The 288,358-nt window shown below is 45.8% G+C and overlaps 5 protein-coding genes across 6 annotated transcripts; 4 read left to right on the plus strand and 1 right to left on the minus strand.

Annotated features, from left to right (window-relative positions):
* Positions 1-26,012: 26,012 nt before the first annotated feature.
* Positions 26,013-134,305, plus strand: LOC119160923 (uncharacterized). 2 transcript variants are annotated; one of them, XM_037413202.2, is made up of 8 exons: positions 26,013-26,217; positions 41,321-41,417; positions 42,781-42,958; positions 56,127-56,183; positions 61,271-61,514; positions 68,567-68,879; positions 102,796-103,102; positions 133,536-134,305. In XM_037413202.2, the coding sequence occupies exons 1-8, from the start codon at positions 26,152-26,154 to the stop codon at positions 133,927-133,929; spliced, it is 1,656 nt and encodes a 551-aa protein (XP_037269099.2). In that variant the 5' UTR covers positions 26,013-26,151; the 3' UTR covers positions 133,930-134,305. The 2 variants fall into 2 exon arrangements, with proteins under 2 accessions (XP_037269099.2, XP_075736542.1); XM_075880427.1 differs by having other exon boundaries at positions 41,321-41,375.
* Positions 134,306-154,226: 19,921 nt separating this feature from the next.
* LOC142776556 (uncharacterized) lies at positions 154,227-158,592 on the minus strand. Its single transcript, XM_075880428.1, has one exon. It carries the CDS (start codon positions 158,394-158,396, stop codon positions 157,191-157,193), a length of 1,206 nt encoding a protein of 401 aa, XP_075736543.1. The 5' UTR covers positions 158,397-158,592; the 3' UTR covers positions 154,227-157,190.
* Positions 158,593-181,427: 22,835 nt separating this feature from the next.
* On the plus strand, positions 181,428-182,929 carry LOC119161707 (uncharacterized). Its single transcript, XM_037414236.2, has one exon. The coding sequence runs from the start codon at positions 181,547-181,549 to the stop codon at positions 182,741-182,743; it is 1,197 nt and encodes a 398-aa protein (XP_037270133.2). The 5' UTR covers positions 181,428-181,546; the 3' UTR covers positions 182,744-182,929.
* A 21,930-nt stretch (positions 182,930-204,859) lies between these two features.
* On the plus strand, positions 204,860-210,552 carry LOC142776557 (uncharacterized). Its single transcript, XM_075880429.1, has 2 exons — positions 204,860-205,032; positions 206,481-210,552. Exon 2 carries the CDS (start codon positions 207,356-207,358, stop codon positions 209,102-209,104), a length of 1,749 nt encoding a protein of 582 aa, XP_075736544.1. The 5' UTR covers positions 204,860-205,032; positions 206,481-207,355; the 3' UTR covers positions 209,105-210,552.
* A 15,867-nt stretch (positions 210,553-226,419) lies between these two features.
* On the plus strand, positions 226,420-243,563 carry mRpL15 (mitochondrial ribosomal protein L15). Its single transcript, XM_037413201.2, has 2 exons — positions 226,420-226,928; positions 242,763-243,563. The coding sequence occupies exons 1-2, from the start codon at positions 226,491-226,493 to the stop codon at positions 243,198-243,200; spliced, it is 876 nt and encodes a 291-aa protein (XP_037269098.1). The 5' UTR covers positions 226,420-226,490; the 3' UTR covers positions 243,201-243,563.
* Positions 243,564-288,358: the final 44,795 nt, after the last annotated feature.

Raw genomic sequence — 288,358 nt, forward strand, 5'->3', positions numbered from 1 at the left:
GTGCTTGAGAGAACCCTATGTTGTACGGTCCTAGTCTCAGAACACTGCCGTATAGTACAGTCTGACACTTCGGTACTTCAATTGAATGACACAGAGCTAATTAAACTTGAGTTGCCATGCGTAATTTTAGCATTGGGTGATATATTTATACAGGCACACCCATGTTCTTATCAGAGGTGTGCACTTGACAGAAGCCTGCCTGGTTGGAATAAGAATGAGGCAATTAAAAACTCCAACCAAAAATTGGATTTAGAAAACCAACGTTTGGAAGCCAGACCAAGCGCTGAATCAAGCGCTGTAATACAATTTTGGTTGGAATTTTCTAATTGCCTCACTCTTGTTCTTAGATTTGGATTCGTTTAAAAGAAGCCAGATTGTCAAAATTCTTCCAGACGCCGTGCCTCACATATGACGTATCATTTCAAGGAGAACGTCACTTTTTTTCACATTATTTTGAGAGCTTTATTGGCGTTCTGCTAGACAGACGGATTGAATGGACACACATTCGCTTGAAGAAAAAACTTGGTTCCATCGATTGATCGAGCCTTTTCATCCCTTTGATGCACATAATCATTATAAGAAAGCTGGGGGCTGAACTATTACCTTTTTATACTGTTATAGGAGTAAGAACAAGCGCGCTTAAGCGCTGTACGTAGCTTTCCTGAATAAACTTATAGACTGCCCTACATTTATTCGAAGAAGAAATTATTAAGACAAAAAGGTGGAACGAGTAATCACTGTATTTTCGGGTTCATCACCCAAAATATCAAATTTCTTCCTTTTTTTCTGGGGGGGGGGGGGTAGAGAGGGTTGGTATTCATGACCAGCGTGCCTGAAGAATGAATTCAGTTATGCTCAGCAGCGCATAGTAGACGGGACACAAGCTCAACACCTAAAATAATAGTACAGGCTGCGGCGGCTGCATTTCCGAAGGTGGCAGAAATGTTGTAGGCCCGTGTGCTCAGATTTGGGTACACGTTAAAGAACCCCAGGTGGTCGCAATTTCCGGAGCCCTGCACTACGGTGTCTCTCATAATCATATGGTGGTTTTTGGACGTTAAGCCCTACATATCTATCTATATATAAAATAAAAGTACAAGAAACGTGACACTGCAGCGCGATAGTGCAGACAGTCGCCAAGTGCGAACAACCCTTTCAATGGCAGACTGCGTTTCTATCACAAGTAAAAGTAACCTTCGGTGAGCTTCGTACATCCGTTTAGCAATTACCAGAATATTTATTACGCCTGGGCAGCAGTCAACGCATTTTATTCGCCGACAATCAGCGCACAGCACCCAGAAAACGCACCCTTGCGTGCATTCCCATACGCGCCGCCGGCCGCCTATCCAGCCTAGCACGGTGATGGTGCCGGCCCATATAGCCCGATCTCGGGGCGAATAGTCGGCTTTCAAATTTTGTGAAGACAGTGTCGCATCAGCGTGCACAGTGATTTTGCAACATGCAGCTGCTGCGAGCAGCGTATCAGCGTCAATTCCATGAATACCCAGTACTGTACAGGTACAATAAACGAAGAAACGTGTTTGATAAATGGGTCCTGGCATATCGATAGCAGCAGTAGCGCATGCGTGATTCAGCCGTGTAGTATCTTATTCGAAGAAAAAAGGAAATGCGTGATCAGTCATCTCTCGCGTAGACACCCTCTTGTGCGGGACTGTTACGTACCGTTGCATGCATGGACACACATGCGTAGGTAAGCTTGTGCGTCTCCTGTCTTCACCGCAGGAGTGCGTTATTGCAACTGATAGTCGGCGTTCGTGTTGCCTTGATTGGTCCTCCGGTGCTTGCTTATCTCCTTTTACCACGACACTGTTTGGCCCCCCTCCCCTGGCATTGCTCGCTTTGCGTTATTTTTTACAACACACTGGTCATGAGAAAATGGGCGTGAAATCATCACAGAAATAAAGTAGACTTATTCTAGATCAACTGGTCTCAAGCCATGGCACTGCGACGCCTTCGCTGGATTGCCACCGCAACCGACGCATTCCCTTCTGAACAGAGCGCATTTCACCCAAGGCGCTGTACGTTCGACTCACTGGCTAACGTGATCACCGCCCTCGAGGAGGCCAAGTACCGCGGCGATTACGGCATCCTTGTGCTGCTCGACGTGAGAAGTGCGTTTGACTGTTTGCCCCACGCATCTATTTTGGACACACTTCGTGACCACGGTGTGTGCGGGCGGATGTTAGACTACCTCGAGAGCTTTTTGGGCGACCGCACTCTTCGCGTTCGTGTTGGCTCTACAATCAGTGGTGTCCACCCCGTCAGCACGGACGTACCCTCGGGCTGCATATTGAGCCCCTTCCTGTTTCATCTGGCTCTTGCCAAGCTGTCCGACTACACCCACGCAACACGGCGTGTGAACTGCATCTAGCGATTTACGCCGACGACATTGCGCTGTTCGCCTGCGGCCCCGGTTGCCACCGGGCAACCGTTCTCGAGTCCCTCCAGGTGGTCATCGACATGGTTAATGCATTCCTTGGCGATATTGGACTGGTACTCACCGCCTCCAAGACGGAGGCACTGCTCGTCCAACCGTGAGCGTCGACACGCCGCTCCATGCCCCGTCTGTCTCCCCGGGACCTCCACATCAAGTGGAGAACGAAGATGCGCTACCTGGTTGTGACCATAGACAACCGTATCAGCTGGCGACCGGCCGTCAACAATCTCCGGACGAACAACCGCAAGGTACTCGGTGCCGCACGCAGTCTCCTCGCGCGAGGTCACGGCTGTACCCCTGCCCTTGCCCTGGGAGTCTACAACGCAGTCGCATCAGCACGCGTGATCTACATGGCAGCAATGGCTTCGTTAAGTGCTTGCCAGCTAGCTGCCTTGGACGCGGACTATCTCAACGCCGTGCGGGAGTACTACAAACTTACCCACACCTCCCAGGGGGGCCCCACGCTCGCCGAAGCGGGTGAAACTCCCATCTCCCTGCGTGTTACAGAGCAGACACTCAATAATGTACTGTGGCTGACAACCACAACGCAGGGCAGATACTTGTGAACAGGCATACGCTCTATCTTTGTCATTCATGGTGCAATGGGTGAGTGAGCTCTTGATGATTGCGGTATTACCCGCCCTATGGCCACATCTCTCTGGTGATTACCAAGATTATTGGCGGCATCAAAGCGAAGGCGCGCACCCCGCTAGCAGCGATGCAGCAGGAGTGCTCCGCCCTCCTTGACGAACAGCTGAACGGCCGGCTGCTTGTTTACGTCGACGGGTCAGCGCTTCGCGACAGCTTCGCGGCCACCGCCTGCATTGTGCTATCAGTCTGTACGGTTCACAAGTGCCGCCTCTCCTCCCTCGCCTCCTCCACTGTGGCGGAACTCGCCGCTACAAATGTGGCAGCCGATTTCTTGGCGAGCGGGCACCCACCAGCGCAGCAGCCATCATCTGTGACTCCCGGGCGTCCTTGGCCGCGATCTCGATTGAGGAAGATGGCAGCCTCCTTTCACAGAGAGTTCCCCGGAAGCTACACGCCGTGCAGCAAACGGGCTGCGACCTTTAACTAAACTGCTTGTCTTCACACATCGGAATAGCCGGCAACGAGGCGGCTGACTGTGCCACGAGGGATGCGCACGACCCCGGCACCAGCATCACCAACTTTCGTGTGCTCCGCGGATGCCGGCCGTCTCCTCACCGCCCGCTACGTGCGCGAGCGTCATCCCGACCGTCGCGTAGCAGCTGGAAAGCCGCCGCGGCAGCTCCCTCGCAAAGGATTACCAAGACGAAACTGCGGTTTCCTTCTCCGTCTCCTCACAGGAGACAACTACACTGCCGAGCAAAAACATCGGCACTACGTGCGTGGCAGTCCTTACTGCATGAACTGCGGCGACCTGGAGACTCTGGAACCCTTCTTGCTTCATTGCCCGACTAGTGACGCGAGCAGACAAGTGACGCTGGCAACCTACGCAGCTCTCGGCCTGCCTCAGACAACAACTGAGCACCTCCTGTTCCCGATCAGTGGCCACGGGCTTATCAAGCGTGCCCTTTCAGGGCTGCTGGACTTTGTTGACGGAAGCGGACTGCGTGAAGGGATTGAGAGAATTCACACCACGTGATTTTGGTAGACGATATGTGCGTCACCCTTCCTTTTTGGTATCTTCGCTCACTCTCTCCTTCCCATTTCCGCTCTCCGTTTAAGTGCATTACCCCCCTCCATTCCCCTTCCCTTGTGAACCACTGCTGATGTGTCGCACTTAGCGGCAGACAGTTGCAGGGTTCACTTTTCTTTTCCAATTTTAGGAACCAATCCCCCCTCACCATTTTCTTTGGAAGTGCGTGATGTCCATGAATCTTACAGTTATACCTGATCAAGGTTTTGTAAGATATATTCTTAAGTCTGTCTATAACCATAAGTGAAGTGTACGAAGGAAGGTAACTGAGACCTCCAGCGGGGTGTGACGAAAAGGTGCTTCTGGTAGTCACCTCGCCGAGTGGAAATAAACCCCCACGGAAGTTGCAGCCGGTTACATTGTAAGAATAAAGCTAGGCTTCCTCCATATCCGAAGTTGTCTTACGCAGAGAATTTTCATTATCCATACAATTGCATTCGCTCATTTTTATGGTATAGTGCCCAATATCATACCTGGTATATTATTTTTCACGTGTTTGGATATTCGACCAGCAGTCAGTCGTCACGGTGTTTTGAAGAAAATATAGACATGCAGCGAGCTAATTCCTTGCGGCCAAGTTGACTGCCTTTGTCAGAACACGTTTTATTACTAATTTGGTGGGATCATTACATGCAGCAAGACCACAGAGCAAGGACAGTTAGAGAAAACACAGACAGAGTGATTAGTTTGTGTCTTCTCTCCCTCTGTCTGTCGTGCTGTAGGCTTCAGTGTTATGTCGCTGTGAATGGTTAAAATGAACTATAGCTGTTAATCGAGTTCTGCTGAGAGAGTTACCTATTGTCCAGAGCGAAACAAAACAATGGCAATTTGGTTTGTGTCATAGAGAGATATTCTGCTTTTGGTTACTATAACAAAATTTTAAACCGAAGTTTATTTTCATTAACAACAGCTCCAGTAGAAATAAAAGGTGAATGGACAAAATTCGTGTATTCAGCTTGACTAGGTTTGTAACCTTAATAGTAATATTCAACTGATATTATAATATGCATAAATAATATACACATATACAACCACGGGTGATAGCTTGTTTATTGTGATTAAAATTGATATGTTAAAATTGAAATATTCGACCAACGCAATGTGTACAAGATATGCCATGCAGAGTAGCTATGCTCTAAACTAATCTTCGCTGGTTGGTTTCATTTTACCCAATTTCTTGCTCATGACTGTACGTTGGCAAATGAAACAACTTCTTCAAATGCACATATTTTGTGTAAGGTTACATTTATTTTTTATGCAGTAAAAAACTATTGAAATGTTTAATGGCTCAGAAGAAAAGGAACTAGAAACAAATTCAGCCTAATCTTTACCAAACGTACTCATCAGTGATAAACGGATTCTCATTTAAATGATACATACATACATACATACATACATACATACATACATACATACATACATACATACATACATACATACATACATACATACATACATACATACATACATACATACATACATACATACATACATACATACATACAAACAAACAAACAAACATACATACGTACATGCATACATATATACAAACAAACATACATAGATACATACACGGAGGTGTACATATTAGGATGAATGGCTAAAAAACAACAATTCTAATACACTCATTTGAATATACAGAAAGTAACTTACGAGAGAAATCCACCAGCCCAGTTATGTCCAAAATCGGTTTTTTTCGAACCATCTCGGAAAAGCTTGATGCATAGTTTCTGCTGCTGCCCAGTGACAAGCAGTGTTTATAAGAAACACAGGAATAAAACCCTGAACAATGTCATGGTAAAGAAAATGGCTGTGCATCAATATTTCGTACATGTCTGGAATATTACTCTGTTTATTTACACAGCTTCGCTCATTCGCAACACACTAACAAATCATGTTAGGACACTTGGGCTGAAAGTCGGCAAAACGCAAATAAATTCTAGACAATACATGAATAATACAATTCTAAGCTACTAAGCTCATTCTTGAAAACATTGTTTATATTGACAGCTATAGACCCTATTTCGTTTCCCAAAAACACTCCTCAAAAAAACTTCAAAGTTTGCACATCTACACAGTTCCCTTACAGCTGTCTGTCAGCCTGATTGAAAAAAAATCAGTTCACCGGTGGGCAAAGACTGTACACTAATTATGTTAGGTGATGCTCCAGTGCACTGCATGTATGTCTTGCTGCTGGCCTCAACTACAATGCTGCTCAGCACATATGTGTATAATCACAACTAGTTCTGTGCCACTGCAAAGTAATTATGCGTCGTTTGCATGAAACATGGACCACAATAAAAGAGCATAAGCATATTTACCTTCACACAGTTCAAAAAGAGTAAATACATTTCCATAGAGTTCTCAAATCTCATCTAAGAATAGTAATAAATATTATAAACACATTGCTAGTTCCACTAACAAACTGTTTTAAGATACCAGCTTCAATATCAAAGTATACCTGTACCCTTGTAGGGTAAACAATTGTACAGGCACCTGGAAAAAAATAAGTAAATGCATGCTATAGCTACATATAAATCAAAATAAATACTTTTATTTCAAGTCTGAGTAACGCTGCATAGATGATAAGTCACTTGCATTGTACACAATTAAATTATGAACAAACCTATCCGAGCAAAGTATACTATAAAAAAGTTACACTTACACAGTAGAAACAGAGAAGTAGACTGGTGGAGGACGGACAGGCAGTGGGATAACAATACACAAGCACTAAAATCTACTGTCAGATATACTAGGAGTAGTAATGATCCTCTTCCTTCCAAATAAAATAATCCGCATAAAATCACTTTCAAGAGCTTATACACACATGTCATCATTCGTACTATACAAATGAGTGTATACTGAAAGATTATATCAACTAAGTACAAGAATACCGCATCCATGGCTTTACTTCTTGTACTACAAAAAATGCAAACACAGGTACCATTGCTGACCGTGGATGCTACGATTTGTGGTAGTTAAATGCAGATACACGCAGTCATTTTGATTAAATGTATTTTAAAAACTTCCGCTCAAAATCATTTGCCCACTAATACAGCAGCCTTTAAATTTTGGTCATAGTTTGGTATCTTTCATGCAAAATTTAACTAATTTGGAATGCAAGCAAAGGAAATGCTGAATAATTTACTGCTAAGAAGTTAAACTGCAGCTGCACAGATGGTTGCTAAGTATACAATTCAAAGTGCTCCTGACATTATAATACGCTCTTTCTGCTGTCGTAAACTTTGAGCAGGAGAACAGTAACTGGCAGTCCCCTGCTACTTCGTTTTCTGTGCTCTGTTCTTGATACACTCTACATGACCGTGGAGACCGGACCCTTGTTACTGCTAGAACATAGAAAAATACAGATCATTGTTATAAACGTGATACTTGCAAAAGTGTACTGTTGTTAAATATGTGCTCTTATTTACAGATGTCGTAGTTTCAGAAGCCGATGACAAACCTTAACACACACACAAACAGTGAAAACCGAAAATATATTTTAATACGATACAAGAACAAAACTACAATGTTATAGATGAAGGCATGAAACTTCTGCCAGGCATAATAAGCCAATAAAGTTTCTTCTATTTCAACTTTACGCTAGTTGCATGAAGTAGACCCCAAATAAGTTCACTAAGAAACACAATTTAGACTGCATTACATCACAACAGCTAATGTTCATAACATTAGGGCTGCCTAAAATAGCCACCTCACCATGCCACGTATAGGAGCAAATGGACAGTCTAGAAGACACAAAGCACTTGTGAATTATGAGTGTGCTTGTTGCTGACATCTATTATTCCAAATTAAGAAAACCTTTCAAAAGTGCGCTTCATCAGGAGAAAATATCATAAACAACAAACACAATGGGCTCCTACAGGTGCCACCAAAACACACACCTTTATTGTTGATATCAGTGTCATGCCAGATGGATATGCCGTGTCCTGTACAGAATACCGAAGGAGCGCTTGGCTTGCATATGTGCTGGCTGCATCGCGCTGCTGCTGAAGTAGGCTAGCCACAGACAGAGAGATGAGGAGCCATGGCTTTGAAACACACTGAACGTCACTTTTAGAGGTCAACAATGCATACTTAGGACAGGTACAATTTGTAGAAAAATATATATCACTATGCAATCGTGGTGAACACATTCGGCTGAAACACAACATGCCAGAGCACTGAGAGAGAAAAAGCAGCATCAAGTAAAAGATGCAGTTACTAGCCCTATGTCGTCTGAGGCTAGTTCAATAGGTCTTTCTCCTCGAAATTTGTGAACAGCCAGGCGATTTTCACCCACTTGCTATTTCCTTCCAGATCACTTGATCCACAAAGTGAGTCTCAAGCTTGACAGCTCAATAAGGAATCGAAAAATTTGTGCTTGTTCAAAAGCACCAGCTCTTGAGCCTCCGATGATTGGAGTTTCATTCATGAGCTGCAGGCATTCAACTTTAAACATTCTCAATTATCCCGCAATTTAATTCTATTAATGTTCAATAAGCATTATGTGTGAGAATATTACAGGTATCCACAGCAAGCAACCATGCTTGGGATTTCAATTTGTGCACAGTAGGTGGTCTTTGCCTAATCGTATCTATTGAAGAAAAACTAATCTTGCAGCCAGCCGTTAGGCAGTTTTGTGCCCTCGAAGCTCCCAAACAGATCGCAGTTTTTCCAGATGAGGCTGCCATGCATGCTTCCAGGCCACATCCAGGTCCGCTGAATGATAACAGTCCCAGCAGTAACAGACTTGCACAGTTAGGGAGCACGTGTCCTTCCTATTTTTGTACAGGTGCTCCAAGTCATGATGAGGCTTGATGGACCAGTGTGTGCAACCGATGTATCACAGGACCTTAACAAACTAATCTCTGCTATCTGTGAAGAGCCAAAAACGAGATATTTAAAAACAATCATTAAAAGCACTCCCGTCTAATACTTATTTGACGAAGCTATCACTTCGTCAAAGTGACCAAATCTGCTGTAATCACTTTGAAACAAACTGAAGCCTCATGTGAAATTTGCGTCACAGACATCGGTCACAGATATCGGTCACAGATATCGGTCACAGGTGAAAGTCACAGATATCGGTCATAATATTACAACTGAATCCTTAGTGGAAGACTTCTGGATGTTGTCTTCAGTCAAAGTATTCTCTAAAACGACAAGCGCAACCCAACTCTTTATGAAGTCACAGATATCGGTTATAATACTGGAACTGAACCCTTCATGGAAGGCAGCCAAAATGTTCTCCAATGCAATAAAACACACCCGACACATCATGATGCAACAGATATTAGTGACCAGATTGGAACCGAGCACAGCGTGGAACACTTTCGGATGGTATATTTATTTATTTTCAAATACGGCTGCTCACTGTGAGGCTACTGCAAAAGTGGCGTACATATATACAAAATGAAAGGATTTAAACAGTAATATCACATTAAGTGTGCCAAGGTAAAAATATATCACTACCCTTGAGTGCACCCCAATAATAAATGAGAGAAATAGGACATTATTATAATACAAGTGCCTCCAAAAAGTCAGACACACTGGTATTAGGAATCAAACCAAGTAGATCAATCCAGTGTTTGATAACTTTATTTGAACGTGTTAGAGAGCTCTACAAATGACTTCTAAGCTGGGTGGTCATTGCGGATCAGTGCTGTGTTGAAGACTTCAGCACTTTGCTGGTAGTTTAATTATCCTTTAACATCTACAAAATGCATCTGACACTTCTTGATGAGACAGACATTGGTTTTGAGATTACAGCCAAGCACTGTGGCTTTCACATGTCATCAGTTGTCAAAATATTCTATAATGCAATAAAGCATGCCAAAAATTTTTAATGAGACAGATACCGATCAAAGGATTGCACCAGAGCACCGTACAGAAGTTTTGGCAAGTTTTCCAACAGAACTAAGCTGAATATGCTTATGTGCATGCGTATATATAATCCAAGTTAATGCATATACTAAAAAACTGAACAGAAATGAAGGACTCTTTTTAAACACATACAAATATTCAATGTTCAGAACCATCGAATATCTTCAGCTCATTACAGTCTGGAGGAACAGATAAATACATGCACAGCTCTGAAAGATCTCATAAGTCACATGAGGTACTTTTTGCATTTCTTCTATACAAAGTGCAGTACCATACTAGTGCACCTTCATTCATTCTGTGCATACATGTGGTGATCTTCTCTTCCAACAATCGTGTCATCGTGCCGCTGATTTCAAATCGGGTGCTTCTCACAAGGTTTTCAGTTATCTGTCCAGCTGTAAACAGAACGCGCGTTATGTTATAGTAAACTGTAAAACGACGGAGAAGCGCCATTGTATGCCTATAGCTATGAGTATCAGAATGAACTATAAATTAAGAATGTGTGTGTTAGAATGCCTCCAAACAACGTATGTGCTACTGAGCGTGGCAGAGAAGCAGAAGAAGCGAGAAGTGAAATAGCAGGCAATGCCAGCAGCACTTAATCATGCAGCTTTCTTTTTTGATCACCACAGCAACGCACGCTCTAGTTTCTGTCTTGTACGTGAATGGAAATGAGACCGCTGACAGCTCAATGTGTCAGCGTCGCTGGTACCCGACACGAAGTCACATCTCATTGCTACCAACCGGCGCACGCTTGTTATTAGCTTGGTAACCCACGAAAACAATTAGCAACGAAGCCAACGAATGTTTCCGCGTCATACAATTCGCGAATACACTTATATAAATAGGTACGTTTTCACATCACGGAAATGTGTAGGCTAGTGCGAGGTTCGCTTTCAGCGATGATGAATACCGATGTTGAAAACAAACACAGTGCAGATGAAAACTCCTCCGTATGAACTACGCGATATTTCGGGCGTCGTATATGGTGTCTATGTTGCGACGGAAACTACCGTAGAGTTTTTTCAGCTGATGCGCCTCGCATGTGCTGGTTCATACGAACTAGATGGTAGAGGCCTGCGCTGGATGCAGATGACACCGATCTGAATTGCCTTCGCGGTAGGCGAGGGCTCACGCTCAAACCTTCGAACCTCCGAAGTCTGTTTACACTCATTTTTAGCACAGAAAGTCACATATCAAGGCACAAGAACACCGACATGCTACTTTCGCTCGGCCGACGATCGCACTCGGGACCGGCGCTAGCATAACCGGCCGGCATTCGATGGATTTGTCGGTGTCGCTCGAACTCGGCACGAAACTACGTCATGCTGGTAGCACTCGCAGTCGTTCGTCGTTTCGTTGTCGTTATAGATTACGAAGTGGTCATTCAGGAACGTTTGGAGTAGTTTTCATGCTTGCTTTCAGCACTCGGCTGTGCCTTCGAAGCGGCGGCCATTAGGCACAGCATTCGGAGTGATCGCGGCCTCTGGTTGGTTGGCGCCGCTGTACGCGTGGTGACGTAGCGTACGCGAGGCGAAATATCAAGCCCGGCTTGATATTTCCCTCGCGCCTGCTCGCGTATGCCCCTCCGACGTCGACGCCGAAAGGCGCATTTGATGCTTTTGACGCGTAGACGCGAGCGTACGCGTGCCAGTGGTTGGCACTTTAGCCTAACATATTTGTGTTGTGAACTTTCTTTTTATGGCGGCTTTAGAAGAACAACAATTCTCCGAAATTTCTGTTGAAGGAATGCAGACGCACGCAGCCCTGCTGTGTATTTGGAATTGAATTGCTGGTCCCGCATCGCATGAAAGAGGGAAAAAATAGTGCGAGGAGGACGCCAGCGCCAGGATTGCTCATGCGCTATTGGTTCCTCTCTGTAGATGACGTGACCAGCTGTAGGTGACGTGCAGGTGATGTCACCTACAGGCGGTGGAATGTGCGGAGTTTTCCCGGCTGTTTCATCGTATGGAGGCACCCACAGCCTTTCACCACACTCTTTCTCTACCTGTCCCTTCTGCCTTTCTGCATCCCTCTTTCCCTCTCCCTGTAAAAGCTGAGCTATGGTGGCTAGCCACCATAGCTGAGCTGAAGCGTGCTACCCGCGAAAGTTGCAGAAGAGTGACTGTTTTTTTGTTTTGTTTTATTTATTCAACCACTACGTCATACCTGTCACTTTTGGCGTGGTCAACGCTCATGTGCGAATTAAAGTTCGAAATTACCATGTAACGTTTGGTCACGTGCATCGCGCTTCTATCACACACTGTACGAGTTCCAACTGCCCTTGCAGAAATGCGATTCCGACTGTTATGGCAGACGCCCCGTCGCTCACGTCCGAATTAGACTCCAGCACATCAAACATGAATCATGTTTCGGTTAACGACGCGCTTCAGAATGACATGGCCGCCACGCGCACATTTACGTGTGAAATAGGCGCCAGTTCGGCCGGTCCATTTGACGTGAAGTGCCTCTTCGTCGACCTCTGCACGAACGGATGGGCACGAGTGGCTCGCCAGCTGCAGCAAGGCAACTATTACGACAATCCACGTCGTAATGGTCGCCTTGCTGCTGTCCGTGCTGAAGGCGTCGTGGAGGCACTTAACGTTGACAATCGGAATCTCTGTGCTCGTTGAAACCATCACCGTGCTATCGCCATCTTATCGAAACCCACTCGCTCGCGCCCTTGCCGCACGGTAGCGATCCATCCAAGGCACCGAAGGGGCGAGGGTGCTTCCACAAGATGGAACAGCCGTGAACACTTATCTGTGTTTCCGTGACTCCGCGACGACGGCAGCAACTGTCGGCGTGTCATTTAGAGGTCGGCTGAGCGAAAATTCGCCCCATGTCTTTGCTTCAAACGACCACAAAGCCAGCAGTCTGTGGGGATTAACAACTCCCTCTCCGAAGCTTCCACAGCGGTTGAATAGGCAGCTCTAGCCCCCAACAGAAATCTTTTCTTCGCTACCCTATTGTGAATCCCCAACACTGTCGCTCGTTACCATGGATTATGGCGGGGGCTGCGCCGCTCAGCCAGAGAGGGATGAAGGCAAAGCGGAGAGCTTGGCTGAAAATGAGGTGCAGGTTTGCAAGTTTAGTCGGTGTCGCTGCGTCACCAGCGCGCGCGCCACCAGCACGCCACCTCCAAAGGCGAACCAAAAGCGCGCGAGCAATCCTAATGCTGGCGCTGGCATCCTCCTCGCACTCTTTCTTTTCTCTTTTTCGTGCGATGCGGGACCAGCAATTCCAAATACGCAGCCCTGCTAGCCAGTGTTAGGATCGGCACTTGAGCCAAGCAGAACGGAGTGTTCGTGCATGGTTCTGCGAAGAAGTTTCCGAAAGGACGCGGGCCTGCTGACAGCCGTCAGAATATGGGTATTGTCCTCCCCGCCGGGAAGCGAGGCGCATGCAGTCGTGATTCCGCAAAGTGTACAACGAGATGACCGAAATGGTTTCGGTAAAAATAGCATTCTCAAAGAGATGGCGGTGAAAGCGTGGATTGCTGTCAGCCCCGCAAAATGAACGTGACGAGTACGTGTCCTTTAATGCTCTTGGTGGTGCAGCGGTAGTACGAGCATGGGACGCAGCACCCAGTGGCATTTTCACCCCAAGGAGGAGAAAACTTGGTGCCAGAGGGGCAGTGTGGTGGCCACGCCCCGGTAAAATATCCAGACCAGGGCGGGCGGGTGTTGGTGGCACTGTGGAAAGTGATGCCAATGATGTGTGTCCGATGGTTGGACAGTGAAGTCGAAAGCCATTCCCCCATCTAAAGGTGAGAAAAGAGACGCTTGATAACAAGCCGCAGTGGGCTCCTGCGAGAGCGTTTGACGAGATTGTCATGATTTAGGACGACACTTTTGTCTAGATGTCCGTCCTGTGGTGATAAATGCACGCTTATAAATAATAGAAAATAAATCTCTGTACAGTTTTCCTCATCAGTCTCTTCATGCTCGGCCTCTTCCTCCCGAGTCCCGCTGCTGGTAATAGCGAAGCCCTAACATCTCAGCAAGGATAAGCAGCAGTGAGATCCTGTGAAACTCCGCGTTTCAACATCACAAAGATTTGGTCGGTGGAACTCTCTTGCTAACCAGCTCCTGCGCTGAGGGAGAGAATGGTGGGCGCAGGGCTCGCGGTGACCTCACACTGTTTGCAAACAGGGAGAGGTCTATTCTTGCACCGATAGAGAAGTTAGAGCACCCAGAGACAAACTGATTAGGAGTTTAACCAGCTTTTCCACTGCGTTGCCGCATATGCGCCTTTCGTGTTTGATTAAAGAGACCTTTTCCCTACTTTAGCGCTGGCAGGAGTGACGGGGAGACCTGAGGTGCCAGAAGTGAAACTGAAGTGTGTGCAACGAGATTGCCGCTTCGCTGCTAGTAGAAGGCTTTGAGAGATTTCCATCCGACATAAAAGTAGAGATAATCTGATGCACCAATACAGGTAAAAGCAGAGACAGCTCTATCACAGGCTAAAAAAATGGAAATATTTTTGTAGTAGCACGCAAAGTATTGATGTCTCAGTGGTTCTTGAACGAATCACATTGCTGATAAAGGGCTTTATATAAATGTCATGATATGTTCTAGGGCCTGCAAGCGCCACCTGGTGCGTTTCATTTGACCCAAGCTCGAACCGGATTAGCTTGGGCCGTGTAGCAGTGGCCATAAAGTTGATCGCGATCAAGAAAACCGATCCGGATGGCACTGATCGTGATTAAATGGGCCCGTGTGACATCGGTACTAGTCAGACGTAGTTGAGGTGGATAATGTATTTATTTATTTATTTATTTAATTATTAACCCATATTGTCATTCGGCGTTACAGAGGGCAGTGGGTTAAAGGAAAAAATCAATATGAGTGATAATAATGAAGTTAAAATTATCCGCAAATAGTACCAATCTTGCCAATCATACAATACTAGCTGAGTGTTAAATAGAGCGTACAAGCAAGAAATGAATAAAAATGAAGATAAAATGCAATGCGCTTCGTTCGATTATGAAGCAGTGATAAATGAGTATTGAAAATTCAGCGTGAGAACATTATTTGCTCGTATATTCAAAGCGGCATGATGAGACTGACAGTTGTTGCTGGAGGCAAATATGCTGTAGGCTTGTGTGCTCTGATTTGGGTGGAAGTTAAATAACCCTAGGTGGTCGAAATTTCCAGGAACCTCCACTACGGCATCTCTCAGAATCATATGATGGTTTTGGAACGTTAAACCTCACATATATCTAATCAAGGAATCAATTATTCAATCAATCAATCAATCAATCAATGAGATTGAGAGTTGCAGTTATACTAGTACGCCATATAAGTAGACAGGTGATGCTAGTTCGTACAAGTACGTGTTACTATAGAATGTTGGCCGATGCTCTACGAAAGTTGTCGTTGCTTTCAACAGTGCAAATGTCAGCCGGAACTTCGTTGCACTCATGCGACGCACGAGGTATGAATAGTTCTGAAAAACATGCGTTAAACGCACACCCTATTACCTTGCACACCCTATTACCTTGGTAAGATAAGTATTATGGTCATGACATGAATTCCGAATGTGGAGTACGATAGCGATACAGTTTTCAGAAGGGCGATAAACGAAACATTTTACGGTTTGTAGCTAGTATCTGAAGGCCCAGACATGATTTCATTAGAGGCACTCGCCATTCAATTGTTATTACATAAAAATAAAACAAGAGTTATTTTGCATGAGTCCAACGGAAAGGATTAGGTTGTCCTCCACATATAGCTCATTATTAGGGGTTGCAGCGCAAGCCCCAAAGTGCTGAGAGAAAAGCATTACCGAAGGCGAGAAACGAAAGGCAAAGCAGGACAACACGAGCATTCGTGATGGCACTTTTTGCCTTCCCTTACTCGCCCTCTGTTCCTCGCATTTTGTTAGGCTTTTCTTTCCGCACTTTTGTGCCTGCACTGCAAACCCTCGTACCAAACAATTAAATCAAGTAACCCAAAGAGTCGCTATTCTTCAATGCATATAGCTGAGGCATACTGCAGTTTTGCCCTTAGCAAGGTTTGATAAAGTAGTAGCCTTACTTAAACGAAGATGGAGTAGTAGAAAATTTACAATGAGAGTAATTCACCAAATGGTTTGACTTCATTGGTTACGTACTCAATATGTTTGTTTCACGTTATTTTATATGTTACATGTACGCCTATCTATTTACAATAGCTACTTGTTTCCAACCAAATGCTATTCAGATGGTACACAGGCAGGTGCCTATTCGATCATAATAGTTTCATAAATAAACATAAAGTTAAGCTCCATTGGCTACGCTTCACACCAGTTGCATACGTTATTTAGATGGGCGTAAGTGCTGTTAATCAAAACTAGTAGCTAGATCTTTTTTGAGAGGACAACTCTATGAAAATTACGAAACCGTTGACAGCAGGCGTATTATAAAAAAGTGATTAATTAATTTATTACTACAGATAAAGAATAAATGAAGTCACAGGACTGAGACTTGTGGCATTCCGGACTGAAAGATAAAAAGTGGTGAGTTATGATCACTAGGTGTTACGAACTATGAATGATTAACAAGAAAGCACTCAATTCACTTTAGATGGTTACAATCAAGGTTAAGTATGCTTGGTTTCTGAAGTTGAGCTTTATTACTTATTCAATCGAACTCGTTTGAAAAGTTTAAATAGTGCCACCAGCAAGCGAAGACTGGTCAGGAATATGGTGTAGTTTATGAGTGAAAAGCAACGAAGGCGTCAAAGAAGAGGTTTTCTGAAATTCGTGTTGTAGAAGTTAAAAGATGAGTGAGATACAATAAATCACAGGGTTAGAAAAGAAGTGTAATACCGGTGCTAGTATTATACGAAGCAATATTGTCTAACCAAGTATAACATTTGGACAAAATTTGTGGTGTGAATACGGGTGCGTGTGAACTTTAGGTGGAGTTTTGAGGTGTGTGTGAGTACTACACAAGGAGAACTATGATGAGGCCACATCATAGAGTGATATAAAACGCCAAGAGGGGACACTTTCATAGGCTCCTGCAGCTGATTTGGGTTCGCAGCGCATCACATGAGTGTGGTGAAACATTGGAGCCTCAAAGAAGGCAGACCGCAAGAAAGACTTTCTCGAGGGCGATTTTGTCGTGACTAGGATTATTATACAGCAACCGAGTCCACTTCTACGTGCTTGCTTATCTCCGAGGCCATGTTTTATTTTAGCGCGTCGTTCGCATGCATTTATGAGCTTCGTTTAAGATGCACTGCTAGAGTAGCAAGCACACGATGCCAATGTGTGTCTATGCACACAATTTAATTAAAACATGATATTCATTGAAGGAGTGAAAACTTTTATTTTCAAGTGATATACTTGGTAAGCACATGCCCACTTTGTTAATTTTTGAAAAACGCACGCACAAACAGGGGTCCATTGCACTGCGAGACGTGAAAATACAGCTGCCATACCATGATTATAAATTACACAAAAAATAAAGATTTAGGCAACAATATAACAATAACTGGTGCTGGATAAAACTGCAATTAACGCACACAACTACGCATACAGTGCACAACGCGAGAAGGCAGTAGTTGCCTCAGCACTTGACTCCGTCATGAACTGAAAAAAGAAAAGAAAAATGTTGGCTACGTTTTCCTACCCACATTCGCTCTGATTTTCTCCTGCACACCCGACATCGCTCTTTTGCAAAAAACAGTCACAACCAGTTGCTGCAGCAAAAACGAAGGAATTTTAGGTGCCATGCAAGCCGTTAAAGCGGCAGAAGTGTTTACTCAAAGGTTACGTCCTACCTTTAGCTAGCAAACATTTTTCTAGATTCACCACTTGGCTCTTATTGAGCTCGTTCGCACTTTACGCAATTAGCTAACGGCACAGACAGCGATACTGAGGACAGCTGCACTTTTCACAAAATCTCACTCATGCAGTGAATACTAATACATGTGGCGGCTCAACGTAAACCTAACAACGTGAGTGGTGACTCAATTTCTCGAGCTAAGAAAGAATTTTCTCACAAACATGCCTCGAAGCATTCCTGACAGTTCCCTTCGTGTGAAGCAATCCACGAAAACAGTTTGTGAAGTGAAGAGCACAAATAAAAGCACCGAAAAGCGAAATGCCAGAAACGTTAGCTTAAGCTTCAATGACAAATGCATTACGCAGTCAACATAGTGTTGATGGCGGTCGTACCTAATAGCCGAAATGAGCGAAGGCCGCGACGCACGCCAAGCACGTTATCGCACATTTTTTATGGCATATCTCTGCTGCTGCTCTTACTTCTTTATTGCCGCAAATACTCATGATCACAAAGCATGACAACGTTGCCGTCGCATTGACGTTATGTGCACTTCTCTCGCGTACGGTTCATGCCTGATCCCAGCCCGACGTTTTTGTACCGTACAATCGCAGACGATAAATACGGATTCAGGCCACTATCACGCACGCAAAAACACGTTGACGTATAATGCAATAGAAAAGGTACTGGAGTAAATAACTAATGCGCGTGTTTTCTTGAAGCAGTGAGTGATGTGTTGCCACCTTACGGCTGGGGCGAAGCTCTAGCTTAGCCGCTTTTGACCCGAGTGAGCACTCTTGTCATTTTTATGTTACTCTATGGTCCCATAAAGGCGAGCCAGTGGCATGTCGCACGTGCAGCGATAAGGCAAAAAAGAGAAGAAGGAAGGCATGTATGGAACGCGCAGAGCATCTTATGAACAATTCCACAAATGGAACAATTGAACAATTCCACAACAATTCTCTCATGCCAAGCCCAGTCCCCCCATAGGGCTGAGGATTTTGAAGAGGTCACACCCGCAGAACTCGCAAACGTAGTGAGAACACTACCCCATTCAGCTTCTGGTCCGGATGGCATGACGACGTCGGTGATAAAATCATTACATAAAATATACCCACGTGGCCTACTCAAAATCATTGATCCCTCACTTAGAAGCTCTTGTATTTCACCCGATTAGAGAACGACTAAAGTGATTCCATTATTTAAAAAGCAAGGCGCTGGGTTTACCTTAGATAATATCAGGCCCATTGCACTTGCATCGAACCTAGTAAAACTCGTTGAAAAAATTTTATATAGACGTATAGATCGATGAATGTCAGAAAAATTGACACTGAGCCCATGTCAAATCGGATTCAGACATGGTTGCTTCATTTGGTGTGCGCACGTGCATCTCGAAAGCAGAATTCAACTTGCTCGATATCAGAAACAATACTCCGCTTTGGTATATCACAAAAGCCTATGATAGCGTGGAGCATGTGATACTGATAGATTCGCTTCAGAACTTAGGGCTGTCTCAATACTTTGTGGCCTTCATCCATGCTTTCTTAGGTGATAGAGAATTTCGCTGCTCGCAATCTGGTGTCAACTCTTCAATATATAGGCAAACGAGAGGTATACCACAAAAGTCAGTACTATCGCCCTTATTATTTAATGCACTACTATGTACCATTCCCATACAGCAAGTTGTACAGGTCTATGTGTATGCCGATGATATCACACTTTTTGCTGCATCGGCGGATATTCACACATTGTATCTGATTTTGCAGACATACATGAATAGCCTGGAAACGTGGCTGGAGGATATCAACCTATGCATCAATACAAACAAAAGTACAATCATAGTTTTCGCACAAAATGCCCCAGCGCGAATTTCACTAATGTACCGACAAGACGCCCTACCTCAGGTCGAGTCAGTTAGGTACTTGGCGGTACCTACACCGAAACACTTAACCGGAGTCCCCACACAGAAAACATGGCTGCTGAAGGAGCACGTGCCGTAAAGATTCTGTGCAGGCTCAGTAATTATCGTGCCGGTTTGCGCAGAGACGTGCTCGTCATGATCTATTGCATGTACATTCGACCGATATTAGAATTCGGCTGTGTTTTGTTTTCCGGCGCTCCGGCCTACGAAGTTCAACTACTGGTTCTGTTAGAACGCGAATCTTTACGCTTATGCTTAGGGCTACCTAAATATGTTGCGAACAATATCCTATACGAAGAACCCCACCTGCCTTCTCTAAACAAAAGATTTTATATTCTAACAGTACGTACAATCCTTAAAATCTATGCATCACCTCAGCGGAGGTCACAGTATGTGCTCATTAACCAGCAGACCTAATTTTTCAACCACAATTGGCCTAAGTTACGGTGCCCTCAAGTTATATTTACACATAAACTTTTGGAGCCCTAAAGACTTAAGCTTTGAGAAATACTTGTACTCAACACTGTAGATGCAATTAGGATGGAATTTGACTGTATATATTCCAACAATGCAAAAAATTTACCATACCAGTATATAAATGGCATTTTGAAATATCATTTGGCCAATCTATAGAAACATCCATTGTGATAGCGACTGGCGCTTCTGTTTATGAAGAGAAGGCTGGTGTAGGAATCGTATCATCCTCTCTAGATTGGGCTTTCTCAATTCAATTACCCCACTTTACCCCTATTTACCAAACAGAGCTACTGGCAATAGTCCTAGCATTGCGTGAAGTGCTGCAAGATCTATCAGCAGTGATTGTTCTAACAGACTGTCTCTTGGTCTGCACTGCCTGAAGCTCACAAACTTTTTCGCGGACCTTAGAAACTTTATACTCGCTCATTCCAAGACATTTACGACTCGTTCGAATAGCTTTAATACCAGGCCATCGAGGTTTAGCTCTGAATGAGCATGCAGATGCACTATCTGTATCTTCCCTTGATTGTCCTGTTTTACCTATTTTGCCTGCTTTGAAATGTGTCACAGCAACACACTTTGAAAACCGCACAACTGCCAATAACTTCGAAAAATCTCCTTTGTTTGTTTCACACTACCCACAGCTAAAGTTCCCTTGGCAGAGCAAGTGGTGGTCATCAAGAAAGGAAGAAATAGTAATTACCAGGCTGAGTTGTCGAGTCCCTTCATTGAACTTTCACCTTCACAGGTAGGGTCTGGCACAGTCGCCTTTGTGCCTTTATTGTAATGAGAGGGAATCTATGGAGCGCTTTTTTTGTCATGCCGAAAATTCAAAGTCAAAGGAAACACCTACTAGAAGAACCCCTACGAAAGTTGGGCTTGAACTTAACACTTCCGGTGATTCTTTAATTTGGCGCAGTCACATTTGGATTCAGCCACAGGAGTGTTTTTACCGCTGTTATAAACTTTTTACGAGAATCTAAAAGAATGGAATGCTAAAAATAACTAACTTCAGTTGTTTTGTGTATATTTTTTCTTTTTTGTGTGTTTGCTATGTTTTTTTCAAGGTTTTTTTTGTTTGTTTAGAAATCTAACACCTTTATATTATTACCTATACTACCTAATCAATCCAGTCCTCTCTTTCAAAAAGTGAATTATTTTAAAAACATCGCACCGTCCTATTCATGGGCTATCCCCCAAGGTGGGTTGCGCCTCGGCGTTGAGGAATAAACCAACCAACCAACCAATTCCACAAAGTGGGCATGTGCCATGATTTCCAGGCTACAAACAAACGAACGCGCAGAGAGCCGAGCAACACGTAGCCGAGGGACACGCCGAACCAGGTTGCTGTTCTCGGAGGTTTCGTGGCTGTGTTTGCAGAGGGCCTGGTGCTCGCCTGGTGGTCCTGACTGTGCCTTCAGCTGGGACACGGCGTACCAGGGCGCTGTCCAAGAAGCTCCTTTTGTCTGTTTCTCGGTGATCGAGGTACGGGAGGATAGCTACCTGTTTTGGTCTATGGGGACCGGGCACGGCTCCTGCTATGTTGGCACACAGAAAAAAGACGACCGGTTCCTGATCGTTACCGCCACCTGGGGCGGCTTAAGGCCGTGATCGGACATGAGGTCGTCCCGAGGTCTTGTCTCCTGCCGTGACCGCACAAGAAACATGTGTAGGCTGGTTGCCTGAACTTGCTTCGAGAAGGGTCGTCGTGGAACGTGAAGTGCTTCCTCCTCGAAACGCTTGGTCGACAAACCCTGAGCTATTTTTATTCCACGTAGACTGGACGCCCCACGTTTGAGAACTTTCAGTTTAAGTGTGTTTTTTCTGTGCTTGTTTTTCTGATAGTCCATCGATTTGCTTGTTGCAATAAATGTAGCTTGAAACCTACGCTTTTGTTTGGTTAGCCGCGCACAGGCAAACGTGATGAACTACTTCTGTAGATTTAGTATGGTTTTGTTTGCATAAATATGAAAAATAGTAACTATTCCTGTTTTTCATCAATTGGAAGTATAGATGTGTTAAAATATTGCTTTAAGATGTTAGTTAATACTGTAGAGCTATAAAATAGGGCGTTTTAAGACATTTGAGACCAGTTTTAACATATACAGGCGAAGAATGCATCTTCAATAAATGCATTATTCAAATACGCCTGTAACCTCGACAATTCTTGGATGTAGATATAAATATTCATAGCTATTCAGTACAGGCAGGCTGATATCGGTGGTTCGCGAGAAGTTTTTACAAATACATTGTTCAAGAAAGCTGCACAAATTGTTTTCTTCAACATGGCTACCGGAAGACAAATTAGGGTTGTACCACCATCAGGAAGGGGATAAATGACGTGCGATAATTTAATGATACTGGTTATAAGCATAGATGGTAACGTGGTATAAAAAACGCTTCTTCAGCGTAGTTGAGAGCGGCTACATAGGCGTCAGATTCGAGCGTGTATAGTTTCACAAGATAAACTGTGGGTTTTAATTTACCCAACGTTACGGACATTTTTTACAGCCGTTTTAATGTATTATTTTACCATGGCCCGCAAGGATTACAAGTCATGGGACGGATTGGAATGTGTCTGTAAGGTGAACGCTCGAAGTCAGCTGTGAACATGTTGCAGTTTAGCTAAGAAGTACACTGAATATTGACCTTGAAATCTTCACCAAAAAATCACACAATTTGTCATTTTTGCTTCAAGATTAGCTTTTTTTGTAATCCCTGATAAATTTCTTGCTTTCAACGGATTTTCAAAAAGGTATATTTGGGAAAAAGTTATTATCAAATGATCACTAATAACTGTTGAATGTTGAGGGCTCGACAAATATTTAGGATCGTGTGTTAGGATCAAATTGAGAGTATTAGAAGTATTAGGTGCAATTCCTGTCATTCGTTTTTACATTGAAAGGAATTGCTTGAAACATTTATGTGAACGCCTCACTTTTGGCTGGTGTATCCTCCAGTTGCCATCACCAGACCACTGATTTACGTTTGAGCGCGCTAGTGTTGAGAGATAAAGAGAAATGACACTTTTGGCTCCTCCAACAAGACCACTTCTGTTTCATGGTGCGGACAAATATTGGCAGCAGAACCATAGGGCAACAGCATAATGATAACGTAATTATATGATAACTGAGCAGCGTTTAATGAGAAATTTTTGAAATCAGCTTTTAATGGGAAGTATATGGGATGTTATCTGTAGTAACGCTCGCGTCGCATGATACGGGACGTCCCCTGGTAAAATAAAGCTGTTCCACACTCACCACCATGGCTGTGATCGGAGCTAACACTAGCAAACTTAACTGCACAGATTTACCCAAATAAGAAGGGACTGCGGGATGACCACCGCCGTTGCTGAATTGGTAGAGCATCGTACACGTAATTCGAATATTCAAGGTTGAGTTCCCGCCAACGACAAATTTTCTTCTCGCCCACTTTACCTTCTTTGTACTACAAAAACCTTCCCTTATACTTTCCTTGGCCTGATTCTCTCCTAGTTCTCATTTATACTGTATGTGTCCAGAACAGAAAAACAAGCCTTCAAGCTGACCATCATTTCTTTTCTTAATTAGCATTCGATTGATTTGATATGTGGAGCTTAACGTCTCGAAACCATCAAATCAAGTAGCTTTCAAGTAACTTATGTAATTACATCCAGAAAGAGAAAAATTAGGACAATGCGAGAAGGAGTGCACCTATATATTAGTTATGAAAATAAATACCCCAGAACAAAAATATTGGCCCCGTATCTGCATGTTAATCTAAAAATGTCAGAAGACGATAGTCTTGCGTGTGGAGAGAGTGAACAAAACATCTGTTTGATGTTCTGGGCAAGAAAAATGGTGAATGATATTCTGGAGGTGCTGTGTTAGGGTGCCTCGAGTGTGCAGCAGAGGCGAATGAGCGCATCAAGTCACGTCACACCTGAGACATGAGCGCCATCTGGCAGTTTTCTTGGAAAGCAAAGTGCTGGCTAGAGACGGGTGTGCGCGCCCGTCTCAGAGGTGATAAAGTGTAGAACGCAAGGCGACTAGTAGGTGCCACCACCGTTTCGCCTTAGCAAAGCGTTGGAAACACTCACCTTTTCGCGCAAGCGTGTCATTATCAGCGCGGCGTGATAAGCGCTACGGTCCTTAGAATTACTTATGTATGCCTTTACTACTAAAACACGCACATGCATAATATATACGTGTTCTTATGGTGCCCAAGACATGCGCAATATTTGTTTTTATTGACAATTGCATAAGTATGAACACTAAGGCTTCAGCAACATTGGTGGGCGCTACGGATGGGGTCGTCTGTTTCATGTACCTGGTGCCGTTTTTGATAAACAAACAGACAAATGTACAGACAGACAGATAGACGCACAGACCAAAATTTTTGCGTTGAAGGTCCCCCCCCCCCAAAAAAAAAGACTATCGTCTTTAAAACACCAAACGTTAAGCGGCTTACTCACACGTGGTTAGTCCGCCTCGATGAAACAGTGGTTATAGTACCCGGCTACTGACTGGAGGGTAACGCGTGCAATCTCGGCCACGGCAGTCGCATTTTTATGGAGGCAGAATGGTTGAGGCCCATGTGCAGTGCGATGTCAGTGCTTGGTAACGAGCACCAGATTGTCAAAATTTCTGAAGTGCTTCTGCGCTTCAGTACTCCTCATATACGTATCTTGGTTATGAAACAGAAGACCCTAGATATTGTTATTTATATCTCTCAGCAGCGAAAAAAAAGAGAAGGCACAAAAATTTAGCTGCGTGAGCACAGGCATGAAACAATATCAATCTGGCACGCGTGAAGGGGATCAAAAAAGATACGTCGGTGGCGTTTAGATTAATGCCGCAAAAGCGCGTACCATCACAAATGAAAAAATAGGCCTGCTTGCGCATGATAGTGACATATGGCTGAACACGTACCGACTAGATCAGTCCTTTGTTTTTCATTAAAAGAATGAGGAATGTTACGGCCAAGAGGGAAGCTACGCAACACACCTGCTAATCTTATGCAACCTAACAGGATTTCAGCTTGTGTCCTGCTTTTCTCAGATTTTTCGTGAACAATGGAGAAGGAAGCACGTAAAATGACTTGCCTACACGTCACTTGTGCGACCTAAATTAGAATACGCATCCGTTATCTGGGATCCGGATGAAGCGTATCTCATTAATGCAATAAAATCAGTTCCGAACCGTGCAGCTTGCTTTATTTATTCTTCGTATTCATATGGCATTAGCGTTACGTCACTGAAATCGGTATCCAATCTTTCATCACCCGCTGTGCGTTGGTCCATTTATTCACTGTGTCTTTACCATAATTTCACAGTTGTTATCTGCATGAACCGTGTTACATTAAAGCCGCAGCTTGCATGTCACTCGGGACAAGCCATCCACAGCAGGCTTCACTAATGTGTGCTCGAACATTAATATTTTCAGCATCATTCTTTCTCAGCACGGTGAAAGACTGAAATAACCTCGCTCCTGCCATTGTCGTCATGACATGTCGAATTTATTTATTTATTTACTTATTTGCACAACACGTATCTGACCATCTTCTACCGAAAAGGCTCAGAGTAAATTTTTGTTTTGAATAAAGTTTACGCATGTTAATTTATATGCGTGTTTTGTTACATTACGAAGAAAGGTACTGAATTGTAACCCATGTAATACTTCATGTGTTCTGTGAACATGTTAATCACACTCCTTATATCATACCCGCGCGGGTCTCTTTAGGAAAAACGAACCAAATGAGTGACTGATTGCATTATCTGAGAGTATCACGAACACGGCGTGCGTGCCACATGATTTGACACCGTCACAGCTCTCGAGACACGTGACTTTTCCGAAACGCACGTCAGAGCACGGCACAGCTTTCAGTGCCACGATTTCCAGGGCGTATCCAGCGTTTCTTTGAGCGAGAAAAGCATCTGTTGCAAGCGGTCCCAATCCATTTTGTGAACCTGTGCCATTATGGAGGCCCTGTGTCGTCAAGCCGTGGACGAAACCGCAGATTCCACATCCCCCCGTACACCAAAGGCAAGTGTGAACACTATTTTTAGCGCTTGCAGGCTCCTCTAACAGGTTAATTGACGCCGACTCAAGCTGTGTATTTAGTTGTTAGGCGCGCGAGTTCCACTCGCGACACCCTTTGTAACCAGAGTTAACATAAACATTTTTTTGTGTTCCCTGCTCTTTACCACATAAGCATACTTGAATATTGCATGCATGAACTTTGAAGACATTACATACTCGCAGTAAGACCATTTACGAAAATTAGAACCATGACTTTCTAGCCAGAGTACTCAAATATTCACGTATTTTCTCATTTGGTTTTGTTGATACTTATCGAAGTTTTTATGTGCTTGGCCTACTCAATGCTCCCAACCACTGGTATTCATCAAGAGGTTAAAAATGATGGGATGTCCAATCTGATGGAGCTTTTCATTCCACTCAGATGATATTTAACTTGTACATCTAGCAAAGCCGTTAAAATGGGGACGTATTAAACAAGATGCTCCTGCGAAAAAATTCGTAGATCCCACGTACTGTGGGAATCAATGATATGCGAAGCACGAATGAGGAAGGTTGAATTGTCACATTAAAATGACCACAACGTTACGAGACGGACGTAAATTATGCTGTGACTTCCATGACATAAATTTTATGTTTGCGTCTGGAATTTGTGCTCAGTAGTTCATTCGTGTCACGTAGTAGAAAATTTGGTATATGTGAAACGGCTGCGAGCGCATCATGAGTTCACACGCATATCATATATTCTCATGTTTGCACCAGTCATATATCTTCGTCATCCCCTCACATCACGTATCCACTAAATTTCGCATCTGCGAAGCTTGCAAAATGGCCGCGAGCACCCTGAGTATAGCATGCAGTAAGGTTTAACATGACAGTTATGTCATGATTACCATGTTTTGGCGTGCCATATAACTTCGTCATCCGTTTCCGTCATTTAATACCAAGTTTGATGTATGTGAAGCTAGTGAAACGGCCACTAGCGCATCATGAGGCGCGGCTTGTATTCATGTTTATGCATGACACGCAGCTCGTGATTATCATGTTTGCACCAGTCATGTACCTTCGTTATTCATTCACGTTCGATAATACCAAATTTAGTATATTTTAAGCTAGCGAAGTGACTGCGAGCGCACTATGAGCGTGGCGTGTAGTCATGACTTACATGACATGCATGTCATTGTTTCCATGTTTGGGTTTGTCACTTATGTTCTCAATGCAGTCATGCCATACCATACCCGTTTTGCAATATGTCATGTGAGCGAAACTACCACAAGAGCAGCAAGGCCATGAAATGTAAATCATGACATTCATGACACGTCATGATTTTCAAGTTATTGCTAATCACTTATGCTCGACCTACCGTTATAGTATATCATACTGATTTCGGTATAGATTCCATTATCTAAACAGCCAGGAAAGCTGAAAGTGGTATTCGGCTATATAGATAGACAGACAGTCAGTTGGACGGACAGATGGACGGTCGGTCAGAGGTCAAACTCGCCGAGGTTGGCTAAGAAATGCTTAGAATTTAATAAGAATCTGCATCACTGTCTGCGTCTCGGCGTTCTTCTGACATCGCTTTAAGTGTAGTCCAGCTGATAAAAAACTTCCAGACATTACGAAACATTCATCGAGCTTCCCATTGCTTGCAATGACTCAGCTGGTACTTACACATACATGTAGAAGTACAAAGTTTTTTGCCTCTGGCGAATAACGTTGTACGTCTAAAACATCGCGTGCTTTTGCACGATGGGTATTTACTGACCTTGCCCCGCCGCGGTGGTCTAGTGGCTAAGGTACTCGGCTGCTGACCCGCAGGGCGCGGGTTCGAATCCCGGCTGTGGCGGCTGCATTTCCGATGGAGACGGAAATGTTGTAGGCCCGTGTGCTCAGATTTGGGTGCAAGTTAAAGAACCCCAGGTGGTCTAAATTTCCGGAGCCCTCCACTACGGCGTCTCTCATAATCATATAGTGGTTTTGGGACGTTAAACCCCACATATCTATCAATTACTTACTGACCTTGTATAAGCATGTATCAACAATTATTAGTGCAAGTCTAGTAGTGAGGTCACACCCACTTTTCGGCAGCACGGTGCCCGTTACGGTAATATTTTCGCTATGGAGCATGACTGTTGACCCGCTAATTTATCCAGCGAATCTCGGCAGCGTCGGCTTCATTTTCAATGCAGACGAAAGGGTTTGAGGTGCGTGTATATAGATTTAGTTGCTCGTTAAGAACTCCGAGTGGTTGAAATTTTGGAGCCCTGAATCACAGCGTCCCTCATTACCATACCATGCGCTTGGTGTGTAACGTTTAAACGATCATCAGTGGCCGGCCTTGTTCTGCAAAGTTCCGGCTCCTGCAGGCTCTGACAAGCTGTACCCTCACTCATGCGAGGCCTAATAGACACACATACCTACAATCTAAGCACGTTAACGTTTACTGAATGTGCACATTCGCACAAATTTGTGCATCTATAAATCAAAAGCTTTCGAGTAAACTTTGTCAAATAAATTTTACTAAAAAGGCAGACATTCACTTTTGAAGCAGAAGCTATGCATACAACTTTTATTTCTGTTCGCAATATCGAGCGTCTAAAGTGAAATTCCAGAGTATATGGTGTATTGTTTACAAAAAAAAAACGGCTTGCAAGAAGTTTTATACGGTCACCACACTGGGCCTCTTCTTTCCTTCGCTATTTATTCTTCGACGCAGTTCAGGAGATTACGCCCATCGCATGCTTATCCGCCAGGTGCGGCACATCAATGGAAGCATGTTTTTTTGCTCTTTCACAGTACTTTGTGCGCGTGCCTTTGTTTTTTGTCGCCCTTCATGCGGTTTTAATGAACCGTCTATAAACGTACGCTCATAAATGCGAACCCATGCGGAATACGTGAGATACAAGGTGATTCTTGAAACTGAAGCATATTAACAGCTCAACTATCTTCATACTGCTTATACTATTGGAGCAGTGTGGGGGCTGAGGCCAAACGCGTCACCTTCACACATTAGAAAAAGGACACCGAAAAAAAAATCATTCGCATATTCGACGCCACTTGTAGTTAGCATGTATTACAGTAATTATGCCTCAATTACGATTACTAATAAAATGCGATCGACACGTCTGTATCAATCTAGGTGTGACATCTTATAACAGTGTCATGATATTAGTGTCGGATTAGCCACCCTTGGTCCAACTTTTAAGAAGCTAAAGCATTGCTTCGGCGTAAATATAACACCTGAATTTCTTCATATGAGCACTTTCATTGACTATGTGATTCGTGCCCTTAGAACTGTGTTTTAGGGGAGAATACACACTAGTTGTCAATTTCTTACAGGGTAATCTTTTTTTTTTCATACTGTAATGTGGGTTCAGCATCGGAATCTCGGATAGTGCAAAACGTGAAGTTGACAAAGCAGGGAAGCTGCAAAAGACGTTCAAGAACTATGTGGTGAAATACCCATGTTCCTCGCGGCGAAGAGTAGACAAAATAGATGAAAAAAGCACTCGCCGTACGCCGCATTATCACATCTTCACGTATACTTCTGCCAAATCGAAACAAATGTCTGACATCATCAGGTAATAAATCAATCTGCTGCGTGTGTGCATATTATATAAGATTATTATTATTATTAATTATTCACGCAGTAATTGTAAATATTCTATGCGAGCGCGTAAATAGAGTAACACCCACAACACATATCAAAAGCCGGAATGCTGTGTTTTTTTAGGGGCGAAGCTCCTTAGTGCGTGGGCTGTGCGTCCCCTGTAGCCTGTATGTAGCCACCTCTAGTTCTTGCAGTGTTCACTAGATGGCGGTACCGTCCCCTGTATGTAGCCACCTCTAGTTTAGTTCTTGCAGTGTTCACTAGATGGCGGTACCGTCTCCTGTATGTAGCCACCTCTCGTTTAGTTCTTGTAGTGTTTACTAGATGGTGGTACTTGTAGCTGATGATGAAAAGATGCAAGATGTTATAAACTAGAAAGCGGTACTTGTAGTTGATGAAAGACGCGAGATCTTATAAAATAGGAATGATGTCACATATGGCGCGTGTCATTGGTTGAAGGCAATCGTTCGATTTAGTGCGGCGACGTACGCTAGAGGGAGCGATGTAATAAAATCGAGTGGGCAAAATGCACAGAGGATTCATGGTTTACCAGGTTTACCTCCGGAGCTTCGCCCACTCATCATCATTCACTTCGTGGATATGGCGGAATTTTTTTTTAAAAATGAAGAAACACGTGGTTTTGCCCCGCCGCGGTGGTCTAGTGGCTAAGGTACTCGGCTGCTGACCCGCTGGTCGTGGGCTCGAATCCCGGCTTCGGCGGCTGCATTTGCGATGGAGGCGGAAATGGTGTAGGCCCGTGTGCTCAGATTTGGGCCCACGTTAAAGAACCCCAGGTGGTTGAAATTTCCGGAGCCCTCCACTACGGCGTCTCTCATAATCATACGGTGGTTTTGGGACGTTAAACCTCACATATCAATCAAACACGTGGTTGACTTGGCTGACACACATGGGACAACTCATCAATGAAAGTAACTGCCACTCACCTTGCTGGTCTTTTAGATTATCGGTTTAGGAGCAGACCACATTCAAACAATTTTATCCTGGAGGTCGAAGGTCTGAAAATGTCATGCATGCATGCTGTAAGCCGGCTACCTAGGTGATTGTTATGCGTTTTTTTTTTGTGGAAAGAGGGTAATGTATACATCTCTTGTCACGGGCACAGCAACAGTCATGCTCGAAGAAGAGCTGCCCCAGAATTATTTCAAAGCTCAAGCATTTGCATTTAGGAAAGGGCTAATCAGACGACATCCCCGTGAATGTTTTCATCGCTCCTTTTACACAATTTTACGCTGCATAATAAAACCTCGAAAGAAGTGCGAAAGGTTAAGCGTCCGCAGAAACAAGCTCTAAAGGACGAGCCATACATCAGTTGCTCGGAGACACTTGACCGGGCCGATCATGCACGTAGCGACTGGTCTACAACGTATTGCAAAAAGAATACCGAAAAAAAAGGTGCACACACCCGCGTTCGGTGACACCTGGGTTGGCGAAGAATGGGTATACAGCGGTTATGCTGAGTGGAGCCCCTGCAAATAACAGGTGATCAGAATCGTGCTTCTCCTTAGATATATTTATGTGTGTGACATACCACAGCTGCTGGCACTTTGCGCAAGAGCAGGACGACGAAACCCACAGGGTAGCCACTCAGAGGGTGCTTCTCAGTCATTTAATTTTATCGCTCAGGTTGTGTGTGGAATATCTGCTGCATTTATCGATTGATTGATAGATGTGTAAGGTTTAATGTCCCAAAATACCCATATGATTATGAAAGGCCGTAGTGGAGAGCTCCGAAATTTTCGACCATCTGGGGTTCTTTAACTTGCACCCAAATCTGAGTACATGAGCCCACAGCATTTTTGCCTCTACCAAAAAATGTAGCCGCTGCCACCGGGATTGAATCCCACGGCTTGCGGATGAGCAGCCGAGTACCTTAGCCACAAGGCCGCAGTGGAGGGGCGTCTACTGCATTTCTGTAATGCTACTAACTCACTCAAAGCACTAACATATATATACGTGCCGCATATATGACAAGATATAAGCTAGTCCTCGGGCTTTTTCCTTCGCTGAAACTAAAGTGGGATTTATTTCGTTGAAGTGATATGCTTTTTAATGGCTCAATAGGCAGCTATGACACAGTCACGAAAAGGAAGACCTTTGCTAAAATACAACATGTAATAGGGTTTTAAAAATATCAGGATTTTATTGCATGGGTGCAAAACACAAAGTTGACAGTGATAACAGCTTTTGCACTATAATGGCATCGTTTTTTTTTCCTGAGCAAGCGCTGTATAACATGGCTTTTGACAGCGTACAGAACTATGTGCCTAAATGAAAGGTTGCGTTAAAGAAAATTTGAAAAGGGGGACCAGATCAAGCATCGTAAAAAATTGGTGTGCTTAAGAAAATATCTTCAAGAAAGTCAACGATTCTAAAGTAATCCATATTCTTTGCTTAATTTTGTGGGATGCTTTACTGCATTTACTGAGATTTCAATGCCTTTACCGGTAGAGCACACTGATCAACTCACTCTTTCTCTCTCTCGCACACACGCTCATTCAAACACACTCACCAACTCACTTGAAGAAAGGCGAAAGAAAATCAAGTAAACCAACATATAAAATCTAACGAAAATTGATTCGTTAGTTTTTGTTGACTTTTTCTTTTTAATTATATTAAGTTTGGTATGGCGGCTCACTTTTTTGTTTCTGTTATGTTTGTATATATATCGACCGCCATGTCTTCGTGCTGTTTCTTTTATTTCGACTATGAAGGCCTTGCTATGAAACCTGCTGTTGACTGCATTATGTAGACTAATAATGTTTATCAGAGTTCATCTTTATGGCGGCTGGCCGAGTCACTTTATAGGACGTGTGCCCTCTCTTCGTTGTTTTTATGCCTATGTGCGTTTCGTTTGTTAGTTTGTATTTCAATAAAACGAAACAAATGGCAGAATATACACGGGGTGAATGATGGAGAGTAGGGTGAAGCATTCGTCCGTTCATTCGTTCTTGCTTCCGTCCGTTCATGCGTCCGTCTGTGTGACCGTCCGTGCGTCCATCCACCCGTCCGTGCGTGCGTCTGTCCGTGCGTCCGTCAATGCATTTGCCCCTGCGTCGGTCCGTGCGTCCATCCGTCCGTACAGCCATCCGTGCGTCCGTCCATGCATCTGTCTGTGTGTCCGTTCGTCCATCTATTCAACGCTCCAAGTACCATAATCTCGCATCTTTTCATCATATATTCCGCATATAGAAGCACCACCATCCAGTAGACATTCCAAGGACTAAACGAGAGGTGGCACACACACACTTCCTTGCGGCTTGCGCTTCGTGTCTACTTCCCACATTTAACCACCTCGAGTTTATGGTATATACTAATTCACTGCATTCATGGTACTGCGGCCCAACGCTCGCTAAACCTTTCTAAAACCAAGGAGGTGACGCCCAGGGAATATGACGTAGCAACTCTTTCATGTCCGATAATGCTCAATGTACATACCAGTGGCTGATAATGGGGAATGAGAGACAGGAGAGCTCGGCTTTTAGTTAACGCGCACGTTGCGAATTTTTTATTGTTCAACAACGCACAGGAGGATTCCCCCGCCGGCACCACCTTGCAGGTGAAAGCGTAAGACATGTTACGTACTACGATGAGGAACGAACGGGTGCCGCTTTAAGGAGCTTCGTCCCTAAAAACATCTCAACACACGTGCACACACGCGGGCTCACTTGCTCGCACACACAACCACTAGTCCGCACACAACCACTCATCCTTTCTTTCTCTCTCACTCATACATACGCACTCACTCATCTTCTCTGTCTCTCTCTCTCTCACACATGCATGCTCACTCACTCACCCACTTACATAAAAAACATCCAAAAACACCCCACAACACGCACAAACACGCACTCACTCGTTTCTACGCACACACGCCCGCAAACACACTAATTCATTCTCTCTCATACACAAACACGCACTCGCCCCGCCACGGTGGTCTAGTGGCTAAAGTACTCGGCTGCTGATCTGCAGGTCACGGGATCGAATCCCGGCTGTAGCGGCTGCATTTCCGATGGAGGCGGAAATGTTGTAGGCCCGTGTACTCAGATTTGGGTGCACGTTAAAGAACCCCAGGTGGTCTAAATTTCCGGAGCCCTCCACTACGGCGTCTCTCATGATCATATGCTGGGTTTGGGACGTTAAACCACACAAATCAATCATCAACAAACACACACTCTCACACACTATACAACATACACACACTACCGCAAACACACTCATTCACTCATCTCTTCTCTTTCTCTCTCACACAAACACATGCTCACTCAAACACTCACTCACTGACATTAACACTTGCACAGAGACTCCAACACATGTGCACACACGCGCAAACACACTCACTCACTCCCTCTCCTACACACACCCACACACGCATGGTCGCACACCTTATATACCCACACACTCACATCGAGCTTTCAGACAGCAAGAAAGACTAAACTTTCTTCCTTTATCGCTTCTCACATGAACGGGTATGATGAAGAATGATCCAAGTCGGATGCTTGATAACATACGCCCAAGAATTCACCTAGTAAGTTCTAACGCGGAGTTAATACTGCCGATAACAATGGATACATCAAAACATGATATTAGTTATTTTTCTTTCACAACTCGTATATCATATCTGCGTGAGCATGAGCATTAATTGCTGTAAGCATAAGATATGAACAGTTATACACAAGCATTAACGTTTTGCTGAAAGAATATTGCTTACTAGTAGACCATATTTCCTACTGTCATCGACCAGCGTAACAACGGACGCAACACGCTCATCAGACAGGCGCAGAGTCAGCAATGCAGCTAGTTGCAACAGCGGCGCAGCACGCTGAACATGTATCCAGTTGCATTGCCTCGCTTTTGACTTGCGGGAGATTACGCTCGATTACGAGTGTCTTTGCTCACTGTATAACCATTTAAAAGTCGCTCACGAACAAAAAACTATTATAGCACATGTCTTTAGAGTGGGCAGGGTGAAACTTGGTACAAGAAACCGATAACTGCTAAGCGAGTATGGCGTAACTCTGTGGCCTGATGTTTTTGTACGCGAAGACCTGTTAATCTTCACTTGAAAAAAAAAAGGAAACTGGACAGGACAAAAAATTTTGAATAATTTCTATTCAGAGTCTTGAAACAATGTTTTTTTGCTCCACGCAATGGTTCTTCGATGAAGTGGTTAGTTTATTTTCACTCATTGCCAATAATTATCGGATTGAATAGGCTTCAGCGCAATTTAGACAAAGACAAATGGAAACACACAGAACACAGACGAGTGCTGACTTACAACTAAGTGTAATTGCACTTAAAAAAGCCTTTTTACACGCCAAAACCTGCCTGTATTACCTATACACAGAAGAGCATGATAAAAAACGATATAAACGAACCTATAGATTCTATAAACAGAAAGAAAATGCAAATGCTTACAGTGGGATCAAATATCAAAGATAATGCACACCTAGATTACACTAGGCAAAATGAACATCGAAATCAAGACGGCACATGATTTATACTATAAAAACGGTAGCTTCAAAATAAAAGCTGAGTAAGAGCAGAGCGTGAAACGTTTAACTTGGGCTGGTGATTATTGAAGTGAGTGTCTAAAAGAAGATAAAAACACGGGAAGCACATGGGGATGAAACAATACATAACAACCTAGAGAACTGAAGTCGGCGTTACTTACTAAAACAACTTTCTTGTGCTCTCGATTTACCCACGCTATGCATAAACAAAAGCATGCAGAAGCAATAAAGAAGACACACAAAAACGGAATAAAGTAAATTAAAACAGTCCGCATCTAAAAAGTCAACCTCAGCGCCCGTTAGGATGACAGAAGGGATGCTTACACACTGATCACCAGCTTTTTTAGCGAAAAACGCTTCAACAATTTCGCGTTCAGTCCTATCTTTCGCTCGTTTTAAAAATTTGGTGGCGTTGAAATTTGGTGTGCAGCCACTACGCTTACAGTGCTCGGCTAAGTGGCCACCAGCTTTATTTCGTACTTCAGGTTATGGCCTTATGCACGTTCATCAAAACATCTGCCTGTCTGCCCTATTCAACAGCACTCATAGCTTAGGGGAATGTCACACACCTCATTCGACACACGCTCAGTGAACATGCTTTTGTGCCGAGTCGAGCATTGGGATAACGCGTGCCGATTAGCCATGCTTCACAATTTCGACAACTTACACGGGGCTGAGAAGACAACCTGAACATCGTGCTTCGAAGCTGCCTTCTCAATAGTGTGCGAAATTTTGTGCATGTAGGGAATCACTTGCACGTTTCTATTTTGCTTCTCTCGTTCATTTTTAATTTCAAACTACTTATAATTTTGAAGCAACGACTCGGAAACCTCAGAGACCAGAAACGATGGCTACCCCGCACTGCTCAAACGTCTAACCTTATCTTTGAAAGCTTCATTGACGCAATGTTCATAGGACTTTTTAGGGCGGATTGGAGACACTTCATTAGTATTCCTCCTTTTACGAGTTTTGAATAAGCGCTTTCAAAGTGAAATTAGCCTTTCTTTGACCTCTGACTGAACTTCCAGCAGATTGCCCTTGAACTGAGCTGCAGGCTCAAGTACAGAAATTGTAGCCTGTTCTATTCTGGCAGCTCCCAAGTGAAATTAAGACCCGCGCCATATTTGATGAAAAAATCAACTATGTTCTTCGCAGCGCGTTCGATCCCTTCGCTGCATACTTCTTTTAAAATTATGAAGAACATCTACAATTTAGAGCCTTTGACTACGTGTGAGTCCAGACTATGGGATTGAATGCACTTTCCTACGATTGACAGGAAAGTGTCGCAAAGAGCTGGAGTAACTGACCAACCAGTGTTAATACCTCCTTTCTGAATAAAAAAAATTCTCTTCCAACTTCATAGCCGTTGACTTCAGGTAAAATTTCAGCAAGCCTAAGAATTTATGATTGCGTATTCTTGCTGCACTCTGGGAGTCACTCACACAAGGCTGCTTTCTTTTCTTACAAGGCGCTTAGTATTTCGCGATGCGAAACAGAATATTACAACTCTTCAATGTCAATGGAAAATCTAGTGTACTGACCACAAGGCAAACTTTCTAAACGCTTCACAACGTCCGTTGACCTCCTAACTAAAAAAGGATCTCCGCTCACCAACTCATGAAGATGCTTCTGTAGGTATCCTGCGATGAGGCGTTGCTACATACCTCTTTCGGAGACGATGGCTCAAAGGGGTGCTCCAGCCTTGTGTGTCCTCGACGAGAAGAAAACTGCAAGAAGTTCAGTCAGAGGTCAAAGAAAGGCCTACTTCTCATTGAAAGCGCTCATTCAAAACTCATGAAGGGAGCAATAGTAATGAAGTGTGTCCAATCCGCCCTAAAAAAGTCCTTTGAACATTGCGTGAATGAAGGTTTCAAAGATCAGGTTACACGTTTGAGCAGTCCAGGGTACCAATCGTTTCTGGTCTCTGAGGTTTCCAAGTCGTTGCTTTAAAAGTATACGCGATTTGAAGGAGAAAATAAACGAGAGATTCGAAATAGGAAGACACAAGTACATGCACAAAATTTCGCACAACATCAAGAAGGCAGTGTGGAAGCACGATGTTCAGGTTGTCTTCTCAGCCCCGTGTAAGTTGTCGAAATTGTGCAGCATGGCTAACCGGCACGCGTTATCCCAATGCTTGACTCTGCACAAAAACAGGTTCACTGAGTGTGTGTCGAATGAGGTGTGTGACATTCCCCTAAGATGTGGACACTGTTGCACAGGGCAGACAGGCACATGTTTTAATGAACGTGCATAGGGCCATAACCTGAATGTACGAAATAAAGCTGGTGACCACCTAGCCGAGTACTGAAAGCGTAGTGGGTGCACACCAAATTTCAACGCCACCTAACTTTTAAAACGAGCGAAAGATAAAGATAAGACTGATAGCGAAATTGTTGAAGCCTTTTTCGCTAAAAAAGCTGGTGATCAGTGTGTAAGCATGCCTTCTGTCACCCTAATGGGCGCTGAGGCTGACTTTCTAGATGGTTTAATGTGAAGTGTCTCTCTCTCAAGGTTTTCTGTGTTTTTGTCTTTTGTTCTACCTGACGCTCATTTTGCTTGACAAAAATTAGTTTGTACTCACAGAGCGTGTTTTCGCACCCCGGTACGGACTGTTTTGATTTACTTTATTCCGTTCTTGTGCGTTGTCTTTATTGCTTCTGCATGCTTTTGGTTATGTATAGCGCGGGTCAACCGGGAGTGCAAGAAAGAGTTGTCTTAGTAAGCCACGCCGACTTCTGTTCTCTCGGTTGTTATGTATTGTTTCATCCCCACGTGCTTTGCGTGTTCTTATCTTCTTTTAGACGCTCACTTTATTATTCACCAGCACAAGTTAAACATTTCCTGCTCTGCTCTTCGTCAGCTTTTATTTTGAAGGTGCCATTTTTATAGTATAAATCTTGCGCCATCTTGATTTTGAAGTTCAATTTGCCTTGTGTGATATAGGTGTGCAATATCTTTGATATTTGATCTCATTGTAAGCATTTACATTTTCTTTCTGCTTATAGATTTTGGGTACCATTTACATCGTTTTTATCTTGCTCTTCTGTGTATAGGTAATGCAGGCGGGTTTGTGTTCTGTGTGTCTTCGTTTGTTTTCGTCTAAATTGCGCTGAAGCCTATCCAATAATGTACCAACTCGCCCAAGTCAAAGTGCATTAATTATCCCCGTGGCATAAAAGCAAAATAGATTGAAGGCTACTTAGACAGTTCTTTTGCAAACATATTTAGGCAACGTAAGACGTCATTTTGTCCATGCGATTCTGCCAATTAGTGGCGTAACCAGAGGCTGGGACACCGGCCCACTGCAAACCAACCCCGAAATAAAATTTTTATCATGGTATACAGAACGAGAAATTCCTATTTCAGTGCTTTATCTGAAAGTGAAAAGGTGACCACCACCTGAAAAACTTTTCCGGCTAAGGCCTTTCTGCCCATGCCTGTTCCGATTTTAACTTTATGTCACTTTATCAATTACGTGTTTTGGAAGCAGGGTCACTCTATTGAACGGCAGTTTAAATGAATATCCCAGCATCGCCTTCTACAGTATACCGCAATGCCAAAGCACTGCTACTGAGATTTACTTTTCTACTGTCACGACCTGTTCTGTTTATGCATTTTCCACTGTCTTGTTGCTAAATCTACCCTTTAACAATACAGATCGCGATTGTACACTTCATCTGTAAACTCTCAGTCCATAGTGTAATCCCCTGACGGATTAGTCACTGCCCTTTATCAGTTACAATTTAAAGGTTACAATGCCTATCACGGTGTTTCAACTTTTAAAATGAAATAAAACTGCCAATTCAATCTTTATGGAATGCAAACATGAAGAAAACAGAATGAAACTTTTGTAACAGTCATGTAACTCATAAATTAAAAGTTACTTGATATTGTAACATTTAATAAACGATACGGTGGGTAGTTCGCACGAGGCGCTACATTGAAAGGAGAGCTTGTTTAACCGAAGATGCGCTCTTGGTTAAGGCATTTTCGGCATCACACGCGCTTGACTGCTTTAAAACAAAAAACGCCTTCTTGCGCTCTCGAAAGCATGCATCTATGTTAAAAAATGAGAACAAAATAAAGTAATACGGGTATTATTTTGTTTGTTTTTATGCGAAGCATTTTGTTTAGCTAACTTTGACGTCTTTGGTCGTATCTATCTATCTAGCTGCCTACGACTTTCAGCTTTCCTAGCCACTTCGATAATGGCATGTATACCAAAATTAGTATTTCGTAACATTACAAGCATAAGTGACTAGTCATAACATAAAAATCATGACAGGTATTTCAGTAACGTCATGATTTCGATGTCAGTCTTCCTGCTCTTGCGGTACTTTCGTTCACTTGCCGTATTGTAAAACTGGTATCGTGTGACATGACTGCATGGCAAACAAAAGTGACAGACCTTAACGTGAAAATTATGACCTGCATGTCATGTGAGTCATTGCTGCACGCTAAGCTGATGGTGCGCTTGCACTCATTTCGCTAGCTTTACATATACCTTATTCGGTATTACGTGACTTGAATGGATGATGGAAGGAATATGACTGGTGCAATTATGATAATAATCATGCGTGTTATGTAAGAACACGACAACATGACACGCTCAAGATGCGTTCGCAGCCGTTTCGCTAGCTTCATATATACCAAATTTTGTAGCACGTGACGTGGACGGTCGACGAGGGGTAAATGACATGTTCAAACATAATAATCATGACATGCGTATGAAGAAACACATGCATAACTATATGCTAGGCTCATAGTGAGCTACTGGGCATTTCACTAGCTTTACATACACCAATTATGGTGTTACGTGACGTGAATTGATGACGAATGTATATGACTGGTGCAAACATTATAATCGTGACATGCGTGTTATGTAAAACATGGCTACATGCTACGCTCTTGCGCACTCACGGCCGTTTCGCTAGCTTCACATACAGAAATTTGGTATTACGTGACATCAATGGACGGCGAACACAATTTTCAGGCGCAAACATTCTGGTCATGACATGGAAGTAGTTTATGGCATAATTTACGTCCGCCTTGTGACATTGTGCTGACTTCAAAAATACAGATCAACCTTGCTCGTTCGTGATTCGCATATCAACGATTTCCCGGAATGTGGCACCTGCCATTTTTGTCGTCTATTGCTTACCTTCTGTAGGAATGGTTAATGCATCCTTTTTTTAAATATTGGTTCCGCCACATTACTTTAAAAAGGCATCATGAGTATTTGTGGGACAAGAAAGGCTTCAGCCTACAGTGAATGCTTCCCCAACCAGTATTTTGGTTGAAACGTTCTCTGTTAATACCCAGTTCCATGTTTCCCCATCTTGGTGCAGCATTAATCAGCATTAGAACCATGCCACAGCATCCTTGAATAATTAGTCCTTTACCCGCGGTGCAATGCAAAATAGAGATCTTCAACAAAGAATGATTTCTGCAAAACTTCGCTGGCCTTAGTGTTGGTGAAATTATTGCTAAAAAAATACGCCAAGCCAATACGTAACGTTATACACTAGGGGGGAAAACGAGCTTTTGCAAAAATGTTATGCAATACGAGTGTTTCAGTGGTAATGCTATGTGCGTAATAAAGGGACGCTAAAAGACTGGCCAGCATTAGAGCCAACGAAACGGCAATTAAACCAAGAATACTGTTTGAAGGAAGATCAAAACCTGCAAGAAATACCTGCGCTGATGCTTTTTTGCATATTTTCCAAAGCTAAATCTCCGTCTATTTTGTCATTCAGATGGACGCCCGCGGTGGCGCTAGTCATCCGCGCTGGAGCAGTAGTGTTCGAAATTACTTACACAGCAGCAAACCGTGGGCAAGACAGTAAATGAATCCGTACATTTGTTGACAGCTCGGCGTCATGTACATGTTACGCGCTAAACAGCTCTGGTAATCATTGGCATTACGTAGTGCAAAGGCACATCAAACTTTCTTTACTTTCCACAGGCTTGTGAAAAAAGCGACCTTCCAACGCCTCAAAGCCCACCAACACAGCCTAATGGTGAGCTATTACTCGCAAACTCCACCCACGTCGAAGCACAGAGTGAGTATAACAAGTATTCTTCATATACTATTCTCCGCCGTTGTATCGCTGAAAGAACCACCAAACGGCTGCTATTCTCCCCAAGTCATGTGTAGCTCTTGATATGAGCTATCGCGGTTAAAACTCCGAATGCAGGAGCCTGTGTTTATGAAGATTGAGGCATATTTAATTAACTCCAGGTGAACAACATTATTTCAAAGCATGCTCGTTTTACTGTAAACTATATCAATAGCGTTACGCTTCTATGAAACGCCACTAATAAAATTTAGAAACTTAATCTAACGAAACTCATTTTTACGAATTTTTTCTTCTAACGACTTTTTCTGCCCCTTCAGGTGCCTTAAGAGTTCCATGTTCTCATGAACTCTACTTGAATCTTTCATAACAGTGAGCTTGATTTGGCGAAATTTTTTTCTGAAATCAATAAGCTAAATGCGGCGGTTTCTTTCCGATTTTTCCACTGATGGCTTTTCTTCGATCGGGAATCGAATCCAATTAGAACATCTGTACACCGTCTATACGGCCCTATACTCTCACGAGGCTGCATGTTGCCGTCTGTTGCGCTTGGAGTAAACCTAAACAAAACGGCGTTGAGCGGAAATGGTCTATTGTTCGCAATCATGCCCTTACCATAACAGGGTGGATGCTTCCGTTATCTTTTGGTTCATGCGGAAAGTGGCAGTGATCGGCACCTTGGAACTTTGTTGCTCTGCCTGCTCGCACATTGAGTGCGTTTTCTATCGCCAGCTTGTCGTACTTCAAGTAGACGTGCACCTTCTGGGTATAGCTACGAGCTGGAAGAAATTCATGCTCGAGCTGCCCTCGCAGACTTTTTTGCACAAGCAGGGGTGTGCCATAGGACAAAATAAAAATGCTCCGGTAGTTTTCGGGTGATGCTGCATTGCACTTTTAAGTTTTGTCGGACCGAAAATCTATTCTTCGGCCCAACGCACATTCGTATTTAATGGAATATTACTATCTTGTCTTGATTAAATCGAGTTTTAACTGTAAATGAGATTATGTTGACAACTATATCATATATTTGTTTTCGAAGCCGGTAAGTGGCAATCGCTAAGCAAGCAACGTCCACGTCAGTGGGTTGGTGACTACGGTGGTCAGGTTCTGACCCGAACGCCGTGGGTTCGATCGCGGTAGTAGTATTTTGATGGAGGTGAAATGGTAGAGGCCCGTATACTGTGCGATGTTTGTGCACGGTAAAAAAGAGCAGATGCCTAAAATTTTCGAAGCCCTCCACTATGGCGTCTATTAAAATCATATTGTGCTTTGGCGACGTAAGACCGCAGATAATATATTATTAAACAGGTATTCATAATATTTGAGACACACGCCTCTGCATCTGTAGATGAGGGTGTCCTGCCAAGGAAACCTGGTCAAACTTCATCTCATCGTGATTCCTCGGGGACGCTGCCACAAGCAAGCCACTCGTCCTTTGTGGATAGCACGAGTCTCGAAAGAGTGAACGCTGCCACAACGGTTTCTCTCTACCGAGGCAACGTCCGGGCCATTTTGGAACATATGTGGTACGTATCAGTTTCATCTGGCTGCCAATATTCCACAGACAAAAGATGATACAATGCGGCGGTGCGCAATTACTCTCGTAACGCGTTCTCGGCTGCGTGCACTATGGAGACGACTTCATAATCAGGACAAAATTTAGACGCCTGATACACCCAGAAGAACGCAGAAGCACAAGAAAATGGCGTCCATGGAAACAGCATGTTACCTAAGTGTGACACGTAGGCGTCCTTGAGCATAGATGTGATTTATATAAAATAAAGAGTAGTAGGGCAGAGGCGGGCACTCGGCAGTTCGCCACAAGCAATTTTGGATGTGCGCTTCTTTTCTCGCTACTGTGCGCTGATAGTTTCACCGCATATTTTGAAGAATAAGCTCGTGCACCCGGTATGTACAACTCCTGTCGGTTTTTATCACTCCTGTCTAAAATGAGAATGATTGATATCTGGGGTATAAGGTCCTAAAACCATCATATGTGTTGTAAATAAAGGAAAAAGAAGCGGTGGGCGCGAGCAGTAGCTGCAGGCACTGGTTCGTTCAGTTGTTCCTTTGACCTTCGATGTAGCCAGACAGTCGTGCCGGGTCCCCTTCTTCGTTTCTCGTACTTTGCTCTGTTGCTGAAACCCACCCGGTCGTCTGGCCCTCGACTTTCGACTATGGACTAACTCCGAGCACAGCGTGGCTTCTACCGGACAGCGATCACCAAGGCAATATTGACTCTCGACAACCTACTGGCAGACTCGATGACCCCTTCTCACAGTCTCCAGGAGCTCATCGACATCATTGTGACAAAACACGCCCACCTCATCACCTTCGACAAGGAGATTCAAGCTGCGCTATATGGTGAGGTCTTCGAAGCAGATTTGACCACCGCCAGAGAATACGCAGATCGGATAATCTGCGCTAAAGGAAGGGCTCGACGCGCAACCAAGCCGACGTCCCCAACCCCACCTGCATACGTCAACGTCACAACCGCTCCAATCAGTGACCCCTTGACAGGCACATCACAGCCAGCCATGACCTTGCCTTCGCTCGGCCTTCCGACTCCCACGAGGCTGTCTCGCCTCACACTGCCCAAGCTGCACATCCCGAGTTATCCAGACAAACGACGGGACTGGCAAAGGTTTTGTGACAAGCTTCAATCCATTGTCCGCAACAACGACTGGATCCCTAAAAAAAGACAAGTTTCAATACTTATTGACATACCTGACAGAGACAGCGAAGGCAGCCATTCATGGTATTTGCCTGGCCGAAGCGAACTATGATGTCACCACTCAGATCCTTTCGGACCACTTCGGTCGTCGCGGCAAGCTAGTTGATGACTATCTCTACAGTTTGCTGTTAGTCGCACCAGTCTGAAGTTCCACAGACGTGACTGGGTTAAGAAATTTCTATGATGAAGTCAAATTCCGCATTAACACCCTGGAAGGTCTCGGAGTATATCCAGGTGAGTATTCCACGATGCTGCGGTGTGTTCTCTTAAAGACGTTACCTGTGGACCTCAGTATCCCCTATGATCAAAGGCAAAAGGAAGCTATGCTAACTAAGAACGCCATAGCATCCTACGAAGCCCAGTCACAAGTGAAAGACCTCTTGAGCTTTGCCAAAGTACAAGTAGAGATACAGGAGGAAACTGGTCTCCAAGGACCAATATAATCTAATAGTCGGAGGCTTCCGCAGCGAGTCTTGCCGACCCGTCAGACACCTTACCCTTCGCTGCGGCTTTATCAGCAGAACTTCGACCTCCTTGTTTGCAGCCCTGCGTCCTCTCCCAAATACGCTGTCGAGGAATACTCCGTACGTCTTCCCCTGGAAGAGATGCGGAAGAGGCTTCATGCAGAGAAGCTATACTTTCGCTGTGCCAAAAGGAACCATTTCACCACCGATTGCCGCCCCGCCAAAACCCTGCATTTCCGCTGATGCGCGTGACGACATTTAATTTCGCTGTGCGACATCAACAACCAAACGAACTGCTCACACCATACCAACAACACCTCAGTACGACAAGATTACGCACATCGGTCCACCACCACCTCTTCTCGGCCCGTAATTTCTCTTTCGACTACACTCACGACTCCTCTCCTACCGACGTCACACCAAGCTACAACTTCGCTTTCGACCAGCTTCTCGACCCCACTCGTAACAAAATCGCGGCAGGCCTCGACTTCTCTTGCGACCAGCCTCATGACTCCTCTCGCCTCGACTTCACCCCAGGCTACGCCTTCGATTCCGAGTAGCCTCAGAACTCCTCCCGCATCGTTATCGAAGCAAGAGACGACTTCGCCTTCCAGTGGCTTGCCGATATCTACGTCAACCACAACTCGAATGAGCTTTGAGTGCACGCCGAAAGACCGGTTCCTTTCCACGAGATCTACGACACTTCGGTGCCAAGACTCGTCCACAAGGTGTGCCGTGGAGAGTTCGATGGCTAAAAGAAACCCCGGCTGCACCATGTGAATCAACTTCAAAAAATTCGGTTTCCCACGACCTGAGCCATTGCTTGGTAAGTCCGTCTTATTTTCATGACCCACATGATGAACTCTTGTGCTATCCGTCACGTGGCACTGTGCGCCTTTTGGATTTGCCCCGGAAGCAACAGCACATGGAGTTCTACTACTCTTCCTACACGTTTCTCAAGCTTGATGCTGGCGTTAGAGTTTCCAGTTCGTCTTCACCCAAGTTTAAGGAAGTTGACGATCGAGAGTGCGAGCAGCAGTGGTGCTACGAGCCGTGCTCAACCGAGTACGTGCACCCCATGGCCATCTACAACGCCACCGCACACTTGACAGGTATGTCGCCTGACACCCCAGATCTGCGCTTGATGTACAAGCGCCACATCACACAACTGCAGCACTACGCCATGCGCATCATGAAGGGATCCGGCACAAACGAATAGTCTCGCGAAGCGGGGGCATCATGATTGACAAGTCATTGGGAGGGTCCTGCAGTGATGTCTCCACAAACTTACACGTGGCTAAAAATCATGCACCCGAAAACCTCAGCTCGATGCACGTCATCGTTGGTGACGTTGGGACGAACACCGTGAATCCACTACTGACCACACAACACTTGAACGAACCTCCGCTGCCCTCGAAAGCGGCCGTGATTGCCGTCCTTGGCGAGGTCACTGCCCGACAGAATCAAGATGATTCGTCGTCATCATCGTCCTCGTCGAACGAAGAAGAATCATCGTCAACATTGGATTCACCATTCAAATCAGAAGTACCTGCGAGGCAGGCTTCCGCTGAGGACTACCTGACACCCGAAGTGGTCAAGCAGCACATGATCGGGAAGGTGCTACAGAGGCTTCAGAAGCAATACAAACAACAACTGGTAAATATGACTCTGAAGGAGTACGCGAATTATCAAGAAGCCTTGCTAGTCCATGTCAGCAGGCCAGCATATCACTCTTTTACTACAAGCGATGCAAGAAGAGCAAAGGCCCCCAGTATGACCTGAAGATTGGAAACAACGGGATCATGAAGTCTTCTAGACATCGCAGTGCTATTGGACGGCTTCCCTCACAGGACAAGCCACCACCTTGCTCAGCTTCATCATCCCTCGCAAATCCCTTCTCTCGTTGCTTAACAATGCTGAAATTATCGGGCAAATTCATCTTATAATCGGCCAATCCCTTCCTTTGGGTACGAGCCATTTGCAGAGGAAAAAAACACCTCCTGGCAGAATCACTCACTCAGAGCTTTCTGAAAACGTGTTCGAATTGGCCGGCCGCAGGAGTGTGCTGCAAATAAAGGAGAAAGAAGAGGCAGCGGGCACGAGCTCTAGCCGCAGCCGCTGGCTCGTTCAGTTGTCTCATAGACCTTTGATGTAGCCAGACGATCGAGTCCGGGTCGCCTTCTTCGTTTCTCACAATATGATTATGAGAGACGATGTAGTGGAGGGCTCCAGGAATTACAATCTCTTGGGTTTTTTTAACGTGCACTGGAATCTGAGCACACGGACATACAGCATTTTCGCCTGTATTGATAACTCAGCCGTCAAAGCGGGCATTCAATCCCGCAACCTGCGGGATAACGACCGAGAACCTCAGCCACTAGACCACCGCGGCGGGGCTATCTAAGGCGAGCTCAACTTGTGTTTGGTAGGAGTGGTACAAACCAGGTGGATGACATGTCACGGTTTTTTTCTCCTGTTTTCCGGGCATTTCCAGAAAACATACACACAAAAACCTAATAGATATTACGTTAGACATCAAGTGAATGTTTTGCAAACTGATCTACAACTTTTTCTTGAGTTTCTAGCTCACCTTCATTGCTTCAAATGTTGGTCCAGTAAATACGCTTATTGAGGCATATAAAAAGAAACAAAAGTATTGTGGTGTGCTTAAAGCAACAGTCAGCAACGAATACATTGGTCGCATTCTCATCAAATGCACCGGCATGTTTTTAAACTGTAGCTAGAGAGAGCAAAGGAACCGGAGGGTGGCATGCATAAAAGCAGTCCTCGCTAAGGTTCAAATATGAATTCCACGTTTTAAAAATGAGGAGGGTGCATGTTTCCACCGGAAACAAGGTGCACAGCTGACAAAGGCTACAAGCTGCTTCAGTAAAATATTTACCTTGGTGGGCACCTTTCATTGCTCTAACCAAGGAAATAAACCAGTAAAACAAAATTTTTATAGCAACATGTGGCTCAGGCAGTACTTTCTGCTGCGATGATGGACAAACTGATTAGAGAACGATCGCTAGAGCTTCTCGTCTTAAAACCTACTACAGCTTTTGTGTCATTTGACGGTCATTTCTTGATAAAATAGTGGCATAATCGTAATTGGTTCCCGTGCCACACGTTGTGCAGTGCGGCACGGTGTAGGAAAGTTCCTTGACGCTATTACTGAATCATGCTTGTGTGAATGGGTGCTTAGGCATTGGCCACTTTGGCTCGCGTATTTATGGCCACGAGATAGGGGCAAGGTGTACACGACACACGCTGAGATTGAAGCAAAAGCGGGCTACGCTACGCTCGATAATACTGCCCTCTTTTCTTAGGAGCACTGGGTATAAGCCTTTTACGTGCCATGCATACTTGTCATTTTACAGCGAAAGCTGTTATGAGATCACAACTCGGGTCTTACGCAGCACCGTAGTTGTCCGCCGCCGCCGCCACCGCCGCCGGTGTCTGTAACCACATCGCGTGAAAATTGGAAGAAATAAACTAGTACCACTGGCACGGCGCGACTCGACTCCGGGTCCGCTGGGTGCCAGTCCAGTATTCTACCACTGAGCTACGCCGGTGCTTGGGACTTGTTCGCAAACTTGCCTAAGGCAGGCTTGATGTCTAGAGAGCAATCGCGTCAGTAGGACTTATAAATCATTTTAAAACAGTGAAAGAAAAAGGAGTCGTCGCACAATACAATTATCGTAACAAGTGGGTCGTCCATTGCTCGTACCTATTACGAAAGCTTGTTTTGTTCAGCTCTTAACTGTGGCGTATACTCACTTCAGGCATATTTCCTCATCGTCGTCAGCCACTGCTTGAACAATAGGCACAAAATTCCTTGCAAGAGTTTAGCGGATACCATGCTTCTCAGAAATACGAGAAATAGCATAGCGAATGCCGGCCTACTTTCTTAAAGTTTTCATTATTGAAGAAGTCGTGAAACGGTCGCTTCACAACGACAATGCGACACCATCAACAGTCACATGCGCTAACTATATCATCAGCCCGAGTGGACCTGCATAGACGCTTTGCCTATCGAGGAACGCAGAACTATATATTGCCGCGCGCTTGATCTGCCAGCGCAAAAGAGGCAGACGAAGTGGCAGTTCCCCTCGTGCCATTGTTCTGTTTTTGGCTGCGCTGAGCCGACCGCTCTTCGGACTTTTGTGAGGACGCCTTAAAAACGTCTCCTGTCTCTTTAACGTGACATTTTAATGGTGGAGGTGCTGGGTAACCTCACCTATGCAACAGACTCCTTCTAGCAGCCGGAACGTGACCCAAAACCCAGAGCTTACGCCGGTACACCGTTTCAGTCGGAGGATTCGAGGACTGTCCCCCGAGTTTGTGCCTCACAGTACAAGTACGTCGACTGGTATGGAGAATACTGTTGCTGTCACCGCTTCCCCTACCGCTGGAGCCGCCGCTGCTCCAACCGCTGCACCCGCAGCTGCACCCACTCATTACACGCTACAAAAACCACGTGTTCCGAGTCCCTTTCGTGGTGGCCTCTATGAAGATGTGGAAGATTGGCTGGCTGAGTACGAGTACGTAGCGGATTTCAACGGGTGGGACGAAGTAGCGAAGCTCAAGAATGTGTACTTTAGTCTTCTGGATGGTGCTCGCACATGGTTCCAGAACCGCAAGGGCCTCCTAACGTCGTGGCATGAGTTCTGTCACAGGCTCCGCGAAACGTACTCGAGTCTCGATCGTCGAGAGCGCGCTGAAAGGGCCCTCCAGTCCCGCATGCAGATGCCTAATGAAGGTGTGGCTACATACGTGGAGGATATGGTTCATCTGTTCACTCGCGCCGATCCAACCATGCCGGAAGACAAGAAGCTGCGACACTTGATGCGAGGTGTGAAAGAGCAGCTCTTCGCTGGACTCATTCGTAGTCCGCCTAGAACGGTCGCGGAGTTCCTCACTGAAGCCGTCGCCATGGAAAAGGCGCTGCAGCAGCGGAACCAGTACGATCGGCAAGTGAATGCTACCTATACCACCGGGCTAGGCTCGTTCCCGACCGACGTGGGAGCGCTTCGCGAGCTGATACGTTCGGTTGTTCGCGACGAGCTACAACAGCTGCAACAGCTGAACCAGGCGCAGCAGCAGCCTTCCACGAATTGCATCGCCACCATCATACGTGACGAAGTTCAGCATGCGCTCGGCACACCTCGCCGCGAGACACCAACGCAGGTTGCTGCACCACTTCAGGCGTTCGCAACTTCAAGTGAACCTCTAGGGGTGACCTACGCAGACGTATTGAGACGCACCGTTCCGTCGTCCACGACACCATCCCCAGTGAGTGGTTTCCAGCGCACCACTTATACCGACACGTTCGAACACAACGCACCTGCACCAGTCCCACTACCAGCCGCAACCCCGTACGCCACACTGCAGTCCGCACAGGTGGTCCCTTATTTTGCAGACACTCGACCCGTCATGCGTAAATCCGACATATGGCGCATGCCCGACCGACGACCGCTTTGCTACCACTGCGGTGAAGCGGGTCACCTCTACCGAGACTGCCAGTACCGCCGACTTGGGCTGCAGGGTTTTCCTGCCAATTCACCCCGCCCCCGGTTTGGACAGAGACCACCAGAAATTGAAGATTTTATCGCTCGGCAGAACGTCCCACTCAGGCGTCAGTCGCGCTCACCGTCACCGCGGTCGTCATCTTATTCAGGCAACGGAAATCGAAGGCCGCAAGGACGGTCTCCGAGCCCTCGCCTGGAAAACTAACGCCAGCGACCTTTCGAGGCGAGGCCGCTGATTCTCGACGTGATGAAGACCTCGCCCTCCAATCGACGCGACATCGGACCAACGGAAATTCGACTACGCCGGCGCCTGTATCCCAGCTGAGCGACTTTTCAATGGACATACCTGTGCTGCTCGACGGTCGCAATTTAACTGCCTTAATAGACACTGGTGCTGACTACTCGATTATTAGCGGACAATTGGCACGTACCTTGAAGAAAGTGATAATGCCTTGGACAGGATCGCATGTACGTACAGCTGGCGGACATGTTGTAACGCCGGTTGGTTTGTGCACGTCCAGGCTACAAATACGAGGCTGCACGTTTTTGGTCAGCTCCATCGTGCTACGTGACTGCTCCCGCGAATTAATTCTCGGCCTCGATTTTCTTCGGGAATATGGCGCCGTAATCGACCTACGGCGACGCTGCATTTCCTTTTCGACAGTCAACGCTACGTCAAGGGACTCCAACCGCCGTACAACCGCCCTCCGTGTTTCCGACGACAGTGTCACAATACCACCTCGTGCAAGTATCCTAATTCAGGTGACTTCCGAAGGAACCAGTGACGGTGAAACAGTGGCAGAGTGCAACGTCTCCCTGCTGCTGGCGCTTGGAATTTCTGTGGCACGAGGCATCATTGACATTCGGAACGGTACAGCCGAGGTCATGATTACAAATTTCACCAATGAGCATCGTCACCTTTTCCGGGGCACTGCGGTCGCCTACGCTGAAGCCTTGGAGGACGTCATTGAGTGTTTTGCCTGTGAAGACAGTAGCCGCAATGGACAAACCGTAATAGATGTTGACATGAACAGTGCACTGCCAGAAGAGAACCAGAGGGCCTTGCGAGAGCTATTGTTTGAATTCAGGGCGTGCTTTGCTCAGTCGTCTAAAGTGAGTCAGACGCCAATTACACAGCACAGGATAATCACTTACGACGACGCAAGACCTATTCACCAACAGCCATACCGCGTCTCGCCGACAGAACGCGCAGCTATCAAGCAGCAAGTGAAAGAAATGATCGACGACGGCGTTATCCAGCCTTCGAACAGTCCCTGGTCCTCACCGGTCGTTCTGGTTAAGAAGAAGGACGGTACGCTTCGCTTCTGTGTAGATTACAGAAAGCTCAACAACGTCACAAAAAAAGATGTTTATCCGCTGCCGCGTATTGATGACTCGCTTGACCGACTACGACGAGCGAAGTATTTTTCTTCCCTGGATTTAAAGAGTGGCTACTGGCAAATTGAGGTTGATGAGCGCGACCGCGAAAAAACCGCCTTTGTCACGCCGGATGGCCTCTACGAATTTCGGGTGCTACCGTTCGGACTCTGCTCTGCGCCAGCTACCTTCCAACGCATGATGGACACTGTGTTGACTGACTTAAAATGGCAAAGCTGCCTTGTGTACTTGGATGATGTGGTCGTGTTTTCAACCAGCTTCTCCGAACATCTGAAGCGACTACGACAAGTACTTGAGGCGATTCGGACGGCTAACCTTACGTTAAAGCCGCAAAAATGCCATTTCGGTTACGAAGAACTAAAGTTCCTTGGACATGTCGTAAGCGCAGAAGGCGTCCGTCCTGACCCTGAGAAAACCGCCGCTGTCGCAGCCTTCCCGACTCCTGCCGATAAGAAAAGTGTACGGCGGTTTCTTGGTCTATGCGCGTACTACCGGCGCTTTATAGGCAATTTTTCGAAAATTGCCGAACCATTAACTAGACTCACTAGAGACGATACGCCGTTCGTTTGGAGTGCTGAACAAGAATCAGCATTCACAGAGCTTCGGCTTCGCCTGGCATCACCACCTGTTCTTGGACATTTCGACGAGGAAGCCGAAACAGAAATTCATACCGACGCCAGTAACGTCGGTCTGGGCGCGGTACTCGTCCAACGGCAGGAGGGAATTGAAAAGGTTATCGCCTACGCAAGCCGAACCCTAACACGCCCGGAGTCAAACTACAGTACCACGGAGAAGGAGTGCCTTGCTGTCGTGTGGGCAATTGCTAAGTTTCGACCTTACCTTTACGGCCGTCCATTCAGAGTAGTGACGGATCATCACTCGCTGTGCTGGCTTGCGAACCTCAGAGACCCCTCCGGACGACTGGCAAGGTGGAGCCTACGTCTGCAGGAGTACGACGTTACTATCGTGTACAAGTCCGGTCGTGCACACGAAGATGCGGACACGTTGTCACGCGCGCCAGTTGAGCCTGCCGCTCAGAGCTTCGAAGAGGACTGCCCTTTCCTTGGCTCCGTAAGCGTAACAGACTTGGCTTTACGGCAGCGAGCAGATGCTCAATTGCGACCTATCATTGAACATCTAGAGGGCCGCAACGTATCACTGCCCCAGCATATAACTCGCGGATTGTCATCCTTCTGCTTACGACAGGGCGTGTTGTACAAGAAGAACGCAGCCGCCAGCAACAAAACTTACCTGTTGGTCGTCCCCGCAGAGCTGCGTGAGGAAATTCTATTTGCCTGCCACAACGAGCCTCCATCGGGCCATCTGGGCATCACCCGAACCATCGCTAGGGTACGAAAGTCTTACTACTGGCCGAAACTTGCCGCTTGCGTTAAACAGTACGTTCAAGCCTGCCGCGAATGCCAGCGCCGAAAATCCCCATCTGTTAAGCCTGCGGGATTACTTCACCCTATCGAGCCACCCAGAACACCCTTCGATCAAGTCGGCATGGACCTCCTGGGTCCGTTTCCCTTGTCATCTTCCGGCAACAAGTGGATAATCGTCGCTACAGATTATCTAACCCGCTATGCTGAAACTAAGGCGCTTCCTAAAAGCACGGCTTGTGAAGTTGCTCAGTTTTTCATCGAGAGAATTGTATTACGCCACGGTGCTCCATCCTGTGTCATCACAGACCGAGGAACAGCGTTTACAGCAAGGCTCCTTGAACAAGTTTTTCAGTTAAGTTACTCCACGCATCGCAAGACAACAGCGTATCACCCTCAGACAAATGGACTGACCGAGCGGCTTAACAAAACGATGACTGATATGCTGTCTATGTACATAGACGTACAGCACAAGACGTGGGATGAAATACTGCCTTACGTAACATTCGCGTATAATACCGCTACGCAAGAGACCACACGATTCACTCCGTTTCGTCTTCTATACGGTCGGGACGTTCAGACGATGTTGGACGCAATGCTCCCATGCGACATTGACAACATCGAGAATCTCGACGAAGATGCTGAGTGTTTCGTGCAACGAGCCGAGGAAGCACGTCAACTAGCCCGCGTAAACATCAAGAAACAACAAGGCGTCGATGCACAGCGCTACAACCGCTGCCACAGACAAGTCGATTATAAACCAGGTGACCAGGTGTTGGTTTGGACCCCTGTGCGCTGCAAAGGTCTCTCTGAGAAGCTTCTCAGTCGGTATTTTGGCCCGTACAAAGTGCTACGACAAGTGAGCGACGTCAATTACGAAGTCCTTCCGGACGGAAGCCAACCACCCCGACGCCGACAGCTACGACCCGAGATTGTGCACGTGGTGCGGTTAAAACCGTACCACACACTGTGACAATGTTTTTTTTTTACGATACACGCTTCGTTTAGCATCGAGGCGATGCTCTTCAGGGAGGAGGGGCAGTGCCGCGCGCTTGATCTGCCAGCGCAAAAGAGGCAGACGAAGTGGCAGTTCCCCTCGTGCCATTGTTCTGTTTTTGGCTGCGCTGAGCCGACCGCTCTTCGGACTTTTGTGAGGACGCCTTAAAAACGTCTCCTGTCTCTTTAACGTGACAATATGGCATATCGAGCACGCGGAAGAGGCGCTCATCGGCGTCTACCATACGTGATCCGCGTCCCACAAGAACGCTGCTTAATATGACGCCAGAGTTCAAGGTAGTGCCGATTTCGTATGGCAAAGACGCTTATGGGTGTCCAGGTTTCACGCAATCGCAAGTACCCTAGAGTTCTGCGTTCCTCGATTGGCCAAGCATTACTTATGATGACGTCACCTAGTTAGTGCGTGTAGACGCCGGTGGCTTCGCATTGTCGCTTTAGAGCGAGCGTTTTACGACCCCTTTAATGTAGTAGTGGGCATCAAGCAAGTGTTCTGTAAACAGTTACTCAATAAGTGCTTAGAAAAGGCTCTGAAAGGCCGCAATTCTAGCTTTGGCTGCGACTGTGGTTCGCCTTCCGCGGAAGCCTGGCGTTTTTTTTTTTTTTTGGTGAAACGTTGTCTTAGTCTTTAGAAAGGGATATTCCCGTTATCTATAGATCATTTACTGCTCCTTTAACTGAAGCAGACATTCAATAGTCGGTGCAGAACTAGCATCTTTGTGAAACTTTTTAAGACTACAACATAATTTTTGCCTTAACCAGCTACTGTAGAAGTTGGTAACACAAAAACTGTAAAGTGCGGAACTTCGATTCTGTTTCAGTGTATGTGCGTATTTATGCAGAATGCAAGTAACAAATAATCATCCGTGGTTATCTTGAATTACAGAAGAAGTAATAGTACCGAAGTATTAAAATGTGGTTTTAAAATAATTAAGTTTGAAGTTAGCAAACCGCTGAAAACCCAACATTTGTCTTAAACATTGTTAGACTATTTCATTTTGTACCCAAAAGTTCGCTATTCATTGCCAAGGTTAAGTTTTCACTAAAGAGCCTCTCGGAATGTTTGTGTGGCTTCTTTTGTGAGATGTCAAGCAGCTGTACTCGCAGTGCATCGTCGAATGGGGTCAACATTTTCCAACAAGCTAGCTGTAGTTTGGCGAGATTTCAGCCCTAACTATTTCAAAATTTTGGCTGCACCATTAAATGCATAATAATGCTGGCACCATTAAATGCATAAATAATATTCAATGTGGAAGTTTTTAAGTCTGAACCTAAACAAATACAGCAAAGACTGCGACTTCATTCCAAATAACTCAACGCTTACGGCAGGCCATTCTCACGCGGCATTCGGTATATTTGCAGCACAAGTAATTTTCATGTCTATTGGAGTGTACCCGTTCTCAAAATGCACGTGCATCACCTCGAAGGACTCTGAAAAGGCCGAGACGTTCACTGAGGAAGAGCTTGCTGGTTCAGCTATTAGCACCTCAGTACGTCAGTGGCTTTTATTCCCATTAACATGACAACAGTAAGATTTGCCGCGGAATCTACGATTGCTCATGACCTTATTTACCCCAAAATTCAAGCTAATTAACAAGAATGACAAACAAAAGTCGCGATGAAACTAGGAGATGGAACTGCTCGAATCGACGCGCTGCGAAGACGAAGTGTGAATATGAAGGCGCACAGGGTCTTCGGGCTGCCTTAGAAGTTGCCTGACAATATTCTATACACAGCTTACTCTATACAATCATCAACATTTGATGTATGAAAGTCTTTTCTTTTTCAAATATATATAGGCCGCAAGGACAGAGCGCATATGATGATCTTGCGCTAGGGTGCGTTTTCACTTTGTGCTTGCTTTCGGAATTTCAGCCACCTGATAATGTGTGAAATATGCATATAGAGGCACCCTTTTCGAAATTCTAAGAAAAGTGTTTTTTCCTACGTATTTTAGAAATCAACTGAAAGCGTTTTGCCTTTAACCATTTTGCGTTGGCTGCTAAGTTTGTTTCGGTTTAGCTGAATTCGTTGTTTAAATTATTTGCCGCAGCAAATACAATTTTCGCATCGAAACGAGTAGCCACACTCTTTTCACCGTGGGGCGTTTTCTGCATGTAGGGCATGACAGCAGCTTCACAGTGGTGCGTATTTCTCTTTTTCTCCAACAGTGGAGCTGTTTTGGGCCTGGGTTTGGTGACAGACGAGTGTCTTCATGCCATCATCCGGTAAGCAAATAAGACGCATCCATGGATGGCGTAACTGTCGCGGTTGAAGCAATGTTTCTGTGTTTCGCTGGCCGGTGTTGTGTTAAGCAATGCGAGTCCAAACGGACCCGAGTTGGAGAGGCACGGTAGTTGACCACTTTTGCGTATAAGACGGGGGGTTTTTAAGCGCCGCTCCCTTCCTAAACGTGTGTAAGATTTCTGCGCTCGAGGAAGAAGCCGCTTGTCCCGAGCGGCAGACTAGGTGGCCCGAGAGCACTCCACTCTTTTGTTAGACTCCACTGCGTCGATATGGCTTGAACGTTTCGTGCACCTTGGTAACTGTATTTCAAACATTTTATGAACAATTGGGCTTCTTTGCCCATTCAAATCTGCCGTAAGCCCACTCGAGTCTCTATTAGGAGTTATTCGTGAATTTTTTTGAATCACAATGTGGTCGCTGCTGAAAAACAATACAAAAAATTCTCCATCGTCCCATTTTTCAAATTTCCTGCACTGAATACCTCGATGAGCTCCCTTTAACGTAGAACGTACGGCTCATTGATTGATCTTCGATATGTGGGGTTCAACGTCCCAAAACCATCATATGTTTATGAGAGACGCCGTAGTGGAGGGCTCCGCAAATTTCGACCACCTGGGGTTCTTCAAGGTGCACCCAAATCTGAGCACAGGGGCCTACAGCGTTTCCGCCGCCATCGAAAATGCAGCCGCCGCCGCCGGGATTTGATCCCGCGACCTGCGAGTGAGCAGCCGAGTACGTTAGCCACTAGACCACCATGGCGGCGCGTAGAACGTACAAGTACGCATGGTTCCACCTCTTTAAAAGCCTAGTGTTTCCCCTACAATTAAAATGAATTGCGATTTCGTCTTCACGCTTAGGTACTTACTCGGTCCCGGTTTCTCATCGCTCTTGTTCAGTATATCTTCAGCCCGTGACTTTGCACTTATTGGTCAAGCAGAAATTCACGAAGTTCAACTGAAGAAGGGCGCGAATGAGACTGGGAAGCGCTGATCCTAACGAATGAGTTATTGCGCATCAATATGTTCGAAAATTCTTTAAGAAAACTGGCTTAGTAATGAACAATAACAAGTGTAACGATTATTAACTGAATACAGTCTTTTTCAAAAGTCCAGCAAGGTTTTACGGGGGTGTCGTTGGATGCACTAAGCATATAATTGCCATTTTGACAGTTAAGGCAAATTGCGAAAAGAGTAACAACATTAGTATGCATGTTCCCGTTTCTTTAATAATGTCCATCTCTTCGCTATCAGGTTTACGATATTCCAGTTTTCGTAATAACAGAAAAACTTGTCACCAAATGGAACATTTCATAGGATGGTTGCAGAGGTGAGCGCTACAAAAATATCAGTATGAACAATGCGGTAGCCTGGGAACGCTTGCCTCAGCGTTTAACGAATAGCGTGGCATTCTCGCCTGCTAAACCTCTATAGTTTTTATATGAATGATTTCGAGATTTGAAGGCTTTCGGTGGATTAACAAAGAATTGGTATATAAAACATAAAGCCTGGCGGCTCTTATAGGTATTCATATGTCGATGATAGTGAATTCGCCGTAATGTGGCACGATGCAAAATGCTGACAAAGCAGTGTCACTTTTTATTGCTTTTGGCTGCCTGCTTCAATTTGTCCTGAATATTAGAGGAATCGAGATTCGAATATATTCAAGAAACGCTGAACAAGCGTGCTTCCACAATTCTTTTTGCGCTTAAGATAAGAGGTGTAAATAAAGGCACTATTTTAGACGAATATAAAATATTGGGCAGTTTTTAAATGCTTCCTTCATTGACGGCGCTGTCCTCTAAGAAATCCGCAGGATATGTTGAAGTGACTTTTTCGTTTCTCAGAATGTACACAATTCTTGTGCATCTGTTTAATGTATTTCACAATGTACGCGAATAATGTCAAGGCAATAGAAATGCCACTCCCGCACTCTTTAATCAACCCAAGTACTTCAAGGCATTTCCCCAGCATAAGTATCAACTCTGGAGGAATGTACGAATTTTCGTTTTATCCCTGACGCAAGGGCTGTCGCCAAACGTGTTATATTACTTAAAATACGGCAATTCAAGACAAAATGATCTCTAATGATCTGCTACTTTTTCAAGTTGAAGCACCCTGCGGTGTCTTCGGCAGAGGACTGCTCTGTGGCCCGCAAAAGCGTCGCAGCCCACCACATCAACACCGGGCACGCCAATCTCATTAACAAATGCCCTTACCATGTGTATCACACTGAGTGCCAAGTTATCCAGAACTAAGTGGAGAAAATGTTCGAAAAAGACGTCATAGAGGCTTCATCTAGTCCTCGGACATCACCTGTGGTGCTAGTGAAAAAGGACAACAGCTCGCACTTTTGCGTCGACCATTGCCATCGCAACCGAATAACCTAGAACATCTATCCTTTGCATCGATTCAACGACACACTCGACTACCTCAGGGGTGCCCAGTTTTTCTCGTCAGTCGATCATCGACCCGGATACTGGCAATTTTCTACGGATGACCACGACCACAAAGCGAAAGCATTCATTACGCCCGGTGATCTTTACCATCTTAAGGCCATGCGCCTTTTGGGTTGTGTAACGCCCCTGTAACTTTTGGATGCATAACGTACTCTTTCTTATGCGGTTTTATGTGGTCAGCCTATGGCACACACTATCGTGCGCTGTGCTCACGGTCAACACCCTACTGGAACCCTACTGGAAGACTCGGTTGTTGGGCATTATGATTCCAAGAGTAGACATTCTTGGTGGTGTACAGTGGCGTGTCTGTACGCCACCATTAAGGAGTTAGCGTAAATACGGCCCAGCGTGGCGGCGCTCTGCATAGCGCCAGTGCAGCTGGCGCGGCCACACATCGAGTCCAAGTGGCGCAGGCGCACACGAGCGTGCCGCTTTGCTACAGACAAGCGAGACTGGCGCTTGGCTACTACGGAAAGGCGCACTCAAGCAATGTAGCCGACGATGTCAAGTAGCTCCCGTGTATCCGTGTGCGCATAACTCGCGACGCTTCAATGCGTGGCCACGCCAGCACACTGGTGCTGCGCGTAGCATGGCCACGCCAAGCCGTGTTCACGCTATTAGTGGACGACACTGTACAAATATGGAAAGGTGCTACAGTGATACCGACTGTTTATCCCGCAAACCTTTCGATCAACTTACGTGCACCGAATGTAAAAGCAACGCCACCATTTTCGCCAGCACTGACTTCTTACAAGTCTCCGATGAACAATGGCGTGATCCGTAATTATTCATCGTCATTGACCGCCTTAAAGCTGGTCCTGCCTGACCTTATTGACTCAGCATGTTCTCGCCGCGAAGCAATTTTCGATATCACCACAACTTACATATAGAGGGCGCAGAACTTTTGCTTGTCATCCCACATAGTATTTGTAAGAATGCCCTGGAACAATTTGACGATACTGCAACTTCCGTACAATTAGGCATCTCCCGAACCGATGACCGCGTTCGAAGATGGTATTTCTGGAGGGGCCTTTACCGTTCCGCTTATTGCTACGTTGCAGCTTGTGACATCTACCAGTGCCTAAATAAACCTTACACTGCCCCGGCTAGTCGACATCAGCCTGATAAAATCGCAACCCAGCCGTTTTATGAAGTCGGATTAACCTTTTTCTAGGTCCCTTTCTAATTTCGGCAACAGGAAAAAATGGTTGCAGTAGCCACGGATTAAGCTACACAGTGCAATCCCTCGAACGCTAGAAACCAGCTGCGTGACACACGTTGCCGACTTTCTCTTATACGACCTCATACTCCAATATTACGCTCCTCGCCACCTACCGATAGACCGTGGTCGCTGCTTTCTCTATCGTGTCGTTGACGACCTACTGCGATCTTCTGCTCCTCGTCACAGCTTTTGCACTTATCACCCTCAAACTGACGGACTTGCCGGACGCCACAGCCACTCGCTGTCAGATATGCTTTCCATGTACTATTATGACAACCATGCCGGTTGGGACATTACCCTCCCATTCGTCCCCTTCGCCTATAACACATCGGGCCGTTAAACTGCCGGCTATTCACCCATTTATCTTTTCTCTGACCGTGACTCTTAATTACTTTTCTATACCCTGGTTCCGCTTGACCTAACATCCATCACTTTAAATGCTCAAGGTGCAATCACACGTTCTCTCATTGCACGCACGGTAGCGCGCACCTGGTTCTCATTATCCGAGGCTACACAAATGTTCCTCCACTAAGTCGACTCACGGATGCTGATTTTCTCCACACGCTCTCATTCTGCTAGGGCTTCCTTCTGATTGTGTTGACCTCAGCGAGAAGCTCTTATCACAATACGTCGGGTCCTACCGAGTCGTGCACCAAGGTGACACCTGTCACCTATGAGATATTCCTGACAACCAACTCGACGGCGACACCAAGAACCGCCATAGTGCATATATTCCGTGTGAAACCCTGCAACAGTGTCACGCCCTTGAAATCTTTACTGTAGCCTTTGAAGCACCGAGACGGTGCTTTACAGGCCGGGGTATTGTCATGGGTATGGAAATCTTGTTGTGAGACAGTCTGAGGTACCCTGTTGACCTGCGAACGTGAGCATTCTGTGCAGTATTATCTTGATCAGCGCTGACTGATAACTGCTTAATAAATACTCCCTGTAACAACATGAAGACCTGTTGCAGCGACACCTAGAGTATTTCGCTGGACTAATACACATAAAGTACGGTTGACGTTATCTAAATGTATAATAATATATATTTTCTTATGCTAGAAGCTTCCCGAAATGTATAAAAAAAGTATACGAAAGATTCGGGATTATTTACACAATATGCATGCGCAGGGCTCCATTGACGGGCTTACAGATAGATGTTAGTTATGCGTCTCGTACAGATTCATGACTATGCAGCAGACACAGTAGTTCGTGGCGGAATGTCGTTTTTAAAACTCGTGCCTACCTGGCAAAGCCATTTAATGAAAGATGTAGTTGAGCTTCACATCAGTAATTCTTTAGCCAGAAATCTCTCCTTTGTAAGGTGTATGCTACTAATCACAAGGAACCCTTTTAGGCAGTCCGTTTTAATAATGAATGTTTCTTTACAGGCGCATTTTTCGCTGCATAATAACCCAGCTGGCTGAATCGTTGGCTGAAGCTGGATCAGTCGGTAGGGAGCGTCTCCCACTGGCGGAAGCATCCCAGTCACCCCCAAATGTGGTTGCGAACCTGCAAAGCACTCGGGTAACCATCGCTTCAATACGGACTGATGAAGGTCATTGTTCAACCACTGCTGAACAAGCTGGGCTTTCCTCAAGTAGAGCCACTCATTCACCTTTCGATGCAACAAAGGTACCAAAACGCAAACGTATATTTTGTTGCAGCCAATATTAGAATGACTTCAATACTTAGAGCTGTCGAAAGATATTTATAGCAATATAGATAGCTGCATAAATACCTGCACTCTAAGCCGCAAAGGGCGGAAAGGTGTATGTGGTTCGTCTCTTTTTTGTGCGTCACTGCATTCCAACAACCCTTACTCCCCAAATTATAACGCGTGGTGGTGGGCACGGTGACAACCTGAACAATTCATCCTTTCGGGAGCAACTGCCAGCTTGCAATCTGTCAGTGCTCCGCACTTGTGAGGGACAAAATCTCAAGGAGTAAGTTTTACCCCTTTACGGGAGGAACTGATTTATTACACGATTTAACGGCGACTGCGTAGAGACGAGCTGTTGCTCCTGACGGAGCCAACAGTTTCTCCTTCTCGCTAAAGATCAATTTATTACAATTTCTGGTTGAAGTACTGAAAATTTGTAGGTAGACATACGCATTTGACGACAAACAACATCAATACACAAAGCACATGCAGACGTAAACTACAGAAAATCCCTGAGAAATACACAGGATTTGAACTGGTGACTATTGTATCAGCTATCGCGTACGCTAACCACTATACCTTAGAGAAACATACTTACGTAAGGAGTGGAGGCTACCGTAGGGTACTGTGCTGCTTCTAGTGCCATGAGCGGCTAGTCAGACCAATGATGTCTTCAGCATAGCAAAATAAAACAAGAATTTTTTTTCTTTCCGATGGTGGCATTTCAGCCTGCACTCTTTTGCTCTGAAAGCGAGTGTCATTATCCCTAAGATACACACGATTGCTCCCACAAATTGACTACGTGTACATCTAGAGATATTAATGTGCACCATTGCTCCAAAACAGAAGCAGAAAGACAACACTGTGTAGTCAGACCTTACTGATTGTTGTGGTAGCGCCTAAACGTCCTCAGCAGGACACAATGTAAAGGCTACATTAAGAAGTGCACAAATCAAAGAAAATTTTTATTTGAAAAAAAAAAAGCGTTGATGCCGAATTCGGGTCTTAGTGGTTTTCCTGGGGTGGCTATTGGATGTGTTTATTAACGAGTAGAACCGAGCATAGGTACGCCATTTAGCAGTGTTTTCGGGCCCTTTTTGCTCGGCCGCTAATCAGTGCGAGGGACCGCTTTTTACGCAAGTGTATTTTTTCTGACTATACCAATGCGCAGTACATAGCAGAGTGAAAATTACCTGGGAATACCGGACGCTGCGCGTTCGGCCATGTTGCTCAAAAAACAAGATTCCTTGTGTTAGACTTAAGTTTGCATTGTTTGGTAAGGAACTGCTTGATTATGACATTCGTAATAATGTAAAATAGGTTTATTTTGTCGTTCCGTGTGCGTGTTCCAAGCGCATTTACGTGTTTGAGTATATATATATATATATATATATATATATATATATATATATATATATATATATATATATATATATATATATATATATATATATATACAAGGCCAACGGTTTTCGTACCAAGTACTAGCGCCGTCCTCCAAGCTGAAATACACGTTCCTCATTTTGTCGAAGTCGATACAACCATTGTAATCTGAAACCCGTTCGGACTGGGCCAGCCAGTCTTCGACATCCTCCAAGACGGAACCATGGAACACCTTCGGCACACGTGGCTTCCTTAGAGTATGATGCGTGGCTGCAGCGCTTTCCTGTGCGTTGGAGGCTGCAGCGCCTTCCGTAGCGTTCGGGGGTGTGATAGACGTCATCTCGGGAAGAGGTGCACGCTCGGGAGGTAGTCCTCAGAGTCTTCGGCTTGAGCGGTGGACAGGTGTTGTCACTGCAGATACAGGGCTACGTGGAGGCGTTTGGAACATCGGCTGGGGGTCACCCCGCACGTCCACCAGTTGCCACGTGCTACAAAAGGTCTTCAACTAGAAAGAACTGAGCCGGTGGGGAGACGCACCGAAAACTGGCAAGATGGCTCCTTCAATAATAAACAACTAGCCAGAGCACGCGCTGCCCCAGAACATCGTCTTCCATTCTCGCGGGCAGCTATGGCTAGCGCTCGCCATAACTAGCGGCCAAGTGGCTATATATATATATATAGTTCAAAAAAATCAAGCACGTAGGAAAAATTGTTTTGTAAAGGACTGAGGTTTCGGCCGCGGGACCGGCCTTCGCGGCCGAAACGTCAGTCCTTTACAAAACAATTTTTCCTACGTGCTTGATTTTTTTGAACTTTTACTTCCGGGTCCTATGTTAGCACTTCATTGTTTATATATATATATATATATATATATATATATATATATATATATATATATATATATATATATATATATATATATATATATATATATATATGAGAGAGAGGCTATTAATGAAGAGAGAGCACATTGCCGCAAATGCCGCAGCATCGTGTGTGCAGCAGAGGCACGAGCTAGCTGACGGGGCTCGCAACTGTGCGTGATGAGCCCACAGCTCCACTTTAATAAATCACTGTTATTTAATTATTCCCATATACGGACTCATCACTGTGTCAAGCTTGCTCGCTTCTCATAGTACGGCGCATGGCTGGTTATGTCGTTCAGTGAAATTTTTTGTTTAATGGCAAAAAACAAGAACATCTAAAGAAACAACCATGTATATTCAGTGACTCGAGTCAATTCTGCACCATCACGCGTGCACATCAATTTAACAACTCTGATGGGTACAAAATACTTTTCTGGTGAGGCTCGACGTGGTGATAAGCCTTTAGCTAGATATGCAATGTTAACGGCCAACGTTCCTGAATTATTTGGTTAACTTGAAAAAACAAACGGCATAGCGTCGTGTTTAGGTGAACTTCCTTTTTCAGAGCCATGATGCTTTCTGGTCAGCAATGGTTCTTCGTGCTGCACTGACAACAAAACAATTTTTCAACAGCTGTACTTGCTACCATTACCGATGTTGAACCCTCATCAAAGCGTTGTAATTTTATAACAGACGAGGCCGCACTCACAATGCTGAATAGCGCGTATTCATCGACCATGCGGGTTTCGTTTGCTAAGAGTGCGAATGTCAAACAAGCGCTGACTGTTACAAATCAACCGCACATGCCCAAAATCTCGCGGACTCAAGGGAGCCTTGTTTACACTCGCCTCTCAGGTGATATCCCAGTTGGCGCGTACCATTTCGATAGCGTAGCACTTGATTCTAGTAGATGACGTTTCCCACAGCGCAAACATGAGTCAGTGCTCCAGAAGACACAGCAATTAAAATCACGGAACGTTAACAAATCCACAACACACCGCTACACTATTGAGAGTTAGCTGGCCGAGAACCCTAAACCAAGCACAGATAAAGCTTCAGCGCATGCGCTTTTTTTTTTTGAAGGGGTGGGTTTTCACATTCGCTGTATTATCTTATATTAACAATAATATTTTGTTCTTGCCGTAGTTTAGGTAGTTCTCATGACCTTTTACAGTATAAGGTAAGTTGCTTATAGTTGATTTCTTAAGGAAAGTATTTGCTCAAGCGCATGTTGAACGTACTTTCGAGGCCCCCGCTGCGCCGGAAAGTACCTTGTGAGTGAATGTTGCAGCGTATTATTTGACAGTTCCTCCCTCAATTTGCACACGATATCCTCATCTTGAAATGATTCCCTCCGCGGGCTGTGTGCTCGTTGCAGGGAAGAAATGAAGCACTTACTTCCATTTCGCTCCTTTTCGTTTAGAATATGAACTGAATCATTTCCACTTTCTCAGTGAGCCGTATACATTCCGACGCTACAGTTTGCATGCTAAAGCAACATATAACGCAAGATAGAACGCTTACACAAATGCGCTAAAACAAAAATGACCAAGCCGTATTCTGGTGTTTTTCGCGAGCCCTTCATTTAGCCTAGAACAATAGCTTTCACCCCTGATACTTATTTAATTTTTTATCCCATAATTTATTTATTCATACGTTCATTATGACCACCTTCAAGCGCACTAACTCTACACCATTGAGTCGTTCAAAAGTAAAAGCAAACACATATAAAACACTTTTAGTTGTAGGGGTACTCACATGAATTCCTAATCTTTTCGGATCACTGCTTCATATAAGAACACTCGTGTTGAGAAGCCTAAAAAGAATATTTTAGGACTGTAAATGCCTCACCTTTATTTTTATTACCAGTAATCTAAAGAAAACGCACGCACTTGCACACACGCACACGCACACGCACACTTTGCATTTCTATCATTTCTGAAGATACTGAAGTTTCTCAGCGACGTGTAATCAAAATGTCACAATTCGAGGCGACAGTGATTCGCGCCGCATTAGCGGCCGATCTGTCATCGGCTCGGGGGTCACGAGGGGATGAGGGAATTATCTCCAGTGATCCCGACCGCGATTTCTGCGATTCAGGCTGCAAAGGGGACGCTGAGCTGTCCTCCATTACCATGCTCAGATGCTGTCCCGAAGGTCGTTGGTTCAATCCTGGCCGTCATTTCGATTGAATAAATAATAGTGGAAGCCCGTATTCTTTGACATTGGTGCACGTTTATTACCACCCCATGGGCAATTTTTCTGAACCGTCCATACGGCGTCTCTTACAATGATTGTGTGCTTTTGCTACCTAACAATATTTCCAGGTATTATTACAATTTAATAATAATAATAATAATAATAATAATATTAATAATAATAATATTATTATTATTATTATGTATACGTGATCGTATTACCCTGTCGTCGGAACGGCAATTGGTTGAGGTATTGAAGACGTCATTGTACCTTCGGCAGAATCTGAAAAGGCAAGCACAGCTAACGGCCCCGATTTTTTCAATGCATGCAACTGTCAGGCCCCTGTTGAAGTGGCTATTTTTGGCTGTAGTTCATTAGCGTCATACTTCCTATTCCTTCATCGAAATGCGTGATTCCCTTGTGACGTGAATTCCACACTAGAGCAGCAATCGCGGATGTTTTCTTATTTGTGAGTACCGATGAATAACGACGCTGGAGCGAAGCTTCATGGTCACTTGCTTCTCGAGCACGTTCAAGGTACTGTGACATAGAACTGTGAACGATGGTGTCGCTTTGTACGAAGATCGAGTTAGCACCTTGGCTGTGAAATCGATGACGGCTATGTGACAGTTTAAGCGGACGATGCTTAGTATGATATCGTCGAAAAAATTTCATAGGATTTCGAAGCTCATCAGATGAAGCTGCCCATTGCACCAGCTCCTGTCGAGGTTTTTTCTCTTTTTTTGCGGCGGGGGGGGGGGGGGGGGGCACAAACTTAAACACTAAAAAATCAAGCAGTAAACGCTCTTGGCAATAAAATAATCCCTTGTACTGTGACAGATTGCGTGTTAGAACATTATAGCCGACTTCACAGGCCTGTGCGTCATCGAAAAAGATGTAGGAACGTCGAAACGTTTTTTATAATGCTGCAACAGTAGATTTATATGCTGCAACATATTTTTATTTGATGCAACATAGTTTTCATTATGCTGCAACAGTACACTTATATTATAAAATTTTTTATAATGCTGCAACAGTAGACTTATATGTCACTTTATGCTAGAGTGCGCAAAGATGATAGGAGGCTTTAAGGTTACTTTTTTTTTATCAATAAAAGTAAGCGCTTTCACTGTTGAACATTGTAACTGCCAGCAAATATAAAAGTATGCACTCATGTTAGGGTTGCCTAAAAGCTAATAATAAAAATAAATTCAATCTTGCATTGAATTTCCTCAAAGTGTATTGCTGCTGAGCATATAATGTAGAGTGTGACAACCAGTCACAAGAAACTCAGAATTTCCGCAGCCTGAGTGGACCTATTCGTCGCACTCAATCAGGACGTTTTCACTGTGGGCGTACGCATTTCTCAGGCTGCACGTGCAACCTATTTCAGTAGTTTGGTGTAGCAGAGCAAATGTTACGTCATCTTACAGCGCAAACTTTTGTGAAGCGAGATGTAGTGCCCATGTTGAGAGCCTGTTACCCTTTTTCATAACCTTTACAAGAAATCTCGTGAGAGCACTTATACTTGAAATCTTCTCTGTGTTTTGGAAATGCGACCTTCCTGGTGATATAGCCCCATTCTCAAAGAAAATTAGTTTGTCTCTAAAAAACTGACTCATTTTATAACATATAATTATCGGAAGAAATAACGCAACTGCGCCTGGTATGCATTATTTGTTCATCTGTAAAGTACACACTTATGATTAGAAGATGCTTAAAATTTTACATGCAGTCGACACAGCCACAGACTTCACAGCACCGCGGAGGAACCGAAGTTCGGCCTGAAAAACATAGCTCCACTGCCGTTAGCAGTTTTAGCTCATCTCGAATCTATGAAGTGGCAGTCGTGCGCTTTGTAGCCTGTAAGCTGCCAACTGATGCTTCCATTCGGTATAGATTCATGTCTTTAAGCTTCGGCAACACACTATTCAAATAGATTCAGCAATGGTTTTGAGGGCCAAACTATATTAATTGATGTAGTAGGCTTGGCGAGTGGCAATGAGCACTTCGCCAAACTCGGAGGGCATACAATGCACGCTTGTTAGTTTTTCTGACCAATAGTTGGGGCCATTCGTCCAGGCGCCAGCTCTAGAACACGTTATTTGGTTTAACGCTATGATATTTTTACATATCGAGACAGCGTTAAAAAAAGCTGCTGTACCTCTTTGATCAAGGTGTGCTGCAAAGTCGCTCACAAATTATCTGTAAAAAATTGTGACACTGCGCAAGGTCACCGCTAGAAGCTCTTGCAGCTTGCAGGCGACAGGGCGCGGAACAATATAATTAAATGTGCTCACCCTCTCTAATGGTTGGAAGGCCTGCAGCTTCCACAGTGCGGCACGGAACTACTGAAACAGATAGTGAAGACTTGCATTTGAGCCATACACGCCATTGAACTTTGCACATCTCCACCTGCCATGCCCAGGTCGACACTTCGTAACAATTTCCAAATGATGAAAAACTAATCTCGAATGACTTTTTGGTCTTTACTTTATAGCTATACAAAACACCTTGCCCCGATGTCATGAGCTGCACTGTTGTTGATAATCGGCACCCTGAACCTTCTTGCACAGGACGATGAAATAGGATCGGTAATGCGAGTTGGTTGCCTCTTGGAAGCACTAAGTGATCGGCTTGCTGGACAGCTGGAGCAAGAAGTGGGGCCCTCCGAGATCATTGCAAGCTCACCCGCAGGCGCCACAGTCGAGACCTTGGTGCGCTTCACTGCATTACACCCTCGGAGCACAAGGCATCGTGGTGCTGCACCAATACAAGTGAACACTCTCGAAGACACCGACATGATGCTGCTAGAGAACTGCGGCGTCAGCTTCACGATTGACGAGCCAGACGCCATCGCACCGCCTTCTGGTGCCCCAGAACACTCAAGTAAGGATCTCGAAATTTTTAAACAGCGATTCATGAGCGCTGAGGAAATGCTTGCTCTAGTAGTGGCCACAACAGAGCCTTAAAAATCAAATTCTGAGTGTACGTCTTCTAACCCGAAAGTGTTTTAAGCCGGGTTCCACCACGACTCTGCTGACGTATTTCCGTCACGGATAGCACGTTGTGAAATAGGTACCAACAAATGTCAAAGAAAAAAATAGGCATTCCCTGTGGGAATCGGATGATGTGCGAAGCACGAATGAGGTTGGTAATATGTCACTTTAAATTCAGCACAACCTCCCCAGATAGACGTAAATTATGCCGTACATGACTTCCATGCCATGATTAGCATGTTTGGATGTGTCATTTACATTCGTCCTCTTTTCCCGCTACGTGATACCAAATTTACTATCATGCCACGTGATATGTTGAGCTAGCGCAACGGCCGCGACCACGCCATGAGCGTAGCACGCAGTCATGTTTTACGTACATCAAACTTAAGTCATGGTTATTATGTCAAGGCGTGTCATTTACCTTTGTCGTCTATTCACCTCATACGATACCAAATTTTCGTATATCTGGAGCTACCGAAATGGCTGTGAGCAGGCTATGAGCGTAACATGTAATCGTGTTATTACATGAGATGAGTGTCATTATTATCATGTTTGCACCAGTCATACCTTCGTCACCTATTCAGGCCACGTAACACGAAATCTGGTATGAGTGAAGCTAGTGAAATGGCCGCGATCACGTTATGCGAGCAGAATGTAGTCATGTTGACATGACACGCAAGCTATGATTATCATGCTTGGTCATGTCATTTACCTTTATTTTCCGTTTGGGCTATGTTATACCAGATTTGGTATGTGTCAAGCTAGTGAGACGGCGACGAGTGCACCTTAAACGTGGCGTGTATTCATAACTTACTGTTCGCGAAATTTACAGTGGTTTGAGTGCGCGGAACTTAAAACAAATTGAGTGCGCGGAATTTGAAGTGCACGTCGTGAACCGAGTTGGAAGGCAAAATAGAAGCTAGCACGTACGTGAATAAGCTAGCAATAAATGACTGAAGTGCCAAATCAACACAGACGCAATCAACGCAATTATTTGAAGCACACGCGAGACAGAGAAAAGAAAGAAGAGTCGCAGCAGTGGCCGGAGGAAGACGAGCCACGCATCAAGGCGGTCGGGTTTCTGACCTTCGCCAAGGCTGCTGCCTCCATCAACCAGTGACCTGAGGGGCTCCAGGGCTACCTAGCTGCGCTGACGTTCCCGTGCCCGTAGACAGGTTTGAGCTATCGTACTTCAGGCTCGAGCTCAGACGAATTTGTTCGGCCGGGACTCTACCTTATAGTCAGTGTGTCAAATGCGGTGTCAGCTGGTCCAGCGTCCACCGGCAGCCCAGGAAGGCTGCTTATCCTGCCGTTCATGTAGCTGGTCAACGCCGACGCTAACTACGACGACAGCATCAACCCCCGTGCTTCACGCCCAGGCTTCTACCCAACGACGTGTGGGAGACCCTGCTCCTTCCTGACTCTCCGTCACCAACTCTGTGTACGAACTCTGCGATAGGACTTGACTATTTGAGACTAAAATATAGCTTGTATATTTCTATAACTTTATTCGAGGGGTACGATCGGTTGTAATTCCTGGGGTTACGTAATCTTGAGCTATTGGTAAATGTTTGCTTCAAACAGACCCGTCCTTTGGGAAGTGTCCTGAGGTGACTCGTCAGACCTACCAAGCATATAACTGAACATGCACGTTGTGCGGTAGAACTAAAACATTACACTGACACGACAAGCATATCATGGTATTGTTACGAATAAGACATGACGCCGTATTGACAAGGCTGTGGAAGAGATTTGCTTAAAACCAGCAGTAATGGCGTGACCGGTTCACCAGCGAACGAGTGGAGAGCATCTTTCTTCCTCTTCGTCAGGCACACACGCATTGTCCCACAAAATATCAACATGCATACAGCATAATCCCCGGCGGCAGAAGCGCCATCTCGGCGCATCTAGATGTCAACGTCAGCGGGAGAGTTGTAAGACTTCAAGCGTGCCACATGTACAATATCGGTGGTTTGTGAGGCAGTTGAAGGCGATGGGGCAGCAGGGGTAATTTCGTATGTCACAGGAGTAATTTCACGAAGGACTCGATATGGACCCGTGTAGCGAAAAAGAAGTTTTTCTGACAAGCCGACTTGACAGGTCGGGACCACAGCAGCACCAATGAACCGGGTAAGAAGTGCACGTCACGGTGCCGTTGATCGTACAAACGCCGATGGTTCTCTTGAGAGGCCAGGAAGCGAGTGCGTGCGATTTCGCGTGCGTTCGCAGCCCGAGTGATAGCGTCAAGGGCATATTCGCTGGTCGATGTCGTGGTAGACGGAATGACTGTATCTAGGGGTAATGTAGGTTCTTGGCCGAATAACAGAAAAAATGGGGAGTAGGCGGCAGTGTCATGGCAAGAACAATTGTAGGCAAATGTGATGTACGGCAACGCGAGATCCCAGTCGGTATGATTAGTAGAAATATACTTAGCGAGCATATCTGTAAGAGTTCGATTTAGACGCTCCGTGAGCCCATTGCTTTGCGGGTGGTATGACGTAGTCAGCTTGTGTCTCGTTTGACAAGACTGCAAGATGTCGGTTATGATTTTCGACAAAAAGGTGCGGCCACGGTCTGTAAGCAGCTGCCGTGGGGCTCCGTGTTGCAAAATCACGTTCTTGAGGAGGAAGTTGGCGACATCTGTGGCGCAGCTTGTTGAAGAGCTCGTGTGATGGCATAACGCGTGGCGTAGATGGTGGCCACGGCTATCCACTTGTTACCGAGGAAGACAGGGCGAAAGGGCCAAATAGGTCCAAGCCAACGCGGAAGAACGGTTCTGACGGAATGTCAAGTGGTTGAAGGCATCCGGCGGGAAGCGTCGATGGCGTTTTGCGGCGCTGGCATTTCTCACAAGCCGCAACCTATCTTTTGACTGAGCATGCAATGCCTGGCCAAAAGAAGCGTCGGCGTATTCGGTCGTAAGTGCGTGACACACCAAGGTGACCAGCAGTCGGAAGGTCATGAAGTTCATGTAGAACTTCCGAGCGAAGGTGTTCCGGAATGACAAGCAGCAGGGCCGGTCCATCCGGCTCAAAACTTTAGCGGTATAATACACCATCGTGGAGCACAAATTAACAATAGGACTGATCGGAAGATCGTGATTCGTGGCACTCAATTATAGCACGCGAGGACTCATCATGGCGTTGTTCGTCACCGATGCATGTCATTTGCGAAAGGAAAAAGGCGCAAGGCTCGGTGTCGGTGCCAGGCATAGAGCTCGACTCAGCAACCGGGTAGCGGGACAGGCAGTCTGCGTCCTGATGTAGGCGTCTGGACTTGTACGTTACCGTGTAGGTATACCCTTGCAGTCGCAGAGCCCAGCGCCCGAGCCGGCCAGTAGGATGCTTCAGTGACGAAAGCCAACATAGCGCATGGTTGTCCGTTATTACTGAGAAGCTCGTGCCATATAAATATGGGCGGAACTTCGTAACGGTCCAAACAAGAGCAAGATATTCACGTTCTGTCATTGAATAGTTGCGCTCGGCAGCTGTGAGAAGGCGGCTAGCGTATGCGATGACTCGGTCGTGTCCCCATGGCGTCGGGCTAGGACGGCTCCAATCCCGTGACCACTCGCGTCAAAGTGCGCCAAAATAGGTGGAGTCGTGATGAGGGTACTGAGTTGAGAAAAAGCGGCAGCTTGAGCGGAAGCCCACGTAAAAGTCACGTCTTTCTTCAGAAGGTCAGTGAGTGGTCGAGCGATTACTGCAAAATCTTTCACAAACCTTCTAAAATAGGAACAAATTCCCACAAAGCTCCGGACATCCTCGACAGACAGGGGTACATGAAAGCTCGTGATGGCACGAATTTTCTCTGGGTCAGGCTGCACACCTGATGCGTCGACAAGGTGGCCCAACACCGTAGTCTGCTGGCGGCCGAAGTGACATTTCGACGAGTTTAGTTGAAGGCCAGCAGTGCGGAAGATGTTGAGAACCGCTGACAAACGCTGAAGGTGCGTCTCAAATGTAGGCGAATATACGAGGACATCATCCAGGTAGCACAGGCATGTTGACCACTTGAACCCTTGCAACAGCGAGTCCATCATACGCTCAAATGTGGCTGGGGCGTTGCATAGCCCAAACGGCATCACCTTGAATTGGTATGGGCCGTCGGGAGTTACGAACGCAGTCTTTTCTTGGTCTTTCTCATCCACCGCAATTTGCCAATAGCCAGAACGTAGGTCAATTGAAGAAAAGTATCGCGCGCCATGAAGACAATCGAGGGCGTCATCAATTCGGGGCAAAGGATAAACGTCCTTTTTCGTAATTCGATTAAGATGGCGGTAATCAACGCAGAATTGCCACGTTTCATCTTTCTCTTTAACGAGCACAACGAGAGATGCCCAAGGGCTCGAAGAGGGTTCAATATTTCCTTTGGCTAGCATCTTGTTAACTTCTTCTTGAATTACTTTATGCTCTGTGGCAGACACCCGGTATGGTCGGCGGTGAATGGGAGGAGAATCAGCAGTATTAATGCGGTGCTTTACGACAGAAGCCTGACCGAGTTGACTGCCGTCGGTGTCAAATATGTCGCGGTAGGAAGCCAGAAAGCGGAATGGGGCATCGAATAGCTCAGGTTTGAGTTTCGGGTCGATCATGGGGTGCAAGGCCGAATCGAGGGATGTGGCATCCTGCGGGCGACATGGACGATCGAAGCATGCGTCTGCCACAAAAACGGTGACATGGGCGTCTATTAAAAGTCGAAGCGCGGTGACTGAAATTCCGTTTGGTAGTACTTGCTGCGTGAAATCAAAATTGATAATGGGCAGACATATTCGGTTAGAGGCCATAGTTACGACGGAGTGTGACACAGTGATGTCGCGCACCAGGAGAACCCCAGGAATGGGCGTGACGACATATTCACCGTCAACAACGGGTGAACTTGTTGCCAATTCAATGAATATGAGGCCTTTTGGCGGTATCCGACTGAAGTCTGTGGGTCAAAGGTTTTTCGGCATCTCGGGGCGAGAGTCTGGAAGAAGAGGAAGTTATAAACAGAGAGTGCCGGCGGAACAGTCGATCAGCGCCGAATGCGTCGATAAGAAGTCCACCCTGAAGATGAGATCATGGGGGCAATTGTCGAACACAGTAAATAAAACAGGAACAGGGCGGCCGGCAAGGCTAATACGTGCGGTACAAATTCCAATGACGGCCACAGTTTCACCACCGGCAACACGGACGGCTTGTGTTGCGGTGGGCGTGAGTACTTTTTTGAGGCGGCGACAGAAACGACCACTCATGATCGACACCTTAGCTCCCGTGTCAACTAAGGCCGTCAAAGAAAGACCGTCGACATGCACTTCCAGCAAGTTCTTATTAGTAGGGAGCGTCAACGGAGGATTTGGGTCACTCGCACTTGATGCAGCACTACCTCCAGGAGCTGCATAATCTAGTTTTTCGTCCGGGAAGATCCGTAGTTAGTCGGCGATGAATAGCGGCGAGGTTGGGGCGATGGCGAATGGTGGCGTTCCGGTGACGGTGAACGAGTGGTAGAGCGGCTTTAAGGTGTGCCGGAAGCAGGATACTCACGGCTCGATGAATACCGACGGGGGTCCGCGTATGGCTGATGAGAAGAAGAAAATTGGCTCGAAGGGTGGGGCGGCCAAGTACTGGGACAGAAGCGGGAGACATGGCCTACCCGGTGAAAGCGGGAGCAAATTGGCTTGTCGTCTGCTGCTCTCCATTCCGTCGGATTGCGGGATCGCGGAAGAAAATATGAGTCATGGCGCGGTGCATTTGTCATCGGTGTGGAGGCGGGTCGGGAGACAAAGCAGGCCACAGGAAATCCGAGCTTTTCAATTTCTTGCCTCATGACGGCTTGAATAACGGAGACCGCCGGAGGCGTTTGTGCCGTGCCATGGTCGAGCGGAAGTGAAGGAAATGGCGCCGGACATGACACCTCAAGCTCCCGTCGAACTATACTTGTCACGTTCTCCTGCATTGGTGGCGTGGCAATGAGATCGGCGCAGGTAGATGTAGCAGCCATGTTTGGTAGTCGTGTAAATTGAGGCAGGACACGGCGGGTTTTGGCCCTTTTGAAGCGGCAGCATTCTTTAATAATCACATCGACGGCCGTGACGTTAGTGTACACGAGCAAGTTGAAGGCATCGTCCGCGATGCCCTTGAGTGTGTGACTCACCTTGTAATTCTCTGGCATTTTCTTGTCTACTTTCCGGCACAACGCAAGCACGTTCTGTATGTACGAGACATAAGACTGCTGAGGACTGCACCTGAGTGGCTAGTTCTTTTAGTGCTTCAATTTGGCGACCAGACGGGTCCCCAAAGATGTCGCGTAGTCGCTCCTTGAAGATATCCTAGCTGGTGATCTTGGTCTCATGGGCGTCGAACCAAACACGTGGGGTGCCGTCCAAGTAAAAGATTACGTTTGCGAGCATTATGGTAGGATCCCATCGGTGTGTCTGGCTAACACGCTCTCACATGTGGAGCCAGTAGTCAACGTCAAGCCCAGGTTGTGTGCAGAATGTACCGGGATCATGCGGGTAGGGCATCGTCAGGTATGTAGTGGCTGGAGCCACAGATGGAGCCGCTGACAGGTTGTCAATGGTAGCCATGGCCAGAGACGGAATGGTGCGGCCACTGCGAAGCTTCGTGGTGAGGACGGGGAACGTTCCACCTCTACCAAATATGTTACGAATAAGACACGACGCCGTATCAACGAGGCTGTGGAAGAGATTTACTTTAAACCAGCAGTAATGGCATGACCGATTCACCAGCGAACGAGGGGAGAGCACTATTCTTCCTCTTCGTCAGGCACACACGCGCATCGTCCCACAAAATATCATGCATGTAGCATGTTGTAGTACAAGAGTCTGTCGCTTTTGTTTGCCATGCAGTCATGTCATACCATCCCAGTTTTGCACTATGTCATGCGAACGAAACCACCGCAAGAGCAGCAAGACCATGAAATGTAAATCATGACATTCGTGACATACATGTCATTATTTTCATGTGATGGATGGATAGATGGATGGACCGACGGACGGACGGACGAACGCACGCACGGACGTATGGACGGGCGGATGGATAGATGGACGGGCGGATGGATAGATGGATGGATTGAGTCAATGTCGCCTAAGTTCACTAAGGAATGCCTCACCAGCGACTAGCTGTCAGTACTGCACTCCCTCGACAAAGCGGGATTGACCACCCTGGTGCAGTACCTGGCCACAGTCTCTCACGAATTCAACAATTAACCCTTGTTCTCCAGCGGTTGCGAAGCAATTGTCCAAGGCGGTGATCATACCTGCGATGCAGTGGAGGGTGCTGAATCTCTTTGTCTGGACAAGACGCCATTGGAATCTGAACTTGGCTACCTTAAACGTTAAAACGGCATCTAGTCAATCTAGTCTAGCTGTGCTATTCGAGGACTTAGAGAGCATAAGTGGGACGTTATAGGACTCAGCGAAGCTAAGAGGACACGTGAGACTTACACAGTGCTGAAGAACTAACGCGTTATATGCTACCGTAGATTAGTTGATAATAATGAACTTGGAGAGTGGTTTTTTATACACAAGAATATCGCTGGTAACATAGAGGAATACTATGGCATAAGTGAGAGGGTAGCAATCATCATAAGTTTAACAAAAAGTAGAAGATGAATGTGGTACAGACATTTATGCCTACATCAAGCCATGACTTATTTAGTTGAACGTTTCTTTGAAGACGTAAAATCACCCATTAATACACAGTAAACTATTCTGATGAGCGACAATAATTACCGCATGCATTGTACGGAAGAATATGACTTCGGCTCTAGAATTCCCAGAGGGGAGTTCTTAGTAGAGTTCGCAGAACGTAATAATTTAGGGACCTTGAATACCTTTTTTCAGAAATTGGGCTAACCTAAGTGGACGTAGAGAAGTCCTAATGGTGAAACTAAAAATGAAATAGACTTCATTTTGTGTACACACCTAAGGCATTGTACAGGCTGTAGAAGTAGTCGGCAAGATCAGATGCAGTGACCGTGTATTGGTAAGAGTTTGTTTTCACCTAGATTTATAAAAACAATAACATAAACTGATAAGTAAGAAGGCAATGATGAGCCAACGGTGAGTGGGAAGGTACAGGAATAGAGTTTTGTTTCAGAATAGATTCCAGGCATTAAACGAAACAACTGACATACGTTAGCCTTGACGCAATGAACGATAATCTTACAAGTATCATCAAAGAGTGTGATATAGAAGTCGAAGGTACGGTCACTAGACAGGATACTGGCAAACTATCTCAGGCGACAAAAGTTATATTGTTATGAGACAATGTCCAACAAAAGCGGTTAGATAGGCGCGGGGAAAGACGACGTGATTTTGGTGTAGGGCACAGCACTTGTTCTCCATCTTGGCTTGCGCGTTGGCGCTGTGTAAATATATCTTCAAACGCCTAGTTTCGCGTGTACCTTCACGTAATACTTTGGTGGAAGGTGCTGGGTTACAATGCACGACAGAGTTACGCAGCGGACGCCTAGTCGCTGCTTCCGACATGTCCACCGGCAGCAACGCTTCGTCAACTGCCGCGCCCAATGCATCAACGGCGCCGACCTCCCCTGTTTTTCTTGTGGCCGCTCCACCCCGCGATCCCGGCAACTTTTCGGGAGCGGAAGGCGTGGACGTGGATGAGTGGCTTAAACTCTACGAGCTCGTCAGCGAAAACCACAGGTGGGACCCAACCTTGATGCTGGCAAACATCATCTTTTATTTGCAATGAACGGCCGGCCAAGGCATAGTTTAATAACAATGTGGACGCGATCCTGAGCTGGGACGTATGCAAGACCAAGTTACGCGAGTTGTTTGGTCAATCTGCCGGCTGCAAGCAGGCCGCTAGGAACGAACTTGGCAAACGTGTTCAGACGTTCACGGAGTTTTACCTAGCGTATATACAAGATGTGCTGACCCTTTACCGTAAAATTGACCAAACCATGGCTGAAGCAGACAAGGTAGCGCATGTGCTCAAGGGCATCACAGATGATGCAATTAACTTATTTGTGTGCAAAGGCTGTTCCACCGTGCAAGATGTTATCTCAGAGTGCCAACGCTTTCAAGAGGCTAAAAGCTGTCGCATCGCCCACCACTTCACGCGCCTTCCCAACACTGCTGCGACGTCAACTTGCGAGGATATTCGTATAACGACCCAGCCCAATTCACACTCCTGTGACATCACGAGAATCATACGCCGCGAAATCGAGGCCATATCACCCGCACCCTTGAGAGCACTAGCACCGAGTGATCCTCAGCCAACCATTTTGCTAATACAGACCGTTGTTCGCCAAGAACTAGCCAACGCGGGTACTCACACGGTCTGTTCTGTGCACCATCCCGATGCTGTCAGTTCATCTACGTCCAGCCACCCACAGCATTATCGCCACCCTGCTCCACGTAACCATGACCCAAATGCGTGGAGGACGCCTGACGACAGGCCAATTTGCTTTCATTGTGAACGAGTGGGACACATTTCCCGCCATTGCCGAAGCACTGGGACCTCACCGAATCGGGGCCAACTGAAGCTTCTCCAACCTACCCTCACCAGCCCATCTCTATGGCCAGGAACTACCACGGCGTGAGGGCTCAGCTAATTACGACCCGACTATTACTACCACTGCCCAGTACAGTCGCTCACCTTCACCTCAACGTAGATTTTCCTGGTCTCCACCGACACCCCGTTCCCACTGCCTATCCTCTGCCCGGCGGTTTTCTTCGGAAAACTAACGGCTGCAGCTCCTGGAGGTGACGCTGCTGATACGGCTTGCTCTCCAATTCCTCTGTTGATGCTGCCAATCAATCAGAACCTGATCGACGTTGAAGTGGATGGCTTATCTGTTGAAGCCTTGGTGGACACTGGCGCCGATACTTCTGTGATGAGCTTGCACATTCGTGACCGCTTAAAGAAAGTCCTTACTTTAGCCCCTTCCCGCAGTGTTCGTGTTGCTGATGGTGGTACGGCTTCTGTTATTGGCGACTGTACTGCACGCCTCACTATCGCCGGCCGTCAAACTTCAGTTCTCTTCAGTGTTCGCTCTCACTACACCAATGATGTGATCCTCCGTCTTGACTTTTTGTCCACTCATTCCGCCCTCATCGACTGCTCAGCTGGTACTGTGCGACTTGACCTACCGTGTCCGATTGATCCGCCAAGTCTACCCCAAGCTCGTATGTGCTTTGCTGAGCATGTCCGTTTGTCACCGAAAACTGTGACCTGGATCACCGTAATGCCCTCACCACCTGTATGCGATGGCGACTAAGTGCTCGCGCCCTTTACATCTATTCTTTTGACTCAGTGTTACCTTACCACACACTGTTGTTCAGTTACGTGCGAACCGCGCCTTCATTCCTGTGCTCACAAATGCTCCCGCGTGGAATTGCCCTCGCCATGCTGACTCCCTCTGACGAATGCGTAGTCTCAGCTCTGTGTTCGAAGGATGCTGAACACTGTAGCTACACGCATGCTCAATCTTCGCAAACAAGCCCGTCTGCTGATGTTAAAAAAATGATCGGGTCAGACCTTTTGTCGCATCAAGCTGACGCACTCCTTGACGTCCTTTAATCATACTGGGAAGCATTTGACTTTCGTGATCGTCCGCTAGGTCAGACCACTGCTGTAAAGCACCGTATTGACACCGGCTGCCTCCCCTGTCCATCGACGGCCATACTGCGTAGCTGCAACCGAGCATCACATAATTCAAGCAGAAGCCGACAAAATGCTCGCCAGAGACATAATTGAGCCATTATGTAGTCCATGGGCTTCCCCTGTAGTTCTTGTCAAAAAGGACAACACCTGGCGATCCTGTGTTGACTACCGACATCTGAACAAGATTACTAAAAAGGACGTCTACCCGCTACCGCGCATAGACGACGCCCCGGATTGTCTTCACGGTGCTAAGTATTTTTCGTCCATTGATCTAAGATAAGGGTACTGGCAAATCGCTGTCGACGACATGGACCACGAAAAGACCTCATTTGTCAAACCCAATGGTCTTTACCAGTTTAAGGTCATATCCTTCAGGTTATGCAACGCTCCGACCACCTTCGAGTGGATGATAGACTCTCTTTTGCGTGGGTTCAAATGGTCAATTTGTCTATGTTACCTTGACGACGTTATCGTCTTTTCTCCGACCTTCGAGACCCGCCTCGACCACCTATCCTCAATACTGGTTGTTTTTCGCAATGCCGGTCGCCAACTGAACTCGTCAAAGTGCCACTTCGGACGCCAGCAACTAACCATGTTGGGCCACCTTGTTGACTCCTCTGGTGTACGCCTTGACCCCGTTAAAGTACGAGCCGTGCGGAACTTCCCTATTCCGGCCTGCACCAAGGAAGTCCACAGCTTTCTCGGTCTGTGCTCGTGCTTTCGAAGTTTTGTGAACAACTATGCGGAAGTAGCCCGTCCTCTCACAAACTTACAGAGAAAAGATGCCTCATTCACATTGGGTGCTGCGCATGCTACGGCGTTCTCTATACTTATTGCATTGCTAACAGAACCACCTGTTCTGGCCCATTTTTACAATGCCGCCCCTACAGAAGTCCGCACCGATGCCAGTGGCCACAGAATCGGTGCTGTTTTGGTCCAGCATCAAAGCGGCTGCGCCCGCGTTATCGCCTATGCCAGCCGTCTCCTCTCGCAGGTGGAAAGGAACTACTCAATCACCGAAAGGGAATGCCTTGCTCTCGTTTGGGCAGTAGTGAAATTTCGGCCCTATTTACAAGGTTAACATTTCACCGTCACAACCGATCACCACGTACTTTGCTGGCTCGCATCCTTGAAGGACTCCACTGGGCGCCTAGGTCGATGGGCATTACGACTCCAAGAGTATAACTACTCGGTGTCCTACAAATCTGGCTGCTCACACCATGACGTTGACTGCTTATCTCGGAATCCAGAGGACCCACCTGAGGCGCGTTCGAGTAAGCGCCATGTGTCCTGTCTCTCTAAGTATTAAGCAACATCCGTGAGAAACAGGGCCGAGACCCTGTCTTACGTAACATCTTCGAGAAGCTTCATTCTGCGGCACCCGATCCATCTACTCAATTGTTCGTGCTCAAGGATGACACATTGTACCATTACAACGTCCGTCTTGATGGACACGAACTGCTCCTTGTGGTACCTTCCCACTTATGCTCGAGCGTGATAGGCCAGCTCCACGACACTCTCGCTGCCGGTCACCTCGAACTGTCTCGGACGTATGACCGTGTACAGCGTCGATTTTACTGGCCCAGTCTTGATCGCTCAGTCCACAGCTACATCGCCTCATGCGACCAGTGTCAACTCCGAAAAAAAAGCTTTGGTGAGCCCTGCTGTGTTCCTCTAACCACTTGACGTTCCCTTTGATCCGTTCTTTCGACTTGGTCTTGACCTCCTAGGCCCTTTCCCTGTGTCCACTTCTGGGAATAAGTGGATAGCGGTTGCGACAGATCACACAACCCGGTACGCCATTGCATGGGCTCTAAAACCAGCTGTGCCACGGACGTGGCCAATTTTCTCCTGCACGACGTCTAACTTCATCATGGCGCGCCGCGCCAACTTCTCATAGATCGTGGGCGCTATTTTCTTTCGAGACTTATCGATGACCTGCTTCGCTCTTGCGAGACAAATCTTAAATTTATAACAGCCTACTACCCGCAAACTAACGGACTGACTGAGCGATTCAAGCGGACTTTAACCGATATGCTCACCATGTACGTATCGTCCGACTACCAGGACTGGGAAGTTGCATCGCCTTTTGTTGCGTTCGCCTATATTTCCTCACGCCACGATGCAGCTGGTTTTTCACCTTTCTATCTTGTGTTTGGCCATGATCCCACTATACCATTTGACAACATCTTTCCGACAGGCGTCGACACGACGACCGAAGACACCCGCGATGCTATCACCAGAGCTCAAAAAGCACGAGAAGTTGCCCGTCAGAGCCTCCTAGCATCGCAAGATCAGCAGTGAGAGCGTTACAACTCCCATCATCTCGAAGTTTCCTTTACTCCGGGTTCTCGTGTGCTATTGTGTATTCCGACTAGGCACGTTGGATTTTCTGAAAAACTGCTTTCCCGCTACTCGGGACCCTACCGCGTATTGCGCCAGGTGACATATGTGACCTACGAGATAGTCCCGCTCGAGCCTTCCTCCTCCTCCCCTTCACTGTATAGAGACATTGTTCATGTATCTCGCCTTAAGCTTTACCACTCGGCAACATCATAGAAATCACCGAGACGGTGTTTCAGCAGCCGGGGTTTATGTTATGAGACAATGTCCCACAAAAACGGTTTCATAGGCGTAGGGAATGACAACGTGATTTTGGTGTAGGGAACAGCACTTGCTCTCCATTTCGGCTTGCACATTGGCGCTGTGTAAATATATCTTCAAACGCCTAGTTTCGCGTGTACCTTCACGTAACAATATTAACAGGCAACAAACCATAAAAGCCTTACCGGCAGCCGCCAAATTAGAGCAATTGGAGCTTTCAAAGTTAATCAATAAACATATGGTAGCCAACATCAGAAAGTATAACTTGGAAAAAGCTGAGCAGGCTGTAAAAAGCGGCAGATGCCTAAAAGCTGCAAAGGCAGACTTGTGCATAGAAGAAAATCGCATGTATGCGATGATGTATTGGATAGTCGAGGTGGCAGAGAAATTCTGCAAAGAACTGTGCAGAAGCCAGAACAACCAGGATGATACCGTGAGAAACAATAATAGTCCAGAGGAATTCGACGTCCCCAGTAACAAGAGATGGAAGAAAAGCCCTATATAGAATGAAAACAGGTGAAGCTGCTGGTGAAAATAAAGTAACAACAAACTTCCTGGATAATGGCGGGGAAAGTGTGTTATAAAAATACTTGGCGCAGAAGACTGAGGCGCAAAAAACATAACGTGAAGCAGGAAGAGCAGGAGAGAAGACAGTTCTGTCTTCTTTCCTGCTCTTCCTGCTTCACGTCGTTTTTTGCGCCTCAGTCTTCTGCACCAAGTATGCACCAACTAGCCCAAAAACAAGACCTTTTGTGTTAGAAAAATTGGCCACACTATATGCGAAGTGTCTCTCTACGGGAAAAGTACCAGAATCTCGCAAGAACGCCAATATCTTAATCCACTAGAAAAGAGATATCAAAGACTTGAAAAATTACAGACCAGTCAGCTTACTGTCTTTTCTCTACAAACTATTTATTTACAAAATATTAGCTAACATATAAAGAACGAAATTAAAGTTCAATCAGCCAAAGCACCAGTCAGAATTTTGTACAGGCTAATCCAGAATGAACCGTGGTAATACTATCAATCAAGTAATACGAAAAGAGCCTTCATAGTTCACGACAAGGCGCTTGACTCAATCAAGACATGAGCAGTAATGCAGGCACTACGGAGTAAAGACACAAAAGAATCCTACATAAACACACTGGAACATATATACAGTGGATCCACAGCCACCATAACACCATAAAGAAAACGACAGAATTCGAATAAAGAAGACTGTAAGCAGGAAGACACATGCTATTTACCACATGTTTACAGAAGGTTTTCAGGACCTAAATTGGTAACCATTAGAGAACAGATTATAAAGAGTATCTTAGTAACCTGCCATTTGCTTATGTTATTGCCTTGATGAGCAACTTAGGGGAAAGACTGCAGCTCTTGATTACTGAACTGCTTACAAAAAGCAGAAAAATAGGTCTGAAAATTATTATGCCTAAAACTAAAGTAATGTTCAAGAGTCTCGACCGGCGGAAATTAGCACTTTGCGATAGGTGAAGAAACGCTGGAAGTTGAAAGAATTATGTGTTCTTAGGACAGGTAGTAATACCGGAACCAAACCACGAGAGTGTAATAACTAGAAGAATAAGGATTGGGTGTTTTACATTTAGCAAGCACTCTTAGATCATTAATAGTAATCTGCCACTAACCCTCAATAGGAAGGCATTTACCAGCTGCATCTTGCCAGTACTTACCTACGGAACAGAAACCTGGACGCACACAAAAAGGATTCAGCTTAAGTTGAGGACCATGCAGCGTGCGATGGAAAGGAAAATGATAGGTGTAACCTTAGAATACAAGAAGAGAGCAGAGTGGGTCAGGAAAAAAAAAACAGGGGTGAAGGATATCATAGTTGAAATAAAGAAAAAGAAATGGGCATCAGCCGGGCACGTAGCGCATAGGCAGGATAACCGCTGGTCACTGAAAATAACTGACAGGACTCCCAGAGAAGACAAGCAGGTTAGGGGGAGACAAAGTTAGGTTGGCCGACGAGAATTAAAGTGTCGCAGGTATAACGGGGCGACGGAAAGCACAAGACAGGGTTGGTTGGCGGATCATGGGAGAGGCTTTTGCCTGGCAGTGGGCCTACTATGGCTGATGGTGATGATGATGTATTTTGTCGACGTGCTTTAACATGGATCGCTTGGTAGACGGTTGACGCTCTGCATGCCACAGTCACTGCCAGTCTTCATTAAGTGATCTATATTGTCCGTTTCCGGCCACAAATTCAGTCAAGGAAACAGCTTAATCTCGGACATAGTCTGCAGTCTTTGTCAATGTCCTGACAACGTGACAGTACGCACAAGAGTATGTATGCCGTGGATCACTACTCATGGGAGAACCTGATTTACTTCTCTTACACAACCACACGCTGCACATGCGCACGCACGCGCGAAGAATACAAATGAGATGGAGCACATTTGGTGGGTAAGCGCAAATATTGGCAGGAAATCTGCGGATTTAGGTGATAAGAATATAAGCCTCGGCGTATTATCATTTCTAACATATGGAGCTGAAACGTGGTCAATAGCGAAATAACTTGAGCGAAAATAAGAGATTAGAAGATGACAGGGTGGATAAGGGGAAAATAGTAGAAGTTTGAGATGTCAGGTTGATATTAAGCCAAAAAAAGATGGGGAGTTGGGTTAGCGACGTAATGCGTAATACCGTTAACTAGCTGTCAGGGAAGTAGTCAAAGAAAGAATAAAATTTTCAGTTTTCAAGAATGTTGTATCGAAAGAGAATGTCAAGTGTCGTTTTTCTGGTAGCCTCGAGGTCCGGTCCAGTTAGCCCCTCGAAATGAACGGCCTCGTCAGGCGGCTCCAACCTTCCTTTTCGGTCCAGATGGGGTTTTTGACCCCCACAGTAATCACACCACTACAGGAAGCGCGCTGACAAAGTTTGTCGAATACGTTTCTACAAGACGCGTGAGCTCGTAAGTAAAAAATTATGGTAGCGCATCATACGATAAAGTAAACAATACCGCGCGGATCGCGCGCCCACAAAAGGGGGGCACTCACATGGAGAGGCCGTGTTTCGATATTGATGCCGCAAAGATAAGCAGCCACACAACACTTACCAAGGAATGAAAAAAAGCATTAGGAAAAGACTGAGAGTGAGATGGAGCGACGAAATTGCTAAGTTCTTAGAGATAAAATTGAATCAGCTCACACAGGATAAAGTAAACAGGCGATCATTAGGAGAGGCTTTCGGTCGGCACTGAACAACAAAAATAGGCTCAGAATGATGATGCTGTCGTTGCAGGTATTCTGTCCAACCTAACTGTTGAAGAATATTTTTAAAGGTTTCATCGAAAAATTAAAGCGCTAAATGCAATAAGCTTTTTCTATAAGGGCCCTACCAAAAGCCGCGTAGCGGCGGGCATCGAAACGGGAAGCGGGGACACTTTGCAGACGCCTCCTTTCATGAAATTATGGCGGAAGTGCGCGCGTACGATTTGCCGTTTATGTGCGCCCAATATATTTACTTTTACTGTGATGGGGTGCACGAAGCAGCCGCGATTTATAATAGTGGACATGTGTCCGATGTCACAGCTGTGTATGAATAACCTAAACACTCCCGCTAAATTAGAGCCCAATGTTTCTAAAGTTAAACTTTAAAAAATGTAAACTGACCGGAGATTTTGGAACCAGTTCGGTCCCTTCTTCAGTGGTGACTGGTCAGTCGACTCCAAAGGTAGCAACTTTCTCCGGTAGTGTCACCCTCTGCAATGTCATTCTTTCAGCAATTCTTATCGCTTCGGCATTTTTTCCACTGGTTCCATACATCGAACAAGTATACACTTGGTAATGTTGCCGTTGAGCAGTTGTTATTGTGATTTGTTTGGATAAGCCAGGTGTCTAACAACTGCCGTTTTGTGTGGCTAACTTCTGTGTCGATGACCCGAGCGTCATCGAAATAGATACGAAGGCCCATCTTTTCACTGTGTTCTGCGAGAGCGCTTCGTGCAGCGTTGAAGCTATGCAAGTCGGTTCGATGTTCTTGTATTTTTACGGGGAAGTTTTTAAATGCAAAGCATTTCTTAGCAATCTGTGGCAACTTTGAGTGTATCTGTCTGTCTGTCTGTCTGTCTGTCTGTCTGTGTCTGTCTGTCTGTCTGTGTCTGTCTGTCTGTCTGTGTCTGTCTGTCTGTGTCTGTCTGTCTGTGTCTGTCTGTCTGTGTCTGTCTGTCTGTGTCTGTCTGTCTGTGTCTGTCTGTCTGCCTGTGTCTGTCTGTCTGTCTGTCTGTCTTTGTCTGTCTGTCTGTCTGTCTTTGTCTGTCTGTCTCTCTGTCTGTTACATTAAGCTATCCTGGCCGTTTCCATAATAGTATCAATATCAAAATTGGTATGGAATAACATGCCGGTAGGACGAGCATAAGTGACTAGGCATAACAGAAAAATCATTAGATATGTATCATGAAGGTCATGATTTACATTTCATAGTGTTGTTGTTCTTGCGGTCATTTAGTCCACATGACACATTGCAAAACTGGCATGGTATGGCATGACTGTGTTAAGGACAGAGAGACGAGGTGGCGGTGACGAGCCCATGCTGAGATCACAGCTTTTATATGGGACGCAGGCGTAGGCGGAATCGCCGCTGCAGCATCCAGCCAGGCCAGGACCTCAGCCGTTCTGTCCTTGCGCCACTCGAGCTAGAATCAACTGCCGAAAGGCGTGGCGTGGTAGTCAAGAAAATGATGATGATAACGCACTACAGGGCTCCCTACTCCCCTAGCGCTTTGCGTGATTTCAAATGTTTAAACAAAGGAATGAGATGGAATGAGCCTAAGTACATGAATTACAATCCGTAATATATCCGTTTGAGGAGTCTAGGTTGTCAACGTGAATAGACCATCGGGAACCAGTGGGTCTCAGGGGGGCGACACTGGGAGTTGCGCAGTGGACGAAGAAGTAAGCGTCGGGTCGCTGTGGTGGTACACAAGTGGGTGACAGGATGACCAGCTGGGGCAAGCCGGGAGCACACAGGGTGTCGCGAGTGACTATTGCAGGTAGAGCTGCCTTCAGGGTGAGATGAGTGGGTGCACAAAAGCCAATGTGGCCCCTGCGTGCGAACGAATGAGAGAAGCGCAGTGCAGTCTTGCATGCCACCCACCTCTAAGCAACGGCTTCGATGGTGCTTTCGCGGGCGTGTACAGCGCTGACGCTGATGTCGACACCCAGGTGTCATGACTTGACCGCTTACATTGGCAGTGCTTAAGTGGCATTTTACACGTAGGGTAGATGTGCATGATGTCTCCGGCTTGTAAAAGGGCATGCCTACATTCAAGTTACATGCCTGCTGGTCCACGGTTTCCGTCAAGAACTCAGTAGCCGGCATATCATGGGATCCACCAGGTGTGGACTTTGTAGGAGGCTCAGTGGGTGCACCTTGATTTGGGGAAACACTTTCAGTAGTCGGTGCACGCGGGTTCATGCACAGGTTGGTATGGCAGATGGTTGCCCCTACGGCAAGTGTGACATGTGTGGTCTGCTGTCCCATAGGTGGACCAGACACGTCGTCTTCAGGAGCATCTATCATAGTCGCAGCGCCTCAGAGGTTTGGCCGTGGTTGATAGATGGTGGCTTCAACTTCGGCTGCGGGAGACTGGAGGGCGATGCTGGTCGCTGCTGGCAGGACGCGCAGAGCGTTTGGGTTCGTAGAGTCTCCTTTGGACATCGTGAACGGTGAAGGTTCTGCGAGCTGGAGGTGGATAGCGAGCGTGAGGATACCCGTAGTCTTGGCAGACTTCGGGGCATGTGGCGATGTAGCCGTCGTGGAGCCTGACATTTCCGAGAAATCGTAGTCTGTGGAGGTTGGAGAAGACGTGCGGGTGACGAAAGTGTCTGAGAGACCATCGACCGAGGAGTTCGAAAAAATGCACCTCGGGGCATCCTGGTCATTGGCGGCAAGAACGTCTTGAAGAACCAAGTCGGATCTCGTGGCTGACTGGTCGCATGCAACACGAAAGTCGTGAACCTCGTCGGATGGGCAGTCGTACGTGGCACTCGCGTCGCTAGTGGCCGGACGAGAAGTTTCAGGAGACGTAGCCGGAAAGTTAGGTCCCGGTCAGTGGAGAGGTTTGGGCCGGAGGGTACCGCACGCGCCGACGCAGAGGAAGCCTGGAAGTCGCGGCGAACGGAAGCCGGTGGTTGGTGAGGCCGTAGGAGGCCAGCACCGCAGAGCAGAGGCCATCGTAAGGCTGTGGGCTTGAGCTTGAAGTGGCAAAAAGATGACGCAGTTATACCGGAAGGGCATAGAGAAGAATGGCATGCATCAGCGGCTGGCCCGTGACGCCATTCATTGCAGGTACGGCGTCGAACTGCATGAACCATACCTTGGGGTAGGTTGATTGGAACCGCGGCACTGGCAGACAGTGTCACGGGAACATGGCAGCCGATGGCTCGTCGGAGGGCTCGTTCTCTGAGTCACCATATGTTGAGGAAGGAGAGACCAGATGGCGGTGACGAGCCTGTGCTGCGGTCACAGCTTTTATTTGTGATGCAGGCGTAGCTGTAGTCGCCGCTGCAGCGTCCATCCACGCCAGGAGCTCAACTGTTCTGCCCTCGCGCCGTTCGAGCTAGAATCAGAGGCCGAAAGGTGCGGCGTGGGGCTCAAGAGAATGATGATAATGACGTACTACTACTGCATGGCAAACATAAGTGACAGACCCTAACGTGAAAATCCTGACATGCATATCAATTGTCACGTTACTCTCGACAAACTTAATAAAAAATGGGCTCGTTTAGTCGACTACCCAAGCAGCGGCTCAGAGAGATCGTCTTTGTCTTCTTTCACACTTCAATCTCACTCAAGCAAACCATGTGACAATAGTCCCCCTCTTTGAAAGCATCGACTCGATGCTTGTAAATAAAAAAGAAAGAAGGTATACACACGCAGATATAGAGAACCAAAAGAGTGAGAGTGCCACTACTCGCATCGCAAATGAGGAAGTTTCGCCAACGCTTGCGCCAAGCGCAAAAAGAAAAGGCATAAAAACACAGGAGAACACACAGCAGCAGCAACGCAAAGTCACGGCATGTCGTGGCACGTGAAACCACAAGGATTACTGTGTGAAGTAGGGCTTCAGTCGAACGACATGCACGGTTTCGGGCCGAAGCTGTCGACGAGAAGATGCTGCGCCGTCCGGAAATACCTCGTAGGTAACATCTCTGACTCGTCTAAGAACCTTGTACGGTCCAAAATAACGGCTTAGGAGTTTTTCGGATAAGCCTGGTCGCCGGATAGGGATCCACACCCACACTCGGTCCCCAGGGTGGTAGGTGACATTTCAATGGCGGAGGTTGTAACGTCGTGCGTCTGCATCTTGTTGGTGACTGGTGTTTATGCGAGCTAGCTGACGAGCTTCTTCGGCGTATTGAGTGTATTGCTTAGCATCTTGAGCAAGTTCTTTGTTTTGGTCGCACGGAAGCATAGCATCGAGCATGGTTCGCGCGTTGCGTCCGTAAACAAGTCGGGAAGGCGGAAATCGCGTTGTTTCTTGCGTTGCCGTATTGTAAGCAAACGGGATGTATGGAAGAATCTCGTCCCAGGTTTTGTGTTGTACGTCCACGTACATTGACAGCATGTCCGCTATGATCTTGTTAAGCCTCTCAGTCAGTCCATTGGATTGCGGATAAGCCGGTTTTTCGATGACTTGTGCAGCTCAGTTTGAAAATGTCCTCCATCATTCGTGCTGTAAACGACGTCCCTCTGTCCGTAATCACGCATGACGGGGCACCATGCCGTAGGACGATTTCGTGCACGAACAACTGCGCGACTTCAGAGGCCGTGCCACGGGGTAACGCTTTTGTTTCAGCATAACGTGTAAGATAATCGGTCGCCACTATAATCCATTTGTTCCCAGAGGACGACAAAGGGGAGGGCCCGAGAAGGTCCATTCCCACGAGGTCAAACGGTGTCCGTGGTGGTGCGATCGGCTGGAGCAGGCCGGCGGGTTTCACAGCGGAGTCTTGCGGCGCTGGCACTCACGGCAGCCTTTCACATATCGATGTACACTAGTTGATAGTCGCGGCCAGTAATACTGTTGGCGTACTCGGGCCAGAGTTCGCGTAAGAGGTTCAGCTATGTTCGAGAAGTTGGCGATAAATCGGCGATAATACGCGCACAAGCCGAGGAAACGGCGTACTGCTCTTTTAACTGATGGAAGAGGGAAGGCAGCGACAGCAGCAGTTTTGTCTGGATCAGGTCGCACTCCATCTGCACTAATGACATGTCCCAGAACTTTCAGCTCTTCATAGCCGAAATGGCATTTTTGGGGTTTCAGCGTGAGTTTGACTGTGCGAATGGCTTCCAGAACCTTTCTCTGACGCTTCAGATGTTCTTCGAAGCTCTCGGAAAAGATGACCACATCATCGCGGTAGACAAGGAAGCTTTACCACTTCAGGCTAGCGAGAACTGTGTCCATCATCCTCTGAAAAGTGGCTGGTGCAGAACAGAGGCCGAAGGGAAGAACTCGGAATTCGTAAAGTCTGTCTGGAGTCACAAACGCGGTTTTTTCTCGGTCTCGTTCATCCACTTCAATTTGCCAATAGCCACTGTTTAGATCGATGGATGAAAAATACTTCGCACGTCGTAACCTGTCGAGGGAGTCGTAGACCCGTGGAAGCGTGTAGACGTCCTTTTTTGTGACGCTATTAAGCTTCCTGTAGTCAATACAGAATCGCAGCGTTCCGTCTTTTTTCTTTACTAGAACATCTGGCGAAGACCAAGCGCTGCTGGATGGTTGAATAATCCCGTCATCGAGCATCTCTTTTACTTGTGTCTGAATAGCCTTGCGTTCTTTGGCAGAAACGCGATAAGGCTGCTGCCGGATGGGGCGGACGTCATCGTCGGTAATAATTCAATGCTTCGTGAGGTGTGTTTGACGGACTTTAGAAGAAGAGGCGAAGCAAGATCGAAACTCCCTTAAAAGGTCATGAAGTGCAGCCTTTCTCTCATCTGACAGCGTCGAATTAATGTCGATGCGGTCTAGGAATTCCTCATCCTCATGCGTTTCCTCGGACGCGAAGCACTCTGTGACGTCGGCAACAGGGTCTCCATAAGCTAGGGTGGTTCCGCGGAAAAGATGTCGGTGCTCGTAATTGAAGTTCGTAGCTAGTATCGTTGACTGTCCGTCACGGACGCGCACAACGCTTCGGGTGGCGCATACACCTTGGAGCAGCAGAAGTGTAAGTTGCTTTCAGCCACCACGTCGCCGTCTTGGAACTCTTCACAAGTGACTTCAATGGGAACAGTTGCTCGAGGTGGCAGCGTCACACTGTCGTCAGCAACACGCAGCGCCGGTCTACGGCAGTTATCAGCGTCTCGATCAGTTGCGCCTTGAGTCAAGAAGGTCACGATGCGCTCACGGAGATTTATGACGGCACCGTATTCCCGAAGGAAGTCCATGCCGATAATCAGCTGACGCGAACAGTCGCGAAGAACGAGGCAGCTGAGCACGAACGTTGACGCACAAATTTTCACTCTTACGGTACAGCGACCCAGCGGTGTTACAACGTGTGCTCCAGCTGTTCGAATTCGCGTTCCATTCCATGGCGTGATCACTTTCATGAGATCTTTCGCTAGCCTCCCGCTGAAGATCGAATAGTCTGCACCAGTGTCTACCAATGCACTGACCTGAAGACCGTCAACCAGCACAGGTATGTCGAGTGACACGCGGTCACTAGGTTCCGATGTGGATGTCGGCGCTTCTTCGGCACTGCGATTATTCTCTGACGAAATGCCTTCGGCGTTGCGTGCAAGCGTCGATGGGAGGTCTTCCGCACTTTGAGTCCAAGCGACCTTGCCCCCGAAGGCCGCTGCCTTCAGTTTTCCCGACGAGGGCTCGGGAAGCGTTCCCGTGCCGTCACCCCGAAACGTGGCCCAGTGGCTGCGGGTCTCCTCGGAGATGGTGACCGCGATTGCCGTCGTGTAAAGGGTGCACGCTGTTGCGCGAGATACTCTTCGATATCCCTTGGCTTTTGACCAATTCGGGGACGAGGGGAATTGACGGAAAATCCGCGCAGTCCAAGTTGCCGGTATGGGCATTCGCGGTAAATGTGACCAGCCTGACCGCAATGATAGCAGAGGGGTCGTCTGTCTGGCGTACGCCAGAGATCAGACATGCACGTCGGTTCACGGCGACTATCGATGCTCAAATCAGCGTGCGCTGACTGAATCGCGACTGACGGCATAATTGTCTGGATCGGGACGTATGGCATTGTCTGGATCGGGACGTGCGGCACTGTCTGGATCGGGACGTGCGGCACTGTCTGGGTCGGGACTCCTTGACCCGAAAGAGGAGTGGCTGATCGCAAGGCTTCCTTGTACGTACGACGGCGACTGTCAGTAGACACAGGAGCCGTTTCCGGATCAACCGACGTGGGCGGAAAACGATGGGCGTGCAGCACCTGCTGGACCTCGTCACGGATGACACTGGTGATAGAGCCAACATCGATTTGCTTTGTCCCGTACATCTTTTCCATTTCTTCCCGGACGACAGATCAAATGATCTCGCGAATCCATTCGGGGCTCTTGCTCCCAGGGGTGGCGAAAATTTCGGGAGTTGAGGAAGCATTTACTTGACGGTCAAACAGAGCAGACCGTTGGTGCAGTACTCGCTCCATTGTTGCCACTTCAGTAAGGAACTCGGCAACACTTTTGGGGGGACTACACACCAAACCAGCAAAAGTTGTTCCTTCACACCACGCATGAGGTGGCGCAACTTTTTTTCTTCTGCCATAGCAGGATCCTCTCGCTTGAAAAGCCGTGTCATGTCCTCGACGTACATTGAGACGGTCTCGTTGGGCATCTGGATGCGTGATTGTAGTGCATGCTCCGCCCGTTCGCGGCGGTCAGAACTCCTGCAGGTCTCCAGGAGGCGACGCTGGAACTCGCGCCAAGGTGTCAGAACATCATCCCTGTTCAAAAACCACGTCTTGGCACCGTCTTTTAGGCAAGTGTACACGTTCCGGAGCTTCGCGGTATCATTCCAGTAATTGATCGCTGCGACACGTTCGAACTCACTCAGCCAGTCGTCAACATCTTCATGCTGCTCTCCGTGAAAGGGGCTAGGCATGAGCGGGTTCTGGATGGTGCAGTAGATCGGCGTGGAAGGTGTCGGAGCTTGCATGGGATCTTATGTCGAAGTCATAGTCGCTGCGCCAGTGGTTGGTGTCTCAGGTTGTAGGCCTCGTCGGCGGCGGCTTACTCTATGAACAGGAGTGTCCACGGGTGCAGGGCTTGTGTTCCGGCTGCTGGACGGGGTCTTGGGCATCGGGTGGATCGTGAGACGTTGTACCCAGCAACTCCACCAGTATTGTCACGTTACTCTCGACCAACTTGATAAAAAATGGGCTCGTTTAGTCGACTACCCAAGCAGCGGCTCAGAGAGATCGTCATTGTCTTCTTTCACACTTCGATCTCACCCAAGCAAACCCTGTGGCAATATCAAGTAAGTCACGGCTACACGCCAAGCTCATCATGCGCTCGCGGTCGTTTCGCTAGCTTCACATATACCAAAATTGGTATCACGGGATGTTGATGAACGACTAAGGTATATTGCTGCTGTAAACATGATAAGTATGAAATGCGTGTCATGTTAGATTATGCCACGCTTATGCCACGCTTATGAACATGCCACCCTGATAACGGGCTCGGGGCCGTTTTGCTAGTTTTACATTTACGAAATTTCGTATTACAGGATGTGAACGGACGACGAAGATAAATGACGCCTCCAAACTTGATAATCATGGCATCCATGTCGTTTAAAACATGGCTATATGCTACGCTGATAGTGCGCTCATGGTCGTTTAGTTAGCTTGTCATATACCAAACTTGGTCTTACGTGACGACAGTGAATGACGAAGGTATATCACTGGGGCAAACGTGATCATTATCAGCTGTGTGTCTTGTAGAAACATGACATTTCACGCGCATGGTGAGCTCATGGTGGTTTCGATAACTTCACATATACCAAAATTTGTATTGCGTGACGTGAATGGGTGACGTCCAAACAGGATAATTATGACATGCGTGCAATTTAACCCATAACTACATGCTACGCTAATAACGTGCTCACAGCCGTTTCGCTAGCTCCGCATATAACAAACGTTGTTTAACGTGACGTGAATAGACGACAAAGGTAAATCACACGACCAAACATGATGATCATCACATGGAAGTCATGTACGGTATATTTTACGTCGGTCTCGTAACGTCGTGCTGAAAGTAAAGCTACATATCAACCTTCCTCATTCGTGCATCGCATATCATCGATTCCAACTGTACGTGGGATCTGTCTATTTTTTCGTCTCACCGATGTAAGCTGCGTGACAGTCTGTGCATTGAACCTCCTAGACTGGCCCGGGGAATCTTTCTTTCGGCAGCCAGTCATTTTATCGCTGGAAGAATCAACCAATTTTTCAAGCTGATTTGTATGCCACCTGGATGTCCTCCTTACCCAGCATCCTGGACAATTGCTTGCCGATTCCCGGAAGGTATGGCGGTAGGATTGTTTGGGATAGGCTTCATTTTCAGGGTCATCGTTTCCAGAAGGTAGGTGGGGGCATTTTCCTGACCATCACGTCACTGACGTACTCGACGAATTTCAGGTATCCATTGATATCCATTTTCAGGTACCCATTTCAGGTATCTATTTTTCATGTATTCATTGTCCAGCAAGACGGCGGTGATCACTTCTCTTTTTCTTCGCATTTTTTAAAGCTGGAAATGTCCCCTGATTATTTCAGGTGGTCCCTGACCACTGAAACGCCACAGAGCCACTCATCCTATGAGTACTGTTGCTCCTGATTATTAAATGTGTCTCAGCACCTTGTAATGAACCTACTCGTTGTGAAGTTCACATGTTTTCACACCTGGTGCGATGCTACATTTCTGCGATGCAACATTACACGTGTTTAAGAAGAGTCCTAGCATCATCTAGAATTTTTATCAGTTTATTTCTCCTGAATCAGTTCCCACCAAAGATTTGGTACTGAAGTTAAGCACCTACTGGCCACGCCAAAGGCCTGGGTTCTAGTCACTTATGAACAAGTTATTTTATTACATCTATCACGAGTTTCCACTCACGGACAACTCTTGTTTCTCCGTCACAGATAACGACGACGACACTGATATTTCCGCACAACGTTGTCTCTAACGCTTTCGCATGAGTACAAACCTACCGAAGTATTCGCAATGTTCATAGACTGTTGCGCCACCTAGCGGAATTCCTGAGTGTCCTCTCAAGGATTATCAGTAGGCAGACGCTCCCTTGTTCGGCGGTGCTAACCTCAGTGTTAAGACGTTAGCGAGAAACGAACACGAACCATTCTGTATATTGCGTGCATCAGTGAATATACCGGACTGTCCGTGACAGGATAAATCGGATTCTGTCTTGCGAGAGGCGAAGGTATGGGGAAAATACGTGGCAACTCGCGCTTTAGATTATAGCCCGCAGAGTACACATAATCGCTTCGCGTGATTTTTTGCAGCCACGTTGGATAAGTAAATGGTATTGTCTAACCTTTTTACACTTGAATCTAACCTTGTTTTACGTGCGTATAGCATTCGTCAGTGCTTTTGTAGCGCATGAATCCCACAACATTCATTGCAAGCCTAAAGTAGCGCAGGCTCGCGATTTGCGCTTCCAAGCCTCGTCCTGTGCTGCGCCGCTTGTGTTTTTACGTTCGTTGTTAGATGGCAGCACAGCGCGAGTGATTCTTTTCTTGGTGAAAAAAAAATGTTCTCCGCCCACCCCACCCCCCACCCCCAGATAATAGTGGTGAGTGACGCCATGTTGGGGTTGGGCAGTGACGCGTTGTTGGTGCTATCGAAGTCGTTCAGCGAAAAGAATTCCTGAGATTACTTTCAGCAGGGATGTAAAAAAACGTCTTAACGTCGAATATTTTTCACTGGACGTAGATGTTTGTCAACGCGCTCAGAGTGACAGCGACCACGAACGATTAGCTACGAGCTCACGAGCAGTGAGGTGCACTTCCTGTCCCGTCTTGCGTTCATGTTTTTTCACACACGTAAGTCACTATGATTGTATTGATTATATCCTTCAGCTAGCTCAAAATAAAAGCATAATTTTTCTTGCGCATTCAATGTATCCTAGTTACAGTAATATTACAAAGTGCCACATGCTGCCAACACGCTCGAGCTTCACCAGCGAAGCGGAAAATTTAAACCAAAGAAATATGCAGTTACGACTACAGTCCACGCAAACTTTTCCTGCACTTCACCGGTGCCGTCCGAACAGTGTGGTTTTTCGACAAATTTTCACCATTTGGACGTTGCGGAAAGCGTACGCGTGTCGATATGTTTGTTCCTATCGCGCTGATGGAAGCCGCCACATCCGAGTGCAGAGAATTGCACACTGTTCGTCTGATCATGCTTGTGACAAAAGTGCTACCTAATGGGAAGTTAAATGCTTATGTTCCGCTGAAGAGGCAGTTGCATGAAGTTTACACCGCAACTATTGACGATGACGTAATATGTTTGTAAACCATCGCTCCGTTGAACATTTGGTCTTGTGCAGCGGTGACGGCACGCTACTCGCTAGTGGCCTGCTACTGGGGCAAATCCACCGAAAGGCTCGGCTCTAATGATCTCGGAGTGCCATTCAGTTCGTACGTTCATTTAGTTTGCGCAGTTTTCTGTACCACACACCGGATTACGTAAAACATCGTTGATGCACGGCTGACCAGCTGACACCACCACCCTTTGCACGGCGGCAAGAAATGAGGTAGCAAACATTTAGCAGTTCCTATCAGTTTGAAAAGTACATAGGTGCGATATACATTAATTTGACGATCACTAGATGATCGGGTGAAAGCGACGCGGGGAGTACATCCGTGCATCTTATCTTTTCCTATGCGAGTTCACGGGTTGATCATCCTTCCGCAGCCATCTTGGATTGCATGGTGCGCCACCTATACGGCGTGGGCATTGCGAATAGGGACAGCTTCAAAAAGTTTTGTAACCTACCGAAACAGCTTTCCATCGTTTTTGAAATCCGGAGAAACACCAACTCCTACGAGATTATCTAAACGAGAATAGTGCTCACTCGAACAAGGCTCGTAGGTTGATTCTATAATAAAATACAGAGCCGTAAAACAAGTAGCCATTGTCATTGCTATAAATGACATCGGTTTAACTCCGGTAAAAACTCGACTATTTGCTGACGATAGTATTTTGTTTACAGCAGTAATCTGCAATGGTGACAAGTGCGACTTTACTAACGTAGGCAATGCAGTTAACTACTGCAAACAGTGGGAGACGCTTTTCATTACTAACAATATGCGTCTCCCCATAACACACAAAGAAGTCTCCGTAGACGTCACACACAGTTTAGCTGAGGCATTTTTAGTTAAAGTAGATTAATAACTGCTGTTACACTTTTCGCAAATGCCTTCTCAGCCCCAAGCGCGAGACTTGCGCACCCAGTCTCCTCTCGCTCTTATTCTGAATAAGGCCAAGCATGAACACAACTTTATATTTGGGGATCTTCAAATCACAATTTACTTTGAAAACCGTAAAAGAAATAGCCCCTTCACTTATACATTAGAGTGAGAAACGCTGAATCTCGCCTCGCGTAGTTCCAAGGCACTTAGTAGTACATTACAAGAAAGAAAATGCAGAAATGTGCTGTTTTTTGCGAGCTTTAATAATTAAGGTTATTTTGTGGGTATATATTTATCTAGTTATCCTGCCATGAGCCAGCTTCAATACTTGCATAAAAATAATCAACTATATTGCCTGAAATGCGCGACTGTTTGTTTTTGGTTGTATTCGTTTTGAGCGCAGGAAAAAAAAGTTTCGCATTGAACCTGGAACGCGGCACGTTGAACGATCGTACCACATGGTAGTGTCTGCAGCAAGGTCATCCTTTGCAGCAATACGCAGCACAATGAAATTAAGTGAACGCATTTTGTCCACTCAAAAAGCCTGCAGAAATGTGCACACGGAGTTTCAGACCGTTTAAAGAAACAGGTGGCGTGGGATGCACTTTCTAGGTTCTGTACTGTGCGCCGTGACTGAAGGGGTAATCGTACGTTTACGTTATAGCGAATATATGTCAAACAATTAGCCCAATGCAGTGCAAACTGTAAATGATATTGGAGTACTAGAAATTCGAAGAAAAAACTTGCCCACGTTTTTTTTCAGACATAGTTAACCACAAACTGTTCTGCGGCACCGAAGTATGCACATTCCCCTTGTTATGCAGACCCTCTCATCACGACTGTCCTCATTCTGTAATGACAGTCTCAGCAAATACCGACGCTTTACGGTACTTTTTTCGCACAGTTTCGAATTAAAATGAACTAATCCAAGCATTCTCCCAAATCTCGTGAGATGCAAACGATTCCACTGCCCTAAAACAGTCGTGCTTTCATAATTTTTGTAAGTGTATTATAACAAGGTTGTTCAATTTTTCTATTCCCGAAGTCTTAACCTTCCGCAGTATGTCCAAAGAATTAGTTAAGAGCCCTGTTAATCCTTGTTTCATTCTGTTACTTTGTGTGGATTTCCGCATGCACTCCGCTAACCTTATTTGTACTTTTTTTGTGAAGTATTCCGAAAACGTGGGAGATCCCCCTTTTTAAGAATTGGTATGACAGAAATCTAAATCGTAGCGTGACTTATTGAGCAAGTTGGTTCATTTTTCTGGTAGCTTTTATCTCAAAATAAAGACTACAGGCAGATGTTGCGTGCCACTGGGCTAGATTACTCGATTAATTGATTGATTAACTTGTGGGGTTTAACGTCCCAAAACGACCATATGATTATGAGAGCCGCCGTAGTGGAGGGCTCCGGAAGTTTCGACCACCTGGGGTTCTTTAACGTGCACCCAAACCTGAGCACACGGGCCTACAACATTTCCGCTTCCATCGGAAATGCAGCAGCCGAGTACTTTAGCCACTAGACCACCGTGGCGGGGCCTAGATTACTTGAGCGCCTGCCAGAAATGAAATTTATCTTTTCATAATGTGACTCATGACCGTTTTTGCTCACGTATATATGTGTGTCTTTCAAATGAAATTAGTTTATAGTTTGCGCTTGTCCGCCTCTCATCTTTATTTCGCCCTAAAAGTTGCCATGAATAAAACGCGTCTTCGCAGACGTAGTTGAGTGTTCATTGCGCATTGTTTCACTGCGAAGGAATGAATGCTACAGCAACAATTAGCAATGTCACGCTAAAAAAAAACGGCAAGCATTTCGACTTGCAACGCACATCTTAAGCAGAGAGCACGCACGAAATGAGCTTACACAAGACGAGCGCGGACAAATTATTGTTAAACTCAAAGCATGCTTAAACGACTTTTAAAGCACGCTGCTCAAACAGAGAGATAAGCGCACAAATAAACGCACACGTACACACACGACGAGCGCCAACAACTGTCATCGCCCTCCTTTTCATGCGTGAGCAGCGCACTCCTTTCGTAAACATGGCCGCGGCAGCGAGGGTAGTGACGTTTGTGCTCTTTCTAACTACTGTAACTTCAAAGCAAACTTTCGGCCAACGCACAAGCGGTAAAAGTGTCCGAATCCCGTGATAAGTGCGTGTGTGAGTGAATCCCCATTCAAAAGGACATCTATACGCAATTGGATCACGCCATGTAGAAACGCGCGCGCATAGCGACGCCCTTGGTGGCGCGGCACTGCGTCCTTGAAGGCACGCGCACCCGTCACGCCGTCTTGTTACTGATGAAAATAACATGCTGAAGTTCAGGAGCTCTGAGGACGGCAGCCAGCAGTACATGATGTATATCAATGGCTCGCCATTAACTTATTTAGCCTCACGCATTGATAAGTGCGGAGTCGCTGCTTCGTCACCCTGCTGCGGAACTTTCTCGTTTTTAGGCGCAAAATATCTTATGGTGGTGGTGGTAGTGGTTAGAAGATGAGAAAAGGCACCTAATTTCTGCAACCCGGTCGGGAGCACGGCGCAGTGCTCATCTTATGAGCGAGGTTAATCTTACGGCATCTGCGCTTCAGTGCGCATGTACCCGCACTCTCAGTTTTCTCTCCTGTGCTCTCCCCTCTCTCGCCTCGCAACCAGCCAATGTCTACCAGCCTACGCACACTCCTCACTTCTAGCTATCCATTGCCGTGGCGTTTACACCGCCACTGCGCAGGCGAGTCCCCTCCCCCTTTTCTCCCCTCGCAACACCGACGCAGCCAGCGTGTACTACTGGGTCAGGCTGCACAACCGCTCACTGGGTACCCCTTATATGTTGGCACTGGATCTTGACCACCAACTTAGCGTCAGAAGTAAATTTGTCCTGTGCGTTGTTGACCATAAAAATTCGCAGCGTGCGTGGTATCTAAAAGCGGACTGCGTGTCTCTGAGCCCAATCGGAGCCTTCTGTTTCTCATTGCTCATTCGCAGCAATTGGAAGTGTCAGTAGGAAACATCGGTTCATCACTGCGTATTTTCTCTACTGTGCAATGCCGCGATTAGTGCCAGCGTCAACGCCACCGTCAGTACAAGCGTTAGCGCCCTCTGGTTGGCAAGTACACCTGGTTCGATTTAGTGGAGATGGTGTAATTTTTTTCTTTGCAATATTTTAGTATACATTTTACGTCATAAACGTGACGGAAATACGCCACCGGAGTGGGGGTGAAATCCTGCACAAAGTACTTTCGTGTCAAAATAATGAAAACGTGACTGATCTTTCTGGGCAAAAATCAGCATAACACGAAAGTGAAACATGGCCTCTGAGCAGCAGTTGGGCGTTTATTGTGCATTTGGTCACCCTAAGGGTAAATGGATGAATGCTACAAAAACAAATTGTAATGTCACGTGAAGAAAAGCAAGCAGCTCGAAACTAAGAGCCCGCAGCTCAAGCGGAAAGCGTGCGCGATTGAAGCATAGACAGCACGAGCGCGAACTGACAACCGCCACAGCTTCAGATAAAAGCTGTGGAAGTAAAAGCTGTGACACACACGAAACGAACGTGTGTCTTCCTGTGAGAGCACGAACAGGACGAGCGCGAACCACTGTAACAATTTTTACTTTATCGTCTGTCAGCAGCGCGCTGCTTTACAGAGTGTGGCAGCGAGCGAAGCGATTTTCATGCGCTCCTGAATCACGAGATAAGCACGCATGCACGAGGGATCACGCCCGTGCGCCCAGCGAAGGTCAACGGGCGACGATCTTTAGAGCGCGTCCAACGCACGCACTTCGCACCATCTCGCTGCTGATGATAAATTTGCGAAGCTCTGAGGACTGCTAAACGGTTTAGGGTGAATATAAACGCGTCACTATTCGCAAACTGAACGTATGCTGTTTGATCTAGTGGCTTCACACCACGCGTTGCGGAGCAAGGGGTCGTAGATGCAACGGCCAACAGCTGGCTTTTTATTCTGGCATTTTTTGCAACCTCTTGGTACACAATTTGTACCAACAGGTACAAAACAGGCACAATCCATCACCGAAATACATCAGCCGAGTGAGCCATGATGAACCCCGAGATAAAACATTGTCGTGTCAATATAAACGGAAGAATGAATAAATAAATATTAAATACTTACCATTTACCCCTGTTTGTAGAGATGGGAGGACAGCAACATGATCATTATCACGCAGGAGACGACGAAAGAGGCATAATTTGAAGACCGTCGCCGCGCTAGTTGCTACGTTGGAGAAGATGCTGTTGTGTTCGCAAGAGTAGCAACGTTTGAGACTGGGATCGAACGCCGGTGACGTTTTGTCCAGCGCAGGTACACCAAATTACGCAAGAAGTGCGCAATGTTTCATTGCTGCCTGCGCTATGTTGGGCGCATATCGCTGGCCACCCGCGCTATATTTTGATTTTGGGGCTTTGGGACTCTGCGATCTAAAGGCGCAATAGTGTCCTAGACTTTCCCAACGTGTCCTGCCACGTCCCAAATTGATAAGTTCGCCATTCTTCTTGGGAATGTAATTCTAAAAAAGCTCTCTTAAGTACCGCCACAGTAGGAATTCGCTACCCTGACTTGCCCCTGCACACGCGCTGTTATCTTGAAGGGGAAAGTTTGCGCGTATTGTGCTCTGAACGGAAAAATTTCGTTGATGCTTGAGACTCCATGAAGGTAACTTAGGTTCCCTCGATGGCCGCTGTTGCGAAAGGAGGATGTTGATAGCTGGAAGAACTAAAGGCTATTCGAAGTAACATCTGTGACAGTTCTTAGTTCGGGCTCGTCCTGCGTACACCCGTGTTTTCTTTCCGCACGTCCTATTTTCTGCTGGAGCAGTGCGCAGCGAATTTCCAGCCGCTTGCTGTGTTTCGTGAGACATTCAAATTTCTGGCTAACAGATTCTTTGCTGTGCCGTTGCTGCGAAACTGACTTCTTTGTTTGTGTAATGTAGTTTTGGGAGGCAAGCGACGCTCTATTTTTTTTAACTTTAGCTTCCGAATATTGTATGGTTCACCCTAAAATGCGACAAAGGAAGCATTTCTTAGCAACCTGAATCAATCGTGGACATGTCTACGAGTTCATTCGCGTTAGTTATCAATATATACACCTTATTTAGTTCGGTGTTCCTACAATAAAAATTTCGTTTATTCGCAGTTCACGTAGCTGCATGGGAGGCGCTTATGGGAGCAGCGTTGACCGTGCACCATTGCCTCTATTCCTTGGCGCTGCATATTTTTGCTCACGACTCCTTCCATGGGTACTTCTACGAGGAATTCGGTTTCATTGATGGAATCGCGATGATCACTGTTCAAGTGCCTGTGATGGAAGACCCCTGCAATGAGTTCATGCTGCCCTGCCTGCAGTACTTGCTTCGAATGAACAATTCTGAATATCTACCATCCAATGAGAGGTTCACCACGATGCTCGCGCACGCAGCTCTTCCAGAATTCAATGATAGCAGGTACTTTATAGTCTTTTTTTGCCAAGTATAGTACCAGCCAAAATAATACATTTTTCTTGCAGCTTGTCTGTGAAAGGTATCAAAAACGGACGTGCCCTCACGATGAAAAAAACACAAACAGTGCGGCATGCACTATATTTTCTGTTCAGCATTTAAGAACAAGCTATCGCAGTGTACAACGCAATACATGACCAGTGTATTTAATGCCTGTATTGCAATGCAGAACTTTCAACATTATTTTGTGGCCATAGTTGTGCTGAAATAAGTCGTAGGGTGGTATTTTGTGGATCTGCAATATTTCAAATATTTTCATTTTATTGTTTTTACCTCAGTCGAAGGAAACATTGCGAAGGAGAGTGAAATGCATCAATTAACAAATGATAACAACATCAAACTATTTTTTTCTGTACTAAGATAAATGTTAGACTAATACAAGAGAACCAAAATGTGAGTACGCCAAGCAGTACAGTATGAATCTATATATATGTGTGTGTGTTTGTGTGTGTGTGTGTGTAATCAGTGGGTCTGGTACGTATAAGAAGCCGGTACACGTACGAGAAACCAAGCAGTTCTTTTATGGATTTACGTTTTGGCCGTGGGAGAGCTGAAACGTATATCGATAAAGAAACTGCTTGCTGTCTCGTACGTGTACCAGCTTCTATATATATATATATATATATATATATATATATATATATATATATATATATATATATATATATATATATATATATATATATATATATATATATATATATATATATCCTAAGTTGTCTAACATAGCCTTTCGGGTCTGCTCCACTTAGTCTTTCTTTTCCTCCACTAGCTGCTCCAGAGCGCCCCATCTGCTCTTTAAGGCATTTGGTCACTCTGCGGACCTGACAAGCAAGTAAACGCAAGACGCTTCATTTCTCTTGCAGCTGTCCGACTCTTTTTTTTTTCTTTTTCTTGAGACGCAACACGTGCACGGCAAAACTATTTCTATTTCGCTTGTCAATACTGACATTTCTGTCTGAGGTGCTCACACGCCAGGTATTTTCTCCGACGCACTCAGTGATTATGAATGGTTCGTCGAATTAAGGAAATAGCTTGTTCTATGGCGGCGACTGTCTTAGTAGCGCGTCTGATATTCTGGCACTTCGGAAGCTTTTTTGATCGCCGCAGTTTTGTTCATCTGACAGGCGGATTTGCGATCGTCAAAGCGAGTAAGAATGATTGGAGCATCTCAACTGAGGACCGCTTTCAAGTAACGCAGTTTTTCATAGAATATTTCATATGACATTTTCCCGGTAGATGTCTGCAATGCCGTGTTAGCTGCAAAAGCGGCTGATGGGAGGTGTACATTCCAGTAGAAATGAAAATTCCCCTTCTTCTGTACTCTTGTAAATTGGGCGAGGCATGCCTGGATGCTCTGTGGTGGGCGCTTTGTAAGACCTTTTGCCTGCGGATGAACCACGGATGAGTAGTGGTGCTGCACACCTGCCGTGCGAAGGTATTTTATTAGTTACTGGCTGTGATACGTGGTAGCCCGATGAGATATTATATTTCTGCAAGCCATGCTTTCATTGAAATTGGAATCGGTTCTTCGCGAAATCAATTAGATATGTGGAGGCAAGACATGGTACAGCTTCCACTTCCACGTATTTTGACAGGTAGTCCACTGATACAATGATATAGCGGTTCAAATCGTTGGTGGTGGATAGGTTTCAATGTAGTCGATGCCGACTGTGTGGAAAATAGTCTCTAGTATCGAAATAGGTGTCAGTAGTCCCGGCTGCCACCCCTTCAGTCGCTTAAACTACTGACAGAGTTGGCAACTGGCGATGTCAGAAAGGATGCTGCTTTGCATCTTCAGCAGCTTTGAATCATTCCTGTACTTTGTGGAGCGTGGCTCGTTGGCCGGTGTGTCTGTCTTCCGGGGTGTCATGAATGGCTCGCAATACCTCTGGCCGGAATGATGTAGGAACCAACCAGGAGGCAGCGCTTCTCTGACTGATCCTTTTGCCAGTGACGCAGGTAAAGTGTGGCATTGTGCATCACAAACTTCCTGTCTTTTCCCGTGGCAGCGATAGGCGCCATAATTGATGCCAAGTTTTTCCCTCTTGTTGGGCTTTGAAGAAATCGATTTGTTTTTATATATGCGTTTTTCTCTGAATTTGTGCACGATGTCAAGAGGGTTGTATCAGAGGACATCAGCGACGTTAATGAACCTCCCGGTACGATGTCGCACGTCGAAATTCTACTCTTTTAGCGTGATTATCCAGCCGGCAAACTTGTGTTCCAGTTGCTGCTTGAAAAGCGTCCAATCTATTGCAGCATTACCACTGACCACCGTAAATTTGCGCCCAAAAAGATATCAGAAATTATCATCGATACGTACCACCGCAAGACATTCCAGCTCGTTGGAGTGGTAGTGGCTCTGGTGTCTGAAAGATTCCTGCTGGCACAAGCGACGACATGTATTATGCCATCCAGATCCGGCTGCACTAGCACTACCACTAAACCAACTTGGCTGGCGTCGGTGTGAACATCAGTGACAAAGCCATCACCGAAGTGACTTAAAAAAGGAAAGCAAGTGAGCTTTTGCAGTATCGTTTGAAAAGCAGTTTATTGAAACGCACCCCGTTCAAATGGAGCTGTGATGGAGGCAAAGTGCAGAATAAACCTTTGCAAACATGAAGCCATGCTCACAAATGACTGCATCTGTTTCAAACAAGTTGATGTTGGATACTGCGACACAACGGCGATGCGCTCCGGAAGCGGCTAAATGTTGATAGGGGATATTTTATGCTGAAGGTATGAAACCTTGGACTGGTTGATTTGGCACTTCTCACAATGTAAACGGAACCACGCCTCATACAGTCTGTAGTGCACTTCGTCCAAATTGCGAAGATGCTCATCCTCTCCCTTGCCAACGACCAGACTGTCATCCAAGCATACAACACAGGCTTGGTTCTTGAAACGTCCTTGCACTGAATACATCGCGCGCTGAAATGTACTAGGAGCACTTCGAAATCCGAACGGCATGTGGTTGAATTCATAGAACCCCGAGGGAGTGCCAGAGCTGTCTTCAGTTAATCTACCTCGGTGACGTTGATTCGCCAGTAGCCTGCACGTAAATCCCACCACGAAAAGAACTTACAGTGGTGTACTCTATCAACAGCGTCGTCAATGGGGGATAAGCGGTACGAATCAGGCATTGCACACTTGTTCAGCTGTTGGCAATCTACGCAAAATAGTAACAGCCCGTTTTTTTTTAAAGCGGAAGTTGTTATGAGATCACAACTCGGGTCACGCGCAGTTGTCCGCCACCACCGGTGTCCGTAACCAAATCACGCGAAGTTAAAACAAAAACTAGCACCAAAGACACAGTGGGGCTCAAACGCCGGTCCGCTGGGTGCCAGTCCTGTATTCCACCATTGAGCTACGCGAATTTTTCATGGTATTTAATAAAGCATTTGCGTTATAAAGACAAAATCAAGCAAACAAAAGTACAATCAAATGGTGACAATAAGCGCTAAACCATTATTTATAAACACTGAATGGCTAACACAGCGTCAGTTCTTCACATCCAGAGTTTCTCACATCGTGTTATGCAAACAAGAAAGGGGTGAGGTCAAACAGCTCTCCAAGATGGAGTACCAGTCTGGTCTTAAGACTAGCTCGTCGTGAATGTTTTTGATGTGAATAGCCATTTGAATGAAGTGTGTGGGCTCTGCATTGTGGGCTTGCATTCATGTCTTCCACAAGCTATGCATGCCCATGTGGAAAAACATATCATATGGCGCTTCATCAAGCGCTGCTGGTACACGATAACATAATTTGTGAGAATTAATGATGAACCGTTTTTCATAGTGCTCGCTGAAGGACATCCAGAAACAGTATAGCATTTTGCAGCTAACAAAGCACTGTTAAATTGTTTCTGGCACATCACACAGACGGCAGTTGACAGACAGAATAAAAATATATTTTCTTTTTAACCATGTGTTCATCGCCAATATTTTATAGTAGAGTTTATAAAAGAACGCTTTTGAATTCGCTGGAATGTACATTTTGCGCACTCGCTTCAACAAATCGTGGCCTGGAAGATTGGAGTACAGTGAGTGGTACAACAGAGGTGGGAACAGTGTACTCAGTAGATCCTTGCAGCACCTTGCGCAAGGATCTACAAAAAAGTATTCTACAAGTATTCTACAAAAAAGCGAGCTTAAGGAACTGAACTGCGAGGTAAACTTCCTGCATGAATCACCACAAGCGTGGGCGTACGGTGAAGTTTGATAAAACCTTGTGACTTGTTGGCAAACTTGCGTTATGCAGGCTTGATGTCGGGAAAGCAATCACGGCAATACGACTTATAAAGCGTTTTGAAACAGTGAGAAAACAACCAGCCGTCAAACAATGCAAATAACGTAACGAGTGGGCCATTCAATGCTTCAACGCATTACAAAAGCTTGTTCTTGTTCTCCTATTAACTGTGGCGCACACCTAGTTGAGCCACAATACCTCGTCGTTAGCCACTGCATGAACAATTGGCACGAAAAAACTTGAAAGTGTTTAGCGAATACCACGCTTCTCAGAAGAATGAAGAATATTAGCACAACGAATGCCAGCCTGTCATCCAAAAGTTTATGATTAATGCACTAGTGGGTATCGAGCAAGTGTGATTGTAGTAGTAACCCAATGAGTGTTTTGAAAAGACTCGAGCTGAAAGGCCGCTCTTCTAGCTTTCGCTGTGACTGTTCTGCGCCTTTCGCACAGGCGTGGCGTTTTAAAGACGATAGTTCTTTAAAGACTATAGTCTTTCTTGGGGACCTTCGACCCAAAAATTTTGGTTTGTTTGTCTGTCTATCTGAACATTTGTCTGTTTGTCTATCCTAAACAGTACCGGCTACGCTGAACGGCACAAGTCGATACGCCAAACGGCCGACCCAATCCGCAGCGCCCGCTATTGTTGCTCAAGAATCAGTGTTCATACTTGAGCGATTTTCAAATAAAAAACAATTATAGTGCATATCTGAGGCACCATAACAACACGTTTATATTATATATGTGCGTCTTTTACTAGAAAAGGCATACATAAGTAATTTTAAGGACCGTTGCGTTTATCACGCTGTGCTGACAATGCAACGCTTGCACGAAAAGGTCAGCGTTTCTAACGCTTTTAAGACGACACGGTAGCGGCACCTACCCGTTGCTTTGCGTTCTACGCCTTATCACCTCTGCGACGGGCGCGCACGCCCGTCTCAGAGCCGTGTTTTGTTTTCTAAGAAAACTGCCAGATGGCGTTCATGCATCACGTGTGACGTGACTTGATGTGCCAGTGTAGTGCCACTCGTTCTATCAGGCAGACAAGTCTCCCATTCTCTCGACGTGGATTGATAACCAAGGAGTTAGAGAAGCCTGGTAATGCATTTGTCTCAAAGACGATTGAAGGCACTCCTTAGTGGCGTCCCCCGGGGGCGGTGAGTGTTTGGTCAGTACGGTGTCGAAGCTCTCGGGACGGTGATTATTCTGCCGCAGTGCAGCTGCCTTACGAGTGAAAAACTGTGGTGGCGCTTCAGGTAGCTGTGAAGACAGGGCGGCAGCATGGATATAGTCGACTATCCCATCAGCCACGTCCTGGCGCGTAGCTGGAGAAATTCATGTATCGCCACAGGCTTCCAGGAGCTTGAACTTGTCGTAGACGAACTGATGAACATGCCGATCTTATCGCATAAGGACAAAGTGGTCATCGTACGCTGAAGGAAGTGGGCCGAAGGCAGTGACGAATGTTGTACTCCATTTGGTTTAGGAATAGTATTTATTGCCATCGTACCCATGTCATGCCTTGGCGGAATAGCGCAGCCGGCTTTCTGCAAATAATAATAATACGCCATCAGGCCAAGATGGCAGACAGGCCATCGAATTTATCTTTTGCAGCCAAACAGCCGCCTTTTTTCCTCGCCCTTGAAATTGGGAATTTCGGTGACAATGTTCTGGCAAAGAGCACAAGCAAGCTTGCTCGGACGAAAAGACATCTCTTGTCACCATTTGGGAGGCAACTGTACCTGCTGGTAATAACCATCTCTGCGCTCGGGTTTCAAGTGCCTTCGTGTTACATTTGGTGGAAGTGCGGGTTACCAGCACGGAACTCTTTGCAGCGGATGTTATCTGCCATCGCTACAACAGCAAATAAATCATCAACGTCCGGGTAAGCGACGATGGCGAACCAACCATCAGCATCCATGCAAACGGTATTCTGCACCCATCCGCGAGACTCTGAGCCATTTCGTGGCACGGACAAGAGGGTCGTCGAGCAAGCTATACTAGAGGGTGAGTGACAGCTATAGGTAGGACCCGACCATCCTGCTAGCGAACCTGCTGTTCTATCTCAAGAGAACTGCGCGGCAATGGTATGAGACGCATGAAGCTGACCTCGTGAGTTGGGACGTGTGTAAACAGAGAACTCGAGATCTCTTTGTCAGATCGGTCGGTCGTCAGCTGGCAGCAAAGGCAGAACTTGCAGGACACACTCAGACTTCAACAGAGTCCTATGTCGTCTATATACAAGACGTGCTATCTCTCTTCCACAAGCTGACGACAGCATTACTGAAGGAGACAAGATCGGCCATATTTGAAAAGGTATTGGTGGTGATGCCTTTCATCTCCTTATGTGCAAGGTTGTATAACGGTGGAGAAAATCGTCAAGAAGTGCTGGCGCCTCAAACAGGTTAAGGGCCATCAAGTTGCCTAAGTGTAAGACAGATTGGAAAATACCGCCAGGGCTTCATCATGCGAAGAGTCACCATGGCTCATCCAACAAACAGAACCTGAAAATATCACGTGACTAATTTGCCATGAATTCGAGGCCATGTCTCCGGTTGCATTTGTCCGATCTAGTTTCCGGAACAACATGCCCTCTATTTCTTTTATTCAATCAGTTGTTCGGGAAGGAATCGCAAGCTTGGGCTTGCTGTCTCTCTGCATGGTCCACCATGCGAACACTTACCAGGTTCCTGCGGCCACTCACACTCCGACGCCACAATTTCACCCCCACCGCCACGAATCGAGTGCCTTACCCACGGATGATTGACCTATCTGCTTCAATTGTTCCCGTATAGGACACGTCACCCGTCACTGCCGCAGTCGCGTTTCGTCACCTTCTCGGTGGTCGCCTCACCAATGGTTCATTCACACCGAAGGCGGCGCGGCAAAGTGGCAAAGTGGCAAAGCGGTGAAGCGGGATTTCTGAAGCGGTGAGGCGGCCAGTGCGTGAACCTGTTCAGACCACATGTCTCCTTCGTCTGGCCGCGTGGCAGAAGAGGTGGGCATCTCGCGATTTTGCGCACGTGTCGCTATGACGTGTCAGTGCTTCTCCCAAACGTACACCCGCGCCACCACCAAACGAGTCTGCTGCGTGGCGTTCTCATTGGCTGCGGCAAAGCGGTGAGCTTCGGCAGGCGGCAAAAATTGCTACGAGAGCGATCAGCCTTGCGCCTGGTTTTTTTCCCACTTTCGCTACCTGGAGAGAAGGTTTCTTCCGCTTACCGCGCTGCCGCCTCACCGCTTTGGCTACCTCGTCTTGGGTGTGAACGAGCCTTGAAGGCCCGTTCACACCACATCCACCGCGTTCATTCCAGCTAACCAGCAGGTATGTAACTAGAATGTAGGCATGCCCTTTTACAATCCGCAGCCGTCATTCACCTCTACCAAATTTGTACAATGCTATCTACCCACTGCCAACATGAGTGGTCAAGTACACTCAAGTCGCGACACCTACGTATCGACATCGGCGTCAGATCTGCGAACGCCCGCAAAAGCACCATTGCAGCCGTTGCTTATCAATGGGTGGTCTGCAAGACTTCACTTCGCCATTTCTCATTGTATCGCACGCAGGGGCCTCATCGGCATTTGTGCACACGCTCTTTTCTCACGCTGAAGGCACCTCTACTTGCAATACTCACTCGCACACCCTGTGCGCTCCCGGCTAGTTCCAGCTAGTCGTCCTCTCACGCACTTGTGCACGTTACAGCAACCCGACGCTTACTTATTCGTCCACCGGGCAACTCCCAGTGTCGCCCACCAGAGACCCACTGTTTTCGCGATGGTCGCTTCACGTTGACAAGCTGGACTTCCCAACCGGACACTTTGCGGACTGTCGTTCATGTGTCTTTCTATCTTTTTTTCTTATATACACTTCAAATCAAGCAAAGCTCTAGGGGGAACTATGTAGTGCATGATGATGATGATGATGACCATCATCATCATAATTTTTTGCCCCCGCGCTGTGCCTCTCGTGCAGCTCATGCTTAGCTAGAGATGCGCCAAAACCGAACGAGCTCACGCGCATGGCGTGTCGGACGCTGGCAGCCGCCGCGGCTCCGTTTCAGGCCTGGAATAAAGTGCCGAGATCAGCACGGCCCCGTCGGTAGCTTTCGACTTCGTCTCACGCCTCGTATCCTCTTTCCTCACCCGCAACAGTCTTCCTTTGCAGGAATTTAATTTCACGATCGCTTAAAAATCGGCTCAAGCACGAAGATGCTGATTATTTATCTCGCGCACCTGTCGAAGTTGTGGCCACGACACCACGAATGATGGTGGCTTCCTTGAGTCCTTACAACAATGGATCTGATTACACGACAGCGCACTTATGACGAAATCCACGCAGTTATTAAAAACCTTGAAGGACGCAACTCTTCTATGTATTTGTTGAAGTCTCTCTTCATTCTTCATATGACATGGTGTAGATGAATAGCCCCGCCGCGGTGGTCTAGTGGCTAAGGTACTCGGCTGCTGACCCGCAGGTCGCGGGTTCAAATCCCGGCTGCGGCGGCTGCATTTCCGATGGAGGCGGAAATGTTGTAGGCCCGTGTACTCAGATTTGGGTGCACGTTAAAGAACCCCAGGTGGTCAAAATTTCCGGAGCCCTCCACTACGGCGTCTCTCATAATCATATGGTGGTTTTGGGACGTTAAACCCCACAAATCAATCATGGTGTAGATGAATACAAGTGAAGGGACAAATCGCCTTTCCTAGTGGCTGGGAACCCTGTAGCTTGCACACCTGCTCAAGAGAACTTCCTAAACAGAGTATAGGGTGCCAATAGATTTAATAGGAATGAATTTACTGAGGCCTTTTTTTTTTGCTGTCGAGTGCACGTTAAAGAACCCCAGGTGGTCTAAATTTCCGGAGCCCTCCACTACGGCGTCTCTCATAATCATATAGTGGTTTTGGGACGTTAAACCCCACATATCAATCAATTTTTTGCTGTCATCTGCCGGCAACAAGTGGATCGTAGTAGCCACAGACTATTTGACAAAGTACTCCGAAACAAACGCACTACAATGCACTATGGCTTTCGAAGTCGCTCAATTTTCGCTGGACCAGATCTTTCTTCGACATGGCGCCCCGTCATTCACGCCCCAGCCCATTCATGACGTATTGAAGCTCAGCTACACGAGCCATCGCAAGACCAGGGCATATTATCCACAAACCAACGGCTTGATAGAGCGACTCAACAAAACCATCGCCGACATGCTATCCATGCACGTAATGTGCAGCACTAGACCTATGTCTAGGTGCTACCGTACGTCAGATTCGCGTACAATACTGCCAGCCTGGACACTACGCGATTCACGCCTTTCCATATAGTCTATGGACGTGAGGTCCAGACTATGATGGATGCGATCCACACAACTGCGAAGCTTTGATTACGCCTGGAACTGCACAACTTACCCAGTACGCCGATAAAGCACGCCAGTTATCACGTTGGCACAATACGCACCCGCACCAGCACAATACACACACATCCCGCTACGATGCTTTCCATTGACAGGTTGACTACCATCCATGCGTTCAAATTTTGGTGTGGGCTCCAGTCCGACGCCTGCGATTGTCAGAAAAACTGCTAAGTCACTACTTTGGACCCTACAAATTGTGGCGGCGCGTGAGAGTTGTCAACTACGAGGTAGTCTCTGACTGGGCCTTCTTGCCACGGCATTGAGGCACACCTCAGGGATTGTGCGCGTATACAGTGTGACTAAAGTCATACTAAACGCGGTTGCTTTGCCGTGGTAGCCGTACCCGGTAGCCGTACTTCACGCGACTGCGCATGTACCTTATTGCTTTGTTTCCACGTATGTGCGTAATTTCTGCTAGTTTGCCCCGACTTCAGTGATCACTCTTAGGGTGAACACGCGAGCACGTGGCCCCACGCTGCGCAGCGCCAGTGTGCGGGCGCGAGCGCGCATCGAAGCATAGCGATGCATGCGCCCATTGACACATGCGAGCTGCTTTACGTCGTTGGCTGCATCGCTTGAGCGTGCCATTCCGCAGTAGCCAAGTGCCAGTCTCGCTTGCCTGTAGGGCCACAAAAGCGGCCCGCTCATGTGCACCTGCGCCAATTGGATTAGATGCGCGCCTACGCCGGCTGCACTGGCACTCCGCAGGGTGCTGCCACGCAAAGCCGTGTTCACCCGAACAGTGCTCACCGCTGTACTTTCAGATCATTGGAGCAATGCCCATTTTTGTCAGAGGTTAAATAATACCACTTGGCCACTAAGTACGGCAGCGCGTGTACTGGTTAGTTGTTTGTTATTGAGACAGACATCTTCACAGTTTTCTGTGGTTGCGTCAGCGTTTACTTGAGGAAAGACCTCGAGAAACGAACGAGCAGAGCCAGTACACCAACGATGACGATGATGATCCCACAGAGTGGCAATGAGGACAAGGAGACAACCTGGTGATGGTAAATGTGATCATGCAGGAATGAGAACGATGTAAGTAACAAACGCCCACACTAATTCCCCCCACTTGGATGCGGACACCTTGGCCGCCGTAAGTCAGTGACGGAAAACGTCGCGTGAGAGGTTTCATGCGACAAATATGGATGATCTTTGTGCTGCGGTAGCGGCCGTCTGTTGTGGCAACAAGTGGTGTCACACAATAATTGAGCGGCGAAGTCTATTCTAAAACAATGTATGGCCCGATGAAGCGCGGTTGGAATTTGTCACAGAGACCAGGAGTGCGAATAGGTGTCAAAAGCAGCACTTCGTCACCAAGTTGGAAAGACAAAACGCGATGGTATGCGTCGTAGATGATTTTCCGCTCATGCTGCCTCGCTTTGGTATTGATGCGAGCCTGATGACGAGACTGGGCCACGCGGGAAACGTATTCTTCGCTAGAAGACTGACATGAATTCCCATGGCTGTTAAAGAAAGATATGTCGAGAAGGGTAGTCGGGGTGCGTCCGTACACGAAGTAAAACGGTGAGTAGTAAGTTCGCTGAACAGCGGTGTTATAGTCAAAGGTCAGGAATGGTAAAAGAGTATCCCAGTTTTTGTGGTCGGGTTGAACGTAAACGGCTATCATGTCAGCAAGGGTTCAGTGAAATCTATCTGTGAGACCGTTTATCTGAGGGTGGTAGCTTGAAGCTGTCTTGTGAGTAGTTATAGAAGCGCGCAGTACTTCATTTGCCATTTGTGACAAGAACACTTTGCCACGGTCACTAAGCAATACACGAGGAGCCCCATGGCGCAGGATTATGGCGTGAAGAATAGTCTCCAACTTCCACAGCTGAGCCTGTAATAACAGAAGTTTCAGCGTAGCGTGCCAAGTGGTCCACGGCGGTCACTATCAATCGTTTGCCAGAACGTGTGACGGAGAGAGGCCCGTAAAGGTCAACACCTACAACCTCGAACGGCATTGAAGGGCACGCAAGTGGCTCTGGAGGTCCAGCAAGTGCGGACGTCGGGAGTTTATGACGCTGGCATGAGTAGCAGGAACCGACGTACCACGTTACGCTAGAAGAATGGCCAGGCCAGTAATAACGACATCGAATGCGGTCAAGAGTTTTTTTAAAACCAAGATGACCAGCCGTCAAGTCATCGTGGAAGGCTACGAGCACCTGAAGTCGAAGAGAGCATGGCAGTACAGAAACCCAAGCGCTGGCCGTCAGGGTGGTAGACGTGGCGGTAGAAAACCCCATTGTCCCGGTTTAAGTGCAGGAGTTGACGGGGAAGTCACGCGTTCGGTGGATGAGAAACTCCCGAAAGGTGGTCCATCTTGCGTCTGCAGTATGAATTGAGCCGCTGCCGGGAAATAAATGTAGGCTCGTCGTCGGAAAACGGTTGCCTTATTGATGCGAGCGTATGAACTTTGGTAGATGTGGCGGTTGAGTTCTCACCAACGCTGATATGGGTAGTTGGAAGCGGGCAACGAGATAAAGCGTCACGCGTCTTGATGTTTTCTACGTGACTTCTAAGTTAAGTCAAAGTCGTATTCCTGCAAGCGTATTATCCACCGACCCAAGTGTCCGGACAAGTTCTTCAATGTAGAAAGCCAGCATAAGGCATGGTTGTCCGTAACGATTGTGAAGTGACGGCCGTGGAGATAGGGACGGAACTTCGGCCCCGACCAAACCACAGCCAAACCCTCTTGCTCAGTTATCGTGTAGTTCTTTTCGGTAGGGGTGAGTACGTGACTGGCATATACAACAACTAACTTTCTTTAGGGAAAACTTGTCGCGTTGTAGAAGAACGGCTCCTACACCAAGGCTGCTAGCGTCTGTATAGAGGATAGTCGGTGCGGCTTCATCAAAGTGGCAGAGCAGAGCTTCAGACATGAGTGCCCGCTTCAACAGGTCGAATGCCGTTTCATATTCTTGAAACCACAGAAAGGGGACGTTGGAAGCAAGCAGCTGGTGTAATGGAGCAGCTATAGAAGCGAAGTTCTGGATAAGCCAGCGAAAATAGGAGGCGAGGCCCAGGAAACTGCGAAGCTCTTTTGGTTTTTCGGGACGAGGAAAGTGAAGCACTGCAGAAATCTTGTCGTGGTCGGGCCGGAAGCCATCTTTGCTAACGACGTGTCCTAGGACCTTAATGGATTTGCTAGCGAAAGAGCATTTCTTAGTGTTTATTTGGAGCCCGTCGCCGGCAAAGCGCGCCAAAATTTTATCCAATCGTTCTAGGTGCTCAGGAAACGTTGACGAAAAGATAATGGTGTCGTCCGGGTAGTAAAGGCAAGTTCTTATATCAGGCCGCGCAGCACGGTATCCATCATGCGCTATAAAGTCGCGGGTGCGTTGCAGAGTCCGAAAGGCATCACGTAGAATTCATATAGCCTGTCGGGGGTTGCGAACGCCGTCTTCTCCTTATCGTCTTCATGCATGAGAATCTGCCAGTACCCAGAACGCAAGTCGATGCTTGCGGGAATCAAAGGCGTCGTCAATGCGTGCCATATATATATATATATATATATATATATATATATATATATATATATATATATATATATATATATATATATATATATGTAACGGATGAGACATGGCGTCAGTCAGAACACCAGTTTATTCTGACCCTTCGTCGTCCTCCTCTTTCTTCCCCACATTCACCTGTGAAGCGTCACACGTTTCCCCCTCCCCCCGAGAGAGCGTCAACACATTGGGACAATAGTAGCGACGCAGTTTGTTGACGTGCACAATATCAGTAGTTCTGCTTAACGGAGCTACACATCGGTCGATCTCATAGTTCACAGGAGAGACTCTGCGAAGAATTGTGTAAGGTCCTTCCATGACTGAACTGAGCTTTCCTTTGTTCGGGTGCCAAGGTGTTTCGTAGAGGACCAATTCACCAGGTTGGAGATCTTGTGGTAGGAATTTTTTGTCGTAGATTATCTTGTTCTTCTCATGATAGGCAAGCGTGTTCTTGATTGCACTTTTCCTTGCTTCTTGCACACTCTCCATTGGTGCGTCTAAAATTGTGTCGTATGAAGGAATTCTATACATTAGGTACGATGGTGGATATCGTGTTACTTCATGTGGGGTTCTGTTGTATTCATCGACAACATCCGAAAGATGTTTGACCCAAGACTTCTGTGGCTCCTCATTCATTTTGCACTTTAGCCGGGTTACAATAGTCTGATTTGTACGTTCGTTCATGCCATTACATTGAGGGTGTTGGGAGGATGTGAACAATTGGTGGACACCATTGCGTTTTAGAAACTGCTTCAATTTTTCAGCTGTGAAAGCTGGTCCACGATCAGATAGGAACTTCTTGGGTTTTCCTGCTGCAAAGATGGCGGTGATGCACGAAATGTATGCGTCACAAGTTTCGTTCTTGTGGGGAAACGCCCAGACATACCGCGTAGCGTGGTCGATCGCCAAGTGAATAAACTTCTTTGTCGAGCCATATCCTGAAAAGCCACCTATAGTGTCCATTGCTAAAAGATCGAAGGGTTGTTCTGCAGGTGGTAGTGACTCGAGAGATCCGAATCTCTTGGTTTTCGGCTTCTTGCAACGCTGACATATGTCACAGTGGCGGACGTAGGATGAAACGTCTGTGATGATTTCCGGCCAATAGTAGGATGATGACAACAAGCTTAGAGTTTTCTTTACTCCGATGTGTCCGAACTGACAGTGTGCTTTCTGCAGAAGGCCCAGTCGAAGTTTGAGAGGAACGTACACTTTGCGAATTCCCTTACGTGTCACGATAGTGACCCCGTTTTCCGTTGTGTACTTGCAGCGAGGGTGGTCATCCTGGTAAGTTTGAAGTTCTGGTAATGAAAGGAGTTGAACCATAGGGCTTCGCGAAAATGCGTCCGCCTCGATGTTTTCGCTGCCTTTTTGATGTCGAATGTTAACGTCATACATCGACAGCTTCAAAGACCATCGAAAGGGCCGGCCATGTGGGTTTTTTATGTTTCTGAGCCATTGTAAAGCAGCATGATCGGTGACAACAGTGAATGGTCGTCCATGTAAGTAGCAGTGCCACTTGTCAACAGCGTCAATTATAGCAAGGCATTCGAGCTCTGTAATGGCATAATTTAATTCGTGCGCGAGCAGCTTACGCGAGTGATAGGCAACGGGGTGTTCTTTACCATCATGATCTCTTTGCTTCAGAACTGCACCTACGCCAACGTTAGATGCGTCGCAATAAAGAATGCATGGTTTCTCGCAAGAAAAAATTCGTAAAATGGGTTCTTTGGTCAGACAGTATTTCATGTTCTCAAAGGCTTGTTGACATGAGGAATCCCATTCCCATGGTGTGTCCTTCTTCAACAGCTTCGTAAGTGGGAAAACTATGTCACTGAAGTGCGGTATAAACTGGCGGTAAACGTTGGTGGTGCCTAAAAAACGCTGAAGCTCTTTCGGGGATTTCGGTCTTGGGAATCGCAAAACAGCTTCTATGTTTCTTCGTATAGGCGACACTGTACCGTGCGACACTCTGTGACCCAGATATTCAATAGAATCTTGGGCAAAATGGCATTTCTTCAATTTAAGTTTTATATTCTTCATTTTTAGGGCATGCAAGAGAGCTTGGAGGTGCTGTAGGTGCTCAGTAAATGTGTCGGAGAAGACTACGATATCATCAAAATAATTAACGACATTCTTTAAGTTATGTTTTATCATAACTGATTTCACAGCTCTTTCGAATGTAGCAGGAGCATTTCTCAAACCGAAAGGCATAACAAGCCACTCATAATGGCCAATCGGCGTGACAAAAGCTGTTTTTGGGATGTCCTCTGGGTTCATTTTGACATGCCAATAGCCTGATGTGATATCCAATGTCGAAAAATATTTCGACTTTCCCAGGTAGTCTAGAACATCGTCTATACGCGGAATAGGTTGGTAGTCAGGCACAGTGACAGAGTTAAGCTTTCGATAATCAATGCATAAACGTGTGCGTCCTTCACCTTTTTTCTCTGCAAGAATGACTGGAGCCGTGTATGGGGAAAAAGATGGACGCACTACACCTTGCTTGAGAAGTAAGTCCACTTGCTTGACAATTTCCTCTTTGTCTGCCAGGGAGCATCGATACGGTGGTCTGTGGATAGGCACGTTGTTGCTGAGGGCAATGCAGTGTCGTTCCTCCGCGATACATCCGAAGTCCACCTGAGACTTTGAGAAAATGTCTTCGTAATTGTGAAGCACCTCTCTCAAAGCAGCTTGTTGCGATGGTGGAAGGTGCGTGACATCAACGGCTTGGAGAGGGGTTGTATCGGCGCTGAAGACACCCTTTTGTGTTTGAAAGGAATTCTGCAAAGCTTTGTTGTCTAGAAACAAAGTCATTGTGTTTAAATCCAGTGATAGGGGTAAAAAGGAGGCGTTGTCCAGGCCTAGCAAGAATTCAGTCTTCATGCCTGGTAGAACGTGTGCTTGGACTGCCCGCTTTAACTTCCCTATTTCCAACTGTATGCGTACGCGGCCCAAAGTTTTTGTGGTTGAGGTGACTTGGTGGACACTAATGCATGAATCCTTGAGCAACTGCAGCTTGAGTTTTTTGAACACAACTTCATTGATACAGGTAATAGTCGCTCCTGTATCCAGAGTTGCGTTCACCATGTGTCCGTTCACAAGTGCACCAAAACGTATTAATGAGCCTTTGGGCCGCCCTCTTCGTTTCCCTGGTTGTCAGTTAGAGCAGACACCATTTCACGACGAGGGCACTCATTGTGCCAGTGAAACTGATTCGGCAAACCAGCAGATGCACAATGTCGGCACTCACTGTGAGGGGTGCGCATCAATCTTGTAGGGAGCCATGGTCGCGTAGAATGAGGCTCTCGACGCATGAGCTGCCGTTTTGACGACTGTTGGGAAGCATCTCTGTGGACAGAATCTTCCGCTTGAAGCGCAGCAGTAAGCCCCTTGGCTGGGGTGGTGAGCGTCAATCCAGCGAGGCGCCTTTCGATCTCTTCAGGTACACCATCAGTCAATCCTGATACTATGTGAACGTCTTTTAAGTCTGCGAGGCGACCAAGGTGTGTCTTCTCTTCGTAGTAGTGCCTGATGCGCTGCTCTCTTTTGAGCCTGCAGTGTATGAATTGGCGGAAAGGCTCGCTAACACGTGTAGAAAATCGTGATATCATGCTTGTTTTGATGCCTTCCCACGTATCTTCTGCGTCGAAAATCTCGGTGAGGTACCAGCGGAATGCCTCACCTTCCAGGTACTCGCTGATGCAGTCGATGCGATCTCGTTCGGACCAGCTGACGTTGCTCGCCTTCGTTTCGAAGAGGTGCAACCACTTGTCAACAGGGACGTCGTCTTCAGCTCCGGTGTATTTCGGCAGGCTGATCATCTTTTTTGGTGGGCTCATGATGTTGCTGCGGTAGATCCTGTCGACTTAGTGTAACGGATGAGACAAGGCGTCAGTCAGAACACCAGTTTATTCTGACCCTTCGTCTTCCTCCTCTTTCTTCCCCACATTCACCTGTGAAGCGTCACACACATATATATATATATATATATATATATATATATATATATATATATATATATATATATATATATATATATATATATATATGGGATATGGCACAACGGGAGCGTTGTCAACAAGGATAAATATATTTATTTCCCAACAGTTTCCGGAGGGGTCCTCCCTTCATCAGGGGATGAAGGGAGGACCCCTCCCGAAACTGTTGGGAAATAAATATATTTATCCTTGTTGACAACGCTCCCGTTGTGCCATATCCCATACCTTCACGAAGACTAACTCGCCCATTCAATTATTACTCCCACTATATATATATATATATATATATATCATGCGTCATCAAGTGATTGTGTACGGTTACGGTGGAAGAAAACAAGCCTTGATTTGAAATGGAAACGATCTCTAAGGAAAGGCGATTTCAGTTGTTGGACGAGGGTAGAAAAAAGGAATAATGTAAAGTGTTAGTGCGGCAGTGCATAAAAATTATGCATTATGCTGATGATCTAAACGAGCTTAGCTACAAAATGGGGTCGTAAGAAACTTTGCTTTGAAAACTAGGTGACTAAAAATCTTATGTAAATGTGTGAGACGAGATGCTTTCCGACATAATTTAGGCGAGTGGAAGGTATTGGCGCGACACAGCTAGTGCGATGTTAGTTTGACAATATGAAGTGGGCTGCGTTATTCTGTATCCTATTAAGCGATTGTGTTATATTAAGTTGAAGAGGGTTCCAAATGGAGCATGAGTTTTGGATGAACATTTGTAAATTGTTAGTTTACCAGTTTGAGGGGCATGAGTAAAGTTGCGTCTTAGATATTTTTGCGTGTGGTTGCTGCTGCTCATAACTGAAGTAATGCAAAGTTTGCACTCACATAAGATGTTATGTGAGTACCCAAGCATTTACACGAAGTTAAGGAATCTGAAGGAACGTTAAGGTGTAGTTAACAGGAGGTGCAGCAGTATGTGAAATGTGTAAAGCTTGAAATTTGTTAGTATTGAGATCCATTTGCCGAGTTCTGCACCAGCTGGCAGTATTAGTAAAGTCCATCCCGGGGAACAGCAGACATAACTTGAAAACAGGGCAAGTTCTGATTCAGGGCAAGTTCTGAGTAATCAGATGGAGATCTGATTAGGCCTAGATTATAGCACTGATTACTGGGAACGCTGATTACAGACGTCCACCTGTCCGTTGCCCCACCGCGGTGGTCTAGTGGCTAAGGTACTCGGCTGCTGACCCGCAGGGCACGGGTTCGAATCCCGGCTGCGGCGGCTGCATTTCCGATGGAGGCGGAAATGTTGTAGGCCCGTGTGCTCAGATTTGGGTGCACGTTAAAGAACCCCGGGTGGTCTAAATTTCCGGAACCCTCCACTACGGCGTCTCTCATAATCATATAGTGGTTTTGGGACGTTAAACCCCCCATATCAATCAATCAATCAATCAATCACCTGTCCGTTGGTCCCTCCGTCCGTCTCTGTGTGTGCCTGTCTGTATGTCTGTCCGTCCATCTGTCCACATGTATACGTCTCTGTATGTCTGTCCATCTGTCCGTTCATCTAGTAAACACTCTGAGCACCGCCATCTGGCATCTTTTGATCATGTATTCATCATACACAAGTATCGCCATCCAGCGGACATTCCCAGGGCTAAAATGAGAGGTGGATACTGCATAGAGAAGACGCACGACTCACGCCTTCAGAAACTGCACCCCTAAAAGAGGATACAAAAGAGCCACGGAGCTTCACATGAAAATGGTTTGCTAAATCCGTGTTGCGATAAGTAAAAAAACGTGTGTGATTTTAAAAAAAGGATGAATTAGGTCAGAAAAGCTCATGTGATCCAAATGTTTACATAGTGCACAGATCAGTTGAATGAGTCAATAATTAGTCACAGAATGAATGTTTCCTGATTGGTGTAGTGGAGCCACCTTCACCTCGTTGAAAACGGGTGTCACCGCACTTTGGTTTAAAAACTGCAGAAATACATCGCACGCAAATGAAGAGAGATAAGGTGTGTTTAGCTCTCTTATGAAATATTTGATTGACATTGTAAACACATCAATTAGACGACACTGAGTGATCCAATCAATATTATGATGACATGAGCTTCATTTCTAACAACAGATGTTGACAGAAAATGTTGCGTTGATAAATAAACTGTAGTAGAAGTAAAATATGCTGAAACGTTGCGCACAAAGCTTTCGTTCAAATGTGCTGCACACCTTTCGGAAGACCCTGCAAGGCCATCTGAGCTAGCGAGCACAGTTTCAGCGCCATTAGTACCTGTTGAACTTTTCCAAAACTTTCTTGGTTCATTAGGCAGCATTGATAGCAGACTATTAGGCAGAAAGTTTCAGCAGGTGTAACTGATGATGAACAAGACTGTGCAACACTTTTGTATGTATGCCAGCGTCCCTCCGTACTGTGAAGTTTCGCAGCACAAAATAAGCACTTGCCGTTTTCGGAAGTCGCTTCAAGCTTACATTATACCAAGGTGAGCAACAGTTTACAGGCATAAAGTTCCGAAGAAGAAACGCTTCATTATATTATGTTCCTAGATTTGATAATCAAGTCTTTTTTTCTGCCGTACTATTATCAAAGTCATACATGAGTGATGTAAAAGAGAGACCCTTCGTGGCTCATCACCTCAAAGTGTTGCGGCATTGTAGTCGTACATTATCTTGCGTTTCTAAGTAGCAGTTGGCATACTGTTGTGAATGTGAAATGTTGAACGCAGTAGCCGCTGAGGCCAGGAAGTGAGATCAATGAATGAATAGCCTTGTACTTTGCAAAAATTAACTCAAGAATGTGCGACGAAGAACTGCTAAAGTCACTTGCGTTAGTCACCATCAGCGTAAGGTCGAGATATTGCAAATATGAGGCTGCTGAAAGAAAACGGTACTACTGGTTTTGATGACGTCCACATTGCATAAGCAGGATTGTATTCGTTTGAAATCTTTAGTGAGGCTGACGAGCACTGCACTATTATAGCTTTTATGTTATCTTAAAGCTCCTGAACAAAGCTGACGCTCGTAACTGGGGGATGGTAACCGACGCCACGTGACAAGTGTTTTGTTATTCATAACCATCCCAGTCTGTGTCCATTCAAAGGTAGGCCTCACGCTTAACAGAAAAGACCAAGCAATTTTTTAGTGGGAAGGTAGGTGCCTGTTGCGGCTATATATGTTCAGCGGCTTCAATATAGTAAAAATATTGTTTCGCAAAGATACGCATTCAACTGAATCTCTGTTCCACCAATCACATCAGCCTCACCAGAATTGAGAGTAGCGTCCATGGCATCGTGCTTTCCCATTACGCTACGAATGTTCGTTACACCGCCACTTCCCTTTGCTGATTTTTACCAGGTGGTTTAGATGCTTGCACACGTGACAAAAGTAAGGTATTAGATGATGAGCGTCCGTGAAAGTTATGGTTGCAATCGGAAGTACGGAGTCTGCTGGTTTTAGTCTATATTCCGCTACAATTGATGTGAAAATGATGCCATTGTTTTGCGAACAATACCCGCTCAAGCATCGTAAGAACGGTGTTGTGTGGTTGATGATAAGCTTGTGGCAAAGAAGGGGAGCAGTGGCTCTGTCATGTAACGATTTGACAAAATTGTGCAGCATCTCGCGAGCTGTTCCTGCAGTCTTACAGTACTCCTCTGATACTAAGGTGTTCTAGCTTCTCGTCTTATAGTGACGCACGACCACAAGTTTTTTTTTCTTCTTTCAGGGCTTGAATTTTTTTGTTATAAATGGGCGAAATTTCTGCTGTATGTATGAACTGCTCAAACAATAGGCCTTTTTTACTGTATTCAAGTCAAACTCCGTGCCATGGCTTCCAGAGATCAAAAATTAGTAACTGCCTCATGAGTGGCTTGCCAGAGCTCATTTTTATTGGAAATGAAAAAAACAATGCTGCACTTCCGTGCTCTCTCCTCGAGGCCGTCGAGGTCGTTTCACTGGGACACTAACGCATCATTTGTTTGGGCGACGCTGCCAATCATTTATTTTCATGGCCTGCGACTGCTTTTGTTACGTCTATAACCGAATTAGCCCTCAATTCAACTGTCGCAAGCCACTTTTCAATTTCGCATAAATTGTTTGCCAAGAGCTTCTGGTTCGCTAATGGTATTTATATATTTATTTATTTATTATAAATGTTTTCATATTTTCAGGCTACTACGGAAAGGAATTGTGACCATGCACATACATATGTTTGTAAAAATTTCTTATACAAATTTACAAACACAACGACCAGAATGACACTTTTGCAGTTTGTATCAGTAATCGATATTATGAATTAGGACAAGAAAGTAGTTCCATTTTCTGCTGCTTTCGAGGACAAAAGAGCTGTTGTACAGGTTAGCTAGACAAAGTGAGACACCAACGTCAAAGTTATGGCCCACGCGGGACGAAATATACTGTGCTTCAAAAAAAATATTTTGAACTCACTTTTGAAAACAAATTTCGTGAAACTAGGACGAAGACATTCATGAAGTAAAGACAAATGAGACAGTTGGAGTTTATTCTTCAATGTGGATACGCAAGCATAGCGGCACTAATAGGAAAAAATAAACAGAGGAGTTTGTTATCTCATGATAAACAACACAGTCATCTGAGAAGGAAAATATAGGAGTTAAACGTTTACTTCAGGATATATTTGCGGCTCTAACTGAGGAAACTAAAGTTAGAGTTGACGCAATAATTACTAGTCTTACTAGTATCGCTAAGGAGTGTGCATTGGAAGTCGGTAGTCAATAGAAGCCATTAATCAGGACACGGGCAAGCTGTCTCAGGAGATGAAAAATTTGCCAGATACCACGCACCGTGGCAATAGATGTTAGACGAAGCATGCACATGAAAGGTGACTGTTGTAGTGCTTTTGATTTAACGCAATGTCACGAAGTGGAGCTAAAAATATGTATGAGTGCAAAATAAAACATAGGTAGACATCCTTTATATCCTTTATATAACAAGTTGTTCACAGTTGCTTAAAGATGCCAACAGCAAGGTGGATATTAACAACACCAGAAGCGGTAAGCTTATATGAAGCACTGGTGCTCGCTTTGATGGTAGCCCTGAACACTGCTACACAAATCAACTTCAGTGGATAGTATTTGACTTCAATTGACGTTAACCTGATGTAACGGCTGTATCTTGAGTACATATGTAATAACAGGCGTATTGTCTATAAAATTGCATTGCGAGCACGCTAACGGGAATTTACGTTTCACGAAGTCGTGCTTATTTGAATAGTAGTTCTGAGACCTGGCGTGGCCACTCGGTGCAACGTCACAAACATTAGTGCCTATTTGAATAGTAGTTCTGTGAATTCGTGTGGCTATTCGGTAGAATACTTGATTGCGATGAAGAATGCTGTGTTTCGTTCCTGCTGAGACCCTGATATTAATGCATTGCATTTATCGCGTCAACGCTGACGGTGTGAGCTTTTTCTTAACCCTCACACGTTAGAATGAAGCGTGTGTGCTCTCGTTGGTCATAGGTAAATATAAAGTGTCAATCGCTTATTAATGCATCAAACTAAAGTAATGTGCAACAGTCTCTGCAGAGAACGGCACTTTGCGATAGGTGGCGAGACGCTGGACGTTGTGAAGGAATATGGCTACTTAGGACAGGTAGCAATCGCTGAACCGAATCATGAGAGTGAAATAACTCGAATAATAAGGATGGGATGGAGCACATTCAGCAAGAATTCTCAAAACACGAATGATAGTCAATCACCATGGCTCAAGAGAAACGCATAACACAGATGCATTTCCACGATATTTACCTACGAAGCAGAAACCAAGAGGCTTACTGTAGTGAATTTGTTGGCCCTCAGACATACATTCAAGGACAAGAAAACATTTATATGTGCACCCATTAACACACAAATACACACATAGACTTGCTGAATGCTGCTTTATCGCCCCGCCGTGGTGATCTAGAGGCTAAGTTACTCGTCTGCTGACCCACAGGTAGAGGGATCAAATCCCAGCGGTGGCGACTGCATTTCCGTTGGAGGCGGAAATGTAAGCCCGTGTGCTCAGATCTGGGTGCATGATAAAAAAATACCCAGGTCGTCGAAATTTCCGGAGCGCTCCACTGCGGCGTCTCTCATAATCGTATGGTGGTTTCGGGACGTTAAATTCTACATATGGATGAAACCAAATCAATGAATGCTGCTTCATACAACTACCATTTCTCTATGCTTCGGTGTGTCATGATCTCTTACCATCACCACCTACGGTTGGAGACTTAAAGATGAAGCGGGCGTTCTCCGTTGCACGCACGCACGCAAGCACGCACGCGCGCAAGCACACACATACACACACACGCGCACGCACGCACGCAGGCACACGCACACGCACACGCACACGCACACGCACACACACACACACACACACACACACACACACACACACACACACACACACACACACTAATTCATGAACAACAAAACAACTAGACAAGCCCCTCGAGTTCTATGCGAAAAAAAATTGGGTCACTAGTTATAAACCAATCCACGGTTCCCATCAAAAGAAGCGAGAACGTCAAGGACCGCACTTCGCCGTGAAGATTGGCCGAAGAAACCAGGAGGGTTCCAGACGCCACGCTTCAGAGTCTGAGCTCGGTGTTCCTCTGGTAGTCTGGTAGCTAGGTGGTGTGTCGTGAATGGTTCTCGCCGGTGTACAGTAAGACGAGTAATGTTTAGATACACTGCCCGACAACTTTCGCCAACCCTTCAGAGCCACAGTCTCAGTGGCACCAGGCATCAGCAGGAGGCAGGGTTTATTCGCCGCATGGCTATTTCTACCGCTGACCTCTGAATCCTCTCCACGTGCTGCTTCCCCACTTCTCCTCTTCCTTCTCTTTTTTTTCAATATTCTCGCGCCACGAGAATTCCTCGCATCTCTCTTCTTTTTCCGTAGTCAGCGTTACGTTTGCTCGATGCCTTTCTCTTCCTTATTTTACCAGCGTGCTTACAAGCAACACTTAACGCTACCCCACAGTTCAAGTTTTTTTTAGAAAAAAAACTCAGCGCACACAAGAAGTACAAGGTAAGAATGCGCAAAGCAACAGCATGGTGTCGATTGACTATACACAAACAGTGGGGAATATGTGGGGGCACCCACTATAAGCTTAATTTTATAATGTATCAGTGATTATGCTATCCGGGCAGTGAAATGCGATACAATTTTCTGGTAACATCAGCGTTGTTATCGACCTTATTCAAATGAGTGACTCTCGTACTGCTCTATTCGGTTTATCACAATGTCTAATACTTCTCAATTGACTATGCATGAGTGAAATGCGGTCTGTATTGTTCAACAGACGAACAGTTCAAGTGCAAAGGCACCATCGCAAACAGAAAGACATTATGCAAATGAAGGGAGCTTCACCAACCTGCATTTCTGCATTTGCTGCTTACGAAAATTCTTCTTTTGTATCGGATTTGCGGTATCCGAGCCTTACCGATGCACTCCTAGGCGATCAGACTTGCAACAATATTTACCGGACTTTTTCGCAGTAGCATGGTCATGTTTGTTTACTCCGTGTTCTGGAGAAGCATCAAGCTGTTCTAGATTCTATGCGTATGTAGGTGTTGCCCAGTCAGCGTCTGGCTGACCCAGTTCCCCAGCTACACGAACGTTGCCTATTATTACGTCGTAGAGTGGGGAGTTCAAACAAGCGTCCATAGCTTGTCCAAAAAAAATATGGTGATGGCAGTGCAACTGAGGCTTCCGGTAGGGCGTGGGTACTACCATCGACAAAAGTTACGGCTCGTTGTCTGCCGGTAAGGGACTCTTGGGGTACGAGACTTCTGCGTACTACAACAGTTTCGCTCCCAGTATCTCGCAGAACTGACACGGGGATTCCGTTGAAAACCTCTGTTGTTATTGGCATGTTACTATCATGATGAGCTACTTTGCACTGGTTCTGGATTGTACTTTTGCTGATCTTAATGAATCGTGCTTTTCAATGACCACCTCGACGAGACCATCGTACATGTGAGGAACTTCCGAGAGCTCAATCCAACTATCTAAATATCCTTTATTCTAGCTACGAACTGTGTGGCCGTTTCTTCGGGCTCTGGTTTCGACACTCGGAAATGCTCACGAAACTCTTCGGCCCTGAACGAAAAACGCCGCAGAAGAGCTATTCATACATTCATGTCACCAATAACAGTTGCTTGCGTTTGTTCTTTGTTCGTCTGTTCACTAGACCCAGGCTCAAGATCCCTTACTTGCGCCGTATACTTGGCCGTGGAATCGGAGGTTTCAAGAAGAGAAAACGCTTCGTCCCGCCATGATCCTTTCTCAGTGCACTGTCTCACTTCATGACCAGGTCGGTGACATTTCACACAGAATGGTGATTTCGTTTTGGCATGGCAGTTTTCAGCCGCATGCCCTAGTCTGCAACATAAAAAGCACTTTACGATGGCAGTTTCTCTGTCTCTATCAGGTTTGCTGTTGCGAGTGTTGCTTCCCTCCAAACCTTCCTTAAAAAATAATAAACTCTTCTGTTGCTGGGCATCCATAAACATGTCGGCTGCTTTTGTAGTAGCGCCCAATGTGCAATATTCTCTCTCACAAAGGAAAGCAACTGATTTCCTTCTGAATTTAGATAAAAATTGCTCTCTATTGACCACCTCGACGAGGCCATCGTACATTTGGGGAACTTCCGAGAGCTCAATCCAACTATCAAAATATCCTTTATTTTGGCTACGAACTGTGTGGCCATTTCTTCGTTCTCTGGTTTCGACGCTCGGAAACGCTCACGGTACCCTTCGGCCGTGAAACGGAAACACCGCAGAAGAGTGATTCAAACATTGGTATAATCAAGGCATTCGTCAGAAGGGGGAGGGACAGTCTTGCATATACCTTCAGAGCTTCTCCTGTGAGGCACATGCTCAAGGCGATTGCCCATTGTGATTTGTCCCAGCCTTGGCTGCTCACCACGCATTCAAACCTCTTGAAGTACACTTATAGGTCGTCTCAGGCGTCCTCAAACTGTGGCAGAAACTTACGCAGATTTATTGTACTTCAATTGCTTCTCCCCGTGGCGTTCGGCACGTCAGAGGTGCATCTATTGCTCAGCAAGCCTTGTCCATAGCTAAAGGTTGCGTTCCTCTGCTTCGGCTTGAGCTCGCTCCGAGGCCGCACGTTTGGCCGCTATTTTCTCTCGCTCAATTGCCAGCAGAACGCGTTCCATCACCGCTTCACGCTTAAGTGCCCTATCATCTTGCTGACGATTCTCCCGCAGTCTCCTCCGCTCTCTCAACTCTGCCTCTGACAAGCCTACATGCTCCTTACGTTCCCTTGACGCCTGCTTTTCCATAGCGTCTACGATTTGCCTGTGCCACAGGAAACAACTTCGTCCTGTCGCGCAGACGCTAAAATGTCATAGCGTATTACCATCACCGCGTCAGGTTCAAGAAATAAGGACAAAAGAACGTTCTCGGTGGCACACACACACTAACATTTAATTCATGAACAACAAAACAACAACCAGACAAGCGACTTGTGTTCTATGCAAAAAGATATGTGTCACTTGTTATAAACCAATCCATGGTTCACTTGAAAAGAATGGAGAATGTCAAGGACTGCACTTCACCACGCAGATTGGCAGAGATACCATGAGCGTCCCAGACGCGACACTTTGGAGTTGGGGCTCAATGTTTCTCTGGTAGTCTGGTAGGCAGTTGGTGTGTCGTGAATGGTTGTCCTGGGTGTACCGTAAGACCAGTGATGTCCAGGTACACTGCCCGAGAACTTCCGCCAACCCTTCGGAGCCACAGTCTCAGTGGCACCAGGCATCAGCAGAAGCCAGGATTTCTTCACCGCATGGCTGCTTCTTCCACTGACCTCTGAATCTCCTCCACGTGCTGCTTCCCCACTTCTCCTCATCATTCTCTCTTTTTTTTTTCAAGATTATCGTGCCACGAGGATTCCTCGCGTCTCTCTTTTTCTTTCGTTTCTGTAGTCAGCGTTACGTTCATTCAATGCCTTAGTCCTCCTTACTTCAGCAGCGTCCTTACAAGCAACACATGACACAGTGCTTACAGTCTGGTTTTGCCCACGCGAGTATCCCCATGCCCTGTCTAGTGCGGAGTCTGGCTGGTACGTAGGCATCACTCATGGTATCAATGATAGTGTAGCTGACGTACGCTTGCAGCTGGGACGTCGCGATAGTTTGGTCGCGAGGCCGCAAGCATAACCTGAACTGCTCACTCAAGAGTGCGTGAGCAGACAATGTGCCGGTGTAGCAACAAAGTCACACACTCAGCAAGTGCACTGGACTGCAACATACGTGAAACCAACAGTCACGCCCTCAAAAGGCTCCTGTGCCGGACTCGAGGCGATTCAGTACCATTTCTACGGCTTCGATAGCTAGTTGCGCTCCGAGCACAATCCCGCACGGAATCAGATGCTCGTCCTGACTCGCATGCTCGAACAGCCCGCAAGGCCCAGACGAGAACTTTCGTTCACCGCTGAAAACCGCCAAGCTCGTTTCGGCTAGTCTAGTGGCATCAGCTTGGTCTCTTTTGTCTCTTAAGCCAGACTTCCTTCGCTTCTTGCTTCACCGACCGCGCTAGCTTCGTTCATCGGCGCTCCGATGCTCACGCGCTTCACGTTGATCTCCCTATCGCACACACACTCCTTCACCTTCTGCTCTGTTTTCGCCTCTTAATCAGATCATCTTGCTGGACTTAAGATTTAACCTCTTAAGAAGCAAGAAAGCAGCAGAGTGCGTCAGGCAACAAACAGGGCTCAAGAATGAGAATAAGTTTGAATAAACGGTGGGGAGGTTAACTAGAGAACACTTCCGGTTTTCTACCCTGATTAAGCGAAAGCGAAATTGGCATGAGAACGTAAGGGGAGAAATAGGAAGGAAAGGTATAATTGAAGAAAAGAAAATAGAAAACGTGCACGCACTCAAGCACGGGATTGTCACAGTAGTTTAGCAACTCTGGTTGATCGCAGAAGCTCCAGCAGCCCTTTCATCGCTTTCAGGCTGAATGGTCGAACGTTCCAGTACTCCGAAATTGGCTACTCCGAAAGCATCTGGTTGTCAAGCCGTGCTAACGTTGCGCAAAGCTGTTTATTTGGGAGCTATAATGAGGACAGTCACAAAGGACGTGAGCATTGTTTTTCTCAGTGCCGCAGTGATCACCCGTAGCACTGTTATTCATTCTTATCCGGTAAGTAAAACTGGTTGGAAATGATACTTCAAGCCACAAGCGGCAGAAGATGGTCGTTTCAGCAGAAGGCACACCTTCTGAAAAATTTTGACACGTCATTGTTCTCTGGATCAGCCTAAACTTTGTCTGACAGTGCCAAGGATTCGTAAGAGGCCGGAGCTCTCTTCACCAGCAATAAAACAGCTGTCCGTGCTGATGCTCAACGAGCAATACGCAGACCACATTAAACTCTGCATCGATGGATCGGAAACTGCTGAGGTATCTTCAGGAGCTGTGAACTTCCCAGCAAAAAGTGAGATGTGTAATTTCAGAACGTCTATCAGGACTTCATAGAGAGCTATAAACCTGGCGGCACTCCATGGTGTGCTTCGGCGTATTCAAGTGGAGTCATCCCAAAAATAGGGCATATTCACCTACTCTAAGTCTTCCCTGCAGTGTCTGTGACCACCTTTGTGTCGTGGTGGACAAGAGCAGCTGGTATTAGAAAGGGGTTCAAGAATGGACATGGGCCCACACGTATAATTGACAACAAGAAATTGACATGGGCCCCACACGTGTCTCGGAGGCCGAATAACCGCTTTTTTCTAAGGCTCACTTGACTTCAAGGGATGGCGAACACGTGCGAGGAAGGCAGAATATCGGGAGAGCAGATGAGATGAAGAATTCTGTAGAAATAACGCATTAAAAGAAAGCACAGGTCTAGTTTGATTGCAGTAAATGGGAGGGACCTTTACACTGCAGTGGGCGTAGTCAGGATGATGATGAAGATGATTACGAATACAGACATCTGCAAAAACTTTTTTTGATGAAAATAGTATTAGGGAGGTCATAGATATTCGTTAGAAAGAACACTGGGCACAGCAAAGACCTCTGCGGTACACCGGACTGAACAGAGAAAAGAGCAGAGGAATAATTAGGAGTGATAAATTGTGTTCAGTTTCACAGAAACTAACTAATGCATTTAAACGCGCAAGAGTTGATTTTCAGTTTATTTTGTTTGAAAAAGAGAAATTCATTTACTACCGAGGCCAACGACTTTGCGAGTCTAAGAATAATGCAGTCTATATCGAAACCAAGATCAGTAGTTATAAACAGATAATTAGTAAACGTTTATGGTTGGGTCTTGCATGGAAATGTATTTTCTAAATCAACGTGGGCAATCTTTCAAGAATTGATGCCCAAAAATCTTACGAAATTAGAATAATGATGTGTTTGATAATTCTGCATTGAATGCTTGGTAATGAGATCACTCGATGGCTGTCAGCTGAATGATCATTCAGGTTATTCAAGAAAGAAAAGCCAGCTCTGATAGTCAGCACCGCCGCGTTGGTCTAGTGGATAAGGTACTCGGCTGCTGACCCGCAGGTCGTGGAAACGAATCCCGGTTGCGGTGGCTGTATTTTCGATGGAGGCGAAATTGTTGTAGGCCCGTGTGCTCAGATTTGGGTTCACGGTAAAAAAATACACGTGGTCAAAATTTCTGGAGCCCTCCACTGCGGTGTCTCTGATAATCATATGGTGGTTTTGGGACGTTAAATTCCACGCATGAATCAATCAGATCTGGTAGTCATAACTCACTCTTTTTCATTTGCATGCACTCTTCCCACAACCTTCCGGAAGCGGCCGTGAATAACAGGCTCATATTAGAATTAGTGTTCACATTAGGGTTCGCTGTGTTATATCAGCTGTGATTACAGCGTTTATATAACACCACTTCTGCTGTCCGTTCATATTTGGCAGCATTCTTGTGCATTTCCTTTCACAACGTACGCGTTCCTTGTGCTTCTCTGCCCGTAAAGTGCGTTGGTCTTCTCGCCATTTTAGTTCTGCTATTACTCTTAAGACATACACTTTCAACTCTCACTTTAAAAACTGCTGCTGAGTTTTTTTTTTCTAGCTGATGATAGTTATGTTTTCCACAAGGTATTTTGGGCGGGATATATTTTCTTACACGGTGTAACGTCTTGTGCCCCATCGTGTACGCAATTACGTGCTACAAAATTATACATTCACTTTCAATAATCCTCGCAGGTTTATCCGCATATTGGAAGCAGCAATGGACATGCCATTTCTACAGGAGATTGAAATATTCTTCGGCCACAGTGGGGCAGCAATGCCGCTTGTACACAAGGAATGGTCGCTACAGCTGATACGCCACGCCCCTTCCCAACTGCGTAGGTTGACTTACGAAGTTGACAGAAGCTTAGCTGAGTGCCTGGAATGCGATTGTGACAATTCTTCCACTGTGCAGAAATCAGTAGTTATCAACAAGGGTGTACCACTTCCTATGCTACTCGCACACCGGGAACTCACGGGTTGTGCGACAAACCAGGCGCGGTACCAAATTACGGTTACGCCCCAGACGTCGCAGCACAATACGTATATCAGCGTTCAAGCAACGGTGCGCATGCCCCCAAACAATTAGCCACGATTACTTCCCTTAAAACTTCATGAAGTTTTCTTTGTGTTCACCTAACATAAATTGCATTTTTCTTAATTCTTGGCATTGTGGATGACAAAATCCGTAAAGAAGAATTATCTGCTCGAGCAGATGTTCCGACAAGTAGACTTGCCCTCTTCAAGGCTAGAGATGCATCAACTTTATCTATAAAGAGCACAAGTATACTTCTCGAGACATCGGCTCGAGCACACCCAGCCCCTGTTTACCCATTTTGCACCGCAAGCTTCCAATTGCCCTTCGCATTTTCTGGGAGTTGTAGGTGATTGCTAACTCTATCATGGACCTTTGTGATAAGCGTATTTGAAATCCGAAGAAATAAAAACCGCTTCCACATCAATAACGACAGTGTTGGCGTGCAGTGAACTCAAGTTAACACGCCAGGACAAGACCGCGACTTCATTGTGGGGGCGTAGTAGGTAGGTTGAGAAAATTGAAGTATTCCTAATAGATGTAGTATGGGTATTAGAACGCCATTACTCTAGTTCTTCTCGTGTGATCAAGCTGCAGCGACGCCAAGAGCCTCTGGCATCGCTCCCGTAAAAACATCATTCGGTGCGAGGCCATCTTGTGTTCCTTCTTCGCATGACCTTCAGAATAACGTCCATGACAGAAGTGGCTATCATCACAGCAGAAGTAATGTCATTGAAGACTCCGTATTTCTCCATCTAGTACACCGAATCATCGAAAGTTCGCTACTTCTGCTTGCTTCTGTGACGCGCGTAGAGCGGACCAAGCTATCGTGTGTGTTCTGGCACCTTTCATTGTAACGCAGGATGAAATACGCTTCAGCTTTCACCATGCTATGCTGGTTCACCTAAGCTGTGCTACGCGCCGGTGTTGACGACGCAGCTGTCGCGCACAATTTTGACCTGGTCAACTAATCTGGTCTACCCGTCACTTCCGCCCCTGCGTGATCAGCATCATCTGTGCAGCATCGCCTTGAGATGAAGACAGTAATGTTACCAAAAAGCTTCACTAGTAGTGGTGCTGCAGGTGATCCGGCTTCATTTGGCTGCACCACATGCGGCTGTAGGAAGGCAAGCTTAATCGTACTTGCTTGCTCCTGTAGAAAATACACGTTGTTTTCCCTAAGCTGTGCTACGTGTCAATCCTGTTGACCATACACTCTGAAAAATGTAGTAATACTTGCTAATTTCGGGGTACTAATTGTTTGTCACATATGTCACAACCCTGCTAGGAAGTGCAGTTATTAACAGCGAGGGCGGTAAGTTACAACTATCATTTATTAGCTGTTACCACCCTAGCAGTTACCAACCATAGATAGTAAGTTTTGAAGGTTTACAGGAAAACAAAAGTACTAGTCGATACCACAATGTTCATTTTGCCATAATATTTTTTTTTTCATTTTAAATACAGGTCAATTATTGTCTGATTACTACACGATTTCGGGTAATATGCCACAATTTGTCATGAACACCAATGCAAAATAGACCTATCACGTTGACTACGCTACAATACTAGGTAAACGACTACCGAAGTATATATAGGCCTTAGTTGCAAGATGTATGTCGGGCACAGGTGAGCACTTGTGGTTCAGGATGAATTCTGAGAAATGTGAGCCTAGCGTACTATACCGAACTGCCTGGTTACGTGTGTTCGGGGACATAGCACAAAACCCCCAATCATCTGTACTTAACAAAAATGATATGCTTTATTTATTTATTATAAAAGGTCACAATAAGACATGCACAGCAGTCCAAATAAGGTACCGAACTCATTAATAGAGTTTCAGTGCATTTGATTGTTTCACACTGTAACATATCAGTAGTTTCAGTTTCAGTTTCATTTTATTTCAGTTATTAGTACAGAAAAAGGAACAGTATACAAAGTATATATACAGGAGGAGGTCCGACAGCACAAGGCTGCAGGGGGACCTCCTGTTCAAAATGGGATTACAAAATTTACTCAATTAGCAGTAACAGTGAAAACAGAGAGATGAGCAAATTGATAAAACCAACACTAACTAAGAGACAAGTAAAAAGAAGAGTGGAATAAACAATATAACAAGATAAAAACATCTAGTAGTTTATCAAGTACGAATACAATTGTTCTTAAATGTGCCAATAGTCGAGCATTGCTTGATGTGAGATGGCAATGAATTCTATAATGATAATGCTGAGAAATATGAAGTGTGGCGACCAAAATTAGTGCCGATAGTAGGTAGTAGAAAATTTCCATTTGAAGCGAATCTAGTACGGTTTAAGTTAGACAAAGCATTAAGATAAAAGACGCTTGACGGGACAAGATGGTGCAATGACTTGAACAGCATGATAATGAGGTGATAATTAAATAAACTAACAGTAGAAAGTATTTCGAACTTACGAAGTAATGATGATGCACTAGAACGATATGAACTGAGAGTCATTAGTCTGATGGCTTGGTTTTGAATGTGCTGAATGGGAGATAAGTGGGTGAGGTATGTATTTCCCCAAGTGGTGATGCAATAATTAATATGGCTGTCAATAAAAGCATAATATTACTTGATTAGAGTTGAAATGTTAAAGTAGTAACGTGCTCTCATTCAAATCCTGACACCAAATGCTAGTTTTTTGCGCAAATGAATAACATGATTAGAGTATTTTAGGTTGCTGTCGAGAACGATTCCTAAGAAAGAGCATTCATTGTCAGGGTTAATGAGTGAGCCATTTAGTTTAATAGAAATTTGGGAGGGAAGAACTTTGTTAGCCGAGTGGAATATCATGAACTTAGTTTTCTTAGGGTTAATATTGAGGAAATTCGTGAGACACCAGCTTAAGATGTTATTTAGATCTTTTTTGTAATTTTAGCGTTAAAGAGTCAATTGATTTGCCAGTGGCTAGTATTGTAGTGTCATCGGCATAAAGAAAAGGCAGAGAGTTAGTAACTGAAAGGGGAAGGTCATTCATGTAAATTAAAAATAAAAGCGGGCCAAGAATGGACGCTTGAGGAACACCCTGATTAGTAGTAAGATAATCTGATAAAGTAGAGCGAACATAAACAGCCTGCTGTCTATTATAGAGGTAACTTTTAATGAGTGTAAGGGCAGGTCCAACAATACCAATGGCCGTGAGTTTGGTTTCCAGGATGCTGTGATTAAGTGAGTCGAAAGCTTTGGTTAGGTCAATGAACAATGCTCCAGCTAATTCACCAGAATCAATAGCTTTTTTGATCTTATCAGTGAAAGCTAACAATGCAAGATTAGTCGAGAAAGCAGGTCGAAAACCAAACTGACTAGGAGTTAAAATGGAAAACTTAGACAAGTAATTAGTTATACGTTTCTCAATACACTTTTCTATTATTTTACTAAAAGATGATAGGATAGCTATGGGGCGATAATTAGATATGAAAGTTCTCTCGCCTTTTTTGAACAGTGGTATTATTTTGGCCTGTTTTAGTTGTGATGGGAATGTACCCGTCTTGAATATTAGATTGATAATGCGGGATAGAGGGACGGCAATATGGTTGGCAATTAGCTTAATGTAGGACGAGTGAATTCCGTCCAGTCCAGGAGAGGTTACTTTAAGATTATGAATAATGCTGATAATTTCATTAGGGTCTGTTGGGAAGAGGTAGAAAGATTGTGAAGAGCGGACCTGAGATTTATTGGACGATGGGGGTGTACTAGAAGCTTGTTTACAGTAAAATGAGTTGAATTCATTCGCAATGTCAATTGGCTGATCTAAGACACGGTCAGCAATTTGAAGCTCAGTGATAGTTAATTCGGACGTGTTCTTGTTTAGAAAGGAGTTAATAATTTTCCATTGTTCATTAGAGTTGTTGCCAGCACGCGCTATTTTTTCTTCGTATAACTTTTTCTAGCTGCTTTTAAGAGTCTATTGAGAGTATTAGAATAGAGGGTGTAACGATGTTTTAGATTCATATTGAAAGGACGGCGTGTGACTTTGTTGTAGAGGTTTTCTTTTTTACGCATGCATGTCAATAGACTGTTCGTTATCCAGGGATTATGGGGTGCTGAGTATATTCTTTTACATTTTACTACCGTTGCGCTATCATGAATGCATTTGCATATGCGGGACGAAAGAAAATCAAAAGCTAAGTTGGCATCAGTGCACGTTTCATTGAAAGACCAGTCGACATTTGTTACGCGGTTCACATACTCTTCTTTGTTTAGAATTGATTTAGAAAATCTTAAATCGCGATTATGCTTGGAGTTTTTACATGAGAAGAAAACAGGGTAATGGTCAGTAATATTTACTTTAAGAACACCACTGTGTTCAGGTGAAAGAAAGTTAGGCAGAACATGGTCAATGAGTCTGCTACTGCGGCCAGGAATGCATCTAGTTGGAAGTGTAATAAGGACTCGTAACCAAAACCTTGGTAACAATTTGCATATTCAATGCGATTGGAAGTATCTTCAAGTAAATCAATGCTTAAGTCACCCACAATAACAACATTTTTACATTCACATGATAATGTTTCATGGACAACATAGAGACTTGAAAAGAACTCAGAAATTGACGATGAAGGCGATCGATAGATAGTTCCAATGATAAGTTGACCAGTGGATGAAGGCTTGTCTAGTTCTATCCAAACAGATTCGCAGCTATCGACGGCAATATGAAGGTCAGATCTGCGTTTATAGGGCAAAGTAGGTGAAATAAAGATGGCTGCGCCACCATGGCTACTTGATGTGCGATTGCAGTATTCTGACAAGTAACCTTGTAAGCCAAACAAGTTTTGATCCTCTAGTGTAAGCCATGTTTCCGAGATGCAGACGAGGGAAAAGTAACTTTTGAAAGAATGTAAAAGAGCGTTTATTTCATCATAATTTTTTTTGACTACGCGCGTTAATGTGAATTCCTGATATGGCAGAGTTATTCAAGAAGGAATCTAAGTTATTGATATTAAAATAAGACGACATGATGATGCGCAGTGTTTCCTAGATAGATAAGTGACCAGATCTATCGAAAGATAGAAAGGTCAGCTTCAGTGTGAATCCGATACACCCTACTTTCGTTTGATTGCCTCGCCTCAATATGGCAATTATCCGTCCAAAGGAACGCCCAACCCTTCTCTCTCTTGAGGGAAAGAGCTTTCGCGAACAACCTTTTGTTTTCTACGGTGAGATGGTCATTTACATACAGAGGATAATGATGAGGACCTGGGAATCCGAGATCATTCGTGTGCAGTTTGGCCTTGCGAGCCTTGCTTAAAAATTCTTGCTTCTTATCGCGAGAACAGAAGCGCGCGATAATGTTTTTTTTAGTCATTCTTAGTGGGGACGCGATGAATGACGTCGATGTCTGAATCAAGAATAGTGCAGTTGATTTTAGTTGCCACAGCTTTTACTATGGCTGTGCAATCTTCCCCTTGAGAGCACGGAATTCCCTTTAGTTCTACGTTGTTAAGTCTCGAGTATTGTTCCAGTTCTGACACACGGTTGGTTAAAGTTTCATTTTGTTTCTTTAGAGACTTATTAGAGGCAACTAACGTGGCGTTCTCGGAACGTAGCTCCTCAACAAGCGCATTGAGACCACTGACGCCTGACATAAGGCTCTGTACTTCAGCCTTCAACTTTGACGTCTCTGGTATTAGTGCCAGACGTTTGGGCATTCTTCAATTAGTTTAGAGGCTATTTCTCTCAGTTTATTCTCAATCCAGGCCTCAAGCTGTTCAATGCGCTTCGCCAACTCGACATTTGAGGGCATGTTTGTAGGCAATCAAAACAATGAGCAAGGTTGTACAGTGCGGTAGTAATTGCAGAACTAAATCACTCACAGCAGCAGTCACGGCAACATACGATGCCCAAAACAACAAGAAGGCCACTGACCTGCGGAAGCGTTGAAAAACCTTTAGAATAGATACCGATACGTAGAGCCGTAACTGCTGCTGCAAAGTGACGCTGGGTGAGACGGGCCTCCGCTTTATGCCGGAACACGAGCAGGAGATCAGCGCAGTAGATCCACGCAGATGATCCCTTATCCACCAAGTATAGCCGACGCTGATATTCGTGTAGAATGCACGAACACAGATGGCTCAGTCAGGTGGTGAAGCAGGCGTCGAAAAGCTGAAATGGTCGGTAGCACAGGACCACCGAATCCATGGCAACCGTCGTCCAACAGCACACTTGATTTCTTCGGAATCGTCCAAAAGCCTGCGGAAGCGTTGAAAAACCTTTAGAATAGATGCCGATACGTAGAGCCGTAACTGCTGCTGCAAAGATGTAATAAATAGGTTAAAAGGTAATAATCGTTTCCGGGGTTTTACGGGCCAAAACCACGTCATTATTGTGAGACACGCCGTACTGAGGGATTCTGGATTAATTTTGACAACCTCGTTAATCTTCATCCACCTGTCTTGTTAGTTTGTTGTAATTTGCTAAGATTGTTTTAATTGACTAATTTAACACGTGCGGCTCTTGCTTGTTTTTCTTTTACTTGTACTTGTCCGTTTTAATGACAGCAGAATGACGCCTTACATACCTTTGTTGCGTAATTTAAAGCATATGTTTTATTCTTGATTCATTGGGATATCTTCTGCTTCATTCTTCTATTTAAAAATACGTCGAAACAATTCCTCCTATTTATAATAAGGATAGGTATTACGTACTATTATATACCACAGTGAACGGCCGAGTAGCAAAAAGCTAGTAAAGAGCCAAAAAGCAATGGCCATGGTTACTACCTATTTTCTTCCAGTTACTGCTCAACTGAAAATTCCTATATAGAGGAGACCCGTATCATACGATGGTATTGGATAGAGGTGATACTGGGATTACGGCCCATGTAGGAGGTCAGGGCTCATGGGCCATATAGAACGTATAGGGTATATGGTCCATACAGGATTTGTAGGCTTTCTGGTTATATAGGTGATAGGGGTTCAATGAAGTCTCCGGTTCCAGCTGAAAATCCTAATTCTTTGCAAAAAAGAGACCGAACACACAGAACCACACATCATATGATTTTAGGCAAGCATCCAGTAGCCCAAGACCAAGTCTTTCTGTAAAACATCCCCGGTTCATATGGTCATAAGTAACGTGTGACTGAGCATAGTAATATATCAATGCCTGTTTTCGAAGTTTAAAAAATCCGAATATGCAGAAATGGACAATGTAATGGTGCTTCAAAAGTGCAGTCGACTAAATAGGTGACACAAAGTGTTGTATGTAGTGTAGTGTCGTGACATTACAGAAACCCACGAACACAAGTGTTTTTGCAATCTCATAGTTTATATCACCTAACACTTTGCAAAGAAGTGTATCATCTTTCTCAGCCGGCCAGGTGCATGCATACCTGCTGGCTGCTTCACAAGTTTTGCAAAGCCATCTGCTCAGTCATGGGCAAATGCTTTAAGCACTTAATAAATATTTTACTTATTCATAAACCTATAAGTTAAAACTTAGTCATTACGCCAAGCAAAATACCATGAAAAGGTTCTGACACAAAATTTCGTGTCTCAGATAGCCTGCGAAATGGATTTTCTTAAACATGCATATATCTACCAAATTTTATGAGAAATGATAGCTTATACGGCAGTTTGTATGAATATTATTGTTTGTGTGCCAGATCCAGTGCTATACGCCGCACCCCGCATCATTGAATCACTGAAAGTGACCTGAAGCTGAGTCACAACTTCCAAGGCGCCACCACTGTGGCTGAGCTCAGAGCTAGTACAGCTACAGTATTGACATCATAGTCGTTGTTGCCCTTTTGCTTTACTTGAGCAAGCAGGGTACTATTCAGTGACTGCTGTGTCCATGTCTGATGTGAACATGTGGAACGTGAGGAAGCCTCGAGAAAATCTTTGCACCCAAACGACAATGAATAGTTTGACTGCAACGACATTGTGCAGCAGCAAAAGAATGTGAGCACAAAATTCAGAGAGCACGGAAGTGCGTCAGTGTTCTGTGTGTAAAAAGGAAAAAGAACAATACGCCGTATTGGGTCATCTCTTTAGCCAGGAGCGCCGAGCACAAGCTGTTTGCCTGAGCGCTGTGATTCCTGTGTCAGTTGTCACCGCCCGCTTTCACTAATAATATACCTGATTTGCAAGTGTTACTTACGCCAGGAAACCCTGTTTTATGTGTACCATTTAGCACACACGCTGGCACATGTTGCACCTGGTGGCTCGTGTTCTCAGAGCTGTGCCACACTGAAACTAGTCTGTAATAAACGCACAGCTATTGTTCATCTGTTCCATGCTGCAGCAAGCAATCCACTGACTGCATTGTGACTAATAGGCTGTCAGCAATGGGGAAAATACAAGAGGAAAATTTGTGTCAGTATTTCTTTAGGCAGTACTCACTAGCCACAACCTTCAAATTTCTCGCAGTCAAGGCCCTGTGCAGGGGCACCTGTTTGTCCTGTTGATGTGCAAAACACCAACACAGCGCTACTATGGGGCACTTCTGAAGCTGAAGACGCTCCACAGGAGCTTTGTGGCGTCTTTGCATCACGACAGCATCCAAGCCCACTGCTCCTTCTTCTGCGTCTCGCATGAACCTGCATTGGAAAAATGTCTGTGAGCTTTTTTTTTTTTTGTGGGAGTTGACTTTGTTACACTAACTCTTAAAGTGTTGCTATTACGCTTAAAACTTACTTGCATAACTACATCGAAGAATAAAGTTTCATTAGTGAAAATCGATCGAAGAGGTTGCACAATATTGAATTTACACAGGTAAATACAAGGGCTCACAGAAGAATATGCGTGCAGCTCTAGGCACGTGCATGAGTTTTGATCCATGGCTTTAGCACAACACTTAGAATGGCACTTGCTTTTTATTACTGTGAATAAGTATTTGCCATTCCATGAATAGTTAATGCTGAAAGCACACATGATGTGCTCTCAGCACTTACCATTCGTTGAGATTACTGGCAGCACAAAAACCCCTTCATTCTCAGAAGCACTCACAATAAATTTACCCAGCGCTTTGTTTTATGCAAGATCGACTCCGAAGAGTTAGCAGCTAATCTTGCATTGTATAGCATTCCTCTTTGCTTCTATTTCATTCATTGCTTCATGCTTGCAAGAAAACTTTAAGCTCAGTCTCTATCTTTGAGCGCCAAACAACATTTTCTAGTGTTCTAAAACAAGGGTCGACCACCGAAATACAAATGGGAGCAATTTTTGGAGGAACAAAGTGCTACTTGGGAGCACTAAATTCGAAGTTCGGAGCAGGTTATGCGAAATAACATGCATTTTTGGGTATGAAATACCAAGTTTCGAGCACTATAAAAATAAGGCTTACATTCAGAGAAAAATATTATGTAAAAACCATACATCACATAAATTGTGCAGTGTGAGCATGAGCGCTGCTAATTCACTGAAACTATTATTTGTAACCACCCCACAAAGGAATCAGTGATAAAGTCTATATTTGCATTTGCTGCACCTGTCAAATCAATTGACAGACTGAGAATTTCAATATCAATCTGCCAAGCTCGTGACCTTCAAATTTAAGAGATTCGTAAAACCAAGGAGTAGGCGTTGCAAAAAAAAAAGCTGGCACACAATTTAGTTTGTTTCCGTCGGACGCATAAGTATCGCACACTGCTTCAAATGATTGTGAGTAGCTTCTTTAGGCTTCAGTGATTTAATGGTACTCAGAATTGTACGGTGTACAAACACGTTAGTAACTGAGCAAAATATGCAGTCTCCCACTAGCGCTAATGGCCTCTTGTAAATCTCTACGCTTTTCCGTGGGGCCTCAGTGTAGTGCGGTGAAGATTGCTCAAGCAGCTTTAGAATCAAATTCAAGAAATTTTCTAACCGCTACACCACCACCCACTCCCCTCTTTTATTGCGATTGAAATTGTAATGAAACTCTCAGCTGGATTTTGCCGCTGGCGTCGGCGTCATGCACCGTATATGCATACATATCTGTATATGAAAACGCAAGAAAGAAAAAAATCTTGAAGAAAACACTCCGGCGCGCGCAATCGAACGTGGGATCTCTGCATCGTGAAAGTGAGGTGTTAACCAGTGAGCCACTGCGGAGCACATCCTTTACCGTTCAAATGGCAAGCTACTTATATCTACCACACACCACTGATCACGAACATCTCAGGAGGAAATTGTGTTTTCAGCATTACCAACAAGATGGTGCAATGAGCACGCGTCATCACATCGCGCAGCAGCGCCCGCTCCATCACGCGCCTTATCTCGCGGTGGTGAGGAGGGGAAGGTCGTACGCCTAGGCTGGCTTTGGACTTTACTTGGAACGAGACGATTCGCTCGCAGGATTTCAAGCTGGACGGTTGTGCCCTCGCGATCTCCGACGCCAGCATAGCTCCCGCCGACTGGTTCGCCCTCCGCGGACTCCCGACGCCGTGCAGCTCTCGCATTGTGGTGCCCCGCCCTTGGACTGCTTCGACCGGATCCCCACTTTGCTATCTCCTTCTATTTTTTGTCGCTTGCCTCTCTATTTCTTCATCTATTTCCTTCTATTCTTTTTACCCCTCCTTCCCCCCACCCCTACAAGGCACTGCGCCGTGTCGCCTATAGGCAGACAGAAATCAGGTGCCTTATTCCTCTTCCTTACAACAACTACTTGGAACGATTCTGCTGTAGTTATCGGGTGCACAAAAATCAGTGCAATCATTGCAGTCTCCGTTTGCGGAAAGCGCACGCTTTTCGGACACAGCAAAGTAACAAATGAGATGCTTATTTGCGTGCATCCATACCTGTGAATACGTTTCGTGCGTGACTTAGGCGGGAGGAACGCGGGGCATGTTTCGTTCTGATTTTCAATCTGCGCGTAACCTTTCAATTTGTTGCTATCGCGTTCATTGCTTCACCTTTCTGGCAAAGCTGTGACTGTTTTTTTCCACCGTGAGGTTAGGTGCCGCTTTGGCTCCTTTGCAAGGCGCATTCGACCTGATAAAGTAACAACGGTGGGCGCCCGTTGGCCCGGTGACGGTACCGGATATTTACCGCCAGAACTGTGGCAAGGACGACGTAGCTTCAAGACAAAGGTGTTTTTTCTGCCATAGCCAAGGCAATCAACGCCGGCGTTCGCAGCACGTCGAGCTTGCTCGAGCCTTAGAAAGCAATTGCCCCGTTTTCAGGCAAGAAAATTTACATTTTCCGTGAAGCGTTGGTGGCTACAGCAACACATTTTTGTCTTGAAGTTCCGTCGCCCCGCCGATACGTACCCGCTGAGGTCAGTGGACCGATGGGCATGCAGCATTGTGACTTTATCTGGTCGATCGCGTCTCGCGAGCATACGGTGGGTGCCTAGAAGATTTTAGGCATATTCTAGGCACTCTAACTTGTGTGTGCACATTTTGTCTGATGGCACAAGCTGAAAGTGGCCAACGTGGCCTTCATTTCTCGCCGAAATTAGCACACCTGAAAAAAAATTGAGGCTGGCTGAGAATTTTGGTGCAGCATGGCCCGATTTCAACAAATTTCATGAATTTGGTGCAGCTTGGTGCCACAATCGGGAATTGTATTGAATTGGCACAGCTGTTACACCCCTGTTAAAAGGACCTGCTTTAGACTGTTCAAGCTTTAGCGGTGCCTTTTGGAGGCTGTTAAATCGGCCATTTGAATCTACTCGGTGACTATCTCCTAATAAGGAGTGGCGACAATAAATTTTCTAAATTATTTATTCACTTTGCCATTATTCAATAAGGCAGGTCTGCGGGTGTATGTAAACTCTGCATTATTTAAGAGCACTGTGGCACTTTGAGGAGACCGGGCAAGTCCCCGACTTCCATGTATTTTTTAACGTATTGTGGTAATTTATGAGCATGAATTGTTGATAACGACCACATGTTTGTACTAATTTCTTCAGAATATTGTGTTTTATTGACCGAACTAAATTATGGTTTATTTTACAAAAAATATCTTTTACTCACTTACATGGTTTTAGATCAATTTTGTACAAATTTTCTTTACATAAATTAACAATTATTCTTAAGCAATAATTTCAGTTCAGTACACCACGATGTACTGCTTGAGTGTGTGCAGAAACAATCAGCCTGACATCTTTTCCATTTTTAAAATTATTATAACGACATAACAAAAAAAGCATTTCAAGAAGATAGAGTTCAATTTAAGCAACTGAAATTTCACATTTTTACTGTGCCAACCTATCTATTTTACTGGGTCTGACTTCGCTAATAGCTTAAGCATTACTAGTCAGATGGCTTTTTTCTTCTTAAAAAGCTAAAATTCATGCTCTTTGTCAATTTACAAAGAAAACGAGCTACAAATATACCCGCAACCCCCCCCCCCCCCCATGTGTTGCTGCCATTTTTGCAGTTTTCCTAATGTTGGAGAATTGTAGTGAATGCATGCATATTTACTAAAGTCTTTCAGTTTCGTTGGAAACTCATGTGGCTTTACCATCTTCTTGATTTTTTATCGAAGACCGAACAAGTCAGATTATCTTTCACCATAGTGGAAGTACTTGCTCAGGATTGCACGGTACATGAAAAGCTGTGGAAAAATAATCTGCTTTCATATCTAGCAAGCAATCAAAAAGTGCTTTTTTTTCAAATTTTTCTTTGCCCTGCTTGCTTGAGGAAAAAAAGTTACATAACCCTTACAAATATTATTTAATGGGCATACCATTTCGCTGTGAAATATGCTGCCCACTGATAATGTAAACTGCTCTTCTGTCGAATTCATGAGCTGAATTTAGAATTTATAATTCAAATGGTAAAAAATATTTAGTGTCATTAGTATTTCATATGCGGCCCCGTGAGCATGCACAGTTATTATATTGCTGTTTTCCTGTTTATATGAAGTTGTTTATTCTATATTGTGCATATTATTCGCTCTGTATATATGGTTTCGTTTTTTCCCTTCAATTTGTGTGTATTTTAGTTCAACCTATTATTGCATGGGCCCGAGAGGGTACTGCTGTATTGTAAAATAATAGAAAAATAAAAAACTTTGAAATTCATATAAACTTTGTTCCCTGCACTGACAGACACAAGTAGTTTAAACTCTGTTCGAGAAGCTTGTAGTTGACTAACTTGACAATTATTCTGCCCATTCAGAACATCAATGCCATTGAAAGCTAAATTTCTTAACAGTGCACACTTGCCTGATAGCTTCCTTTGGAAGCATGTGAAGTCCTGTCAAGGTGAGGCATCATTGGGAAGGACTGTGGTAGCGGCTCAAAAGTGGTAATGCTGGTTCTGATGCAGCAATGGCCGAAGTGAAATCAAGGCCGTGGTAGTGGTAGCAACGGCTGCAGTGTTTGTGCCGAAGTCGGCTGACCTGGAAGATATAACTGAAACTTAAGGTGTGACATTTATTAGGTACCAAGAAATTATGAAAAAGAATGTTTACTACATTATAGAAATCTACAGCTTAGAATGACAAGCCACTGAGCTTGTTAAAGATCAATTTTGGATTTCTGTAAACATAACTAGTAAGAAGCGTAGCAAGTAACGGATGTGTCGTGGATAGTACTTATATTCACAACATATCTCATCAACTAAAGAATGTGATAAATGGATACAGCATCATTGTATTACGGCCACCAATGGACCAGGTACTAGGTGAGATATGCGCTGTAGGGCTGAGAAACAATGAGAAGGGACGAAAAGCTGCATACCCATTTGATTCGTAAACACATCGAACAATTTGTTGATTACCTGCAGGAATTGAATAAAGTTGTTCACTCACTCAACATACAAGCGCAAAGTAAAATGCTCCTTTTAGCTCGGCCATATCTACATAGGGCAAATGGGCCAGAGAATAATGGAATATAAGAGAGCGCTAACTGCACGCTCACCAAATAATCTATCTTAAATTGTCGCAAGTGGGTCGAAAGCGCAGACCAGAAAAAAAAGTGAAGCTCACTCAATCACAAAATGTACTTACACATATGGCTCATTCAAATTCTCATTGTTACCCAGAGAATATTAGAATATACACAATGCTAACTGCAGGCTCACCAAATAATCTATCTTTAAACTGTCCACGGTGGTTCGAAAGCACAGGTTGGCAAATTCGAATTCTCAGAGCTAACCACAGAATAATTGAATACAAGAGAACGCTAACTACAGGCTCACCGCCCCGCCACGGTGGTCTAGTGGATAAGGTACTCGGCTGCTGACTCTCAGGTCGCGGGATCGGATCCCAGCTGCGGCGGCTGCGTTTCCGATGGAGGCAGAAATGCTCTAGGCCCGTGCGCTCAGATTTGGGTGCACGTTAAAGAACCCCAGGTGGCCGAAATTTCCGGAGCCCTCCACTACGGTTTCTCTCATAACCATATGGTGGTCTTGGGACGTTAAACCCCACATATCAATCAATCAATCAACTACAGGCTCCTCAAATAATCTGTTTAAATTGTCGACGGTGGGCCGAAAGCAAAGGCTGGCAAAAAATGTGAAGCTCAGTGAATCACAAAATGTTTTGGCACATATGGCTCGTTCAGATACTCAGTTTTAACCATAGAATAATGGAGTATAAGAGAGCGCTAACTGCAGGCCCACCAAATATTCTATCTTTACGTGGCTCACGGTGGGTCAGAAGCACAGGCTGGCAAAAATATGTGAAGCTCACTCAATAAAAAATGTATTTCCACAAATGGCTCCTTCAGATTCTCATTCACGGCCCAATCCGAGTTTGAGTGACTTGGATTGTGAAAGAGTACGCCGACCTATGGCCGAAAGTGCTTCTGAAGTTTACCATTTACTTCTTCCAAAGTCTATATTTATTTATTTATTTATTTATTTATTTATTTATTTATTTATTGTACCCTCAGGGCTTTACAGCATTGCAGAGGGCAGCGGGCACTGACGAACAATGTTAAAGAAAAGAATACATAGACAAGACACTAGAACATTATTAAACACTGGAAAGCAACTATTATCAACTGCAACTATGTTATACAGCCAGTAGATTATACGAAAAAACTAACAACAAAATCAAACGTTTACATTTCCAACACCAAGTATGTTATCGAGCGATGTTTTAAAACTGCAAGGCGAGGTGATGGATGCAACTGATTGTGGGAGGTAGTTCCAATCCTCGCAAGTTCTAGGCAGGAATGAGTGGGAATATGTTGATGTCTTGAAGCGAGGAACAGCAACTTTCTGCGCATGGTCAGTACGAGTTGAAATGTATGACGGTGGGGTTATTAAAAGTGAACGCAGAAGGGAGTTGTAAATTTTGTGGAAGAGTACGGGACGGGATATCTTACGGCGTGTAGCGAGTAAAGGAATGTTAATAATTGATTTCATGTTAGTTACGCTAGCGGTACGGCAATAATCTGATAATATAAATCCAACAGTGCGATTCTGAATGCTCTCAAGTTCATTAAGTAAAGTGATATTACCAGGGTCCCATATCGATGACGCGTATTCCAAATGCGGACGAACGTACGTAATGTAAAGAAGCTTTTTTAAATCAACAGGGGCCATGTAAAAGTTTTGTTGCGACGAGAGAGGAGAGACGTGAGAAGACGTCGAAGGCGGCCGATGGGGCCGTGCCGATCCCGCCACTTTATTGCAGGCCTGAAGCGGAGCCACGTCGACTACCAGCGTTCACCACGCCAGGCGTGTCAGCTCGTTCTCATTCTCGCGCAGCTCGAGCTAGCGCCAGCTGCGCGAGAGACGCGGCGCGGTGATGGAAAAAATGATGATGGTGATGATGGCACTACAGGGCTCCCCCCCTAGCGCTTTGCGCGATTTGAAGGCATATGAAAAAAGAAAGAGGGCGACAAATGCTATGTACATGAACGGCAGTCCATAAAGTGTTCCTTTAGCAAGTCCAGTTTGTCAACGTGTAGTGACCATCGGGAACCAGTGGGTCTCTGGTGGGCGACACTGAGAGTTGCGCAGTGGACGAAGAAGTAAGCGCTCGATGGAAAGAAATCCGTAATGACGGATGGCTCGGTCCTAGAGGTCTTCAATCGTGGAAAGCACCTCTGGAATTTCGAGGTCTCGCGCCACTTGTGATGCATTTCTGTAGGTGAAAGAGAGGCCGTACTCAGTGACGCTGTGAAGCGACGCGTGACTGAGAACGTGCTCAACTGGTGCACTAAAGTGCGGGCTGTAAAGCGTGTCATACGGGCCCGTGTCGTAGAGGCCGTCGTAGAAGGTGTAGTCACACACGCCGTCCATAGGCAGCGGCTGCGACTCGTTCGTCGACGTGCCGAATACGCGGACCACGGGAAATGGCGTCATGAGAGGCTGTGCAGGAAAGACGGGTTCAGTTGTCGCCTCAGTCACTGTCGAGGTATTATACGCTGGTGGAGTGGTGGCAGTGCTTGTTCCCATGCTTTCAGTTGGCTCCACAGTGGTTGTAGTTAGGTCGGTTGACTTGACAGACGTCATAGACAGTTCAGTTGGCTGGTCAGACGTCGTAGGCAGCTCAGTTGGCTCAACAGATGTCGTAGGCAGTTGAGTTGGCTCCACAGATGTCGTAGGCACTTCAGTTGGCTCGACAGGGGTCGGAGACAGTTCAGTTGGCTCGACAGATGTCGTAGATAGTTCAGTTGGCTCGACAGATGGTGTAGGCAGTTCGTACGCGGGACACGCGTCGCTAGTGGCCAGACGAGAGGAAGTCGGGAGGTCAATAACGGGTGAAAGGTCACCTGTGCCAGGCTCCGAGGCGGGCGGCAAGGTGGCCGTCATGGAGTCTGGTGGGGCCACGGTTGGTAGCACACGTTGCGAGGCAGTGACAACCCCTAAGTCGCGGGCCCCTGGAACGGGTTGGTACGTGAGGCCATTGCGGGCGAGCATTGAGGGCAGGCTCTGGCTCCGCAGAGGCACGGCGCTGGGGCCCGTCGTAGACCACGAAACAGAGACAGGGGCAGGGGCGGGGAGCGGGGACGCCGAGTGTGGTCGGCTGCTGGCCGGGTAGGTGCGAGTGGAATGTGGCGAGGCACCCGGCAGGCATTGCTGGCACCAGTGGCAGGTGGCGGAGCGGCAGGGTGTACCGTGGAGGAGCTGACCAGCAGCTGCGGCGAGGAGGAGGCCGAGACGTCTGAGCTGGTGGTCGCGGAAACGGCGAGGGCCACGGTGTCGCGTGCCGTCGCTTTCTTGGAAAACGTGCAGGTAGCAGGTACGTGTGATGAAGCTCTGCACGGGGGTTCTGAGGGAATGTACCTCTCGGAGGGAAGGTCAGTCGCAGTGGGGGAGTCTTCTACCTCGCGGTCGTGATCAGGTGCAGGAGTGGATGTTTCTGCGACCGGATCAGGTGTAGAAGTAGTCGAAGCCGAGGTACCGAGGTAGCGGTCAATGGAGGGCTGCGGACCGGTTCGTACCTTGCTCTGCGACGCCGGGGAAACCTGCCTGGTGCGGGTAAACGGAAGCGGACGGTATGTGTTGCCGCTGCGGGCGAGCACCGCAGTGCAGAGGGCATCGTAAGGCTGCGGGCTGGTGCTTGAAGTGGCAGCGAGATGGCGCAACTCTACCGGTAGGGCGTCGAGAAGAATGGTGTGCATCAGCAGCTGGTCCGTGATGCCGTTCACCGCAAGAACGGCGTCGAGCTGCATAAACCATACCTTGGGGTAAGTTGATTGGTACGGCGGCACTGGTGGGCAGAGTTGCGGGAACATGGCCGCGGGCCGCTCGGCGAAGGGCGTGTTCTCCGGGTCACCAATGTAGCGACGAGAGAAGAAGAGACGTGAGAAGACGTCGAAGGCGGCCGATGGGGCCGTGCCGATCTCGCCACTTTATTGCAGGCCTGAAGCGGAGCCACGTCGACTACCAGCGTTCACCACGCCAGGCGTGTCAGCTCGTTCTCATTCTCGCGCAGCTCGAGCTAGCGCCAGCTGCGCGAGAGACGCGGCGCGGTGATGGAAAAAATGATGATGGTGATGATGGCACTACAGTTTCTTCGCATGAATCCTAAAACCCGGTTTGCTTTGCATGTGACAGAGTTGATATGATATTTCCAAGATAAGTTGTTAGTAATATGGACACCAAGCTATTTATAAGAGGGGACGGGATCGAGTACGGTGCTGTTAAGGAAATAATTTGGACATGCGGTAGTATTACGTGATATGCGCATAGACTTGCACTTCGAAACATTTAATTCCATTTGCCATAATTTACACCAGTTAAGCACGTTAGTCAAATCTGTTTGGAGGGTAGTGATGTCATTATTATTAGATATTTGGTGATAAATTACACAATCATGCGCGAATAGGCGCATTGTTGAAGAAATATTGTTAGGCAAGTCGGTAATGTAAATTAGGAACAGCAATGGCGTAAGGACAGACCCCTGTGGCACTCCGGAGCGAACTGGTGTAGTAGATGAGTCGAAATTATTAGCCATACGTATTGGGAGCGGTTAGTAAGAAAGCTACGGATCCAAGCGAGCACATATGAGTCGATGTTTAATAAGCTTAGTTTATGTAGTAGTAGGGAGTGTGTTACTTTATCAAAGGCTTTGCTGAAATCTAGAAAGATGCAGTCAGTTATTGTTCCAGAGTCAAGGGATATGTGTAAGTCATTAGTAAAAAGTAGAAGCTGTGTTTCACACGAATACTGTTTTCGGAAGCCATGCTGAGCGGCTGTAAAGAAATAATTGTCTTGAAGAAACTTGATAAGGTGAGAGTAAATGACATGTTCTAAAATTTTACATGGTACTGATGTGAGAGAGATGGGACGAAAGTTACCTGGATCGTGGGTTGTTCCGGACTTATGTAAAGGTACCACCCTATTAATTAACCAGTCGTTAGGAAGCACTGCCGTAAGAAGAGACTGTGTGAATATTCGTTCAAGAATTAGAGAAGAATACTCTGCCGTGTTTTTCAAGAATTTTGTGGTGATACCATCGCAGCCGCATGAAGATGAAATCTTTAGTTTATTGATGATGGATCGCATTCCTTCCGAGCTAATGACAATGATGTCCATTGAGAGAAAATTAAACGGCTTTGCAGGAAGTATGTCATTGCTACTGGATGGTTCAGAGAAAGTTTCAGCAAAAGTACGGTTAAGTAAACATGCACACTGATGATCCGGAATTACATTACCTTGGGATATTAAAGACAGATTGCTATGCTTGTTACCTCGTACAATGTTCCAAAATTGTTTGGAATTTTTTTGCCGCACTGATGGTAAGGTTCTGTTAAAAAAGGTAAATTTAGCTACTTTTAGTTCACTTAAGTAGGTAGCAGCTGCAGATTTGTAAGCTAGCCATCGAGCCGAAGACTGGAATGTCCTCGCAGCTCTAAACAGTCTTTTCTTGCGGTTAGAGAGTCTATTTAAGTGTCGGTTGTACCAGGGAGAATTAGTATTGCAATACACCTTTCTTACCGGAATATATTTATTTGTTAGTTCCAAAATTTTACTTCTAAATCGGTTCCAGTTATCTTCTGCAGTGCGTTCAAAACTTGCCGGGAAAAAAGTATCTAAGAAAGAGCATAATTTAGTATTTATGGTGTTAAAGTCAGCTCTGTTATAATCTCTGACCATTTTAAAACGGTTGGATGAGCGCAAGCGTGGAAACGATAGAGAAAAATGAATTATGTCGTGATCACTTAACCCAGGCAGCAGTGTTATATATTTGTTGATCAAGCCACTCGTTCTGCCTCCACAGCTCCTTTGTAATAATTTTCTTTTGTTTCTGGGGGAGGCTCAGTCAAACAAACCCGAGTATTCCCTGAGGGCTCTTTTTTTCTGTCTTGAGTTGCCGCCTTCTGTAACTTTTTTTCTTGGGTGGGGAGATGGGGGGGGGGGGGGGTCTTGGGAGTGTATATATTAAACCAAAGTATTACCCCTCAATAAAGAGGCTTTAAATGCAATAAAATTCAGAGTAAGCACTCCTAACAGCGCAAGCACGCCCCTCCCTTCTTCGAGAGGTTTTAAATAGGTGGCCTCAGGCTTCTCCTCTACCACCATTTTTACTGTTTATATTTGCCCAGTGGGAGCAAATGCAAACAGAGTATGCATGAGCATTCAAGAAGGTGGTTAAGTAGAAGCACAGATGTGTATTCTTTATTCTTAGCGATTCTTCCACTTCCACTTTATGTTTTTACCAATGACTGAGCAAGAGCGTACTCTTGGAGTCTGCTCAAATTATCATTCACTCTCTAGGAGCACTTGCTGGGGATTTTACGGTAAACACAACATACTAGAAAGTCTGCACTCTCCAGTAATACATACCTCAAAACTAGAGTTCCTGTAACTGTAACCTAGTACTTCATAAGTAGCCATGAATATTCACTTGTCACATATCATACTACCTGGTGTGTTGCTGACCGCAACAGCTTCATGTGCTCCTAAATTTATAACATTACAATTGTTCCACATCATATTTTCATGCTGATGTTTATGGAGTGATATAGACACATGCATTTATGCAAAACAATTCAGTTCAGTTCAGTTCAGTTCAGTTTTATTTCCTTAAAGGCCCCCATTCAGGGGGTGTTACATAAGGGGTGGGATTACAATTCAAAACAGCGGAGATTCAATTAACATTGCAAACAAAAAATTGAATTAACATGGCAGATGATCGGTGAGGCGTTCCAGGAAGGTAGATGATGAGGCAATTGTGACAATGTCGTAGGGCAGGCCGTTCCAGTCTGAAGCTGCTCTGAGGAAAAACGATGCAGCAAACGTAGTGGTGCGTGATGGCGGGCGGGCAACTTGAAGTGAATGACTGGTGCGGTGGGAAATGCGTGAGGCGGCTGTTATATAAGGAGCTTGATTGAGTGAAGAATAAAAAAACTTATGATAAAGAGTTAGGCTAGCAATGCGGCGACGATAAGAAAGGAGTGATAGGCCAGATTCATGTTTCAATGGTGAAATGCTGATGTCATATGAATATGAGGAATGGATGAAACGGGTGGCCCGATTTTGAACACCTTCCAAGGCAGTGATTAGGTATGCTTGATGGGGGCTCCAGATGGCAGATGCGTATTCTAATTTTGGTCTTATAAGCGATTTATACGCGAGTAATCTAACATGTGGTGGGGAAAGGCGAAGGTGGCGTTTAAGAAAACCCAGTGTTTTGTTCGATGCTGAAATGATGTTTGTAATATGGGCGCGCCATGATAAATTAGAACAAAGGGTGACTCCTAGATATTTATACGATTCTACTAATTCGATACATGATTTAGAAATAGAATACTGAAAGCGAGAGGGATTGTGACGACGAGAGAAGGACAAGAGTTTGCATTTAGTGGGGTTGAGAGTCATTAGCCAAATATTACACCAGTTTATTATATTGTTAAGGTTGCTTTGGAGGATGTGATGGTCATGACAATTAGTAATAGTATGATAGATTACGCAATCGTCAGCGAACATGCGAATGTTACAGGAAACATGCAATGGTAAGTCATTAATATATATTAGGAATAGGAGAGGACCGAGAACAGACCCTTGTGGGACGCCTGAGGTGACTGGGAGTGGTTTAGACAGGTGGCCGTTAAGATAGACAGATTGCGAGCGGTTAGTTAGAAACTCCTCAAGCCACCTGAAGATGTTAGGATGCAAGTTTAGTTTTGAAAGTTTCAGTAACAGACGCTGGTGAGGAACCTTGTCGAAAGCTTTTGCAAAATCAAGGAATATTGAGTCGGTTTGGATATTACAGTCGAGATTAGTCTGTAGGTCATGAACGAATTGTGCTAATTGGGTTTCGCAAGAAAGGCCCTTTCGAAATCCGTGCTGTGAAGGATGAAAAAATTCGTTGGAGTCCAAAAAATTGAAGATTTGTGAGTAGATGACGTGTTCCATGATCTTACAAGGCACGCTGGTTAATGAAATGGGGCGGTAGTTCAAGGGTGAGTTTCTGTTACCTGATTTGTAGACTGGAACGACCTTGCCCGTTTTCCAATCATCCGGCATGATTCCTGAGGTGAGTGACTGTGAGAAGATAAGACATAAGTATGCTGCGCAAGTCGATTTCACATTCTTGAGGAGTTTCGAGTTGATGGAATCCATACCAGCTGATGAAGAAAGTTTTAATTTGTGGATTATAGATGAAATGCCTTCTTCGAAGAAGGTGACAGCAGGCATGAAAGTTTCTACGCTAAATGATGGCGACTGTGAGGGCATGTCAAGTTCAGTAGTGAAGACAGATGCAAATGCTTCGTTGAATATTTCTGCGCAATCATGGTCAGTCACTGTCTCGTGTGAATCATTCGTTAGTTTAATATCGGAAGGATGTGTGGGGTTTAGAACTTGCCAGAATTGCTTGGGGTTCCTGATTAAGAGATTAGGTAAGTCTATATGGTAAAACGAGTATTTAGCTTTACGAACAGATAGCAAATATGATTTTTCAGCTTCGATGTATTTTTGCCATGCAGTAGGCTTGCCGTTGCGTTTGGCGGTACGAAAAAGTCGTTTCTTTTTGTTTTCAAGTTTTTTTAAATGCCGAGAAAACCATGGTTTATTGCGGTTAGTTTGAAAAGTAATCTTCGGGATAAACATATCAGAGAGGTGATTTACTTTGTCCTTAAAGATCAACCAGTTGTCATGAACTGAGCGCGTGTGAAATGTAGATTCATACTGATTAAAAGAGTTACTGAGATCTTCAGATATTGCACTATAGTTACCCTTATCATAAAGAACAATTGTTTTATTAGTCGTCTGTTTTTTGGTCGAGGTAAATGAAAATAAAGCATGTATGACCTTGTGGTCGCTGATCTCAGGAAGGTAAGTAATAGATAATAGGTTCTCGGGGCTATTGGTTAATATCAGGTCGAGAATATTTGCTGATCCTCGTGTGACACGGGTTGGTTGGGCGACTAATTGTGTAAGGTTAAAGTTGAGACATACATCGAGGAAGTTTTTCGCCTCTGCGTGACATGATAATGTAGAAGTAACTATGTTTTGCCAGTCGATATTAGGGTAGTTAAAATCACCGAACAGAAGAATGCGAGCCTTTGGGTAAGCGGAAGTAAGTTTTTGAATGGAATTGTTCAGATGACATGGAAAATTTGGATCCGTTTGCGGGGGCCTGTAGCAGACGCCAAGTAGGACAGTTACGGTGTTAGTACGACAAATTAGCCACAGGGATTCGGTATCGGAATCGACGTTAACAACGGAGCAAGATATGCCCCGATGAACTGCGATAAGTACTCCGCCCCCCCGTGAGCCATTTCGGTCATTTCGGTACACGTGGAAGTCCTGTAAGTCAGTTAATATTTCCGCATCCGTTATATCGCTGGTAAGCCACGTTTCTGTTAATACGAGTATGTTGCTTTTTGATGACGAGATAATGTTGGATATGAGTTCACGTTTTGGAAGAAGGCTACGTATGTTAGTGAATATTACGGAAAACGAGAGAACATGACATGGGGAAGCCGTTTGGCGTTTTATTGCTCTTTGTTGGCGGGGTAACCGCTATGCAATTTCCTTAACCATGTGTGATGATGCGTCAAATATATAGCGCTTCGACCCGACGTGCAGTGTTTTGAACCGCAAGGAGAACTTGTCCGAACGTGCTTTTGCAAATGCAAGTAATTGCTTGCGCGCATATTGAACGGGGCGGGAAAAGTCCTCCCCGATGCTGTAGTTAGTGTTCTTCAGTTTCCTGCCGTTTGATAAAAGTGCATCTCTGGTTTTGTATGATAAAAATTTCACAATTATGGGACGATTTCGGTTTAGTGAATGAATACCGAGACGATGTGCGCGTTCTATGTCGTTAGGCTGCACTGTTAGTCCAAGGTTATTGTTGCAGATATCGATTATCATTTTTTCAGATTCAGCCCACGTTTCATTCCTAGTGGGGTCAGGGATGCCGTAGAATAGAAGGTTATTCCGGCGCGACCTGTTTTCAGCGTCATCCAGGGAAGTTTCTACCTCTTGAATTTTTTTAGTCATGTTGATTACGTTAGCCTGTGTTTTTTCGATATCATTTCTGAGGGGAAGAAGAGTTTGGTAATGTGTTTCGAGATCGCCCATTCGTTTGTTTAAGTCTGTTATTCTTTTATCCGTTGTGCTTAGTTGAGATTTCAAACTCTGAACTTCGGCAATCAGCTGGGCCTGGCCGGCACTTAGCTTTTGTAGCTCAGTAAGAATAGCAGCGTTTCCGTTAGGGCCAGGATTAGTTTCGACGTCACCCGATAAGATCAGCAACGAGTGAATCATATGAGCACACTCAACAGCAATAGCAATACAGCAGTGGGGGCTCGGGAACTGCACCAGGAAGTAATTACTCGACTTTTTAGCGAAGAGGACATACGATTTACTAACCTGCATTGCAAAGGTAAGTGGATTAGATGGCTGCATTGTGGTGCAGTCACCGAGCCCACGAAGTGGCGTCAGCGGGTGATGTTCCTTTATACTTGATGATGCTGTGGTTGATGACGATGCGGCCTTCCATAGCACGGTGATTTCCGGTGATAGTAGTTCCTCCGACGTAATATCCGGTGGGGACGAGCAGTTGGTGCGTAGTAGGCGGCAGGAGCCTGGCTCGCTTTCGGAGCCCGGCAGCACCAACATAGATGACGCCCCCGAGGATAGGCCTATCATGTTCGACAGCTGCAGGCTGGCAAACACAAGTATGGTCGTCTGCATTGCAAAGGTAAGTGGATTAGATGGCTGCATTGTGGTGCAGTCACCGAGCCCACGAAGTGGCGTCAGCGGGTGATGTTCCTTTATACTTGATGATGCTGTGGTTGATGACGATGCGGCCTTCCATAGCACGGTGATTTCCGGTGATAGTAGTTCCTCCGACGTAATATCCGGTGGGGACGAGCAGTTGGTGCGTAGTAGGCGGCAGGAGCCTGGCTCGCTTTCGGAGCCCGGCAGCACCAACATAGATGACGCCCCCGAGGATAGGCCTATCATGTTCGACAGCTGCAGTCTGGCAAACACAGGTATGGTCGTCTGCATTGCAAAGGTAAGTGGATTAGATGGCTGCATTGTGGTGCAGTCACCGAGCCCACGAAGTGGCGTCAGCGGGTGATGTTCCTTTATACTTGATGATGCTGTGGTTGATGACGATGCGGCCTTCCATAGCACGGTGATTTCCGGTGATAGTAGTTCCTCCGACGTAATATCCGGTGGGGACGAGCAGTTGGTGCGTAGTAGGCGGCAGGAGCCTGGCTCGCTTTCGGAGCCCGGCAGCACCAACATAGATGACGCCCCCGAGGATAGGCCTATCATGTTCGACAGCTGCAGGCTGGCAAACACAAGTATGGTCGTCTGCATTGCAAAGGTAAGTGGATTAGATGGCTGCATTGTGGTGCAGTCACCGAGCCCACTTACTTAAAAAAAGTAACTGCTTCATGAAAGTAACAAACACACAATCAGCATGAGTGTAACTTGAGAAGCTTGCTTCGGCGTGTTTACACTCCGGAGAAACATTTTGGGTCATAAAATATGATGCCTGTAGTTTTTAAAATTGAAATTGTCATCAAATAGAAAGCAATTATTTTTATAATGCAACCCATAGGTGTACGATTTTTCATACATGCCTCTCTATCTTACGAGGCCACAGCTTTCAGTTCTTGGCGCAAAGCGGCCATGTACGCAAGCCTCGGATAAGCGTGAAGTGTGTGGTGTAATTCAGTTTGTGGGAGCTGAGCATTGAAGTGGTGCTGAAATTCATCAAATGTTGAGAAATATGTACAGCACAACTTGCAATACATGACAGCAAGGCACTGCAATAGCGTAGAAAATTAGAAGAATTATGCAGAATGTTTACAATGCAGACTGACTGGGACTGAAGTAAGTGTAAATTGTTGACTAAAAGGATCAGGTGATTCAGGACGTTCATTGGGTCAGAGTTTTTGGGCTGAGTAAGTAATTTTCCAAAATAGTGCAGTCAACTCAATACAATGCAGATGGCATATCATGGTTTCACACAGAGAGACTCCAGTGCAGCAAACTGCGTGCAAGGTCAATTCCTAAAATGCTAACTTGCCACGAAAAAAAAAACTACAAACGGGCGCCATTTGACATTCCTCTAGGACTACCATAGTGAAAGAGTAGAGTCTCTGAACAGAATAGTCACAAGCAACAAGCCATCGGTCCTCTTCAGAACTCAAGAAATAAGAGTGCAATAAACAGTGGAAGCATTCCGATGAGTGCAAAAAAGTTCAAGTGAACCTTCTCCAAGAAGAAGTGCATTGCTGCTCTGTTCGGGGGGGGGGGGGGGGGAATGATGGTGTTTCCTTGGTAAAATAGGTAAGCGTAAATCCACAAAGGCTCGTGAGAATCACCTTCTGCATCAGCTTCCAGTTCAAGATATCCGTGGCACGCTGTTTCACTGGCCGAGTTTTTGGAGCTGTAGACATGGCTTTTCTTTCAATTGTGTTGCAATCTAGTCGCTCACAGAATCATAGTTGGTTGTGTAGCTGTCGAAAGTAGCGCCAAAAAGGAAAAGATGTTCAGATTTCCTTGAAGTTAAGATAGAAAATTGAAGAGGGTTTTGTGGAGAGCCATAGTGAGTGGTAAAGCCTTTGGATGCCTAGCGTCAGCTGCATAATATTTATCGCAATTCCTGCAAGGATGGTTCCGTTTGACACATTCGGTATTTACATACAGGCACTCCCAGCAAAGATCCAAGGCAGGTTGACTACGTGCCGTTAACATTTCAGCACGACGAAAGAGAACTGAGGCGTCAAGACTGAAGTACGAAAAGCATTCTGATGTGTAGTTTTTTATAAGCGCAACCACTATCACTATCTACGCAGCTACGACAAGCATACGGCATTTGTGGTAAAATGCATGGCCACCACGCATCGTGCAGCCAGCTCTGAGCTTGATGCCAAAAATAGCGCGACAGAACAGCCAACAGCCGCACGACATCAGGCCACCGGTGTTAAGAATTTGTCAATGACATCAACTGCAGCTATGTATAAACAAATAGCAGTGATTCAGAAGGCGACGACCTCGCAACAGTTGGAGGAAAGGATGTGTCAGTAACGCTACGTAGACAAGAAAAAACGCCCCACTATTCTAATAGTGGAACAGGTATACAATGTGTTGCTGGTAATTTCAAATGTTCCTCCAAGCGTTTATTTTGTAGTGGTCAATTTATTCATACCTGATCTGGTGCACAGGCGAGAACATGTAAATAGGCTTCAGAAACACGGTGCCCGACTATGAGGTGAACGTCGTCTCGACCAGCTTGTTCACTAATGTGATGGAATACAGAAACGCCAAACAAGCTCGACATTACTAAAAAAATTGCTGCCAAAAGATTTCTCTTTCAAAGCTTTTTCAGCACTGCATTCTAGTCGGTGCCATTCACGAACAATTGAACATTTTGCCAGGCCATAGCCGCTGAACACGTAGTTTTTCTAACATATGATACCCATTGCACACAGTGAACATTGATACATAGGCCCCGCCGCTATGATATATAGGCCCCGCCGCATAGGCCTCACCGCCGGTGGTACAGAGGCTAAGGTACTCGGCTGCTGATCCGCACGTCGCGGGATCGAATCCCGGCTGCGGCGGCTGCATTTCCGATGGAGGCGGAAATGTTGTGGGCCCGTGTGCTCAGATTTGGGTGCATGTTAAAAAACCCCAGGTGGTCGATATTTCCGGAGCCCTCCACTACGGCGTCTCTCATATTCATATGGTGGTTTTGGGACGTTAAATCCCACACATCAATCAAATCAAGCAACAGTGATTCTAGATATTGTATACCCAACAATCTGAGACAGCGACATAGTGGTGAACTGCGAATGCGAAAACATCTTAGCAAAAATAAACACAGTATTCGGTGATCTGCATAATTTACAGATGTAAAATTAGTTGAAAGACATTATAACCAAGGCCACCCCACTTATTACTCAAAAAACACAGAATGGTGATAACACGTTTGCCACTTCAAATAAAACATATTATTTGGCAATTACAACACATGCTTCTCTTTCGTGGTCAATCGTAGGTGTGGCTGTGCTCACATGTGCTAAAAGTTCACAGCATACGCTTTGTGTTACCATGAAAAAAAAAAACAGCGACACCAATACAACACCGATACCGAAGGAGTGAATCAGCAAACGAAGAGCCGTTGAAACAGCAGCCGGTGCAGACTGCGTGCATCCCGTTAGCCTCTGCAAGTTCATGCCTCGCCTATTCATGGGATATGGTATGACCCCCACTGCGGCATTGTAGGTGCACCACCCAAATGCCTACCCAGGGCAATTAAGAATAAGAGAAGGGAGATGTCATCAGACACTGTCTTTTTTTTCTCAAGACAACATGGGGCCGCAGAGGAAGCAGTAAGAAGTTTTCAGTCACCCATCACCGTACAGACCCGCGACTAAGCTATCTCTGATTACCACCTTCTTGATAACAAATTCTGGCTAGAAAGTCTGTGCTTTCACCCAGTCCTTGACTCCGCTCTGCTGCCTAAACGTCTAGGCGGAAAGTAAAGTTGCAAGGCAGACAGTTCTGATGAAGCCCTTCATAAACATTTGTTGGGCTGATTACTAAATCACGAGAATTGATACATTACTAAGTTACAAGTGTGGTGGCTAACTATTGATGCTCTTCTTTTTAGGGGCGAAGCTTCTTATAACGGCAACCATTTGTTCCTAGTAGCAGTTGTAGTATGTAACAAGTATAACATTTTGACCTCCAAGGTGGTGCCAGTGCGCGATTTCTTCTGTGCGTTGTTGAACAATAAAAATTGTGCTCAATGTACATGCCAATGGCAGATAATAGAAAATGAGAAACATGAGCATTCGGCTTTTAGTTAACGCGCACGCTGCGATCCCCATTAGCAGCCATTGGCATGTACATTGAGCACTATCTGACAGGAAAAGGTTGCTACGTTATACTTGCTGTGCGTAACCTCCTTGGTTTTAGAAAGGTTTAGCGAGCGTTGGGCCGCAGTGCCATGAATACAGTGAACTAGTATATACCATGAACTCGAAGTGGTTAAAGCTGGGAAGTAGACCCGAAGCGCAAGCCCTAAGAAAGTGTGCGTGTGCCACCTCTCGTTTAGTCCTTGGAATGTCCGCTGAATGGCGGTGCTTCTATATGGGGAATATATGATGAAAAGATGCGAAATGGTGGTACTTGGAGTGTTGAATAGATGAATGAACGGACACACAGACAGATGCATGGATGGACGCATGAACGGACGCAGGAGCGGATGCATGTTCGAACGCAGGGACGGACGCACGAACAGACACACGCACGGACGGGCGGATGGACGCAGGGACGGTCACACAGGCGGACGCATGGACGTACGGAAGCAAGAACAAATGGACGGACGAATGCTTCGCCCAATTCTCCATTATTCACTTCGTGGATATGTCGCCAATTTTATTTTTTTCGTAAAAATAATCCTGGCCAAACTGATAGACTTGCCTGTGGTCCCCGTATTGTTATCAATTATTTTTGTACCATTCTCTTTTCCTGCAATTCCACTGCAGCTTGGGCCATGCTAACCTTGTGAAATAAATAAGTTGGTGCTACCACAGACAAGGGTCTAAATCGGAAAGGCAATAATGTGAAGATGTAGCTGGTATAAGTAACTAAGCGTTTGAAATGAAGCAGTCTTTATTTTCACAATGGTAACTACTATGCAACCATTGAACTTGAAAAAAATGGAACAAAGCATGAATGACGATTGCCTGGAAAATTAGCGCGAATTTACTTCAATGAGTGAATATTATATAGATGTGCGGCTTGAGAATGCAACCAGCACATTGGCAGTTAGTCTTTTGTATATGTTTTAAATCAGTTTTACTATTCAAGCACATTTACCTTCAAAATTCTGACGTTCCTTTCACAGTCACTCTGGTAAAAAAGATTGTGTTGCACGGTGAGTCGTTTTTTTCTCCATCTGCACGAGGTCAGTAAATAGAGTTTAACCAGTGAACACAAAGTTGGAGAGCAGGCCACTATAAATAACAACACAGAAATGAAAACCTAGAATGTATGACTATTACGCGCAAACATCAAGTAGAGAGAGAGAGAAGGAATGTAGGAAAGGTAGGGAGGTTAACTAGACTATGCGTCCAGTTTGCTACCCTACACATAGGGAGGGGGAGGGGGGAGTAAAAGAGTGAGAGAAGGATAGACATATGTCACATCACACACACAATGCCGAGTTTCACAGGCGGTCCCTCAAGGAAGTTGCTGACAACTATCTCAGAAGGGCTCGTGTGGCTTTCTGTGCTGATGTGCTGCGCGACCAGGCTCCTAAGATCTTTGCTTCATTAAATGGCCGGTCATCGAGTCTATTCAAGGCACACTGTAGAGTCCGGCGATCTTCATCAAATTGGGCACAGTGGCACAAGAGATGTTCAATAGTCTCTATACAGTTGCAGCTTTCACACATGGATGAATCTGCCATGCGAATGCGATGGCTGAATGACTTAGTAAACGCCACCCCAGTCCACAGCCGGCACAGCATTGTAGCGTCACGTCGAGAAATCTTGGATGGCAGTTGTTTCTGACGTAAGGACTTAAGATTCTTAGAGTGATGATAGGAGTTAAGTGGAGAATTCCAGTGCGCAAGCGTGGCATTATGAGCGATGTGACGAAGTTCTCTAGCTGCGTCTACTCTTGACAAGGGTATTAACAGTGTGGGCGCTCCATCGTGGGCACATCGGGCAGCGTCGTCGGCGAGGTGGTTACCACTGATGCCACAGTGTCCCGGCAACCATTGTAAAACAATGTCATGCCCTTGATCAGCAGCGCGATGACAAATTTCATTAATACGATACACCATCTGGTGGTAGTTTCCACGTCGTAGACTTCGAACGCATTGAAGGGCTGCTGGAGTCGCAGAAAATGGCCCATCTACTAGGGGATTCTTGTGTAACAAACTCCACAGCGGCTCAAAGAGCGGCGAGCTCGGATCCCGTAGATGTCGTGACTTGTGATGTCTTGAATTTGACGGTGATTGATCAAGACGGTATGACAAAGGCACCTGTCGAACTTCCCGAGACCGAACCATCCGTGTAAACATGAATTCGGTTAGCATACGAGAAATGCAAGAGGTCCAGTGAGATCTGCTTGAGGGCTGCAGATGACAGGCTTGCTTTTTAGATATCCCCGGCACTTCAAGGTGCACAGTCGGTCTTTTCATGCACCACTCTGGAGATAGTGGTATGGTTGCGGGCGAAAAACTCCACGAGATGAAATTCTGGTTAGCCGCAACAACTTTGGAAAGCGCTGTCTTTGGTCTTTCTAGTGGCAGGCTAGCAAGGTGTTGGTTAGGCACTCTGGATATGTGACGGATGTGTGTCCGGTGTGTGTCGACAGTTATATATGTCGTGATCGGATGGTCTTTAGCAATACCAATTGTTGCTAACGTATTAGCGCACCGAGGTAGCCCCAAGCATGTGCGGAGGACTTGACCTTGAATGCTTTGCAGGACCCTGATGTTAGTTTTTCCGGCGTTGGAAAGCACGGGCGTGCTATACCGCAAATATCCCAAAAAGAGCGCTCTGTACAGCTGAAGCATAGATGACACAGATGTGTCCTACGTTTTACCAGCGAGAAATCTCATCACGTGTGTGATAGAGCTGAGCTTCTTCTTCAAGTGCGAGATGTGAGCACTGCACGAGAGATCTCTGTCGTTAGTGACGCCCAGGAATCGGTGACGTCTCATATACGAAAGGTTCCCATTGTCGATAGAAACAGGATAACAGATCATGGGCTTGCGGGTAAAAGGGACTAAGGCGCACTTCTGGGTGGAAATTGTGAGGCCTCGAGCATGGAGGTACGTCGACGTTATTCTCGCTGCTTTCTGGAGTCGTGCTGTACCTGGAGTCGTGTCACTGCTGAAGCCCAGATACATATATCATCGGCGTATGTAGAGATATTGACTGATCGAGGTAGGCTTTGTATAAGGCCAATGATCGTGAGGTTAAACAGCGTAGGGCTGAGAACCCCGCCTTGTGGAACGCCACGAGCGGTGTAATGATCTACGGTGCGGCCTTCCGCAGTGAGCACGAAGAAGGATCTCCCCTGTAGGTAGCTCCGAATCCATCGAAACATTTCTTCACCAATTCCAATGTTCGCCAAGGCATCTAGGATGGCATCGTGCGTTGCGTTGTCATATGCCCCTTTCACATCGAGAAACATTGCAACCGAGATGCGCTTGAGGTATTTCTGTTGTTGCACAGAGGTTACGAGGTCGATGACATTATCAATAGAAGAGCGGCATCTTCGAAAACCAGCCATGGCCTCTGGGTATATATTATAGCGTTCAACGTACCACTCGAGGCGTGTCAGAACCATCCTTTCCATTATTTCCCCCACGCAGCTGGATAGCGCAATGGATCGATATGGTGCCAGATCAAGCGGCGACTTTCCAGATTTGAGGATTGGTACCAAGCGGCTGGATTTCCACCTTTCTGGAACGACGTCATCTTTCGATGACTGGTTGTAGCATTTTAGTAGCTGGTCTCGGCCACGTCTTCCAAGATGGCATAAAGCAGCGTATGTAATACCGTCCGGCCCAGGTGACGATGAACGTCTGCAGGTGGCTAGAGCTGCATCCAGTTCTTCGAGTGAAAAAAGCATATTCTGTTCAGAAACTCCTGCTACGGGAACATCCCCGAGAACTTCGTCACTCATGGTAACCACATTGCCCGCAATCCTCACGCAGAAATTTTCAGCAACGTCAACCTGCAGGCGGCCTTGATGGAGAGCCAATGTGCTGAATGGACGTTGTTGTGGAGTCGAGCCAAGGCCACGCACCGTCCTCCATATATGGGACATAGGCTTGCGAGGATCGAGTGATTCACAAAATTTCTTCCACCGTTGGTCCTCCAGCTTGTCCATTCGACGTTGGATTTTCTTTTGTAGACGTCGAGCGTCTCTGAGGTCATGAATCAAATTAGTGCGCCTGTACCTCCTCTCCGCCCGCCTACGAATCGTTTGTAATCGTTCCAGTTCTATATCAAATTTTGTACGCTTTGATGTGTATTTAAAGGCGCACGTAACCTCTTCCATCACATTTTTCATTACCTCCTCGATGCCACACGCGATATCATCGCATGCCTCTTCCACCTTTGCCTTGTACATTGTCCAATTAACTCTTCTGTTAGTTGATGAGGAGGAAGTGGCAAAACCTGTGACACTCAGATACGTTGGAATATGATCACTGCCGTGAGTCTCAATATCAGTGAACCACCGCACTTGTTGGGTGAATTGCCGTGACACCAATGCAAGATCCAAGCAACTGCTATATCTCGAACCACGCAAATACGTTGGACTGCCGTCATTCATAACGTTAAGTTCGTGGCGTGAGGCGAATTCAGCAAGTTTCCGGCCTCAGGAATCAATCTTTCTGCTTCACCGAAGCAAGTGATGAGCATTGAAATCCCCAATAACAATCCAAGGTCCAGGTGTAGCTGTCAAGATGTCAAGCAGTCTTTCACCATCGAACTGACGAGATGGTGAGATGTATGCGCCGATAAGTGTGAAGGCTACCTTCTTCCTTGCAACACTGAGGCATACGTATTGATTTCCGTTATGGGGTTGCACCAAATGTGGAATGTAGGTTAAATCTGTGCGGATATATATAATTACTTTGCTGGGCTCACCACAAGTCGACGAAGTGAAGGCTTCATAGCCAGAAAGCTTGATCACTTTTGACAAATTTGGTTCACATATTACTAATATAGGAAATCTGTTGCGGAAAACGTAATGTCGAAAACATGAGATCCGCGATTCAAGTCCTCTGGCATTCCACTGCAAAACTGTCGCACTACGTACTTCGTCTCGGAATGAAGGTAGTGAAAGAGCCATTTTGTCTAAGCGAAGTTGGCAAGCACTGGACTCAGGGCATCCAATACTTGCACTACGCATCGTGCTGTAGGCGTGTTCGTGCTGCCTATAACGTGCGAATGGCATTGATGAGAGACTTAATCATCGTCGAAATTTCTCGGTCCCGCTCTGTCGCCTCATCTTGGCGAGATGCAGAAAGTGGTGCTACCGGTGCACGTTCATTTTTTCTGCAGGGGTTATCCTTGGAAGTGATGGCCATGCTTCTTCCAGAGCCTCCTTTTCAGGGGCAGCATTCTCAGTGCACGTGTTTCTTCTGTCCGGCGGTGGTGGTGAAGCCGATTCAACGAAAGGAGGCTTTACAGAAGACTTGATGCTGTGGGCAGGCTTTCTAGTGAGCGTCGGCGACGAGAACGATGTCGCCTGACGACAGCAACCACTTATCGGTGAGTCGAACGGTCTCTCACCATTTTCTTCAAAACCGAAATCTCCTGCCTTATTTTCGGACACTCTTTTGATGTGGCGTCGTGGGGCCCTTGGCAATTCGGGCATTTACAAGAATTAGCTTTACAGTTTTCGGCAGAGTGTGGTGCACCACAACGAGAACATGTTGTAGGATTTCCACAGACGGCGCTCACATGACCAAATTTCTGACATTTCCGGCACTGAAGCGGCTTAGGGACAAATGGCCGCACAGCGTGTCGGAAGTGACCCACCTTAAAATGTGTTGGTAGGCAATCACTCTTAAAGTCTATCTTCACACATCTCGACTTTCCTAGACGGCACACCTGTAGTATTTCGGGCCCATCATTAGCAGGCTTAATAAGAATCGGCAGATCTTCGTTCGAGATGGTCACATCGATGTCATATATGACGCCTGTAGTTGCCTGATTTCCTAGCGGAATGATAGTGTGAACATTCATGCCGCCAAGGACGGTAACTTTTCTCAGTGAATCTAACGCTGACGCTTGAGCAACGTCCACTGCTACAACATTTTTCCGGGGATTCACTCTGATATCCTTAATACTGTTCGGCACCAGTGCCTCGAGCTCTGAAGATATAGCTTGCCTGTTCAGTAGTCTCATGTTGATGGATGGTTGCGTAGGCAAGAATAGGATGGTGTATCTCGGTGGGCTTTGCGGGGCCCTCCCAGCAGATGCGTCCATGGATGCCCTGAGCATCCTCCGCTTTGCTTTCTGGCTCATGACGGTCACGTATTCGTCGTCGGAGCTGTCTACGCTCTCGGCAGTGTCAATGAGGGTAGCCTCGCTGTCACTGGAAAGGCAGTTTTGCTTCCTTGAGGCTGCCGGCGCTGTCGCCGGCCACTCAGGTGGGCGTGCAGATGAGTCCACTTCCATCGCCGCCAAAAAAAGGAACTACGTTCCCCGTATAACTGCGAAAATAAGTTAAAAGTCTGAAGATGATCGGCAAAACATCAAGTAAATACAATACACTGCTGCGTGGTTGGTCATCAAAAGCAGTGACGTCGACTGTTCATATAAATAATAATAATTCTACCGGTGTCACACCGGACATTTCGAGCGCCATCAGGGCCGATCCAAATATTTGTTATTTTTATTGCGATCAACAGATGTCGCTGTGCAGCTGCACATAATAGAGATATTTTAATCCGGATCGGTCATGAACGCGATTGAAAGATCCCATGGGACATAAGCGTGCGGTATCAGGTGCTGCACGCCAATACACAACACACGGACAAAACATGGCTCATAAAATAAAACACACAGACGCTCAAACATAAATGTAAACATTCGACAGAAGTCTGTCTGGTTAAATATGAAACTGGGAGATGATTTAAACTCCACCCGAAAGTTTTGAAGAAACCCGACATTTCGAAACCGACTTGGTTCCTTCCTTAGGGGTGACTGCGGGACTACGTAGCAGCGGCGTCTGCAAAGCACTCACGGTGCGGATAATGACCCCCTCCTTCTCTCTCGTTTTGCCGTGGAGCGCAGTCCATGTTTATACACTGGGGGAGGGTTCCGAGAGAGCGGTTGATGTTAAGGGCTGTCCTCTGTATGTGCCCCGACTCGAGTAATAACCTCCTCCTCCAGTTCGGCTCGCTTTCAAGGATGGCCGTTGCTTTGAAATTTATCCCGTGATCCACCATCTACACGCAGCTATTAAAGGACCCAACGAAGCAAACCCAGATAGCTAAACAAGCTACAGGCGGAAATTTTTAAGCGTTACCCAGATCACAGAACACTTTACCTGTGACTAATCTGCCGTAACGGATCCGCACCGCGTTTCTATGAACTACCAAAATTAATAAGCCGGACGTACCCCTCTGACAGATTGTAGACTTCACTTTCTCCCCATGCCGAGCCCTTTCGAATTTTCTACACCGAATCTTCACCCCCATAACCCGGAAGACACCAACTCATGTCCGTGACTCTAGCCACTTCGTGCAGCTAGCGTCAGATGTGAGCATCGACGATGATGAGAGCCTGGTCTCAATTGACGTCGTTTCAATGTTAACCAATGTGCCAGTTCCCTTAGCTGTCTCCTCTGTCCATTCTGCGCTTGAGGGACACGCAAGCCTGAGTGAAAGGACTCCTTTGGCAGTTGACGAGCTCTGCCGTCTACTGGAGTTCTGTATGTCCGGTACGTACTTCTTTTAAAAGGAACTATTTTCAGGCAGAACAGTGGAACCACCATGGGAGCTTGCATCTCCGTCACGATGGCGAACCTGACCGTGGAGCTCATAGTAGAAGAGAAAGCACTCAGCTCCTTCTCACCGTGACCCAAGCTTTTTCTCCGTTATATGGACGGTTGCTTTTGCGTCATAGAGACGTCTGAAGTTGAAAACTTCAAACAGCACATAAATTCCATGCACCCAGTCATACAATTCACGACCCAGTGTGAAAGCGACCGCTGCCTGCCCTTTTTCGACGTCCAGGTGGCAAGAAAGCGCAACGGCCTAAAGCTCTCACTTCACAGGAAGACACCGCACGCTGGCCGCTACCTCCAATTTGATTTTTCCCACCCCGCCTGCCACAAGGCCTCGGTTGTGACCACGCTACTCCAAAGAGCTAAGAACTGATGCTCCGATGACACAGAGCGAAAGAAAGAAGAGGCCCGCGTAATGGTGGACCTCAGAAAAAACAGATATTCAAAAAACATCATTCGAGCCTCCACCCGCCACGCAGAGCAACAGACGATACGAAAACCCCAATCAACCTTAATCGGCAGCCCCCGAAACGCGTGCCGGTCCCATACGTTCAGGGAACTAGTAGCGCGTATCTTCAAGAAGGAAGGGGTTCGCATCACGCACGTGCCTTCGTGTACGCTGGGCCGCCTCCTCCCCCGCCCGAAAGACCGGCCAACAACATACAGGACCCCGGTGTCGTATACAAAATTCCGTGCGCCGAGTGCCCTTCTTCGTATATTGGCAAGGCGAAAAACCTAACGGAATTACAGAAGCAATACGCCAACGATGTGCGGAAGCTCTACAAAGAGCGCAGCGCAGTCGCCGAACATGCTGAGACGTTGGATCACGGGTAAATTTGGAAGCAATGGCCACCCTTGAAAACGAGAAGTTGTAGTCCATGCGCATCAACAACTCGCTTGAGTTCCCGGCTTTTCGGGGTATCTGGTCGGTAGCCACAGGTAGCGTGAGGGGCATTGAAGTCCCCGAGAAGCATTATATAGTCGATCCTGGATGCTGGAATTACTCTTGGCACACCGAATGAGTGCGTCCAAATCGGCCTTCTTTTCTTTAGGGGAGCTATACACATTCGTGATTATGGTTTTGGCTTTGCTACGCTTGTGCGGTAGTATACTTATGATTTGGTGGTTAATGCTGCTAGTTACCAGATAATCTATACTAGTCGCTATTACCTTAAGAACCAACATAGCGACGTTCGAGTGGTCTGGATTTGATATGTAGTAGCCACTCAATTTGACTGGCTTATTGCCAACCTATTGTAAACAAATGACATCAAGTTTGACAGGCGCCGTATTAAGAAATTGTTGTAGAGCGGCCGCCCGTTTGTGGAAGGTGCGGCAATTCTATTGCGAAATTTCGATATATTCGGTGTGCGCTCGTGTTTTACTCGCCATGGATAGTGCTATCGCTGTCCGAGGTTGGAAGTTGCTTCGCACGACGCATAGACGGAGCACCCAGGCTGCTTTTAGGCCGTTTAAGAACAGCGGCTCTTATGCTGGCGATAGATTCATCTACATAACTTTTTACACTCTGAAATAAGGCAACATTTTGCAGCTGAAAGCTTTGCATGCTTTGCAGTTGCTGCATTACTTGTTGTAATGTACCTTCCGTAGCATTTGACACGATCGTAACCTGGCCGTTTGCTTTAAAAAGTGTTTTTTGGCTCGATTCAATACTGCAGTTAGCTTTGAGGGAGGCCAACTCTCGTTTCATTTCTGCCAAGCTCTCACGGAGGAGTTTGTTCTCACTAATGATTTTTAGATATTCCGGATTAGCCGTTATAGAAGCAGCGAGAGAATCAAATTGTGCATAGCTCACCTCACCATTTTCGGGCGCTTGCTTGATTGCAGAGCCTAAAGTCCCGGATTTAGGTGACTTGTGTAAGTGGAAATGGGGTGGGGCCTTGTGAGGAGAGTCCTTCTGAGTCCGGGATCTCGATATAGATCTGTATCTAGAGCTGAACATTGGGCGACTCTCTGGCAACTCTGGCCAGTGGTTTAGGGCAGATTGTTCACCATCAGAATTGAACCAGCGGGGGTGTTGAGGTGGCTTCGGTGAGGTGTCGTTCAGATTAGGCTGGTGCACACTAGCCCTTGAGGTTCTTTTCTGCGGAGGTTTGAATCCTTTCCTGCAACTTCAGTCGTCTGTCAAATGACCCTCGCCACAATCTGCACACGTCGGACTGCACTCATGCCCAGCTTCAGGGTTCCGTTGTCCACGAACGTGACACACTTGAGTATCCGGCTGGGGGCAGACGTCTGAACGGTGACCAACCTGATGGCACACTTTGCACACTTGGGTGGTAACCTTGCAGGGGTAGCAAGCAAGTTCTCCGCCATTGTAATAGACGTACCGAGATGTAATCAAAGACCTGAAACAAAGTGCACTTAGTTGGAGCCTATCAGCGCTTGTTTTACTGTCTAAAAACATTTTAGCATTCTTTTCGATAAATAACGCTAAGCAAAAGTCCTATTTATTTATTACACATTAAGAGTAGAACAGTTAAAGGATGAGAACGTGACCTAAATGTGATCGTGTGTTCAATGTATATTGGATTCAATGTCATTTGACAAAGTCATCCCATTTATGCAAGTGCTTCGCGAAGCTCTAATTGAGAACCAGATGGTTGAGATGTAAGAAGCAATGTGGAAGCCCAAAGCCCAAGGGACACAGCAGAAAGCTGTCCCCATATCTCGAGCATCTCGTAGTCTCTTCCTCTTTTTCCTGCAGTCGTGGAAACGCCGGACAGATACAGGAACGCCAATGCTGTGGCAGAGCCTGTCTGCAAGCGCCGCTTTGCGGATGGATTTGCTGGTGAGTATTAAAAGATTGCTCACTTTGCGTTTAGTCTCGTGACCCACGGAAGAGAAGTAAAGTTATCGCTTCTAATTATACACCTTTGTATAAAACTGTCTTTTCACTAGCAGGGTCGGTCTTATGAAGCTCCCTAAATGAATTAGGGCCGTAGTTTTGCCCAGCATTTTTTATACGTCAATGTATAATTTGTAAACATAATACTATAGGCTGTCTTGACCCACCACGGTGGTCTATTGTTTATATTTCTCGACAGCTGGCCAGCCGATCATGGGTGCAAATCTTGGCCGTGGCGGCCATATTTCAAATGGAAGCGAAGCGAAAATGCTCATGTACTTAGATTACGGTCGCACATTGAGAACCCCACGAGGTCAAAACTTCCGGAGCACTCCACTATGGCGTTACTGATCATCATGTTATGTTTCCGCGATGATGAAGTGAAACAGTTATATTCATTTAGACCAGTCCTATCAATAGTGGTAATTACTACGTAGTTGTCTTGAATTGGGGTCTTAAAGTGATTAGATTAAGAAAACTCACCCGCAGTTCTGTATTATTGCCGACGGTTGATGCTCAGCTTGAATACCGCGTTAAAAGTTACCAAGCTTATCCAATGCAACGTCCGGCAACGCGCAGTGCCCTGCTACATCGCGACATCTATCATAATGGCCAATACTACCATGGTGAATACTTCCCTTGAATTTCGCGTGTCCAATAGGCAACAAGATGTCTGCGGGCGTAGTCGGCGCCCATTCAAAATGACCTGATGTCTCCGCTGTGAATTAATCAACAAAAAACATTTCACTGATGAGAGAATTTTCCACTCGTTTGGCGTAACTGAACTGTTTGCAACGAGGCACGACGAGCAACTTGTTAGCATCCGATTTTAATCGTTCCTAAACTGTGTCGGAACAAGCACGTGACCTGTGTGCCGTGTCACCAGCACGAACAGTCAGCAGAACTTGTGCAGTCAATGAAGTCAGCCCTACAACAAGGACACCAGGTGAGAGCCTGGAGACCCTGTCACGAAGCTTCCTGCGTGATGCCTAAATACGTCTCATGCAAGAACAAACGAACTACTAGGAGCACTGTTACTGGTAAGAAACCTCCGGACACGCCTGAATGTGGTCCAGCCTATGGTGGTGGAAATGATTCGACAAGAATAACTTAAGCAGATGACTCGACAAGCAGACAGCCCGATTACTCTTTTCCTTTTTACAATTATCGAAGCTCGCCTACTTTGGTCTAAGATGCAGCAAGAGAAACCGGACCCGATTTTCACAACATTGATGTCACTAAACCACGAGGATTTTTTAGGTGGCGAATGCACCGCAGTCAGGCGCTTCCTCGTGAATCGAATATTGTTTCATGTTTACCAACCATTCGAATGAATTAACTGCCTCCAACACCTACAGCAGTGAAGACACGCTTCAACTCAAGCACTTGCACAGAAAGAAGATGAATGCGCAAGCAGTGGCTGCACCAACACAGCCCACCCCGCTTTACGAAGCTCAAGAAGTGCGACGATATCCGCAACAAAAGCTCCGGCCTCCGCTGAACTACTACTGGTGGAATTAAGTGCAAAGACTGTGTTGTTCTCACCACAAAAAAACTGTAGAGAGGTGTCACGCCTAGCTCCTCTTACGCTAATTTGAAAGCGTCATCGAACAACTGCGACCTCTCACTACACCACCTGTGCAGTGGCATATAAAGAGTCGTAAGGCCATGCCCTCCACACCACTTAGCCTGGAACATCCTCAGGGCTTAGTCCGTCAGGCTATATTGAAAACTCTCAGCTCTTTGTTAGCTGCCTGAAGTACTTGGCTGTCTTATTTCCCCCGAGTACCACACTAACGTAAACAACATTCCTTTACATTTTTTTTTGTTTTCAAGTTTCCTTGGTGTGGTCCAAGTTTCAGCCCCATATAAAAAACTATCAGTACGCAATTATTTTGTACGTTTTGCTTTATGGAAAGTGGAGATTACCCGTCATTATTTGTAAATGTCTGCCGTGTACACATCCTTCTTTTTCTCTGGACTTTTCATTGCGTAAGGTCTACTCTGGGTAATTCACGTACCTAACGTACTCTAGTACAGTTTCCAATGGTTCATCACCAATCTTGAACACTTTTTTGTTCTCCAGAATATATACCATTATCTTTGTCTGTTACGAGCACAACTTTATTTAGTCCTACTTCAGTTTAGGTCTTCACTCAGTTCTTTTTTTTTTCTAATTCGTCAGCATCATTGGTGAAGAGCACTATACCATCTGCAAATTGTAAGCTTCTGGGATAGCCTTCGTTTGTCTTTATTTCTTCCTATTTCAAATCTAGTCGTTTGTATACTTCTTCTGAGCATGTGCCCCGCCGCGGTGGTCTAGTGGCTAAGGTACTCGGCTGCTGACCCGCAGGTCGCGGGATCAAATCCCCGCTGCGGCGGCTGCATCTTCGATGGAGGCGAAAACGTTGTAGGCCCGTGTGCTCAGATTTGGGTGCACGTTAAAGAACCCCAGGTGGTCGAAATTCCCGGAGCCCTCAACTACGGCACCTTTCATAATCATATGGTGGTTTTGGGGCGTTAGAGCCCTCAATGATAATCAATCACATCAGCAAGTGAAATCGACGAAGGTGCTTTGTTCACCCCTCCCCTCTGTACGCGCACTAGTGAGCATTCATGTAGTATCATGTTTATAGTACCCATATTGTATACATAGTACCACTCGCAGTTTGCGCTATTCTGATATTAGTTATGCGCAGTGAAAACGTTGAATTTTACAACAGCAATGTTGGGGGGTTTTGGTCCTAAAGCCATGCCATGATTATTAGAGACGTTGCAGATGAGGGATCCGGAAATTCCGACTATCTGGCGTTCTTCAGCGTGCACCTAAATCTAAATGGGTGTGTCTCGAGAACATCGCATCTATCCGATTGCGGCCGCCACGGCTAGAATTTGATCCCGCGACTTTCAGCTTGGCAGTCGAGCACTCATAATTACTAGACCACCGTGGCAGGGGCATATAACATACACGTTTAGTTGGGCGTACGTTACAAACCTACGTACGCAGGATAGCCACGTGAAAGAAGTGCGCAAGCGCATTATGTAACGTATCTATTTCACGTGCACGGATGCCTGTGTACGTTCGAAAAAAACACCCCGGAGCATGCGATTGCATCGAAACGTGATACTTTCGCTAGATCTCGAATGAAAGATCGGCCAGATTGCAAGATGACCCAGAATGTAAAACCATGAATACATAGTTCGGGCTTAACTCGGACGCCAGTGGCCATTATCATGGCCGTTACCACATAATGACGCTAACAAGCACACGAAAGCTGTTACATTTCCCACACGATGCGTCTATATATTTGTAGCGGCCGGAAATGTCGGCTGCCGGAGGCAGCGAGAAAGGAGACGTGAAGCAGGTTTGGAGTTGCAGGGCAAGACTGTTTATTTCCACTCCGTGCGAGTGACGAGAGCTCCCCTCGACGAGGGAGAGAATGAGGCACCCCCGCGTTCTTCTACAAGAAAGAGGAAAAGGGGGCCACCGAGCGAGCAGACGTAGCATGCAGCCGGTCTAATCCCCGGAGCCGGCCCCGACAACACGTTGTTCCCCGAACACGGAGGAGGAGGAGCTGGCGCCGCGAGTAGGCGCGCTGTCGACGGCCGGCTGCAGACGGGATAGAAAAGAATGCGGTGGTGCTTAGCAGCTTCCGCTACAAAGGCTCCCCCCCTAGATTGCGGAGCTTTTAAAGAAGGACAGCAGTTACGGGCTGAATAGTGAAAGGTCACAGTCCAATGGTTAGCACTGAAATCGTACGTGAGAGGCTGCTTGAATGGAAACTTCAATATGAGCAGGCTTGGCGCGGTCAACGGCGACGACTTCTCGTTTCCCCCGCACGTCGATTGCGATGGTTTTGTTAGTACGTCCCAAAACTTTGAATGGGCCATCGTACGGCGGAGTAAGGGGCGGCTTCGTTGCGTCGTGTCGCACGAACACATGGGTAGCAGAGTCCATGTCAGGAAAAGTGAAAACTTTCCTGTTGCGGGCGATGCGAGGTGCTGTTGGCCTGAGTTGCGCGAGCCATGCGCGCAGCTTCTCGATGTGATCGGAGGCTGTTGGGGCGGAAGGTGTCTGGTCGGAGAAGAATTCTCCCGGGAGGCGCACTGTTGAGCCGTAGACCATTTCCGCTGCGCTGAAGCCGAGGTCTTCCTTCACCGTTGAGCGTAGGCCAAGAAGAACGAGCGGGAGCTTCTGCACCCAGTGCTGGCGGTCGAGTTTCGCTGCCAGTGCGGCTTTGAGTTGCCGGTGGAAGCGCTCAACCATTCCGTTGCTGGCGGGGTGGTAGGCGGTTGTATGCTGCAGCTTCGTGCCGAGGAGCGTTGAAAGTGCGGAAAAGAGGTTGCTCTGGAATTGCCGTCCCCGGTCAGTTGTTATGCGGGCGGGGCAGCCAAAGCGGGACACCCATGTTTGAATGAAGGCCTGCGCGACGGTCTCAGCTGATATGTCCGCAATTGGTATAGCTTCGGGCCACCGGCTGTACCTGTCGATGCATGTGAGCAGGTACCTAAATCCTTGGCAGGGCGGTAGTGGTCCCACGAGGTCAAGGTGAACGTGGTCAAACCGCGACTCAGGAGTCCGAAATTCCTGTAGTGCAGCCCGATTGTGGCGAGTCACTTTCACTTGCTGACACGTTTCACATGTCCGAGCCCATCGTCGCACGTCCGCGTTGACTCCGGGCCAAACGAAGCGTTGCGTTATCAGCCGCTGGGTGGCACGGACACCTGGGTGGCTGATGGAGTGGAAAGTGTTGAATACCACTCGGCGAAAGTTCAGTGGGACAAAAGGTCGTGGTGCTGCCTGGGAGGTATCGCAGGTTATCGTGCTCTGGACGTAGGGAAGTGCAACCTCCGAGAGCACGAGTGAAGATCCCCCTCCCTTCAGTCTTGTCAACTCGGGGTCGTCCCGCTGAGCTGCGGCCATAGCTTCGAAGTCCAGGACTTCTGTGCTGGAAGCATTGACGCGAGACAAGGCGTCAGCTGCTTCGTTTTCGACCCTGGGAACGTGGCGGATGTCTGTAGAAAACTCGGAGATGAATGAGAGCTGACGGATCTCTCGTTTTGAGTAGGAGGAACTGTTGTTTTTGAATACGTAGGTGAGGGGCTTGTGGTCTGTCAAGATGTAGAACTCACGGCCTTCGAGGAAGTAGCGGAAATGCTTAATGGAACAATATATTGCGAGCATCTCCCTTCCAAAAGTGCTGTACCGTGCTTCTGCAGGCTTCAGACGTTTCGAAAAGAAGCCCAGTGGCTTCCACTGGGCGCCCTCCTGTTGCTGCAGCACTGCTCCGACCGATGTGGAGGAAGCGTCCACCATGAGGCGTGTAGGAGCTTCAGGCCGTGGATGAATGAGAAGGGTAGCCGCGGCTAGCTCGTCCTTAGCTTTCTGGAAAGCGTTCTGGTGTTCGTCAGACCAACAAAATTCTGGTGCCTTTTGGTCGTCTCGGCGCAGCAGGTCGGTCAATGGCTGGAGCACTCGAGCACAAGACGGAATGAAGCGCCGGTGGAAGTTTAAGAGCCCGAGGAACTCCCTCAGCTTGCGAAAAGATGTTGGAGCTGGAAACTTCTTGACGGATTCCACCCTCGATTCCAATGGCATAATGCCTTCAGCAGTGATGTGGTGGCCGAGGAAGTTGAGCGCCTCTACTCCAAACACGCACTTTTGAGGTTTCAACACCAGACCGTGCTCATCCAAACGCTGAAAGAGCTGGCGGAGGTGCTCTTCGTGCTCCGCAGGCGTTCTGCTGGCCACCAAAATGTCATCCAGGTAGACAAAGATGAAAGGAAGACCCCGGGTGACCTCATCCATGAACCTTTGAAAGGTCTGTGCGGCATTTTTCAAGCCGTAGGGCATGCGGACAAACTCAAACAGGCCAAACGGAGTTGTTATGGCTGTTTTTGGTATGTCCTGCGGTTCGACGGGGATTTGGTGGTATGCCGCTACAAGGTCGATCTTGCTGTATATTTTCGTACCTGCCAGCCGCGCGCTGAAATCGTGAATGTGTGGCAGAGGATACTGGTCCGGCGTTGTCGATGCGTTCAAGGCTCTGTAATCACCACACGGGCGCCAATCGTCGTCCTTGGGCACCATGTGTAGCGGCGATGAATGGTTGCTAGACGAAGGGCGAACAATTCCCAGCTGCAGCATATGCTCGAACTCCCTGCGTGCAGCTTGAAGCCTTTTGCTGGACAGCCGTCGTGGCCGGGCGGTGACTGGCGGCCCGGTGGTGACGATGTGGTGAGTCACGTTATGTTTCACCGGCTGTTCCGTGTTGCGGGGCTTGGTGAGCGAGGGGAATTCGGCCAGGACGTGGTGGTAGGCTGATACTGGCTGGAAGGCGCAGATGCCAGATGAGCAGATGTTTGACTCCAAACCACGTACTTTGAGGGATGTGTTGTTATCCTTGAGGCAACGGTCACGTACGCTCACATCCAGGTTGAAGTGGCTGAGAAAATCTGCTCCGAGTATGGCGAAATTAACATCCGCCACCACGAAGACCCAGCGAAACAGGCGCCTGAGTCCGACGTCTATTGTCAGCGAGCGGAAGCCGTACGTAGCGATGGCAGTGTTGTTCACTGCCTGCAGCGACGATGTGTTCTTGCTGCGTCGGCGATCCTCGGGGGTTGCCGGGACAATAGAGATTTCGGCTCCCGTGTCGACTAGCAGGCGCGAGTTGCTTACGCGGTCGACTACGAAAAACAGGCGGCTGGGTGGAGGGCCGATGTCGTAAGCCGCCGTTAACGACTGGCCGGAGCGTTTCCCGGAAACGAGCAAGGTTGAGTGCAGCGGCTAGCACCCGTGCCGAAACGACGGTGGTACCAGCAAACTCCGTCCTGTGTATCTCGTGCATGGCTTCTCTGGGAAGAGCTTGGGTGTCTTGAAGGAGATCGGTTGCGTCGTTGCTCGTCCTGTTGGGGAGCGCCAGATAGCACAAGTTTCTGCATGGTCTCGGTAAGGTGTTGCAGTTTCTCCTCAAGGCGCGACAGTCGATCTGGTTGCTCATGTGTTCTTGCAGCAGCTATGGGCGCAAAGGTTGGAGTTGAGTATTCCGTGATGCGATCGGCAAGTTGCGCTAGTCGATCAAGGGACGTCTCATTTGAACCCGCGAGAACCACGCGCACCGACTGGGGGAGCCGTTGCAGGAAAAGTTCACGAAGAAGTGGGAGCTGGCCGTCCTGACGCGCGTGCACACCGAGTAGTTGCCGCATACGGTGCAGCAGTTGGGAAGGTCGTTGGTCGCCCAGCTCTTCGTGACACAAGAGCTGCTGCAGTCTGCTTTCTTCAGGCGCCTCGAGGCGGTCCAGCACCGTCTTTTTGAGGGTGTCATATTCTTCTTGCGCGGGGGGTGAAACCAAAATGTCGTCGATAGCGTCGGCGATTTCGGGGGGCAGGGCTGCGACGACGTGAAGGTATTTTGTCGACTGCGAGGTGATGTGCCGGAGTTGAAAACGGGCCTCCACTTGGCTGAACCAAACTCTTGGATTTTTCGGCCAAAAATTTGGTAGCTTCAGTTCTGTGGCGATGACCGCAGGCGTGGAGGCAGCAGCGTTGTCGTCGGAGCTCATCGCGGCGTGTTCGTTGAAGCGTTCGGGTCACCAATTTTGTAGCGGCCGGAAATGTCGGCTGCCGGAGGCAGCGAGAAAGGAGACGTGAAGCAGGTTTGGAGTTGCAGGGCAAGACTGTTTATTTCCACTCCGTGCGAGTGACGAGAGCTCCCCTCGACGAGGGAGAGAATGAGGCACCCCCGCGTTCTTCTACAAGAAAGAGGAAAAGGGGGCCACCGAGCGAGCAGACGTAGCATGCAGCCGGTCTAATCCCCGGAGCCGGCCCCGACAACACGTTGTTCCCCGAACACGGAGGAGGAGGAGCTGGCGCCGCGAGTAGGCGCGCTGTCGACGGCCGGCTGCAGACGGGATAGAAAAGAATGCGGTGGTGCTTAGCAGCTTCCGCTACATATTCATAACAAAACAGCTTCCGGGAACTGTCTATAGGGTAAATTGAAAGTATTTTTGGGGGCTTCGCTTGTAGCGTACGCAACCTATCATGCCGCCTACATAAAAAGGTTGCGCATACCCAACCATGAAAGCTTATTGCCGACCCAGGCTGTATAAAAGTACTATGGTGCATGATGACGTCAGTGCATATCTCGTGAAGTAACAACGAAGCTGTAGCCAAGTCACTATGTGCGTTTTTTGGCGAATAGGGCTACGTTCATATAGCCGGTGGCACTAGTGTTTTTCTGTGAGTTGTGCGCAATGTAAAATTTATTTATAACGGCAATGATACCATAATCTGACACCTATTGTGATAGCCTAAGATAACACTGAAAAAATGAAAGGTCACTGTTTCGACGCATGCCTCACCGGAATGCATCCGAAAGGGAGCGCTGCGGCAACTTCCACGTCGACGTTCAGGTGGTTTGTTCGCCTTTCCAATTTTTCTTCAGAAAGTTGATCACCAGGATTCACGAACAGACGCAAAGTTATGCCTAACGATGCGTACAGGGCATTTACCGAAGGTGCGCCCTCGCAATCCCGCGCTGCCTCCACTCCGTCTCGAACGGGGGCTCACTGCTCACGACTACGTGAAATTGCTGCCCGGATACCGCGCCGCGGCAGGTTCCGAAGACGGACCTCCCTCAATGACGACAGGAAGGCTCCAGCGTTCCAAGACCAGAACGGCCACTCGTCGTCGTCCTCTCCTTCGACGCCTCCCACGCGTGGTGGTTCCGTCGGCCGGGAGCTCTCTTCTGACGGCGAGTCCGCGCCATTGTGCCCTGCCCAAGGTTACCTCTTGTTCGTCGATTTGAGCTCAGAAGATGAAGAAAGGCACCAAAGGACTGTTATCATCCCACCTGAGAACGTACTGCTGTCGTGCCCTCTCAGCCCAGATGTGACGTGCTCTCCTGAGAATATCCCAGAATGTTCTCGCAGCCCTCCTACTTCACCTGCCGGCTGTCTCAACATTACGGCGAGCAGCGGACCCATATGCCGCATTTGCCACGAGGGAGACCACACGGAATCTCTGATATCCCTGTGCAAGTGCTCCGGTACGATGGGCCTGCTGCACGCCTCGTGCCTGCAACATTGGCTGAACGTCCGAAACATGGACTACTGCGAACTTTGCCGCCACCGCTTTCCCACCGTAGCACAAGCCACCTGTGTGCGTCGATTCTACCACTGGGCTCTGTACGGTGACTCGCAGCGGGCCCTGCTAGGAGACTTGTTCTGCTTCTCGCTCTTGACGCCGGTGGCCGCGCTCAGCTGCTTCTTGTGCGCCCACAACGCCTCTAAGCAAGCGCTGGAAGGCCGCATTATAGAGGCGGCCAGCCTGGTCACTCTAGCGGGTCTTTTGATCACTGCATACTTGGCCTGGTCGCTTCTGACGGCGCGCTTCCATTACCGAGCATTCGCTATATGGCGGGCGCGGAACCCTATGCGCAGGGTTCTGGCGCCTGGCGAACTGCCCAGAAGGCCTGAAGGACAGCCTGCGGGCCCGCGGGAGTTGGTGGATGTCGTGGCTGCAAGCGTCAACGAGGCAGAGCACACGACGCAGCATCATGGAGGAGGCTTGCGACTGCCATCAGAACCTTCAGCGCATGCTTTGCCGGAGGAGCCACTTTCTGTGCCGCAGCACTCTGTATATGCGCTTGAGCCCCTCACAGGTTTCTCTTACTGGTAGCAATTTAGCTGGCACTTTTCTTCAGCTTTATTTATGTGTTTTTAGTGTTTGAGCTCCTTGATGCCTAAAACATTGTAAGTAAATTAAACATTTTTCGCTAAATTTTAGCGCTGTAACTGTGCCTGCAGTTTTATTTTTCACTTGACGCGTTTATTCAAATTAAAGTTGCCGTGCTTTTATAAACAATCACTGTCGTTTCGTTCTTACAACTTAGTTTCATTGTCAACAATTTTTATGTGGTCGTTGGTTTTAAACCAAAACTTCAGGACAAAATTTTTCACGTGCTCTTTCTCGGTACCATCCTTCGTTGTGAGTGCGGGGTCGCCGATACTCGTTCATGCCGCACAATAAACGGTGGTTGCAGTGCCTGCAGATAGCCGTCGCGTCACGTTTACCAGCAAACAAAAGATTAAAATGCATCACTGCAGTTTCAAAAGTGCTTCTTTTTGCTGCTGAACAATCTATCGAGATTTTTTTTCTTGCAGAACGTTATAGAAATCTTGGAACGTTGTACTCTTACTTTTTTCTAGGACTAAAAGGTTTAGATTGATGTTTCATGTGTGAAGTTTAACGTCCCAAAACCACCCTATGATTATGCGAGACACCGTAGTGGAGGACTCCGGAAATTTCGGCCAACTGGGGTTCTTTAACATGCACCCAAATCTGAGTGCACGGGCCTAAAACATTTGCACCTCCATCGAAATTGCAGGCGGGATTCGATCCCGTGACCTGCGGGTCAACAGGTCGCGGGATTGTGTTACAAATGCGGATACGTTGGTGGTTTGAATCAATAGGTGTTCACCAAACACACCGATAGTTAGGTTGTATTGGACTCATTTTCGGCTCATTTCCCGAACGTGGCTTTTCTTTCATTTCAAAATTGTTTTCTGAGTGGGCGGCAGAATCTCCAAGTGACCAATTCATTACAAGTGATTTCGTAATGAGGTAGACATGGGCGAATTTTACGTATTTTGGCATTAAATATAAGAAGATTGTGCTTTCTGGAGTTGGCTGGTTAAAAAGTTTTTTAGCAGTTCTTTGTTTGGCATATTTCCGCACGTCGCATTACGTCGGTCATGTGTGCGTGCAAAGCGATAGCCCTTATCTGTCGAGCCATGTTTAGCAACCTGATTGTCTCTGAAATGAAAAGAGAGGTTCACTTCACTCTTTTTGCGGACACCATGGGCGTAAATTATTTTTAGCTGTTAAATACGGAACATTTCTTGACGAACTTCGGCGAGTTTGAAGGTATCTATCCATCTATCAGCTTACGGCTGGGTGCCCTCATGAACACCCCCTTAAATTGCGCTAAACCAAAATTAATATGGGAGGGTAAGATGGCTTGACGAGCCCCGCCACGGTGCTTTAGTGGCTATGGTACTAGGCTGCTGACTCGCAGGTTGCGGGATCGAATACTGGCTGCGGCGGCTGCACTTTTGATGGAGGCGATATATCTGTAGGTCCATGTGCTAAGATTTGGATGCACGTTAAAGACTGGTGCACACCGGCGACTAGGAGCAGTCGCGCGACCATTTGCGACTGGTAGCAGTATGATTCGGCTAGTCGCTTTCTGACCAATTTTTCAGTCGCCCGACTGCAGTCGCAAAGCTGCTGGAACCAATCAGCGATGCTCAATTTTTGGTTTTTTTTTTTCATTGCGCTGGCCTCCTGCCGCCAGATACAAACGAGTGCGTTCCTCTTAGTCTGTGGCACCATGGCCACCACGGAAGACTTGGCTTGGAGATGGCGGGGCGCAGCAGCTCGAGCAAAGTATCGAATTAACGTGGCGGCATTCGCAAGAAGCCAAACACCGTCAAAGTAAAGAGAAAAGAAATTGTACACTATCTTTCCCCCGTATTCAGAATCATTTTTAGGGGCGAAGCTCCTTAGGGCGTGGGCTGTGCGTCCCCTGTATGTAGCCACCTCTAGTTTAGTTCTTGCAGTGTTCACTAGATGGCGGTACCGTCCCCTGTATGTAGCCACCTCTAGTTTAGTTCTTGCAGTGTTCACTAGATGGCGGTACCGTCTCCTGTATGTAGCCACCTCTCGTTTAGTTCTTGTAGTGTTTACTAGATGGTGGTACTTGTAGCTGATGATGAAAAGATGCAAGATGTTATAAACTAGAAAGCGGTACTTGTAGTTGATGAAAGACGCGAGATCTTATAAAATAGGAATGATGTCACATATGGCGCGTGTCATTGGTTGAAGGCAATCGTTCGATTTAGTGCGGCGACGTACGCTAGGGGGAGCGATGTAATAAAATCGAGTGGGCAAAATGTGCAGAGGATTTATGGTTTACCAGGTTTACCTCCGGAGCTTCGCCCACTCATCATCATTCACTTCGTGGATATGGCGGAATTTTTTTGTCTTGAACTTGACTTGTCACCGCCTTCAATGCAGCGCGTTTGGAACGCGTTTGTGCTTCATGCCTTAGCAACGACTTAAGACACCGCGTTCGAGACGCGTTAGTGCAGCATAGGAGCCTGTGACAAGTCAAGATAAATTCAAGAGCGTTTCTGAATACGTACAACTCTCGGCAATACTCCTCGTCATCTCAGCGCAGCTCGGGAGGCAGGCGGCTTGCATGGCCGGCCTACTCCCGCGATCGAAGGGACGGTCACACCCACCACCAGCTTTTTTTTTTGGAGGCATCTGTGCTGCCCGCGCTAACATGGCACAGCGCACCAGCATCATGACAATCTCTTGTTCTTCGCTTGAATCGAACTCCTTGACGTTGTTGGGAACACTGTGCGACAACGGACGAAGACAATAAATGTGGCATGCTCGATTTGCTCCGCTCACTCAGCTGGCGGCGATCAGCTCATTGGCGCCGGTCTCCGGAGTTCTGGCTGATAATGAGATCTGGACGTGACTCTCCGGCTTTGCTGCTTCGGTCGCTCACATGCAGCCTCTGCAGGTGTGAACATCAATCGCTTTTCGGTCGCCAGTCGCGAATGGTCACGCGACCACTGCTAGTCACCGGTGTGCACCAGCCTTGAGAGATCTCAGGTGGTCGAAATTTCTAGAGTCCTCTATTACGTCGTTTCTCATAATCATGTGGTGGTTTTGAGGTGTTAAACCCCATATATCAATCAAAATGGTTTGACGAATGCGATAACCTGAGCACGACGTTAATAATGTTACAACCTTGTCGCGTACGTCGTTAAACACTTTTCAGCACATAGTGGCACATACCGCAAGCGGTAATGTGCCACTGCTATTTGGGTATGCGCCGCCGGTGATTTACACCCAGGAACGGAGAGAAAGGCAGACATCGGCGGCGTTGACCCAACTACTGCAAAAAATTATTGCCAGAGTCCCAGTTGAAATCGAACGGCCCATTCCGCGTGGCATTCAAGTAGTTTACCACAAATGTACGCAAAGTCTCAAAACTACTTTTCAAATAGGTTTTGTAGTTCGTGAAACGTCAATTGTGGGGGCAGTACCAGCTATCCAATTTTAGAAACATTACATGTGTACTCCTATAATACAGCCGTCACATCAGGTTGACGCCGACTGTAGTGGGGTGTCATCCACTGAAGTTGATTTATGTAGCAGTGTCTAGGGCCACCATTCTCGCCAGCACCAGCACTTCATATCAGCTTATCGCTTCTGCTGTTGCTAATACACAGCTTCCTGTTGGCATCTTTGCGCAAGTGCACACAACTGGTTTTATAAACATCGGCATGCAACTGTTCAACATATGCTTGTGCGTGCAGCACACACACACACACACAAATATATATATATATATATATATATATATATATATATATATATATATATATATATATATCGAGAGAGAGAGAGAAGATAAATTCATTTCAGAATATAAAATTACCACATGGTCACTTCCCCTCCACATGCTTCGCCTAACGTCTAATATCATGGTACATGGGATCTGCCGAATTGTTTTTAAAGACGATAGTCTTTCTTGGGGACTTTCAAAGCTAAAATTTTGGTCTCTCTGTCTTTCTTTCTGGCTGTTTGTCTGTCTGTACATTTGTTTGTTTCTGAGCGGTACCAATCCCCTAATGGAACCAAATGATACCTCAAACGGCCAAACCCATCCGCGCGCCCACCAATATTGCTCAAGTTTCAGCGTTCATAACTGTGCGATTGTCAATTAAAAAGCAATTATTGTGCATATCTGAGGCACCTAACAACACGTCGATGTTTTTTATGTGTGCCTTTATACAAGAGAAGGCACAGAGAAGGCACTGTCAGCGCAGCGTTTATCACGTTGCGCTGACAGTGCAATGCGATGCTCAAAAAGGAGTGTTTCCCACGCTTTGCTAAGACGACATGGTGGTGGCACATGCCCGTCGTTTTGCGTTCTACACCTTATCGCCTTATCGCACGCATCCTTCTGCGCTGGCGCGCATGCATTCCTTCGTTTTTGAAGATAACTGCGAGATGGTGCTCGCGTCTAACGTGCCTCGATGCGCTCGTTCGCCTTCGCTGCACGGATCGAGACTCTCTAACACAGTGCTTCCAGAATACAATTCACCGATTTTCTCACGCACTATTCTAAATAAACGTTTTGTTCACTCTCTACACATGCTAGACTATCGTCTTTTGACGGCATTTGCAGTGAAAGATGCAGATACCGGGCCAATTTTTTTTTTTTTTGTAATCTGCGATAGCGCAAGCATATAAGAGGTTGCTACCACTTTTAAGTTAAAATCAATCTGTGATTTGATTGATATGTGGGGTTTAACATCCCAAAACCACCATATGATTATGAGAGACGCCGTAGTGGAGGGCTCCGGAAATTTAGACCACCTGGGGTTCTTTAACGTGCACCCAAATCTGAGCACACGGGCCTACAACATTTCCGCCTCCACCGGAAATGCAGCCGCCGCAGCCGGGGTTCGAACCCGCGCCATGCGGGTCAGCAGCCGAGTACCTTAGCCACTAGACCACCGCGGCGGGGCTAAAATCAATCTGTGCTCCCTTAAAAAACGGTTCCGTTCTCTGTTTAAGCTTCTTTATTAGCATGATGCCTACAACCAGCATCACAAAGAACGGGTACCCTGCGTTCTGGAGCAGAGCAGCCTGTTCATGAAACGAGCTGTGAGCAGTGTGAATAGAAGATTTTAACAATGCAGACCCGAGAAATTGTGATAATGTCATTCGTGACCATTTGTGCATTATTTGGAGTGAAATTCATGAGCGGTTTCCTAGCCCGAGACGAAAAGGTCTAACACGCGAAAAGGTCTAGATTAAGTACTGCTGGGGCACTCAACACATACACACACTAACTCTCCTTTGAGGCAAAAGATGTTGCGACTGCTTAAGCTGCTTTGAAAAAGTAATTAGCAGACATTTTATTAGCATTTTCATCATAAACTTGAGGTTTATTGTGTTTGTGAAAAAGTTGTAGTGACATCGTAGTGTATCACGTACTTTTTTTAGGAATGAATTTGGTGCCCTCCTGTGCAGCAAATGAGAATAAACTGCACAGGAGAGCGAACTCACCCAATTATTTATTTAAAAAATTGTTGACTGCTTCCGGAAGAGGGAAACGATCTGAAGGATAGCTGAGCCTCATCGTGGAAGTTGGCGGAGATACCTTGGGCTACTGAGGCCTTCAATGCCCAAGCTTACCTGCTTTACTCGCAGACAACTTCTCTCGGCAATGAAGGAAAAGCTACGGGTCTGGAGCTTCCTGCAAATGTGCTCCTACGCGAAGTAGTCTGGTTTAGCGCGCGTCTCGTAACTCTGTGAAAAGTGATGGCTTAGCGCGACCAGCGTTCATTTGCATACATACACAGACGCGGCTTAGCGTTTGAGGTACACGTAAGAGGCGGGGTTTTTTCACGCGTAAAAAAACGCAGTGACACAATAAAACACACACAAGCACGCACAGACAGGCGAGCGCGCTCACATACACCACATTCGCACACACTCACGCACGGAAGAGCACACACGCACGCGCGTACCCACACACACATTCGCACGCACAAAAGAACACTCACGCGCGAGCGCGTGCATTCGGCCACAACACGCACGCGCACACAGACTGATGAGCACGCGCGGACACACACACACAGAGACACGCACAGAAAAGCACACACACACGCACGCGTGCACTCGCCCACACACACACGCATGCCCACACATGCAGACGAGCGCGCGCTCGCACATGAACACACATTCGCACACACTCACACACCGAAGAGAAGGTGGTTCTTAAGAGAGAAAGGATGAGAAAAGTGAGCCCCGTAACTGTCTGCTTCAGTGAGCGACACCTCAACAGTACCTCACAAGGGATGGGGGTGAGGCGGGATAAAAGGGGTAGATGATGATGATGATATATGGTGTTTTTTGGCGCAAGGGCCATTTGATGGCCCAAGAGCGCCACTTCATGAGACAGGAATGTAGACAATGGTTGTGATTAGCGGCTGTATAAGGGCCATAAAATTCCTCGCAGTAAAGCGGGTAAAAAGATACAAGTAATAAAATCATGACCATGCCGTGAAAGGTATGTGTGTGGTGTGAATAGGTGACAAAAGTTGGTGATAATGAAAAACGATGGTGGACATGTATGGCATTAGCACAAGTACCTCACACGTTAGTACCCTTGCGTGCAAGGGCCGTGAGGCAAGTGCTTTCCTGTGTAGCCACCGCAGCAAAAACCTCTCTAGAGAGGTCGTGCTACGGTATGCCCGGGTATATGATATGAAAATTATGAATTTCCTTTAAAAACGCTAATAATGATTTGTGACTAAAAAGCGGTTCTCTACCGACGAACATTGCAGGGTGTAAAGGTATATGTTGTCGGTAGGATAGTGGGTAGTGTTGTCTTCTTAGAGTGTCTAAATGTTTACATTGAATTAAAACGTGAAGAACTGTTAATGCCTCACCACATTTATCACACAATGGTGGATCACCACCGGACAAAAGATGTGTGTGTGTCGTGTATATGTGTCCTATCCTGAGTCTTGTTAGTGTTACCTCTGTTAGACGTGATTTTGATACTGGTGGCCAATGGCCAAGGTGTGGCTTGATAACGTGTAGTTTGTTTTGTGTGTGTGTATCCCACTTGCTCTGCCAGTAGTCCCTGAGTTTTCGTTTGAGAGACGGCTTAAGATCAAGGGCCGGGATTGATGTCGGTGTAATGGCGGTGCTTTCGTGGGCGGATGCAGCAAGCTGATCCGCCATCACGTTGCCTTGAATCTCACGGTGCCCTGGCACCCAGCACACAACAACATGTCTGTTGAGTGTGTACAGGGTGCATAAAATGGAGTAAAGTGAAACGAGGACAGGAATTTTTTGTTTTTTAAGACTGTGCAGAGCCGTTACCACACTGAGGGAGTCTGTATAAATTACTGATTTTTGTATTTGTGATTGTTTGATGTGTTTAGCTGTCACAAGTATCGCGTAAGCTTCCGCTGTGAAGATACTTGTGCCTGGATGTAGAGGACCAGCATCCGAAAAGGAAGGGCCAACAGCAGCGTAGGACACAGAGGAGTTAGACTTAGAGGCATCTGTAAAAAACTCAGGACGTGTGTATTTGTGTTGAAGTTCCAAGAAGTATGTTCGAATATGGGCAATAGGCGCATGTTTAGTAACTTCTAAAAGAGACACATCGCAATCTATAGTCTGCCACTGCCACGGTGGCAGGTATGCTACAGGAGCCATTAAACTGTGTTCGAGTGACACTCCAGTGTCCTCAGCTAGACCCTTCAGGCGAACTGAGAAGGGCTGCCTCATTGAAGGCCTGTTTTGAAAAAGAATGGAGCTCGACAAGTCATTAATAGTAGAGTATGAGGGGTGCCTCTTGTCTGCTTTCACCTTAAGGAAATATACAAAGGACATGTAGGTCCTTTGCAGATGAAGCGACCACTCATTTGACTCAACGTAAAGGCTTTCTACGGGGCTGGTGCGAAAAGCACCCGTAGAAAGGCGGATGCCCGAATGGTGCACGGGATCCAGCATCTTCAAAGCACTTTGAGTCGCTGACTGATAAACAAGGGCCCCATAATCTAAGCGGGTGCGAATAAGGCTTATATACAGGCTCATGAGGCATTTCCTGTCACTACCCCACGTAGTACGTGACAACACTTTTATAACATTCATGGCTTTTAAACATTTTGTTTTTAAATACTTTATGTGGGGTACGAAGGTCAACTTGTTGTCCAAGATTAAGCCTAAGAATTTATGCTCGGTTTTGACGGACAGACGTTGCCCGTTCAGTCGAATGTCAGGTTCCGAGTGCATGCCTCTCTTTCGAGAGAACAAGACACACGTGCTTTTTTGTGGGTTAAGTCGAAATCCGTTTTCATTTGCCCATTTGGAGACCTTATTTAAACCCAGCTGAACCTGCCGCTCACACATGGCCAAGTTGCATGACTTGAAGCCAAGCTGAACGTCGTCGACATATGTACAATAGAACATATTGCGGGGAATGAACAAGTGCAAAGAATTCATTTTAATAATAAAAAGTGTGCAACTAAGCACGCCACCTTGTGGCACGCCTGTTTCCTGGACAAATGTTTGGGAGAGCACACTGCCCAGACGGACACGGAATGTCCGGTTTGACAGGTAACTTTCGATTATATGAAACAATCTTCCGCGCACACCAAGGTGGGACAGCTCTCCTAGAATTCCGAAATGCCATGTTGTATCATACGCCTTTTCGATATCAAGGAACACAGAGAGAAAATATTGTTTATGGACGAAGGCGTCTCTGATCTGTGCCTCGATACGAACAAGGTGGTCTGTGGTGGATCTACTTTCTCTAAACCCGCACTGAAATGGGTCGAGCAAATTGTTTGTTTCAAAGATATGTACAAGTCGGCAGTTTATCATTTTTTCGAAGACTTTGCACAAGCAGCTTGTAAGTGCAATAGGCCTATAACTTGAAGCTAAAGAAGGGTCCTTGCCCTCTTTCAAAATGGGAATAATAATAGCCTCTTTCCAAGAGGTAGGGATAGTGCCAGAAAACCAGATAACGTTGTACAAACAGAGTAAGGTTTTTCGTGTTTCTGCTGGTAGGTTTTTTAACATTTCATACACCACACGGTCAGAACCTGGGGCAGAAGTACTGCAGGAGTTTAGAGATGTTCGGAGCTCAGCTAGACTGAAAGCTTGGTTATATGCTTCATATCTAGTGGATTTGTGTTCGAGTTTCTGCTTTTCTATTCTTGTTCTGTATTTTTGGAAAGTGTCAGTATAGTGGGATGAGCCGGATACCCGTTCAAAGTGTGCACCGAGGAAGTTTGCCTGATCTTCCAAGGTATCACCCTGAGTGTTTACGAGTGGGATTGAGTGTACTTTTCTTCCTGCTACCCTACGAACCATGTTCCAGACTTTGGCCTCTTGTGTATACGAATTTATCCCTGATAAAAACTTGTGCCAACTTTCTCTTCTGGCCTGCCGACGCGTTCTCCTGCCTCGAGATTTTATTTTCTTAAAGCTCTCAAGGTTTTCCGCTGTCGGCGAGTTCCGCAGCAACCTCCATGCCCTGTTCTGTTCCTTTCGCGCATTACGACACTCCGTGTTCCACCAAGGGGCGTGTCGTTTGCCGGGCATTCCAGATGTTTGCGGTATGCACTTGGCTGCTGCGTCAGTTAGAAAAGCTGTGAAATACTGCACAGCTTCATCTATGTTTAACCTACATATGTCTGTCCAACTCAAACGTGTAGTGTTATGAAACTGTTCCCAGTCTGCCTTGTTTATCAGCCATTTGGGAACGTGTAGAGGACCTTCATATGTTGTTTGTGAACTCAACACTACAGGAAAATGGTCACTACCATATAGATTATTTATGATTCTCCATTTGAGTAGGGGTAGGAGTGAAGGTGATACGATGCTGAGGTCGATAGACGAATAAGTTTTGTTGGCAACGTTATAGTATGTTGGCTCTTTCCTATTCAACAAACAGGCACCGGAAGAGAAGAGAAATTGTTCAATGAGACGACCTCGTGCATCACAGCGAGAATCGCCCCGTAGTCCACTATGTGCATTTAGGTCCCCAAGAAGCAAATAAGGTTCTGGCAGTTCGCCTATTAAAGACTGAAATTCACGTCTTTCAAGACGGTGGTGGGGAGGTACATACAAAGAGCAGATGGTGACGAGTTCGTTTAAAAGTACCGCTCGAACAGCCACCGCCTCAAGAGATGTCTGGAGTGGTAATTGTGTACACGCTACTCCTTGGTTATTAATAAAGGCTACGCCACCGGATGACGCCACAGCATCATCTCGGTCCTTTCGGTATATGACGTAAGCACGTAAAAAATTTGTATTGGAGGATTTTAAGTGTGTTTCCTGTACACACAGCACTTGAGGTGAGTATTTGTATAAAAGCTCTTGTACGTCGTCGAGGTTCTTAAGCAGTCCTCTGACGTTTCAATGTATAATTTGTGTGTCCATATTGGAAGTAAAGTAGTGCTGTGTGTACGTTAAAGGAGTGACTTGTTTAAGCTGAAAGGTCAAGCTCGAGTACCAGGGCCATTGTCAAGCCCTGTTATGAGCTTTTTAGTTTTCTTGGCGCGCTCCAGAGAGCCGCGCCGTTCTTTTGGCACCAGGGGTGCCGCCGTATCCATTGCCTCCTCGGAGGCACTGGATGCCCGCTCATGCGAGCTGGTTTTTCGAAGCTTGGGCCTCGCCTGGCGAGGTGAGGCCTTGAGACCCGAGGACCCTGGAGTCTCTGGTCTCTGTTCAATAGTAGGCGGAGTAGACTGATTGATTGATTGATATGTGGGGTTTAACGTCCCAAAACCACTATATGATTATGAGAGACGCCGTAGTGGAGGGCTCCGGAAATTTAGACCACCTGGGGTTCTTTAACGTGCACCCAAATCTGAGCACACGGGCCTACAACATTTCCGCCTCCATCGGAAATGCAGCCGCCGCAGCCGGGATTCGAACCCGCGCCCTGCGGGTCAGCAGCCGAGTACCTTAGCCACTAGACCACCGCGGCGGGGCTAGGCGGAGTAGACTCAACTACTGCCGCCTTGGGGGCAGGCGCCACAGCCAATGGCTCGCTCTGCGCAAGCCGAAGGAGTGGCGAGGGCTGGTGCCACACTGCCCCCTGGCGCGCCGCATCAGCATATGTGGGGCCATAAAATGGCGAAACTCTTTTTCTTGCTTCTTTAAATGTAATGTTTTCTTTTATCTTTAAAGTGATGATCTCTTTTTCTTTTTTCCAGAAAGAACATGAACGTGAGTACACGGCATGATTTCCGCCACAGTTCACACAGTGTGATGGCTCTTCGCAATTGTCAGAATTGTGGCCTGACACTCCACATTGTGCACACGTTTGGTGACCACGACAGCTTTGTGAGCCGTGGCCATACTTCTGGCATTTAAAACAACGACGCGGGTTAGGTATGTATGGTCTGATCAACGTCTTTGTGTACCCTGTTTGAATACTTTCTGGCAGATTACTGGAAGCGAACGTGAGTATCAGGTGTTTCGTTGATGTTACCTTGTTGTCTCTTCTAATGGTGATCCTTTGTACATTGGTCACATTCTGACTCTTCCACCCCTCCAGAAGTTCCTCTTCAGTCAAGCCGAGCAAATCAGCATCATATACTACTCCACGGGTTGTGTTCATCGATCTGTGTGGCGTTACAGTGATGGGAGTGTCACCAAAAGTTGATAGATTCTGTAGCTTTTCAAACTGTTCTTTTTCTCGAAGTTCAAGGAGGAGGTCTCCGCTGGCCATTTTGGTAACTTTGTACCCGGCTCCAAGAGTTTCTGTGAGACATCTGGCTACTACAAAAGGGGATACAGTTCTGGCTTGCTTGCTGCTTATCTCACTATGTATAACATGAAAATGGGGGAAGTTTTCACTTGATCGGTTGAAAAAGCCTAAGTCTTCGGTGCGTACACGCTTTAAGGCAGTACGATCACTTAATAAGGGAAATGCTCTATGCATGCCAGTTTAATTTTCTTCAGAATCGTTGGCAGCCACCCACCACGGAGCCCAACGAGGGGACGCTACAAGTTTGCGGATGCTAAAACCTGCAGACGCCAGCCGTACAACGCAACTATAACCCAATGCGCCTAGACCAAGGTAGGCTATTTGCACAGGGTTAACCCTAGCCGCCAGGAAGTTTGGAAGTAAATGGAAGAGAGTAGAAGACAGGACAGATAGATAGTGAGAGATAAAGACGAAGATGTGGGCAGAGAGAGATAGGAAAAGGCGACTGCCGATTTCCCCTGGGTGGGTCAGGCCAGGGGTGCCGTCTACGTGAACCCGGGGCCAAAGGGGTGTGTTGCCTCTGCCGGGGGGGCCTTAAAGGTCCAATCACCCAGCGTCAGCTCAACCCCCAGGATCCCCTTTTCCCCGGACACGGCAAAGCCACGCACGGCTAGGCGTGGGAGGGAGTAGAGACTCCCCCGTTATAAAAGGGGTAGGAGTAAAGGTGTAGAATAGAGGAAGAGACGTGAGGTGGTAGGCCAGAAGGAGCGAAAACAAACTGAGGGGATAGGAGAGATAGGAAAGATGCAAACACGGTCACAGGAGTCCGAGCACGGGGCACCACTTGCGAGAGCTCTTGTCGGCGTCAGTAGATGGCGTAGAGCAAGTCCAGCCGGTCAGAGCTACACTGTCGTCGAATGTCGTCGGCGTCAGGAGGTGACGTAGGGCGAGCCCAGTCGGCCAGAGCTACGCTGACGCCGGAGATCGCGAGGGCACAACCGGTCGGCACGGAAGCCAGCAAGCGAGTCTCCACACCGAAGAACATACACACACACGGCGCCCACGCACTAGATCTTACACAAAAACGCGCGCGCAGACACAAGCACGTACGCACTCACACACTGAAGAACACAAACACACAATTGCCTCCCCAATCGCTAGCATGAAGCCCTCGCTTCTTGGCGGTACCGTAAATAATGCCGAAGTGCAAACACCATCTTCATCAACGTTTTTTCTAGAAACGTTGGCTCCCAGGCAGCCACTCGCGCCACTCAAAAGCTTCTAGTAGGTGTGCGTACAGTTATAGTGTACTAAAATATGGGGTAGTGTGTTCAGGCACCCTCTCTCGCCGTGCATCGCGTGAAGCGGCGCACGTGAACAAAAAACCACTTTTAAATGCGGCGCTGCCGTAGCAAGGGCTGGCAGGATTGTCAGCTCCGCGCCGCTCTGCCTTCTCGGACGCTTTTCAGTGACCTGTTGCTTGTGTTCGCACCCGCTGAACGAAAGTTTTTCTGGCAATGTTTTTGCTGGCCACGTGACAGTGAGGCAATGCCGAGCCATCGGCGGCAACAACACTGCTTTGCACCTAGGTGCGAAACAGAGTATACCTTTGGAAAAAAGGTGAGCAGCTGTCACTTCTCGCTGCACTTAAAAATGAAGCACGAAGGAAGGTTTGGAAACAGAATTTACATTGAAAGGATGGAACCTTGAACGAAAGCTGCTCTGTATGTGAGCTACACTTCAAATCTTCATGTATTATTGGAGACTATACGTGCACGTTATAATTGGTGAAGAAGTTCGCGTACAACGTAGGAGCCCAGAGCTAACGCCGGACGTCGTGCCGATGTTACTGCCCAACGCTCCAAGGTATACTTATTGAAGAAAGCGCCGCATCCAAGACCTCCGAGAAAGGGGAAGAACTCGGCGGTCGAATCTACCATCTCCAAGAAAACTGCAGCACCCTGTGTTTTCGGTAAGGCCACTGATTCAGGTTCATCGGTGGACCTTCCTGCTGACTACGAACCCGAGGTGGCGAACATTACAGGGACTGCAGCTACGCTGAAACGCTTACTCAAGCTTTGTTTACCTTCAATTTAAATGAGCTTGATCGCATCGCATATCGTGTCAAAGAGAGTGGTAATTTACATGCTGTCACGACTTCATTTTTTCGTGAAGAGCATTAACCAGTCTCGAGAGGCAAAACGAAAAAAAAGCTACATGCGAAAATGAGTCGGTGTTCATAAAGATGCCACCATGATGAAGTGATCGTGAACTGATGTTTCCACGGTATGGTGACGAATTTAATCGGTGTTACTGCTCACTGCAGTATGCGCGCTCGTAAATAAAGGGTTTCGTCTTACAGTCTGACAGTGGTGCCAAGTGATGTTTTCTTTTGACTACACAGTGCAACATCCCGGCCACAGCAGCAGTATTTCGGTGGGCGCGTAATCGTTTAAGGACCCAAGATTGTCAAAATTATTTCCAAGTCTTCAGCAACGGTGTGGCTCTTAATCAAATGGCGGTTTTGTCACCTTAGCCACATAATTAAAATTGCATGACGCAACTATCGACAAGAACAGTGCCGCACGCGAAACGAAGTCGAAGCTGTCGCAGTGTGTATACTACGACTCGATATAGCAGTAATATACCTAGAGACTTTGGGTTTATAAATGCTCCTTTGGTACCCCGATCTTCCTAATTTTTTATTCGTTCGCCAACCGAGCTTTAAAAACGGCGGGCAGTTTCTCCGGGGATGACTGCTTCGCCGTCGTTTGTTAATACCTGCATTTGGACCGTGTGTTGCAGCTTTGACATTTTATTTTGTTTTGAATGCAGTACGAACGAACCCATTCAGAAAGCGTTTCGCGGACGTGTCAGCAATAAACACAAGACCATGAAGCGCGACGTATGCAACCGCATATCACGCGATCGAATCACGGCCGTGGCAGCCGCATTTTCGGCGGAGGCGCTAATACTGAGGTACGTGTACCGAAATTTAGGTGCACGTTACAGCACCCCAGGTGGTCAAATTTCCGGAGCACTCCTCTACGGCGTCTCTCGTAATCACATGGTGGTTTTTGGACGTTAAACCCCTGTTATTACTAATGTGAAAGCACAGAAGTACATAAAAGGCAATGCGTGAGGTCACAGCCCTTGCTAAGGTGGCGTCATCTCGTTGCTGTCGATACCAACTGCGGCAGCCACGGCTCCTCCCTGAACACACAACCCCATATTCTAGTACACTATAGTAAAATGAACTAGATAGTTCACAAGAGTGTGCGCTGAGGCGGTTTCGACCACCGGCGGCGTGGGGTTCGTTTTGAGTCGGCGGTGTCGTCGGCGTAAGCCGAGTAAAATCATCGACGGCGGCGCACGGCTCCTTTTCGTCGGCAGCGCCGGCGGCGTGGAAACCGAAACCACAATTTCAAAAAGCTCTTTATTGCGTTTTTTTTTTGCTTGATTGGATGAAATTGAGAGATTTTAGCGCTAACTAACTGCAAAATACGACATATGACATTACTAGAAGAGAATTGGTAAACGTTTCGTAAATGCTTTGTTTTTGAGCATGCATACTGAAAGTGGAGGAAAAGGGAGGCGATGGGGGGGGGGGGGGGGTACTTATCTCAAGTCGTGTACAGTACATTATTAATTTTTGGAATGTTTCGACCACCTGTTTATTGTTCGTCAAATCGCGATTACCACGGCTGGGATCGAACATGCATCAGAACACCACGCCACACAAATGCTTCCACAAAAGGGCAGCATTCTTTTTTTTAGGGGCAAAACTCCTTTGGGTGTGGGTCTGTCCATCCACTGAAGGTGTATGTAGCCATCGGTGCCACATAGCCGAAAGAGCGGTCCTTAACCTGTCCGCTGGATGTCAGTCTTCTATATGATAAATAAATGATGAAAAGATGTGAGATGGTTTTACTTGGGAGTGTTCAATAGATAGACGGACGAACGTACAGATAGACGGACGAACGTACAGATAGACGGATGGACTGATGACCGCACATACAAACAAAGGGGTGGATGCACGGATAGATGGACAGACAAACAGAGCGACGGCCGCACGAACAGACGGGAGAACGGACGTGTGAATTAATGCATGAAGGGACGCATGGACGGACGGATGCACCGACAGTCACACGGATGAACGGACGCACAGACGGACGCATGGACGGACGGAAGCAAGAACGAATGGGCAGATGAAAGCACGAACGGACTGACGAATGCTTCACCCCACCAATCATCATTCACTCCGTGGATACGCTGTTTTTCTTTTTTTGGTACTCTCTGTGCATATGTCTCACAAGATTCATGGCGGTAACCTGCTGGCATATCATTTCAAAGAACGACGATTCCAGCCTTGAAGGATTCGCGCACACAAGATTCAACACGCAAGCTTGGACGCCAGTATATTTAATGAAGCAACACGGTTCGAAAAGAAAACCAAGACGAACATGTGCTACACGTGATGCAGCTAGTACAGATGAAAACACTGCGCGTAAGACAATCATATATTAAATAACCAAAACGGGCCCATGCGCAGCAAAACCCGTGATGATTTAACCAAGGGCACAATACACGCTCTAATTACATTACAATTACATTTCTCTAAAAAGATGTTCAGCGTAATTTTGTGATAACACAATGGTAGGTACACGATCACTCTGTACTTTTTAATGAATTTTATGTACTTCAGCCAGTTACCTATCTAATATCATGGCATGATATATGCTTTCATCAGTTCCTTCTCGCACTTATTTCATTGCTGGGTATTGTTAAAAAGTGGCGAACAACCGCACTCTCTGCAGGCGAGCAAGCGAGTCTCCTCTCGATGATGTGACGGACATTTCATGTTCTTTGAGCGTCCCGCCTAGCCTATGCACACTCTACGACAAAACAAGGAATGGCTTACATCCCTGTCCTTGTTTTCTTCTTCCTCTTACAATAAGGAAACGTTACACGACACGTATGGCATCTAACAAAATCATGAGCCCTCAGATGCACACTTCTTCCCTCACGTTTGCGAGTAATTGGGTTAACCTAGTACATGGCCAGTTGTACCTGTACCTGCTCCTTGATTTCCGGATTTGCTTTCGCGGTTTTATGCTTTCGCGATTTTATCGCGAAAGCATTGCATGGCACCGAGAATTCGGCAACATTTTTTCCCGCTATGAGGAATTGTCTACTACCGCTCGCCTACTATACCCACTTTCACGCGTACCTGAAGTTCCATCTGTTTTTTATAGCTTCCTTTTCGTTTCAACTCAACCTTGCGGCCTTACAACGAGTGACTCAAACGCTGCACCTTTTGAACAAAGGCTGTCCAAGTTCCGATTAATTCCCTCCGCGATGGTAGGTATGCGTGATCCGCTAAAAAACACGTTCTTTCCAGTAAAAGTCCTTTCAAACAAACAAAAAAGTGGGGGATGCGGCGGGGGGGGGGGGGGCTGGGGTTACAAAACAGTCATTTACATTGACAGTGTCAGAAGAAGTTTCCCAGCTTTTTTTTTTTCTAAAGTGGAGTAGCTATGGAATCGCACACAAGTGCTTGTCCACAGAACACGTTGTCGGGTAAGTCCGGCGCCGAGTCACGGATAAAGCGGTGACCCCTTTCTTTTTCCTCTTAATACAAGAAACAGGTCGCCGGAGGGCTGTGGGCCTGCTGATGGCAGTCCAAATATGTGCTCCCGACACGGGAAGTGGGGCACTATGCAGCTTGACAAGGCAAGGAGTTCGACGAAAACAACTTCAACTGTTCCCGGCTTCCCGGCCACACCACCATGCTTGAGGAGAGCGATGTCACGGTGGATGACAACCAGCCTCGATAATTGAGCGTGGCGAGCAGGGGTTCTTTTAAAGACCATAGTCTTTCCTTGGGACCTTCGACGGAAAAATTTTGATCTGTGTGTCTGTCTGTCTACATTTGCTGTTTGTCCGCTCGTAACGGTACCTCAAACGGCTGACCCCATCTGCAGCGCCAACCACTATTGCTCAAGGTTTAAAATTTGTACTTGCGCGATTGTCAAATAAAAAGCAATTGTTGCGCATATCTGAGGAACCACAATAACTCGTCGTTGTTTTGTAGGTGTGCCTTTATACTATAGAAGGCACACACAAGTAATTCTAAGGAACGTAGCGTTAAACACGCTGCTGAGCTGGCAGTGCGGCGCGATGCTCAAAAAAGGCAAGTGTTACCAACGCTCAGCAAATTGCTAAAACGAGACGGTGGCGGCACCTGTCCGTCGTTTTGCGTTCTACACCCTATCGCCTCCGAGAATAGCACGCATCTGCGCAAGCGCACATGCCTCCCTTCGTTTTTGATGATGAATGTCAGATGGCGCTCGTGTATAACGTGCCTCGCTGTGCTCGTTCATCTTCGCTGCACGCTCGAGGCACTCCAACGCAGCGCCTCCAGAATACCATTAACCGATTTTATTGCGCAGAACACCAAACAAATTTCTTGTTCACTCTCTCCGGATGCAAGACTATCGTCTTTTTTGCTCCATCGCACGAGCGTGAGACCTATGCCCCAGCCCTTCTCACTTCAAGAAAGGGACACGTTAAATTGTGGTGGCGATGCCTAATCAAAAACGTCGACCTGCACGTGGGCGCTGGCTCAGTGGAGACATCTTCGTCTGGTTTCACGATATGTCCATCACGTGGCAAAATGCTTCTCCTGTGATTATTCTAAATGAGCATCAAGTTTCGTTCTGCCGAAGGAAATAGTATCTTCAAGCTGCCTCGACCCCGTCTTTGCGAATCTCCAGTACAAGAACGACCGGACGCAACACTTTTAGAACAGCTGATATATCTCTCGAGAGTTTAATGCCGTTTCATAATCTGTCATATAGAGGGTTCTTTTTTATTTGGCAGTTTTATCAATTCTTCGAATACTCGCATAACCATGATTCACAGTAAAACACTATGCACAATTCAGATTATCTTTCTGAATATTTCGTACAACATGCTGAAAGGAGGTCGATCGGTCTGTATAGTTTGTGGACAAATTGTGAAACAGGTCAAGTCGTGTGTTGATGAAGTCAATTCGTATATGAGCATGATGGGAAGTTATCAGGTGAAAAGGAAGTGCGCGAGGACAGTTGTTACGTCACTCGCATGACGATAAAAGTGATGACCTTTAGTGAACTATGCTTTATAAGAAACCATCCAAATACACGAAAACAGCGAAGGAACCAGACAAGACGAGTGCTGGACTAACAACTAAATATGTATTAATGAAAGCCGCCACACGCATGAACCATCAGCGCATGCGTAAATGGGCTATCTGAGCCTGAATATTGCACATTTAACAATACAAAGCCAAGAATTAAGCAGGTAAAGGTGTCGCAATCAACGCATTTGCACAAAGCCAAAATATCAATGCCACGTGTGCCGATTGACTAAAAACTGAGGATTCGGTTAACATATGTCCCGTTGCCTTTTTATTATATTGATAGGCTTCGCAACTTTCAAATTAAATGTAGTTTTTCAATTCCTTTTTATGGCACCCTGATTTCAAATCAAGGGCGCGCAGCTACAGCCTTTGCAGCACAGACGTACGCGAGTTTCGAAGTTTCCTTGTCATATGGCCGTGTCTACAAAGGTCAGAAGAACCTATCAGCTTCAATGACAGACTGCGTGAACACCGCATTCTACTCCCTACAGGTACTGGTGTAAACTCACCGCTGCACTGCAATGGCTCTACGCCCCTGATTTAAAATCAATAAGTGTCATTAGCAAAGGAACAAAAAATAAGCTTGAACGTAAAGTATTTAAAACCTTCAAAATAAAACAAAACATGGCAAAGCGTCATGTGTTAATCATCCATCAGTTTTCCTTACAGATAAAGAATTCATGTTTCTACATAGTGATTGCATTGTAGCGTTGACTAAAATGTGCTGTTTGTAACACCTCAACACCTGTGCACTGTTAGGTGTGCAGTTTTAAGATGACTCAAATAGCATAATTTATTCATGCGTTTCTGGGTTGTATGTGGCTGGGCTTTCTGCAGTAAACATTATGTTTAAAGTCCTATGCTTGCTCTCTAGGGTTGTTCTCTTTTGTTGTCATCGTGTCTTTCATTGGATTCCTTTTCTGAATATTATGAAGCAACTCGCACAGCAAGCTGCGTTAGTGATGTACTGTTTCAAAAACCACTGAGAAAAATCGGCATCTAGATTTAGTTAGTCGAATTTTGTCGAAGATAGAACACGGGTGAAGTAAGGCGCGGATTACTTGGTTTGATTGTCGACGAGTGCATGACAAAGCGGAAGAAACACAAGACATTACGTACTTTGTGTTTTATCCGCATTGATTGATTGATTTGTGGGGTTTAACGTCCCAAAACCACCATATGATTATGAGAGACGCCGTAGTGGAGGTCTCCGGAAATTTTGACCACCTGGGGTTCTTTAACGTGCACCCAAATCTGAGCACACGGGCCTACGACATTTCCGCCTCCATCGGAAATGCAGCCGCCGCAGCCGGGATTTGAACCCGCGACCTGCGGGTCAGCAGCCGAGTACCTTAGCCACTAGGCCACCGCGGCGGGGCGTTTTATCCGCATTAATGACACAATAAAGCACGAACCGGGTCCGCTGGGTGCCTGCCCAGTATTCTACCACTGAGCCACACCAGTGCTTGGGACTTGTTCCCAAGCTTGCCTTTTGCAAGGTTGGTGTCGGGAAAGCAATCGCGTTAATACGACTTATAAAGCGTTTTAAAACAGCGAAAGAACAATTAAACAATCGTCGCACAATGCGAATAGCGTAACGTGTGGGTGTTCTAATGCTCCAACCCATTACAAAAGATTGTTCTTGTTCAGCCATTTACTGTCACTTTCGGCGTGATTCCTCATCATTGTCAGTCACTGCATGAACAATTGGCACAAAATGCCTTGCAAGTGTTTAGCCGATACCACGCTTTTCAGAAAAATGATAAAAATAGAAGAACGAAATCCAGCCTACTACACTAAAATTTTTAATATTAATGCCGTAGTGGGTATCAAACAAGTGTGCTTGCAGCAGCTATATACGCATTGAGTGTTTAGAAAAGGCTCTGAAAGGCTCTTTTCGCTCTCGCTGTGACTGTGGTGCACTTTCTGCGCAGGCCTGGCGTTTTTTTTTTTTCTGATCCAGGTATTTAACTGTAACCGGCATGCAAATTGATTACGGTGGGTATACTAGAGGGCAGAATTAAGAAAGGGCCGATAATTGGCTGGTGACAGAATAAACAGCCCAAAAAAGCTAGATTTACTGAAAAAAAAATATAATCGGCGCGCCCAAAAAACACATCGACGGTGCATCGATCAGCTGGAATCGGCGGTGGCGGCTAAGCTACAGTGTACTAGCAGGGAACAGTGGAGTGAACGAGGCGGCCACGCCGCATCTCGGCTGATTCTCCGGCTGGTGACAGTAGCGGCGGCGCTGTTGTCCCATGGTACTGAATATCTCGGGAGCGTCTGCATTGGGAGCGTGTGCGCCGTAGCCTGCGAAAGCGTCTAATTGCTTGTTTTTAGCACGTTTAATGCATTTCTGAGCCTTTATCAGCAAACGAACCAGCTACGCGCCATGGTGCACGAGTGAATATGCAGACACGCTGAAATTGCGTCGATACATTCACTGTTTAAAGAGCCTGCCAACCCACAAAAAAACAATCAAAATGTCAATCGGAATTTGCACGGATCCGCCTAGCTTCTCACTCAAGCAGCGCTTTGAGCTGCGTTACATCACAAGTGGCTACTGGCAAACTACAAAGAGAGAAGTATCAATACTGCTAATAAATAATACGCTTGTTTTGTCGGCAGTCTGTACGATATGCAGAGCACAGTGTTCCTTATATGAGCCTTCATGCGCTCGATCGTTTCACGAGAAACCAGAGTATAAGTTACGCTGTTACGACATTTATATCAGTGACGACTCAATTTTATCATGCCAGTTTTGCAGAAAATAATAATTTTTCCTTTCGGAAAGGCTTATTACATATTGAACGTGTGAAAAAACACACAAACATAATAAAAGTGCCAATTGTATATATAGCCTGTCTGCTAATCCAAGAAACACGAAACGTCGTATAAACTTCTCGAATCGTCTAGAAAGGTATGCGGACATCTAGGTATAATAATTGAAGTTGAATAAACGTTTTTCAAAGGAAGTTTTTTAGAAGACGTTGAGAAAACATTCTTTACAAGAAGTCTTTTTCAAAACGTTTACTAAAAGTTATTTTTTAGAACTTTGGTAGAATTCGCGGATGAGGTCTCGGGGGTGTTTTCGACGTTTCTTTCCTTTTTTGAACCAAAATAATATTCGCTTTACATATTCACGGAGTATATACTTTTACACATTTTTACATATTTAACTGTAGTAATTGAGCTTTCTAGTCAGGAAATTGAGATGCGGAAATACGGTGTGCGCCTGCGCGGCAAGAACAATTTTACTTGTCTGGACGTGTTTACCGGTCGCTCAGTCACCTCTCGAAGAAGCGGGTTTGAGCCAATTTCTCTCGTGTTTTAGAAGTGTGCTTGCGCTTTGTGTTGGTGTTTTGTGGTATGCCAGTGCTGCTTATTACGAAGATGCGCTATACTCAAGCGAAGACGTGCGGGTTCGTATCGTGGAGCACTCGCCAGGTATGTATACCACACTGCTGCTGTCGGCGCTCACGACGACTGTTGTTATCACTCACGACGTTTTTCCTTCCATGTGCCCGATAAGTGAACTTTTGTTTACATGGGGACCCCACTTTTCTGTAGTACTTCAGCAGTGTAAAAGCAAAGTAGTGTGAAGTTAGACACGGACAAGTTTTTTTCTTTCTTGTGGAGTGTGAATCATGCACGCGTAGCGCGAATTCGGCGGCAGATTCGAGCAGAGTTGTGGCGGTTGTCCGCCTCTGTCAGCAGTGGTGTTGGAGGGGGGCCCTGCTCGCGAGCAACCACTATTGTTGTTTATTATTTCTTGGGCGTTTGTTAGCTGTAGGCGTTCATGCCTGTTCATATTGTGCGCTTTTGAAGTAAACGTGTCTAAGGCAGTTTCATCTGCTGTACGCTCCATTTTAAACAGCTAGAGTATTTATACTTTATGACTACTATCAGAGAAGTATTGGCAAGGTTCTCTTTTTTTTTTTCCTTGCGAGTGGCCGAATGTATGCCGGTGTGTGCATCTGTGCCGGCACGCGTCTTTATTAACTACCGTGATTCTCGAGTTGATGCGTGTTCATGTGCAGCGTGTTGGATCGTCTTAGGTAGGGCTCGCAAAGATTACACCTACACTTAAGTTTTCATGCAGCTTGTTTAGTAAAATTCTAACTTCTAACTTTCGGTACACACCAGCAAAATATGTTGCCTCATGCGGCCTGAATCTGTGCATTTTAAGCCATTCGTTCATCCTGAGCTGTATTTTTGAACGAATATTTCATGGCTAAATGTGGCCGAATTGCTTTACATTACTGGGCGAGCAATAATTCAGCCATAAGTTCACGCGTTCGAGCACCATCGATTTTACTATGCTTGTTTCCACTATGCTAGTATTTTGATTTGGTTTATTAAATCTTTTATGCACATCGCCTAATCTTGGTGTAGAAACTTTGCTAAAGACTTTTACGTGTATTAACATTACGAATAGTTTATAGCACCACCTTCAATGAAATTTTCTGGTTAATGACAAGCTTAACAGTATATTGGATAAAGTAAGCTTTCTTGGCATGCGTACAGACGTTGACGGAATCTGTGGCATGTGCAGAATCAATATTTTATTTATCACTCAAAAGTCATGATAATGTTATAAATCATGGTAAGCATGAATAATTCATCCACGTATTGCTGTGAAATTGTAAAACTGAACACCGTATTTATTTAAAAATAATAAGTATAGACTGCAAGTTTTTAAGCTATTGGCACCAAAGGAATTATAGATATTCAAAAATCAGTTACATCAGATCCTATTGCTAAATCGCGGTCAACAACTCCCAAGATTCTGGTTCACGGAGATCATTGCAGAAGCTTGCATGCTTTGTTGGGTGGTGTGTGGTTCAAGATGAGTGCCTCATGTGTTTTTTTTTTTGCATTGTGTTGTGCCACAGACATGTTCCTCATTCGGGAGCACGTCTCACTAGATCGAGCCCTGTTCCGACGAACTGTCTCCCCCCTCCCAGCGCCGCCTTCCGTGCAGAAGAACCGTGCAGTTCCGGGGATAATGTCGCTTCCTCCGCCGAACCACTTTGCAGTTCCGGGTACGGCTGCGTCTCCTCAGCCGAGCCACTGTGCCGTTCCGGGGAACTGGTCTCGCAGAAGAGTCCCAAAACGCCATTTAAGGCCGTGCCGGCCCCATTTTAGGGGGATTTTGCCCCAGCCGACGTTGTCGTGCTGGCCGGCTCTGTACAAACGACCACCTGCTACAGTAAACGCTACTTTTGTTGCTGTTTTCAAAACGAATTGCCTCCCTGTTTCGCCTTCGGGCTAAAGCTTCAGCGAAGTCCGCTCGACGGCTCGCCGCTCTTCGCCACCGCTACCATCGCGACAGAGCAAAATTCATAACAGTGGTTGGCAGCTACGGGACACGATATCCTACGTTTGGCAAGTCTGATCGGATCTCTGAACACGAGGACGACCGCCGTGATAGCGTTTGGCTACGCTGGTATACGCTGCCCTGTTCTCATCGTTCGGCAAGCTGGGACAAGCAACCCCGGATCTCAACATCGGCAAGTTGGACCGGACCCCTGAAGGCCTGATACTGTTTGACGGCAGCCACGAGTTGGACCATCGTCGGCTACTTTGGTTGGGTGAGTTCCCAACGTTTACCGTTCATTTCGCCAGACCTCTTTAGCACAGGCAGATGTTAGAAGAGCGTTTTGTGTTTTGTTGGTTATAATTTAATATTCGCCTACTTTAAACCACGAGATTAGTTTTAGAGTACGGTGAATATCAGTAGTAGAGCATCACGAGGGACGAGATCGCGATGGAGCAGTACCTGGTGCAGGACCTCCTTGAAATTTGTGGAGCCATGGGGATTTCCGCCGGGTCCGCTGAAACAAAGGAAGCGATTCTCGAGGTGATGCGGGCAGAAAATGTGACTGCCGATGAGGCTGACGAGTTTTGGGAGCTCATTTGTGAGCAAAAGCAGAAGGCCGAGGAGTGCCGAAAAAGGAGAAAGCATGCTCTCAGAATGAAAGAGCTTGATCTTCAAATTCAAGCACTTAAATGGGAGCTAGCTAAACACCAGCTCCACAACTTTCAGACAGGCGAGAACATCGCGCATTTTCTTGAGGATTTTGAAGTTGTCTGCTGTGATGTTGGCGTTAGCCGCGACCTTTGGGTTGAGAAGCTCGCCACGTTGTTGCCGCGCAAGATAGCGCATGTTTTGAATTGCTTACCTTTCGAGGAAGCAGGAGACTTCAGTCATGTTAGATATGCCTTGATAAGATATTTTTTTCTTTCAAGTCATGCTGACGAGGAAAGTCGGAGCGATGAAGACAAGGCTGAAGCGCCACGAAGGGCGCTAAAGGATGACGCCCGCCGAAAAGAGCGTGAGGATGACGCGCGCAGTAGAGCGATGGAGGCCCGTCGCGCAGCGCTTCAGGATGAGGAAAGTCGCGAGGCATCTGACGTTGAGGCCCGTCACAAGGTGCAAGACACCGAAGTACGTCAGAGGGAACCGGGCACTGAGGAGCCTCACGAAGAGTTAGGGGCGGAGGCCCATCGGAAACCTCGGGACGCAGAGGCGCATCGTAAGGCACTGGAGATGGAGCCGCTTCGCAGCGCAAATGATCGAGATGAGTCGCGTACAAGGGAGCTTGACGACGAGTCGCGTCGCAGGGCGCTAGAGGTTGACGCCTGCCGACAAGAGCTTGAGCAGGATGCGCGACATAAAGCGCTACAGAATGAAGCTCGTGAAAGAGAACATGAGGCCGACTTCGAGGGCCAGAAAACAAGGGCTATCGACGACAGCGATAGACACCCACCGATCGAGGGCTCTGTAAGTGCGCTTGTTGGCTGCAAAGTCATCGGGACTCCCGTTCTGTCACAGCCAGGGACAGCTAGCAACAGGCCCGAGGGAACGCTAGCTAACAAATCGGGAGCTTCAACTCCACACAAAGAAGGCAGCACACTTGTGGGTAAGTGTGTCGAGACTGCCAGTATTGGGAGAAGTTCCGACAGAAAGAGGCGCCGGCATAAGCATAGCGCGGTAAAGACGACTCACGCCAAGCACGCTAAAGCCGCCGTTAAATGCTGTGACGTCTTCATTCGAGGTGCCGGGTTTAGTAGTAGGCGTAGGATCGCGAAAACGCTCTGTGGGAAATGTTTGAATCTCAGACCATCACCGAGATTAAGATCAGGCGGGAAGTCCGTCAAGAAAAACCGAGTTTCAGTGAAATTCGGACGCCGAGATCATCGCCTGGTCTCATCTTTTTCGCTGCCGCGTAGAGGCAATCACGTGGAGAAGCATCGCGTACGCCTGAGCAGTAACAAAGGCTGTCATTCCCCACCGTGGCGAGAGGGTCACTGGTCGAACCGGAGGGGTAAACGACGCACTGCAGATGCCCTTTTCTTCAATTTAAGTGGCTGTACGAAAGTCGATGCTACTAAGTTCGGCGAACAAGTTGGTTCGTCGTCCTTTTGTCCAGACCGCAATCCTCGAAAGCTGTGGAATGCGCGACTCTCCAGAGTTCGTCTGAGAGGGGCCCCGTCTTGCCATTACTATGAATAGACATTGTAATTAGCTTTAGAAATTGTTTTTCTACTTTTGTCGTAAGCCGTTGAGCAAGGAATGAGTCTAAGTTTTTGTAAGTTTTACTTTCGTTGTCATCAGAGAAGCAGATATTCAGGTTTGTTTGATTAATTTTGTTTTCACAATATTTCAAAAAGGTAACAGTCAGTGTGTTTTATTTATAATTTATTAATAAAAAGCCCTGTTTAAAGTACCTTCTGTGTTTTGCATTACGTGTTAGTATGTACGTAAATGTAGGTCAACTTTTCGCTTTGTTTTGTGTAACGCGCACAAGTTTAAATTTTAGTGTTACTTTCTTAACTTTTCAAGCGTGCATTCCCTTGTTTTGATGATCGTTGGCGGCGCGCATTGAATTATTGCTTGTAGGATGACAAACTTTCTTATGTTTAACAGTCTGACGCTTGCAAGCGACGCCAATGTGCGTGATTCAGAATTGCTTGGCATTCTAAATTGCAGATTAGGGGCCAAATTGAGTTAACCTCAGCAGCTTCGATCATCCCCAATCTGCCCGGGTCACAATCGAGAATCGCTCACGAAAACAAAAATACTGTTTGGTTTAGCAGTGTCATGCACTGTAAAGGAGTGTCATCACTGTGTATTCCTCCCGAGATTCTTCGCTCGTGATGCTAATTGTTAGCCCAGCGTAATCTCGAGGAAACATTTGGTTCCTGCTGGTCTGGCGATTTGATCAGCATTTGGAGGGTGCTTGCTTTGGCCAGAGTGGTTCGGCTTTGTGTTCGACTCCGTCGTTCCAGTGAACCTCTGCAGGCCTATGGAAGTCTCAACGGGCGGAGAGAGCGGAACGACTACCGACTGTCAACCAGCATCCCTCCTTCCGAGCCGCGCTGACGGCTCAAAACTCCGGATGCATTGTCTGGCGGCGGGGGTGCTGTTGTGCCACAGACATGTTCCTCGTTCGGGAGCACGTCTCACTAGATCGAGCCCTGTTCCGACGAACTGTCTCCCCCCTCCCAGCGCCGCCTTCCGTGCAGAAGAACCGTGCAGTTCCGGGGATAATGTCGCTTCCTCCGCCGAACCACTTTGCAGTTCCGGGTACGGCTGCGTCTCCTCAGCCGAGCCACTGTGCCGTTCCGGGGAACTGGTCTCGCAGAAGAGTCCCAAAACGCCATTTAAGGCCGTGCCGGCCCCATTTTAGGGGGATTTTGCCCCAGCCGACGTTGTCGTGCTGGCCGGCTCTGTACAAACGACAACCTGCTACAGTAAACGCTACTTTTGTTGCTGTTTTCAAAACAGATTGCCTCCCTGTTTCGCCTTCGGGCTAAGGCTTCAGCGAAGTCCGCTCGACGGCTCGCCGCTCTTCGCCACCGCTACCACCGCGACAGAGCAAAATTCCTAACAATTGACAGCCTGTGGTGCTTGAGTGAGGGGTACTGCCATTTAGCCTACCAGAATCATTGAAACTGATGACCAAGTGTCACAAACGACTCCAATTTTCGGATTATCCGCGGGCCCCATCTTCCAAAGAGGGGCGCTTTTGTGTTCGGGGGACGACATCCGGCGACTAACGACCCAGCGTGGCGCCGGCTTGTCTTCCCTGCACCTGTACCGAAAGGGGAACCGGCGGCCTAAAAAAAGGTAAATTATCCCCAGATGAGACGGGGTCACGTGTACGCCCCTGAACAGGTTTGGACTGCATCGGAATAGGCAGTTGACGTACAGCCAGCAACAAGTGCGGTCGTCGGTGTCGCGAGTCTCGCGTGGGCGACGAGCATGAAGTGACCCGCGCAACGTATTGAGACGGCTGCGATTCCGGGCACCCTCGTCGTCTACCAAGCCGGCGAGACCTTCAGCGTCACCCGTCAACTCCCCTACGTGCACCAAGAGCTGGCCTGGTCCGTATGGAACTTTTTATTGTGACTGTTTTTTAAACTGTTAAATTGTTTCAACCAGCCTTTTTTTTAGATATTTGTAGGGTGCGCTGCGTCGCACGTTAAAATTCAAAAGCGCCACCATGAGCATTCTGTAATTATTGCCTTGTATCTCCTTTGATTTCCATCTTGTTGTTATTTTGTTAATGTTCCGCATATTTGTCTTTAGCCTGTATCTTTTGTAGTGTTTTTAGCACATTTTGTTATATAGCTGTTCTTTCTATCGCGCGCATCAGTTTTCCTCCTTTGTTATTTTTCGTTAACTCCTGCTTTTGCCCTTGTTTCAATTAAATTCTTGTTTATGTGTAATCAAACTCCGTGTCTGCTCTATGAGTGCGTCGGTCAGGCCCACACATCACCACACGTGCAACCCCGCACGGGTCGACCAACCCGCAAATAAATTCGAAATGTGCCACTTCGAGGCCTTTCAGGCGTCGTAGGCCGAAGCGTAAAGTGGAAGCCTGCGAGTCTGCCGCACGTCGATGTTGGATCGGCGGGACCTCACCCGAAGTGTGTGACATTATCTCGCAGCCCCCAGGAAGAACTACTTGCCCCAACATTGCCCAGCTCGCAGTGTGCGTCAGCACCCGACTGTGCCCCGCTCTCTGTACAGGGGTCCTCACCTACCGGGCCGGAGGTACTGCGAACTTCACATTTAGCTGCTATGGCGACGCACAAACAGGGCGGCTGTGCCAAGTTCATTACAGATGGCATTTCTGTATTAAAAAGACTCTCCAGGCACAGCGCCTCGTCGCCATCACTGTGGCCTTCAGTGGCCTTTGTGGCCACAATGGGACTTTCAGCAGCTAACTCCTTAGATTCACTCGTGAACCCGATGTTCGCCTCATCAGTACTGCTATTTTGGCCGGCTCTCAGCGGTTTGGCACCTACGGGCTCTTTGCCCTTTTCGTGCCTTGCATCCCAGGTCTCAAACATGCGCCGTCTACTTTCCATTTTCTGGCGCAGTAGCTGAACATGATCCTGGTAAGACTGCTTGTTCAGGTCATGGTAGGTCACGCTACTGGGCGTTCCAGCGGCTAAGCTGGGACCCGACTGTGTGGCACACAGTCCCAAGCGCTCTTTTTCTCTCTGAATTCTAAGCCTTGAATTTTCTCGCTCCTGTTCCATCGAATATTCCAGATGTTGCCTGTACCTAATGCGTTCGGCATCGCGCTCCTCTTTAAGTCTATTTCGTTCTTTTTCGACGAAATTATATAACTCCTTGCCTACAAAGCCAAAGGCTTTGCCCTGTTCAATAAACCTGTCAAACTGCGTGCCGTCCATTGTTACAAACAGTTGATCACCAACATAATAAAAGGACGTCTACATACTGGACGCTCAGAGTTACGTCAGTCTCCCAGACACCACCACGTGGTCGGCCAGTCCTGTCGCGGACGCCAGATAATGTCACACACTTCGGGTGAGGCCCCGCCGATCCAACATCGACGTGCGGCAGACTCGCAGGCTTCCACTTTACGCTTCGGCCTACGACGCCTGAAAGGCCTCGAAGTGGCACATTTCGAATTTATTTGCGGGTTGGTCGACCCGTGCGGGGTTGCACGTGTGGTGATGTGTGGGCCTGACCGACGCACTCATAGAGCAGACACGGAGTTTGATTACACATAAACAAGAATTTAATTGAAACAAGGGCAAAAGCAGGAGTTAACGAAAAATAACAAAGGAGGAAAACTGATGCGCGCGATAGAAAGAACAGCTATATAACAAAATGTGCTAAAAACACTACAAAAGATACAGGCTAAAGACAAATATGCGGAACATTAACAAAATAACAACAAGATGGAAATCAAAGGAGATACAAGGCAATAATTACAGAATGCTCATGGTGGCGCTTTTGAATTTTAACGTGCGACGCAGCGCACCCTACAAATATCTAAAAAAAAGGCTGGTTGAAACAATTTAACAGTTTAAAAAACAGTCACAATAAAAAGTTCCATACGGACCAGGCCAGCTCTTGGTGCACGTAGGGGAGTTGACGGGTGACGCTGAAGGTCTCGCCGGCTTGGTAGACGACGAGGGTGCCCGGAATTGCAGCCGTCTCAATACGTTGCGCGGGTCACTTCATGTTCGTCGCCCACGCGAGACTCGCGACACCGACGACCGCACTTGTTGCTGGCTGTACGTCAACTGCCTATTCCGATGCAGTCCAAACCTGTTCAGGGGCGTACACGTGACCCCGTCTCATCTGGGGATAATTTACCTTTTTTTAGGCCGCCGGTTCCCCTTTCGGTACAGGTGCAGGGAAGACAAGCCGGCGCCACGCTGGGTCGTTAGTCGCCGGATGTCGTCCCCCGAACACAAAAGCGCCCCTCTTTGGAAGATGGGGCCCGCGGATAATCCGAAAATTGGAGTCGTTTGTGACACCAAGGCTTGTGCTTGAAAGATGAAGTTGTTTTCTCCCTGCTACTTTTAGAAATTAGGACTTGAAATACGTATATCTTGCAGTGTGGCTGTGGTTAAGTGAAGATCATGCACAAACACGCCGTGTTTGTAGAGGTGGGTAGAGTACCTACGTCTAATGTTGTGTTGTTTGTTAAGCTGTGCGTGCGGGTGCACCAAACCAGCGCCGTCAGAGCAGAAGGTACAGGAAAATCATGAACTAGTTTTGGTGCTGTACCTCTCCTGTACTTTTTAAAATGAATGCCACGACTCAGTAGATGTCATTGCTGCACCACTGAAACGAATGGCGAGGCGCAGCACTTTGTAAAATGGATGATGTGGTGCAGGCAATTAAGCACACAAGCGTCTTAACGTTTCACCCCCATCAAAATATGGCCACTGTGGCTGGGATCAAACAGTGTGTTGTTGAGCTCAGCCGTGTCACACAATCTAACTAATACTGTTACAGTTTCAACATTATTGAAGTGTAGATTACATGCCACGGTACACAGCCAATGCTTGTGGACAATCTAAAGCACCCCTCCACGATATGCGCGGTAGAACATTCACACATGCAGCATTACATGTGTAAGGTTCTAGATGACCTTTTGTAGTGGACATTCAGATGTTTTAACGTGCTTGAGAGTGGACATTCAGGGGCAGTCATCCTGTCGTTGCATGGCAGTCTGGAAAAACAAGTAACATCACCAGATATTGATAAGCATAATCAATGCATGAAATTTTACAAAGTAAACAAATAAACTCAGTTATTTAGTAAACAGCAGTATTTTATACGTATATGTAATGGTACCTCATAACACGTGTATCACTAAGGGCTACTTCTTCACAAGGCATGCATGTCATGTAGCACGTTCCTTGCCCATTGTACACAGCTGCTTCCATGTCAGGTGGGCCAGGAGGCTGTGGCATAAAAAGAAGTATTTCTCATTTATGTGACGCTCTCTTTGTCACTCTATAGCAAAACCACACCCATAATTATGCGATGTTTCTCAAACACGACTGCGGTAAACTATTAACTAGTAGGTTTTTTGCCCTGATATATGGGCTAGCTACGAAGACACATGCGAGGCGACAGTGATATATTTGCTTCTTTCATCACAACGGCGTCATTGGTGTTACTTGGCAATAGAATTTCAGAATTACCTATTGAGTCAGCGACTCGTTCCCACGTGAAGCCACGCCACATGTAAATCACGTTTTTCCAGTGGCAGATTGAGACGTTAAAAAGTTTTGAAATATAATATTGCAATGCGCTGCCACCATGTGACGCCTACGCAGTCATCGACAAAAAACTACATATGTTGAAATGACCCAACTAGCCTAGCAAGCGACCGTCCTTAAAAAACTGAAGTGGTTTCTACTCACCGGCTCGTAATTCTCGGGCATGCAAGGGGTGTTCATACAATGAAAGCTTCAACGGTCGCTTCGTTGCCCGCAAGTCACTTGAATTCTCTTCGCGAAAGCATTTGAACGAGTAAAAATAAACAAAACAAAAAGATTGTGTCGGTCGGCAGAAGCTCGAAATATTTACAGCGAAACGAAACAGTCCGAGACACATCCGAACGTACCGCGAGCCGTTACCTACCAACGCAAATGTTGTTGTTGTTGTTGTTGTTGTTGTTGTTGTTGTTGTTCCTCAGAGTCCTGGCGCAACCCACCACTGGGGATCGGCCATGAAACGGACGGTGCCTAATTTGTGAGGTGGAGTTGTTTTTCCACCCTGATTATTTAGATAACGATGTTTAAACAAAGAACCGATTGGAAAACGATAGATTAGAAATAAAATAGAGGTAATAACAAGAACGAACAGGCTAATATAATTCGAAATAAAGTGAAATTATGCCTCAGCTTAACATTCTAATCGTTTTGTTGCCTTTAGAAAGTCGCATACGGCCTCGCAAACATTCCTGGGGCTAAATCCCTTTTCAGTTGCTTCAAAGGAGAGGACCACCGGAAGGAATACATTTAGAGCCAACCTACGGAGAGGTTCTTCTAACAGTCTCCTCCGTTGGTTTGTGTATAACCTGCATGTTAAGAGGAAATGGTGAAGGGATTCACTCTCGTTGCAGTGGAGGCATAGGGGAGACTGTGCCAGACCAGACCTGTGTAGATAAAAGTTCAGGGGGGGGGGGGGGGGGGGGACTCGGCATCTTAGTCTCGTAATTGATATCTCCGCCGTTCTAGAGGAGCACCATCGATTTTTCCAAGGGTACTTAAGATAGGAAAAATCCGATGTTGCCAATTGAGAATTTTCAAAGTGATCTGACATGACAAATTTTTCAAAGCGTGCCACGGCGATAAATGCTAGCGTCGGTAATACCGAAATTATGGGATAATTATGTGAGGCCACTGCGAGTGCATCTGCATATTCATTGAGGGTTAAACCTTTATGCCCTGGTATCCACACTAAGCGAATGAGTCGTAAATGTCTTGGGGCAAGGTCGTAAAATACTTTTAAAGCATTGGACATATTAGGCGCAGCTAATGAACTACACACAGACAAGCAGTCTGAAAAAATAATAGCATATGTTATTGCTTGAGGTAATTTTCGTAACGCCAAGAGATTTGCCAGTAACTCCGCTTGATAAATAGGTGTAAAATCGGGTAAACGAATAAAAAAAGACCAATCCAACACTGAAGATGCAATTCCGACTCCTGCCTTCTCTTCGCGAACTGAAGCATCCGTTGCTATTACAATCTTTATGTCTAATCTTTCCAGGTGGTCTTTCAAATGACATCTAGATATCTACTGGGAAGAGTTTTGTAATTATTAGGGAAAATATTGTCAAATTCTATTTTCATTGTTTGAATAGGTGTTTTTAGTACTCGTACCTCACGAAGGTTAACTTGTAATGTTTTCAAGAGCTTCTGCACGATGATGACTTGTGGACATTTTAATCTAGACCACTGATGGTTAAAGAAGGACGTCGGCTCAATAATGAAAACATATTGTGACCTCCTATGTGGGGATGCGTATATTTTTAGGAAGGTACGTACTGTTATTATTTGGAACCTAGCACGAAGAGAAGGCAGGCGCGCTTCCTTATATAAAATATTTATTGCGACAAATTTTGGGAGCCCAAGACATAACCATAGCGCTTCGCGTTCTAGTAGTACCAGTGGTCTAATTTTGTAGGCGGGTGCTCCAGAAAACAAGACACAGCCAAACTCCAATATTTGGCGAATATACATACAATATACCATTACTAGCACATCACGACGTAAACCACGTTTATTGCTGAGTCTACGAAGCGTTCGAAGCGCCTGTGCTCCTTTAGCTGCCATATTTTCTATGTGTGGACTCCAATTTAGGTTTTCAGTATAAGTCACTCCTGAGTATTTAATCGATGTCACCTGCGGGATAAAGCCCTGTCTGTAAAGTACGGAAATCTGCACTGGAACACTTATAGGAAAAACTACGACTGCAATTTTCCTGGTGTTTATTGATAGATTAATGTCGTCTAACCATGAGTCCAGATCGTTCATATAAAACTGTATCATCTGATATAATGCATGTATATCTGTAGCTGAGGCAAAAAATGCTATGTCGTCAGCGTATACATACACCTGTATATCCTGTTGCACTGGGATTGTGCACAATAACATAATAGATAATACTGGTGAAAGAACCGATCCTTGAGGGAGACCTCTAGTTTGTTTATAACTTTAAGACGACATGCCAGATTGAGAGCAATAGAATTCTCTATCATTCAGAAAGGAGTAAACCCATTCCACGAAGTAATTTGGTAACGCGATGTGCATTAGCGAATTTATAAGTTTAATGTGTTCCACACTGTCATAAGCCTTTGCAATATCTAAAGTTACTAAGGCGGAAACCTGTTTCTTAGAACGAGCTAGTTGTATCCTGCTTTCCAGATCAACATGGGCACACCAAATGGAGCAGCCACACCTGAATCCGATTGGGCATGGGCTTAAAATTGCATTTTGGCCCAACCAGTTGTCTATTCTATTGCGTAGAAGTCTTTTAATTAGTTTTACCGGATTAGATGTGCGTGAAATAGGCCTAACGTTATCCAAAGTAAACCCAGCTCCATGTTTTTTTAATAAAGTAATTATTTTCTTGATTCTCTACTCAGGCGGAATCCACGATTGTCTCATGGAGTGGTTAACTATTGCAAGTAAATCTTGAGGTGATACTTTATGGATTATTTTTATTACCGACGCAGTTATTCCATCGGGACCTGGAGCAGAATTGGGTAATATTTTCACTACTTGTGCTATTTCCGATGTTGTAACCTCTTCGAAGTCATCGCTGTTAACAGGGCACGGCGAGTGGTAAAAGTTAGCAGCCGTAAAGCGGCTTTCCAGCCCTTGAGCAATATTTTCCAGAAAAGTAGGCAACTCACGTGGCGTTGAAATCGAGGTTTGTTGAAGGGAAGGTGGGATTACTTTTTTAGCTTTAAGGAAGCTGAAAAGTGATTTCCTGTGGCCATGCTTTGAAAGGAAGTCAGAACGTTGGCTATCATAGTTATCCTTCGCAGCGGCAACTGTTCGCTTAAAAATTGCAGCCGCGTATTTGTAATCGCTCCAGTTTCTAGGGTACTGATTATAGAGCAGTTTTCGCCACGCTGCTTTTCTTAGCCTGTAATGACGTGAACAATCCGAGTTCCACCACTGATTCAAAGGGCGTTGTTTGGAGACCTGAACTGTGAATTCAGCTTTATTTAAAGATTGCTTTATAACATCCTTAAAGTTTATAACATTTTGCTCTTTATTTACCTCGGTTCGTTTTGACAAAGCCACACGTAGTGTCTGTTGAAATGTTTTAAAATTGATGTGAGAAGTGGGCTACCTGATGATTGAAGTCACGGGACATACAAGTTCAAACAATATAGTAAAATGATCGCTATTTGAACCCGAGTTTAAAGAACACCAAGTGGAAATACAGAGGCTAGGACTACAGAAAGTCAGATCAATCGCAGAATGAGACTGAGTGCATACAAACGTGGGGGTTCGCTGGTTAATGCATGTTAAATTATTTTTAGCAACAGTATCCCACAAGTGCTTTCCACTTACATCTGTTCTGAATCCCCACGAAGTGTGATGAGAATTGAAGTCTCCTACCATTAATATGTCTTTTCTGCAAGATGAGATTACGGTATCCAAAACACTAGAATTTTGAACACCTGACGGAAAATAAGCGTTTATTAACGAAAAGGGAATGGTTCTGGAAGAGCGATATCTAATATTAAAATTTCACTTTCTAAATTCATTATTTGACCTGTAACCTTTGCCCGATGTGCAATTTTTGAAGAGATAAGCACTGCTAAACCACCTCCTCGAGAGGGGAGGTCTAAGCGAAATGTTCGGTAAAAAAAAGGTTTGACCGGCAATTCAACTGCAAGATTCTTAATCCACCTATTTTGAGGATATGCCGGCAGCATTCACGTCCTTCTACAATGTGTTATCTTTCAAAAAATCCTCTTTTGATGCTATTTCTTTCTGATATTTTTTTTATCTTTCCCTTTAAGACTCACTGAAGATCCATTTTTTTTTTCGTGGCGACGCCCGCCGTTTCATTTTCTTTGTGTCGAATTCCATTTGTGAGTCCTACGAACCTAAATCAGAGCTCCAATCCAGATGTTCGATGGGAATTGTTTTACGGCCGCAGTTCGATGGACCAGCTCTTGATGAATATAACTTTTCAACAGATGTTGTTATCGGTTGGCTGTGTTTAGAAGGCCCTGTTTCTACAGATCCTGCATTCACCTCTTTAGCTGAAGAAAGCGTAGAGGCTGCATGTGGATGATTAACATTCATGAGGACTTGAGCGATTTGTGCATTTACTATTTGAGCAAATGACTCCGTCAGCATCACAAAAAGGTTCTCCAATAGCTTCGTCATTGTTTTCTCAACGGTCAAGGCTATCACGTCTGAGAGTGACGAGTCCATGACATGGTTATTACGGATCGCAGCTACTGCGTACCCACGAGAGCGCTCTGCGATGGCGATTCAAGCTTCACGACTTGAACAACGTTTTTGCTCAATTATTTTCATAATTTTAATCTCCTGAGCTCTCGCAGGGCATGTGCCATCATCAGATGGGTGAGGGCCACCGCAGAGACAGCAAGACCTTTCCTGAGTTGTGCATTCTTAGAGTTGTGTTGTCCTGCACACATTTGACACCACTCTACTGATCGGCAACCCTTTACGCTATGCCCAAAATGCCAGCATCTATGGCACTGCAGTGGACGCGGAGTTAGCATTTCAACCCGATATATCAGTGGCCACGCTTTGATCTCTGTTGGTCTAGTAGTTCTAGCAAAGGTAACTGTCACCGACTCTGTCGGGATCTTATTTTTGTCAGCGTTACGTGAATAGCGAAAAACTGCCACCGCGCCTGCAGCAGAAAACATCTCTAGAATTTCGGACGGAGGCAGGCTAAAGTCTACCCCACGAACCAAACCTTTCACACAGGCCAAGTGAGGAGGAACAAAAGGGCTCACCGGGAGAGAGGCAAACGATGTGCATTTTAGCAGATCTGATACGCAGGCCTGATGCGGGGAACAACACAGAATGCCTCCACGACCTAACTGTCGCACCTCGGTGATGAGTTGGAAGTGTTCGGTCACCTTCCGTAGCTCTTCCTGGATGTGTTCTGGAGGTTTTCATGTGAATTGAAGCCCCATTTGTTGGGACCAGAGCCACCGGAATGCTGCTGAGACCGCTGCGCAAGAAAAGATTAATGGGTAAATTATCATTAGTGAGGCATGCCGACCAGGCAAAGTTTGCCTGGCTGGGAGACGCGACAGACATCAGTCAGCTGAGCTCAAGTCAGCACCGCCCGCAATGGCCACACACCCCAGAAGGGTGCGCCCAGACGCTGATGACAGCTGAACAGGAACTCGAAAAAGGGCCAGGAACGCGAACACAAGATAAGCGGACGAGAAAAAAAACGAGCACCTTCTCCAGCGAAGCCGAGCACGACACGACAGGCACTTGCGAGCGCCCCGTAGGCCGCCGTAAACTTTGAAATGAGGATAATGATGTCAATAGGCTGCTGCTGACTTCGAGTCAGCTGGAGCAAAAACTATTACAAAAAATTGAGCACGCAGCACATGTTAAAGAAAAACTTCTTCCTAGAAAAAATTTAGTTGTTTTTTATGTGTAGCGGTACGAAAAGATGTAGTATTTGATCATTTCAAAATTAAATCTTGGCCCCGACGAGGGCGCCCCTATAAGAAAGTGCAATAGCGCGAGTGGCGAGAGAGGTTAGAAGCTCAGCTCTGGGTGTTTAAAGCAGAAACGCGCCACGGTTGATTTTTTCGTCCCTACAGGCGATCACTTGAACTTGAGAGTTTCTGGGGCCAGCTGGCCTTCCCGTAGGCCTTACACTTAATGAGGCCGCATCTTTCACCTTGAGAGGCGATGGACATGTCGTATTAATGTGTCTGTAAACTCTACAGATTTTATCTGCTAACGTTACAGGGTGTCACCTTAGAGCCGTCCTACCTGTTCTAGTAAATAGTGAGGCTTTTTCGCCATTGTTAAAGTATTTTCTGATCAAACTTCTCGATTAAAAAAGCGTATCTATTTGGTTAGTTTCGATTCACCTATTCTTTAGCATAAACCTTTCAAATGAACATTTTTGCTACCACCAGGTTCAAATCCCGGCTGCGGCGGCTGCATTTCCGATGGAGGCGGAATTGTTGTAGGCCCATGTGCTCAGATTCGGGTGCACGTTAAAGAACCCCAGGTGGTCGAAATTTCCGGAGCCCTCCACTACGGCGTCTCTCATAATCATATGGTGGTTTTGGGACGTTAAACCCCACATATCAATCATTTGCTACCACCATAGAGTTTTCTAATTCGCTGACGGTTGTCTGTTTTTTCGCGTATTTTGTTAAATTAGAGACAATATCAAAGGTACGCATGTGTATAATACATGCGTATAGCTGTATGGAAGGTAACCTGAAGCTTTAAATTCTCGCTGACACGACGTTCTCTCAGAGTTCTATGTTTATGGACGAATAACTTGCAGTCTGTGGCTCCACGTATCAAACATTGGAACAAGTCGGACGTCTGAATGCCCTTTGAGTTCCAAATTTTCTGGTGTTGTTTTTCAAGACAAGACTGACGGCGTGCATGCATATTTTTTTTGGCGAGTGAATATCGAATTTGGTGCATGTTTATCAAGGAATTCGCAAACGTTGAGAACAATTGATGATTGATATGTGGGGTTTAACGTGCCAAAACCACCATATGAATATGACAGACGCCATAGTGGAGGGCTCCGGAAATTTCGACCACCTAGGGTTCTTCAACGTGCACCCAAATCTGAGCACACGAGCCTACATTTCCGCCTTCACCGGAAATGCAGCCGCCGCTGCCGGGATTGGAGAACAATTTCATGCCGTGATTATCTGTGTTACAGGTTTCCGAAAGACAGTGCGCGGCGTTCTGCCTGGGAACGTGCTGTTCGAAGAAATAGTTGGAGGGCTACGGATGGTGACCACCTCTGTTCTATTCACTTCGAAGAATGCTGCTTCGACAGAACGGGGCAGACAACCAGACTGCGGCCTGGCAGTGCACCTTCGATTTTTCCTGCTTTCCAAGCGCATCTGCAAAAACCTGCTAGTTTCTACCTCATTGTTGTAGCTGCAATAGAATTTAGTGACAAAATAAGCAATTGCGTCTAAAACAAGATTACACGCGTACCTTTCAAATCCGTTCTATTTTGCCGAGGAAACCGAAACCAAAACACCGATAGACGAAGTTGCCAAAATGAGTGAGTGGTTATACCCAAGAAGGAAGGAATTTTTCCTTCCTCCATGGTTATATCAAACATCGAGATACCTCGTCTCTAGGCTCTGAAGGCTGCGTTTGCATTGACAACGCACGTCGCCCACAAAATTGATAAATATTATGCATATCTAACGCCACTGCAATCGTTCTTATGAACGGTTCATTTGGGGTACGTTTCGTGAAGTTTGTCGATTGCACGTGACATTGGTGCTTCGGTTTTGGTTCCGCCTGTGAATTGGTTAGAACTCGATAACTCTAACAAAAAAATTACTGGTGACTCCCGGTTTTCCAAATCTTCTCCAACTTGAGCTTTAATTATTTACTCTTTCTGTCGACACACACACAAGCACATATATGAAAGAGGCGGGCAAATGTCGCGTTCCCCTTGATCTTAAGTAACTGCAGGCACATTTATTAAAACACCAATATATGCTACAACTCTTTTATACCGGAATAGTGCGCCAACAAGCTCGATATACGAAGCATCCCTCGACAACAGAATGATCTGAAAGCGTGCAGCTGACAAAGGTTGCATGAAGTAATTTCTTTAATAAACAAGAAGAGGCATTTATTCGATGGTGTATCCTAAAAGTGGTTTCCATCTCATTTTTTTTTTTTTATCGTAGAACTGCAAACCGAGGCGCGCAATGCGCGTATTCCATTACGGTCTATGGCAATGCCCAACGTTACTAGACTAGGTTCAGTTGCCAAACTCTCCGCCGACGCCGTGCTTCGCCGGTGTCTCCACTTTCAGTCTGTCCGACAGGTGGCGGGACCGTTCCATCGAGATCCAGCTTTCTCAGCTGCTGCGCCTGCTAGGCGCTTACGGGCGCCGAATTAGCGCGTTTCTTCACGCGTAACCAGATGTAAAACTACAAAAACATCACTGCAACACATTCTAGCCACTGAAGCTCCTTTTATACTTGTATCAAAGCATGCAGCGCGACATGCTTTCGAGTAACGAGTTCGAAGCTGCCGGAAACCATCTGTCGTTTCGCTGCTTTTGCGCATGCCCTGCTTTTTTTACTATCCGAAAATGCGCCGTTGAGAGAGAACACACATGCTGCATTAGTATTGCGTCCGATTCATGCGGAAATAAGAGGTGGCATCCCTGCCCGTAATCATGACGCGGGGGGGACCATTTTATCTACCGGCGATGGTAGGATTCATTTAGTTCCCAGCGGCGTCTTCGGCCATCTGGGCTAGTGACACAAGGCCTGCGTAAGCGGGTCTGTGCTGAGCAGCGCGGCCTCTCACTGATTCTCATTCGTGATTTGGAATAAAATGGCTAATAGTCTAAAGGGGCTTTTCTTCGCAGGGCCAAATCACATGCAAAGTAAACGCTTATTCATGCATCTTGGCAGGCACAGAATGACCACTGCAACTAGCAATTTAGCACGAATTAAAAGTTAACAAGGTAAACAGCTTTCGTTCAGTGGTTTATTCATAAATGCACTGGTCTTCCATTTCAGACCACACTGATCAACCGTACTGTACGAGATGTTTTAGCAAACCAGTCCACAACACTGAATAACAAACTGGTCCATGAAAGCAACATCCCAGCAATTGTTTGCATTGCTGCAGTCCAGAGAAAGCACATTTTTTTCTAACAGGTATTCACAAAAGCTTAGCACGCTTCCTGGCAACTTTAACTTGCACACTTGTGTCTTTGTGTTGCCGTAGGAACCTTGCATAAAAAAATGCATGCGGGTGACCAGGTAAAACTTCATGATGCGTGCAGAGAGCTCTTCAGAATGAACACCACATCCGACTTGTGCAAGGCTGTGTCCTTGTGTCAAATCTTTGACAATGCACCAAAACAGGTCTCCAAACACTACGTTGTCCCTTGTTCTTTCCGTTATGGTGCTCTCAACATCGGTAAGAAGTGACGTCAAATCTTTTGATGGCAGCTGGAGGGCACCCGGAACAAAAGACCGCATCTCTGTCAGAATGGCTGCAGATGGCACGTCATCAGTAGCAAGAAGAGTAGCCTTACAGTCCCCGCAGCTCGAAAACGTTTCTGCTTTCTTCACTACGTATCCTGCCGGGTAGTACAGAGCAGCATCGTGTGGAGTTGGTCGGCCATAGTCGTGCTGGTTTGCATCTTCTTCTGGCAGCTTCTCCAACACAATGCTGTGCATGAGCTGTCCGAGCTTGTCTTCTCGCTCCTTCTTCTGATGAACGACTTCCAGCCTCTTCGAGCTCAGGCTCTCCTCCATGGTGACGAGAACAGGATCCGCATCGCCAATGCAATTTCCTTTTGTCGCCATCTTTAAAGGAGTGTACAGGCTCAAAAGCCTGAATATTTGGCCGAAATGTACTATCGTAGGGTGATCTTCGTCACCACCAAACGACCTCACGACTCCAAAAAAGCGCTGGGGAGAAAAAAAACTGTCAGTGTGAAGAGCAAAACAAGGAATGCAAAATTCCATCAAAATGAATCCTAAAAATACCTACTTCCAATGCGTCCTGGTTCAATTTTGCAGTCAGCACATAGCTCACATCCTTGTCAAGAAGCAGGGTGGTTATGTCCAGAACTGGCATCAACGTGACTCGCAGAGATTCCGTCGTCAACTGAGATGCTAACGCACTTTTCGATTTGCGGCGCCTTATTTGCGGAGGTCAGTGTGAAAAATGCCGCAAATTTACCGCTGCCGTTTTCCACAGTGATTCTTTGCCACGATGGTGGTAGGTCAACGCATTCTATTTCAGCAAACGACGGCGCGGATGGCTTGGGCATATCGTTGACCACGACATCGGCAGGAATTGTGCTGCAAGAAGCTTGTGACTGCGGTGATGCTGTTCCTTGGTCAGCGTTTCCATTGCTTTCTCGCTGCCGTTTCCGCCTCTTCTCCGCTGGCTTTGACAAGTACGAGGGCAAGTTCGGGAAGACTTTAGAAGGGCACCCTCGACGAGACTCCACTTACCCCTCGGGATTTCAACAGTTTCTCCGTTGATCACGTGCACGTACGTTTTGCGAATGTCCTGATCGTGAAAGTGGATGAAGCATACCCTAGACTTCGTTGTGAGGTCTTTGTCTGCGCGGGGTATCGCCCTGTTCCAAGCTGCGCGAAGTCGCTCGTTGCTGAGAGCGGAGAAGAAATGCCGGACCGACGGGCTAGTGTCGTTCCGGTACCCGCTTGTACAGCCAGGTACGCAACACGTCGGCATGATTTGGTCGGCTTAGGGGCGCCCACAGTCACCCACAGCACTGCATCGAACAAGGCAATCGATACGTTCAGGCAAACACATCGGTCTGAAAACGCGCACCACACAAAATCACCCGGGAGTTAGACCGGCGACTGCCCAAACTGGCTGCGCAGCGTGGCTGGCGAGGCGAAATCCGTGGAGCTGGGTGCGACTGCAGCGCCAGTGGGAGCAGTATCGGTGGCGGTTCCACGCAACGCAACGAAGTTTGTAAACTGAACCTATTCTAGTAACGTTGGGCAATGCCACCCTGTTTTTCCTCTAGCAATATGGCCGCTGGCGGTTTCTTTTGCTCCCGTTTAAAGCGGCCAGGATTGCCACTCCAGAGGTTCTGTAGACCTCCTTGGGGCGCATCCTGTCGGGGCACTTTTTTTTTATGCTCCGAGGTACTTCAAAAAAAAAAAAACAAAAAAAACAGTAAAGCAACGTTGTTAAATTCCAGCATTCCTTGCTTGCCGCGCGCCTAGCAGATAATCAGCAGACGACGCGCAATGGCTGGTATGGCGACAGCAAGAAAGATAGCGCGCCTCAAATTTTTGGAGGTTTCTTTGTCGAGTTCATCTCATGACGACAGTGAAGATGAAATTTTGTTAAGTTTGGTGACCAGACACACCGATGAAGTACCCAAATGGCGCAATTGCGTGGTGTAAACAGTCAAACTTTACTCCGACGTCGACGTGAGTTATTTTATATCTGCATATAAACAAAAAGTGTGTGTACTTGAGCATATTGGTTCTATTCATAGCAGAAAACAGCGCTCATTGTGTAGCGGACGATGCAACAAAGCCGGACGGAGAACAGTGAGGCGCAAAGTCAATGCTTGAGCGTCAAGCTAGGCGACGCTAGCAGTTCGTACTAAAGCGGTGCATTTTGTCTTCTAAGTATTCATTTGCCCCCTCAAAACCAAGGCGTTCTGCCCCTTTTTGATTTTGGAAAACTTCTAGACTGCTCCAGGGCACAGTTTTCTAAGATAACGCCAGACAACCCATTCGTAGTGCATCACAGACGAGCCGAATCCAAGACTGGCCAGTAGCCGCTCAGTTTAGCCGTCCTTTGCGCGGGTATGCGCGTGTGTTTCTGCAGGCATGTCCACAACCGAGAAAGCACTGAAAATCTTGCGGTACCTGCCTCGGGTCAACATTGGTAATCTTCGGGACACGCCTGGCAGCAACTATGTAACCAAGAGCATGCTGCCGGCTGGGCCGAGGCTTCGCGCGATGTGGAAGAAAGACGGTGCCAAGCACCACATGCGTTGGGCCCGTCTCGGTTATGAAGGAGGCCAAACGCCGTTTTATCTGAAGATCCCAATGGAAAACTACAACGAGAAGCACTTCCTTCGTCGTCAGTACCCTCCCTTGTCTCTGAAGCAGCTGCAGCTGTTGATCGATCTCGGACGCGTTGACGTTACCCGACCCATAGACTTGGCTGCCCTGTGCAACACGAAGACTTATTTCTTGGACCCCCGAGACCGCCATTTCGGCGTTCACCTTACTGCCGAAGGCATGGATGATTTCAAAGCCAAAGTAAGTGGGACCCATCGACCTGTTGTTCCCAGCGTGCTTCACCGATCATTTGTTGGTCACTTTCAGTACGGTATTTCGCAAGGTTGTGGGAAGTTTACATGGCAAGTGTGACCAATAGCATAAGTGCGACGGGGGACCCGTAACAGCAGTAAACTCCGATTATGGCTGGTATATGCTCACCGCCTAAGACATCCTTTGATTGGGAACGTTTAGGGATAAGAGCGACGGGTACAAGCTTAGTAACCTGCAGTTGTGATGAGTAGTTCAGGTACAATTGTAAGAAAAGCAGAATGGCAGGTCTGGAAATTAATATGCAAGAAACGGTTTTGAAAAGAACAATGCTTTGTAATAGGCAGCGAGGCACTGGTAGTGGTAAAAAAATACGTCTGCTTAGGGCAGCTAATGATCATAGATTCGAACCATGAGGCTTAAGTGACTTGTAGAATAAAATTGGGGAGAAGCACACATGTTAGGCTTTCTGAAATCATGACTGCTCTACCAGTATTTCCCAAGATCATGAAAATATAACAGCGGCATCTTACCTGTTCTTACCTACGGGGCGGAAACCTGGAGACCTACAAAAAGGGTTCAGCTTAAAGGGACACTAAAGGGCAAAACGATTTTTCGCGTATTGGTAAAGTACGATTTAGAAAACACCATTCTTACTGCGATATGATGCTTGGTAAGTGAGAAAATGTGTGAAAAAAAGAATTCTGTGGAGATGCCACTTCGAGATTCTCGCACCAAACTCCGTGTTGTAAAAATTTCGTAGCCATCTACTGAGTTCTACGTAGCTTCTGATTTTTAAAATTGAAATACATTGTCATCCGTGGATGCCATGGACTTGCATATGAAGTTTCAGAAAATTTCATTTTGCCATGGTTGGGAAAATATGAAAAAAAAAAAAAACTTTTCAAATTTAGGATGTCATGTGTGGAGATTTCTGCGGGAAATTTACAAATGAAACTTCAACCTTGATTTTATTTGCTAATAATTAACGTATCACAATGAAACTTAAGGCATTGGGATTCTCAGATAGCACTTTATTAATGTGAACCAAGTCATTGCTTTTCTTTAGTGTCCCTTTAAACTGAGGATGACACTGCGAGCAACAAAAAAAAAAATGGTGGGTGTAACCTTAAGAGACAGCAAAAAGGCAGAGTGGGTCGGGGAACAAACTGGTGTAAAGGATATCATAGCTGCATCCAAGAACAAGAAATGCGCGGGGCATATAGTGAGAATGCGACATAACTCATTAAGTATAATCATCTGGATTCAGGGAGCAGGCAAGCATGAGAGGAACAGGCAGAAATTTGGGTAGACCAATAAGATAAGATGCTTGCGGCAACAATGTGGCCGCAGCAAGCGCTGAGCTGGAGTAATTGGGGAAACATAGGAGATGCCTTTGTCCTGATGTCTGTCTCGTGTGTATGTGTGCGTACCACATGCTAGCGTGTGTGTGTGAGTTAGTCCGTGAGACAGAAAGAAAAAAGTGACAGGAAGTACTAAATGTTTCTTTTTCTTTTCATAATGTATCAAGTGTTCTACAGAGTACCTAGTTCCTCTTCAGGAAGGCTTGGCCTTGGTTGAAACAGAAATCTTGCTAATGTTTCAACAAAGGCCTCTCGCAATGATCTTGCACTCAGCTTGAATTATGCAAGCTAATTTCTACTTGTGCCCCCAAGTTTCCTCATTTCATCTCCCAACACAACCATCTTGCATCCTTAAGCTGTATTTTCCATTTTTTGGTACCCATTTTATTACTAAAACTGACCCTCAGCTATCTGTCCTTTGCATTGTGTGATTTGCGTTGGTCGTTTTTTTCTTTAAGGACCCCTGACAGTGAGAGCTTTTTTTGCGACATTTTTTCAGTAACTTGTAGCGTTCGTCTGGTAATCCAGAAATCAAGTTGTAAATACTTTAATTCATCCTTTATTTAATGATAGCATCCTTAATTGATAATGATTTTACATAAGTTTGAAATGTCCACCTAAATACTGTAAGAAAAGATTGCCCCACAGTGGGGCAGTGCCTGAGACTACATGCGCTCAAGCTTTGGTGAATCTGAACACTCTGTTTTCAAATAGTGGGACGAACGGGCAGTGGAAAGTGAGCTTTGAGCGTGTCTTCCTCATCTCCATTACGGCGTCTCTCATAATCAAATGGTGGTTTTGGGACGTTAAACCCCACAAATCAATCATCGTGTCTCCGTCATGAAAAAAAAAAAAAATTCGGCAGATCCCACGTACCTGGAATCCACGTTATGTAGCATGCGGAAGAAAGGTGACCATGTTGCAATTTTTTTATTGAGCGACACATCATTCAATCATGCTAAATTAATGTACAAATGTCATACGCATGGACATATGTTAAAGAGTTGCAGATGTTTATATAACCAGTTGTTTGCACTTGCGCAACGATGCCAACTGGAACATACGTATTAGCGACACCAGAAGCTGATATGAAGCGCAGATGCTCGCGAAGATGCTTGCCCTGGACACTGCTACGTAAATCAACTTCAGCGCATGGCAACTAACCACATCTGATGTTAACCCGACGTGACGGCTGTATCAAAATAGTACATATGTAATGTTTATAAAATTGGGTAGGCAGAACTGAAACCACTATTAACATTTGACAAAGATTAGCGTATATTTGAAAAGTAGTTCCAAGACCTGGCAGAGCGCTGTGGTGAAATGCTTCATTGGCACCCAGAATGCTTAAGTTCGATTCCAGCTGGGACTCGCCGGCTCGGTGCTACTGACGTCGGGTATTTTTTAACACGCGCGTGTTAAAATTGCCCATGTTTGTTCTCGTCGTTCTTTAGCAGATACCAAGTCTCAATCACCTGTGGCACGTACCCGCATACCAGCGGCACATACCCGCCTGTGGGTATGTGCCACTGTCTGGTGGGAAGTTTTTGCCGAACACATTTAGTGCATGGTTCACATTTATTTACTTTTATTATAACTGAAAAGGTAGCAATATTGCTGCGGTGCTGGGATATCAGCGGGAACCCTCAGTTCTTGTTTTTTCACTCTTTAGTCTATTCTTCTCCCGATAGCCGATGCCACATAGCCAGCTCGGGGGCACGTAAACGCTACTCCACTGAACTATGACACGCTCTTTGCAAGAAACATTTACAGCATGGTAATACTACTCCCGCAACCCACACAAACAGGCTAATGCTAAACTGCAACTCTCTGATATCAACCAAAGTATCTGCATCCCCTCTTTGTTCACTGATAAATTCTGCCATCTTCTTATCTCATACTGTTACACATACCTTTTCTTGTTCAATCGCATGCTGTATGGTCCCTACCTTATTCTTGAGTTTCTTTGTTATCCTGTAAGATTTTGCCTGTTAATTTGGTTTCAGCGAAATGCAATAATTTTACATTGTCATCTTTGGAGATGGCAGTAAACTAAAGCTAATGAACTAAGAATGCGTGCCATATGAGCACCACCCGATCTTTATTCTTTAGTGAAATACAATTACATGAAAGGGATTTCCTACTAGTAATTGCCCTGTAACCGGTTACGCCCCATCGCAGTGGTCTAGTGGCTAAAGTACTCGTCTCCTGACCCGCAGGTCGCAGGATCGACTCCCGACTGTGGCAGCTGCATTTTTGATGGTGGGGAAAATGCTGTAGGCCCATGTGCTCAGATTTGGGCGCACGTTAAAGTACCCCAGGTGGTTGAAATTTCCGGAGCTCTCCTCTATGGCGTCTCTCTTAATCATATGGTGGTTTTGGGACGTTAAATTCTACATATTAATTAATGTACCCAGTTACAACTCAAGAGCAGTGCGTCTTTTCACCATAAAAGGAGCCCCCTCTAGCCAATGGCGTCGCCGTATCATCGGGACATTGCGACTGACGATTGCAGCACCGAACTTATGAGAAGAATCGCAAAGCGCATCACAAAGCAGCCATGTCATCACGACGCAGTGACACCACCGGCTGGAGTGGGCCCTTTGACGGCAAAAAGCCTCACTGTCCTACTTAATTTCCTTTCCTCCTTGACTAGCTTTCACACTAGCGACGGAGGGAAAATGTTTGAGGTTCGGAATGGGTCACCTCGATGACTCGAGTGCACGGTGGCAGAGCGAAGGAAGAGCCATAATCCGGTGAAAAGACGCTTTATTGCAGCCTCAGGCGTCTGCCCAAGTCCAAGCCCGAACCTTCGCTCTCCTTTTTTTCCACATTCAGACATCCTCTTTTCAACCCTCGGTTGAACAAGGGTCTCGACACAAACCAATCACACATGTGGGCTTGCATCGCCGCAACCAATCGCAAAAACACTTTCATAACAGGCACTACATTGGTAAAAGTCATGTTATGAAATATAACATGAGAGGGAATAGGTTCTTAGCCTGGCGCACTCTCTCCCATCTCAGGCCGTGCTGCCTTCGTCGGCTGACTTTCGTCAGCAGCCGTTCTCACGCTCGAGCCCCGTCAGCTCTCTCACAAATGTTGCTTCGTAGAAGCTTCCTTAAGAGCGGCGATACACTGTTGGGCTCTGAGCGCTTACCAGTTGTGCATGTGACAGCAAGGCACCCCGACATACTAACAACACTAATGACGTACCGCGGGGACGTTATGCTCGTCTCCATGCCGCCACTATGTCTCGGTCAGCCAAGTGGTCGCGTTTCCACGTCATTCTCAATGACACGCGTGCATGCCAACAATGGCTTAAACTCAAACGGCGGCACCTGGCCTGCTTCTTGCCAGACGCTCTTCCGAGTAAACCTTCCCCTTCTAGTCCCGAACGGGGGCGACCTTGATGGCTCGAACAAGTCTCCTTTCTTTTTTTCCCGTGCTCGGGTCTTCCGCGTTCACCTTTGCGGAACCGATCAGCTTCGCTAGTTGATGGGTGAGGAACTGGCTACGTGCTCTGCATCAGCCGCATTAATTATGCAACACACAACACGCCGCTAATGGTTACGTCATACTAACTATCCTTGACTTGTAACTGAGTGTAGATATTATGGGCATTTAAAGCACGCTTCTTCATCACCTGTACAAAACCATCATCACCTAGTGTTCATCTTCATCGTTAGAGGGAATGACCCTTGAGTCGGTTCTGTGCCTCAGAGGTAACGGTTTTGGCTACATCTTCCGAGCCTAATAAAGGCGTGTAAAGGACTACGTCGCAAGTGGCGGAGGTGCTGGGTACTTTTGTCTGTATTCTGGTGTCTAGCCACCAATCGAGTACCCTCGTCGGGCCATTAAACATTATCTGTGACTTACACATTTTTTATCTTCAGTCTTAGTTTAACACTTTCCCAATCAAGATATTCAATCGTCTTTTGTAATAGGTTGTTCTTATTACTCAAGGGTACAATGCCCAGTGCAAACTGTAAGCTGACATGAATTTTCGAAAATAAATTTTTGCCCTATTTCTTTTCTATTTATTTACTTGAATATTTCTAAACCTGCAACAAACATCATTGGAGAAGTTTTATTTGCTTGTCTGACCCCATTTTACATAGCCATTATCGGCTTTTCTTGTGGAGTCTCTGTGAATGTTCACTGAGGTATTCATATACAGGGTGCTTCAAGAAGTGTGTCCGAATTCCTCAAAAATTGGGAAAATGCGATATTCGCCTGCTGCCTTCACAATTGCTTTTTCTGTGGTGGGAGGCATCTTAAGATTGTTCAATGCATCATTTCGAATAGTGATTAAAGAAGGTAAATGATTTAACTTGTTAATTAGTAGAGTTAGACTGTTCCATCAAATGGAAGAATTGGAAGTTCTCCATTGGAAGAACCCATTGCAGCTGTATAAAATCGAAAAAGTGGCCTCTACTAATTCTTGTGTTATTATGAAATTCAGTGGTGAAATAAACTGAAACTGTCTGTATGCAGACGGTTGTGTGATTTAGCATTACATTAGATCTGTGTATGAACATGAGTACTTGCAACGCAACCCTAGTAAGTATCAAAGCATCTCCTTCACACCCAAACACAATCCATACCTGTTTGATTACAGATTAGACACCATCCTGCTAATGTGAATAACTGAGTGCAAATACCTTGGTGTTTATTTTTCCTCATATCTTACTTGGACTAAGTACATTGAGTATGTTACAGCGAGATCCTGCAGAATTTTTACTTTTTTTAAATGAAACTTCCACTCAGCTCCTCCCAAAATCACAAAACTACATAATTTTTCGAACGTTGGACTTATATTGGAGTGTGCCTGTGTGGCTCGGGACCTGAAAAGTAAAACAATCTAATATTCTCAAGCTGGTACAAAAGTGTGCAGCCCGTATTGTCAGTGCACGTTTAGTGCTGCAGATAGGCTGAGGTGGGAATTGCTAAGTACATGTTGAAAAAAAAAGACATTGAATCATGAATGCTTCTCAAAATTTTTCATTGGTTGTTTTAAATCGATAAAGATTCTTACATTTTGCCTCTCTAAAAACAAGAGAAAATTATTGTAGAAGAAATGTCTACCAACACTAGTTTTTTTCTCTAAACAATCTCTCAGTAGAATCAGCTTCCACGAGAAAGTGTTGACTGTCACACTAAAACATTATTCAGAGACGTACTGTTATAGTCATTGCTACATCTTTTCTTTTTTCTGTTAATTTTGTTTTCATAGTTATCTTTTTTATGCAAGAATGTTACCCTGTGTTTTCCCCCATGCAGTAATTCCTTTGAGCACTGCGTGTACTTTGAGTAAATAAATTAATAACTGAAACCAAAGCACGGATAAGCGCAGCTAGCAGATGACCAGAATGACATCACTGTTCGAGATAACGATTACAAAGGTGTAGTGCTTGCGCACTTATTGACATGTGAGTGCCATGTATGCTATAATTGCAAGTGCAGCTCACCCACTCACTTAACAAAGTCCATTGATGTTGATATAACGATGCCCACTCATTCTACACGTCCCAGAATAATGTGGCAGTTGCACTCTTCTCAGTTTAGTTTTCAGCATTGAATCTGTATGAGCTTCACTAATTAGCAAAGATTACTACAGGCCACTTTTCGAAATCTCATAGCTGAAGTGGGTTTTTCACAAGGACTTTTCAATTCTACCATTTGAGATCACTGCCGAATAACACTCAAGAAAAGGTTAATTTACCTTTCTAAATTTCTGTTCCGAATGCCCTTCTTAAGATGCCTGTGGCTATGGTAGAAGTAATTGTATGAGCATTGAGTAGATATTTCATTTCTCTGTTGTTTGAGGGCTTTGAACACATTTCCTAAAACAGCTGGTATATTTGAAGTGCCCCTTGACGACAGTGTAATGCTTCCGAGACTGCTGTTACTTCTACCAAGTTGACTGTCTTTTCATAATCTGTGAAAGCCATACATAAAAGTGTTTGTTGCGTTCAGCATATTTCTCGATTGCATCGTTGATCACATGGCTGTGATCCACCGTTGAGTACCTCTTCATGAAGCTTGACTGCTGTCATGCGTAAGTCACAAAAAAAAAAAAAAACTGGGGCCTACTTAGACTCACTCGAAAAATATATTTTATTCTTAGGGCTCAAACTCACTCACTTACATCTCTCAGACTTGCAGGGGTGTAACAGCTGTACCAAAACTGGGAAGTTGATTGAAATTTATGCCATGCTGGACTGAAATATCCAGCCAGCCCCAAAATTTTCTCAGATGCACTAATTTTGTCGAGAAATGCAGCTCACGTCAGCCACCTGCAGTTCCACAGAATTTCAAGACAAAAATGCATTGCTGTAGCCACAAACGCTTCGCCGGGAATCTAAATTTCCTATCCGGAAAACGTGGCTATGGCTTGTTAGGAGCTAAAGCTGGAGCGTATGACGAGTTTTCTTTGCACGAAGAAACTTGACGTGCTGCGAATCCTGGCGCTGCCAGCGAGCACGTCGATTGCCTTAGCAGTGGCACATAAAACTTTTTTTTTCCTGCAGATTTCACTTTTTTTTTCTTCTGGCGTCACTTGCGTTGCATAAAGGCAAGATGCGTCGTCCTGGCCACAGTCCTGGTGATAAAATGCAGTACCCTCGCTGGGCCAATGGGTGTGTGCCATTGTTACTTTACCTCGTCTAACGCGCTTTGCAAGCGAGCTGAAGTGTCACCTAACCACCCGGTGAAATAAGAAAAAAAGGTGGGAAGTAGAGGGAGACGTAGCGGTTAGAAAATTTTTTGGCTTTGCTTCTAACCCGTGCTGAGAATGATGCTAAGCCACCTTTGTTGCAGTACACCGGTGCCCAGCGAAAAAGCATATTGAGATTTCGAAGGGGCTGTTAGCGCTATTTACGGGACACTACTCATTTTGCTAGGTTACTCATGCATCTGTACGCCGCATATTTCTGAGTGCCAGTATAGTAACTGACGTTTAAATAAACTACTGGCAAACATATAGAGCAGTGTATGATATTTCCGCTTCTTTTAAGAAAAAAAAAAACTAACTATATTGTGTGCCAGTTGTTTTTCTTTTTTTCACCATCCTTGCTTCTCGGTTTTACGAGTTTACCGAATTTCAAGGTCGCGAGCTTGGCAGATTCTTATTTGAATTCGCAGCACCTGTCAAATCATTTGACAGGCGCAGCAAATGCCAATATGGACTTCATCCCTGTTTGCTCATGGGGGTGGTTCAAAATACTTTCATTGAAATAGCAGTGCTCATGTTCACACTGCCCGATTTAGGTGATGTTGAATGGTCTATACATACATGCATACATATATCATACATACATACATACATACATATATATATATATATATATATATATATATATATATATTTTAATGTAAGCCTTCTTATTTATACTGCTCCAAATTTGGTACTTGGAGATAAAAAAATGTATGATTTTTTTTCCCATAACTTGCTCGAAATTTGGATTTTAGTGCTCAAAAGATAACATTTTGCTGCGCCAAAAATTGCCCGAAGTTGTATTTCGGCTGACACACCTTTGGACTTGTCAAAATATTCCTCAGCCGGACTCACTGAGGCTCATACCTATGGTTCGGTGCGAATCCGAGTGATTCGAATCACTCGGCTTTCTGGACGATGGTGTCAGTGCCCTTTGACACGAATATCTTATATAATTAGTGCACGACATGGAGTCTTTTGATCTCGTACTTTCGATTATGATTTGCCAATGGTATTGTCCACTGAGGACATTTTTATCAAAAGGCACTTTTCACACAAGATATCATTATCAAGAACTTCCCACGTAATCGCCCCGCTGGGGTGGTCTAGTGGCTAAGGTACTCGGTTGCTGACCCGCGCGTCGCGGGAGCAAATCCCGGCTGCGGCGGCTGCATTTCCGATGAAGACGGAAATGTTATAGGCTCGTGTGCTCAGATTTGGGTGCATGTTAAAGAACCCTTCGTGGTCGAAATTTCTGGAGCCCTTCACTACGGTGCCTCTTATAATCATATGGTGGTTTTGGGACAGTAAACCCCACAAATCAATCAATCATCAACTTCCGTGTCAGAGTTTGCAGGGAGAGAGGAAGTGAAGGCACATCTCCACCACCCTTTGTAAATCAAGCCTGTGATCAGTCAATGTTGAGCTAGAGTATTAACGGTAGTGCATTGAAGTATGCCTGAAGAGGCGGGAGTATAAATGCTTATATTAAGTAAATAGGACCATAGGTTAGCGAGTAAAGTGTAGGTCACTCGGACTCGGTCAAGAAATATATTTTCGACTTGGGGCTGATTTAGGACTCAGACTCACCAGAATTTTTTTCTACCAAACTCATTTGGACTGAAATTGGCCAAAATATTAGTCGCCCGGACTCACTCAAACAGATGGCTCGATCTGAGCAGGAGTGAGCTGACTAATAAGTGAGTTTCCCGACCTATGGTCTCATAGTTTATTAATCTGAAGTATCTTTCTCACCCCATTCTAAGTTACCGTCATAAATAATTTGTGTAATACAGAGTAAGCTGATTGGCTTTAATTTTTATAAGGTTTTTATAGAGTGTCTCCCATCTTCTGTGTTAAAGGACCCCTAACACCAAATTTAGAAACTAGAGATGCTTGTGTTGTTTGATAATCCATCATGTGGGGCACCTCTGATGGATTATTAATTATGAGCGTTTCCTATAATATATTTTAGTTTGGTTTTAAAGGAAGGATAACTGCTCATCTGAGTTATCAGCACTAATCAACATCTCTGGTATGATGTAGATAGAAGGCCCACATGACGTTCCACGAGTGAGGGAAGTATTGTCGATGTCAGAGAATATTTGAAGGGCGAGCACAATAACCCCGAATGGCAAGGACTGTTGTTCGTCACCCCTCTTTCTCTGTTGTCGGGCTGCTCTCTAGGTGGTTTTGGCTGCTTACACTGGAAGTGTTTTTATTTTCTCTGAAGCGGACATGCTCAAGGCCCTCACATTGTTTCATTCTTCACCACTAATGGGTCCTCGGATTTAAATTTTGTGCGTTCCTCATCATTGAAGCTTGAGCACAAGTACTCTCAGGCAGTGCTCCACTGCAGGGTGCTAGTTTCTTACAATATTTAGGCGAGCGTTTCAAACTGATGCAAAATTGTTTTGACATTAATAATGTTAATAATAAGTATATGATGCATTAAATAGTTTCAATTCAATTTCTGGATTACCAGACGTAAAAGTGCAAATTACTGTAAAAAGTCTTAAACAAAGCTTTTCCTGTCGAGAGTCCTTTAACATTATGTTGGCATTTTTCTAATTTGTCGGCAAATATGATGTTTCAACTCCTTTATTACCACAAGAAAATAGTTATTTTTTATTTGTCTCAGTAAAAAAAGCTTTTGTCAGTTTGAAAAGTATTCTTAGCTTTCATTGCACCATACCAAACTTAGCAAAATAAAATGCACTCTCAAAAATGATAAGTTGTGCAGTAAGAAAAGTATTGTAGAATGTATAAAAATGTTAAATGTGCATAATTTTTGGTTTTCCAGCTAATTAACAATGTAATAAAACACTATCCATTCAAAAACATTAAATATAAAGAAGATTGAGAACATACATTTTTAATATAAATGATAAAGGAATAGCATAAACAATAATGAATATTGTACACAACAGAAAAAAATAAATCTGAACAAAGGTACTGCTTCATTGCTCACGCCATGCAGTGAGGCATTGTCTGGTTTTCATGAGACATAAGTGCACTCGTGCACTTTTCACATTAGTTTTTTGTTTTTTTTTACGAGAAGAGTGTTTCAGTACTGATGTGAACAATGCCTGTATGGTTGTGTGTGTGCAGTCATAAGCAAGTTACCAATAAAAAGTAACAGCATTACAGTTACCTAAACCAAAAAAGTAACTCTCTGACAGTTGCAATTATGAAGTTTCCAAAAGTAACTTGTCACTGTTACCGTGAAAAAGTAACATCATCACTTTACTGTTACAGTAGAAAATAAGTAGTGGATTACATACCAAATGATATAACAAAAAATAAGTAGTGGTTTATATACCAAATGAGAGAATAAATTTAATAAAATGTACGAGGAGGTACAGAAAGTGCACAGCGAGTGAAGATGAGGTCGATTGACCACTGACGTCCATTCCCTTGTTCTTCAAGGTGTACCAGAGCCTGTTCACAGAGTTATGCGTCACCTCAGCACACAACCATTGAGACACGTGTTAGCGAAATCGAAAGGCCGCACACCTGTGAACGATCAGAGCGGCATTGCCTACAAGTACGATTGGAGGATTGCGGAGGGACAATAATAAATGGGCAAAACAGGCAGTAAAGGATCAGAAAAGACGAGGAAATGAAAGGTTGCTCAAGTCAACTAAGCAACGCGTGTTAGACAAAGGTTGTTGAACAATGCTGGACAGGGCATTGCTTTTACCTAAACATGGGAGGGGGCTCTTGGAAATGTCTGCAAGGCATGTGTGACTGATCGACGTCCGGAGGTTTGTTTTTCTCTTTCTTTTTATGGCCAGTGTATACTGAGGACACGGCATGCGAAACGTTTGCCATTTGGTTAGTTCATGTGTTAAGTCCATATTGAGCTATGCAAATCAGTTACATAGCGGCTGCATTTTCAATGGAGGCAAAAATACTGTAGGCCCATGGGGTCAGATTTGGTTGCATGTTTCGACCAGGTGGTTGAAATTTCCGGAGCCCTCCACTACGGTGTCTCTCATAATCATATGGTGGTGTTCGGATGTTAAACCCGACATATTATTATGAGAATCAGTTACAGAGAAGGTTAAAAAATTTTTTTTTTTCTGTTGTTCACGGCCTTCTGGCCTTCAGCCATTTCACTCAGCTATTTCTTAGCCACCTCTTAAAGGGACACTAAAGGCAACTATTAAGTTGACGTTGGTTGTTGAAATAGCGGTCCAGAAACCTCATAGTGTTAGTTTTTTTTTGCCAAGGAAGGGCCCATTTTGAATTAAAATCACGTTTTAGTGGTCCACATCAGGTTAGTGTACTTCAAATTACCGGCTTCAAGAAGTGGATCGACCGGACCAAATCACGTCACTGTTGCAGCCCACAACATTGACCGGCTTTACTGCGCTAGTAGCAGCACACCGAATGCAGCGGGAGCCACAGCAGCAACAATAGCCATTGGAAATTTCCCGCCATTGACTCTAAGATTGCAGACGTTTTTGGTTCAACTGCTCCCCACTAGATGGCACCACCTGTCTAATGTAACTACGCAAAACTTGAATTTTTGTACCACTCTCGCCATTCCCCCCTTTTTTTTTTATGAATCAAACAGAAACGAACAAGCTGCATTTTATTGCGTCTCTTGATGCACGGAAGGTTCTTTATTTAGTAAAGCTAGATCGATTACTAGTGATTTATTCTAGGCTGTCCGTCTGATGTCATCGGGATCATTTTGAGAATGTCCTACTATGGCGCATGTGTTTTTGTGCATTTACCTTAATTTCTCTAAATAGGGCACTCTTGTTGATAAAATTGTCGTTCTAGATGTTGTCATACATTGAGTTTTCACTCTGACGTAAATTGTTATTTGACTTTGTGTCCCTGTAAACATGATTAGCTCAGACTCTCTGGAGGAGGCATGCTCCATTGGTACACCAACAAGAACGCTGGAAGCTCAAGTGAAAAAAAAAAAAACTTTTGGGCCCCTCAACCCCCCCCCCCCCTTACAAAGAAAGGGGGAGGGGGGGGACGTGCACCTGCGAAGGTGTTCAGCTGCAGGGCGATTGATTTACAACATGTGGTTATAAGTTACCTCCGAATACAGTTTTGTGCATGTAAGATATTTCTCTTGAGCGACACCTTCTTCAAAAACTGTGAGGAGAGCCCTATTTTGGGAAGTAGAAAGGTGCAGAGGATATGGTAAAGAAGAAAATTCCAATAAGTGAGAAGCATTTCACATTACCTTTAAACTATCGTAGCTGTATGATTTTTCTCTGTAAAAACAAAAGTAACTGTAACAGTATTTTTTGTTACAGTTACTCTGTAAAAAGTAACAGTGTTACAGTTACGAATTTTTCTGACTTAGAAGTAACTAGTTACCAGTAAAGCATTACTAGTACTAGTTACTTCCCAAGACTCTGTGTGTACGTGCATATGTGTTTATATTCTAAAATATTAAACCAAGTATATTTACTTCAATTATTGTAGATAGCATTGAAATAAAGTATGAAATCATGCACAGTCCTAGAACAACGTCTCGCACCCCTCCGTAGTTTCAGAGATCTGCTTTGGCAGCCTTGTCGTGATGAGAACTCTGCAGCCCATGCCAGTCTATCGTGCCCCAGCAATGTGCGGATCTCGAATGTACGCAGAGTACCTCAAAGATTGTGCACATAGGTCAGCAGCTACTCACCTGCGGCAGGGGAGACCACTTAGGCCATAAACTAAACCAACCCCAGAATGAATGCTGATGTCTCAGGCTAAAGCAAAACATAACCGCCTTCAGAGCTTGAAGCTCAGGTGCGATTGCAAGATAGTTTCTCACACCACAAGTGGGAACCCAAGCGCGGGGCGACAATGCTATGGAGTGACAAGCGATACCGGATGTGGCCCTGTGTCCGATATGATAGAAGTGAAACCGAAACTGCTGAAAACTGACTGAAAAACAACAGTTCTCTAATGAATAAATAGCTGGCATAAATTTCAGGAAGTTTTTACCGCTTAACAGTAACAGATTGCAAAGCTGACACCATAATTTTATATTTGACTTGCAAAGGTTCGTTTTATTGTGGAACTTTAATGTTGGTGAAACATAACCATGAGCGGCACGCATTTTTCTCAAGTTCATCAGCCAAAAGCATTTTACCAGCAACACATGCAGGTTGGTTTGTTCGCGCTAATGTTTGTCAACACTGTGTTGCCATAACCAGAAAACTCAAATGGATTCTGAAAGTGAAGTGCCTGGACTAAATACTAGGAAGAGCTATGTGCACGAAAAACAGATGCAACATGCCAAAACAAACGATTCAAAGCATCAATCACCAGTGATCAGTTTGAATAGGCGTGGTAACAAAAGAGTAAAAAGAGCACTGGCATGAAGATTTCGCACCTTGTCTTTTTTTCGTTGTTGCAATAGGCTGCTTATGACCTCCTTATCATGGCTGGAATCCTCATTTGTACTAGTGCACAAGTTTATTTATATAGAGATGCTCTTAGAGTGCCCAGTCGCAGTTTGGGTTTCAAAGAGCACCGAACTAGGCGGGAGCAGTTCTGGTGTCTATGTAAACACAGCTGGCCGCGTGGCCATGCAAAACTGTGACGTGGGTGCCACACTGACCAGCCAACACCAACTTGTGACGTAGGTTTGTTCATGCTGACACCACGTCGATGTTGGGATCATGAGGTGCCCCGCATCTCGCTCATTCGTATGGCATCTATTTTAAAAATGATTTTAAATAAGCTCAAGGCTGTGTTTGCCCTTGATATTTCATGGATGTTATGTATGTCTTCACATAAATCTATCTCATTCATTGTCTCGCTTTTAAATTTTTGTGTTAGGGCTCTTTTAAGGCATTGCAAGTGAATGAAAGCTTCCCAAATATAAATTCTCTACCATCTTTGATTACGACTGCCGTTATACCATCATCTCTTGCTGCTTTTTCTTTGGACATGCCTTGCAGGGTCCTTCTAACTGTATTGATAGTGACATATAGATCTTTAGCATTCATTTGAGTCCACTTAAGGTTAGATGATTTATCTGCAAGTGGTAAAATTCAAAGTAGAAGCCTCTGCCACCCACTATATAATTGAAATTGCTGATAAGAGTGTCCTTGTGTTTTGCTTTAAGCTGTTTGGGCTTGCTTATTCAGTTTTCTTCTAGCTGTCTTGATGATGCTGCCTTGTTTTTCTTCTTATTTTTTTCCCCCTACTTTATCTTGTTAGCCACTCTTACCTGTTGGTGTTTTTAGCCTTCTGTAGTTAGGAAGAGCGTGCCCACTTCTTGCTGTAGCGCTATTCCGTCAATTTCAGTTGCAGCTTCATCACTCCAGTTGCTTTTATTTTATTACAATGACCACACATTTTACTGTTAATTCAGGCATTGCATAACCTGCCCTCGCTTCCTCCTCCTTTTTTGACAAAGAACTTGTGTGCACTTTGCTGTAGTGATTCATCATGCTTCCGTTTATTTTTTCTCTACCTCGCTTTTCCCCCCTATCAAAAGGCTTTACCTTACAGTTGTCTCTCAAAATATGTTTTAAAGTACATGCTGTAGAAAAGTATGTGTTAAAAAAAGCACATTATTGTTTTCATCTTAGAAAGTGCACATTTGTTTAAGGATTTCATGTGTGTACTTGTCATACTAAATGTTAATAATCTAGTACTCTCTGCTGCTATGATGCGGTGCCAGAACAGTCTCATTTTTGGTGATTCTACAGTTTTGTAGGCTGTGTTTCAATTGTTATTGTGTTTACGTTGCTGTTTATTTCTTTGCAGATAAACATTGAGGTTCAGCATGCCAGAGAGCCTGTGATTGCTGCCATAGAGCGGAATGGGGGCACCATCACCACTGCCTACTTCGACATAGAAAGCGTCACAGCCCTCATGAATCCTGAGAAGTTCTTCAAGCAGGGTCTCCCCATCCCAAAACGTAAACTGCCGCCAGAGGATGCTATTCGGTATTACAGCGACCCAGCATTTCGTGGCTACCTGGCTGATCCGCAAGAGATATCCAAGCACCGTTTTATTTTGGCACAGAAGTATGGCTACGAACTGCCAGATTTGGAAAAAGATCCCAGCTACGAGATGTTGAAAGAACGAAAGGATCCACGTCAGGTTTTCTATGGACTTCAACCGGGCTGGGTTGTGAACTTAAAAGATAGGGTTATTCTAAGGCCAACCGACCCAGAGTACAAAGAATACTACAATATCTGAGCAGTTGTATTGGGGATTTCTAAATGTTGCCCATCGCGAAACTCTCTGAAGTCTCTGTGTTATAGGTGATATATTCATTGTCACATTCATATGAAGTTATTGTAGCAGTTTGTCTGCGTGACATGCCCTTTATTTGTTTTGTTAATTGTAAAGGAATCTAAAAAAATGTGTGGCAGCATCTCTAGGCCTGCCATTGTCCGGATCCGTGAGTTTAAATGACATTGCAGCTCTCTACCTGAATCTGCTTGTTTCGTAGTTAAGATCATTATTTTAGGTGGTTTCTTCTGCGAGGCCACTGTTAGTAATGCTCTGAAACAGTTGCTAATGTCAAGTCCAGTAGTTATAATAAAGTAGCTTGTGCTATTTTGTTTCATTTCCATGATTTGCTCACAGAAGAAATCGCAGTTCATATGGCAGTCAGCCAGTTTAGAATGCATTACTTTACTAGCCCCATTAACAAGGTACTCGTAGCTTTTATCGTCTTGCCTCTGATAGCTGCTTTCATCACGTGGCATTTACTGCATTCGATTGCAACCTACTGTACTAATAACTTCTTTATCATGCATTTTAATTTGTAGTTTGTATTGTTTACCTAACTTTTTCATGACAGCTTTTAGTTTTTGTGCTTCTTTAGACGACTGAACACTGTAAAAACCAGTGTACTGCCAATACAGTGGCATAGGCAGAACAAAACGTTGACAACCACTACTTCAGAGAAGAAATCTTGAGAGTGGTTATAGTCAGTGTTGTACGTACGCATTACAAGTAATCGATTACATTTCTTGTAACTTTCTAATGTAGTCGATCATCTTTCAAAGCTTTAACATTCTGATCAGTCAGGGGTGCAATAGCTGCGCCAATTGTGCCGATTTGATGCAATTCCCTATTTTTGCGCCGAGCTGCTCCAAAGCCATGAAATTTATCGTAATTACGCCGCGCTGCACCAAAATGCATGACCAGCCTCAAAATATTCTCAAGTGCACTAATTTCAGTAATAAATGCAGTCCACATTCCACCTGTAGTTTGCGTCATCTATCATTGTAGAGATCCAGACGCACAAACCATACTCGCGAAATGCGATCGACCAGATGAAGTAACTATGCCACGGGCCCATCGGTCTGCTGACTGCAGCAGATCTTTATCAGCGGGACGGCACAACTTCAAGACAAAAATGCATTGCGGTTGCCAGCAATACTTCGCGAGAAGTATGAGCTTCCTAGTTAACAAATGCGGCTATGGCATGTTAGGAACTAAAGCTGGAAGTGTATGCCGCTGTTACTGCATGCGAACAATCTCGACGTACTGGGAACGCCGTCGTTGCCGGCGATCACGTTAGTTGCCATACCAAATGGCGCATGTGGTAAACACCTAGCGCTGTTGCCATGCCAGTGGGCGCATATTGTTGTTACTTCAGTCAAGCGCAACTTGCAAGCGAGCTGAAGAGTTGTGCCCGAGCTGATGAGTTGAGCCTTTAATCTAAACCCATTGTGAAAAAAAAGGGGGGTGTAGCGGTTAGAAAGTTTTTTTGCCTGAACCGCTACAGAACGCCACTTAAAGGCCAACTGCAACCAAATTCGACACTTTGCAAAAAGTCAATATATAGGTAAGTTGGCTAGAGGTAGTGCTGCCAGGCAAATGTCGCCTTCGAAATACAAGCGCTTACCTTAGAGAAAAACTTGCAAATGACGGCGTTTTTGAGACCGAAACTAGAAAAATTGACACCATTACGTCTCACTAAAAGTGACGTGAAGGGCAGAAAAATTGTCTGCTCGGCGCTTCTCGAGCACGCACGTTACAAACGCACCCCTTAGTGTGGGTGTTTTTTCTTTGTTAACATAAGAAAGCTGCTCCTGTAAGCCCAACCCGGGTTAGTTATTACTCATTGGATCTTTAATAAAGTTTATGGCCTACCATGCCTCTTATCGAACGTTGGTCCGAGCTTCCCACTCATGGGTTTGGAGTGTCTGACCCCCGTATTCAGAAACGCTGCTTGACTTGAACTTGACTTGCCATGGACTTCAATGCAGCACAAACGCGTCTCAAACGCGCTGTCTTTAAGCGGTTCCAAGACAGCACAAACACACTGAGTGATTAAATGGCAGGGACGATCGCTCACAAGGAGCGACGCAGCGACGTTCTGTAGTAATCGTCCTATCCGGTTTTGTCTGATTTGTCTGGGCACACCGCTAGAGCTCTGTGTCATTTGCTTGCTAGAAGTTAGAGCACCAATTATGAATTAAATATGTGGCTGCAAGATTTTCCACTGTCGTTATCGTTACTTACCTTATATATACTACATATATATGGCCGTTTTCGCCCAAGTAAAATTTCGTTGCAGTTGGCTTTTCAGCCACCTTTGCTGCAGTACATCAGTGGTCTGGGGAAAAGCATCTCAAGATATGATAGGCACTGTTAGCACTATTCACGGAACACAGCACAGTTTTCTCAGTTACTCATGCGTGTGTACGCCGCCTAATTGTAAATAGTGTTGTATTCGTTTCCAAAAAAACTAACTAAATACGTTACTCGTTACACCAACAAAAAAGGAACGCGTTATCGTCCTACATTACCAACAAAAAATATATATAACGCGTTATCGTTACACTTACCGAAAAATAGTAATGGACGGTACCTCTGCCGTTACTTAGCAATAATAAATATCAATCATTTTGTTTTTGCTGCAGGAACCCTCAGTAAGAATATTTTAAAGCTCACACTTGCTTTTCACACAAATCTTCTAAACCAAACGACGATTTTACCCAAAATGTTGATTGAACTAGAATTGCTTGTACAAATGCACTGAACCTTTGCAATGTCATAGAGCTTATAGTTAGTTGCCTCTATAGTTGCATGCAATGGCTTCGCACTCTAGCACATGGTGACGCTATTTGTCTTAGCGCCACATCATACACAATACAAGATTCAATCATCAATGCCTTAACATAAATTCCCACAAACTATCCCAGTTATCTGTTCTTGTAAGTATAAACGCTCCCCTCTAAGGACGCATCACTGGACTCTCAACAAACTTACGGCAATGATTTCAGCGTGCTTCTCCTGGCAAAATAAACGTGCAAAATTTGTAGTAGTAAAGAATTGTTTTAATGGCCTAGTCGGCTGCAAATATATTTGTGTATAAATATTTTTCTTCATTTTACACTGTTTACTTACCGCAAAAATTGGGAACATTTATGTGAAGGTGTTCTAGACCAGCCTCGCTCACTCAGGAGCTTTATAATTAGAAAGGTTAGTGAGAACACAGTGTGCCATTGCTGCATGAGCTAAGTTCAGAGTGCCAACAAATTACATGCTCCTCATGGGGTCGGCAAGAAGGTCGGGCATATCATCGGGAACTTTCGTGGTACAAGACAGATTGGGGCGCTTTGTCAGCTTTCTACACCTCCGCAGCAGAAAATAAGACCTTTTTCATAGAGAGAAGGATCACTTCCTTTCTGGATTGTTAGGCGGAGGTAGAAAAGCTGGCTTTCGTCTCTGTGCCGGTACAAAATTGTGGTGCTATCGAGCACAGGGCGGCAGCCGCAGTGATCACAACGAATAGCCAGAAAGCTGTCGGTCTTGTTTCGAACATTACTGTCGTGCTCTCAGAGACGGTCATCGAGACACCTGCCTGTCTGGACGATATGGCAGGCTCCACACGACAAAGGGACTCTGTAGACTACCCCCCCCCCCCTCCCCCGCACACATTCCAGAAACCGATTACGATGCCTTACCTGGCAGCCAACTTCGCGTCTCGTGACCGGACTGCTCCTCTGTGAGAGCGAGGCTAACTTGTGTGGGGCCAAAAAAACCACATGGACACCATCATGCCGGCCTATCTTTTTCAACCTGTGTGCAGAAAGCTGATGCTTGTAAGAAATGACCGTGACTTTTTTGCGTCTGCCCATGCTTTTCTGTACGCCATTATCTGCAGCACGTCGTATGTGCCCCTGATCTCTGCAGATGCTTTCGGCCACACCAACCAGCAACATCTCAGGATAGCCATCCTTTCGAAAACGAGCCACAGCGCCTTATGTCCATGCAGGGAATCGGTGCCTGCTAAAGATACCCCCCCCTCAAATTTCTCAAACTAAATTCCATCCACGCTTTCTTTGCTAATGCCTGGTAGGCGATAGCGGTTCGATGCTGCAACAAAGGAATTCATCGGGGCGAGTTCTGGGAATGTGCAATCTTCAGAATGAAAAAGTAACGAGTAATGAGGCACCTCACGTTACCGAAAAATGTTAACAGAAGTATGTTACCCGTTACAGTCCCGAAATTGATATGAGTACATTACTAAGTTACCGAAAAAAGTAACGTGTTACTGGTAATGACGTTACCTGTAATGCGTTACTGCCAACACTGATTATAAGTACTAATATGATCGCTGATGTCTAAAAAAAGTTTCTGGCTATTATTGGAACACTTTATGACGCATCTGCAGCCCTAAAAAAAAATAAAATGAAACTGATTACCAGCGTTTTTTGTGCTGCTTCTACTTGTCAGTTTTATGAATCTCCCTAATCTCAAGATCGCCAGCTTGTCAGATCCTCATTTGAGTCCTCAATGGCTGTCAAGAGATTTTATAGGCGTGGCAAATGCAAATGTGGACTTTATCATTGTTTGCTGAGGGAGAAGGGTTCAAAATACTACTTTTGTTTAAATAGCAGTGCTCATATTCACTCTACATGAGTTAGGGAATGTTGAATTGTTTGTACATTTTTTTTGTAAATGCAAGCCTTCATTTTCATACTGCTCTAAATTTAGTCTTTCGTAATAAAAAATTACCATTTATCCCCACAACCTGCTCCAAATGTGGATTTTAGTGCTCCAAAAGTAACCTTTCACTGCACCAAAAATTGCTCTAAATTATATTCTGGCTGTTGCACACCTGTGATTAGTTGAATTATTAAATTTTATTTTCTTGTAATTGATTACTAGAATTAATTACTTTTTCAATTTTTTTCACATCAAATTGTAACTAGTCTTCTATGGCAGTTCTTGTCCTAAAAACGATGCAACTGCCCTTGAGAAAACACCCAATTTGGCAGAAGGGGGGGGGGGGGGATGGAGAGCCTATTTTTTCACATTTTCCTTGGCCTTACCTGCCACACCTTATCGGAGCAACAGCGGAGCCCGCCGCTTCATAGAGTACATGGATACTAGCATCAAAGCACTGCACTACTATGAGCTGGTGCACAAGGTTTTTCCCTCCAGCACATGCATTGAGAGAGTGTTCACTATGGCAGCTGATCCTATTGCAAGAAAACTTTCAATGATCAGGAATGACAACGTTGAAAAACTCTTCTTAAAAGTTAACATTTAGTAGAGCTGTGCACGGGCAGAATTATAGAGCCCTGCCCGGGCCCACTGACGTCGAAGGCCCACCTAAGTCCAACACTATAGGACAGCGAGCCCGCCCAGCCCAGCCCGACGTAGATAAAAGACCGGGCCCCATCCAACGGCCACGGCCTGACATTATGAATGTTTGCTGCATTGACAAGATTTTTTTTCTGACAATGTGGAATTTCAGTCAGCATATTAAAGTGAAACATAAGCAAACGACACATGACAGTCACTACATGCAATAATTACAAGTTGTCGTGTAAAAATAAGCTCTCCACCGATTTGCGTTTCAGTGAAGTACGGCGCTTATGCGTCGCATATTCACCCAACTGAAGGTCTGTTCGCTGCTTGCACTGGTGACTAGAATCACCAATATATTTCTTGGAAGCATAGCAAGCTTGGAATGTTTAACCCATTTGTACTTTCAGAAGCTTAGTACTTTTGATGTAGCAGAGGCGATAATCACAAAGGTCACCTTGTGTGTGTTCACCCTTTCTCCTTGAGTTTAGCATAGCTAAAGGAGAAAAGAACCGAGAAAGGAGGGTGAGGGGTGGTCACGGAGAAGGTGCGACAGGGCTAAAAACTATTCTAGCAGAAAGTATAATTTGTGGTTGATTTGGGCTTTGCGTCTGGCCCAGTCCTCCTGATAAAAAAACAATGTAGCCTGGCCCGGGCTCCAGATGAATTGACATCGGCCTGCCCGAACCCAACTCGTTGGTTGGGCTCGGGCTTTCGAGCTACCCAAAGCGCGTGCACACCTTTAAAATGTAGGACTATGTCACAGAAGCCTCAATAGGCCTTCCTGCGAGCCTGCAGTTTCTTCTCTATCATGCAAGCCATGGAAGATCATTGTAGTTTGAGTAAACTTGTATGAGTGTGCTGCAGCTATAAAATTTTGATTGAAAGCAATATCATGGTTATTGATTAAATTTTTTAAATTGTTCAGTTACTTTCCTGTGGCTGTAATTGTCCACTACAATCAATTACATTTTAAAAGAAGTAGTTATGATAGGTTACTTGAGTATTTTATATAACTGGTACAATCCTGGTTATAGTACCACTTCATATGTTGCTCTGAACAGGTGTTAAGTTCAATTTCTTCAAAGGCTGATAGAATGTGCGACAACAACAGTGCAAAGCAAGTTCGGCACATGTGATGCATTCAGGTGAAAAATGTATTGCTCGAAAGAGCAATGAAACACACTTCAGGCTTAATGAAAAAATATACTGCAGATAGAAGGTGGAGTCGTGCACATCGCAATTAAATTTTGTAGTTTCACCTGACACATGCAGTTTGTAAGACGAGCGCGGAGTTCAAATTGAAAAAAGCTTTTTTTTTAAATTTTCAGTGGTATGGCTGTCCTTTAATGACATACCACAAACTCTCATTAATAGGGTAGTAACACAAAAAGTTTACATCTTGTTTTTCTGTTGCACGAAGTAGCTAACAACACGCTTATCACAGATGAAAATCACATTTGCTCAAGCAGGTGGTTGTTGATTTTTTTTTTTAATGTTCAGAACGTCCAGTCGCAGCTTCGGTTTCAGAAAATACTTATACGAGGCAACATCATGGTGTTTTCACAAAACAGTGGTGCTTTTGGCACGTGTGCTGCATGCAACATCACATGCACATGAGCACTGCAATAATAACTGCAGAAGGCACACGCAAGGTGCATGACTGCCTACACAAACTCTGAGTCATAGATGAATTTTGGTTGTTTGTATTAGATTCAAGTTGGTTTCATGTCATAAGGTGGTCCATTCTGCACGCATCTGTGTGGCACACACATTGGTTTATTTTGATTATACTCTCGGCTGTATTGGCCAATGATATTTTGTAGACAGTATGTGTTAGTCTGCACCAATCTAAGCTATAATTTATCTCTCCTTCAAGTTTTTGTGTCAGCACTTCTCAAGAGCTGCCAATGGCTGATGGGGATTTACTGTAATATTCCAAGCCAGTGTCCCCCTACAGTAAAAGGTAATTGGACGAGATTCAAAGGGGGGGGGGGGGTCCTTACTTGGCTGGCCACTGACGAAAATTCAAGATGGCGGCTAATATGGATGTATTTACTGTCTTTAGTGAACCAGAGAAGATCTCGCATGTGAAATTTCTTGTGCTATGACAAGGGGCAAAGACTTTCTTGATAAGTTCTGAGAGTTTTTGGCAACTCAGAATGTAACACCAAGGCACCACACTGTAAAAGTAAATAAAAATTGTGCACACATCATAAGACTCTTTCTCATATAGGGTTAGAAACAGAAACCGAAAATGTGTGATTTTTGTAGAATACAACGAGAAAGAATGCACTGGCAATGAATGCGCACGTGCTAGCGTTCGAGGCAGAGCAGCGATCAAGGCAGTTTTCGGCTGGATTTCGGATCCGGAGAACTTGTGGACGTCTTCCGGGTGATGTTCTGTCCCTGGAATTCGGCTGGGTGGCTGGCCTAGGGACCAGATGGTGCGCTGCTGATTCGGCTGCTGTCCCTAACAGCTGGGCAACCGAGGGAGGAGGCTTGAAGTCTGGCTGGGTGACTGGCCCAGGGTTCAGGCAAGGTGCCGCAGTTCCCGTCGCCATTCAGAGTGGCTGCAAGTTCCGGTCTGCTGTGGGCCGCTGCTCTGGCTGCCGTTCCAGGTGGCTGCCGGGACGAGCCTGTTAGCTGGTGAGCTACCGCTACCGTGCTGCTGTAGCTGCGGAAGAGAGCCGTTGCATGGCGTCGACCGACTCGCGCTGATGACACCAGCGAGCTAGAGGCACAGCGTCCCAAGTGAGTGGTGACCAAAAAACCACGGGCCAAATACGGCGAGAGATTTTTAATCCAGACGTGCATTTAGAAAGGACTGCACGGGACAGCCTAACTTTAGTTATGCGTCATTAGCATTTGCATATTTTACTCTAAATATATTTTTTGTTTGGGTGTTTTGCACTCTTGGGTCGATTGTATTCATCGGCAGGCAGTCCAGGGCCCAACAATAACCTGGTATTACATCACACTCGTAGAACTTGGATTCTGAGGAACCCAAGGTTTACTGGATTCTGTAGTAGAGAACAGGTTGAAAAAAAAAAAAAAAAAAAAAAAAGGTGGGAAGGAGGCGGGTCTATTGCTCGGGATTTTGAGGGATTTGCAGTCAGGTATGCATCAATGTGCTTTCTCCTACTACCATTACTGTCCAATGCCATTAAATAATTAGTTTGTGGTGAGTGATAATCTGTATTTCAAGTTTTGACAATTAATGCGCACTTTTTAGAAAGACTGGCCATTGTCTGCTGGCCGAGGCAAGTAGGAGCGCGTAAGCCCTGCAAGTGAAGCTCGTCTCTTGGAGGCATGTTAACAGGGCAATTTCTTCAGATATGCCTAATAACATAAACATTTAAAGATTTTTCTCAGTAAAGGCCCCCATATGGCACCTCACTACTCCCAGTGATAAACTGAAATTGGTATTATTGCCCGATTTGGAGCCCTTAATGTTTCCAAAAGTTTGTCTTGGGCATCAGTTAAGGTTCTCGTGATGATTCTCATGACTGTTAGGTTCTCATGAAGAGCTAATGCTGTTGGTGAAGATGGAGGTGTCTATGGAAGGTGGTGTTGCAAAAGATGACGCTACAAACAGAAAGGTCATCATAGTTTGCAGTGCATACATCGCATACGTCATATAGAAAGAAGACTTGGAGAGCAAAACTAATAAACGGTTGACTTATGTGGTATTGAAAGAAACAGCTGTGGTTTTTGTGAAAAGGCATGAATCACAAGAGCAAAAACTGATGAAAGTCCTCAGCTTCAGGTCTCTATGCTGCAGCTACAGATAGAATCTTTGAAGCAGTAATACCATCGTTGGGGCGTCTGCGCAAGCGTTTGATGCGTAGCGACACCACGGACCTGAGCTAACTTGGGGGTTTCGACTTCCTTTCATGATTAGCCGTGTGTGGCTGAGCCGTGTTAACGGAGAAGGGGATTCGGGAAGGGGGGGGGGGGGGGGGGGTTGAGCTGACGGACTTTTGAGGCTCTCGGCGGAGGCAACACGCCCCTTTGGCCTCGGCTTCATGTGGACGGCAACCCTGGGCTGACACCCAGGGGAAATCTGCAATGACCTTTTCCTATTTCTCTCTCCCTACATCTCTGCCTATCTCTTTCTTTCACTTTTTCCTCTCTTCTCTTTTTATTTACTTCAAGTTTTCCTGGCGGCAGGGGTTAACCCTGTGTAGTTACTCTGCCTAGGGCAGTGATATTTAGTTATAGCTGCGATGCATAGCTGGCATCTTCAAGTGTTTTTTATTCAACCTTGTAGCGTCCCCTTCTTGGACTTGGTGGTGGGTGGCCACCGTCGCCACCGAACTTTAAATGCTTCTTATGGAAAGCCCTTTTCCCAAACTCCGTAATCGCCGCCTGAAATAGTGGTGCACCGATGACAGCTTCTTTTTTGTACTGCCAAAACAGACCTTCCCCATGTACCACGTAATTCACAGTCAGAATGAACAGAAAACAGTCCAAAATTTTTCATCATTCATTGTCTCATTGACTGACATGGGCAATTCAAGCATGGATGTGGCTGGAGACTAATTAGGAGCACTTCTGATTGAGGCTGCAAACAAATGTATCCCCAAACAGGTGGACGATCCACCAAGCGACGTGTCCCGTGTTGGAACAGCGAGTGCCGAAACGCGTGCTGGCAGCATAACAAAGCGTGGCGGTTGTTTCAGGGCTCTCTTACCGCAGGGATTCTTATCAATTTTAAAGGCATCAAATCTTAAGGTAGGAGAACACGCCGACAGGCGAGAAGGGAGAGCTGGCAGGAATTTGTCTGGCATCAATTCTTATACACATGAAGGCAAAGTCTGGAACAAGGTTAGTAGGATAGCAGGACGGCAGGCACATTAACTTCCTCAACTACACACACAAGGCAACAACATGGAAGACTATGCGAAATTCCTCAGCATCAGTTCGAGCAGGTGCACATCTCGTCTCATTATTCCAAAGCCTTTGAGTGATACAAACAAAGAATCGAAAAACAGAAACTAGAGGGAAAATGCACTGAACATGAGGCATATGATGAACCATCCTGTTTAGCTGAGTTATAGGCCTCGTTAAACTGCTTTGATAAATCTGCTCAAGGTCCCGACCGTGTTGCATATGAAATGTTGAAGCACCAGCCCCCTGAAACCAAGAAAGCCCTTCTTTCCCTGTATGATGCTGTGTGGTATTCTGGCGAGATCCCCTCAGCCTGGAAAAAAGCCACAGTTATCCCATTTCTAAAACAGGACAAGGATCCATCCTCAGTGTTAAGCTGCCGACCAATTACCCTAACTAGTTGTCTTTGCAAGGTTTTTGAAAACGTGATTAACAAGCGACTGATTCACTTTCTTGAGACAAAATCGGCCCCGTATCTGTGTGTTTCACTGCAAATGTCGTTGAAAAACGATATTCTTGCATCTGAAGAGAGTGAACAAGACGTTTATTTGATGTTCTGCGCAAGAAAAACGGTGAATTGTTTTCTGGAGGCGCTGTGTTCTCGATCCTTGCTCGATCTGTGCAGCGAAAGCGAACGAGTGCATTGAGGCACGTTAGACACAAGCGTATCTGGCAGTTATCTTCGAAAATGAGGGAGGCATGCACGCCTGTTTCGGAGGCAATAAGGTGTAGAACAGAAAGCGACAGGCAAGTACCACCACCGTGTTGTCTTAGCAAAGCGTTGGAAACACTTGCCTTTTTGAGCATAGCGTTGCATTGTCAGCGCAGCGTGATAAATGCTACGGTCCTTAGAATTACTAACTACTGAATTATTCGAAGCGTACGTGCGCAAGCTGGACAGAAGGTTCGATCAGCAAAATCGAAGAGTTCTGCTGTTTGTGGATAACTGCGCTGCGCAAAGCCAACTTGAAGCATCAATACAAATCACACGGACTCAGCCGCATGGTGCTCTGCTCCGACAACAGGAAAAGCTACGCTGTTGACCTTAGGTCGGCTCCATCTCCTACACAGCTAGCCGTCTACACAGCTAGCCATCTCCTACACAGCTAGCCGAATCGTGGAAGGCGGTTATGCAAGAGACTCTGCGGAACTGTTTTCGCCATGTGGGCTTCACACTCGACACCGAGACGGCCGTCTCTCCTCAAGTGGACTGCGTGTGTGATGAACTGCCATCCGCGGATGTTGCCTTTGACAATCAGTGTGCTACCAGTGTGTCGATTCCAGCAAGGATAACCTTTGAGTACTTTGCTGACACTGACAAAGACCTCGAGCTATGTGCAGACTTGACCTATCACAAAATCATTTGTCAAGTTACGGAGGATTCCGACGATTCCGACACCAAGAACGAAGAGCCATCTCCTACACAGCTAACACGCTCGAAGTTGACAGGAGTACTGATGACGCTGTCATCGGTGTACAGTGGCAACATGACGTTGACTGAAATTGAGGCACACATGATCACGGGCAAGCGGAACGCCGTGCAAAAGAAAATAGGAGACTTATTTGCCTCCTAGTACTGACCTATGAGGTAGCGCCGGCCTCGTCAGATTTTTATATATGTATATATATATATAAATGGCTTTTTTCAGTGCCACCTAAACGATGCATTGGCTGAATTGCAATAAGAATCTTGTACTCCGGCCGTTACTCTCTCTGTCATCAAAAGATACCTACAAAAACAGTGCGTTTCCATGTTCATTAGTTTTTCTGTACTGCCTGATTTCCAGACGTTTTCGCAGTCTTTTGAAGATCCGGGAAATCAGACGTCGGCTGTATTTCATCTCGAAACGATCAGGATTTCTTATACAGTAGAAAACAGATATATCAAACTCGCGAACTAGTTCGATATATGAAAAACTCGATATAAAAAAATAGAGGCCTCAATAGCTTACCTGTAGCGAATCACCTTCAATATGCGCATTCACGAATGACAATGACAACTGATTCCGCAGGCACGCGACAACAGAATGATTTATTTGCATGAAAAAATTGCTAATCTCGGCCTGGGCTTCTACGTTTTTGAAATGTTGAAGACACTAGTAGTGATCTTATCAAGGCTGTCAATGTGGGACAGCAGATTCCCTCCATGTGGAACAAAATACAACAGCGAATGATTCCGAACGCTGCCGCCACTTCGGCAGCGAAGTACGCACGTGTAGGCAACGCCTCGTCCGGACAATCCTCCTCGTCACTTGAGTTGTCGGGCTGGACATTACAGTCCACTTTCACGAAATCGTCCACAGACACTTTGTGTAGAACTGCTGCCAGGAAGTCGGACGACAACTCGCGAAAACGCGTCGTCTATGTGTTCGTCATCGTCGTCTTTACCGGTTCCCGCATGTTCCACGGTCTCAAAGCCTGCCTTACGAAAGCAGTTGACTACTGTGTCCATCTTCACGTCTCGCCAGGCATTGAAGATCTCCGCTGGAGAAAACTTCGCGAAGATTTCTGGCCACTTCCTCATCATCCACTGCTGCATGTCCTGGCTGCTGACAGCTTCGCTTTCGCCAGAATTGGTTTTGCCAACGATGTTGTAGCCCTCCTTAAATTGGTGAAGCCACCTGCTGTTGTTGGCGAAGTTGTTTCATCGAGTACAGCGGCAAACCATTTGGCCTTCACGATCAGCGTCGAGCCATTCACCAGAATGTTCTTCGCGCGCACTTCTAAAAACTAGGCATAGTGTGTCTTTACTACATATCCGTGGGCAGAAGCGCGCACACGACAAGCCTCCGACGTTCGCTGCTCCGCCACCTTTGCATTGATATCTGCCTTGTTTTTCAACAAGGTACTCAGAGTGCTTCGTGGTATCGCAAAGTTGTCTGCCACGGTTGAACATTTCTCGCCCTCCTTTACACGCTGAATAGCATTCAACTCTGTCACAAAGTCAAGGATCTTGCGCTTGTTGGTGCTGGCCCATAGCTACACGAGATGTCGACAATTCAAGGAGTCCGCAGCGGATTTGCACATCACGCGCGAAAAAAAAAAATACTGCACATGCGGTGGCACCTAGGCGACGCGACGGCGGAAGTAACAAAGCGCTCGCGTGGGGATGGCCACCTGCGAGGGTAACAGCAAAGGCGCAAGCTGTAGTTGGCTGATCAAAACTCACAAAACAGCAACAAAAAAAAAAGGAAAAGGCAAAAGAAGGAGGCTGTCGGCTCTTTCGTTTCTGCTCTCCGAGCCAATAGGTACGCGGAGAAATCATGAGGAAAGAAAGAGAAGCGAAAAAAAAAAGCCGTTCCACAAATTAGAGATTGTGCCGTGGATTGTGCAGTCTGAGCGTTTACCTTTTTTCGAGCATTTCGGATTTTGTCAGAGGCGTGATGCCGCGCGGAGGTCGCAGGACACGGCGAAAAGCACGCCTTTCAACTTGCGCCTGTAGCCGCAGAGATCGGGGGGGAGTGTTGAAGTGCACCTTCCAGCTCGGGCGGCGTTCAATATATCCGAAGGTGGGTAAAAATACCCTTGAATATAAACATGTGAATTTTTATACTTTTACAAAGGAATTTCAAGGGAATAACTTGCGAGTTGGATATACTTGTAAATTTGATATATGTGGGTTCGATATAACCATGTTCGATTGTACTATGAGAATTTCGGTCTTCACTCAGGATACAGTCTTCACTAATGGCACGTCAATGCACAGCGTATGGTTGCTGGTTTTGATGCATCTATGTAGAACACAAAGACAAGTTTGTTGGCACCGTGCTCTAATGCGTACATCGCACTTATATATATATATCATACATGACATCATGCAACAGCAGCGCCAATGCTTTAGGCACACTAGCTCCGCCGCAACTACCATGCCCCCTATGTATCTGCCAACTGCTGCTGCAACCACTCCACCATCTACAATGTGTGCGGCGCACCTCTTCCCTTCTCTCTGCCGGTCTCCATTGTTACAGTGCTGCGGCCCCACTCTTTTCCGTCTCCCTTTGTCGTCCCTATTCTTTTTTCACGTTGTGCCCTCAATATGGACATGAGCCACCTAGGTTGTGCTACTGACAGCTGCACATATTAATATGAAATTGCATCTGGTTCAATCAGGAGGTCAACTTTTAATAATGAGATAACATTTAAAAAACATGCAAAAATTTCTATCGGCGTTATGTTTTCTGAGAATAGAAGAAGATCTAACTACATTAGCACAATTGTCTGCAGAGCTGGAATAGCCCTTGGCTTTTTGCAATGACATCTTAAACGTGCAACTAGAGTAGTCAAGCAGGCCACATACCATACTTCAGTTAGACCTATACTGGAATACACCTGTTCTGTGTGGGATCTATTTCACATTGCAGGTATTCGGGCACTTGAGCACATTCAGTCATCAGTCAATCGCAGCTGTATTTGTCCTGGGGAAATATGACTGATCTAAAAGCTCCACAGATATGAAAAGAGACTTTATTTGACCCTCTTTGTAAGATTGATGACAAAATCATTGACAAACTGTTTTACTCAATCTATAACTAAAGTAGGAATTAATGGTTAAGATTATTTGAAAGGAGCACATTATCGTTCCTCATCTTGTCACAAACTTAAAGTTCAGTCAGTCACCCCCAGGACTCATCTTTTTTAACAATCATTCTTTCGAAAAGTTAATTATAAAATGAAATATACGTTGTCACCCAATTTGGTTTGCCGCAAGACTGTACATTCATTCCATACAGTTCTGTGATCCCTGCAATAATGCCTAAGGTGCTGTAGGTAATGTTCCAAATAAAAAAAATCTGCACCCTCGGGCCAGGCCGTCGGCAATCTTTCGCAGGACAGCAGAGATTCGTGGAGGGAGCTGTTTTGTCGGTGCAGCTCGGTACCAGAACAGCAACAAATACGCCGTGGTCTCGGTTGACCAAGCTGGTTCAGTCAACACCGCCGCATCGACCGGATGTTCCTCATCGAGCGCTTCCGAGCAGGTGGCCATTGCCATTGCTCTCCTCGACAATAAACATAGGAAAATATTGACTGACTCCTGGGAAGCCCTCCATGCCTTCGCTGATGGTGCAATTGCCAAGGAAGGACACCGTATTCTCGGGGAGAAAGACATTTCTAACAGAAAAGCTTGTGTGGGGGCTAGTTGGAATAGGTAGAGGCTGCGCTGCAAAGTTGAGGACAAAAAAAAAAAACTGGACTAACACAGACAAAGTGCATCTAACAAACGAATTTATCCAAACAAAAATCCAAAAAGGAAGGTGGAGTGGAATACAAGGGCGAGGGCACTGCAAGCAAACCACACACAATCTTACTGGGGTGCTATATATGCCGTGAAACACATGTTTTTATCAAACTGAATTTTATGTTTCGCTCTCTAAGCATGCCACTTGTCTATCTGTGAGGGCTATTGAAGGTGTGCTAATGCATACGCCTAACTTCCTAGACATCATAAAGTAAGCTTCAATGATTGTTCTTCTGATTTAGTCATTGCTGTTAGCCAACGTAGTTGTTTCCATGAAGTTTGGGTCACATTTATAATCAAAGCAGTGTTGAGCAAGACGTGGACTAGTTTATTGGGCCCCAAGACAACCACTTGCACACCTTACCGAGGAGCCACGTTTTTTAATCCATGTGCTATGGTGTGCGTGTATGGCAACACCACCATTAGATTCCTAATTTGTTCTTTGATCTTCACGGGGCTATTCATCTCTTTAAGGCAGCATTTCACCACAGCTGTCAAGAGCCCGTCTGGGTAACCACTCTTCTTTAAGTGCCGTTTTTGCTATCTCATACTGTTATGTGCTGACATCACTTTTTGGTTTCCTGCAACATGCATGATTTTGCAATGCTTCTTTTTATAAGTTTCGTGTGATTAGATTCAAAAGTCAAGATAGGTTTACCGCTGCGTGTCTTGTATATTCATTACATGTGCTCCAACCCAGCACTGATTTTTAAATCTACGAACTGCAGCCGATTGTCCACCGTCAACTCGACCGTGACTGCAAGGCCACTATGTGCCGAATTCAAAACAGAACAAAGTTTGTGTATAACAGAATCAGTGGACGTGTCAACAGGGATGCACACAAGGTAGTCATCAATCTATCGGAAGCATCTCTTCACACCAGCCGGGTCCAGAATGGGCTTGATTTTCCTATCTCCTTTCGCCAGGTAGAGTCACAAAGAACTGGAGCTATTGTCGACCCGATGCTGACGCCTTCTCTTTGGTTGAATATTTTCCTGTTGAACTGAATGAACAGAGAACTCGGATGCCTTGACAGCTAAGTCAAAAATGCCCCAGGGGCCATGCCACTCTTAACCATGAACCGCGAGCTCTCGTATTTGTCAATCCACTCCTCAACTTCTAGCAGCACCTCTTGTTGCACAACGTCGTAGAAGAGGTCCTTGATGTCAGCTGAAAAACACACGAACAACCCGCCTTAATCCAGAGAATTCACTACGGATATTGAGTTTCAGCACATAACAGAAGAAAGTATGAGATTGCAGATAAAGGGCTTAAAAAATAGTGGTTATCTAGACAGGGTCTTGACGGCTGTGGTGGAATGCTGCCTCAAAGAGATAAATAGCCCCGTGAAGGTGAAGGAACGAGTCAACAACCCGGTGGTGGTGTTACTGTACACGCACACCGTAGCGCACAGATTAAAAAACATGGCTTCCCGGTATGGTGTGCAAGTGGGTTTCTCGGTGCCCAAGAAACTGGTAGGCTTTTGTAAAAAAAGTCAACACTGAGGGTTGTGAAGGCGGCGCCAGAAAAGAAGCATATAGTGTCAGACATGTAAAAAAATTTGTTGAGTGCAGGACAGAAGTAGTGTACATGATTCCCTTGAGCTGTGGCGCATCTTACATTGGGCAGACGGGCAGGTACCTTAATAAAAGGCTCCAGGGACACAGTAATTTGTGTAGTAGGCTTGCAATAGAGGGAAATCTTACTCAACACTGCTTTGATTGTAAATGTCACCCAAACTTCAGGGAAACTATTACTTTGGCTTACAGCAAAGACACAATCAGAATAATGATAATCGAAGCTTACTTTATGATGTCTCGGAAGTTTGGCGCATGCTTCAATAGCATTCACAGATATTTATTTATTTATTTATTTATTTGAATACTTTCCATGCCCAAAGGCTTTAGAGAAAGGAGTGGGGGTTATACAACAAAAAGTAAGCGAAATGTTACGATTGCTGCAAAATGGAGAGTTTGAAGTTTGCTGGGTCGATGAGGGATGCGGTGGCAGCGGAAAGGCAGTTCCAGTCTTTGCTTGTTCTGGGAATGAAGGAATCACTGTAGTGGTTTGTTCGGCAAAATGGCACACCTACTTTAAAGCAATGGTCGAAACGAGGTGAAATGTAAGAGGGGGAAGAGAGAAGGCTCTCTTTTAAAGATGGATTGTAATGATAAATTTTATGAAAAAGAGAAAGGCGAGAGCATTTTCGACGGAACGATAAGTCGGTTAGGTTCAGAGTTTTTTTCATGGCTGTGACGCTGGCATGAAAAAAAGACATGAAAGACATGGCATGAAAATAGACAAGTGGCATGTTTGGAGAAACAAATATAAAAAAAATTTAAATTGATAAGAGCACCTGTTTGACGGCATTGATAGCACCGGTAGGACGGTGCGTTACTTGCTTGCAGTTCGCTCTCCCTTGTATGTCACCCCACCCCCTTTTCGGTTCTTCGTTATGTAGTGGAGCATACGCACCAACGCGTATGCGCCTTCGGAAGACAACGAAAACCCCGTGCTCTGCTTGCGCGAGAGTTTGTGCCGCCTCTGCCAGACTTGCCGTACGCCCACTTTCCGTTGTGACCTCGCTGCGACTTCTCGGCTCGAATAAACGTCATCACATTTGGTGGAGGCTGCTGAGATCCCCAAGAAGACCTGGAGCTCCGCTCTCGCAAGTTGCCTGAAAGACTACCGCGAAACATGACTGACGCAGTCGCCAACCAGCCCGTCCCAGCCCAGCCAGCACCATCGGCTGCCCCGTCTACCTGCCCCGGCGCTACTCGCCAGCGGGACCCACCAATCTTCAGCGGAAGTGGTGAGCAAGACGTCGAAGACTGGCTCTCCTTGTACGAACGCGTAAGCGTCAGCAACAAGTGGGACGACGACTCTAAACTCGCTTACGTTATCTTTTACTTGGCAGATGTAGCTAAGCTTTGGTTTATCAACCGCGAAACCGCCATCGCCAACTGGTCCTCCTTTAAGACCCTCGTAACAGAAGCGTTCGGCCGACCAGAGGTCTGCAAGCTCCGCGCTGACCAGCGTCTGCGCCACAGAGCCCAGCAGCCTGGCGAAACGTTTACGAGTTACATTGAGGATGTGCTCGACCTCTGTAGGCGTGTTAACCCGTCTATGCCCGAAGAAGAGAAAATTCGGCAGATTCTCAAGGGCATTGAGGATGGCGCATTCCAGATGTTGCTAGCGAAAAGCCCGACCTCGGTGGCAATCCTCGTAAGCCTGTGCCAGAGCTTCGATGAATTACGCCGTCAGCGTTCCATCGCCCGACAGAGTGTCTCACCACCAGATTCGATCTCGGCTGTCGCACTCGCAAATGTCAACGTTCGCCAAGAAAGTCTGTCCAACCAGATCAAAGACTTCATCAGGGAGGAAGTCGCCCGACAGCTCTCCCTGCTGCCGCATAGCGACGCGCCCACCGCAAGTCTGCCTTCGATACTGCAGCAGGCCATACGCACTGAAATTTGCGATGCCCCACCTACAGTGCAGGCTCCTTACGCATGCACTTCAGCAGCATCTAATCTCTCAGCTGTCAGCTACGCACCACCTGCCCCATCTTCACCTCTCAGCTACGCAGCTGTGGTTGCGCGACCCCCACCGCATCCAGTATCCTTATCGGCTCCAACTCCTCCGGCAGCACCTCCGGTTTACAGGCCCTCACCTCGCTTTTTCCGTCCATCTAATGAGTGGCGCACCCATGACAACCGTCCTATCTGCTTCGCGTGTGGCATCGCTGGCCACATTGCACGCTACTGCCGCCGCCGTCCCACACCTGCGTACGCCTCCTTTGGAACTCCTACCTATGCGTCGCAGCAGGCCACCACGTCTGCATACGAACTGAGGCACTCTGACTCGGATCCTCGCCATCTCCTCGTCGCCGATCGCCATCTCCTATGCGTCGTAGACCACCTCCTGAGGAGGGAAACTAATCAGTGCAGTTCCAGAGGCAAGAACTGCAACTTCTGCGCAATTATGAAGGCCTCCATTTTCGCCGCGAAATGTTGTTGATTTCAATGTTGAGGGAGTCGCCACACAAGCGTTAATTGATACTGGGGCCGCCGTTTCTGTAATGAACGCAAAATTTTGTCGCAAACTGAAGAAAGTGACCACATCTCTCTGTGGCATCGTGCTGTCCACGGGTAGCGCGCAACGCATTCAGCCCTCGTCTGTGTGTACGGCGCGCGTCGTCATCCAAGACGTTTTGTACATCGTCCAATTTTTTGTACTACCATCTTGCTCTCATGACCTCATTCTGGGTTGGGATTTCTTATCAGGTCATGAAGCTATCATCGATTGTTGCCGTGCGGAAGTGTCCCTAGTGCCAAGTTGTGAATTTCCACCGCCCGACCATTCACCACTGCTCTGCAAACTCATCGCTGACGACGACATCACCTTGCCTCCGGAAGCTTCAGTCCCTATTAGCCTTTCATGTGTGGCGCAACCTGACGCCACGGTGGTGTTTACGCCATCCCCTGTTTTTACTGAACGCAAGGGCATCGTGCTCCCATTTGCCGTTCTTACGATTGCGTCTGGTTTAACCGTAATGCTGGTTACCAACCACTGCAACTACCCCATTGGCTTGCTTCGTGGTGAAACGTTAGGATATGTGCAACCTGTCGACCATATCAATGATATTATTCTTCCAGACGAAACGCCATGTCAGATTGCCGCAATCACTCAGGCGTCTGAGCCATCAAGCTCACCAGCCTTCGACGATGCTATTGACACAGACGTTCCCCCCTCGCATCGCAGCCAACTTGTTGCTCTCCTTAACAAGTTTCGCTCTTCTTTCGGCTTTCAGAAACCTGCTTTGGGCCGCACCACGACTGTCACTCATACTATTGACACCGGCTCACATTCGCCTCTGCGACAGCGTCCTTACCGCGTTTCTGCCGAAGAGCGCCGCGTCATTACGGAGCAAGTAGATGACATGCTTAAACGTGGAGTCATACAGCCTTCTCAAAGCGCTTGGTCGTCACCCGTGGTTCTGGTAAAGAAAAAAGATGGCACCGTTCGATTTTGCGTGGACTATCGCCGCTTAAACAAGATTACAAAGAAAGACGTCTACCCGCTACCACGAATAGACGATGCTCTTGACTGTTTACAAGGCGCCGAGTACTTCACATCCTTGGATCTGGGTTCTGGGTATTGGCAGGTGCCAATGGCTGAATGTGATCGCCCTAAAACAGCCTTTGTAACGCCAGATGGCCTGTACGAGTTCAAAGTCATGCCATTTGGGCTCTGCAACGCGCCTGCGACGTTTGAACGCATGATAGATACCATATTGCGGGCCCACAAGTGGAAAACTTGCTTGTGTTACCTAGATGACATCGTAGTCTTTTCAGCTGATTTCCCGACACATCTTTGTCGTCTCCACGAGATTCTGACGTGTCTAGCTTCTGCAGGCCTACAACTTAACACCAAGAAGTGCCACTTCGCAGCCCGCAAACTAACCATCTTGGGACACGTTATCACAAGCGACGGTGTTCTTCCGGAACCCGATAAGCTTCGAGCTGTCGCTGACTTCCCAATGCCCACATCACTGAAAGCCTTAAGAAGTTTCGTTGGTCTTTGCTCTTACTTTCGTCGCTTCGTGCGCCACTTCGCGTCCATCATTGCACCTCTGACTAGTCTACTTTCCAACAGCAAAGGTATATCTGCATGGTCACCTGCATGTGACGACGCATTTCACCAGCTGCGCCGCCTGCTGACCTCGCCACCTATTCTTCGCCACTACGACCCCACTGCTGCCACAGAAGTTCACACTGATGCAAGCGGCGTTGGTCTTGGCGCAGTTTTGGCACAACGGAAAGGCACCCAAACCGAATACGTAGTCGCTTATGCAAGTCGCGCTCTTAAGAAGGCTGAATTGAATTACTCCATGACAGAGAAGGAGTGTTTGGCCATAATCTGGGCGCTTACGAAGTTTCGCCCATACCTTTACGGCCGTCCTTTCGACGTGGTCACAGACCACCACGCTCTATGTTGGCTGTCCACCTTGAAAGACCCGTCCGGACGTCTGGGCCATTGGGCACTTCGATTGTAGGAATACGACATCCGTGTCGTATATCGTTCCGGTCGCAAGCATGCGGACGCCGATGCACTTTCCCGATCGCCATTAACACCAGATGTGGCTTCTCTGTCACCCCCTTTTACCACCTTGTCACCACTCGACAGCACTGACATGCTTTCGGAGCAGCGTAAAGACCCATACCTTGCCTTGTTAGTCGACTACCTTACCGATCCGTCTTCTGTCCCTTCCACGAGAGCGGTGCGCCGGCAAGCAGCCCACTTTTCCTTACGTGACAACATTCTGTACCGCCGCAACTACACGCCTGGTGGTCGGAAGTGGCTCTTTGCTGTCCCAACTCATATGCGCTCTGACATCTGTATGAATTTCCATGCAGATCCCCAAAGTGCTCACGCAGGTGTCCTGAAAACCTACGAAAGGCTGCGCCAACGCTATTACTGGCGAGGAATGTATCGTTTTGTGCAGAAATACGTTCAGTCTTGCACCACTTGCCAACAGAACAAAACACCTCCGCGGCACCTTACTGGCATGTTACAGCCGCTCCCGTGCCCGGCTCGCCCATTCGGCCGCGTGGGTATAGACCTCTACGGCCCCCTCCCATGTAGTAGCTCTGGAAACCGGTGGATTATTGTCGGAGTCGATCATCTGACACGCTACGCTGAGACTGCAGCTCTACCGGCAGCGACCGCCCATGACGTTGCACTCTTCATTCTCCGCAGCTTCATTCTACGCCATGGTGCTCCGCGGGAATTACTCAGTGATAGGGGTCGAGTGTTCCTGTCGGAGGTCATCCAAGCTATCGTCGCTGAATGCAACATTATCCACCGGAAATCTATTGCATACCATCCACAGACAAATGGTCTTACTGAGTGGTTCAACCGCACACTTGGCGACATGCTGAGGATGTACACCTCCTCCGACCACACTAACTGGGACGCTGTATTGCCCTTTGTTACCTTCGCTTATAACACCGCGACGCAAGCGACTACCGGTTTTTCTCCATTCTTTCTATTGTACGGCCGCGAACCTTCCCACCCCCTTGACACTATACTACCGTACCGCCCTGATGTATCTGAGTGCTCCCCGCTTTCGGAAGTCGCCAGATACGCTGAAGACTGCCATCAGTTGGCTCGGTCTCTGACAAGTGAGGCTCAAGGTCTACAAAAGACTCGACACGACGACGCTCACCGCATAGCTCCTACATTTCGTGCTGGCTCCCTTGTGTGGCTATGGGTGCCCCCGCACGTTCCTGGCCTGTCTTCTAAACTTCTGGCCCGGTACCATGGTCCGTACCGTGTCATTGACGCGACCTCCCCGGTGAACAGTTACTATAAATTCAGTGGTTATATGCACTTTGCCTATGCCAGTCCAGTTTTTTTTTTTGCCCACAACTTTGCAGCACCGCATTTACCTACATTTCTAAACACATATTATGTGGTTCCCTGCTTGCAAGGGCCATTTTGAAGGAGGCCCCACCAACTTCATCGAGCTGGGCCATTCCAAGGAGCGAAGTATGACATTCCACGCCAACGGTGGTTCTCCCCAGCCCACGACGTTGGACAATATAGATCAGCCCATGGCATATAATGAGCTAGCGCAGCACTTCTACCTAAGCAGAAGTGTCTATCCCCTCTTCACAGAAAACTACAAAATGCCCAGGCAATAACGCTTACACTCTGTATTACTAACAGATTCATATTCAAATATGGCCTTCTTCCATAAGCTTTACCCCGATACTTACTCTACAAGCTTGTGCCCTCATTGTGGGGAAGTAGCTAACTTGGAGCATATGCTCTGGATGCCCCTCGTTACTAGGCAGTGATCAAGCCAACCGGCTAAGTAGTGCTCCGTCATCAGAAGCCCCAACAAGGGGGATCAGCTTTGGGCGATCTAGAGAGCACACGATTTGGCGGTCAGACTTAGACTGCCCATCCCAACGTGAGAGGAGCCCACTAGTTGCGTTTCTCAAGACTACAAATAAACTTCTTCCATCCATCAGCTAAAAAGAGACAAGGTCTTTTCAGGAGTGTTGCTACAGTTGCAATATATTTAGCTGGATGTGCGGGTAGAAAAAACTATTAAAAAGCTGTGGATGAAGATTCATGAAAAAAGTGCACCTGAGGAGAAACATCAGCATGTTACTATCATTCATGTGCCATTCAATGGATGAGAAGCTCAAAAATTTTCATATTGTTCGTATATTTGAACTGAAGTCAATTCTAACTGACACCGTGGTTCTTGCAAAGCCTTGTTCATCTTTAAGCGGGAAAAATTTCTATTGTTCGAACACATCCACAACTGGGAGCGCCTGCTTTTCAGTGCTCCTCACAGAAGTTGGCCCAATGTGATCACAGTCTGTTTCAAAACTAAACGAAACAAAATGAACTAGATATGCAAAACAGCATCATTGCTCGGCAGATAAGAATTCGGACACTGCGCTGGAGCTTTTAGGCAAGGTCGCCAACAATGCTCATGGATGTGCAACAATAAAAATACAAGCAAATACAAATTACTGATTGCTTTTATTTTAATTCACCCATGTATATAAAATTGTTTTGGGGGTACAAATAGCATCGTATATTTCGCATTCAGGCTCACTGCTCACATTAATGCATATCTGTGCCTTTTTTTCTGGCATATTGCTGACTGGTTAATCAATTATGATTGCTGTTAGAGCTCCTAGATCTTAATTTACAATGTCACCTGCCACAAGATGTGTAACAGTCCATAGTTACCTCTAATGATTCCAGAGGTGGCTTCATTGAGTTTTGCACCCGTGCCATGTGATGCCATGTCCTTCATTGTAGCACCCACCCACTATTTGTACTCCGCTTAACTCGAACAATTTTATTGTCCCCTTCAAGTTCAAATTGACAAGCTTTTGCTGCACTAGTTTGGCCGGATTTCACTCGGACATGTCCAGGAACAGAAGTTGAATATTTTAGCAGATTGCATGTATTTATTTAATAGTAAATATTTCCTTACGTACATGCCTTGTAGCACATGAAACAAGCTATCAGCACCGTATTTAAAACAAATGACATCAGACAAAAATTTCCACCCCAGTTTATCGCGATCGAATAGCCTAGAAGTCGTGAGCCTCTAAGGAGAGCACATTTTTTCGTCAAGCCAACTTGCACAATAGAAGGTATATGGGCACCATGCATGCTGTCAAAGCTTAATCAAAACGAAGGTGCATGGATAAGCATTGCTTTGTCTGTGGAATAATCCTTCCTTGGTTCGTAGCTGTGACTTCAATGACATTAAGATGAAACTGCACATGTTTTGGCATGCAAGTGGTGTGATTGTCATTGATGCATTCTGTCAAACCCGAGACACTGGTGTGGTTTGGTGTAGTTTACATGAATTTCATCAGGACAGCACAGTACTTACATTTTGGTTCATTTTGACACAGTTGCTGTGGGAGTGTGTGAGGCTTGTATGTGTGACCTTGGCAGCAGCAAAAGTCACACATACATATGCCCCTTTGTGCACTAGATGCAACATCACCACTTACTTACCTACAACATCAACCCTGTGCCAATTGAGGTCATAGGGCTTTGGTTAGCCATCAAGTTTGCAATGTGCTGGGCCACTTCACTGACTTCCACAATTTGTTGCGAAATTCACCTTGTAACTTTCACCTGTGGTTATAGAGCTACCATTTTCACAATTACAAAGCAACTGTCAAGCATTTCCTGGGTTCTGGCCGTGCATAAGCAGTCGTGCTCATGTTGGTCCAGCAGAAACAAAATTGCATTGACAGTTTACTTTTTGAGGGCTAATTTTTTTGTGAGTCTTACCTCATTTCATACACCTAGTATGCATTGAGCTTTTGAACATACCAAACATTGTTACAAGTGAGCTCAACTTTAGCAGCAGCTGTTATGAACAAACATCTTAAGGCAAAATTCGTAGTGCATAATGTCACTGTTGACAGCATTGGCATCAACATGAGGGATGAAAAAAATATCATGTGAAGGCATGGCCTTATGACGTCATCGTATGACATCATCCCAGAGGCACCTGAATATCACATTGGCGGCAGCAAGTTTTTAGCGGTAGGAGTAATCAATACAATATACTAAGCTTGGAAGGCAAATAACAAGATGGCTTTTGTGTTTGAGTCATCTTATACCCCTGCGACACGGCACTTGTAATGTCATTCGCTGCGAATCACATTAGGCGTTAATGTCATTTTTGTTGCTTCAACATGGGCATAGTGAATGACATTTACACCTAACGACATTCACTCGTTGAATGTGTTCACTGAACTTATTTAAGTGCGATGCGTACTCTCATCAACAGGGGCTTCACAAGAGATTACATCCTAAATCAAGTGACATCCTAAATCAAGGGTAAATGATGCTCAGATGTTTATTAAAGGTTGTCAACATTTTGGTAACTTTTTAACGAGCAACAGGATAGTAGAAGCAATTTGTGCCACTATTTTCTCTTTCTAAGACTTAGACTTGACAATATAGCCCCTCCTGTCAGCCATGTTTACACACGCTCGCTGTTGTTTTGGTGCAGCATTGCCGCGTTAAACTTGCTAGTAGCAGAACACGCGTGCGCATGTTGGACACCAGTTTAGCGAGAGTGTTCTGAAACCAACTTTGCTTCATTGGGAAGCGCCACAGTTCTCTGTTTACTGACGAAGTCGAAGCCCAAAGAGCAGTCAATGTAAGCAAATTGGCCTGTAGGCACAGCTCCAAATCCCTTGTCATCTGTGATCTGTCTTCATTATCAAGCTTGAGGTGCTTCAGTGAGTTCTGATGTTTCATTCGCAATAGCTGGAGAGCATATATCGTTCGTTTGCACTGATCATAATGTATCGCGGTTACAAATTCATGAACACTGTCATGGTTCCAACTATTGCCGACTGCAAGCTTTAAGCTAGTTTTGCTTTGGTATGAGGATTTTGTTCCTAACGATGCTGTTTCATCGCGTCGCAGTATATTTTGAACTAGCCAAACAATGTTATGCAAATTACATGTGCGATTTGTAACTTTTTGGTATCATAGCAGCCTGCTGATAAACATTGACATGACTTGCGAATGTCGTTTCACGTAGCCGTGTAGACCCGTGATGCGAGATTGCAATGACATTCGTTTTGAATGTCATTTGCTGCGAATGACATTACACATGCCGTGACAGGGGTATCAAGCAGAGATATAATGGATCATATGACTTTTTGCCTTCCAAAGTTCTAGGGGACCATTTCATTTCTGTGGCCACTGCATATTTGTATCTGTTCAAACACAAGTGTGTGTGGCTACCGACTTTTTTATAAATTTGTAGCTGTGATGGATTTGCCTTTAACGATAAGCATAATCATGTTTTGTCGCCGCAAGTCAAATTAGCGCGCTGAATTAGTTCCTCTCATTTTTGGCACCAAAAGAAAAAAAAAAACAGTGCAAAAACAAGAGAGGGGGGGGGTGGTCTTAAGTGCAAGCGCAAACATCGGAGTTGCAGTCTCATAATGGCTTGGAGTGGCCGAAAACACAGAGGTAGGGTTTCCTACTAAGGTGAGATTCTAAAAGGGGGAGCGCAAATGCTCCTGAAATTTCGCATCATAAAAAACAACAAGCAAAAAAAATCGATTTTTGTCAAAACTCGCGTATGTCTTCACCTGTGAATGGTCGGTATGGCGCAGCTGGCTGCCACTAAAGCGCGGGTTAAAGCTTTGGCTTTCCTCGCTACTGGATTCTTTAGACAGGAACGCCAAAACGCTTCTAGCCTTTTTTACGTCTTTACCACCGTTAATCTACTGCTGCATCAGTCACGCGCCTTCAGTGCTTGTAGATCGCGCCGCCCTGACCGCGGTTTTGTGCCAGCAGTTGCGGAAAACGGTCGTTTTGTTTTTAATCCACATGCCTACAAAACTAAGTCGTTTCATGCTATCTATGATCGAAATTACCGTGGTTTTGTCCACAAAGTTTGCGGAAAGCTGCGTTGCTTTGACTGGTCGAGCGCTGCCCGCGCGCACATGTTCGGAGTTCTGTCAGTAACACAGTCGCCCTACATGATCGTGTCGAACAACTGCGGTTTCGTCCACAGCGGTTGTGGCAAGGGCAACTACCGTATTTACTCGCATAATCCTCGCACTTTTTTTGCCGGAAAATCGATGCAAAGTTGAGGGTACGAGAATTACGCGGGAAAACTTTCCACGGAAAGGTAGAGAGCGAAAAAGAAAACGAAGTGGCCGCAAATCGGGATGTTGAGGAACCAACCAACCAGCAACTTACAGCAAGCTCTAAGAAGTACTAATGAGAACTTACCTCAACAATAAAAACAGATGTTCAACACAAGAAAAGATTTATTTGAGACACAAAAAGTGGAAGCAAATAGTCGAGAATTAGAATACCACACGCAAAGCTTGTGGGCGTTGCGGGCGTAGCGGTAGCGTTCGTCGCTCAACAGGAGCCCTCAAAAGGTAAGCGTAGGACGTCAGTAATGGGCTGATGGCTATTTAACAGAGTCCGCAGTTTCCTTCTCAAGAAATAAAGTTTATCATCAATCCCAGTTTTAAGGCACACGGCAGGCCCAACGCGTCTTGGTGGCTTTCAGCTGCCGTCACCAGTAGCGAACACAAAACTCGTAGGCTCCGAAGAGCCTACCAGCGGCCCTGTTGCCATTGTTTAGTGCATGATCCATCACTTGCAACTTGAAGCAGTCGTGTAGCTTCAGTATCCCCCCATAACAGGCCAAGATTACCGACACAACAAAACACGCCGCAACGTGCACTGGCCACTTCGGCTTGGCTTGGATTGGATTAAATCCCTGTGCAATAGTACGCTTGATGCTTAAGAGATGGCGCCAGATGGCGCGTGCTATCACCACAAGTGGTTTGAACGAGCAGACAACATTTTTGTGGCAGTGTTCGGGGGTGCGATAATTACTCGAAGAAAAAAAGTTATATTTTTCTTGGGTGATGTTGGGGTGCGAGAATTATGCGAGTGCAAGGATTACGTGAGTAAATACGGTATGCACACTGTAGAAGACGGTGCGTGCGCTGCTCGCACACGTACTTCCGAAGCTTTGAGCACGTTGATCTCGATCGGTCTTCGTTCGATGTTTTCGATACTAAAGTTCATATCACATGCCGCGATTAGGAAAAGTGTTCGGAACATTTGAATTTCGGCCCAATTGACACAAGAATTTGGCTGGGGAATTGAATGAGTTTCTATCTGCTGCGGTTTCGCATCACTGAAACTACTGTACGTTTAGATAAATGCCTCCCAAATTCATTTATAATAAAATGCAGTGGCTTTGCAAAAAGCCCGGAACGAACTGATCTGCATTTTTATTAATGTGGCCAGATTGTGCACACAAATCCTGATTTCCGGGAGATTTTCATGGCAACCATACAAATGGAAGAAACAGTCGAAGTCCGGGAGTCTCCCTAACAATACGGGAGACTAGGCAGGTGTGTGATGATGATAACACCGATACATATTGTTCTTTCCTGGTGGCATCGCTTTTGTGGTCTCCGCGACTAGCTACGACAATACGCTGTAGCCACTCGTGAAGGCCATGCTATTTTACCAAGTTTTTTTTATTGAAATGAAATACTTTTCGTGAATTTTTCAGCAATATTCTTTAATCGTAAGCGTGGTCGAAACTCGTACATTGTACGGGAAAATCTGAAGAGTTGGCAGGTATGATAATGTGAACAGTGCAATGTTAGACATTGAATGAAAACACGCAAACACCACATGTGAGTGACCTTGGGCAGCCTCCGTGGCCTTCTAATCTGTGCTTTGTAGAAGGGAAGAACTAGCTTAGTTCTTTCAAATGCAACAATACATAAATTATTTTCTATCATGCTAGTCACAACAGGCGCATGAGGATATCGGTCTTCCTTAGCCCAAGGCTTGATTGTATCAGCAACAAGATCAACAGAAATAGCTTGTTGTTCACCACTGTAGTGTGGCTTATGGACTCTATAGTTAATCTCTCTTTTTTCTTGTTCATACTGCAGTGTTCATACTTTTAGTTACAGCTTGGTAGGAGCTGTGTCTCAACCATACATCACCTGGGCAGGTGCATAAACTTCTTAAATGATCAAGTTCATTAGCTCTGCATCATGGCGTCAGCATATACATTTTTTTGCCTGCCTACTCCACAACCTGAAATAATATTCAAGCTGAATAGGAACAAAGTAGCTCTGATTTGGAAAAAGTAGTCCTATTGATACGAAAACTGTTTGGTAACAGTAAGAAACAACGTTGTTCGATACCATGGAATAAGCTTTCGACATTGACGTATTATGGTAGGCTATGGTTCGATTGAAAGTCAGGCAGCTTCTCCAGTTTTGCAGACACCTGCAAACCAACTTATGTTCACTGTTCTTTTACAGTCTATATATCAGCATTATTTGTGAGGGAATTAAAAATTTTTTAGCTATAGTCGGTCTTATGATGTACAAAAAGAAGAATGAATAACTGTACTGTATTCTGACCTTCTGAGCCAAAGGTCCCCAGAAACATTTTGCAGACCTTTTATTCTTTTTTTTTCAGCCTAAACAGTCAAATTTAAAATTCAGCCTAAACAAATTTACGAAAAATAAATAGTACTATTCTTAGAGTTGCATTTCGTAATAGACAGTTGCCACTGTCTGAGGGGCTGCTCAGGTGCCCAAGTGCATTAAAGCAGTTGTACATTAGGTAAGCTATATTGTAGTGCATTAAAGCATCAAAGCACTGACTTAGAAAAGGCCTTAAGAGTGCCACTGCAATCACTCAGAATGTGTCGTGTAGCTCCAGCTGTTAGATTAATAAGGACACTGCTACTTGTCAAAAGCTATTTTGTGAGTTAAGTATGTTGATCTTGAAGTAGAGAGGAGTAAAAATGGTACACTTTGTGCATGGTAGATTTGATACGAAAAATGTTACACTGAAAAAATTTTATATGCTAGGCATTAAGTGTTTCTCATAAGTTACATTAGTAGTTTCTGTGTAGCAGACAGTTGTAGCCATGCAGGAGTAGTGAGAGGCATACCTTGTTTTGGTCAATGAGAAAGAATTGTGGTATAATGTTTATTTTTTTCAGTTTTGTTCTCTTTTCTTGCATAGGCATCTGCTCATTAAAAATGAACTGTCATGAAGTGTGAAACAGGACTTTCACCGAGCTCACTATTAATGTTCTGTTCATATCTTGGCCACGAGAGCTCATGCAGAGAATGGCAAGGCACAGCCAGAGCCACTAGATGCTTTCATTTGGTGCTTAAGGGACCGAAAAGTATGTCTAGAGGGCTTGTAACGGCCACTTGTAGTCCACCTGAAAACTGTGATTGGATAGTCTTCAACCTGAACTCGCCCATTTCAAGGTTTCGTGTAGAAGTTTTTTTTTTTACTTTACAAGTCGCTGTATTGTTTCCATAGGCAAAAATGCCAATTAAGTTATTGTGCAGCAACATTTCCCTTGTGCATGCTCTTTAAGCTTCAGTTCTGGCATGCCACATGCTTGACCACTGCACGTGATGTAAACTGTGCCAAAGTAAAACACGATAAGCTTCCGTGCCGGCTACTTCTTTTCCATAATTGGCATTATGTGCAGTAGATGAGGAGACAGTGCACGAGATCTGAAATGGCACAATAATGTCCCTAACATTTTGTATGAGTTACTCAACCGCGTACATGCTGCCCCGAGAACTGTCTACAGGATGTTGATGTGTGGCCCTTTGCGGGCATGAGCACTACCTGCTCACCACTTGTACACCTGCTTTCTGTAAGGGACATGCATGTTCAGTTGGCATGGGCAAAAGAGAGCAGTGCGCGCAGCATGAAACTGCTGTTATAATAAATAACATTTTTTTTTTGCTGTTCTGTTGTCTCTAATATAGTCATCATCATCATCATCATCATCAGCCTGACTACGTCCACTGCAGGACAAAGGCCTCTCCCATGTTCCGCCAGTTAACCCGGTCCTGTGCTTGCTACTGCCAATTTATACCCGCAAACTTCTTAATCTCATCTGCCCACCTAACCTTCTGTCTCCCCCTAACCTGCTTGCCTTCTCTGGGAATCCAGTCAGTTACCCTTAATGACCAGCGGTAATCCTGTCTACGCGCTACATGCCCTGCCCATGTCCATTTCTTCTTCTTGATTTCAGCTATGATATCCTTAACCCCCGTTTGTTCCCTAATCCACTCTGCTCTCTTCTTGTCTCTTAAGGTTACACCTACCATTTTTTTTTCCATTGCTCGCTGCGTCGTCCTCAATTTAAGCTGAACCCTAAGCTGGCCCTCAGTCCCCAGTCGTCTCTAATATAGTATAGTGGGCAAAATCTGCTAACATGCGTTACTATATTTTGTAGCACATAAAGCAAAGAAAAAGAGAAAGACCAGAAGATGCCCGTCGAAGGTGGTAGTTACCTCAAACTTGTGCTTGCTCATATTTGGGCTGCTTGACACTAGTCACGCCTTAGTGCTTACAGAGGTTTTATTACATCAGGGGGAAGTGCTAGTTGTATCTCTGTGTCCCCATATTTTTAGGTCGCATATATATCTTGAAAGTGGTGCTAGTCTTAGGATATCTCTAAGCAGACATAACTCCACCATTCCGTGGTAATTGCAAAGTACGCTCTATATTTGGTAAGTAATAGTCTTAAAGCATAATTAGCATATTTAGTTCATTAGTAAAGTTATTTTTTCTTGTGATGCTGAGGTTCATATTGCTGCGTGCCTTATCAGATATGGTGGTAAAAGCCTACATAAGGGTTTTTATGGTATTCCACTTGAAAATAAATGTTTGTTATATTACCCAAAACAATGCTAAAAGAGTTGAGAACAAATAGAAGAAAGCCAATGAAATTGTCCATTTGTAGGTCATCTATAGTATCTTCCATGTGACGTGAAGATAGCAAAACCTGCTTACTAGAAGGAACTTGTCAAAAAGTATAGAGCTGGCTACTGGTAGTCTAATGTATAGATCGACGCTGACAAAGCGTTGTTTGCCCTGCCTCATAATTCTCATAGTTCCATTCCCTATTTCTCTACTAAATTTGAAATGTATGGCGATACATTTGGTATAGCAGGAGATCACTATTAGAGCTGCATAACAGAGATAACTTTATTGTAGGGGCTTCTTACCAAGCATACTTCAAGAGGAGTAGTTTTAAAGCTTGTTGGCCTTGCTCCATACTTTCACTTTGGCATAGCTTTAAAGGAGCAATTGCAAAACTTCTATATAACAGAAGTGTGCTTACCTAGTTTCATTTCTTAGATCTAAAAAGAGCTGAAGGAGGGATAGCAGTGTGATTCTTTCTATCGAATTCATTTTTTCCATAAGGAATGAGTCTACTTTTGTTTATTTGTCTGACCATTATTTTTGTGGCTTACAAGAAATATAAGTTAAGGTGTATAAATATACTATCTTAGTACTACTACTAGTATAGCAAGTGTATGTCCATCTTGGCTTGCCTACAGGCTTTTGTCCATACATAGTGCTTTTGATAGTGGTTTAAGATACAGTTTCTGCAGCAGAGTGCAAGAACGCACCCGTGTGACCGGCAGAAAACGAAAATAATGAACAACAACCTCGAAAGAAAACAGCGCTTCGAGATAGGTGGCAGTGCACTTGAAGTTTGTAAAGGTATATACGTCTACTTAGGACAGGTAGTTCTTGCAAAGCCGAGCCACGAGACTGAAGTAACTAGAAGAATAAGAGTGCGGTGGAGAAGATTCGGCAAGCACTCTCAGCTCATGGCTGGTAGATGGTCACTATCCCCTCAAGAGGAAGTTATATAACAAGTGCATCTTGCCGCTACTTTCCTACTGAGCAGAAACCTGGAGGCTTACAAAGAGGGCTCAGCTTAAATTGGGGACGACGCAGAGAGCGATGGAAAGGAAAGTAGTAGTTGTAACCTTAATAGTCAAGAAGAGACCAGAGTGGATCAGGGAACAAACCGGGGTTAAAGATATTATAGTTGAAATCAAGAAGAAGAAATGGACATGGGCCGAGCATGTAGCGCGTAGGCAGGATAACAGCTGGTCATTAAGCATAACTGACCGGATTTCCAGATAAAGCAAACGGGTTAGTGGGAGACGGTAAGTTAGAAGGGCAGATGAGATTAGGAAGTTCGAGGGTATACATTGGCAGCAGCAAGCATAGGGCCGAGTTTAGTGGCGGATCATGGGAGAGACCTTTGTCCTGCAGTGGACGTTGTCAGGCCGATGATGAATATTAACATTGAGTCAAGAGTCTGACGGAATCCCGTCTGGTCAGGGACAAACATAGTGCAAAATAACAAAAAAACGCCGATCAAGGTGAAATACACAAAACTTAGAGACGTTTCGGCTCCCCACACGGAGCCTTGTTCACAGTGACCGCAAATGGCGTAGTGCGCTCTTCTTATGCATGTTTTATCACACGTTGCAGACATCGCGCGTACACAGGGTGGAGTGTCCCAATATTTCTGTTCAACGTATGCGCAGTAGTTTGAATGGCCAGAGATTCCATGTGCAATCGTGGTAACAAATTTCTTTCCGTGGCAATGATGCAGGCTTTATTCCAGTTGATAGCGTGCCCAGTAGACGCGACATGTTCTGTGAGGGCATTAGAAGCTTCTTTCTTGTTCTTGACGTCATTAAAATGTTCCCAGAGCCTTCTTTTGTAATTGCCCGTTTCGCGAATGTATCCGTATTCACAGTCTTTGCAAGGAATTTTATACACCACGCCAGGAAACTCATGCCTGTCCAACTTATCTTTGACATTTGTAAGACCGCCTTGGAGCTTTCATGTCGGAACGTGAGCCACTTGGATGTCGTAGCCAAGCAATACCCGAGCGAGGGTCTCGTGGAAGGCTGGGACGTAAGGCGCCGATGCGCGTTTTCTTTTAGCAATGGTGTGTGACTGAGCCGGACGCTGCAGTTGTCGCTGTACGGAGTTCATGAAGGAAAGCGGGTATACGCAAGTAGCCAGCTCCCGTCGAACGGACTCAACATCTTCTACTGCGTCTTCTTTCTTCGAACAAATCCTCCAAGCGCGTAACGCGCTTGGAGGATTTTTTTGTTATTTTGCATTAACATTGAGGTAGCGTTACGTGTACTCAGGTTACTCAAGAAACAATCGAGCTGAACAATTGTCGCTTTCTTTAAGGGTCGGTAGGCTCCACAAACAGGCAATGACTCAGCGCAATTACGACGAACCTTTACATTCATTTGTGTGTCCTGACGCGTAGGAGACGCTGAGACATCGTTTAGAATCTCAGTAATGTGTTACAAGCACTCAAAACGCGCTTTTGTAGGCTACGACGCACGCGCGCTAAATAGTGACGCTCTCGACAGCTTCAGTATACTACACCGCCGCCGCTATGATTACCCGCCAGAACCCAAGACGTTGCCGTGCCATCCGGCTCGGCCGCTTCGTTCGTTCCACTGCCCCTAGCTTCTTCTGACTGCACTAGCGGGACAAGCTGGCGCCGTGGCTTCGCCACCACGTTGGCGTCGTGGCCACCCCGGCTGCCCGGTCACTGATAGGTGTTCCTTGGCCCGGCGCAACCGTCGAAACGGCGCCTCCCCTCTGCCTCGCCTTCAGATGGAATGCGTTGCGTACGGCAGTTTTGGATTCGAGAAATCGTGCGCATCTTCGCAGATGTTTTTGTTCCTCTGTGGGTCGCGCTCACGCGGAGACTTCGTTGGCTCCGTGCCGGCACTGGCGATTGCAGGGGCCTTATTTATGGATCTGCGAACGCGGTTAACGTTCATTGCCAGTGTGCGTACGCGGATAGCCAAATGAAACGGTAATTAACGAGTTGCGTTATGTGTGTTTTTGTACTGGCCCGCGTTATGTGAATGATAGAATAAATTATCAAGGGTGATTGGGCGCTTATTGCATTGTGTCTGCTCTGTTGAAGACATAATAAGCCGCCTTTAGATGCGGTTTCGTCTAACCTTTATTCAATTTTGCGTCAATAATCATGGTGCAGCGTGCGTCCACTCGCGCAAACGTGGAAAAAATATAGACCGTGTGGAGAACACATCGGCGTACTAAATAAAAATAATGATTTTATTATTATAGGTGATACAGCTCCAGGTCAAGACTTAGTAGGGCATAGTAAGTATGTGGGAAATTGAATAAAATGAACATGCCTAGCAGGGAAATTAAAGAACTTTGATTATGCAATTATACAATAACGGCGGTGCGTGGTGCTGGGGCCGCCGCCATGCACGTTTGTACCCTCGTTTGTGGTTGATGTTTTGGTGCTTTGTCTGCATCTGTGGTGACTTTCTGCTTAGTAATGGAATAGAGTGAGTTAACCTGGATCTGTGCATGGTATGCACAGTGATTCTATAGCGTACATAAAGTGATGATTTACCAAGTGCTCTAAAGCGTGAAGGGAAAGGGGGTGGCAGAATGGCGGAAGGAAAGGCATATATTGCTAAAACAGATAAATTCACTTTTAATAGGGGAGCTGTTTTAAGGTTGGAGTAAGTCCGTGTAGTGTACGCCATGGTCTGCCGTCTGGTAACTCGCGCGGGGAAAGCCACAAAGGGCCATCCCCCCTGTCATTCAGGCACTACATTTTCCTTGGTTGGAAAACACGGCGGAAGAAGAAAAACGGTTGGTAAGGAGCCTTAACAAGCGATCGTTTGTTATTCAAAACAAGCCCACGTCAACCTAAACTGCAAATTTGTTACCGGTTGGCATGTTCCAAAACTACAATTTTCAGGTTGTGTGTCACCCGGTATATGAGTCATGCCTCCTGAGAATACGTAGTTGCTTGCAATGTCTGTTTGTTGTTCTGTTTTGTCTTTTTATTGTGTCTAAGTAAAGTTCTTACAGTAAAATATTTTTAAAACTATTGCTACAGTTTCGTTTTCTCGCCAAATTGTTACGTCCTGTTCTACACACTTCATTCTTCATGGCTGCTTTCAGTGAGTAGGAAAGACAACAGATCAAGTCACAAGTCTAACGCCTTCAGAGATCACCACGTTATCATTTATTCATAATGACCATAAATAAACATGGAAACTTCATGCAGATTTCTGCCATGTCTTCCGCAGCATTTGGCACGCACATCGCAGTCGCACTTTATAGTTGGCTATGCTGACACACGTGTATATAAGTGATACATACCTTGACTGATTAATTTAAAATTGTGCAAAATCTTTTCGCACTTCGCATTTTACTCTGTCGAATAGCTTGGTGAGTTATTTGGATGTGTTTTGTGAAAATAATGCCGAAATTGAGCTATTTCTTTCTATGTTGCTCTTCTGACTCTAGAAGTATTCTGACTCTAGAAGCAGTGGTAACACGACCTTTCAGATAAGGGTTCGTACACTCTTCAGAATTTGTTCGAAAGCAGGTCAATAATAACATAGTGTATATAGATTTCTTACGAGAATAGTTTCCACCAATTCGAGCTTCGGTTCCGATTTTCCAGCGATTCCGCAGCCTCTGAGGCTAGAAATATGCCTTCACAAATTATTTTTGTTCGTTATTTATAGTTCAGTATCCACAGAAAGTGTTCCGCTGCTAAAAGGCGCGAAAACGAACACCGTCATACACTTCGCGTTAGGCCTGTTTTCCCGCATATATAGGAGCAGCTTCTTCAACGTAAGTTTTAGATACGCTCTCAGCAACAAATGCACGCCACCGTCTCGTGAAAGAATTAGTTACGCTGCACAGACAACAACCAAGCTCGGTGAGCATCTTCTTTAATGATTGAGCAATCGAAATCAACTAAACTTCGATTGTGCATGTTTTTTTTTTTCGAAAATAGCTATGTTATCCTCGAATCCCGCTCAGCACTTTCTCTCGGAACATACATTTTAACGAACAAGGCCAGAACCTCGTCTTGTAGTAGGTGCACGTTGTGCGCCAATGAAAGGAGAACTGACAAGTGACGCGCCGTCCCTTAAGTGCCGTACTATATCTGCGCCTCAAATTAGTTTAGAAAAAGAAAATTTATTAAATTTATTTAGAATGTTGGGGTGTTGTGCACGCTTACGGAATTTTTTCAAACGTTTGAGTTAGAGGACGCACGCTACGCCTTGAATATATCGCAGTAAATGTTATTAAGGCTGACAATAACCGCACTTTAAAGCGACATATTGTACCTTCAGCATTGCAGACAAAATCTGCAATCAGCAAACAAATGCCCTCGATGGATAATTGTATCACTCATATTACGACAGCACTGTAAAAAGATGCGCAAAGCGGTTTCAACTCGTCGATAAACAGTTTTAGCTCAACAGCCATGCGTGCGCAGGCTGCCATTAGATTAACAGGTGCACGTATAGATGATTTCTAGGCACACGTTGTCCGTGTCACAGAGCCTCCATCTACAATAAATATGCTCACGCTAAAAAGTTAAATCACGCTACCAGGCATACAGGCGGACATTTTTGTGGGAGGGAGGCGGGCAGGCCCGGTTTGCTACACCTTTGCTACGCCACTGCACGTTACGCTAATCATCATCATCAGCCTGACTACGTCCACTGCAGGACAAAGGCCTCTCCCATGTTCCGCCAGATAACCTGGTTCTGTGCTTGCTGCTGCCAATTTATACCCGCAAACTTCTTAATCTCATCTGCCCACTTAATCTTCTGTCTTCCCCTAACCCGCTTGCCTTCTCTTGGAATTCAGTTAGTTACCCTTAACGACCAGCGGTTATCCTGTCTACGCGCTACATGCCCGGCTCATGTCCATTTCTTCTTCTTGATTTCAGCTATGATATCCTTAACCCCCGTTTGTTCCCTAATCCACTCTGCTCTCTTCTTGTCTCTTAAGGTTACACGTACCATTTTTCTTTCCATTGCTCGCTGCGTCGTCCTCAATTTAAGCTGAGCCCTCTTTGTAAGTCTCTAGGTTTCGGCTCCGTAGCGAAGTACCGGCAAGATACAGCTGTTATATACCTTCCTCTTGAGGGATAGTGGCAATCTACCTGTCATAATTTGAGAGTGCTTGCCAAATGTGCTCCACCCCATTCTTATTCTTCTAGTTACTTCAATCTTGTGGTTCGGCTCCGCGGTTATTACCTGCCCTAAGTAGACATAGTCTTTTACCACTTGAAGTGCACTATTATCTATCTCGAAGCGCTGCTCTTTTCCGAGGTTGTTGAACATTACTTTCGTTCTCTGCAGATTCATTTCAAGACCCACCTTTCTGCTCCCCTTGTCTAACTCCGTAATCATGTGTTGCAATTCGTCCCCTGAGTTACTCAGCAATGCAATGTCATCGGCAAAGCACAAGTTACTAAGGTACTCTACATTAACTCTTATCCCTAACTGTTCCCATTCTAGGCTTCTGAAAACCTCCTGTAAACATGCGGTAAATAGCATTGGGGAAATTGTGTCCCCCTGCCTTACACCCTTCTTGATTGGTATTCTGTTGCTTTCTTTATGAAGCACTATGGTAGCAGTTGATCCCCTGTAGATTTCTTCCGGGATGTTTATATATATACTTCATCGACACCCTGATTCCGCATTGTCTGTATGGCGGCTGATATTTCTACTGAATCAAAGGCCTTCTCGTAATCTATATAGGCTATGTATAGTGGTTGGTTATATTCTGAGCATTTCTCTATTACCTGATTGATAGTATGAATGTAGTCGATTGTTGAGTAGCCTGTTCGAAATCCTGCTTTTTCCTTTGGTTGATTGAATTCTAATGTTTTCTTTACTCTGTTAGCAATTACCTTTGTAAATAGCTTGTATACTACAGAGAGAAAGCTGATCGACCTGTAATTCTTCAAGTCCTTGTCATCTCCTTTCTTATGTATTAAGATAATGTTAGCGTTCTTCCAAGACTCTGGTACCCTTCCCGTCAGGATACACCTCATAAACAGGGTAGCTAGTTTTTTTAACACAATTTGTCCTCCATCTTTCAGCAGATCTGATGTTACCTGATCCTCCCCAGCAGCTTTGCCTCTTCGCATGCTCTTCAAAGCTTTTCTGACTTCTTCTATAATTACTGGTGGGGTGTCATCTAGGTTACTGCTAGTTCTTATAGTATTAAAGTAGTGGTTGTCCCGGCTACTGTACAGATCTCTGTAAAACTCCTCCGCTATTTTAACTATCCTATCCATATTGGTAGTTAATACGATAAGTAAATATGGCACGGGTCTGTGATGGCGCTCCTCCTCTCCTGCTCGTTCTGTTTAAAGTGCGTCCTGGAATATGTCTGAGTGCAAAAGAACTAGATATGCGAGAAGATGACTATACGAGCGCTCTTGTATTATTTCACTAAAGTACCTATCCCGATCGGCAGGTGTATCGTAAACAATGCGTAGGCTGACAGGCAACAATACGCCGTGACACCTTGCATAGTAGTTTTTTTAGAGGCGTTCGTGGTGTTTGGATGCTTTTACTGGAGTTAGGAGCGCCGAAAGCACAATGGACTAGAGAGGAGCGGTGTACCGACTATAATCTACCAAGTCCCGTACCGTATTTGCGATCCGTACCTTCCTAACTTTCTAGTTTCCACAACTATTTCTCGAACGCAGTACTACCAAACAAGCAGCGCACTCCAGAGACAGAGAGGAGGTGCCGTCGCCGCCTGTCCCGCAATCGTGTGCAGTGGCGCCAGGACACACAGGCACAGCGTACCGTGACGAACGACGAACCAAAAGCATGCCACCAGCTGCGTGATCTGTGTCGTATTACACACGCCAGTGTTGCAAAATGGGTGCCTCTATTCCACTCCAATTCCGTTCCGGGGAATTAAAACATGCCGCAATTTCATTCCTTTGAATTCCTCGGAACTAAAAAAACTTTGCCCATTCCCACTCCGAGAATGGCCATGCTGTTCAATTCCATTCCTGTAATTCCTTAACCTCGGAAAAGCATATTGACAGTTTTATTGTGTTAAGAATGAACGTCCCATAAAGCTGACGTCAACCGATGAAACAAAAACTGCAAAAAATTTAAGCATTGCCATTTTTTGGGCGTGTTCATAAACGGAACTCGAAAACACATTGAGCGCATTGCTTTGTCGTCTGCCTTACGTTGTTTGTTAGCCCTCTATATGTTTTTGAGCGTGTATTTCGTGTGAACAAATATACACGCCTTGGAAGAGGAGGGATATTGCGAATCCGCACCGGGGTCTATAGTTCGAGTTTTCATAAGCACGCAAAACACGTTCTAGGGCTAGTAGCTTGATGACAATAGATTGATATGTGGGGTTTAACGTCCCAAAACCACCATATGATTATAAGAGACGCCGTAGTGGAGGGCTCCGGAAATTTCGACCGCCTGGGGTTTTTTAACGTGCACCCGAATGTGAGCACACGGGCCTACAACATTTCCGCCTGCATCGGAAATGCAGCCGCCGCAGCCGGGATTCGAACCCGCGACCTGCGGGTCAGCAGCCGAGTACCTTAGCCACTAGACCACCGCGGCGGGGCAGCTTGATGACAAATCTCGTGCAATAGCTCACCCTGCTGATTCCCGTAGGGGCAGTTCTATCGGCACCCATAGTATTTGCATGATCAGCATGTTTAAACGAATGGTGATGCAATAATATCGTTTATGCTTGAATGTGTCACTGCAAAAGTGAAAATATGGCGTATTTTTCTGCCGACCAAATTAGTGTGGGAGAAGATTAAGCAATTTGGCCAGATGTGTGGAGTGGTCGTGAATATGAAGAAAACTAAGATATGCTTAAACCGGAGCAAGACCCTCAAGATCTGCTTGTATCAGTTGGAACAGGGCACCGTTCGGGCACCTTGAGCCTTTGCATCGATTACGCAACACTGGACCACAGTAGTCACGCTTGTCAAGCGCACCTCGCAAGCATGTATGGGGTGAGAACTTGTGTTTCCCTGTGCGCAGGTATGGAATGTCTTCATTTGTCGCAAACGTCTGTCGGTTACTAAACTGCTCATGGGATAAAATTCAGGCTGTACTAAGAGTATTCGCCACTTTCGTGTGGTTGTATCCTTAGGTCAACGCGCAGGGATAACTTGTTTTTCCCTTCAATGTCTGCCGCACTTGTTTATACACTAACTTCCCCTCGGTTTCTCTTTTACAAGTATGCAGATCGTTCATATATACTTTTACATCATGCCTACCCTAGCCTCTGGCTTGGCTCTGGGTAACTGAAAGCGCAGCTAGAAAATGCGTAGTGATCTTTAACTTTAATAATAATTATTCACGTTTATTGTCCCAAAACCATTATATGTGTATGGGTGACGGCATAGTGGTGGACTCTAGAAATTTCGACCATCTGGAGTTCTTTAACGTGCACCCAAGTTTGAGCACACGGGCCTACAACATCACACTCATAGTAACTCACTCATGTTCCTACTCGTTGCTACTCACTCTCACAGCAAGAGAGTGAGTGGGCAGTGGAACGGAGTGGCCGCCACCATGGTCTCATCCAACCACTTTTTGCTTTTCGTAGAGTTGTTCGCAGTCATCAGCACGAGCTCGCCGGACTGCGTGGAACCACATGTGCCTGGCACGCCATACGGCACGTGCCCTCCCCAGCCTGAACCGAGCCGTTGTTGCCCGGTGCCACTTCAACCTCCCATTTCGGTAACCCCTTATGCTGCCACCAAGCCAACCGCATCGACATCGTCAAGCCACCCAGAAAACTACAAATACAGCCAACCTTGCACCGCGCGCCTCAGTGGGCAGTGGAACGGAGCGGCCGCCACCATGGTCTCATCCAACCATTTTTTGCTTTTCGTACAGGTTGGTCCCTCCCAAGATTATAGCGCTAAGCGATCTAGCAACTATTGTCTGCTGCTCCTTCCATGCCCACATGTGTTGCTTGATATAGTCGCAGAGTGTTTTGTCGTTATAAAGGAACTTCTTTGCGGGGATATTGAACAGAATCCTGGTCCGAATAGCGAAGTATTAGCCGCCATCAGCAAACTAACCGCACACTCGGATGAGCGTCATGACAACTTGCAGAAGACTATTAACGAAGTTAAAGAAAACCAGTTGCTACTTGATTCCAAAGTAACAGATTTAACCACCCAACTAACTGTACTTGAACAGAAGGTTATTTCCCTCGAGAGCGTTCCAGACAATGCACAGATGCAAGGTCTAGTAACGGCTGCCGTGCGACACGAAATTGTCGCTCTCATTTCATGGCTTGATGACTTCGAGGATCGCTCTCGTAGGGAGAACTTAATTTTTTATGGGATATTGAATTCTGCTTCAGAAACCTGGGCTGAGTCTGAGCTAAAAATTTGTGAAATCCTGTCTGCGTCCCTTCAACTGGAACTTTCGAATGAAGCCATCTCCCGGGCACACAGGCTTGGAACATAACTACAGAACAAATGTCAACCTGTTATTGTTCGCTTCAGTTCGTTCAAAACAAGAGAAAGTGTCTTTACTAAGAAATCGATGCTTCGCAGCACCCCCGTGTCAGTTAGCGAAGATTTCTGCAATGCCACGCGCCACATCCAGAAAAAGCTTTTAAATTTCGCGAAAAGCACTGGGCAGCCATATTACATGAAGTATAACAAGATACTAATCAGCAAGAAAGCTTACGTTTATTGTCCGGTCACCGATCGTGTAACTGAGGCAGGACCTATTTATGATAACCCCGTCCAGGTTGCTCCCGAAGTAAGCAATGCAGAATGCGCAGGGGCCAGCGCTCCTCCTTCACATCGATAGCTAGATAAGCATTTCCGAGCTCACGAATTTTCTTTTTTGCTATGTGATTCTCGAAGTGTTACTAACAAGCGGGATGCCCTATCGGCGCTAATAGATACATGTCTAGCTGATGTCGTCATAGTAACTGAAACTTGGCTGTCCGCGGAAATAGAAAATAATGAAATATTTAACTGTTCAAAAAAGTTTAAATTCTACCGCTGTGACCGGGGACGAGGTGCGGCGGCGGCGCATTGATTGCCATTAGCGACGAGAGTACCTCGTTCAGCGTGCCTGTTGTTTCACCGCTTGAAATTGTTGTCGCGTGTGTTCGCATTAACCACAAAGATATCGTTGTTTGTGGCTGCTACCGGCCTCCTAACCTTACTACCGGTTTCGCAAATGAATTACATGATGTACTAAATAAGTTGCGAGCAAGGTTTCTGGCTGCGCCTATGTTTCTCCTAGGTGACTTTAACTTCCCTAATGTTTCGTGGTCTCCCCCTTTCCCAATAATTTCATCAACTTCTGCTGACAGTGCTGCTTTTCTTGATGTGTGTTCAGACTTTAACCTTACCCAGCTGGTTAACGCTCCAACCCGCATTACCTTGTCCACCTCCTCAGTTCTAGACTTGGTGCTGACCACGCATCCCGACCTAATTAAATCCCTATCAGTTATTCCGGGCGTAAGCGACCATCTAGCTATTCATTTTAACATGACTAAAACAACTAAAAGAAATGATAGCTCAAAAGTTTTTAGGGACTACAAAAGAGCCGACTATGTTTCAATTAATGATGAGCTTCAGCTTTTCCTAAATGACTACTTTTCGCAATTTCTGGAAAGGTCCGTGCAACAAAACTGGAATTTGTTTAAGCAGAAGGTAGCAGAACTTACCAATCGTTTTATTCCACTCCGCAGAATTAGGCAAAACGCAAAGTCTCCTTGGTTCACGCTTACACTAAAACGACTACTGAATAAAAAGAAACGAATTTTTCGAAGGGCAAAGCTAACTAACAACACGGAAAGGTGGTCCACTTATCATCACGCAGCTGACGAGTACACTCGCGCATTATGCGTTGCAAAAGAAAATTATTATCAACAAACGCTTCCCTCCCTGCTTGCAACTAACCCACAGACATTTTGGCAGATGATTAGGGGAAATGAAAAAAAGATGATAGAATTAATCCATGATGATAACAGCCGTGTACCAAAAGAAGAGTGTTGTGTCATTTTAAGCTCTGTGTTTTCATCATGCTTTGTTAAACCAACAGCACTTTCCTTTCCCGATACCCCCACCCACAACTTTGTTCCCATAGAACCTCTTTTATTTGACTGTGTCGGCATACAAAAATTGATAGAAAACATGAAATTAGCCAGTGCTCCAGGTGAAGACGGTATCTGTGCAAAGTTTTTGCATAATACCTCTGTTTACTGATCTGTCATTTTATGTAAGCTTTTCACACAGTCTTTGGAATGTCATTGCCTCCCGGGCGACTGGAAAGTGGGAAAGGTGGTTCCTTTTCACAAATCAGGTGACGTTCATAACCCCCGCAATTACAGGCCCATATCTTTAACAACTATACCATGTAAGCTCATGGAACACGTTATCTACTCCCACATAATCACTTTTTTAGAAAACAACTCGTTCCTTAGTGATCACCAGCATGGATTCCGGAAACAGTACTCGTGCGAGACCCAACTTCTCTGCTTTACTAATGACCTTTTTCTTGCCATTGACGCTTCTTCCCTTGTGGACTGTATTTTTCTCGACTTTGCTAAAGCTTTTGACACTGTATGCCATAAACTGCTACTGCTAAAACTAAGCAAACTTAATCTTGATGCTAACATATTAAAATGGATTGAATTCTTTCTAATAGACTGCTCCCAATTTGTAACTGCGAATGAATCCAACTCCCCCCTTTCACCCATAACCTCTGGCGTCCCCCAAGGATCCGTTCTTGGCCCACTACTCTTCCTGATTTACATTAACGATTTGCCACATAACATCTCTTCTTGTATTAAACTTTTTGCCGATGATTGTGTTATTTACCGCGAAATTAAAACCCCTTCTGAC

The sequence above is a fragment of the Rhipicephalus microplus genome, chromosome X (genome assembly GCF_043290135.1).
Source record: "Rhipicephalus microplus isolate Deutch F79 chromosome X, USDA_Rmic, whole genome shotgun sequence".
NCBI lineage: Eukaryota > Metazoa > Arthropoda > Arachnida > Ixodida > Ixodidae > Rhipicephalus > Rhipicephalus microplus.

What these genes read in the sequence shown, in the direction of transcription:
- LOC119160923 (XM_037413202.2), top strand. Translation starts at nt 26,152, where the DNA reads ATGGAGGCCCTGTGTCGTCAAGCCGTGGACGAAACCGCAGATTCCACA. An exon ending in CATCCCCCCGTACACCAAAG is followed by an intron (nt 26,218 to 41,320) that starts GCAAGTGTGAAC and finishes TACTTTCCACAG; the next exon opens with GCTTGTGAAAAAAGCGACCT. An exon ending in CCAGAATTCAATGATAGCAG is followed by an intron (nt 103,103 to 133,535) that starts GTACTTTATAGT and finishes TAATCCTCGCAG; the next exon opens with GTTTATCCGCATATTGGAAG.
- LOC142776556 (XM_075880428.1), bottom strand. Translation starts at nt 158,396, where the DNA reads ATGCAGCCATCTAATCCACTTACCTTTGCAATGCAGACGACCATACTT.
- LOC119161707 (XM_037414236.2), top strand. Translation starts at nt 181,547, where the DNA reads ATGCCTAACGATGCGTACAGGGCATTTACCGAAGGTGCGCCCTCGCAA.
- LOC142776557 (XM_075880429.1), top strand. Translation starts at nt 207,356, where the DNA reads ATGGAGCAGTACCTGGTGCAGGACCTCCTTGAAATTTGTGGAGCCATG.
- mRpL15 (XM_037413201.2), top strand. Translation starts at nt 226,491, where the DNA reads ATGTCCACAACCGAGAAAGCACTGAAAATCTTGCGGTACCTGCCTCGG. An exon ending in TGGATGATTTCAAAGCCAAA is followed by an intron (nt 226,929 to 242,762) that starts GTAAGTGGGACC and finishes ATTTCTTTGCAG; the next exon opens with ATAAACATTGAGGTTCAGCA.